The 243,793-nt window shown below is 39.7% G+C and overlaps 3 protein-coding genes across 13 annotated transcripts; 1 reads left to right on the forward strand and 2 right to left on the reverse strand.

Annotated features, from left to right (window-relative positions):
* Positions 1 to 48,509: 48,509 nt before the first annotated feature.
* On the reverse strand, positions 48,510 to 71,869 carry FAM76B (family with sequence similarity 76 member B). 2 transcript variants are annotated; one of them, XM_079789247.1, is made up of 10 exons: positions 71,558 to 71,869; positions 70,638 to 70,702; positions 69,557 to 69,611; positions 68,302 to 68,457; positions 65,213 to 65,412; positions 61,249 to 61,296; positions 60,976 to 61,056; positions 60,183 to 60,315; positions 57,139 to 57,240; positions 48,510 to 51,087 (listed from the first exon to the last, which is right to left on the reverse strand). In XM_079789247.1, exons 1-10 carry the CDS (start codon positions 71,642 to 71,644, stop codon positions 50,998 to 51,000), a joined length of 1,017 nt encoding a protein of 338 aa, XP_079645373.1. In that variant the 5' UTR covers positions 71,645 to 71,869; the 3' UTR covers positions 48,510 to 50,997. The 2 variants fall into 2 exon arrangements, with proteins under 2 accessions (XP_079645373.1, XP_079645372.1); XM_079789246.1 differs by having other exon boundaries at positions 60,183 to 60,318; positions 71,558 to 71,868.
* A 496-nt stretch (positions 71,870 to 72,365) lies between these two features.
* Positions 72,366 to 133,784, forward strand: CEP57 (centrosomal protein 57). Of its 3 annotated transcripts, XM_079789244.1 has the most exons (12): positions 72,366 to 72,885; positions 73,443 to 73,586; positions 94,902 to 95,058; positions 107,617 to 107,796; positions 108,090 to 108,211; positions 112,769 to 112,885; positions 114,011 to 114,088; positions 117,126 to 117,233; positions 117,754 to 117,831; positions 122,404 to 122,645; positions 122,967 to 123,111; positions 129,474 to 133,784. In XM_079789244.1, exons 3-12 carry the CDS (start codon positions 94,938 to 94,940, stop codon positions 129,705 to 129,707), a joined length of 1,425 nt encoding a protein of 474 aa, XP_079645370.1. In that variant the 5' UTR covers positions 72,366 to 72,885; positions 73,443 to 73,586; positions 94,902 to 94,937; the 3' UTR covers positions 129,708 to 133,784. The 3 variants fall into 3 exon arrangements, with proteins under 3 accessions (XP_079645370.1, XP_079645369.1, XP_079645371.1); XM_079789243.1 differs by lacking the exon at positions 73,443 to 73,586 and having other exon boundaries at positions 72,368 to 72,885; XM_079789245.1 differs by lacking the exons at positions 73,443 to 73,586; positions 112,769 to 112,885 and having other exon boundaries at positions 72,368 to 72,885.
* Positions 133,785 to 138,860: 5,076 nt separating this feature from the next.
* MTMR2 (myotubularin related protein 2) lies at positions 138,861 to 241,057 on the reverse strand. Of its 8 annotated transcripts, none has more exons than XM_079787944.1 (17): positions 240,815 to 241,047; positions 231,193 to 231,308; positions 230,995 to 231,065; positions 196,177 to 196,282; positions 177,077 to 177,152; positions 170,011 to 170,105; positions 169,344 to 169,454; positions 167,403 to 167,504; positions 165,583 to 165,666; positions 162,382 to 162,531; positions 161,466 to 161,654; positions 155,602 to 155,787; positions 152,885 to 153,091; positions 146,945 to 147,037; positions 143,531 to 143,644; positions 141,403 to 141,579; positions 138,861 to 140,438 (listed from the first exon to the last, which is right to left on the reverse strand). In XM_079787944.1, exons 5-17 carry the CDS (start codon positions 177,120 to 177,122, stop codon positions 140,277 to 140,279), a joined length of 1,716 nt encoding a protein of 571 aa, XP_079644070.1. In that variant the 5' UTR covers positions 177,123 to 177,152; positions 196,177 to 196,282; positions 230,995 to 231,065; positions 231,193 to 231,308; positions 240,815 to 241,047; the 3' UTR covers positions 138,861 to 140,276. The 8 variants fall into 8 exon arrangements, with proteins under 8 accessions (XP_079644070.1, XP_079644067.1, XP_079644068.1 ...); XM_079787941.1 differs by lacking the exon at positions 240,815 to 241,047 and adding an exon at positions 239,019 to 240,808; XM_079787942.1 differs by lacking the exon at positions 231,193 to 231,308.
* Positions 241,058 to 243,793: the final 2,736 nt, after the last annotated feature.

A 243,793-nucleotide genomic window follows, 5' to 3' on the forward strand; every position in this document is an offset into this window, starting at 1 on the left:
CACTGGAACAAGAAATGAAATGGACTTGTTCTCCAGTTTGCGCCTTCCCCTCCTTCTCCCACCTCTACTTTCACTTTGGTAACCAGTATTAAATACTGATCCTGTGCTGTTTATGAAATAATACTAAAGGGAATAAGGACTAAACATTTACCCCTTTTCATCTCAAATTTTACCGAGAAAATAGGACAAAGTTTCTACCTCCCCTGAAAGATGTTTTGAATGGTGGCTAAATAAAATACCTGGGAGTTTTAGAAAATAAGATTATTAATTAAAAAATCATTCTTAGGCCCACAAATTTTGCCTAAAAAGCTTTCTTCTCTGGAGTTCTGATGGAGCAGAATAAATAAATACTCATCATTAATATTTTATCACAAAGGGTCATTTATCAAACAGCCATTTTCTGAATGAAGAAACTAAGATTCAGGAAGCACAAATGATTTGCCCTGTCATGGACTTGGTTAACCAACGAGCCAGTTGTTTCCTACACTTACTGTCTTTTTTGTTAATCATTTATACACAAATTCTTGAGTACCTATCATATCCACAGTGGTATCTAAGGGCTGTGAATGTATAAACCCAAACAAGTCATGGTTCCTGATGTCAAAGATATTATTATTTGATATTCTATACAGAGCAATAATAGAAATCACTATTTACCAAATATTCATCATGTGAGAGAAACTAGGTCAATCTCAGGCAGGGTCACAGGCATTATTCTCTTAATATGAGTGTTATTTTCCTCAGTTTACAAATGGGAATCCTAGGATACAAAATGGTCATGTGATTGTTTCAAATCACACAATTCATCTGAAGCCCAGGTCACATTTGAACCCAGATCTGCCCGATTCCAACACATTTGCTCTTAACTATATCATAGGCTATGCGACATCTGAAACAGTTCTTCTCCCCAGAGGCAGTGGGAGATGCTTTAGCTAAATGTAAAATGGATGTTTTTCAAAACGAGTTCTATTAGCCCTGGAATAATTTACCGAAAGAACCTACAGATTTTCATCTCTCCTAAATGACTTAAAAATGAGAGGATATTGATTTAGAGGTTTAAGAGTGGGCCTACCTGACTGCCTAGTAAGAAGCGAAACTAAATGGCATCTCAGGCTTTCGTCCATCCTGTAACTCTCAGGAAAAACAATAACAACCAAAACCCAAAAACATCTATAACAAGTTTCTTTCTCCTGTGTTTTCCCTTGAATTCAAATAAGCTGAAAAGTAATAAGTATATTGCACTTAAAATAGCTATGCAGAGCCCTTGGAAAATACGCATGAACTATGAAGCTTTCAGGTGTTCCAAGGAGGTTTTGCAGAGGGTTGGTTGTTGTTGTTTTTAATGGTAAAGCCTGAACTGAAATTTGGGCCAAGGTGTGTGTTTGCATGTAGTGATTAAGCCTGTGTCGGTGGGAAGCAAACATTGCAGAACACTGAAAAATATGTTCATGCTACAAGACCCAGATGTTTCCTCAAAAGCAGAACAAGTGGCTTGCTGTTCTATCCGGACTTGGTCCCTTAGCTGTATCGCAGGGTCAGTACACATCAGAACAACTGCGACCACTATGCTTCCTCTCTGTATCCCTGGAAAGAGACAGAGCAGCAGGAAAGAGCCAACTCTTCGTTCCCAAGGCCTTTGCTAACAGTACTTTTCATTTGAAATGCTTTTTTTAGTTTTCCAGCTCTATTACAGGCTTTAGGACTGTTGCCTTTGTTCACATGCTGTGGGCCCCTGCAGTGCTCCTAGAACAACACTGTGTACCTCTTTTTCATAAAAACCATCCCTCTAGTATTCACTTTTTAATGCAATAGGCCTCTTCTCTGCTAGACTATATGCTCATTTCATGGCAGGAAGCATGACTGCCTTGTTAACAATAAAATCCCAAAGGCCCAACACAATGCCAGGCACATAGTAAGCCCTCAACTTTCTTTTTCTTACCACTACTGAGAGCATCTTTGGATAGTCTCAGATATTCTAGAATGGCAAAGCCTAGACTGGCTCTTTCATTAGGCTGCTTGAACAAGATCATTCGTTCATTCATTCAACAAATATTTTTGAGTTCATAATATGTGGTAGGCACTGCTCTGAGTGATTGGGATTCTACAGTGAAAAGAACAAAAGAGACCAAAATACTCATCTTTATGGAGTTTGCATGTCACCATAACTACAATGGAAAAAGAAATTTAAAAATCCAGCTATTTCACTACCATTTATTTTGCAAATTACATGAGATTGCTAAGTATCTTACAAATTTTCTATCTTAATCAGGTGGAGATATCTATAATAATAAAAGGGTAATATGCTAATTATACTGGATGTCCTTCCGAAGGTCATTCCGGACATCCTTCCTGAGGAAGCTGGGGCCAGAGGGAAGCCATCCTGGGTCCCGGGTGTCTGTGGGCAGCCCAAGGGAAGACAGCCCGGGTCCCAGGGGTCTGCGGGTGGCCCGAGGGAAGGAAGGCCTACTCTTGCATGAATTTTTGTGCATCGGGCCTCTAGTATCTCTATAGAGTTTTAACTGAGAAATAGAACTTACAAGTACAGAAACCTCTTGCAATGGATATCAAAGCTAGCTGTGTAGTATTCCATGCCCACCTTTCCATGTGTGACCTCAGAAGCTTCCTAACAGCTTTAGCATGAATACATGTGTCCTATTGTCCCTGGCCACCAATCAAGTTCTGAGTAATGGGCAGTAGGTTCTGACAGGAATAGAAACACGTGGAGTGTGGAGGATTCATTTAGAGAAGAAAAGTGAAACGAACATGCACCAAGCTATTTGCATCTGTTAAGTTATGGCTGGCATTTTTACATACACTATCTCATTTAATCTTGGCAATCAACTACATCATATGGCCTCCCTTTTACTTTATGCTTTTCCTTTATCCAACTGGGAACTTGCATTGGGCTTCGCTTGCTGAGTGCTAAGAAGCTAGGGGAGACTGCTGGGGCAGACAGAGCGAAGAAAGGAGGGTGGGGAGGAGCAAACGGAAGAGGGAGCAAAGGGAATTTAACAAGGAGAACAGTCTCCAGCTGGACCTAGTCCAAGGAAATAGGGCTAGGGGTAGAGATGAGGATATAGGGCTAGGGGTAGAGATGTGCCTTTACAAGCCAATAGATTATACCTTTTGAAATGGCCAGAGCTCCTAACTAACTTCCTAACTAGCAGATTCGTGGACTTGCTAAAAGAGTGAATACATGAATGGTCTCGTCAGATTATAAGGACGTTTATTGTTCATGACCCTGTGCCAAAAAAGAAATGGGAAAGTATCAGACCAGAGAGAATGGCCATCTACCTTCTATTCAGCCAGGCAAGATTTTGTAGAAAAGGCTACAGCTCATGCTATTTAAAGAAACCCTGACTTTCAAAATTCTCCACTGCCTTTCCTAATGGTGCCATTTCCCCCTCCGCCTGTCCTTAAGGTCACAAACTCTTCTCCAGCTGAAAACACAGCTGTCTCACAGAAACACTGTATAAGAACATTAATAACAATAAAACCCAGAGGAATCAGGGAAGCAGTGATAAGGCTGCTTTATGCTTTTCCTTTATCCAACTGGGAACTTGCATTGGGCTTCGCTTGCTGAGTGCTCAGAACCTAGGGGAGACTGCTGGGGCAGACAGGGCGAAGAAAGGAGGGTGGGGAGGAGCAAACGGAAGAGGGAGCAAAGGGAATTTAACAAGGAGAACAGTCTCCAGCTGGACCTAGTCCAAGGAAAAGTCGAAGGTCAGTAGAGGAGCTTTAACACAAACCTCTCCATCTCTCTCCCCCTCTCCCCATCTCCTCCTCTCTCCCTCTCTCCTCTAAGGTGCTCTCATTGCCTTCAGGTCCTACCCGCTTCCCAGCCGCTTCGCTTCCCATCCTCTCAACAACCCGAAACAACAAATGCTCCAAATCAGGAGCTTTTGTGTGGATACCGGCGCCTCATTCTGTACCCACTGATTTGTATTCTGACTTTAGGACTTAGGCTTGAACTAATATTTTTATCTCCAACCACAAACAAATCCTCCTTGTCCGCAGTTTTGCTTTGATATGGTTTTACTCACCCGTGGTGAGCCATGCTCCTAGATTATCCAAGGAAAAATTCCAGAAAGAAACAATTCACAGGTTTTACACCGCGTGCAGCTCTGGCTAGCGGGGTGAACCTCCCCGCCGTCCCGCCCCCTTACGTGCCCCGCCCCTTGGCCCAGCGTCTCCACGCTCCTCACGCCCCGCCCTTCCGCCACCTGGTGGCCGCCATCTTGGTTGTCAGACCCACTGTCAGGAATCGAAGTGCCTGTGTTCAAGTCACCCTTATCTCCCTCAGTGGCCCCAAAGCACAAGAGTAGTGACGCTGGCAACGTGGATGTGCGAATACAGTGCTTGTTCGAAGAGAAAAGGTGAAAGTTCTCGACTTAAGGGAAGGAAAATATATATGCTGAGGTTGCTGCGATCTACGGTAAGAACGGACCGTCTATGCAGGAAATTGTAAAAAAAAAAAAAAGAAATCCGTTCTAGTTTTGCTGTTGTATCTCAAACTGCAAAAGTTAAGGCCATCAGTCTATGCCGTTCATTACATTCCACAAATGAGTGAGATCATGTGGTGTTGATCTTTCTCTGCCTGGCTTATTTCACTTAGCATAGTGCTCTCCATCTCCATCCATGTTGCTGCGAATGGTAGGAACTCCCTTTTTTACCGCAGCGTGGTATTCCATTGTGTAGATGTACCGCAGTTTTTTCATCCAGTTGGCCCAGAAAGAAACTCACCACAGACTGATTCATTTCCCTCTCAGCATAACCATTATGGCTTGTCTCATTTCCGGTTCTTATAAGTGTATTTCTTGTATCACATGATCTCACGCATCTAGGGGAAATGATGAACAACATAAACTGAAGAACAAAAACAGACCCGGAGACAGGGAAGCATCCATCAGACTGTCAAACCTCAGAGGGAAGGTAGGGGAGGGTGGGGAAAAGGGGGAGAGATCAACCAAAGGACTTGTGTGCACGCTTATAAGCTAAGGTGACCAGACGTCCTGCTTTTGGCGGGACAGTCCCGATTTTTAACAATTTGTCCCGCGTCCCGCGGCGTTTTAAAAAAAGTCCCGATTTTTGGAAAGAATGCACGACAAGCTAGGGAACGGCGGGAGAACGGGAAGGGAATATACGGTTTTCGGCGGCCATGTGGCTATTTAGCCAGGATATGAGTTTTATATTATTTTTGTTAATTTTATAATGTTAAACTTTAATAATAACAAATAATTGTTGAGAACTGATTATCAAGAACTACTTATCAAAGTTTGCGTTGTTGATCAGTTGTTAGAATTCGACCACCATTGTTTGGACTTAATGAACAATGGCATTTTTTGGGATTGGCAACGACGAAAACATTTTGTAACTGTCTCTCAGACGATACACATCGTACTGCGTGCTAGTAAGCTAGTTAAACAAGTGATGTCATTACAAATCAGCTATTCAGATAATTCAGGTAATTTTTTTATTTCATAAATACATAAATTTTCTTGAATTTAGCAGACAGTACTTGTATTATTTATATTTTATAGTGGCGGCAAAAAGTCTAGCGCCGGCTTGAAAGTGACACTTAGGACTTATGTTATGGCAAATTCAGAGGAAAAATAATACAAGTTAGTATTGTTATTATTTAGAAAGAAATATAAGATTAAAATTAAAATAATTTTAAAAATATAGTTACTTTATAACAATCAAATTAATTTAATTTATAAACTAACAATAAAATATGTTCATGTAATTATGTACCTACTTACTGTGTTTTTAAGCAATATGTATATAATAATTTATAATATAATTTTAAATTAATTTTTTAGATTTTTAACATAATGAGTAAGAAAAGAGGATGCAAATTCAACGATGATCTAAGAAGTGAATTTCCTTTTATTAAAAAAAACAAAAGCGATTACAATATAGACCAAATTTTTAATCAAGAACACCCCCCCTCCCCCCCCCCCCCATCAATGGTGTCCCGCTTTACCAATGTTAAAATCTGGTCACCTTAGTATAAGCCTAACCAGTGGTCATGGACAACAGGGCGGTGGGGGCATGCGTGGGGAGGGGTTTGGGATGGGAATGGGGGGATGAGGACAATTATGTGATACCATAATCAATAAAGAAAAGAAAAAGTTAAGGCCACAGTGAGTGATAAGCGCTCAGTTACAATGGGAAAGGCATTGCATTTGTGGGTGGAAGATGAGCAGGAAACACGTTGCAATTGAGAAGAAAGCACTGGGCATACTCAGAGATGTCAGCAAGGTATCCCCTGAAACTAGTGATCACATTCACGGAACTCTGATTGTAGGATACTGTTGTAATTGTTCCATTTTATTATTAGTTATTGTTGTGAGTCTCTTACTGTGCCTAATTTATAAGTTAAACTCTATCAGAAGTATGTATGTGTATTAAAAACACACAGTATGTATAGGATACAGTGCCATCGGTGGTTTCAGGTATTATTGGGGGTCTTGGAACGGATTCCCCACGGATGAGGGGAAACTACTGTATTAAGGTCATAGTGGCTTAATAGGAAAAGCCAGAATGGGATACAGCCTGCAGGAAAGCTTTAGAGTTACACCTATCCCCCATTCTCCTCCAAAGGTTTAATAAGTACTTCAAAGACAATGCTGTGAAGGTCAGATATCAAAATATATTTATTTTTTTTATCCGAGGGGCTTAATCACAAGGAACAACAACAGCCTGTAATTCAGGCGTCCTCAAACTATGGCCCGCAGGCCACATGCGGGTGTTTTTGCCGTTTTGTTTTTTTACTTCAAAATAAGATATGTGCAGTGTGCATAGGAATTTGTTCATAGTTTTTTTTAAACTATAGTCCGGCCCTCCAACGGTCTGAGGGACAGTGAACTGGCCCCCTGTTTAAAAAGTTTGAGGACCCCTGCTGATTGGAATCGAGAGTCTAGGTCAGTGGTCGGCAAACTCATAAGTCAACAGAGTGGCAAACCGTGGCTCACGAGCCGCAGTTTGCCAACCACTGGTCTAGGTGAACCGTATTCAAATTTCTATATGCTTAAGGATTACAAAATATCTTAGAATCATTTATACTATACTCATAGGTCATTTAAAGGCTTTTCAAGCCTCTACAAAATTTTTATCTAGTTTGACTTTTTATCATGACTTTTATCTACTTTGACTTTTTATCATGGCTACAAAAGCTACTTCCACCCTTTTCTGAGGAGAAGACCTGTAGCTTTTGAAATACTCTCAAAGGACTCCTTAAGAACCACTGCTCTTCCCATATCAACGCTCACCATCTCATATCTTAGTCCCTCAGGAATATCCTATTCCCCTGCTAAATTGCTGCACCTTAACTGATAAAGTCATCTGAGTTAAGCTTTCAATGGCTCCAGTACCTAAACAGCACCTGTACTTTATAAAATACTAGAGGCCCAGTGCACAAAATTCATGCATGGTAGGGTCCCTAGGCCTGGCCAGTGATCAGGGCCGATCTGTGGAGCAATCGGTGGGGTGATCAGGGGTTCGCCCCCCCCCTCGCACCCGCCTTGGCTGGCCTGGCACTGCCCGCTTGCTGGCCCTGCCCCCCACAGCAGCCACCAGTCAGGGCCTGCGGGCTGGGGGCAGCTCCTGTGTTGAGCATCTGCCCCCTGGTGGTCAGTGTACATCATAGTGACCAGTCGTTCCTCCGGTCATTCTGCCGTTCAGTTGATTTGCATATTAGGGTTTTATATAGATAAATTTTAGTGCCTAAACCCAAGGAATTAGATAATTTGAGGAAATTGCAAGCACTTTGGCAGAATTAAGGAAGGAAATGCTTGGGTAAAAAAGTGAGGTTTAAGAGCCTCCTAAACAATGCCTTATAAGTAAGCAATTTTTTCTCCTCCAGGAACTTTTTCTTGGCACTGTGTACTGATCCTGCTTCCAGCTCTCATGCCAATGCCGGTGTATGGCAATATCAGTACAAGTCTCAGTTGCCTGGGTATGAGGATTTTTAGGGGAATTACATAGAAAGGGGAGCTAAAGAGAAAGGACCCAAGAACCTTGAAGCAGAGTGAGGTCTTTGGAGACTGCTTGAGAATACTACCATACCGGCCCACTTTGTTGAATGGAAGTAGAATAAAACCAGAAAATCTTATAGTGAAGCTTCTGGGATCTATCTCCTGTCTTCGGATCAGACAAGTACACATAAAAGACAGACACAAAAAGTGAGTTAGCATACTATTTCCCTAAAGAGGAGGCTAGTACCCAGGGTCACCCGAGGCAGTTCTGGGCAGGGAGAAATGACATTGGGAGCACCCATTCCAACTGCCACATCAGGAAGCTGTTAATGTCTACTCAATCAGTCTAAAAAATCCACAAATCCTGTGTTGTTTGGGAAAGTTTTCAGCTCATATTTACTTGGGCAGCAGCTCTCTTGCCCTCACAAAACACAAATCCATACCCTGGCCATCGCAGTAGCATAGCTCAGAGCATGAATGGTGCATGCTCTGAGATACAGATACAGAGAGCTGGATCCAGCATCTTGCAGATCTTTGAGTACAGCTGAACAAGTACATGAAAAAGATGGCTAGAGATAAGAAACATCTTTGGACTCCAAACACTGCATCTGAACTTTGGGCAATTGCAAATAGAAATACAGAAAAGTCTATGCAATTAAATGTAAAACTCATGAAGAAAGGAATCTATTTGCACAGAGAGTCTGGGATATAGGTAGTGGGAGGCAGAGAGAATAGCAAGTTAGGCCCTGCATAAAAAAACAAAAACAAAAACAGGAGGGTTTTCTTTGGTCACATCTGGCAAAGAGTTTCACTAGTTCCTTGGAGTAGAGGAATTACAATTACTACAAGAACAGGATTTTTAGTTTGTTATATCTTATTATTTTTCTCATACCAAGGGTAATAATTTTCATTTTATAATACAGATTTGCTAACCTTCATTAATTCTTTTATTTTCTCAATAAAATCCAAGATTAAGAATTCACCCAGATATTTTTACATAAAAATTTCTGGACCGGGATAAAACTTTACTAAATTTTGCAATAAAAAAAGTCAAGTAAAACATCAGTAGAATTTTTCTTTTATCCAGACAAAAACTCTAAGTACGCAGCAGATGTTCATATTTTATCCTCATGTTTTACAAATAGCAAATATAATAGATAAGTGTGTGTATTTCTCCCTCCAGTATCTCATAGATCTGCTCTAATCCTTGTAGATTTTTTAAAAGATGTGATCTCAGGATCAGGAAGTATAGTTGTCCTTAGTACAAAGCTAACAGGACTGGACATAAAATGACTTTCCACCTCAGCCCCGTAAACAAGGCCCCTATCACCTGAGCTCCCATAATGCCAGGCCCCAGAGTTCTGCTTGTGTACACAGTTCCTCTCTCTGTTTTTTTTTAAGTCTAATGACTTTCTTAAAAACATCTCTTGCCATTGTAAATTCTTTTCATTCTACCCAACAAAACTAGCTTTATTATAAAAGAATAATGGTTTGTTTGTTTTTTAAGTAAAGAAGAATGGCTACATTGATGGCATCATGTTTTCTTGTTTGGCCACACTCCACAGTGACTTTGCAGAGTTGTTGGACCTCAGTTTACTGATTTGTAAAACAAGGTTTTGGTGCAGAAGATGTTCTGTACATTGTACATTTACAGGAAATGTGAGCAAATGGTGCCCTTTTCTGTAAAAAAAAAAGCATCTATTTAACAACAAAGAGATGTTACTACATAACAATTAGGATGCCTAAAATTCAAAACAATACTAAGCATGGACAAGAATGTGGAGCAACAGGGACTCTCATTCATTGCTGGTGAGTATACAAAATAACAGTAATTTTGGAAGACAGTTTGGCAGTTTTTTATAAAACAATACAGTCTTACCAACAATTGTGATCATAGTTATTTTCCCAACTAATTTGAGCACACATATCCACACAAAAACCTTCACTTGAATGTTTATAGTAGCTTTATTTGTAATTGCCAAAAACTGGAAGCAACCAAGATGCCCTTTGATAGGTGAATAAATAAACAAACCTTGCTACAACCACACAATAGAATATTATCCTATCTAATAAAAGAGTAATATGCAAATTGACTGTACATCCGCTACACCCACAAGCCACGCCCACCAGCCAATCAGGAGTGGGTATGCAAATTAACCCAACCAAGATGGCTGCGGCCACAGAGAGAGCAGGAGGCTTGGGTTTCCCCGGCAATGGAGGAATCCAAGCTTTCTGCCTGCCCTGGCTGGCCCAGGACTCCGCTGAAGGCTACAAAGTTTCAATTATAGAAGATAAATAAATCCCAACAAAAATGGCTGCGGCCACGGAGCGAGCAGGAGGCTTGGGTTTCCCCGGCGATGGAGGAAGCCAAGTTCCTGGCCTGCCCTGGCCTCCGCTGAAGGCTACAAAGATTCAATTATAGAAGATAAATAAATCCCAGATTCCAGGGCCTCCGCTTGGGTCGCTGGGGGGCGTGGCCGGTCTGCAAACCATCACAGGCCCCTCGCCCAGGCTGCCCCACGCCCCAAGGGAACCCCTACCCTGATCCAGGACACCATTCAAGGCAAACCAGCTGGCCCCCATCCATGCACTAGGCCTCTATCCTATCTAATAAAAGAGTAATATGCAAATTGACTGTCACTCCAGCACACAAGATGGCTGCCCCAGGTGGTCAAAGATGGCTGCCCCCATGTGGACACAAGATGGCCAGCAGGGGAGGGCAGTTGGGAGGGATCAGGCCTGCAGGGGAGGGTAGTTGGGAGGGACCAGGCCTGCAAGGGAGGGCAGTTGGGGACGATCAAGCCTGCAGGGGAGGGCAGTTGCAGGGGGACCCAAGCCTGCAAGGGAGAGCAGTTGGGGGGGGACCAGGCCTGCAGGGGAGGGCAGTTAGGGGTGACCAGGCCTACAGGGCAGGGCAATTAGGGGTGACCAGGCCTGCAGGGGAGGGCAGTTAGGGGCAATCAGGCTGGCAGAGGAGCAGTTAGGCATCAATCAGGCTGTCCGGGGAGTGGTTAGGGGGTGATCAGGTTGGCAGGCAGAAGCGGTTAGGAGCAATCAGGAAGGCAGGCAGGCGAGCATTTGGGAGCCAGCAGTCCTGGATTGTGAGAGGGATATCTGACTGCCTGTTTAGGCCCTACCTGGATTGGGCCAAAATGGGCAGTCAGACATCCCTCGAGGGGTCCAAGATTGGAGAGGGTGCAGGCTGGGCTGAGGGACACCCCCCTCACCCCCCCCCCCCCCCGTGCACGAATTTCATGCACCAGGCCTCTAGTTCAGCAATAAAAAGGAATGAGAAGCCACTAAAAGATATGAATAAATGTTAAAAGCATAAGTGAAAACAACCAGTCTGAAAAAAGCTATATATTGTTAAATTCCAATTATATGACTTTCTGGAAAAGGCAAACCTGTGGAGATGGTAAACAGATCAGTGATAGCCAGATGTTCAGGAGGGGTGGATAGGGTTGAGCAGTTGAAGTGCAGAGAATTTTAAGGTGGTGAAACTATTCTTGATGATACTGTAATGGTGGATACATGACACTAGGCCAGTGATGGGCAACCTTTTGAGCTTGGTGTGTCAAACTTCGCCAAAAAACTGAGCATAACTTGGGTAGTGTGTCACTTTGAGGAAAAAACTAACTCCAAGACTCTAGTCGCAAATGTTTCATCCTCAGGAGCAGCAAATGTTTCATCCTCGGCATGCGGCCACGTGTCATCAGAAATGGCTACGTGTGTCAGTGCTGACACGTGTGTCATAGGTTCGCCATCACTGCACTAGGCATTTGTCAAAGCCTACAGAACATTATAAAACAATGTACAACCTTAATGTATACAGATGTTTTAAAAAATTATTTCAGAGGTCAGTGTAGCCCAGGAGAGAATGCGACAAAGAAATATAAATATATCAGAGGCCCAATGCACGAAATTCGTGCAAGAGTAGGCCTTACTTCCCCCTGCTGTCGGCACCAGCTTCCCTCTGGCACCCAGGACCCGGGCTTCCCTCGCAGCCCTGGCTTCATCCAGAAGGTCGTCCGGAAGGATGTCTAATCTAATTAGCATATTATACTTTTATTATTATAGATTACAAACATGTCGAACAACCTCATGAGTGGATTAGGGGGTTAGGGTACTGTCCTGAATAACTTTGGAAATCAGTGGAGTCTGTAAGTCTAAAGGCAAAAGGGACTCTACATGCACTCTAGTTGATAAACTTGTTTCCCACAAAGTATGGGTTAACAATTCTGAAACCATTATATATTGATACTGGAATTGAACAATGAAGTGAATGAATGGCAGTTGGTAGAAACCAGATTTCTCACTATGGGAATGGGAGGTTGCAGATAAGCAATGGGAGGAACCTAGAATGGTCTATGTGATGTTGAGTTAGAGCTGAAGGCTTCAGAATAAACTAATGTTTAGCTTAATAGATACAGATAATTACATATGGAGGTATATATAAATATGTGCATAAACACAGATAAAAATACTTTTCTTGTTGCTTCATCACCTGAGAGGGCTTAGAAGTAATGACACCCCATGCCAGTTTTCCCTCTCTCCCCAAATATTCCTCTCTCCCTGAGAACTCTTGTCTCTCCACACCTGATTTATTTATCTATAAAAGCATGCTGTGCAATGATGCTATAACTCAATAGAGCTACCCAAGACAGAAAATTTAATTTTTCTAGTTGCTTTGCCTTCACACAAGGAAACTCAATTTATCTTGCAGGGAGCAAAAGGAAGCTTCATTCAATTTACTTCTAGAAGCAGGAAATAAGCTATATATAAACAGAAAGAAAAAGCTAGAAAGTACATTTGAACTTAAAATCTAGGAGATGCACCCTGGCTGTGTGGCTCAGTTGGTTGGAGCATCATCTTGTACACCAAAAGGTTGGGGTTTTGATCCCCAGTTAGGGACAGGAGGCAACAATCCATCTCTCTTTCTTTCTCCCTTCCTCTCTCTCTAAAATCAATAAACATATCCTTGGGTGAGGATAAAAAAAAACAACCTAGGAGATGCTATCTCATTAATTTGTATATCACAAATGCAGGATTTTGACAGTTCAGACAGAATGCATGTAATTTTATTGAATAAAAGTAAAAGTTAGCAGCTACAGTATAATATATTTAATGGCATATTCCATTTACATTATTGACTTGATAAAAAATGAATCCATGTTAAATTATATTAAGTATATAAGGGTACTTTTTAAAGATTTTTTAATATATTGGAAAATTTAGTCACAATTATTTTGGATATATGATTTTGTATTGTATTGATACTACCAAGCCTCCTGTAACTGAACCCAGGAGTTTAACAAACATACAAATAACTGTGTGTAAAAGAATGCTAGAAATAATGTTGTTAAGATAGGAATGAAAGGAGAAAGTAATACTTGGAACGTCAAATAAGAGGATGTCTTTGAAATGAATTGTCATCAAATTCATAATGATATTTAAGTCCAAATCCATTGCCTGGTTAATTTTCATTTTAATCTAATTCAGGTGGTGATTTCTAGCACCTGTTGAAGAAGTGGGTATCTTAACATCTTCACCAGCCCTAAAGCAAACACAGGAGTAAAGATTATCCCTGCCCTCCTCTCCCCATCCTAGAACCTGGTTAAGTTAACAACTATTTAGCTAGGTTGATGGTAGTATATAGAGAGATTAAGGTATCACATGTATCAAATGCTAAAAAGGCTACAAAGAAGATTCTGATGAAAATATATATCTTATCTCATTCTTATAAATTCACAAATATGTATTTCATCCTACCAAAAATCTTTATTCAAATACATCATCACTTATTTCTACACCAATTTTAGCTTGAATACAATTTGAAACATTTTTCTTATAGTACTTCCAAAAGAATTATAAAAGGAGTTTAAGTAAGAAAAATTTACATACATGTCTTCTATAGATAAACAGATAAACTCTCAATGTCCTTTTATTTATTTTTAATTATTTTTACCATACATTTTATAGGCTTCTTATTTTTCAGTGTCTTTTTGTAACATTACTTCACTGGTCTGTTTTATAGGTGATAAAATCATTTCAGAAAAATTAAGGGCCTGAATTAAAGTCCTACAGCAAATAAGTGATGATCCTAGGATCAAATTGCAGTCTCCTGACTATAAAGTCCATATTATTTGCAATACAGCTACAGTGAAAGTTGTTTATCAAAAGGACATTTTTCAACTTAACTGTTTCTGAACACAAACAAATTAATGACCAAGAATATTAAATTTTGAAAAATCAGAAGAAAATAAAATTATCCCAAAAATCTGTTCAGTTAATAGACACTGACAACAAATCACATAAGAAGCACAAGTTGAGCTCTCAACATTAATAAATCCGAGAGCCTCACTCTGTAAGATATAACTAGTGAGGGAGTGTTTGGGGATAACCTCGGGAATCCTGAAGGACTGGAATGATTCAGAACAGAAAAAGTAACTATGTGCGGAGATGAACAGACCATCCCTTCACACCTGATTCTTTTAGTTGGAAGTGACAGACACTAACTCAGGCCTGCTTACGTAACAAATGGAAATTTAGTACAAGGACACTGTGCTGCTTCGGAATTCAAGATTGTGTGTCTGAGGCTCCCAAAGACCCTATTTTAAAGCACTCTTAGCGTGGCGGCTTTCTATGTTGTCTGAAGGAAAAGGGGAGAGTCTGGAGTATAGAAGGAACATTTCTATGGATGACTCTGGGTAGAAAATCTGAACAGACCCATTTCTGCAGGCACAGAGATGCTGTCTAAGGATTCCCACACTTAAGTGGAGAGGCTCCGGCAAGGGTGGGGATTGGTAAAGCCCTCCAGTTCTATAAGTGAGAGCAAAGGAGGCAGCAAATTCTTGGCACAGAATGTAATTTCATGTCTACCCAGAGACTGGAGAAGCCTGAGACTATGGGCTGTGCATACATGGGGGGGTGATACAGAAGAGGGAGGGGGGATTCTCCACAGACCAGTGGAGAACACAACATGAGATTTCTGCACCAACACTGCCCTCATCAGTGGTCTTGGCACAATGGAATAGCTGGCGGTAGTACTGAGCGGAGCAGGGCGGGAGGTAGGGAGGAGCCTAGGCAGCGCCCTGGGCAGCGGCATCTGCTCTGTGGCGTTGGAGACTTTGGCAGCAGACATCAGGCAGCAAAGCTGGGGCTGGGAAGAAGTAAAATGTTGTGTTTGGGTGTGCATATAGTGGTGAAACCCTGTAAAGATAACTCAGCATTTATCAGTAAAGGTCTTAAAGGAGTCTGAAGGGAATGCGGCAGAGCCAAAGAAATAATATATTTGTACTGCGATTCTGACCCCCTTCTTTTTACCTCTTAGTGTGTGGCCTGGAAAACATGGTATATACATCTTTAGACATATGTGGATATATCTCTCTATCTCCATATTTATTGAGTTCTCTGAGTATTGCCTCTGAACCATACTATTTCATGGTGTTGGATGACAGAGAAGTTGTTGGCCCTTGCCTGAGCACTTTCTGATGCACTTTAGAAACTCAATAAACCTTTACTGTTTATGGCGATCCCAATTCCTCACAAAAATGGGAGCCTGTCAGTGTCATTTCCATGCTCCTCATGATATTAGTCAAGATGTCAGGAAGTAATACATATGGAATGTAGCAATAAAGAACTTTTTAAAATTTATTAAGATAGGGAGAGAGAAATGAGAGAGACTTGTTCTTCGACTTATTTATGCATTCATTGGTTGAATCTTTTATGTGCCCTGACCGGGGATTGAACCTGCAACTTTGGCGTATTGGGATGACACTCTAACCAACTAAGCTACCCAGCCAGGGAAGCAAAGTTCTTTTGAAGCCCAGACACATCCATTATATTCATTGTAAAAGACATGTCTTACATTATGTATTATTTACATTCCTAAAAAGTCTATACGTAGTAATGAATTGCATATAAAGACAAATGATATTTGAAGCATTGATCATTGAAAAAATTCTAGAGTCAATTTATTTGTAAAGGAAATAATCATCTATTATTCATTTTCTTGGTAGATTTGTATTGCCTCTTTAGGAGATTTGCAGAAAGGGGATACCATAGTAGAGTGGAAAAAGATAGGGTTTAAAATTAAATAGAAGAAGAACTGATCTTTATCTCCATTAACTAGCTGAATGACCTTAAATAGGTTTCTTAGATTTGTTAAGTATTAATTTCCTCATCTTCAAGTACAGCTATTACTAATCTCACAACTTACTCTGAGGAACCATTTAAAGAACTGGTACATAGTAATTGCCCATATATGTGTCTATGTCATGTTTTATATTTCTCTTTTTGTATTAATATTAATTATACACATATATAAATTTATACATATTATATTATAATTAAATGTGATGCCAACATTTCTGTTTCATAAAAAACAGTATTTCTAGAATTTTTAAGTACATATAAAGAAATAAAATTTTAAACATATACAACACAGTCAGGCAAACCATCACAGCTCCACAATATTCTGGATAAAAACTATTAAATTTACACCTTTGAACCATTTTTAAATTTTACTGAAATTAGTGTCTTAGACTATTATTTTATTACTGCTTAAAGTTGACAGCTGCACCTCAATTTCTGCAAAATGAAGAAACGAATGAGATGCACCTTTTCTATGTTTGACCCTTCCATCTCTATGAAAACCCCAATCAACTGATAAGTCAGGACCTGCCGTGGTATAGGACTGTGTTGAGCAAATCAGAAAAGATCTTACTATGTGCTTTTTTCCCACTGGCATGATATACCTAGCTTTGCCAAAATCTTATTTTTGATAATTTTATTGATCCTTTAAATTTTAGATAAAAAGCTTGCTCAAAATAGCAATGAATTCCAAGAGTCAATTTCAGATGGATTTTCTTCTCTATAACATACATAGTCGCACAGATGCCATGACTATTAGTTGTTGTTTAAGGTTCAATATTTGTATTTTTGAAGTTGCAAAATAGGCCTTAAATTTGTTCAAAATCAATGTGTTTCAAATGTAAGGTTTTTCCCAAGAGGAAAATTAGAATAAATTTTGTATGGTAAAATCACTGTTCAGCATTCTGCACCTGTAGCTGATTTCTACACTAATATGGAAGAATTACAGGAATAATTTCTGGAACACATTCATCATTAAGTTTGTTAGAAGATAGCTGTTTGAGGGCTTGAAGAGGCTAAAACACGAGTTGGAAGGATCTGTTCCTCAATGTTGGGAACTCTTTGTGTCAAACAAATCTGTCGGTGAATTTACCTCCACATAGGACATTAGTTTGTATTCTTAGATTCTATTAAACCCAGTAAAGCAGGTGTTTGCATAAACTGAAATTTCATTGATATGCTTGCTCTACATAAAGATAGAAATTACTCCTTATTATTGGTAATGCTTGTCCTAAAAGCAGAATCTTGAAAGTATTATAATAATTGGATTTAAAAAGCTCTTTCATTTTACCAAAATTCAAATGGTCATATGCTGTTATCACAAATAAAGTTTCAAAGGAAAAAAAAATGCAAAATGTTGGATTAGCTTGACTTTTCTCACGGGCTTCAAATCAAATGATAGAATTTGAAATTTGGAAATGACCTTGTAGATTATCATACATTCCAACCTACTTATTTTAGATAAATAAGTTAATACCCAGAGCTGTGTCTCTTATATCCAATATAAGAGATACTAGGAGCTGTGTCTCATAGTATCCAATACTGACATTCCCAGCTTTGTGAGCAGTCTCAACTCACAGGATATAAACATTAAAAGGTTTTTTACACCCCTCCCCCCCCCCCCCCCCCCCCCAGTAACTGAAACTAATTATGCTTTATTGAACACCCTACACCATTTTCCAGGCTGGGTAGCAGACTCCCTTAAGGTATCTCATTGTGGCTCCATAAATTTGTAACCACTTTCAGTTACTAAAACAGTCACATTTTGGATCTTTAAAACTGAGTGCTGTTCATTTAGCTTCAGTCTCAAATTTGATCCAAAGTTCTTGTTCTCATTGCCTGAGTGCTGGCTAAACTCATGACTTTAGCAGCTTGAGAGGAGAGGGAGGAACACGGGGTTGTTGAATTCTCTCCTCTTGACCTCTCCCCATCCTTCACCCTCACCCCACCCCCACTCCCTGCCTCTGATGTTGAGGCACGGGGAGGGAATGGGAGAAGAGACTGCTCTTCTGTACCTATCCATGATGAGGTTTCCAGCCTTTGCTGAAGGCAATGGCGTCTTTTCTGTCAACCATGGGCAGGCTAGCAATCCCTTCACTGTTGCTGACATGGTTCCAAATATCCTTGAACCTCTTTTTTCTATTCACACTTCATTCCTAGTTGATCTCACCCGGTCTGGTGACTTTTAATATTTTTCATACATTAAAAAAAATCCCAATATCCAACTGCTTATTCACTGTCTCTACTTAGATGTTCAGTAAGCATCTCAAACTTTACATGTCCACAAGCCTGCTCCACCTGAACTCTTCCCAATCTTAACTAGCAGCAACTCCATCCCTCTAGTTGCTCCAACCAAAATTTAGGATCATTTTTCTTTCTTTCTCTCTAACCCCACAGCCAATATTTCAACAAATTCCATCACTCTTACCCTGAAGACTCATTTGGAATCCAAATCCTTCTTACCATGTCCACTGCTGCCTCCCTCATCCAAGCCATTGTTAGCTCTAGGCCAGATTATTGCAATGGTCTTCTAATGGATCTGCTTTGCTTCCTACTATCTTCCTTAACATAGCAACCAGAGTGATCCTATTAAGACAGATCAATTCATGCCTGTGCTCAAAATTCTACAAAGGGTCCCTATCTCATCCAGAAGAAAAGCCAGAGGTCTTACAATGGCCCAGTAGGCCCTACATGATAACTTTCATCCCCTATTATATCTTTGTCCTCTTCTTCTTCTACATTCTTCTCATTCACTTCATACCAAATAAGCTGATTTTCTGCTTTTCTTCAACAAACACTCCAGGCATGTTTTCTTTTTTTATTTGAAGTCTAATTTACACACAATAAAATTATAAATCTTAGTGTCCAGTTCATAGAATTTTTGACAATTATATCCACCCATGTAACCAGCACCCAAATCAAGATCTAGAATATTGCTATCTCCTTAGAAAATTGCCTCGTGGTTGTTTGTTTGTTTGTTTTTTTTAGTCAACTTCTACCCATCCGCATAGGCAACCAGTGCTTTTATTTCTGTCACCATAGATTAATTTTACCTGTTCTTAGACATAATATAAACAGAATCTAATAATGAGCTCATTCAGAATGCAAGAAACTCCCCTCATCAATTACGTCAATTGTTATAACTATCACAAGTTAATGAAGATGCTTGTCTCTGAAATCTTAAAGTGATTCTCAGTACCTGCTCTGGTCAGGGAATAGCCAGGAAAACACAATGCACTTACAGTATTTACAGCAGAGGTTACACAATGCAGGAAGTTGGTTGCACAGGTGATGAAGGAGCTAGGAAGCCATGGTGAGAGGGAATCCAGAAATTAGCCATTTCAGGAAACCACTGCTATCCCTAAGCTGGAAGATAAATGGAGGAAGCAAAGTTACCAAAGCCCAGGTGCCAGGGTCACTCAGCAGAAGCTTGTTTCATGGCACACCTGTCAGAACAGGTGCCATGGGAAATATATAGCCCAGCCAGAGGTATCCACAAGGAAGAGATCAGCAAAGAGAAATAAATACCCTGGCATCTTCATTTCTCTCTCACTCCAGTCTCCTGGAGGGCTTCCCATTGGCCACACTGAGCCAGAAGCCAGCTGACACATGAACCTGGGAAATAGCCTACAGGGACCAGCCTGCTCAAGCCGGGGATGGGGAAGGAACAGATCTGAGGGCAGCAATTGGAACTGTGACAAAGCTATAGCATAAATACACATAGCAGAATTTGGAAAACATTCAATAATTTCTATCAGAACATTTCAAAATGCATGCATTAACATAAACAAATATAAATGCCTTATGCTCCCCTAGTTTCAAAAAGGGAAAGAAGGAAGGAGAGAAGGGAGGAAGGACTACCAAATGCTAAAACATTATTCAAGTAGATTAACACTCAAACATAGTTTGAAAAGGGAGGGGGATTCCTTTTGGATTCCATCCTATTATCTTATGGCATTGAGACTGGTAGTAGTGAGGCAAAAAGGATTAGATAATTCCATGTAATTTTTGGTCACTTCAATTGCAGCATGGGAAAAAAAATGAAGACTAACAGTACTTGTTCAGATCTTAGCTTGATTTATCTCAAAAATTTGTATATTTTTAGAGCAGTGAAACTAGTAAATAAATTTGGAAGATAAAGTTTCTTTTTCTTCTTTTTGACACTGTAAAGTTATTTCAACAATTAAAAAATAGTCTGGGGAAAAAAGATTGTGCCCCTAAAAATCAAGGGTTTATATACTTCTTAAGTCTGCAATTTACTAGGCAGAATGTTTTGGCAAGACTCACAATTAGGCCATTGCTGTTATGACTGCGGTTAACTTACAAGCAGTGGAGAGTGCCAAGGATTTTGAGTTCCAAGACCCGGCTCTGAGTTCCACCTGGAGTACTTTCCTACCTGTGTATTTTTGGACAAACAACTTGGCAACTCTGAGACTCCAGTCATTTGAAATAAAGTAGCTCCAGTCATGGTACCAAGCCACAGGGTCATTGTGATGATTAATGAAATAAGGTTGGTGATTGTTACTGCACAAATGTTGGCTGCTGTTGTTTTATCTCAAGGACCTGAGAATGAGCCTTTCTTTTATCCGATGAAAAAACATGGAACACAAACATTATGTCGTCAGAAGCAACCTAAAATAGCCACTATATAATTAACTCAGTCTTCAGAAGAAAAAACAACTGCAGGATTAGAGAAGGAAAAACACAGACAATTTTCAGTGCCTTCTCAGTTGCAGCAGCTGAACGAAGACCTGTCAAACTCATTTATGGTACCAGCCATGTTACTGAATCTTTACAGCCCTAAGTATTCCAGATGTGTAGGGCTCACTGGTGTCTGGTAAGCTAGTAAACAAGCTAAACAGTGATTTTCTACAAAACAGTGGATTAAAAATTCAGAAGAAATGAAGAACACCTGAACATTTTTATCTCAAAATAATTGACAGAGTGGGTGGGGGAAAATTACAAAAGTTTTGTAAACCCAAGTTTCTTGCAGCAGTATTCTTACTTAAATAATCCTGGAAAGCATTTTGTCTACCAAATCACCAAGTCCTGGTTTCAGCTCCATTGCTTATCTTCCTCTCTAATTCAGATCCCAAGAACAAATTATTGCAACCCACTCACTCTCCTTTTAAAGGATCCTTTACTTCATAAATATCTCTCTCTCTCTCTCTCTCTCTCTCTCTCTCTCTCTCTCTCTCCCTCCCTCCCTCCCTCTCTCCCTTCCTACCTCCCTCCCTCCCTCCCTCCCTCCCTCTCCTTTTTCCATTTTAGTCCCTTCAAGGAATTTTACACATCATTCATCATACAATGAGTACTTAAAGACCTACAATTGTTATGTGCTCTGCTAGGCCAGGGTTGGTGGTGGGGGTGGGGGGTAAGGGGACTACATTAGAAGTCAACAAAGATCCCTAACCTTATGAGCTTATATTCTAGTGAGGGAGACAGACAATAAATAAGTAATATAATAAAGAGGTAAATTAGATAACATGTTAAGTGAAAACTGTTATGGATTGAAAAATGAGTTGTAGACCTGACCTTGAGGAAGGGAAGAAGGGTAGGAAATTCTCCCCTGTCCTTTCAACAGTCAGCATTCAAGACTGAGGTTTCTATAAGGACACATTCCTTCCTCGGGAACAAGGTTTCTTTCAGCCAGTAATAGCCTGTTCCCTTCCCATTCATGTAAGTAATGGAATTTTACACCATTGTTTTTACTCTTTCGATTTCCAGATCTGATTTTCTGGAACGACATATATTAAGGTACCCTCGTTTCTCTATTAATTATATTTCATTAGAGCTAATTTAGCTTCTCATCTCCAAGTCCTCAATCTTTCCATGTTCCCTTCACTAATAGAATAATTACCAGTTCACATCCTTTGACGTCAGAATAGTCCGACCAATTCAATGTTTTACCAATTCAATTCTGAGGCTTTCATCTGATTCCCTGGACCTCATTCGAACTTCCGTGGGTATAAGTCTATCTTAATAAAAGACACTGACTCTGGGCAAAATAGTAAAGCAAGTGAAGACTGGGAGGGAGCCCCTCCACAGTCCATTTATGAGGCTCTTAACCCATTTATTGCTGCACTTTCTTCTCCCTTCCAATGGTGGACTATACCCTACATTACATATTTCCCTCAGCCAAAGCCTACACCCTGCATGGCAATACCTTGAGGACTTTCCACATAACTGGTAAACCAATGCCTGCTGATACATTGATTCACACAGTTACTTTAAGTAAAGTGAATATTTTATTTAAAGGAAGGGGGTACTTCTGGCTTATTCTTTTTCAGCATTGTATCTCCAGGGCTCAATACATGTTAGTACTCAATATATGTTTGATGTAAGAATGAATGAATAACATTATTACAGAAAAATATAATTCTGACATAGAGGAAAGAAACAATGTGAATTTTGTGTATGTGGTTGAAACTTGGATTCTATCTCTCATATAACTGAATGCTTTATCCCCTGCTCATACATGCTTTGATTTTATTTCACCATGTTTCATTTGTCTGTCTGCCCCTCTTCCACTGGACCCGGAGTTCCTTGAGAGATTATATGTGTTCAGCTGTTTTATTTCCCGTCATTAACATCCAGGCTGGGAGAACACCATTTGTTTCCAGCCAGAGAAGAGCAGGGATGTCTACATTCCTCCTCAGGGAAGAAAAGCTGGGAGAAACTACTATCTCTCCAAGCCCTCTCACTCCTCTCCATTGTGAAACATGGGAGAAGAAATCACACAGCTCAGCCCCATTCACCTCCAACCCACCTCTGTGGCTGCTATGGGGTAAGCTGGAGAGGGAAGGAGTTATACTGCTCTTCCAGGGCCTGGGTGGGTAGGTCTGCCCAATTCAGAAGTAAAGTCTTAAGTGGTTCATTGGGAATGTCATTTCTAAACCACAATTTCTACTCAGCCTTACCAACAAAGCCAGTTTTCCTTCTCTGTTAGATTCCTGCATCTACGCCTGAATCGGCTCTCACTGCCACTACTAGCACAGGGCCTGGCTCAGGATATGCACTCAAAGATGAATGAGATTAATAAAATAATGTTGTCAGGGTCTTTGTGATACTTGAATGGAAATGTGAAGAATGACCTAGATAAGCACAAGGCACTTTCAATGCTCAGGAAAATGGGGAGTAGCTCTCATTCAAAAGTCCAGGAGTCATTAATGTATTTGATACTCAAAGACAGCGATTTCCATCTCATGGCACAGATAAACTAATTACTAAAATTCTGTGGCACACCAAAAAATATATTTTTTGCCTATCTCCAAAAAAAAAGGTATATGGTATCATTGTGATTCATTCAATATTATTGCTGTGTTGGCGGTTGGCGGTCTTTATTTGACAATCTAAGGGAAAAGAGGTCAGTGCCTCTGACTAAATAGACAGGTATTGCATGTTTTAAAAATTCTTGTATCTTACTAGTGTGCGCACCGGTTGAAAATCACTGCTCTAGGGAGTAGGTTTAGGCTAGGGTGAACTGAAAAATGTATAACTTGTCTCTGTTTTCTTGTCTTCACTATATTATTAATGTGTTGACCCAGAGCTGGGGCACATCCAGCAATACCTGATATACTTATCCTCGAAATACCCTTCCCAAAGTGTGATCTGTGAGATTCTGCTTGAGCAAGAATGCTCTTGGGGAAAAGAAAGAAAGAAAGGAAGGAAGGAAGGAAGGAAGGAAGGAAGGAAGGAAGGAAGGAAGGAAGGAAGGAAGGAAGGAAGGAAGAAAGGAAGAAAGGAAGAAAGGAAGAAAGAAAGAAAGAAAGAAAGAAAGAAAGAAAGAAAGAAAGAAAGAAAGAAAGAAAGAAAGAAAGAAAGAAAGAAAGAAGAAAGAAAGAAAGAAAATAGAGCATTGTGGTCAAGAGTATGGGTTCTGTAGCCGAACTGCTGGTTCCAATCCCAGCAAAGGCACTTGCTCATCATGACTTTAGCAAAGTTGTTTAAGCACTCCAGGCCTCGAGACCATCATTCCAGAAAATAAAGATAAATCATAGAATAATTATATGGATTAAATGAAGCAATCTGTGTAAAACTATGTTAATCTATAAAAGTAATCTATATGTAATAAATAGTACATAGATGCTCAATAAATGCTGGTTTCCTTATATACATCTGATAATTACATTACCTCCCTCTCTTAGAGATGTGCAGTGCTCATATGTTTACTCACCGCTCTGAAATACCCTGCACTAAAGAAATTCATTGTACTTTGTTCAATACAGGACTTTTTAAACGTATTTCACCATAAATTCTTTTCTGTGTGTGGGTTTTCAAATTATTCTTAACATCCATGCAAAAACTTTAGGCAACAGTGCCATAGGATTGTGAATACAGCCAGAGCCACACACAATCCTAGTGGCTATCAAACCTTAAAAAAAGGAGATGCAATTCAGAAATATATGCCCATTTGGCCAGTTAGTCATTTCTGAACTCTAAGAGTACAGCTTCCCTTCACCATCTGCTTTTTCATGACCAGCAGTCTGCACAGGCCTTAGCTAATTGAACATGCAAAGTGCTACTCGCAGACAATGATCTCAGTATATATTTTAACTCATCATCCACCAAAATCAGAGATGAGAGCAACATCTAATGGCTGCAAATACATAAATAGCCACTTCCATTCACTTTCAATTACTCTGCAGAGAAATCTGGTCACAAATGAGCTCAGTAAATTTACCATATGTTATCCTCAATAGCCAAGCTGAGCAAAATGACCCAATTTGTTAGAACATTAATCCTCTATAAGTGTTCCAACCCTAATCAGTTTATGGCTTCAGATTGCTTAATGGTAAAGTTAAAAGAACCCCCAGGGATGCCCAGGTGTGACCTTCAGTTAGTCAAATGCAGACAGTCCTCTGATAACATGGATGCAAGTGGTGCTGCCTCAATACCTCATTTACACTAGTGTGGCAGGTGTTCCATACTCTCATTTGCACTACAGTACATGTCATTGACTAAGTCATCTTGGTGGAATGTCCAGATCTTTGAAAGTAAGGATTATGTCTTATTTATTTCTGAATCTCCATTGATGGGCATAATATCAGGCACATAGGAGTCAAGGCACATAGGAGTCACTCAACATATTTTGTTAAATGAAAGATCAAATAAATGACCCTCAGTAGTCACTTTCAATAGAGGGGGGTGCTTTTTATACCTGTCAATCTGAAGATGGAGCTGAAGGCTCTCTCTGCTTGATTCTACCTGTGAGGAGTTATTCTGAAGTTCTGATAATTTAAGTAAAACTGGTAGAATAATGTAACAATTAAAAGCATAGACTCTGCATTATACTTTATGGATTTCAATCTTGGATCTGCCTCTTAGTAGCTGTGTGACCCTTGGCAAGGTACTTAGCCTCTTTGTGTCTTAGTTACTAAACTACCAGACAGGGATAATAATGAAGGTTGTCATGAAGAGTAAATAAATTTTATATATTTGCATATATAGCTATCTACCTATACATATGTCTATATCTACATCTCTATCTATCTATGTAAGTAACTATGTATCTATCTACCGAATGTGTAGGTGTGACCCTAAACCTGGGCTGTTACTGTGTGAAGGACTAGGAGTAAAGCAGTAATGAGTTGATTGCACCCATGTAAATTGCCCTCTCTTAAAGTTCTGTTCTCTTTTCTGCATCTCTTAGAATTCACTTCTCACAAGGCTGATGCGGCATGAGAGAGAAAAAGCCTGGCAAGTAGTAGTGTATATCTGTATGGCCTTGCCCTCTACTCAGATCTCTCTGGGACCTAGTAGAAGTGGTATCTGGTCAAGAATACCATCAAGCACAAAGCAAACTTGTGCCCTTTGGCCTTCCCTTTCCTGTATTCTTGGAGTTTCTCACTCACACCTCCCACCACCCAGAGCCCATGATAAATTCTAGCCATGCAAAACCCCCACATCTCCATCAAAGGAACTGTATTCATATCCTCGCTTGGATATTGAATCAGTGTAATATGAATTCATATAATTAGTAGGATGATTGTTGCTGACTGACCAGTGATCATCTCAGGGAATCATGCTTTATAGTAATCTTCCTTTTTCCAATTAAAAAAAAAACACACAAAAACACCAAATGCCTTTTAAAAAATCAACTTAATTGAGGTAAAAATTATCTTAAATAATAAAAGGCTAATATGCAAATTGACCGAACAGCAGAACGACAGGTTGCTATGATGCTCACTGGCCACCAGGGGGCAGATGCTCAACACAGGAGCTAGGCTCACGGCTGGTGAGCTCAGTGGCAGTGGCAGGAGTCTCTCCCACCTCCGCAGCAGGGCTAAGGATATCCAGGGAGCGGGCCTAAGCCACCAGTCGGACATCCCCCAAGGGCTCCTGGACTGTGAGAGGGCGCAGGCCAGGCTGAGGGACCCCCACCCCAGTGCACGAATCTCGTGCACCCGGCCTTTAGTATGTAATAAAATGCTTCCATTTTTAAGTGTTCAGTTTAATGAAATTTGACAAATACCTATATATATCTGTATAAGTACCATCATCATTAATACATTTCCATCACTCCATAAAGTTCCCTTGTACCCCTTGGTAGTAAATTATTCCCATCCTAATCCCCAAGCAACCACTCATCTGCCACTATGATGAGTTTTTCCTTTGCTAAATCTTCATATAAATTCACTTTTGTGTCTTTTATTCAGCACTAGAGGCCTGGTGCACAAATTCATGCACCAGTGGCATCCCTCGGCCTGGCCTGCAGGGATCGGGCCAAAACTGGTTCTCTGACATCTCCCAAGGGGTCCTGGATTGCAAGAGGGTGCAGGCCAGGCCGAGGAACCCCACCAGTGCATGATCAGGGCTAGTGAGGGACGCGGGAGGTTGGCCAGCCAGGGAGGGACTATGGGAGGGCTCCAGGGCATGTCTGGCCCATCTTGCTCAGTCCCGATCAGCCGGATCCTAGCAGCAAGCTAACCTACCAGTCGAAGCAACTGCCCCCTGGTGGTCAGTGCATGTCATAGCGAGCGGTTGAGTGTCCTTAGCATATCATTAGCATATTACACTTTGATTGGTTGAATGAACAACCGAACAACTGGACACTTAGCGTATTAGGCTTTTATTATATAGGATGTTTTTGAGAGCTTATCCATGTTGTTATGTTTCAGTAGTATGTTGCATTTTATTGCTAAGTTGTATTCTAGTATATGTATCTTACCTTATAATAGAGAAACATGCAAATTGACCGCACCTCCGCTATGCCCATGATTGGGCCAGCGGAGGCTGAGGGCGGGACTCCGGGTGGCCTGTCGACCGTTGATAAAATCAAGATGGCGGTGCCCAGTGGCCGCGCCCGAGCCGCTGCTCCCCTGGGGTGCCTGGGGTGATCGGCACCCCGGGGGGCGTGGCCGCGCCCGTGACCGCTCCCTGGGGGTGCCTGGGGTGATAGGCACCCCTGGGGGCGTGACCACGCCCGTGCAGCTGCTCCCCGGGGGTGCCTAGGGTGATCGGCACCCCGGGGGGGCGTGGCCGCGCCCGTGCCCGCTCCCCGGGGGTGCCTGGGGTGATCGGCACCCCGGGGGGGCGTGGCCGCGCCCCTGCTGCCGCTCCCCGGGGGTGCCTGGGGCGATCGGCACCCCGGGGGGCGTGGCCGCGCCCGTGCAGCTGCTCCCCGGGGGTGCCTGGGGTGATCGGCACCCCGGGGGGCGTGACCACGCCCGTGCAGCTGCTTCCCGGGGGTGCCTAGGGTGATCAGCACCCCGGGGGGGCGTGGCCACGCCCGTGCTGCCGCTCCCCGGGGGTGCCTGGGGTGATCGGCACCCCGGGGGGGCGTGGCAGCACCCGTGCCCGCTCCCGGGGGGTGCCTGGGGTGATAGGCACCCGGGGGGGCGTGGTCACGCCCGTGTAGCTGCTCCCCGGGGGTGCCTGGGGTGATCGGCACCCCGGGGGGCATGGCATGGGGGCGTGGCCGCTCCCCGGGGGTGCCTGGGGCAATGGGCACCCCGGGGGGCGTGGCATGGGGGCGTGGCCGCTCCCCGGGGGTGCCTGGGGCGATGGGATCCCCGGGGGGGCGTGGCATGGGGGCGTGGCCGCTCCCCGGGGGTGCCTGGGGCGATGGGCACCCCGGGGGGGCGTGGCATGGGGGCGTGGCCGCTCCCCGGGGGTGCCTGGGGCGATCGGCACCCCGGGGGGGGGCGTGGCCGCGCCCGTGCCTGCTCCCCGGGGGTGCCTGGGGTGATCGGCACCCCGGGGGGCGTGGCCACGCCCCTGCTGCCACTCCCCGGGGGTGCCTGGGGTAATCGGCACCCTGGGGGGGCATGGCCGCGCCCGTGCCCGCTCCCCGGGGGTGCCTGGGGTGATCGGAACCCCGGGGGGGCGTGGCCGCGCCCATGCCCGCTCCCTGGGGGTGCCTGGGGTGATCGTCACCCCGGGGGGCGTGGCCGCGCCCCTGCTGCCGCTCCCCGGGGGTGCCTGGGGCGATCGGCACCCCGTGGGGGGCGTGGCCGCTCCCGTGCCCGCTCCCCGGGGGTGCCTGGGGCGATCGGCACCCCGGGGGGGCGTGGCCGCGCCCGTGCCCGCTCCCTGGGGGTGCCTGGGGTGATCGGCACCCCGGAGGGCGTGGCCGCGCCCATGCTGCCGCTCCCCGGGGGTGCCTGGGGCAATCGGCACCCTGGGGGGCGTGGCATGGGGGCGTGGCCGCTCCCCAGGGGTGCCTGGGGCAATCGGCAGCCCGGGGGGGCGTGGCCACGCCCCTGCCATTGCTCCCCGGGGGTGCCTTGGGCGATCGACACCCCCTGGGGGCATGGCAAGGGGGCGTTGCCGCTCCCCGGGCGTGCCTGGGGCGATCGGCACCCCGGGGGGCGTGGCCACGCCCCTGCCATTGCTCCCCGGGGTTGCCTGGGGAGATCGGCACCCCGGTGGGGCGTGGCCGCGCCCGTGCCGCCGCTCCCCTGGGGTGCCTGGGGCGATCGGCACCCCAGGGGGCGTGGCATGGGGGCGTGGCCGCTCCCTGGGGTTGCCTGGGGCGATCCGTGTGAGAGGGATGTCCAACTGCAGGTTTAGGCCCGATTCCACAGGGATCGGGCCTAAACCTGCAGTTGGACATCCCCCGAGTGGTCCCATATTAGAGAGGGTGCAAGCTGGGCTGAGGGACACCCTCCCCAGTGCACGAATTTCGTGCACCGGGCCTCTAGTATACTATAATTTGTTCATTCATTCACCTGTTGATGAATTGTTTCAATTGTTTGTAGTTTTTGGCTATTATGAATGAAGCTTCTGTGAAAATTCATGGACAATTTTTCATGTAGACATATGCTTTCATTTCTTTTGGGTAGATTCCTAGGCTATTGCTAATCCTATGGTAATTTTGTACTTAACTATTTAAGAATCTATCAGTCTGTTTTACAAAAATTTTATAGTTTCAGCATTTATATTTAGGCCTATGAACCATTTCAAGTTACTACATGAAAATGATGTGATATAAGGCTTGTTCATTTTTTTTCTGAACTTATACCCATTTGTTCCAGCATTATTTGTGAAAAAGACTTGGTTCAAAGGCACTTCAGTACACACACACACACACACACACACACACACACACACAAACACACTATCTTCTGTTCTATTGATCTGTGTGCCCATCCTGACATCAATACCATACTGTCTTGAACAACATAGTATTTGTAAATCTTGAAAAGAGATGGTGTAAATCCTCCAATATTCTTTTTTTCCAAAATAGTTGTCATTACTCTAGATGCTTTATAGTTTCTTATAAATTTTAGAATCAGCTTCACAATTTCTACCCCAAAAAATTGCTGTGTTAGAATTAAAATTCTATGTCAACTCAAGGCAAATTGATATTTTAATAATACAGCAGCTTCCAATTAATGGTGATGGTATTACCTTACCATTTATTTAGATGTTCTTTTATTTCTCTCAGCAATGTTTTGTGGTTGTAAAGTATTATAGTGTATAGTCTTAATATCCTTTGCTAAATGTATCCCTAATTATTTTATGTCTTTTATACTATTCTAGATGGAATCACTTTTTATTGCGTGTTCCTGAGGTTCATTGCTAGTATATAAAATACAATTATATTTGTATACTACCTAGTATCTTGTGACCTTGCTAAATTCACTTGTTAATTATAGATATTTTACCATGAATATGTATTGAATATTGTCCAATACTTGTTCTGCTTCTAAGGAAACATATTGTTTTCCTTCTTTATTCTAATGATATGATGACTGATATTAATTGATTTTTAATGTAAATCAACTTTGCATCTCTGAGATAAACCTTACTTGTTCATTTTTTATTATTCCTATAACATATTGCTGTTTTCCTTTTGTTGATAATTTGTAGTATAGTTTTGTTTCAGTGTCAATGAGGGACACGGGTCAATAGTTTTCTTGTAATGTCTTAGTCTCGTTTGTTATCAGAATAAGGCTGGCTCATAAAATGAATTAATAAGTATTTCCTCCTCTGCTGTTTGACAATAAAATTTGTGTATCATTTGTATTATTTATTCTGTAAATGTTTGAAGGAATTCACCTTTGAAGCAATCTAGCAAATCTGTAATTTTCTTTGACGGAAATCTTTTAATTTTTAATGCAATATCTTCTCTATAGGGCTATTCAGATATATTTTTTACCTATGTTAGTTTTGGTAATTTATGCTTTTAAGAAATGTTTATTTCATCTAAACTGTCAATTTTTGGGGGCATATAGTTGTTCATAATACTTTCTTATTTTTCTTTTAATGCAGATAGATCTATATTGATAAATCCTCTTTAATATTTATAACTTGTATTTTTTTCTGATCAGCCTCACCTGAGGCTTATCAATTTTATTTTACTTTATTTTTCCACTTATCCCCTCTATGCCCTCTTCCACCTCCACATACCTCGCCCCCCGCACACACACACAATCACCACACTGTTATCCATGTCTATGAGTTCTCTTTCTTTTTCTTTTTTTGCTCAGTCCTTTTACCACCCTTCATCACACACACACACACACACACACACACACACACACACACACACACACACACACACCCCAGAGCTGTCTTCCTCTCTATGAGTCTGTCTCTATTTTGCTTGGTAGTTCAGTTTGTTCATTAAATTTCACATATGAGTGAAATCATATGGCACTTGTCTTTTTCTTACTGGCTTATTTCACTTAGCATAATGTTCTCTAGGTCTATCCATGCTGTTGCAATTTTATTGATATTTTCAAAGAATCAACTTATTGATTTTTCTCTTAGTCCTCTTTTCTACTTAATTACTTTCTGTCTTTATTATTTCTTTCCTTCTCTTTATTTTCGGGTTTATTTCCTCTATAGTGTCCAAAGCATCTTCTTAAAGTGGAAGCCTAAATTGTAATGTACTTTTTTTATCCTGATAATATTCTAGCTTGAGTCTAGTTTAATATAGCCACTCTATTTTTCTTTTGATAGTTTTTCTTGGTATTTTTTCCATTCTTTTACTTTTAACCCAGGTTTAGATATTTAAAGTAGGTTCTTGTAGGAATTATAGAGTTAATTGTTGCTTTATTAATGTAATTGGAGTAAAGGCCCTAAATAAAAGGCCAATTTGACAATATTGTTTTTTATTTAGGGTCTTTAGTCCATTTACATTTCATGAATTATTGATATGGTTGGGCTTAAATCCACAATCTTGCTATGTGGTGTTTATGTTTATCTGAATAAGTCTTCTTTTTCTCTTTTCTTTAATTTATTGGGGTGACATTGGTTAATAAAATTATATAGGTTCTTTGGATATGTCTTTTTCTCACCTTCAATTCTGAAGGACATTTTTGCTTAATATAGAATTCTAGGTTAACAGGTTTTATTTTCTTTTTCCAGTAATTTAAATCTGTTTTTTCAATTATGTATTGGCTCATATTGTTTCTGATAATAAGTCTGACATCTTTCTTTGTTCCCTTTTATATACATGATATTTTCTTTTCCTCTGGCTGTTTTAGGATCTTCTCTTTATCATTGATTTTCAGTAATTTGATAAAGATATACTTTGGTAGGTTTTTTTGCTTATTGTTTATGTGATTGTTAATTTTGGTTGGGATTTGTTGAGTTTCTTGGATTTATAATTTATGGTTTTTATCAAATTTGGAGATGGTTTGTTTTTATTATTTCATCAAATACTTTTTCTATCCCCTAACTTTCTCCTTGGATTTTATATAGGTTTGTAGAGTACCTGAAATTGTGTCAAATATTGCTGAGATTCCATTCACTTGTTTTAATCTATTTCTTTCTCTGCTTTCCTTTGGATAGTTTCTATTCCTCTATCTTCAACTTCACTGATGTCTTGCACTATATTATCTAATCTTCTGTTGTGTTCATCCTATAACATGTTCATTTTAAATATTGATTTTTTTCATTCTTGGAAGTTCCCTTTGATTTTTTAAAATGTTTTTATTTCTCTCCTCATTGTTTTTTTTTTTTAATTCCATGTGCATATTTATTACAGCAATTTCAAAGCTGTTACATGTTGATTTCATCTTCTATGTCATATCTAAGTTTCTTACTACTAACTAGTTATTTTCCTGGTAATGGGTCACATTTTACCACTTTTTTACATGGCTAATTATCTTCCATTAAAATGTTTTCAAGTTTGTTTTGTCAGGCAATCAATTTACTTGTGGATCAATTTAATCTAATTGATGTTTGTTTCTAAAATTTTAGGAATGTCTAGAGTAGCCTTTACACTAGGGTTAATCTTGTCTTACTACTAAACTGTGAACCTTCTGAGGTCCCTATTTAATATTCTATGAACCTTCTGAGGTCCCTATTTAATATTCTATTTTGGCTAGTTGGAACTCAAATAGTTTTCAGTCAGTTGTAATCTATGAAAATTGCTTAGTGGGTCTCCTTAGTGGTTCCTTGCTTGGCTGTGAGGAGTTTTCTGCATAGATAGATAGTTTAGAATTCAGCAACAGACTAAAGTGGACTTCTGTGTAAGTTTCTCTGCATGGCTGCCTGCTCTTTAGTTCACTGATCTACAAATCCAGCTACCTCAACCTCCTCCACTTCTGATTTCTGTATCCTCAACACAACAAGACCACTGAGTTTTGCTTGGGCTCTTCCTCTATGAGCTGCCATCCAGAAAGAACAGAAAACTGGGGTCTTTGGAAGAATGACCCTACATTGCTTTGCTTACCTTCTCTCAAGGGTCACAGTCCTGTACTGCCTCTTGTCCAAAATATGAAGATAGTTATTTAATTTGTTTCCCCCAGTGTTCTAGTGTTTTGGGTGGGAGAGCAAGTACAGTCTCATCATATCTGGAAGTGAAAGTCAAACATGGTGTTCCAATTGCTGTTATACTATAGGAAAAAAGTTTTCTGATTTAACTAAAATTTACATTAATCTACAAAAGACGTAACCTTCCCCTTCAAAGACCACAGTAATTCCTTTTAATCATTGAACTTATTTGAAGAAGAGCAAAGAATAAATGGTCAAAGAAATCCTAAAGTGGTCATGTTGGCAAGGATTTCCATACAAAAGGATGTACCCTTTTCAGTTAGCAACACTCCTCACCTCCCACCCTTCCTCATCTGCAGTCTTGGTTCTGGATTCCCCCTGCAGTACACTATGCCCTTTACTTTTTTCAAAATATCTCTGAACAAAATTTTCTGCCTAAATTATCCATCTGTTCAGAGCCCAGCTCCCCATTCAGAGACCGTGTATGTGGGCCACACTTCAGTGGTGGTGGGAGACTAGCTCAGTGTTTATTGCTTTTGACCAACGTAACATCTGTTCTTGTCAGCAGGCACTTTCTGGGGACAACAGTTCTGTCTTTGTTGTTTAACTCAAAAGAGCACATCTAATCAGCCCAGGTAGGAACAAAGGCTTCTTGGCCAGTCGTTCAGAGTGAACATTTTAATTAGATCAGCTCTTTAAGTAAGTCTCCAGGTGAATAATTAATAAAACTGGAGAACTTTTCATAACATTTGGACAAAATATCTATACCTCCTTTCGGTCTCCAGAAGAGCAATAGAAGGGAGCATTCGAAAGGATTGCTACTTAATTGACCTCCAAGGAATGATACAGCCATACTTGACAAGTATGTACAGTTTGGGTTTTTTGTTTTATTTATTATTTATTTTTACTGTTTTTAGTAATTTGTTAATTGGCACATTTGGAGTCATTTACTTATTAATTCAGAAACAGTTATTTCACAGTTAATATGTGTCATGCCCTATGCTAGCCATTCTCTAGGGATGAATGGATATGGTGGCTGTTTCCCAGAAGCTCACAGTCTCCTGAAGGAGCAAGATATGTAACTGGATTATTATAATACTAGAGGCCCGGTGCATGGATTCGTGCACCAGTGGGGTCCCTCTGCGTGGCCTGTGAGGATCGGGCCGCAGCAGGCGGCTGGGGAGGAACCTGAGCCAGGCCAGTGCCGCACCACTCCTGCTCATCCCGGCTCACTACACCTGTGGCGGGCACGCTCCCAGTCAGTCCCAATCAGGAGAGGCTTGAGCCACCGCAGTGGCTCTCGTCAGCCATGAGCCCAGCATCTGGCACCCATCGGTGAGCTGAGCTGTGCTCCCATTGTGGGAGCACACTGACCAGCAGGGGGCAGCTCCTGCGTTGAGCGTCTGTCCCCTGGTGGTCAGTGCATGTCATAGCAACCGGTCTACTGGTTGCTTAGGCTTTTATATATATAGATGTTGTGAGGAGACATGTGCAGAGAGCTACAGGAACACAGAAGGGGGTGTAATTCTCCATGCCGTAAGAAAAGCTACCCACAGCAGGTACTATTTCAGTAGTAGATTATAGTCAATATATCTGAACGTATCAGAATTAAGATAGTTTTGAACTGAAAACATTGTAAGAGATATAGGGAGCTGTAAATTAATCATTATAATACAAAGCATCTACCTGTGGAGCCTGGGAGGAGCTGCTGATTAAAACTAAGTGAGGATATTCTTGTGCTCAATGCCCAGATAATCAGAGAGGAGAGAAATCAAGAGAGCAGGTCTGATGTCGTTTATAGTGAAAAAGCTGGATCCCTGTTAGAAGGCTGAGTAATGATTGCATATGAAGGAGAAACATAATTGACTAACAAGCACGTTCTCATAGAGCAGTAATGCCTAATCTAAGGTCCATGACTGGGTTTCAGCTGTATGGAGACAATGAACCTCTCCATCCCTGAATTTGTCTTCGCATTTTTAGAAGTTTGCCCATATGCATTTTTTCTCAAAAAAGTTTCTTAGCTTTGATCAGGTTGTCAAAATATCACATTAAACACTGTTGCACAGTAAATTATCAGGTAATGGAAACAAGCCATGAAGCCAAAAAACTCAAGTTTGAGACTTGGGTCCTCCATAGGAGACTTGGGTCCTCCCTAGCTGTGTGGCCTTGAATATGTCCCTTTATCTCTCTGTGCCTAAATCTGTCATCTACTTACCTTGTACAATTATCGTGAAAGTCAAAGGATTTCATAAAACATAAATTGCTACACTATTATCTATAAAAATAAAAATTAACTTATGTAAATGCAAATTTAATTTATTAGAAGTTTATTGCTTGATTAAATATGGCAAATCTACTCTAGTGGTTAATTCCTGTATGTGTATGTAAATTTAAAAATTTTTTCAGTGTGAAAGTTTTCAAACATATGCAGAAGAAGAGAAAATAGTATAATACACCCATGTACTAGTTTCCATAATTACTAGTATCAACATTTTTTTTATCTTGTTTCATCTATACCCCCATTTCCTCCTCCTCCATTTGCTGAATTATTTTAAGGTAAATCAAATACATAGTTTACTTTAGTATATTTCTTATAAAATAAGGACTCTTTTTTTTTTTAAGAAAATGGCATTACCATTTTAAACATAACAACAATATCACTATCACACCCCAAAATAACAGTAAATCTTTAGCATCATCAGTGTTCCCATTTTCTGGTCTTCTTCCTGAATCAGGTCCAAACAAGGTTCACTGAACCTTTGGTTGATAGAGCTACAGAGGTTCACTCCATGCTGACCTTCCCAGGTCCTCCTCGCCAAGCCCCTAGATGCCCTTCTCCTGCAGCCAGGGCTGATCGGGCTGGGACTCTAGCAGCAGCTTCAGCCACCAATGGGTGGATTGGGAAGTTATTTTTGTTGCCATATCTGTTATCAACTAGGGCTCCGCCTGATTTTCCTCTGAGCTTCTGCTTTGATTTCCCTGATTAGCATCTGACCATTTAACTATTGCTCTCATGACTACTAGTATCTGTGGTGGATTTAGTGCCCAGCTAAAATTCTTTGACGCTCCTTCTATTGAGTAATGATGTTTATGCCCCACTTGAATCTGGATGAGATTCCATTGCTTTGACCAATTAAATACAGCAGAAGTGGTACAATGTGACATGCAAGACTGAATCATTAATGGCCAGGGAGCTTCTATCATCATGCTGTACTATTCCACCACAGGAAGCTCAAACTACATGGAAGGGCTACGTGTGGTCATTCCAGTTGACAATCCTGGTTGAGCAATCTTTACACCATTCCATGGGTATCATACCTGCAGTTGAAGAAATTTCTAGATTATTCTAGTCCCTAGTCATTTGAGTCACTCTAGATGTTTGTCTTCCCAGTTGGGACTAGAGGTGTGATAAAGCAGGGACAAGCCACCCTCACGTTTTATTAGAGAGCACCCTGTCTGAAATCCTGACCCACAGAACCCATTAGCATAATAAAATGGCTTATGTTTTGTGCCACTAAATTTTGTGGTGGATTGTTATATACAATGTTAATAACCACCCTAGTTCTTGTCATACCTGTTTCCTTAGAGGGCTAAATACACCCCCCCCCCAAGCTCCTTTCTTAGTGCAATACACCGAGTGTCCACGATTTGGGAGACCAGCTAAAGAAACAGACTGAGAGAGCTTACTCGTCACTCTGCAGAATTTAGTGTAATCCTCATTTCTAATAAAGTGACTCACTCTGACCCCAGGCTGTCTGTGTCATCACTAAATCCAAAGTGATTTGGTTCAATTTTTTGGACAATAAACCCCCAGATTCCAGGCTTAAAGGGGTGGGAGAAGCGTTCAAATAGTCTAAATTCCAATAGACCTTCATTAAGTCCATGCTTACCCTGTCTCCAATTCCTAAGTCTTTCCTGAGTCCTGCAGAGTAAAGCCTCCTTGTTGGCACCTTCTTTTCACTCGGCTAAGTTGGAATCCACAAGCTTTCTCTCTTCTACAACATTTGTTGGAATATCATATCAGATGTAGTTTCCTACTGCCTTTTCTCTATCATTGTGTATTTGTGCCTTGTTTTATTCATCCTCGGGCATCTGATCTAGAAACAAGACAGGGAAAGTGGCTGGAGGGCTGATCTTATTTTCTGAATGTGGACTCGACCTCAGTCCCTGATTTCTGGCCTGCCTCTCATCCCAGTCATACACGATACACAATATTGTGGAGTTCTGAGCTCAAGCTTTCTTTTGTTTGTTGCAGACTTTCAAGCAGTCTTCTTATTTTCAGCCCTGGGCCTCAGTCGCAACCTCCACGGTACCTGACACCCCCAAGTTCTGAGCCTTGGAAGGTTTTTCTGGGGTGGATGAGCTCACTACTAGTAAGTTTCCCCTTTTGTAGACTCCACTCTGCTACCTCAGTCATCACTTCTCTGTCCACTTTCTATCTCCCCAAAATATGCCAAACTCCTGCATCTGCTGAATTGTCATTTTTCTCCCTGGGTCTATAGCTTTTAAATTTTAGTTTTAATACGATCTTGGAAGAGGATATAAACCTATGTGGTTAATACATCAAGTTTAATAAAAATTGAAAGTCACCAATATTTACTTAGAAAGTGACCAATGAATAATGAAAGTTTTGCTTAGATATAAATCAGTATTTGTAGAAATAATGAATAGTAGTTGCTGTATTGTGTCACCCTCAGTACCTAATTTTCTTCTTTATTTTGTGAGAGGGTATTGCAGAATATTGAGAATCTTCTATTTCATAGAGAAAAATTGCAAATGATAATGTTTTTAACAGATTGCCCAACAGTCTCTGTTGACTTCTGATGATATCTAACATTGTAAGCAATAAAGGGGAGAAATTCCTAAAAGAGCAGAGAATGGGAAAGGGGATATCAATGTAGAAAAGTCATTGGTAAATTTTCATAAGATAGAAACTAGATATCATACCAGTGGATGAGCAAAAGTAGATGGATCTCCAACTCCAAGCATGTCCTGACATGGCTGAGGCAGAGGGCTGATCAATTTTCATGATACCCACCAGAGTCAAGAGATGATAATTATCATGAGTTTTATTGAGCACTTACTACATGTCAAACAGTGTTTTAAGCTAGTTGTTATCCCATTTAATCCTTCAACAACCTTATAAAATTGATACTAGATCCATTTTATAGATAAAAATATTGAGGCACAGAAAGGTCAAGTAATATGCCCAAGATTCTCAGCTTGTAGGTGGTAAAGTTATAAGTGAAACTCGGGCAGTTCATCTCCAGTATCTCATACTGGCTGTTTCAAGTGGCTATATTCATTTTATTTTGCATGTAGAATTCAAACTTTAAGGTTTACTTTTAAAAAAAATATTTTATTGATTTTTTACAGAGAGGAAGGGAGAGGGATAGAGAGCTAGAAACATCGATGAGAGAGAAACATCGACCAGCTGTCTCCTGAACACACCCTACCGGGGGTGTGCCCACAACCAAGGTACATGCCCTTGACCAGAATCAAACCTGGGACCTTTCAGTCCGCAGGCCGACGCTCTATCCACTGAGCCAAACCGGTTTTGGCTTAAGGTTTACTTTTATCATTGATATTTGATTTGCATTTATAAGCTGGAAAATACTGGAAGACTGTATTGTAAAATTGAGCTTATTCAGCTTATTAAAAGTTAGAAAGCACCACAAACTCACAAATGCTAAATCTATCTATAATATAATTGGATCACATTACCCATTCACATATTTCCTACAACTTCTATTTCTCCATGAAAATGCCACACATCCAGGGGATGCATCTAAGTGTTGCCTCACATTTAACTGAGCACAGTATATGTGGGTTGCTATCATGTACTTATATATATAACTTTAATTATGATGTGTCTTGGGGTTGGTCTTTTTGGGTTCATCTTGTTTGGGACTCTGTGTGCTGCTTAGACTTATGTGACTTTTTTCTTCCCCAAATCAGGGAAGTTTTCTATCATTATTTCTTTAAACAGGTTTTCTATTCCTTGCTCAGCTTCCTCTCCTTCTGGCACCCCTACTATGTGATGTTGTTTCCTTTCATGTTGTCCCAAAGCTCCCCTTAGGCTCTCCTCCTGCTTTTTAAGTTTTTATTCCAGATGCTGTTCTGCTTGGGTGTTTTTCTACCTTGTCTTCTAACTCACTGATGAGGTCCTCAGCTTCTTGTAGTCTGTTGAAACTTTCCATTGTGTTCTTTATTGTAGTTATGTCATTCTTCATTTCCTCTTGATTCTTCTTTATTTCCTCTTGATTCTTGCACGTTGTTGAATTTGCCTTCCATCCTTTTCAGTGTCCTTATGACCATTGCTCTGAATTCTTTCTCTGACAAATTGCTTGCTTCCATTTCTTTTCTTTTCTGGTGATTCCTCCTTTTCTTTCATATGGGTGTTGTTTCTTGTCTCCCCATTTTTGCTATTCCTTTGTGATTGTTTCTATGTATTAGATCAAACTGCTATGCCATCCAGATTTTTTGAGTTTGTCTTATATAGTAGATGTTTTGTGGGTCCCAGTGGTGCAATATCTCTGGTCTTCTGGGCTGGGTATACTAGGGAAGCCCCCTACTTGGGATATTTTAGTTCTTTTGGTGTAGTTTGGTCTTGAGTGCTGTTGTCCCATTCGTGGATGGAGTCTCCTCTCAAGGTGTCTGGTTATGTGGCTCACTCTCTACCACATTGACCAAACAGCACAAAATACAACTCGACAAGACATGACACAAAGGGAACAAAACTCTAATGTACTCAGGACACCAATAACCCCAATAAAAGTAACTACCAGAGAAAAGAGAATTAGGAGAGAGAAAGAGAGCAAAGATGATATCGGGGCGGGAGGCGGGGGGGGGGGGGGGGGGGAAGGGAGGAGGTAAGAGACAAAAGAAAAAGAAGAAAAAAGTGTGGGGAGAAAACACCACAATACAAACAGATAAACCAAAAAATGCAAACAACAAACACCCAGAAAAAGAGGGATACAGAATCTTTAGAGGCAGAGCTTATATATAGAAAGTAAGGTTAAGGAATTGAATGAATAGGGGAAGAACCATGGTTCAGTATAGAGGAGGTAGAAAGAGAATGAGTGGATAAGAAGAAAAAGAAAACAATAAAATTCAATTAAAAATGCTACTAATAAAAATTTTTTAAAAATAAAAAGATAAAAAGATATATTTAAATTTATCTATTCATTTATTCATCCATTTTTTGAAAAGAAGAATAGAGGAGAGAGTAGGTAGGCTTGAGTTTATTGAATGGAACTAACTAAACAATTAAGAGAAGAAGAGAACAAGAAAGAAGAGGAAAAACAAGCATTAAAAAACGACTAGTGAAGAAAGAGAAAGGAGAACGATGTGTAGACTTGGAGCAGGGGAGAGGAAATTTGATATATGAGTAAGCCAACAGAGACTACAATAATAATAACCCATCAATAAAGCAGATAAAGATGATCAATTTTTAACAAGGGGTAAAAAGAAAGGAAAGAAAAACTAAATCGGGCACAGGAGAGGGGAAAACAGGATGAAAGAGGGAGAAGTGGTGAAAAAATGTTTAAAGCTGATTTCTTGTGACGGGATGAGTGGCAGAGTTGGTGCTTTCACAAGTTCTTTTGAGATCTCCCTCCACGCCCCTGGGAACTCTTTATCGTACTTTCCACAACATGGGCAAGAAGATACTTTCCTATAGCTCACTGCACATTCTTAAAACTCTGGGTTTTCTTTTGACTATTCAATGAAGACTCCTTGCTGGAATCTCCTCACTGCTCATCTCCTACTAACCCAAAACAGTCCTCTTGGGCAGAATTTGGAACAACTCCACACTGGCTGAATCACGTTTCCCACAATTGGAAACACTACTCACACATCTTAGACCCAATAATCCCTGAAAAAGAGAATCAGTCTCGATGCAGCAACGTTTCCTTTGTTGGCACCATCAGAGAAGCCAGCCAAGCCAGCTGTTATCTGCCAGATTTTAGATTTTCCAGGGAGAAGTCACACTCCAGTGTGGGGAATATATCAAGCTCTTCAAGTGAGTTCATTGGAAATTCTCTCCTTTTAGCCTTGGGTGCAGAGAAAGGGCTTAGAGTTCAGCTCTCTCCAAACAAACCTTTTCCTAGATACCGCTTTCAACCTGTTTAGCCCCTCAGTGTTGGTGAGGGGTTAATTGTGTCCTGGGTTTTCAGTTACCTTCTTTTCACAAACTCCCGGGGGTGGCCCATCTCACTTTGGTGTCTACCATCTATTGTAGCTGGTTGTTTCACTCATGACTTTCATTTCATATCCTAGTACAAATAATCTGTGTGCACAAGCTGAATTCATAGTCCTATTCCTACCTGAAATGTTTCTTTTGCACTCTTTTTCACATGCTCCCCAAAAGGTTTTCTTACTCCAGTGTTTTGAGACAGATAGAGAGCACAGTTATTTAGAGGACATAGAAAATGTGTAGGAAGGGTGGGATGAGGGCATGTGACAGGGGGTAGGGGAGGCTGGGGGAAAGTCAATGGGGGAAAAAAAGGAGATATATGTACTACTATGTGTAATACTTTAAACAATAAAAAAAAAAGAAAATGTGTAGTGCTTTATGTTTTAAGAATAATTTCTATCACAACGTCCTCATGCTTCTTTACCCACAAGAGAGACTAAATACTGACATTGCCCTTTCTTTCTCTACTCTGTGCAGCCACAGAGATATTTATAGTCCGGGAACCGGGCTACCTCACCGACATGGATGATCAGGAATTGGAACCCGTCTTGGTCACCATAGCAGCAGGCAGCCAGTGACATCAGAAGCCTGACATCGGTCAGTGCTGCTATGGTGAAGGAAACCAGAAACTGATATAAAGAAAACATTATATAAAATGCTTTTTATTCCTTTTGAGAGGCACTTGGGAATGATTTCTGAAAGAAGTAGCTGAATTCCTGCAACCATTTTTAAACCTTCAGCTTGTATTAAATAAAATTTATATTAGAAAAAAGATAATTTGAAAATAATGTAGAGTAGTAAGAATGCAAATGTGAATATATATGTCATATATTACATCATATATATATATATATATTTACCAACCATTAGTTTTAACTGCTAGTTTGACTATGAAGACACCCTGCTGTAGGATAACTATGCCATAACCCAGACTAAGTCAACTTGTCTTTCTAATGTAAACAAATGGATACATTAATTATGCTGGACTTTGGTGTTTGTTGATTCCTATCTGAACTCCATTTTTCCTAATGTTCCACTTTCCTTCTAGCTACACTCTAGGCTTCTCAGATTAACCCCTCCCACTTATTCTACTGCATCATTATTTCCATTTCCATTTATTAATTTTCAGTGAATCTCCTAATCTAGACCTGAAATAACTTGAAACATGCTTAGTTTATTATTCAGAACTAGAGGCCTGGTACACAAAATTCATACATGGGTAGGGTCCCTAGGCCTGACTGGTGATCAGGGCTGATCTGTGGGGTGACCGGCAGGGTGATCAGGGGCCCCCGTTGGCACCCACCTTGGCTGGCCTGGCGCCGCCTGCTGGCCAGCCCACCCCCCACTGGTTGCCTCCCTCTGCGGGGCAACTGGCGGGGCGATTGGGGGCCCCCCGCTGGCACCCACCTTGGCTGGCCTGGGGCCTGTGGGCTGGGGGCAGCTCCTGTGTTGATAATCTTCCCCCTGGTGGTCAGCGTGTGTCATAGCGACCGGTCACTCCACCAGTCATTCCACTGTTCGGTCAATTTGCATATTAGGCTTTTATTATATAGGATGATAATGCATGTGATACATTTGGCCCAATGCCTCAATAATTTTGGCCTCAACAGAAGTTAGTGATTTTATTCAACAAAGAAAATTTACAGTTCTCATCATGACTAGAAGTAGCTAGCAGTTTGGTTGGTTATATGGGCAAGGCAGAAATCATTTTTCTAGCTTAAATTAACAATTAAGAATATGAAAAGAAGGGCTTTCAATAGAAGCTGAATGGCCTCATCCATATGAGTTTCTGGTATCCTGGAAGAGCTTTCCCGTTACTAACAAATAAGGGAGACCTTAACAACCCTCTCAAAGAAAAGTCCATGCCACAGGAAGTGCACAAAGATGAGCAAAATCCATAAAGAAGTGATTGTTCAGGAGCTGTCCAGTACATGCAATAGCTCGGCTCAGAGCACACCATTCCAGCCAGCAGGTGCTCCAAGTCTCAGGCCATCAACCATGGGCTGTGTATTATATAACCCCATGGAGGGTTTCTGACTTAGGACTGCTGATTCCCTGACTCATCATGTTGCCTCCGATTATAGTGGGTAGAGGAACTCCCTCATAGGCTTTGGAGAGAAAGGAATGTGTACAGAACATCAAGACAGATATTAAAAGCAATTACCCGCCGAGACTGGTTTGGCTCAGTGGATAGAGCGTCGGCCTGTGGACTGAGGGGTCCCGGGTTCGATTCCGGTCAAGGGCATGTACATTGGTTGCAGGCATATCCCCAGTGGGGTGTGTGCAGGAGGCAGCTGGTCAATGTTTCTCTCTCATCGATGTTTCTGGCTCTCTGTCCCTCTCCCTTCCTCTCTGTGAAAAATCAATAAAATATATTAAAAAAAAAAAAAAAAGCAATTATCCTATATAATAAAAGCGTAATATGCAAATAGACCGAATGGCCGAACAGCAGAATGACCATCAGGGTGACCATTCAGGATCATGCTATGACACCCACTGGTGCCAGGCCAGCCAAGGTGAGTGCAATGCGATTGGTTGGGGGCCCAGCCATCACCCCATGATCGCCCCGCAGAGGGAGGCCCAGGCCACTGACAGGCAGGCTGCAGCAGGTGGGTGGGGCCTCCCTCTGTGAGGGAAGCCCAGGTCCTGGGTGCCAGCAACTGGAGGGAAGCCCATTTCGGTAGTCAGGGGAAAGAAGGCCTACTCTTGCACGAATTTCGTGCATTGGGCCTCTAGTTTTTAAAATAAAACTCCTGAATTCAAAATTGATACTTCCAAAGGCAAACATTTTAAATTCTTTTTTTGTGTGTGAGCTAATTGGCTGACTGAATTGAAAAGTTGTATTCTGGAATTATGCAAAACCAATTGCTTTTGCAAATAGGTTTTCCATTTATAACAATACCTAGCCCATATTTAATAAAACTTCCCATTGCAAAGTGTAGCTATGAGATGCTTGCTCTTATTACAGTGCTTCCCATGGCTGGCTGCACAACAAATGAAGATTGTAGGCTATTATTTAGTAGTGAAGTGCTCCCCCTAGTGAACATAAGTAGGAATTTAAACGAAAACAGAAACATCTTGAAAATATTTCAGTTCCTCTTTAATATTTAAATCATAGAATTAAAAAAAGTAGGGCACTAGCTACTTTATTGATTGGTCCCATAAGCTTTAGTATAGTAGAGACACACATTAAATCAAGGCTTTTTAGGTTACTGTAAGGGTTGAGATGGCAAGTCATTTTAGGGTTTTGAGTGCAGCAGGGTCTCTCAACCCTGTCATTATTGACATTGTAGGCTAGACAATTCTTAGTTTGGGCAGGGCCATCCTGTGCATTGTAGGATGTTTAGCAGCATTTCTGGCCTCTACCCATTTGATGTTAGCAGCATCTTCTCCCTACCTCCCATCCCCGCCCCCACACACACACACTCCTACCAGTCCTGATGACCAAAAATGTCTCGACATTGATTGCCAATTTCCCCAGGAGAGCAATATATCCTCCAGCTGAGAACCACTGGAACGGAGGGATGACACAATATGGCATCCTTTAATAGAATCACTCTCTATGTTTCTCTGTTGAGAATAGCCTGCAGGCAACAAAAATACCAGATAGGAATGGAGATGGTGAAAAGTGGTCAATTTCTGAATATATTTTGAAGTTAGAACTGACAAATTTTGAAAGAACAGATATGGAGACAGAGAGATAGAGGAGAGGAAGAGAGAGGGGAGAGGAGAGGGAGAGAGAGGGAGAGGGAGAGGGAGAGGGAGGGAGAGGGAGAGGGAGAGGGAGAGGGAGAGGGAGAGGGAGAGGGAGAGAGGGAGGAAGAAAGGGAGAGAGGAAGGGGACAGGGCAAGGGAGAGAGCAGAGTCAAGAATGACATCAAGGACTTGAGCCTGAAGAACTAGAACTGAGTTGTCATTAACTGGGATGTGGAGACAAAAAGAGGAGCTGACTTCAGAGGCTTTTTAGATACCCAAATAGAGATGAAATACAGTCTGGAAATTAGGAGAGGTGAGGTCCAGGCTGTTGTTATAAGTTTGGGAGTCATTATCTTATAAATAATATATGTAAGTTCATCTATGAAGTGAATATATATATGAAATTCCAACTATTCAATGTAAGAAATGTGTGAAGGAACCAGCAAAAGAAACTGAGAAGCAATAAGTACAGTTGGAGACAAGCAGACCAGTGTGATATTCTGGAAGTCAGGAGCCTTTGCACAGTTTTTCTCTTTATATGAAAGGGTCGCATCTTAGTAACTTCCTTCTTAAGGTTATCATTTGTGATTATATGCAATTTATCTTATTTTCTGCAGTAACATACTTACCTGGCTGTCTCCCCTAGGTTGTGAGTTCCTGAAAATAAAGATCTCTGCATCTTTGTAGCAACCAGCACAATAACTGGCAGAATACATGTTCAGTTGATACTGAGATTTAATAGGAAATCCACCCTTCTGAAATCAGTTAAATCAAGGCTCTCAATTCAAAATTAGCAATAACTCAGACATAATTCAAATAACTGAGATGTTTAAATTCTGTGTTGAATCATACCATGAAAGGGATACCATTGCTGCCTTGAATTCAAAGTGTCTCTGCTTTTATTTTATGTGTTTGGGACTCTTGATAACATTGTATTTGATAAAAGAAAATTAGATCCATGGCTAATAACTATAAGCCATTAATCATCCCTAATTTTCTATTGCCATCATACCCATCAGAGACATGCTTGAAAGCTGAAAAGGTGGTTAGCCTACATGTTATCTTAAATATTTTTAATTGATTAAATAAATGAATCATCTAAACATATTGTAAATTTACTGTGCCAGAGTATGTAAAATACTTTCTATATTAGTGTTTTATTTAAAACTCTATGAATTAATGACACAGATAAGGAAATTGAGAATCAAAGATGTTAATAAATATCCCCCCCAATTAAACATAGCTGAAATACCATATCACATCTGAAAAGTTAACAGTAATTCCTTAATATCATTAACCAGTCAGTATTCAAATTCCTGGTTGTCATAAATGATAATTTTTTTCAATTTTTAAGTTTCTTTGATTCAAGGTCCAGATCATTATGACTGGTTTATATCTCCTAAATACCTCTCATTCTGTAAGTTCCCCTCCATCACTTTTTTCCCCTTGCAACTTATTGAAGAAATAATCATGCCAATTGCATCCCTTCAGTGGCATTCTTCTGTCCTATTTCCTTGGTAGATACTTGATCAGATTTAAGTATAATTCATTTCGGTAAAACCAGAAAGCATGTTATGTTAAAAATGTCTCCTGTGTACTTTTAGCAGCTGACCCAATAGTTTTATTTTACTAAACATGTATCTGTTCTCTTTTGCCAAGAATCCCAATCTTAAGCAACAAATAGAATGATAGAATTAGAATACCACATTATTCACTTGCCTTATCCTACAGTATTTTTATCCCATACAATCTCAGAATAACACTAACACTGCCACCAACATAGTCATTGTAGACAATGTAAGACGATTTCTGCAGTTCTCGTTTTAGTTTAGGACATATCCCATTAGAAAGATACACATTATTGAACTTTATAGCAGTAAGAATAGTTCTCTGTGTTGTTATGGTACCAACCGGATAAATATTTAGGTACATTTATTTTTTTAAAGATTGTTTTATAATTTAAAAAATATTTAAATGACTCAAGTTTTGAGAAAGCAATGACACCTTCCTCACAATTTAGAATGCCCTTGATAAAAGGACACTTTATAACAGGGGTCCTCAAACTTTTTAAACAGGGGGCCAGTTCACTGTCCCTCAGACCGTTGGAGGGCCGGACTATAGTTTAAAAAAAACTATGAACAAATTCCTATGCACACTGCACATATCTTATTTTGAAGTAAAAAAACAAAATGGCAAAAACACCCGCATGTGGCCCGTGGGCCGTAGTTTGAGGACGCCTGCTTTATAATATCAAAGTTATGTTCTAGATATCTTATTATGTATATTGTCTCCCCAACTAGACTATTATCTTGTCTTCAACTTTTATCCTATCAACCTAGTATAGTCTAATCATACTCCAAAGTTTTCAAAAACTTTACTATATGTAGCTTGATTTGTTGCTTTGAAATAGCTCATTAAACATTTATATACTGTCCCGCGCCCCCCCCCCCCCCGAAAAATATTTCATAAAAGCAATCTGAATGAACAGTTAGGAAAATAAAGCTTGTTTGGCCTGATCCAATTATATCAAATCTGTTGTTTTAGGATCTCATCCTGGATAGAAGTAGATAAAGCTTATGGTAGGTTCAATAATGGTCCCCCAAGATGTCTATGTCAGAATCCCTAGAATCTGTGAATGTTACCTTATATGACAAAAGGGAGTTTGCAGACGTGATAAAGGATTGAAAATGGAGGGACATCCAGGTAAGCCCAACAATATATATATATATATATATATATGCCTAAGCGACCATTATGGCCTGTCGACCAAACGACCAGTTGCTGTGACTTGCACTGACCACCAGGGGGCAGACGCTCAATGCAGGAGCTGCCCCCTGGTGGTCAGTGCGCTCCCACAGCCAACCTCTGCAGCTGGTCAACCTCCTGTGGTCCCTCCCCCCAGCTGGCTGGCCCCAATAGCCCACCAGGCCGAGGGACCCCACCCGTGGGCGAATTCATGCACCAGGCCTCTAGTGTCTTCATAAGAGGGAGCTGAGGGAGACACTACAACCAAAGAGAGGAGACCATATGATAATGGAGGCAGAGACTTAAAGATACTAAACTTTTAGCTGTTAAGATGGAGGAAGGGGCAAAGAGCCACAGAATGCAAGAAATGCAGCCCAAGAAGCTGGAAAAGCCAAGGAATAGTATTCTCCACTAGAGTTTCCTGAAGAAAACAGTGCTGTCAATACCCTGACTTTAGCCAGTGAAACTGATTTTGGATTTCTGGCCTCCAAAACCATAAGAGAATCTTTGCTGTTTTAAGCCACTAGGTTTGTGGTAATTGGTTACAGCAGCAATGGGAAACTAATACAAAGCTTTTGAGAAGTTTTATTGTGAAATATTAGATTTAGAAAAAGGTACAAAATGTCAACAGTCGGATGTGTACAAGTACAGTATTTCAAGTCTATACATGTGAACAGCTTAACAGGTTCACTTCAGAATGCATATTTAGACCAATACAATCTAAAAAGGACTGTAATATTCACAGGCTATTAATACATAAATAGCTTGAGCCAAAACCAAAATGATCCACACTGGTAAATGCTAATAGCTGAAAAAACAGACTAAAAAGCACAATACAGCACACCATAGTATCTCCTTACAGGTCCACATTTAAAGAATATCAGCTCATTATGTCAATACACTATAGATCCGGGACTGGGACTCAATTGCTAATACAATTGAAATAATTTTAATTGATAAAATAAAGTCATGGGATAAAGAGAGGGCATTTAATCAGTGCTAAATACTGTGAAACCCCTAAAAGATTTTAGCAAAGTTTAATTATTTAGATTGATTTTCAATTTTCATGTTACCTAAAAAAGTGGGAAGGGGCACCTTTCCATTGCAGCAGCTCCAAAAAAGGTGTAAAACTACTACACATCTTGTTTTAAAACCATAATAACCACGGTGGATTGTCAAATGACTATAACCAGAATATAAAACATTAAAATCTGTGATAAGAAGGCAGTATCTAGCATTGTTCAAAGTACTGAAATTTATGAAGAACATTACATGAGGATCTCATAAAAATAAACTGCTTTAGTTCTTCCAAGTCTTACAGATTCAGTCTTTTGCTATCACTTGAAAATTACCCTAGATTATGTTTTCAAATTTGGCAAGGAATTGTTTTATATTACTTTATAATGAATAAGCATAGGAATAATCTACTGAAACATGAGTCATATTACAAACAATTACAATTATCTTTGTTCTGAGAAAAGATGACCTTTGATGAGATTCATAATCATTGCTTGCTTAAAAACAAAACTTTCCAAAATTGACAAATTTAATAGTTTCCTTCGAACAAATTTACCCTGCTCATAAATTCCTAAGAGAAAGAACTCTTCCACTCTATCCAATATATCTAGCAATGCCTGATGCTTTAAAATTTAACTACAAGTCTGAACTGGCATATATTAAGTAGGCCATCAATTCCATTACAGGCTGAAAACCGATGGATCAGAATATAATTAGTCAATAACTTCCCATAATCTATCCCACCCTATCTTAACCTTTTATAGATAATTTTAAAGACTCTTATATAATTTTCTTATAAATAGTACCTGAATCTTAAACAAGATTCCAATTTATTCAAAGATAGTCACAGATTGATTTAAAAGTTATTTAATTTTTTCCAGATTTGCTTTAAACTTACAAATTAAGTATGGTGTACATAAATATTAACTTAGATAACCACATGTTATGAGGAAAGCAGATATATGGACCACTGCAGAAAAATTATAAATTTTTTATAAAAAAAAATAAAACAACACATGTAACTTATAAAATATGAACATGAAGCCATATCACATAAAAATAAAATTACTCTATCAGAAGTGATTTAAAATTAAATCTTTGGGGAAGTATTTTGACTAATTCAATGAATTCAATGACCAACAACTTCCCGTATTACACAGAAACAAACCACAAAATCATCTAAAGTTTATATGCATTATCAGTTCTTAATGCAACCTCAAACATTTTACTAGCAAGTTTGATTTCCTTTTGAAATAGGCTTCTGTACATATGCATTTATATACAAACATTTATTAAACATGATTTTAAAACAACTATGTACAAAAGATCAACATTCCTATAAATAAAAACATTAGGTGGCAAAAAGGCACTTGTAAGTAAAAATCCACAGTTTATACAAAACAAAACACTTTTAACCTTGGGTACTGTACAATAAACATTAATTCCTATACCAATAATGAAAATACTAGTATACTAACTAATGTTAATTATGTAAATTTAAAAACATATTTACATATTCTCTGAAGTTCATTTAATAAAAGCACCATGATTCTTCTCTCCTAAATTAATGTTGATGCAAAGTGAAAACACAATCACCAAAAAAACCAGTGTTCACCATTTTCCTTGTTTAAAAGCTTTTGTATTTCTAAATTGAAAACTGTTTATTTGAAATTAGCATGGTGTAAAACAAAAAAACAAAACAAAAACCCTGCTGCTATGATTTCTTAAAAACATATCTACTCTATTATTGCATGTTACATTTTATAAAAAGCACTACTCATGCACTCCTTTACAACTGTTTAATACTATTGCTGGCAAAAAAGTTCCTGGATATCAAATAATAAAAAGTTACTTCAAACCAGTTGAAGTTTTATTTGGATGTTTTACAACTTAAAAATGCTTTTCAGTTACAAAAGTGAATAGGAAATATGCCAATTCATTTGATGTGCAAAAATATTTCTTCACTACACAGAATTTAAGCGCTTTACTGAAATTTTTTCAAATTTACATATTCAGCAGAAACATTAAATCAAAACTTTCTCAAGGGGATGTTAGTATACTTCCACTTTTGTCAAACTTTTTACCCTTTGACAATGCAGCAACCTGTTTGAGTAGTTCTCTGTTTTTGGCCTGTGGGAGACAAAAACATTTAAAAGATTTAAGATTAACAATATTTAAAATATTAAGACATGCTGAAGACTACTACTTAATTAATGCTGTTTTTTTCATTTATAGAATAAGATTTCATTGAAACACTAACAATTAAATAAGAGTATACTTAGATTCATCTCTGTAACTATGGCTATGTAGATGGAAAATTATAGATTGGTTTGTAAATGTCAATATTAATATAATTGTTGATTAAGGATATAACCATTTACAAAAAACAGGCAACTTAAAGTGAATCTGCTTAAAAGAGAGTCAACATTTTATTTTATTATTATTTTTTATAATTATATTTTTATTGACTTCAGAGAGGAAGGGAGAGAGAGAAACATCAATGATGAGAGAGAATTATTGATCAGCTGCCTCCTATACGCCCCCTACTGGGGATCAAGCCAGCAACCTGGGCATGTGCCCTGACTGGGCATTGAACCTTGACCTCCTAGTTCATAGGTCGATGCTCAACCACTGAGCCTCACTGGCCAGGGTGAGAGTAAACATTTTGAATAGGAAAAAAAAGTTTGCCTCTTAATCCTAAAAACATGAAGGGAAAAGTTTTATTTTATGATGAATAAGATCAAATGACTCAAGTGATGATCTGTGGAAGGACTATTTCCCTAGCAACTATACAAAGCCATTTATTTGATGTTCACCAATTAACAGAACAAGCTTAAGAAGTCCTTTTTGCAAAATGTTGACTTTATTACTTTGCCACAAAGACTCTTAGCTTAATGATATTCAATTCTTAAAAAAATACCCATCAGAACCACCCTTCCTTATCTTATTTTTGTTCTGTTAATTGCCAAACATTTTGTGCTGGCTTTGATATAATTTGAGCAGTTATATCATCATTTTTAGTTTCATGAAAGGCTGAAGTTTTTCTCAAAGATTCAGAATTTCACATTGTCATCTATCTGAACTGAATTTGCATTTCATTCAAATGTTGCATCCCCCACTGACAAAGACACTATCCTTGAGCCAATGTGCTGTGACATATTTTGACTGTCTCCCTATGTAATCTCCTGACTATGGACATGTAAATAATAAGGACGCTCCATATATACAAGTACGTTAATGATCAGATACTTTTGGAGCTTTTGAGCCAAAATGGGGAGAGTGCCGACAATAGTTTGAAATCTGAGCACTGTCCTAAAATTTTAAAAGATATCCTCTAGTTATATTTCCAAATCATTTTCCTTCACAAGTCTCAAGAGTTCTTATTATTTAGGTAGATTCCATTTTAACCTCAGTGCTTCATCTTCTACTCTAACTTTAACCTTTCTATGGCAACATAACACCCTGCCTTCTCTGCATACCATCTTAAAAGCAGTTTCATGAAACAGAAACCTTTGCAGGCTTTGTGCTTTCACTCCCCAACTCTTTTCCAATCAAACTCTCCCTAATTAAATACCTATGACCTCCAAAATGCAAATATTCTTAGAGCAATCTTATATTTGTAAGTCAAAAGTTTTTTTCATGTTCGACTCCATAACAGCATTTCTCTGTTCTTGGTTGTTTAATATTTAAGGTGGTAATTAAGAATTTCAATTTCAAATTTAGAAAACCATCAAGAATTTAAAAGGGCCCTGACTGGTTTGGCTCAGTGGATAGAGCGTTGGCCTGTGGACTGAAGGGTCCCAGATTCGATTCCAGTCAAGGGCATGTACCTTGGTTGCGGGCACATCCCCAATAGGGGATGTGCAGGAGGCAGCTGATCGATATTTCTCTCTCATCGATGTTTCTAACTCTCTATCCCTCTCCCTTCCTCTCTGTAAAAAATTAATAGAATATATTAAAAAAACAAAAGAATTTAAAAGGATTTTTATTTTTCCTTAAAACTAAACAATTTGAGAAATTCAGAGGACAAATCATTAAGAATGCCTGACAGTTAGTGATCAGAATCAACTGCTTATTACTCAGCTGACCAGTCCTAGTCAAATGTAGTAGGTTTTAATTGTTTTCTTCCTTTCTTTTTTTAAATCAAATTTTTGAGGTGACATCTATAATAATAAAAGGGTAATATGCTAATTAGACTGGACAACCTTCTGGACAAAGCCGGGGCTGTGAGGGCCGAGGCAGAGGCAGCTGCCACGGCGGTGGGGTCCGAGCCCCTGGCACAAATTTTGTGCATCGGGCCTCTAGTTGGTTAATAAAATTATTATATAGGTTCCAGGTGTATAATTACAATTCTATTATACATCATCAGAAAACTGCATTGTGTGTTCACCACCCAAAGTCAAATCTCCTTCCAACACCATATATTTGACCTCTTTTACCCCTTTACTACCTCTCCCCCATCCCCTTCCCTCTGGTAACCATATTGTTATCTGTGTCTATAAGTTGTTGTTTGTCTTGTCTATTCATTTGTTGATTCCAGTTTTATATCTCATATATGAGTAAAATCATATGGGTCTTGACTTCTTCTGTCTGACTTATTTATTTCCTTAGCATGATATTTTCAAGAGTGATCCATGCTGTTGCAAATGGCAGTATTATTTGTTAGCTACAGATTTAATTAAGAAACAAATTTTAAAATATAAATTTATGAAGAGCATGAAAAAGGATATGTCTGCAAATTTGCTTCAAAGAGATCTCCATCAGATCTATTATATTTATATAAAAGCATAGCAAATTATTAAAAAGTTAATCTTCAATTTTTTTCTTCTCAATCAAGAAACAAAAAAATGAGTTTATAATTTTCATATTCTAAGTATGAAATACCAGAACTCAAATATTTGGTAATGATAGCAATGTTTCCTTTTAATTCTATAGCAGTTAATTTTCAATATATATTATTTCAGTCTCCTAATCATGTCACTAATAAATTCAGTTGCCAATAAATTAAAAAAATGCCTTTAAGAAAAATAAACAGTACATCAGTTATTAAATGGAGACAAGCCCCAAACTGTCTATTCTAATATAGGTACAAAAATATATTTTATAATGCAACATTTAAATATAAACATTCAAAATTTATATACTAATATTACTTCTTTATTATGCAACCTCAAAAATGCATTACATGGTTTTAAAACTCTTAAGCAAGTTAAGTTACAAATGTTTAGAAATGCTGGCCTAAAGGAAAGGTTATCTGGATTAGGAAGCACACATATCCTGCTTTGAATTCTGGCTCTGCTACTTATCTGCTATGTAATCCGGAGTCTATTTTTTCACATGTAAACAGAAACTTCATCCCCCATAACAGGAGTTGAAAGAACTAAATCCTATATAATAAAAGCCTAATATGCTAAGTGTCCAGTCGACTGTTCAACCAATCAAAGTGTAATATGCTAACGATATGCTAAGGGCACTCAACCGCTTGCTATGATGTGCACTGACCATCAGGGGGCAAAAAAACCGACTGGTCGACCAGTCGCTATGACGTGCACTGATCACCAGGGGGCAGATGCTCCGACCTGTAGGTTAGCTTGCTGCTGGGGTCTGGCTGATCAGGACTGAGCGAGAAGGATCGGACATGCCCTGGAGCTCTCCCGCGGTCCCTCTCCAGACCCGATCGTGCACTGGTAGGGTCCCTCGGCCTGGCCTGCACCCTCTTGCAATCCAGGACCCCTCAGGGGATGTCGGAGAGCCAGCTTCGGCCCAATCTCACAGGCCAGGCTGAGGGACACTACTGGTGCACTAATTCGTGCACTGGGCCTCTAGTAAATATATAAAACACTTAGCCAAACCCAGTACCTCCTACATAGTAGGCACTCAAATGTTAGTACCCTATTCTCTTTTATCAACTCATCTCCTAAATGAGTGGCAGCTGTTTTGTTATTCTTGATATTTCAGATAATTTAGGGCCGTGGTTGGCAAACTGCGGCTCGCGAGCCACATGTGGCTCTTTGGCCCCTTGAGTGTGGCTCTTCCACAAAATACCATGGCCTGGGCGAGTCTATTTTGAAGAAGTGGCGTTAGAAGAAGTTTAAGTTTAAAAAATGTGGCTCTCAAAAAAAATTTCAATCGTTGTACTGTTGATATTTGGCTCTGTTGACTAATGAGTTTGCCGACCACTAATTTAGGGTGTTTGTGGGTGTGTTTTTTTGGTATTTTGTGCAATTTTTTCTTGTTATGCTCAATGCTTTTTTCCCATTTGATAATTAAAAATATTTTGAGAGCTATTAGAACAAGGTAAATTTCCTGCTCAGGGGTTCAGTTTCTTATCAAAAAAAGATAAGACAAACAGTTAACTGTATTTACTCACCTACTAGTACATGGTTGCTAAAGGGAATGGGATTAAAAGAGGGTATTTAGCTGTAATAGAATGTCTCCAGATATGGGAAAGTGGTCTGATTACAAGGATGAAACAGAAAATCTAAGTAACATGAGATGGTAAGAAAACTACAGAACAGGAGAAAGTACAGTCAAATCAAAGTCAAAAGATATAGGTTTCTATGTCACTTCAGACTAATTATGTGAACACAGTTTCATACCACATAACAAAGTTATCTTAAGGAGCAAAAAATGATAGACTATGTAAACTCACATTGAAAATGTCATATTTCTATATAAATATTAGTCACTATTCTCCCATATGAAAACTTAGCTATTGATCAAGAGGTAGGCTTACGATGCCAATCAGGCTAAAAGGACAAAGATAGTAAATATAATAAATACTGTAAATACACTAAAAAAATCAAACAATAAATTGCTCTTTTGAACAGTAGTACTAAGTTTTATCATATTTAAGTACTGCTCACAGTTTTTCTGTTACTTCATTCTGGATTAACTCCAGAGTTTTGGTTATACCACACTAAATCAGATCAGAGATCATCATACAGAAGATTTTGTTCCCAGGTAATCATTCAACATTAATAACTGAGAAAAATAAGAGTGTCATAAAACTAATACTTGCTGGTGATGATAAACAATAATGTATAAGAAACCTAATATATGGGCAATCTCTCAGGACAGAGGGAAAAGGGGCAGTTCCATAAATCATCACACATTCAAAAAATTACCTGAATGCCTATTATATGCCAGGTTCCATGCAAGATCTCTCTTCAAAATTCTTTGTAATAGTACAAAGAATAAGAGTTAAGAGTAGACAGAGATAAGAGTAGACAACTTGTACTTCAAATTTCAACACGTTTTCCTAAATCTAATTCTGATCTTACACAATTTAAGCTATTTATGAAGAATACAAAGCCAAAAGATAGAAATCCCAAATATTCTTTGGTGTTGCATTGTTTAAAACAAAAAATAGGGCAAAATCCTTACTCCCCAAACTGCACTCTCCCATCAAGAGTCTAAAGCTGTGTGCTGGCATGTGCTATGCTTTTAAAACTTCTGAAAACCCTGTTACCCAAAGATTAATTCTACAATGAAAGACCATAAACCAATAGGATATGTAATTAATTTAATGTGGTCTAATTTCTAAATTTATGAAACCTAGATGAGAAAAAGCTTGGATGCTCTCCATTGCAGTGCGCCAGACATCAGATACTACCTTCTTTGTATCTCTGGTGGCCCTTGACTTCATCATTCAGTTGTTCGCTATATAAAAATCCTACTGAGTATATACAGTATACTTGTCAGTATTTTGAGATTGACCTAGTGCCTTACATCACTGCAAACAATGTAAAGTTCTTCCACTTGAGGACCCTGAAAATTAGTTTTCTACACCCATCTCCCTTCCCATTATGTGGGAGGAAATAGGAAGAATAATTGCACAATGTACTAAAGACCTTGTTTTCACATATTCAATATTTAATGTTTTGCTTTACAATGATCATTGTAATGACATCCTCCTCTAAAAATTTCATTTGACGTTTAGGCAGAAGTTTTCAAAATTAATATTGAATCCCCTATTGAGTGATTTCTTTTAATGAGAGTAGGATTAAGCAATAACTTTTAATTGGAGTAGGATTAGAACTATTGGGAAGTCTAAATCAAAGCTGAAAATGCACCAAATATGCATAAAATAGGGATACCAATACCTGTCAAAGGCAATGAATACTATTAACCAAGTTTAGCTTTCCTTGTCTAATAGTTTACATAAATAATGTCACTTACCTGAAGTTGTTCCACAGTTTCTTTGTGAGCTTTTTCCATACTGTTCATTTTTGTTCTCAAGTTTGACTCTTGGTACTGAAAGTCTGCCTTTAATTCAGTTAACTAATAAAAACAAAAAACAAAAAACACCATATATATGTATATGTGTGTGAGATCATTTTAAATATTCTTTACAATAAACTCACAATTCATTATAAAAATGGAAGATGTTAACAGTGGTTTCCTGAGTTTTATAACTTACCTATAATTTGTTTTGTGAAATGATAAATTCTGTCTACTTTAGTATAATTTTAATGTTAAGGTAATATTAAACCATCACTAAAACTTTTGAGAAGTTGTCTTTTTGTTTCTATTAAGGGCTTCAGCCCAGCTATTGCGGCTCAGGGGTTGAGGGTGGATCCAGGAACCAAGAGGTCACTGGTTTGATTCCCGGTCAGAGCACATGCCTAGGTTGTAGGCTGGATCCCCCACCCCAGTAGGGGGCGTGCAGGAGGCAGCTAGTCAATGTTGTTTCTCTCTCATCAATATTTCTATTCCTCTATCCCTCTCCCTTCCTCTCTCCCTCTGAAAACAACCAACCAAACAAACAAAAAACAACTGTATTAAATAAATAAAGGGCTTCACTGGACAGTTTGGCAACTGGTATGCCAACAGGAAAGCTTAAAGACTAATACCTTGAAAATGCTTCAGTTAAAATGTACTTTATGTTATATGTATACAAAATAAACAAAACTGGTTTCAGGTTAAAATAATTTCTCAATAATTAAGAAAACAGTTTCACACAGAAAAAAGTTTCACACAGGGCAAGTATAAAAAGAAATGATCTTATGAACCAAAAGCTAGCTAGCTATATTGCTTTCATTTGAAAACATATGACGGAATTATATACTCAATTCCAACTAAAATTTGAGGTAAATAATGGAGAACAAAGCACAGGAAATACAAATAATAAGAAAGGAAAAGGGGTCCCTTTAAAATTTGGGCTAAACTAGACAAATATAAGAAAAACGCAAAGAAGGCAATGTCAATTTTTCATATATATCAATGACACAAAAATAGAAAATCTCATGACTTTAAACTAAAAAATAAGTTGGAATTATGTAATTCTACTATGAGAACCATGCATAAGAAAGCTCCTGGTTAGTTTTACATGATTTTTATTATGTAAGCTTTTAAGGTTTGGAGGGTGGTTTTTTGTTTTGTTTTTTTGGTAATTATCTAATAGCTAGTAAACTGAAAGATGTACAACAGCCAAAAGAAAGTCATGATGTCTTACATTTTTATTTTCTGAATAAAAGCCAATGCTTTTGTCAATTAAAGAATAACTGAATTCTCCCTTTTTTACAGTACAAAGGAATTCCTGTTCTGAAATGCCAATTCACATCAGATCAGCTAAATTATTCTCATTATTCCATGAGTTGCCTCCAGATTATGAATTTCTGAAATATAAGGACCGTTTCTTATTTATTCATCTTTGTATCCTAATGATCTATATGTGGCTGGCTCTAGAAATCACTAAATAAAGTGAAATAAATTCAAGAAAATAGCTTGGTTGTCTTAGATTTACATTTATAAGAAAAACTGCAAATATGTAACTACTTTAGACTTACAATTAATTACTTTCCTTACATCACTGCTAATTCCCATACCCATTAGTGTTTTTTAAGAAAAAAGGAACATTAACTAAACAAAAGCAGAAAACTCAATGTATGCACTAATATAGAATAATTATGCGAGGAAAAGGAAAAGTAGCTAAAAAAAAGTCAAAATTCCACAATTCATTACTACTTGGTTTTGGAATCATTATTATAGTAAACTTACCATTTTATTTAACCTTTATCTAGGTTAATACAGATATACCCATCTTAGTGCAATAGAAATGTCTCTAAGATTTTGAGCATGAAACAAATTTCCATAAAAGCCCACTAATATAAAAAACCTGCAATTAATAAAAAAATGACCCTAAAAAATAAGACACTTACAACTATCCTATTTTTCTTATGTCAATCCTAAATTTCCTATACTGAATTTGCTTAAAATAAAGTACAAATGTATTGAAATAAATTTAGATCTACTAAACCATCAAGGTGTGGGAAAATGTAACATAAAAGTTGTTGAATGCCAGAGGTAAAAGGTAGCTCAGACTGAAGCACTACTATAGATAACTTAGAAACAGGTAATTCATGTACATATTTATAATCAAATTATAATTTTAAAATTAACGTTTGTAATATTTTCCTACTGCATAAAATATCTGAAATAGAATAAACTAATCTAAGGACAATAAAACAAGTACAAATGTAGGTTCTACCCTCAAAGATGACGAAGAGTCTCTATTGAGTCTTAGGAGTTGTAGTAAGTACTTTACATGTTCATTTAATAGTAACAACCATCCCAGGAGATGGCATTAACACTCTCATTTTTAAAATGAAAAAATTGAGATCCAAAGAGGTGAAAACATTCTGCTCAAGTTCACCCAGACAGCGTCAGAACTTTTCACTTAATGGGCAACATATTTTGATATTTTTTTTGATCTAACTGATAAAGTCCCATGAATACTTACTTCCTGCAAAATGATTTTAGACATGTAATGCTAATCACTGACTAAAGCACAGGAAATTCCCACAAATTTACTTTCACCAGTTATTTGATCTCGACTGAAATAAATACGATTGGATTATCAACAATTATATTCAATTGCTTTCTTAAATCATAAGAATTCACATAATATACCATTTATATCTCATTTTCAAATTAATACTTTAGACCTATTTTAAATTACAGGCTTACTGAAAACTAATGTTCAGAAATTATTATAATTCTAATTAGCTCTCTACTGACTATTAGACCAAAAATTCTGAAAGACTATTTTACCTATCTTCACTAATGGCTTAGGTTCCAATTTGGGCTTTTGTTATGTGTCCTACAAGAATCATGTATAACTAACATTACCAGATTATTAAAGAAAGTCTAATAAAATTCACATTTATCAAGCAAGAGTCAAAATGTAAGTCTTACCAGGCTTCAGTGAACCATGTTCTTACCTTTTTATCTTTTTCTAAAATGGTCTGGTCTCTCTGCTGTAAGAGACGTTTAAGTGACATCACTTCTTCTTTCAGTTGACTTATAAGGACAAAATTGTCTGTTCCCCCACTATCTGCTGACTGATTTATAGAGCTACTAAAAAGAAAGAAGTAAACCAGAATTAAATGAAGTAGAAGGAAAATAAGCAAGTGTTCAAATTGCATAAATTAGACAATTCCACAAACATCCTTAAGGCTAATGCAAAAAAATATGTACCTGACAGAAATGGATGCAACTGGCAAATTACCTTACTAATGGCACACATTACATACACCTGCAGAAATATAATTCAGTATTAGCTTTTAGGGGGTCAATACTTCTAGTGTAAAGCAATAGGCAGCCAATTTGTACAGTAACATCAGCAAACTTTTGGCTAATGAACTAAAACAAAGTCACGCTCATAATACTTTACATCTAAAAACATTTTCCAAGCAGGCCAATTTAAAATATCACAATTAGATTTGTGTTTCATTGAAGAATTATTAAGATAAAAAGAATGTTCTCTATTCAGATTTGTTTTCCTATTTTCAAAACCCAAATTTATTTCCCAAATAGAACAACATAGTTCAGTGCCACTTTCTTATTGCCAAAATTAAGTTAAAATTTTTTAACTGATTATGTCTATTCCTCTGGATGACTCAAAGAAGTCAATGTAGAAGATACATGTTTCTGATCTTTCACCTAGTAGTAACTGGCAATCAACTATAACTGTTCAACTAAGTTGGATTTTCGCTAAAAGGAATTCATTTTTACCTATCTCCATTAGATGGCTTAGATTCCAATTTGGGCTTTTTCTTTGGAGTTTCATTCTGAATTGCTGCAGAGGATTTATGGCTGAAACCAAACATTAATAAGAATAATTAGAGGAAAAAGGGCTGAGGCACCAAATGATAAGTTATTCTTCTTCCCCTAAAATATTACCAAACATCATTGATTTTTAAAAAAGCCTAAGTAACAAGGTTAATGGGATATCACATTAAAAAAATACTTTTCAAAATACTTCAGAAAATATGTTAACATATTTACCTCTGTTTCCACAGTCCCTGCTCTTGTTCTGGACTCAGATTGCTGATTCTGAAAAATATATAAATGGCATCTAATAACAACATTTATTTAATACATCTACATTTAATAACATTCTTCCCAATGAATTTACATGATATATGTTTATTATAATCTCTTGTTCAGACAAATGCATATTCAATTAAGCAAATATATATAGAATAAATCACATTCTAATAAGATGCATTCTAATCAGATGACTGCTAGTCATCTTAAGTTCTTCAAAAAAGGTACAAAGATAGGGACTGAATTTTATTTTAATGAGGACCTCCAAATTCAATTTACTATCATACTAAGGGTGTGAGGATATGACCATGAAACACCACAAAAGGGATTTATAATGATAAACTCTGAGAATCATCATACTTAGACTGCCCTTACTATTTCAGATAGATTTCTACCTTTAGAGTCAGGGTTTCCTAATAATCCTACATGAAGAGTCTTCCTTTGGAGTAACTCAAGTTGCTCAAAATAGTGTGTCAAGTTGAACCAGGAAATACCTTAATTTCTTTGTTTCCTTCCTACTTTTTCTAAGAACTCTCTCCAAAGTCTCTAGATCTTTCTTTAATCAGTACTCTGAAGAAGTCATCCTGAAATATTGGGAAATTTCATAGTAACAACTGATTTAACTTTTACTTATAATTAGTATTATACCACTTCTCTTTCATTATGCCATAATATCAATATAACCCCTTCATAATGCACTATGAATCCTACAAACTTCCCCCCTGTACTTGCACATTAGCCAATTCTTCATTAATCCTTAGTTTAATGACTCAACATGTATAGAGCATCCACTACATATATATTTATACAATATAAGAGATGTAGAAGACCTGGGTTGTGTGGCCTTTTGCAAGGTACTTAAAATTCCTTAGTTGCCTCATCTACAAAATAGATACAATACATCTGACGATTAATGAGTTATTTATGTATGTATAAATTTATACATATATATATGCATGTTTGTGTATAAATTTTTCTATTGTTTTAGTCCAGAAGTATTTTTAAGCAAAAGTAAAAAACAAATCATGTTCTTAAAAATCACTTTGAAGTAAATATCAAGTTGAGGAATTAATTTCCTAATCTATATACTTGAGTTTTTCCTTACATGTGGTAATGTATGGCAACCCTAAGAAATTCAGTTGCCATTTTATTTTAAAAATTTTCATTATTAGCAGTAGCAAACCATAAAATTACGTGTGAATTAATGGCACTATCCAGATTTCAAAGTGAGAACAATCATCCTAATATATAAAGAGCCAGGGTCCGTCACGACCTAAACGTCTGGATGACCGAATACCAGGCTAGGGGTCCCAGCCCGCGCAGCGGGCGTCAGTCCTGGGTCCCGGCCGCCCGCCCGCCCGCAGTGCAGCGGCAGGAGGGAGCTGTGGGAAAGGAGCCATGCTGCCATTGGACTGGCCTCTTGGTCCCTTCCCCTGCCCACAGGCTCGGCTCGCAGGCCTGGGGAACCAGAGCCATGCTGCAATGGGACTGGACCCTACCTGAGGGGTCCCGGATTGTGAGAGCGTGCAGGCTGGGCTGAGAGGCTCCCCACCCCTGAGTGCATGAATTTTCGTGCACCGGGCCTCTAGTATTAATAACTAGCAGCCCGTTTGCACGAAGATTCGTGCAATAGACCTTCATTCACCTGGCTGCCTGCACCAGTTTTCTGCTGGCACTGGGGACCCAGGCCTTGGCTGTGGCCACCGCCTTCTGCCTTCTTTCAGGGTCGGGGCTTGGCCCCGGGCAGCAGCCTTGGGCTCTGCTGCACCCCAGCGTCCCTGCTAAGGATCGTAGGAGTCAACCCCCTGGTCATTGCCTGTGATCCGTGCAGGCTCCCCGCTGGTGCCCAAGGCCGGGAAAGCCTCCGCCTGAGGCTTTCCCGGCCTTGGGCTCGGCCGCACCCCAATGTCCCTGCTACGGATCTTAGGAGCCGACCCCCTGGTCGTTGCCTGCGATCCGTGCAGGCTCCCCGCTGGTGCCCAAGGCCGGGAAAGCCTCCACCTGAGGCTTTCCCGGCCTTGGGCTCCGTCGCACCCCAACGTCCCTGCCACGGTTTCCTGGTGGGCGTGGCTTGTGGGTGTAGCAAAGGTACAGTCAATTTGCATATTACTCTATTATTAAGTAGGATGATTAAACTGAAATAGAATTCTCATCCTCACTTTCTGAGGTACGCCATTTCTGGATCCAGATTGACCAAATTTCTTCCCTTCCCCTCTTCCATCACTGTATTTCACAAGATGTATGCTCCTCATAATTTTTCTAATCTACTGAACTTAAGATAGGACTCCACAAACTGGTTAGTTACATGTCAAAGGTCTATATCCATCAAATACAAAACAGTACTTGCATTTCTTAAGTAATCAAAAGGAAAAAAAGTCAATCCCATCCTCTTTCCCTTTATTTTTGAAATCTGTGATTTTTAAAAGATTAAGTTCCGATCATAGAATTTTATCTTATAAACATACTCTGAGTGTGTCCTTTCACATCACACTAAGACCAATTTATCTGTAAAGGACAAAGGAAAGGGACACTTCAGCTGAGTCTTAGGAGTAGGTGTGCCGGATACCATTTGTCATATTTTTTATTAAAGCAAGAAACAGAAACAGGAAAGATTTATGTTCCTTTGCTCCTTGGGGTATTCTGATATACAGACCACAAGATTTCTTCAAAATAGCCAAATTAAAAGTCACCATTCGGTCCAGCACTGTTACATTCAGAAAGCACAACACAGTAAGTAAGGAAAGTGGAAAAAATTGCTCCTGAAATAAACACCATCATTGCCTCAATAATACCCCATAATCTAATATGTACTTGCCTTGATTTAAAATCAAATTTTAATTAGAACCATGTTATATTTTCAATATATCACTAATTGTGTTCCTAACTAATTCATGTTTCCTGTAAATAAAATTTAAGTTTTGCCTATCTAGAACTTTAAAGACTCATAGAGAAATTTGGGGGGAAAACAGTGAACTCTTCTGAAAATCTGTATATGATGTTCCTGTGTTCTCCATTTAAATATGTGTTCGTGTTTCAATATTCTTGATTTTTCCCTGATAAGTAAAACCACACTTAAATATCTTTATATCACACACATTAAGTGTTAAGATATTACTACTATATAACTACACCCCCCACTTTAAAAATCAAGGAATTCTTTATATTTGAATAGAGTTCCTATGTATTTTTTAAAAATACAGCAAAGCACCACCAGTTAAAAAAATTACTTCTCACACTTAGAGAACTTTCAAGATTACAAATGTTTCTATCATGGTTACAAATGGTAGTATTACAATCAGTTCTCAATAATACTGAATTTACATTTCCTAGTCACTGATTTAACTGTTTTTAACTAAAACAAATTAATGACAACAAAGGTAAATATAATTTTTACAAGTAAAGTCCTAACAAATATTTAAAGAAAAAAAAGAAGAAAAAATAAAGAAAAAGAAAATTGCCCTGGCCAGGTGGTTCAGTTAGTTGGAATGTGGTCACATACACCAAAAAGATTTCGGGTTCCATCCCCAATCAGGGCATGTACAAGAGGCAACCGATCAATGTTCCTCTCTCACATGGATTCTATCTCTTTTTTCCCTTCCTCCTTCCTCCCTCCCTTCCTTTCTCTCTAAAAATCTTTGGGTGAGAATTAAAAAAAGAAAATCGAGGCTTTTTTTTTTAAATCATCACGTGCAATCATCACTTGTATTTTGACTCCATAAAATTTCCTAAATGTCCTATTTTTATTATAATGGTAAATAGCTAAACACAGTCCATGTGTATAAATTAAATACATTGAGTAAAGTGGGGAAACAACTAGAGACACTCAAGAAGGTTACCATGTACAATGGAAATCAGCACATAGCTAGTATTTGGCATTAAATGCCTGGGAGGATTTTAGAAAACATGATTTCAAAGTACTTACTTGTGATGGCTACTGCTGTGACGATGGTGATGGTGATGATGGTGATGATGATGTTTTGAATGATGCTGGTCTTTCTCCGTAAGAGATGAAGATGATGAATTTGAATGGGAAGATCCCAGGCTCTTCCTTTGTTCTTTTGTCTTCTGTAAAACTCTTTTGTATGATAAAGTACAGAGCCAGCATAATAACTTTCCATCAACCTTTTTTAAAGAAAAGATTTGTGTTAGATTAAGTGCACGTATTAACTGGCCATAGGTGAAACCAAGTAATATAAAGTGCTAAACTTTTAGCTGTATTTACCTCCATCTCTCTCTCTTCTCTCTCACTTTTACACACACACACACACACACAAACACACACAGTCACACAGTGTTAGACTTTTCTGAAACTTGGGGAAATGCTTGTTTGGAGTCATAAAGTTGGTCATAAAGGATGATATCTAGACTTCTGTTAGTTCTGAGATATTGTTTACTTTGGAGAGAGAAACTTGTTTTCTTATTACTTTGAAAATTGACGATATATTTCAAAGAAATATTACCAAAACACTAACTTTAACACTTAAATCACTGTGTAATTACTAAAATAACAAAGTCTTTTCCCCTACAGCAAAAACTATTAATTTATAGAAAAAGGAGAACTTGAATAACATGTACAGTGATTCTCATTATTTACAGATTTCACGTTTATAAATTCATCACCGACTTGCTGAAATTTAGACATAACCCTAAAGTCAACTTGCAGCACTTTCGTGACCATCTATGCACATGCACATGCACGCAGCAGCCATTTGTGTAGCTGGATGGCAAACTTTCCCAGCTCAGGCTGAGCAAGGCTGTTGCCTTCTTTTAGCTCTCATACTGTAAACAAGTGTCCTTCTCATGGTCTAGCAGTGCCATGTTTTTTTGCATTTTGGGCTTTTTATTAGTAATTTCACTGATGAAAATGGTTCCCAGGTGTAGTGACGTGATGTGTTCCTAAGCACAAGGCTGTGAAGTATCTTATGCAGAAAATCCATGTGTTAGATAAGCTTCATTCAGGCATAGTTTTAATGCTGTTTGTTATGAGCTCAATTTAATCAATCAACAAAATAAAGGTATCTTTAAATAGAAATATATACAAAATAAAACAAGATTATGTGCTGATCGCCACGTTGTGACTAGAGGCAGAAACCTATTCCTTTACTTATCCTTAGGAGCAATGGTTCAGTATTCACTAATTCAAAGTTTGCAGCAACTTTATAGAATACCAGAGGCCTGGTGCATGGCTTCATGCACCGGTGGGGTGCCTGGCCTGCACCCTCTCGCAATCGGGACCCCTTGGGGGATGTCAGATAGCCGGTTTCGGCCCGATCCCTGCAGGCCAGTCCGAGGAACCCCACCGGTACACGAATCCATGCACTGGACCTTTAGTGTGCATATAAGATCTTTGGTTAATCTCTTCTTGCCCTCCCCGCTTAGATTCATCAGTCTGTCCTATGTTTCCATGCCTGTGCGTTGAGCGTCTGCTCCCTGGTGGTCATTGTGCGTCATAGCTACCAGCCAGTTGCTTAGGCTTTTATATATATACTAGAGGCCTGGTGCACGAAATTCGTGCACGGGGGTGGGGGGGTGGCAGGGGGAGGGAATTCCCTCAGCCCAGCCTCTGCACCCTCTCCAATCAGGGACCCCTTGGGGGATGTCCGACTGCCGGTTTAGGCCCAATCCTGGGGATTGGGCCTAAACCGGCAGTCGGACATCCCTCTCACAATCCTGGACCGCTGGCTCCTAATTGCTCACCTGCCTGCCGCCTGGTCACCCTTAACTGGACCTCCTGCTGGCCTGATCGCCCCTCACTGCCTCTGCGTGCTGGCCTGGTTGCCCTTAACTGTCCCCTGCTGCTGGCCAGGTCGCACCAAACTGCCCCCTCCCTGCCTGCCTGGTCGCTCCTAACTGCCCCCCAACCCGCCGGCCTAGTCGCTTCTTACTGTTCCCCCCTGCCGGCCTGGTTGCCCCCCAACTGCCCCCCTGGTCGCCCCTAACTGCCCCCCACCGTGCTGGCCTGGTCGCCCCCAACTGCACCCCCTGCTGACCTGGTTGCCCCCAAGTGCCCCCCTTGCTAGCCTGGTCACCCCCAACTGCCCCCCCCCCACCAGCCTGGTCGCCCTTCATGGCCCCCCCCAGTGGCCTGGCCGCCCAACGCAGCCTGCTGTTCAGTCATTTGGTCGTCCCTCACTAATCCCCCTGCCGGCCTGGTCGTAGGCAGCCATCTTGTGAGGGTGTGAGGGTTAATTTGCATATTACCTCTTTATTATATAGGATATAACTAGTATGAAAAAAGAGAATCAATTGTACATGTCAAGGGGGAAGAAAAGAGACTTCTTTCCAAAATTATTAAGACTAAAACTATAAAAATAAATTAAGTTTCTAGCTTCTATTTATTCACCCAAAAAGTGCTAGAGGAACATTTCTTATAACTAAGGTACATATATTGCTGTGGGAGCAGCTAGGGGAGCTCCTTGGGCAGTCACTTTTCAAGTCAACTGAAACTGATGGACCAACAGGCCTGTGTGAATGCTGATCAGCAGAAGAATGCCACATGTATACACACACTTTTTAAGTCACTATAGGTAGAGAAAAAGAATGATTTAAAATATGAGCCCCAAATCAAAGGCACAAGACTAACTTTGAATTACACATGTTAATGTGCCATCAGGTAGTTTTCCATACCAGTAACTTCAAATAACCAGCAAAAGGATAAGTAGCTGTAAGGATGTAAAAGCAGTAATTCTCCAAAACCAATGTTTAGATAACCAAGTAGTACAGAACAGCCATCACAGACTACTTTTTAAAGTACAGTAATTTCAACTGATCAACATCTATCTACATATGATGCAAAAAGGAGAGGATGCATTGTTCCTACACTTCCATGTAACTACCTGCTTTCAGGGACCCAACGAATACATCAACTTTCACTAGGGCAGTGGTCGGCAAATCGCAGCTCACGAGCCGCAGTTTGCCGACTACTGCACTAGTGTATTAGTTATAATGACTTCCATTTGTTTGGTATTTTATTTAATTTCTAGAATATGTCATAACATAAATAAAACATACCTTTCTTCTTCCTTCCTCCTTCCGATCAAAAGCACATTGTTGTTTGCACTGTTCACAGGTCTGAGGTGGTCCATATTTCTTTTCTGAATTTGTGCAACGCTGACATTTCGTACCAATAAATGCTGCAATTATGTTACAGTACTGGCAAGGCTTAGGCTGAAAAACAGATACATATTTTTCTTAACTGAGACATTTAAAAATGTTAAAAATTTGCTGCACAAAATATAACCAATGCACAATTTCTGGAATTAAGAAAAATAATAGGTAAAAAAAAAATTTTTTGTTAAATACAGCAAGTCCTCAGTTAACATCAATGATGTGACTTTAAGTGAAATAATGTATATGAAAACCATATGGTAAAATGTCATATTCAATGACATTCATAATGTTTAAGATGTTTCTATTAATTTAATGAAATTTATTTCTAGATACAAAACTTTTTGTTACTCTACTGAATAGTTAAAAAACACCATGAGAAACATTTATAATTTGCAATGTATGTTATATAATACACAAACTACAGGGGTAAAAGGTCTTAAAGAATGAAAATAGAAGTACAAACAGATAGAAAATTTTCATGTATCCAATATTTAGGGAATAAACTTCTACTAATTTAGTATCTTGGTTACGTTAATCACTATACCATTTATTCAAAAAACATTTATACAGGTACAGATGACACAAGGAATGTACACTATAGGTGAATTTTCAACTTTAAAAAATTGGCATACACATACCTTGATTTTCTTTTGATATTCAAAAAACAATTAAGGATTTTGTAGAACCTTAAGGCCTACACTTTGACTAATCATGGCTGTAATAGATCAACAATGACTATAATATGCATGTACTAGAATAATGTCATGGCTTTTGTTAATAAATGCCTGAATTGTGCTGCTACATAAACATTGTTGAAGGTTCTGAAGGGAAAAAACCATGAATATGCAAACTTTATTGGTAAGTAGGTTCTCCATAACCAGGAGTTTATTTTTTTTGAATCTTTAATGAATAAATTATATTTGAATGTTTAATAACTTTCACCCTGTATTTCAATATATATAAAACATGCACATATGACTGTTTTTAGATATTGTCATCTTCCCCACAGAATGTCTACAGAAAATTTATATCCTGAAATATTTTGACATGTTGAAATATTTAAGAACTACATATATATTTTAAAAGGTCCATCTTTGTGTAAAACATTAATTGACCAGTGACAGTAACATGAAATGAAAATATATAACATACTTACCGTGCCAAACTGCTTCACATTTTGAGCACACTTCTTACAAATTGTATTAGTTTTGCTGAAAAGGAAATTGTAGGTGATCAAATTTATGTAGCTTTCTGAGATAACAGGTATGATGTTGAATTAAAACAGATAAAGAGCACAACTTGCTTTAGTACCTAAAACTCACTCTAATAAAAACTAACAATTTTAAAAATATACAAACATAAGAATCTTTTTAGGGTTATCTATTATTCAAATTTACTCCTCTTCCATTACCTGAAGACAGTGATTGGTGTGCTGCAAGAATTTTTAAAAAATGCGATACCTGACTACTTAGCCAGAGGCATTGACCTCTTTTCCCTTAGATTGACAAATAAAAAAATAACAGCCAACACAAGAATAACAGTCCAGTGTAAATGAATCAAAATAAAACTTTTTTTGTCGGATAGCCAAAAATTATCTTTTTTGGTGTGCCGTAGATTCTAATAATTAGAATTTTAATAATTAGTTTACATGTGCCATGAGATGAAAAAGGTTGAAAATCAATGACTTAAGATAAATGTTTTATATATATTTTCTTTGTGCATTTTTGGTATCTTGTTGCAAAACCTTCACACATGCCACTATTTATGCTGAGCATTTTAAGTCAGTGCCTACCTAACCTTCCACTGGGCCTTCACACCAATTTAAGAAGAAATTACTGTTCTTCTCCTAGGTTACTTACTCTCTTATGTGTACTCTAATTTTCTAACAAGAACCATCCTATTAAAAAGTACTAGATTTCACTCTTGGAAGATAGTTGGTAACACTATAGACCTTCCCTCAGGTCCATGTCAGCACTAGTATTGCCATTTTTTTAGCTTAATAGTACATGCTTATATTTGAATATTTTGTTAGCAAGGCTATACATTTTCCATACAATAATTTATTTCCTCGCGTTCAAACGTCTAAACAATAACCATTAATTTTTTGTCAACATTCTCTCTTCCACATTTAAGAAGCTAAACCATTTTTAAAAAACACTTTAATATAAATATGGAGTTACAACCCCCAAGTATTCCTTAGAGACAATAGCTTTATCAAAAAGTGTTGTTATACAAACCTCTCTTGTTGAAATTCTGATCTGCAGTAAGTACATTTTACAATAGGATGCGCAATCCGACATTCCTGTAATAAGACAGTGAATTAATCAGTATCTATCTCAAAGTCCCAAGTTTCACTTTTCTGGTTTAAAATGATTATCTAACCTAGTCAATGTCTAAAACATTAATAAGATTTACTCCCCAACTTAGACAATTGGGCGATTCATCACACCAGTGGTGTAACTCCTTAGGGAAGTCATAGGTGTCTTTGTCTTTATTAGATGGGGGGGGGGGGGTATGCTACTGATAAATTAAGAAAGCTGTCAGGGCCAACTTCAAGCGTTGCTTCAATGTGAAACTACTTATTATTTTGCACCGTTGCTCACAGACAGCATCCCGGCTTTAATGGGATGGGAGGAGCTCCAAATCATAGAGCATTCTGTTCGCAAGCTAGTCGCTTCGCTTTCCTGGACTGGGAAGAAGGATGCCATCAGCTTTGCTGCTTCAGGTTCCTAGCAAGAAAGTGCAAAAACCGTCCCCGGCCTCCCGGTGGAAGGAGAGGACAAACCAGGCAAAGGAGGGGGGAGGGGGGAATAAAAAAGCAAAACCAAAAACGAGATGAAAACATCTCCACCCCAGGGTCTCTGCGGCACAGACAGGTGGCTGTCTCGGTCAGCCCCACCCCTGAGACCCCTGAATGTTGTTGGGGCCCGGACGCCTGCGGGGCCGCCTGGAAGAGGGCAGGATCGTCTTCCTCCCAGGGGCCTTTCTCAGCTGGTGCCCAGGTCATCCGCTAAATGGGTCCCCGGGCGAGGGGGCGAGGGCTCCAAAGCCCCAAGGCGCCGGCAGAGAGAGCGGGGCTGCAGTTCAGTGGGCACCCAGCTCCCTCGGGCTACGGCCGAGGGAAACCCCGCCCGCCCGCCGCCCGGCGCCCACGGACCTTGCAGAGCTGCTGGCCCTGGGAGAGCTCCTCGAAGGGATAGCGCTGGGTACACTTGGTGCAGGCGTACAGGGCCGAGGCCGCCATCCTGCTCCTCGGTCTCCTCCACCGCCGCCCGCTCCGAGGCGGGGCCCTACGGGGAAGTCGGCCGCTGCCGCCGCCCGGGACGCGGGCTCCTCCTCCGCCCCCTCCCCCTACCTTAAGCCCACCAGGGCCTCGCCCGGGGAGCCCGAGCCCCTGTGGACGCCGCCGTCTCCCTCCGCCTCCACTTCCGCCCCAGCCCACCCAGTGACGCCGTCCCAGTCGCTCCCGCTCAGGCCCCGCTAAGCGGCGGAGGGAGACGAAGCGGGTGGCTGGCTGCAGTTTAGCTGCGCGGCAGAGGATCCGCTTCCTTCTTGGCCCCCCTTCCCCATCGCTGATTAGCTGGGGGAGCTTCTGCGTCACTCCGCCGCTCCTCCCCACCCCTAACCCCGGCGACGCAGGGAGCTCCCACAAAGGGAGGAAGTCGCCGGCCAATCGCCGCCCGACGCTTTGGGCGCGGGAAAGCCGCTTTAAACTCGCCCCGCCCCCAGGCCCGGGTCGCGGCGATTTCCTGCTGCCAGTCCGAGGTTTGGGTGCGAGCTCCCGGACCCAATTGGGCAAGGGTTCGCGAAGGTTTACGCTCTGCCTCCACTGCCCTTCTCTTGACTTGTATTGGGCCAGATCACCAAGCCCCTCCTCCTTCGATCTGCTATTGGCCAAACGGTGAGTACTTCACCTGGACTGACGTCCCGGAGTCTAGCAAACGCCCTCCTTGGCCTTTAGTCCAAGAGAACCGGTGCAGTGTTTGAACTTCGCATTCGCTTTAACTCATAACGGTCATTCGACTCAAGGGCCTCAGGAGACAAAACGGCCCCTCGCCCACCTCCCCTCCGGCAGAGGGCTCGCCCTCGGAGCTGTCTAGCGAGCAGCCACCGCATGAGCGCCGCGGCGTTCTCGGCAACGCGCTACCTTGTGACGTCACCGGGGGAAGAGGCGGATTCGCTCTTACTCCCGGAAGACGCCCGCCTTTTTGATTGGCTGTTCCAGACGCCCGTTAGTGCGTGTGGCCCTTCCCGTGTGCGCTCTCAGCGTGGGCGTCCCTGTGGGGGTGTGCGGCAGGGGTTTCGAGGCCCGGCGCCAGCAGCCCCTTCCACCTGGGGCTCGGCTCAGGGTCGCCCTCGGCGGGCGGCTCCCGGATTTGGAAGGACGGCCGGAGAACCAGCCCGCTCCGGGGCTGCGGGGTCCGCTGGGCAGACAGGAAGATGGCGGCAGCTTCGGTCTCTACGACTTCTGGGTCTCAGTTCTCGGTAAGAAGCGGGTGACCTGCGCTGGGCCGCAGGTCGGTCTTGGTGCCTCTGCTTTTCTCATCCTTCAGAGCGCTCTCGGCCCCGCGTGTCACCGCATCCTGGGGAACGGCGAAGGGCGCCTGAAGCCCCGTGCTACCCCGCTCTGCTCCTCTGCGAGGCTGCACCCTCCCATTGAAACAGGCCCGGCCCGTTTCTATCTCCCACGCCCCCTTATCTTGAGCCCAGCAGCCCCGGAGCACAGCCAGGACCCGCTAGGGTGACTGTGCCCACACGCCGTATTGCGAAAACATTGCTCAATTGGTCACGTGGGTGTAACGGCCCCTCTAGGCATCTTGCCCAAACCAGGTCGGCGCCCTGGCCGGCCGGCTTAATTGGCTGCTACGGAATAGACCGCAATCTGGAGTGCATACCAGCCCTTGTTCAAGCTGGTTCCTTTGACTGCAATGCCCCCGCTCCCATCCTCCCGGTAACTCTGCTCTGTGCTTATCCTACCCAGAGCTCGCGCTTCCTACCTCCCACCTAATTACTGACTTCAACGTGTAAATGCCCTTTTACAGAAAGCGACCCGGGGAGCTGATCTTAATTATTGTTTTTGCCTCCAACGAGGGCCACCAGCCAGTTAAGTCACTAATATTTGTTGGAATGTCGAACATGGATTTTGGAAACGGCTGCTTTGGGAATACTGTAAATAAGCAGTAAAGGTGAGGAGGCCCAAGTTAGAGCCATTATCTCGTAATTAGCAAATGCTGAGTGCCTCGCATACCTTTAGGCTCTATGATTACACAGATAAATAGGATAGAATCCCTGTTCTGAAGCAGCAAAGCACTGAACAGAAACCACGCGTAATTAGATGATTGCACTGTAGAGGTTGACCAATGCTACCATACTGGAATAACCTAGGGAACAGTGATTAGCAGTGCTTAGGTTAAAGACAGTTTCCTGGAAGGGAAGATGGAGCAAGCTGGATGATGAAGGGGTTCTAAGTGCTTGTCACAAGAAGAGAAAAAGGGACCACAGGCATTTGAGGTATGTGCCAAGAGAGTAGGTACTTTCAGTAAACTTGAAATAATTTGGGATGAGCAATAGTAGTGTAGGGGTAGAGTTGTATTTAGATGAATTATAAAAGTAGGTTTTAAAAAAAAGGACTGGATAGTGAAGGAAGAAGACAGGAGAATATCAGGGTGAAGTTATCTCATAGAAGCTAATGGGGGAAAGTGTTTAGGGAATGTTAAAAGAGAGCAGTCACCTTGATAAAGACACACTTTTCCTTAGTTTCAGTTTTTGGTGACTATTGTTAGGGTCTGTGTTAATGAGGCCAGAAATAACCTTCAGGGTTTCAGCTGAATGAGGGTAACAGGTTTGCAGAGGTCAGGGATGATTAAGGAGAAAGAATGACTGAAGCAATTGGAATTCAACCAGGAATTAGGTCAGTAAAACTGAAGATAAAAGGAGAACCATTAGACTATTAGGAAGAAGTGTCACTAAGTAGATGGATGAGATTATATAAGAATTGTGGTTCTTTAAACTTAATTGGAATAAGAGGCTTTCTGCTGCTCTCAAAAACACCTGTACTGGGAGACTGAGCAAGGAATGCTATTATACAGGGATACCTTGGAGATACCTTGGGTTTGGTTACTAACCATCACAATAAAACAAGCAGTAATCTTTCTGCAGGGGGAGGGTCTTACTTTCTATTTGTAAAAAATACCTAGCTGTGAAGTGCAACAAAGCGAAACACAAATAATGAGGTATGCCTGTAAATGTTGGACTGCACACTGCCAAGACTATCCAGCTGAGCAGTGTACTGGGATGTGATCTTGAAGGTAACCTGGTCAGAAACCTCAGAATGTTTAATAGGAAAGCATATATATTTTATATACTAAGTTCAGCTTTAAGTGGATTCTAAATATCAAGAATACACTAAGGTTTAAATATCTACCACCCTTTACAAATCAAAACATGACCAACCTTCCTAATCACCTTGAACCTGCTACATCAGCGGTCGGCGAACTCAATAGTCAGCAGAGCGGCGTGGCTCGCGAGCCGCAGTTTGCAGACCACTGTGCTACATCAAAATGTCTAATTTGGAAATCACTATTTTTCAAAACAAAAATGACTAAATTTAATTTATCAGAAGAAATGGCACAGCTTAGATACTTTAACTGTCATGTCAGAAATAAGGCTGCATTTCCAAAAGAATTTAAAAAGCATTTTAGTTTAACAAACATATGGCCATAAAATGTGACAACACAAAACCACCTTTTAAAACTACCACATGAAATCAGAAGGCTACTCATACTCAGATTTCAGGGTTATGAACATTAACAATTCATACTTAACATTGATAAATCCAGCATGGAGTTAGCTATAGTAAATGGAGGTGCTTTGACCAGGCAAGGATTTTTAACAGGTAGATTAACAAATAACACAGTCTAGGAAGCAGCTACCATATAAATCTCAAAGGTAACATGGACTTAGGTGATACATTTGAATTTTTCTTTTAAGTATGGTAGCCTTTTACTTTAAGAGTAACAACAGAAGCTCTTGTTACTAACATTTATTGAATGAATTGCTGTCTATCAACTCACTAGTGGAGAGCAGCCGGAAAACAAAAATGATGGTACAGGCAGCATAGTCTTGTCCTTTTTTATTTTCCTAGTAACCATAGTCAACATTAGGACACTTTGGACTTAATTTATAAGCTAATCTAATTGATCTCCCTGGCTTTTTAGCCAGGCCTTTTACCCAAAAATGTTTTGTGAATATATCATAGATTTTATAACATTAAATATATAAAAAGTTTATTTTTGAGAATAAAATGAATACTTGCATGCCCCTTTTTGCATCTTTCTGCTGCTTTCACACACACTACCATACATCCTGAGATTATAATAATACATAGTAGTTGTTAGTAGTAACTGGCAGTCATCTTTTAAATACTTTTCAAACTCATTTAATCCTCAATGATTTTACAAGGTTGGCATTAGTATTTCCATTTTCTAATAAGCAATGAGGCACAGAAAGGTTGTTGAGGAAAGAATGTACAGCCTATAGAAAAGGTTTTTTAAAAGAGTTTATTTGAGACAAAATTTTGAGAACATGCCTGGAAACAAAATCACAATGGATTGAGAAGCAGTTTTGCAGCCTATGCCACACATGAGAATCAAAGGAAAAGATGTAAGGAAGATTACATGAAATCCATTAATGGTGTGATGGATCAAGGAGGTAGGAGAAAGCAAAGTAGGGAAATCTCTAGATTGGATAAAAAGCAAAATGGAGAAGCATATTTTTACATTAGTGGGTACAGGATAGTTAACATTTACAGCATAGAGTGATGGTATGAGGGGATCAAGATAGCAATGAGGGGTTCTGTGGTTTTGTGCTCTGGTGCCTGCTGTGATGCCTTCAAGGGTCTAGAAAAGAATTACTCTGGTATGTTACCCTAGATCAGTGGTCGGCAAACTCATTAGTCAACAGAGCCAAATACCAACAGTACGACGACCAAAGAGCCGCAGTTTGCCAACCACTGCCCTAGATGCATAAGGACAAGGGACAGAGCTCACTTTAAGGTAATGATTGATCTTTGCTAAGGAAGGAGGCTATAGGCTTGAGATGGAACTATCCACCATGGCCTACGCTAGGAATTTATGATCAGACCATCCTCTATGATTACTCTTGAGCTTGTCATGCTCCCCATGTAGCCCCTGGTAGCTTGTCAGATCTTAACATCCGTTATTTCTTTCCATTATCCTAATGTGCAGGCTAGGAAATGTAGCACATCATTGACTAGAAGTTGTCTTGTAAATATCTTTGTCTTGTTCCTGAATTTAAAAGGAATGTTTAAAATTTTGCAGCATTAAATATGTTGTCGTGTGGGTTTTTTTTTTGGGGGGGGGGGGTAATTTTTCTTACAAGAAAATAGTTCTTTAATAATAGCTAGATATTGAATTCAATTGAATGCATTTTTGCATTTGTTGATGATTGTATGGATTTTCACTTTAATGGGGTGTATTGCATTAAAAGATGTTCCCATGTTCACCTAGTCTTATCTGGAATAACCCCACCTTCATCATACTGTTTTATCTTTTCTACGGAGTTGAGTATGATTTACTAAATGGTATTTAAACTTTTATGTACCTGATTTTTGCCAACCATATTGAACGTTCTGTTTAAAAATAAGGCAAGCGATATACATTTTAAATCATACTTTACACTTAACATGGTGTTACAGAGATGTTAAGTAAATATTTGAATCACTAGAGGCCCGGTGCCTGAAATTGTGCATTCTGGGGGGGTCCCTCCACCTGGCCTGCGCCCTCTCACAATCCTGGAGCGCTTGGGGGACATCCTTACTGCTGCCACGAAGGCGGGAGAAGCTCCCACCACCACTGCTGCACTCGCCAACCATGAGCCCGCATAAGCATCTGCCCCCTGGTGGTCAGTGCACATCATAGCAACCGGTCATTCCACCATTGGTCCAAAACCGGCTCTCTAACATCTCCCAAGGGGTCCCGATTGTGAGAGGGCACAGGCCAGGCCAAGGGACCCCACTGGTGCACGATTGGGGCCAGGGAGGGACGAAGGAGGTTGGCCACCTGGGGAGGGACTGCAGGAAGGCTCCAGGACATGTCCTGCCTGTCTCACTCAGTCCCGAGTGGCCAGACCCCAGCAGCAAGCTAACCTACCGGTCTGAGTGTCCGCCCCCTTGTGGTCAGTGCCCGTCATAGCAAGCAGTTGAGTAGCCTTGGCATATTACGCTTTGATTGGTTGAACGGACGACTGGACACTTAGCATATTAGGCTTTTATTATATAGGATAAGTGTTCTTAAGTATAATATTTGCCCTAATAACTAAAGCTACCAGCAAAGAAAGTGGTCAGATTAACCCTTTGCACTCGCTTGCTTTTTTCTCGAGCTGCTACCGATGCTAACCGTGTCGAGTCACACTTGACATCCGAGTGCAAAAGGTATTAAACATTTTGTCTTTAATTCTGGAATTTTTCCCTAGAATTGTATCATTTTAGTTGGAAAAATATTTATTGAATGCTTGGGGTCATGCATTAGGAGTTGGTCTTGGGCTTCTTAGTAGCTATGAGACCTTAAACAAATGGATTAAATTTTCTTAGCCTCTATTTTTTTAAACCTACAAAAGGGACAATGATATTTGCTATGCTTCGCAAGGTTCTTGTGATAGAGGAGAATACGAATGCTTAAAAAAAACAACAACAATGTGCTAACAAATCTAGGATACTATGTTCAGTGTTCTGAGAATAAGTCCCAAGTATGTCTTTCATAAAGTGGAGATGTTTTTTCTTACTTGTCAGGATTGTTGTGAGGATCAACCCAGATACTGGGATATAAATTGTTAACTGCAATGGGAATTTGTGGTTTATGGGTGGTTATTTTTAGTATGTATGTGGAGGGAGTGAGCATAAACATTCTGCTTGAAGGATCTTTTGCCCTTCCATAGTTTTCAGTTGCTCATGATTGGATGGCATATGGCATTGGAAACAAGAAGAATAATTCACTTGAAATCTACCATCCTAGATTACTGCTATCTTAGAAAGGCCTTTTTACAAGTTTGGCTCTTGGTTGACACCTATGAACTGAATAGTAAACGATTTCCTACACTGATAAAAAAACTTCAGCCAAAATGATGAGTGCCTCACTGTGCCTGAATTATTTGTACAAACAATTTGGTTTATGCTGAACACCTGCTTTTTTTAATGGAAGTCAGGAATGTGACCAGCCCCCAATAAAAACATGGCACTCAGTGTAACGTGAGCTTTCTTGGTAGACAGCACTTCATCTAAGTTGTAGTTATTAGTTGCTGGAGGAATTAAGCACATTCTGTAGAGAAATTTTGAAAGCTTGCACCGATTTTCTATGGACTTCACCCCGTGAATTTTCCCTTTGCTGATTTTACTCTGTATCCTTTTACTATAATAACCACAACCATGAGTATAACTATCTGCTGAATCCTATTAATCCTTCTAGCAAGTTATTGAACCTGGGGTCTTGGGAACCCATAACACTCATGCTGACAATAGTTGGAACCTTCCCAAATTTTTTTTAAATTTAATTTTATTGTTTAAAGTATTACAAATAGTAGTACATATGTCTCCTTCTTTTCCCCCATTGACCTCCCCTACCCCCTGGCACATGCCCTCACCCCCCCCACCCCCCTCAGTGTCTTGCGTCCATTGGTTATGCTTATATGCATGCATACAAGTCCTACAATTGATCTCTTACTCCCCCCCCCCCCCCCCCGCCCAGTCCCCAACCTTCCCACTGTAATTTGACAGTCTGTTCAATGCTTCTCTGCCTCTGTATCTATCTTTTTGTTCATCAGGTTATAATGTTCCTTATTATCCATAAATGAGTGAGATCATGTGGTATTTTTCTTTCACTGACTGGCTTATTTCACTTAGTGTAATGCTCTCTAGTTCCATCCATGCTGCTGCAAATGGTAAGAATTCCTTCTTTTTTATAGCAGCGTAGTATTCCATTGTGTAGATGTACCATAGTTTTCTAATCCACTCATCTGCTGATAGGCATTTTGGCTGTTTCCAAATCTTAGCTATTGTAAATTGTGCTGCTATGAACATAGGGGTGCATATATCCTTTCTGATTGGTGTTTCTGTTTTCTTAGGATATATTCCTAGACGTGCTATTGCTGGGTCAAATGGCAGTTCCATTTTTAAATTTTTGAAGAAACGTCATACTGTTTTCCACAATGGCTGCACCAGTCTGCATTCCCACCAACAGTGAAGGACGGTTCCTTTTTCTCCAAATCCTCTCCAACACTTGTTCTTTGTTGATTTGTTAATGGTAGCCATTCTGACAGGTGTGCGGTGGTACCTCATTGTTGTTTTGATTTAGATCTCTTGGATAATTAGTGACTTTGAGCATGTTTTCATGTGTCTCTTGGCTTTCTGAATGTCCTCTTTTGCAAAGTGTCTATTTGATCCTTTGCCCATTTTTTGATTGGATTGTTTATCTTCCTTTTGTTAAGTTGTATGAGTTTCCTGTAAATGTTGGAGATTAAACCCTTATCGGAGATAACATTGGCAAATATGTTCTCCCATGCAGTGGGCTTTCTTGTTTTGTTGATGGTTTCTTTTTGCTGTACAGAAGCTTTTTATTTTGATGTAGTCCCATTTGTTTATTTTCTCCTTAGTCTCTCTTGCCCTAGGATCTGTGTCTGTAAAGATATTGCTACAACATAATGTCTGCAATTTTGCTGTCTGCAATTTTGCTGACTACGGAGTCTTGTAGGATTTTTATGGTTTCCCGTCTTACATTCAAGTCTTTTATCCATTTTGAGTTTGTTTTTGTGTATGGTGTAAGTTGTTGATATAGTTTCATTTTTTTGCATATCTCTGACCAAATTTCCCAGCACCATGTATTAAAGAGACTGTTTTGACTCCATTGTATGCTCTTGCCTCCTTTGTCAAATATTAATTGAGTATAATGGCTTGGGTCAATTTCTGGGTTCTCTATTCTGTGCCATTGGTTTATATGTCTGTTCTTGTGCCAGTACCAGGCAGTTTTGAGAACCGTGGCTTGGTGATATAGCTTGATGTCTGGAATTGTGATCCCTCCAACTTTGTTCTTCTTTCTCAGGATAGCTGTGGCTATTAAGGGTCTTTTTTTTTATTCCAGATGAATTTTTGGAGAGTTTGTTCTAGATCTTTGAAATATGCCATTGGTATTTTAATAGGTATTGCATTGAATCTATAGATTGCTTTAGGTAGTATGGACATTTTAATGATGTTGATTCTACCAATCCATGAACATGGTATGTTCTTCCATTTGTTTATGTCTTCCTCTCTTTTTTCAATGTCCTGTAGTTTTCTGAGTATAAGTCTTTTACGTCCTTAGTTAAGTTCATTCCTCAGTATCTTAATTTTTTTGGTGCAATGATAAATGGGATTGTTTTTTCTCATTTCTCTTTCTGTGTGTTCATTATTGGTGTATAAAAAGGCTATAGATTTCTGGGTGTTAATTTTGTATCCTGCTACATTGCCAAATTCATTTATTAGGTCTAGTAGTTTTTTGATGGATTCTTTGGAGTTTACTATGTATAGTATGTCATCTGTGAATAAGGACAGTTTTACTTCTCCAATTTGGATGCCTTTTATTTCTTCTTCCTGTCTGATCGCTATGGCTAGTACTTCTAGTACTATGTCGAACAGGAGTGGTGAAAGTGGGCATCCTTGTCTTGTTCCTGTTAGGGGAAATGGGTTTAGTTTTTGCCCATTGAGTATGATGTTGGCTGCAGGTTTGTCTTATAGGGCTTTTATTATGTTGAGGTATGATCCCTCTATTGCCACTTTGCTGAGAGTTTTTATCAAGAATAGGTGTTGGGTTTTGTCAAATGCTTTTTCTGCATCAATTGATATGATTATGTGATTTTTGTCTCTCAGTTTGTTTAGGGTATGTATCACATTTATTGATTTGCGGATATTGTACCATCCTTGCATCCCCGGAATAAATCCCACTTGGTCATGGTATATGATCTTTCTAATGTATTGCTGAATCCAATTTGCTAGAATTTTGTTGAGAATTTTAGCATCTATGTTCATCAAGGATATGGGCCTGTAGGTCTCTTTTTTTGTAGTGTCTTTATCTGGTTTTGGGATTAAGGTAATGCTGGCTTCATAGAAAGAGCTTGGAAGTGTGCCTTCCTCTTGAATTTTTTGGAATAGTATGAGGAGGATAGGTTTTAATTCTTTGAATGCTTGGTAGAACTCCCCTGTAAAGCTGTCTGGACCAGGGCTTTTGTTTGCTGGAATATTTTTGATCGCTGTTTCAATTTCTTGGGTAGTTATCAGCCTATTCAGGTTTTTTGATTCTCCTTGGTTGAGTATTGGGAGCTTGTATTTTTCTAAGAATATGTCCATTTCATCTAGGTTGTCCGTTTTGTTGGAATAGAGTTGTTCATAGTATTTTTTCATAACCGTTTATATTTCTGTGGGATCGGTTGTCACTTCACCTCTTTCATTTCTGATTTTGGTTTTTTTTGGATTCTTTCTCTTTGCTTCTTGGTGAGCCTGGCTAGAGGTTCATCGATCTGGTTTATCCTTTCAAAGAGCCAGTCCTTGGTTTTGTTGATCTTTTGTATTGTTTTTTTGGTCTCTATGTCGTTTACCTCCACTCTGATCTTTATTATTTCCTTCCTTCTGCTTATGCTGGGCTTTTCTTGTTGCTCTCTTTCTAATTCTTTGAGTTGTAGGGTTAGATAATTTATTACCATTGTTTCTTGTTTTTTGAGGTAGGCCTGTAGAACTATGAATTTCCCTCTAAAGCCTGCTTTCACTGTGTCCCATAGATTTTGGATTGTTGTGTTTTCATTGTCGTTTGTTGCCATGATGCTTTTTATTTCTTCATTGATCTTTCTGGTAACCCAGTCATTGTTTAGTATCATGCTATTTAGCCTCCAGGTGGTTGTTTTTATTGTAGTTGATTTCTAGTTTTATGCTATTGTGATCTGAGAAGATGCTTGATATGATTTCTATCTTCTTAAATTTGAAGAGACTTTGCCTGTGTCCCAACATATGGTCTATCTTTGAAAATGACCCATGTGCACTTGAGAAGAATGTATATTCTGTGGCTTTGGGGTGAAATGTTCTGAAGATGTCAGTTAATTCCATCTGATCTAGCGTGTCATTTAGGATTGATATTTCCTTGCTGATTTTTTGTTTAGAGGATTTGTCCACTGGTGTTAGTGGGGTATTAAAGTCCCCTCCTATGAATGTATTGCTGTCTATCTCTCCCTTGATATCCTCCAGGAGTTTTTTAATGTATTTGGGTGCTCCTGTATTGGGTGCGTATATATTTACCAGAGTTATATCTTCTTGTTGGATTGCTCCCTTTAGTATTATGAAGTGGCCTTCCTTATCTCTTGTTATGTCCTTCACTTTGAGATCTAATTTGTCAGATATAAGTATTGCTACCCCATCTTTTTTTTTTTTTTTTTTAATTTCCATTCCCCTGAAATACCTTTTTCCATACCTTCACCATCAGTCTGTGTAGGTCCTTTATTCTAAGGTGGGTTTCCTGTAGACAGCAGATATATGAGTCATTTTTTCTTATCCTCTTAGCTACCCTATGTCTTTTGATTGGGCCATTTAATCCATTTACATTTAAAGTTATTATTGACTAGAGGCCCAGTGCATGATTGAATCATGCAGGTGTAGGGTCCCCTACACGCTTTCGCTTTTTGCGGAGGAGCTGGGTGCCTGTCCGTCTGGCTCGGCGGAGGCTTCTGAAAGGCCTGGTGCCGGAGCAGACAGGCACCCAGCTCCCATGCTTTTGATGGTCTGCGGCCGCTGAGGGGGGCTACCCTGCTGTTGAGAGGCACAGGGGGCGGGACTCCCGCCCCCTGCGCCTCTCAACGGCCGCTGAGGGGGGCTGCCGCGGACACATGGCTACCCTGCTGTTGCGAGGCGCAGCTGGGTGTCCGCGGCAGGCCCCCTCAGCGGCCACGAATCTGGCCTTGAGAGGCGCAGGGGGCGGGAATCCCGCCCCCTGCGCCTCTCAACAGCAGGGTAGCCCCCCTCAGTGGCAGTGGATCCGTGCCTCTCAATGGCCGGATAGGCCACCCCGAGTCCCGCCCCCCCAGCCTCCCGCCGCCCAATCATGGGCGTAGCGGAGTGATGGTAATTTACATGTTACTCTATTATTAGATAGGATAGGTACTTGTTTGTCGCCATTTTTATTTTTTATGCCTGTGCTCCTTCTTTGCTTCCTATTTCTTCTTTTTACAGCAGACCTTTTAGCATTTCTTGCATTGCTGGTTTGGTGGTGATAAACTTCCTTAGTCCTTTTTTGTCTGAAGCTCTTGATTTTACCCTCAATTTTGATTGATAGCCTTTCTGGGTACAGTATTCTTGGATTCAGACCCTTCCTTTGCATGACTTTGTATATTTCATTCCATTCCCTTCTGGCTTGATGTGTTTCTGTTGAGAAATCAGTCGCTAGTCTGATGGGGGATCCTTTGTAGGTAACTTGCTGTCTCAGGCTGCTTTTAAGATTCTTTGTCGTTGTTTGCCAATTTAATTACAATGTGCCTTGGCGTCAGTCTTTTGGGGTTCATTTTGTTTGGGACTCTGTGAGCTTCTTGGACTTGTGTTTTTCCTTCTCTATATCAGGGAAGATTTTGTCATTTCTTTAAACAAGTTTTCTATTCCTTGCTCAGTTTCCTCTCCTTCTGACAGCCCTATTCGGATGTTGTTTCATTTCGTGTTGTCTCAAAGTTCCCTTAGGCCAGTGATGGGCAATCTTTTGCGCTTGGTGTGTCAAACTTCGCCAAAAAACTGAGCATAACTCAGGTAGTGTGTCACTTTGAGGAAAAAACATTATTTCGCAAATGTTTCATCCTCAGGAGCAGCAAATGTTTCATCCTCAGGAACAGCAAATGTTTCATCCTCAGCATGCAGTCGCCTCAGCGGCCGCGTGTCATCAGAAATGGCTACGTGTGTCAGTGCTGACACGCGTGTCATAGGTTTGCCATCACTGCCTTAGGCTCTCCTCCTGTTTTTTAAGTTCTTTTTCTAGATGCTGCTCTGCTTGGGTATTTTTTCCTACCTTGTCTTCTAGCTCACTGATGCGGTCCTCCACTTCTAGTCTGTTGATGCTTTCTATTGAGTTCTTTATTGAAGTGATGTCATTTTTCATTTCTTCTTGATTTCCTCTTGGTTCTTACACATATTGTTGAATTTGTCTTCCAACCTTTTCAGAGATCTTATGACCATTTCGCTGAATTCTTTCTCTGACATATTGCTTTCCTCCATTTCGTTTAGTTCCTTTTCTGGTGATGCCTCCTTTTCTTTCGTATGCGGGCTGTTTCTTTGTCTCCACATGATCTCTCCTCTCCAGGTGTCTGATTATGTAGCTCTCTCTCTCCTGCGTTGACTTAAAGGCACAAAATACAACATAACAAGGCACAATGCTCAAGGCACTGAACACAAATGTATTCATTATACTAATAACCCCAAATAAAGGTGACCACCAGAGAAAAGAGAATTAGTGGATTAAAATAAAAGAGTGCAAAGATGATATTGAGAAAGGGGGGGGGGGAGTAAGAGAGAAAAGAAAGAATCAAAAAGAAGGGGGGCGAAAACTACTTATATGCGGAGAAAACGCCAATAGAACAACAACTAATCCAAAAAAATGCAAACTAACACCCAGATATGAATGGAAACTACAAAAAAACAACTAATAACAAGCGAGGGGAGGAAAAACAGAAGCAAAAAAAAGAGAAATAATCAAACAAGCAAACAAAAAAAACAATCTAATCAACAATCAAACTAACAACAATAGTACAGAGAGAAAGAAGGGCAAAATAAAACAAAAACATTAAAAAAGGGAAGAGAAGAAAAAATTGATATAGTGAAGAAAGAGAAAAGAGAATTGTGTATGGACTTGGAGCAGGGGATGGGAAATGAGATATATAAGTTAGATGAATTTTTAATGGGGTAAGAAGAAGGAATAGGGAAAATCTAAAGCAGGAATAGGGTACGAGAAACAGCACAACAAAAGGGGAAAGTGAGGAAGAGAGTGTTGGCATAAAGATAAAGTTGAGATAGAGTAAAATGATGCTAAAGGAAAAATGAAAATAGAATGTAGAACACTAATCCCAAAATAAAACAACATAATATAAAGAGGAAATAAAATGAAACTTTAAAAAAAGGTAAAATAGTAGTAGTAATAATACTGATTAAAAATAAAAATATAATAATTAAAAAGGTAAAATCAAGTGAGACAAAAAATTTCGTTTCTTAAGTAAAAGATAAAAAATAAAAATGTGCAGTAGTGAAGGTCATTCACTGCCTCTACTGTTTGGCACGCCTGTTTCCTGTTAGGTAGTCAGGACAGTATTGAAGTTCCCTGCTTTCCACAGCCCCTCTGTGTTGTAAGCCACAGTCTTGTTTTCAAGCAGGCAGTATGTCTTTGTTTCTTAGCCTGCGGTTGTATTTACACAAGAGTCAATTTGTGATTCAACCTCTGGGTGGCAGTGTTTCTGTATTGACATCCGGGGATATAAGTCCTCTCTACCCAGTATTTAGAATTGTTTTCCCTGATGCACTTAATACTGGTTTGGGGGTTTGGACTGCCCCAGACGTGGTTTTCTGATCATTTCTCCCCATTCTGATCCCCAGGTTCCACAAAAACAATTTTGCCCTGCAGTCTCTGAGAGTGTTTTTAATTGGGTGATCCTATGTACTGGGCTTAGTAAGCAAAAGCAAGGATTTAAGGAGAAATAAGAGCCAGAGTAAGTGCAAGAACTCGAGACTTTTTCGCCCCGGCACTGTGCGCGACTCTGCTCACGTCTCTGTTCACGTCTTTTCCCCTGCCACAGCGCAGCCGGTTTACTGGTAAAGCTTCAGGCTGCCTTTTTGTGCCCAGCCCAGCAATGGGTTGATTTCTAGAGTTCTCTTCTGTCAGCAGCCCGGTGGACCACTCCGCCCCACCCTCCTCACACATTCGTGGACTACGCTAGCCCCAACGGCCACAGATTTTGTGGGGCACAGACTTTCTCTGAACCTCTAGATCCCGCTGTGCGCGTTTCTTCCTCCAGCCTGGATCACAGACCTCACCTTTCTCTGGGCGAAATCTGACCTTTTCATGAGAAGGTGCAAGGCTCGTCCGAGTCCGCTGCTGGAGACCCAGTGTTAGTGGGTTCGCAGCTGGTCCCTGGGTGTTGTGGTTGTAGAGTCCCAGGAGGTATCGGATTCTTCCCGATTGAAGGTAAGGCTAGGCTTCCAATCACAGCCACTCTTCCCTTCCAGATGGCGCCGTCTCTGCGGCAGAGCCGGTCACTCCGTGAGAGATTTCGTCAGCAGTGGAGGCTGCCCAGTCAAGGGGAGCCCGGTCCAACAGTCCCTTAGAATATAGTTGTCCCTCACAAATAGACATTCCCCATAAGTCCACACACTCTCCTTTCATTCTCTCACACACTATCTTGCAGCCTGCCTTCCCGTCGGCAGCCATCTTCGATCTCTCACCTCCCCAAAATTTAACTTCCTAGATAACTTGCTAAGAACCAACCTTGTAAGCAGACATTTCTAAGGATAGCAGTTGCAAAGTTTGCTATTAACTCTACTTCATATGACATTTATGCTATTTTTTTATATAAATGAAACAAAAGCTTTTATTGTCTTTCAATGGGTTATAGCAGCTTTATTGAATAGAATAATTCAGTTTCATAAACAGTGGGATTTTTTTCTGTTTTGCAGAGGAATTGTATAACTAATTTATTAACATTTATTCAGCAGATTTATTGAGTGTCTTTATTAGAACTTAAACTCTATTGATGATGACTGTTGTTTTTTTTTTAAATATATTTTATTGATTTTTTACAGAGTGGAAGAGAGAGGGATAGAGAGTTAGAAGCATCGATGAGAGAGAAACATCGATCAGCTGCCTCTTGCACACCCCCTACTGGGGATGTGCCCGCAACCAAGATACATGCCCTTGACCGGAATCGAACCTGGGACCCTTGAGTCCGCAGGCCGACGCTCTATCCACTGAGCCAAACCGGTTTTGGCTATGATGACTGTTTTTACTACATCAGTTCTATACCAACTGGGTGCCCTACAATTCATTTCACTTCTGGCACTAACTTCCTGGAGATAGTGCAGACCCTATAGGGAGTAGGTGCTCCCACTTCAGTTGTCAGCTCTAAGTCCCAGATGTTCCTAATGCAAACTGCCCAGCCAACTGCAAATTAAGGAGTTACATTTAATAATTCTCTCAGGACTCAGGAAAGCACCATACATATAATTACAGCTTTTTAGTAAAAGATAGGACTGAGAAACAGGCAAATGGCAGAGACACCTAGGGCAAGATGGTACTACTAAAGAGGATTTCATGACCAATCTGGACGCTCCCAGAAATTAACTGCAAGTTTTTTGTTGTTTTTTTTTTTGAGGTTTCATTATGGAGGCATGTTTGGTGAAACCATTGGCCATTGGTGACTGAACTCAATGTCCAATTCCTCTCCCTTCTGAGGTCTGGGTGTTTAGCTAAAATGTCTAACTCTTTAATCACCTGGTTGGTTTTTCTGGCTAACAGCTCTCATCCTAAAGTTAACTAGGGGGCCCCACTATTAGATAAGAAAGACACTGCTATCACTTAAGAAATTTCAAGTTTTTGAATGTCAGGAACCAGGGACAGACACCAAATATATTTTTTATTCCACAGGGCATATAGATAATACTAGAGGCCCAGTGCACGATATTCGTGCACCGGGTGTGTGTATATGTGTATCCCTCAGCCCAGCCTGCACCCTCTCCAATCTGGGACCCCTAGAGAGATGTCCGACTGCCCGTTTAGGCCCCATCCCGGTGGGATGGGGCCTAAACGGGCAGTCAGACATCCCTCTCACAATCCAGGACTGCTGGCTTCCAACCGCTGACTTGCCTGTCTGCCTGATTGCCCCTAACTGCTTTGGCATTCCAGCCTATTCACCCCCTAACCACTCCCCTGTCAGCCTGATAGACACCTATCTGCTCCGCTGCTGGCCCGATTGCCCCTAACTGCCCAAGCCTGCAGACCTGGTCGCCCCCACTGCCCTCCCCGGTTGGCCTTGTAACCTCTAACTGCCCTCCCTTACCAGTCTGGTCGCCCCAAACTGCCCTCCCCTGCAGGCCTGGTCCCGCCAACTGCCCTCCCCTGCAGGCCTGGTCCCCCCCAACTGCCCTCCCCTGCAGGCCTGGTCCCTCACAACTGCCCTCCTCTGCTGGCCCGGTAACCCCTAACTGCCTTCCCCTGAAGGCCTGATCGCCCCCAATTGCCCTCCCTTGGAGGCCTGGTTCCTCCCAACTGCCCTCCCCTGCTGGCCGGGTCACCCCTAACTGCCCTCCCCTGCCAGCGTGATCACCCCCAACTGCCCTCCCCTGTAGGCCTGGTCCCCCCCAACTGCCCTCTCCTGCAGGTCTGATCCCTCCCAACTGCCCTCCCCTTGCAGGACTGGTCCCCCCCAACTGCCCTCCCCTGCAGGCCTCGTCAATCCCAACTGCCCTCCTCTGCTGGTCTGGTCACCCCTAACTTCCCTTCCCTGTAGGTCTGATTGTCCCCAACTTCCCTCCCCTAAAGGCCTGGTCACCCCTAACTGCCCTCCCCTGCAGGCCTGGGCTCTCCCAATTGCCCTCCCCTGTAGGCCTGGTCACCCCTAACTGTCCTCCCCTGCAGGCCTGGTCCCCCCCAACTTCCCTCCCCTTCAGGCCTGGTCCCTCCCAACTGCCCTCCTCTGCTGGCCTGGTCACTCCTAACTGCCCTCCCCTGCTGGCCTGATCGCCCACAACTGCCCTGCCCTGTCAGCCATCTTGGGGGCCATCTTGTGTCCACATGGGGGTAGCCATCTTTGACTACATGGGGGCAGCCATCTTGTGTGTCGGAGTGATGGTCAATTTGCATATTACTCTTTTATTAGTTAGGATATGTATGTCAGGTAGGATTTTTTTTTTTTTTTAAAGAGTAAGGAGGTTGAGTGACAGAAGGGCACTTACTGCTTTAGATAGGGCAGTCAGGGAAAGCTGCACTGACAGGCAGATTACTCCATGGTGTGAGGAAGGGAGCTTTCCAGGCAGAGTAAACTTAGCAAATGAAAATGGAGGGTACTGCGCATTCTAGAAATTCAAGATAGTTAGTATGGCTGAGAAATGGTGTGGGTGGTAAGGAGAGAGTGGTGGGGAATGAGGTCAGGGTTAGCGTGGGTCAGATTATGTGGGGCCTTCTAAGCCATGATAAGATTTTGGATTTTTTTCAGTGATGGAAAGCCATTGGAGGGTTTGGACTAGGAGCATTATTTGAATTAATTTACTTTTAAAAAAGAATCATAAGGACTATTTGGAGAGCAGACTAAGGCAGCAGTCGCCAACCAGTGATCCATGGACCCCTGGTGGTCCATGAGGTCCGAAAGGTTGGCGACCGCTGGACTAAGGGGATGTGGACAAAAATGGTTAACCCTTTGCACTCGTTTGCTTTTTTCTCGATTCCTTTATTCTACTCGGGATTTAATTTTTAAAATACCCCAGATTTTACAAAGCGCAGCAGTAGAATAAAAAACTGGAGTTTCTTTTCATGCAAACTTATTTATTTGGATTTTTTTATATTTCAAATTATTGATACATTCAAAGAGTATAAAAAGAGCTGCTACCGATGCTAACCGTGTTGAGTCACACTCGACATCCGAGTGCAAAAGGTTAAGAAGCTATCCTGTTAGTCCAGACGAAAGATCACAGTAATGTCAACCAGAGCATTAGTAGTGGCATTGATGAGAAGTTGGGGGAGTTTCTTGATATATTTTGACAGAGTCCAACAAAGATTAGATGTGGGATATATGAGAAATGACTCCATCCAAGGATTTTGGCCTGAGTAGTTGGGTAAATGGTGGTGCCACTTATTGTGCTATGCTGAGAGAGGAGCAGGTTTGGGGATAAGATTCAAGAATTTGGTTATAGACATGTTAACTTGGGAAGCCCATATTGACATCCCAGTGGAGATGAGTGGGAAGGTTGATTTGAATATAGAGTTTAAGAGGGAGAACTCTGTATTCTGAATTTAAACTTGAAAGTTTTTAGCAAATAAAGGCTTTTCAAAACCCTGAGAGTAGGCGAGATCATCAGAGGAAACCATGTAGGTGAAAATGAGAAGAGGTGGGAGTACTAAGCTTTGGGGAATGCCAGGATTTACAAAAAAAAAAAAAAAAAAAAAAAAGAGCCAAGGAGATTCTGAGGGAGGAGCCTGTGTTAAGAGGAAAACCAAAGAGTGTGGTGTTCCATCCACTAAAAACCGATTGAAATGGGTAGGAGGGAGATGTGATTAAGAGGTGGCAGCAATTATAGATATTGTGAGGGACTTTTTATTAAAGCTGAGAAATGAAGCAGGAGCTGGAGGGGAGTCCTAAAGTTGAGGAAAGTTTTTAATTTTTCCTTTCTCTTTTTTCCTAGTTTTGTCCTTAATAGCAATGTGAAAGATCTGGTAGGGAGGGAGAACTAGATGGCATCAGAAGGGAGAGGGGTTTTATAGGAACCAAGACTTTGAGTAGGTTAGTTACACAAAGCTCACTCCTTGTTTCAGGAGAGGGAAGTCAGAGTGAGAGCAGTGTAGGTAGGTTGGCGAGTTCTCTTTTGAGAACTAGTTCATTGTTCAGTTAATCACATAGAATGTGATTGCCCCTTTTCTGCAGGGAGTGAGGTTGTGATGGGGGGCGTGGAATAGGGTGGAGGGACATAATAGGGAGAGGTAGTAGGCAAGTCAACTTTTTTGAAACTCTTTTCCTTTTTTTGTAAAATAGGGAGATTATACTAGACTAGAGGCCCAGTGCACAAACATACAGGGGTAGGGTCCCTAGTGGCTGCTGACCAGGGCCTCCCTTCTTGGTGGTCAGCGCACGTCATAGCAAGCGATCAAACTCCTTCCTGGTCATTCGAACTCCTGAGGGACACTTTGCATGTTAGGCTTTTACATATATAGACTAGAGGCTCGGTGCACGAAATTCGTGCATGGGCGGGGGGTCCCCCCAGCCCGGGGATCGGGCCTAAACTGGCAGTCGGACATCCCTCTCACAATCCTGGATGACTGGCTCCTAACCGCTCGCATGCCTGCCTGGTCGCCCTAACTGCCCCCCTTGGCCTGGTCACCCCTAACTGCCCCCCCCTCTGCCGGCCTGGTTGCTCCCAACTGCCCCCCCCTGCCGGCCTGGTCACCCCTCACGGCCCCCCAGTTGGCCTGGTCGCCGCACACAGCCTGCTTGTTCAGTCTTTTGGTTGTCCCTCACTAACCCCCCTGCCGTCCTGGTCGTAGGCAGCCATCTTGTGAGGGTGTGAGTGTTAATTTGCATATTACCTCTTTATTTTATAGGATTGTTTCTGGAGCTTCCAACTCTTAAAAATAATACTGCTTTTCTAATCCCTGAAGTGTATAACTCCTTACAGTTCTTTTTATTTGTCTTAGGGTTTACCTAAACTTTACCATCTTAACCATTTTTAAGTGTATGGTTTATTTATTTCTTAAAATATATTTTTATTGATTTGGGAGAGGGAGATGAGATAAAAACATCAATAATGCGAGAGAATCATTGATTTGCTGCCTCCTGCACACCCCCACCTGGGGATTGAGCCTGAAACCCGGGCATGTGCCCTGATCGGGAATTGAACTGTGACCTCCTGGTTCATAGGTCAACGCTCAACCACTGAGCCACGCCGGTTGGGCTAAGTGTACAGTAGTGTTAAGTATATTTACATTGTTGTGAATCAGATCTCCAGAATTTTGTCATCTTTTAAAATTGAAGCTCTATATCCATTCAAGAACTCCCATTTGCAACCTCCCCTCAGCCCCTGGTAACCAAGATTCTACTTTCTGTTTCTATGAATTTGACTACCTTAGATACCTCATGTGCTAGTAAGTGGAATAGTAAAATATTTGTCTTTTTGTGACTGACTAATCATAATGTCCTTAAGGTTCATCCATTATGTAGCATGTGATGGGATTTCCCTCCTTCTAAAGGCTGAATAATATTTATGTATATATCAAATTTTGTCCTTTACTCTTTTTAGTAGACACATTTAGACACATTAAGAGTATATGTTAGTTTTGCATGTCTTGTTTTAATGTGATTTAAAAATAGTATTGTAAATAATTTTCAAAACCATTTTATTTTGTCTTCCTACTCTTTGCTTCAGACTGATGGCAGAAATGAGGACATTTGAGTTTCATTGATTAAACCTTGGCATTCAAATGAGTTGGCTGACTTAGAAAATGGAATACATTTAGCATTGCTTTTCGCAAAATGGTGCGGTGTGGGGGGACCCATCTTTTTATAACTTGCATGTTTATATAAAGACATTGCATAGTTTGCTGACCCAACCCAAGCAGTATTTTGATGACATATATGTGACAATTTTTTTTTGGAAAAATCTTAAACTATTTTATAAGAGCTAGCAGGCAGCGATTTTAATGAGGTTGGTGTTTTTTTGTTTTGTTTTATTTGGTAAATTATTTAGGCACAGCCCTTCTGTTAATATATGTGCAATGTTCAGTAATTCTAACAAAAAATAGTTTTAAAAATCATAAGTGAATTTTCAGGGAGTTTATGTTCATAAATATATTGATAAGGACTATTTCCTAACCATTGTTGCTACATGATAGGATTTAGTAGTTTGTATGAAGACCTAAAGTTTTCTGTGAAGAATCATATTTAAAATTAAGCTATAAGCATGTTGCTTTGCAAGAGCTTTGTCAGCATTATATCTATATTATAAAAGGCCAGTGGCTGTAATGATCAAACAAACAGTCACCAGAAGGTGCATTGATGGGCCTCGCGGCACAGTGGGTCTCGGTCTTGTGCGATTTCGCACTGGGCCTCTAGTATTATAATAATTGAAAACTCATCAGCCACCTGCCAAACCTGATGCCAGATTGCCAAAAAGCTAGAAAAATGTTAACTCTCAGTCCTTGTTTCATGTGAACATACTTTTTACAATAGACCTACCATTGATTTACCACTTTTGAGACTTATTCCTACCCCTTCCAAGTTCTTTCCCCTCTCCTTTAGTTTTCATAGCCATAATGTGTGTTTTGCATTGGCTTTCTTAACTTAAAAACTGCATGGTGTTTAAAAATGAAATAGTCTTCAGTTTTTAATAAGATTTAGATACATTGTGGTTATTTTGGTGGCCTTAGTTTATACCAAGAGATTTTTTACTGTTATTGTAAATATTTATATTTCTTTGTCCTTTTCTGGAAACAGATTTTTCTGGTGCTGTATAAATAGTTGCACTTCTCTAACAGGAGTCGAAAGCCTGCATTACTGTGGCTACTTGAATAAGAAAAATGAATGTTGAGAATTTTTAGCAGTTAGCAGTCATATCTTCCTTTCCCTTTTAGCTTTCAGTTTCTCCATTACTTCCCCTACTCTAGATCTCTGTACTAAAAGGAAGTCACCTGTAACACAAAACTCCACATTTAGTATCTCCTGCACTGAAAATTATCATGTGGAACAGAATCCCAAATTGAACAGAATCCCATTTATGACAGAACATGTGTGTGTGGAAATAAACTTTGATAAGCTTTAATGTTTTCTTTGTTTCCCTTTCTCCCCCCTAACTAAATGTAAAGTTTTTGAGTCAAGGACTATGTACACCACATTGATTAAACCTTGGCATTCAAAATGAGTTGGCTGGACATTTGACAAATATTCATGAAGTATTTAGTTGATTGGGGATAGATGAATGTAGTCATTTTGTGTCAGTTTCTGATACTGTAAAAATACAATATTTTTCTGAATATGCATTTTACAGTAAATATTTTTAAAATAAATTGTGAGTATAATAAAGTATTTCTATGCAGCGTTTGTATTCAAGTTGTGTGAACATTATTTCCTTTTTTTTTTTAGAGAAAGAGAGAAACATTGATTTGTTGTTCCACTTATTTATGCACCCACTGGTTAATTCTTGTATGTACCCTTATTGGGGATCAAAGCCACAACCTTGGTGTATGAGGTACACACACTAACCAACTGAGCTACCCAGCCACGGCTAACATTATTTCCTTTTTATATTGTCTGGCATATGGCTAGACTCACACAAATATGAAACACTTTAAAAGTTTTCTTATTTTAAAGTATACATGGGAACGTCCGGCCCGTGGGTCATATAAGGCCCATGAAATCATTTGGTCTGGCCCTGCCAAGGCATTCGGGGTGAGTTAATTAAATGTTTACCAAGTATAGCAGACTATTTGTATGGCCCACAAATGATGTTCTAAATATCCAAATGCTGCTTGGCAGAAAAAGGTCCCCCACACCTGTTTTAAAGTGATTATTGGATTCTGTTACATATGATTAGTGGACTCTGTTGTTTCTGTTGTCTCTATCAGTGGAACATATATAACAGTCTGGTTCTCAGTCATGAACATTCATGGGTGTGTGGGTACGTGTATGTGTATGTATACACATGCCATTTGCATTTAAATTTGAAAGGTTATTTCTGTATTTTTATCTTTCAGAATATCTTAGCTGAACCATCAAGGTCTAATGGAAGTATGCTTCGCCATTCCACATCTTCATATGTAGTATATCCACCAGATAAGCCTTTCCTTAATAGTGATCTTCGACGCTCCCCAAATAAGCCTACACTTGCCTATCCAGAAAGCAACAGCAGAGGTAATAGAGCCTAGCAAAACAGATGTGGGTTTTGTGTGTGTGTGTGTGTGTGTGTGTAATTGATGCTTAAATATTCTTAATTGTGTCTTTTCATTTTAAATTTAGAGGAGGCAAGAATATTTTCCCTCTTCCTATTTTAACCTCAAAGTATAATGCCTTTTTTAGTTTGCTTCTTGTCAAACATCATCATTCTTAATATTTTATCCTGCAGTAATGCACTTTTCTCTGAACTTTTGAAAAAGTTCCTTTACATAGATGTAAAAATCAGAACTAGATATAATATTGTAACAGAAGGAGTAATATCTAATTCTTAGACTTGTGTTCTGCTGGAACTCTAGTGCTTGGGTTTTTTTAATATGTGTTTTTTATTTTGTTTTTTTAAGAAGAAATTATTACTAAAAGGAAACTGTTTTTATTCCACTGTGAACTTAGTTGTTTTTTACTTTTTTAACCTATGTTAAGTTGTTTGAATGTCATGTAGTTTTCGTTATTTTTCAGAATTGCCAATCTTTAACTACTGTATTCTGATAAGTAGCACTTTAGCAGTTGTTTTATTAACCATTAAATTAATTAGCATGTTCTTCATCATCATCATCTTAGAGAAACAGTATCTTATAAATAAGTTTCTGATTAGGAAATTGAATATTGAATTTTAAAATTCTTAAAATATATTAGACACCAGGTTAAATTTATTTTAGCAAACGCATTTGAGGCCCCAGGATTTACATTGGAAACTATGCTTGGATATTATTATCTACCTGATACTTGACTATACAGTCACCTCACAGTTTACAAAACAGTCATTCTGAGATTAGTCTTTTTAAGATATTTGCAATGCATTTCCCACTTGAAACAAAAAGTTCCAAACTAATTTACAAATGCCTATTTAATTTATATGTTGCAAACCTAACACTTCTTTTATCTAGAGAATTGTTAGTAAATATCATTGCCACAGTACTAGTGATTAAACACAATATATATTTTTTAAAGAATGAAATTCATTAGCATTCCAGGTAAAGCAAATATATTTGATGTAATCATAATATGAAAATTGTATAAGGTAGTTATATTCAAAATTGACAGATGAAGAAATATCTCGAAGATGTTAAACATATATAATAGCAAAACCTTTATCCCTTTCCACTTTTTCCCTGATTTGTTTTAGTGTACCCTCAAATATTTATTGAATGAAGTTTTATTTTTAATAGAACTCCTATAATAAACTTTTTGTGCATATTATAAATGCTTTTTTCTCACTAATACTTTATTTAGCTGGGGAAAGCTTTGTAATTCTTTAGTTATGGTTTAATATATTTTCATTGATAAATAAACACTTTACACTGCTATCTGATAATTACAGAACATGAAAATACTAGAGGCCCGGTGTACGAATTTGTGCACAGGTGGGGTTCCTCGGCCTGGTGGGCGATTGGGGCCAGCCAGCTGGTGGAGGGGAGGGACCATGGGAGGTTGGCTGAGGGAGCACACTGACCACCAGGGGGAACCTCCTTTGTTTAGCATCTGCCCCCTGGTGGTCAGTGCACGTCATAGCGACCGGTCAACCAGTCGTAAAGGTCGCTTAGGCTTTTATATGTATAGATAATTTGACTAATGGCTATGGAAAGAGATAATTAAGCTGTTTCTTGTACTTCTCATTCATTTGAACTTTAGTTAGAAAAGAAATTGGAAATTGTTACTGCCTTCAAAAATGTATTAATGTCTTTAGAGCCGTTTAACCTTTTGCACTCGGATGTCGAGTGTGACTCGACACGGTTAGCATCGGTAGCAGCTCTTTTTATACTCTTTGAATGTATCAATAATTTGAAATATAAAAAAATCCAAATAAATAAGTTTGTATGAAAAGAAACTCCAGTTTTTTATTCTACTGCCGCGCTTTGTAAAATCTGGGGTATTTAAAAAATTAAATCCCAAGTAGAATAAAGGAATCGAGAAAAAAGCAAACGAGTGCAAAGGGTTAAAAATTTGTAACGTCATTCCAAAGAGTTTTAATATAAACCATTGTTCATGTTATTTGTTCAGTACATTTCAAATGACAGTGTCATGGAGAATAACTTGGACACCTGAAGTAAGATAACTAGATGTAAGGCAGTTCTTCTAGACAGTGCTTTCTAATCTTTCACACATTACATAGTACATGTGGAAAATGAAAGTGCAATATATGTACACCACAGAAAGTACAGATAAACTGCGGGCTTGATGACAACTAGTTTGGTCTCTTTAACTGTTCCAGGTCACTCTTGTCTCTCCATCCCTCTTCAGAGTTGAGAGAGAAAACATCTTGGCATATAAATTTGTGTCAGATATGTAGAAAGCTCAGTGTTATTGTGTTAGGTATTAAAAATGTACTGCCCATCTGTTCTTTTAAAGCATTGGTTCTCAATTTTTTGGTCCAAGAAGCCCTAATAAACCTATTGCATAAATATTTTGATGAACAATAACTATTTTCCAGATTTTAAAAAATAGTCTAAAAAGTGACATTGTTTTATTTAACACTTTGTAAATCTCTTATTTATGACTTATAGAAGACAGCTTGATTCTCATATATACTTTTATATTTCATTTGAGGAGATTTTATTTTGATTGAAGTATGTGAAAAAAATCTACACAGGTATGTAGTTGGAAAAGGAATAATATTTTAATAGCCTTTCCAACAATTTAGATATTCTTTGATACTATACCAAAATTTAACACATGGTGGTTTTTTAAAATTTAGTTGCAATATGCAATCTGAAAATATCAGTGAATTTTCTATACTCTCTGACTTCAGGAACACCTATATGTTTGGAGATTATGAGTTTTAAGATTCAGAAGTGGTTTTAATTATGGTTATGGTTTATTACAATGCAATCTAAAGAAATCTAGATGTTTCCAAAGTTCTCCCTCATAGAGGTCACACAGAAACACACTTGTTTCTCCAACAGTGAACTCTCCAGCATCTATACTGCGTTTCTGTCCAGTAAAGCCCACTTAAGGCTCAGATTAGGGCTTCTGTCTGGAGCACTTTTTTTTTGCCTGCGAAACCAGTTGTGATATTTACCATAAAAAACATTGTTTACACAAACAACCTAGGCAGACTTATGCAGTAGAATCTAGTGCCCTAGGCCTACAAAACATCTTATCAATTAATAACATGGGAAACACTTCAAAAGCCAAGTTTCATAGATTAGCCAAGGTTCAGTCCTGCTGTATAAACTTTTTTTATCCTATTATATGGAGATCTAGTGTTTGCTGTGAAAAATCTGTTCGTGAAAATAAACCTAACACGTACAGTATTTTTAACTGACATTTTCCCATTTTTTCAATATTTGAGTTTGCTTCTTATTCTAGAAATGTATTTTCCACAGTAACTCTCACAATTTATGAAGTTAAAAATCTTCTAATCACGCCAAAACCGGTTTGGCTCAGTGGATAGAGCGTCGGCCTGCTGACTGAAAGGTCCCAGGTTCGATTCCGGTCAAGGGCATGTACCTTGGTTGTGGGCACATCCCCAGTAGGGGGTGTGCAGGAGGCAGCTGATCGATGTCTCTCTCTCATCGATGTTTCTAACTCTCTATCCCTCTCCCTTCCTCTCTGTAAAAAATCAATAAAATATACTTTAAAAAAAAAAAAACTAAAATTTAAAAATTAATTTTAAAAAAAATCTTTTAATCTTTCAATGTTCATTTCTACATAAAGTATTTTCACTCCAGGGTCTTTCTAGGTAATGTGGAAATTTGAACATAAATAGCACAAGGGTGCATGACCTCATAGAAGTGAGGGCAATAGAAGGGAAGAAAAAGCAAGGGTTCACTCACATGCTTTTTGAAGGCGGGGGGCGGTAGGGAGCTTAAGATCAGTCACTTGGTCATTTAGAATGTTTTTTAACTTAAGAAAGCCAGCATGCTAGTATGAAAAGTAAATATTTGTCAAACTAAAAGTAAATATTTGTAAAACAAATACAACTTTCTTTTTTTTAAATATATATTTTATTGATTTTTTACAGAGAGGAAGGGAGAGGGATAGAAAGCCAAAAACATCGACCAGCTGCCTCCTGCACACCCTCTACCGGGGATGTGCTCGCAACCAAGGTACATGCTCTTGACCGGAATCGAACCTGGGACCTTTCAGTCCGTAGGCCGACGCTCTATCCACTGAGCCAAACCGGTTTCGGCAAATACAACTTTTGAAATGAAAATATTATAAAGCAAACTAATCATTTGGACCCAAATATCTTCAATTAAAACATTAGAAATAAGGGGATGAAGTAAAAGTTTGTTATATTTCTTATGTGAACTTTGTTTTATATACAATTTCATTTTTTATATACAATTTCATTTTTGCATTGAAAATGCATTCAGAGATGTGTTTATGTATTTATATATTTAAAAATATATATTGTGGATTAGTAGAATAAAGTTACATTGTATCTTTATGATACTAGACTTATTTAAGAACATTTTAGAAAACAAAGTACATTTAATAAAAAGTTAACTATTTGTGATAGAAACTCCCAATCTGAACTAGTTTTGGCAAAGGGGACTCTTTTTGGTTTACAAACATGAAAGGTAGGATTGAAAAACCAAGAACAGGAAGGCAGATGTAACGGTGAGCTTAAGAACATTAGGAGCCAATGACTCAACACGGCCTACATTGCCCTAGCTGGTTTGGTTCAGTGGATAGAGCATTGGCCTGCGGAATGATAGGTCTCTCCCATCTCTCTCTTTTATTTTTTTTCTGCTTGCCACAGACCAGTTTTTCCACATGTCAGGAAACATGGTTATTAACAAAGTAAGTTTTAAGTTGAACTAAATTCTGGATTTAACTTTTGGACAAAATTCTAAAAATTCCCTGAAGAGCCTGTGTCTGAGTCAGTCAGCTTTGGTGAGTTTTGTGAGAGGCCACTAAAGGAATCAATCCTATATAATAAAAGGCTAATACGCAAATTGTTCCTTCTACCAGGAGTTCAACTAGGAGCTTGACCAGGGCGTGGGGCTGGCCGGCCAACCACCCGTGGCCCCTCAGCCCCGCCAGCTGGCCCAATCAACTCGAACCCATGCACGAATTTGTGCACCGGGCCTCTAGTGTATACATAAGTTGTAGTTAAAGCCATGTTGACGTAAGGGCAAATTCCCTGGAAAAGCTGTGTGCAAAATCAGACAAACCGCTATGCTATGCTTCATGTAATAAATATACTTCATATAATAAAAAGTCAAGGAAACAAAATTAGAAAGCATAAAATACAATGATAAAGAATAGGATGACATCAGGTATATGGTAAATGGGATTATGTTAGAAGACTCAAAAAAGCCCTGGCTGGTTGCTCAGTGGTTAGTCAGCCTGCAGAACCAAGGTTCCAGAGTTAGATTTCTGGTCAAGGACATGTCAGGTGGGAGCGCTTGTGAGAGGCAACCAGTCCATGTGTCTTTGTCATTTAGATGTTTCCTTCTCTCTCTCTATCTCTCTATCTCCTCCCTCCCTTCCACTCTGTCTAGAAATCAATGGAGAAAATAACCTCAGGTGAGGATTTAAAGAAAAAAAAAAGAAGAAAAGTCAGTATATGCTTTTTAAGCCAAAACTAAAACAAAAGGACACAGGTTAAAAATAAAAGGTTGGCAAAGACATGTTAGAAATATAACAAATAAAAAGGATGAATGGCAATATTATTGTCAGATTAGTATTATACACAAATAGTTTCATATAATGATAAATTGCAATGACTAATACCCAGGTGTCAGAAATAAAATGAACTTAAAGCATAAATAGTAAGAAGGTAAGTAAAGCCCAAAACCTCGGGGACACTAAGAGTCTATATAAGGCCTAGGTATTGGGATACAATTGAGGAGAAGTTGGGATTTAAAATCCAGGTAGGGACTGGAGAACAAAACTTTAGACCCATGAAAGGGATCTAAAGCTTCTGAAATAATGTTTTCTTTGAAAAACAGAGACTAATGGAGAAAGGGAACTAGAACAACTCAGCCTCCTGGCCTGGGAAAGTGGCTGTGGATAGAAAAGTCACCTCTCAAAAATCAACCTAGGAATGTTCTCTGTGCTCACTGAGGTGCATACATGAATGAATAAATAGAGCTGTACAGTGTTAACTCAGTGGAAACGCTTAATATTTTGAGTTGCATGTAAAGAATGTGTGAGAGCTGCATTTTTTCTTTTAATAGAAGGGTTCAATATGTAAGTGATGGCCTCACTTTGTCAACTAATAACAGATTATAGAGCTATAAAGATAGGAAGTGTGAAACTGGTACAAAACTAGATATTAGTGAAATAGAAAGTTTATAGACACAGATGTATATAAGGATGGAATTCTAGAAATGCATCTATTGACGTGGAGAATGATTACACATATGTGTGTGATACAACATAGTCAAGAGTAATCCCACTAACATAATAGCATAGAAAAGTACAAAAGGATTTCAGCAAAATATTTTAAATTATGCCAAGATGTTACCATTTGGGTGTCATATTTTTCCTTCTCGTTCCTGTTTTTTTTCTAAATTCAATTTAACTCTAGTTAACACTGCTGTATAATATACAGCAGGTCCTCAACATAGTTTCAAAGTTTTATTATAACATTGATTACATGAGTGCCCTAGGATGTTTTGCTTATATCCATTAATCTATGGTAGAATTGGTTTTGTTATACGTTATTTCCCTTAAAGTTGTAAAACCTATTAATGATGTTAGGTGAGGACTTACTGTTTAGGAAAGTTGTTAAGAAAGTAGATCTTAAGAGTTCTCATCACAAGGATAAATTTTTTTCTTTTTATCTATATAAGGTAATGGGTGTTAGCTGAACGTATTCTGGTGATCATTTCACAATACATGCTCATCAAACCATCAAGTTGAACACTTTAAACTTACATAGTGATGTATGTCAGTTGTTTCTCAAAACTGGAAAAAATAAGCATGAATTCAGGTTTGTTAAACTAAGGAAAGTGTGAGAAAGAACTAATGTTTGGCCTGTGTTGTGTTTTATTTTAAAATAAAAATGCTGAGGATTCTAAGGAACTTCTAAGAAAGATTCTAAAGAAATGCCAAGATTCTAAGAAAGGTACATAAATCTATTATGCAGAAAATTAGAAATTAGGGACAATATGGTAGATATTTATAAGACTAAAATGTTTGGTTCTCTATTAATAAATTTGAGTATTATAATAAAACTAGAGGCCCAGTGCATGATTGAATCATGCACGTGTAGGATCCCCTACACGCTTTCGCTTTCCATCGCGGGGGAGCTGGGTGCCTGTCCGCTGGTGCACCAGGCCTTTCAGAAGCCTCCGGCTCAGCAGAGGCTTCTGAAAGGCCTGGTGCTGGAGCAGACAGGCACCCAGCTCCCCCGCTTTTGATAGTCCGTGGTGGGACGTGAGCTCGCTGCTCCAGAGGCCCCTTCTGTTCCGCAGCACAGCCATGGCGCAGACGCTGAGCTCGCGCCGCCACTGGCGACGCGAGCTCAGCGTCCTGCTGGCCCAATCAGCTACCCTGGCCACCCCGAGTCCCGCCCCCTGCGCCTCCCTCTGGCCCAATCATGGGCGTAGCGGAGTGATGGTAATTTACATATTACCATTTTATTAGGTAGGATTTTTAAGGTGTCTCAGTAAAGCTCTAACCCAGTGATGGCGAACCTGTGATACACGTAGCCATTTCTGATGACATGCAGCCGCTGAGGTGGCCGCATGCCGAGGATGAAACATTTGCTGCTCCTGAGGATGAAACATTTGCGAAATAATGTTTTTTCCTCAAAGTGACACACTACCCAAGTTATGCTCAGTTTTTTGGCGAAGTTTGACACACCAAGCTCAAAAGGTTGCCCATCACTGCTCTAACCCCAAGTAGTTTTGGGGAATAAATTTTGCAAAATGTTTAAACAGAAAATCTCCAGGATATATAAGCCATTCTAGAATGCAGAAAAAGAAAGCATATACCCATCCCAGATCTCTTTTGTTAATCTAGTACAGTGGTCGGCAAACAGCGGCTCACGAGCCATGGTTTGCTGCTCTGTTGACTGATGAGTTTGCCAACCACTGGGATAGGGGCTTAATCACAAGGAACAACAACAGCCTGTAATTATTGGAATCAAGAGTCTAGGTCAGTGATCGGCAAACTCATTAGTCAACAGAGTGGTAAACCGTGGCTCGAGAGCTGCAGTTTGCCGACCACGGATCTAGTGTATCCCTGTCATAACCACATTTGCTCACTTATAAACAAAAATTGAGTGTTCCAGCCAATTACAAAATAACTGTAAATCCTAATATATAAAAACCCAGAGTCCGTAACATCCAAAACTACTGAAGGCTCAACCAACCAGAAGTCAGTGCTGGGTTGCCGTGGTGACCCAGCACTGACTGCCACAGCTGTGGGAGCCGGGACCCAGCACTGACTGCCAAGGGGGCTGCGGATTAGGCCTGAAGAGAGGCCTGGAGACAGAAGCAGGGTCTGATCCGTAGCCTCCGTAGCAGCTCTTGATCAGCACTTTCCTCTGTCTTTCGCTCTGGGCCTGGCCAGCAGCCGTGCCTCTCTTTCTCTAGGGCAGGCATCCTCAAACTACAGCCCGCGGGCCACATGCAGGTGTTTTTGCCGTTTTGTTTTTTTTACTTCAAAATAAGATATGTGCAGTGTGCATAGGAATTTGTTCATAGTTTTTTTTTTAAACTATAGTCCGGCCCTCCAACGGTCTGAGGGACAGTGAACTGGCCCCCTGTTTAAAAAGTTTGAGGACCCCTGCTCTAGGGCCTCCACTGGTGCTGCTGATCAGCCCCGCCTCTTTGATCAGGCCTGTTGATAGGCCCGGAGACACTGACTGGCACAGAAACCAACCAATCAGAACCAAATCTGGGTGAAGTGTGAGGAGCCAATGGCTGCCTAGGAGGCGGAGCTTTTGATGTTGACTGGCATAGAAACCGACCAATCACAACCAAATCTAGGTGAAGTTCAAGGAGCCAGTGGCTGCCTAGGAGGTGGAGCTTTTGACACTGACTGGCATAGAAACCAACCAATCAGAATCAAATCTGGGTGAAATGTGAGGAGCCAATGGCTGCCTAGGAGGCAGAGCTTTTGACGTTGACTGGCATAAAAACTGACCAATCAGAACCTAACCTGGGTGAACTGTGAAGGCAGAACTTAAGGTGGGGGCTGAGGAGGGGTTTTAAGGGCAACAGCGGTTTTGGTGTACAATGTAAGAAAGCGATTCAATTTTTTAATGACCAGTTTGGCAGTATAGTGCATATGGCTGGCTATCAGTCCAGATACAGGGATTATGTATTTATTGTCTGCCAAGAGCATTTCCTCCTGATGAAAAAGGCTCCCTCCCCCCTCATTTAAGCAATCCTATTCTATATAATCTGTCTCTACTACTAAAAGGGTAATATGCTAATTACCGGGTCGACCGGCCGTCTTCCAGACATCTGACTTCCTTTCAGACAAAGCCATGGTGGTGTGGGCCAAGGCAGAAGCTGTTAGGGGCGATCAGGTTGGCAGGGGAGGACAGTTGGGGGCGAGATCAGGCCAGCAGGGGAGGGAAGTTGGAGGTGAGATCAGGCCTGCAGGGGAGGGCAGTTGGGGGCAACCAAGCCAGCAGTGGAGGGCAGTTGGGGGGCGAGATCAGGCCGGCAGGGGAGGGCAGTTGGGGGCAAGATCCAGGCCGGCAGGGGAGGACAGTTGGGAGCAACCCGGCTGGCAGGGGAGGGCAGTTGGGTGCAATCAGACCGGCAGGGGAGGGCAGTTAGGGGTGATCAGGCCGGCAGAGGAGGGAAGTTGGGGGAAAACAGGCTGGCAGGAGAGCAGTTAGGCATAAATCAGGCTGGCAGCGGAGTGGTTAGGGGGTGATCAGGCTGGCAGGCAGAAGCTGTTAGGGGCAATCAGGAAGGCAGGCAGGCGAGCAGTTGGAGCCAACAGTCCTGGATTGTGAGAGGGATGTCCGACTGCCCATTTAGGCCTGATCCCACTGGGATCCCAGATTGGAGAGGGTACAGGCTGGGCTGAAGGACACACCCCCCTCCGTGCACGAATTTCGTGCATCGGGCCTCTAGTCTATACTAATAAAAGGCCAGGCGTCACGACCAGAGACCAGACCACCATGGCCCCTCGCCGGGCTGGCCTGCCCTTAAGCAAGCGGTTAGGGGCAATCAGGCAGGCAGGCAGGCAGAGTGGTTAGGGGTGATCAGGTAGGCAGACCAGTGGTTAGGGGTGATCAGGTAGGCAGACCAGCAGTTAGGGGTGATCAGGTAGCCAGGTCAGTGGGTAGAGGAGATCAGGTAGGCAGATGGCCCCTCGTTGGGCTGGCCCTGCCCCCATGCAAGCGGTTTGGGGCAATCAGGCAGGCATGCAGAGTGGTTAGGGGTGATCAGGTAGGCAGACCAGCAGTTAGGGGTGATTAGGTAGGCAGATGGCTCCTTGCTGGGCTTGCCCCGCCCCCAAGCAAGTGGTTAGGGGCAATCAGGCAGACAGGCAGAGTGGTTAGGGATGATCAGATAGGCATACCAGTGGTTAGGGGTGATCAGGCAGGCAGACTGGCAGTTAGGGGTGATCAGGTAGGCAGGCAAGTGGTTAGGGGTGATCAGGTAGGCAGGCAAGTGGTTAGGGGTGATCAGGTATGCAGGCCAGCTGTTAGGGGCAATCAGGTAGGCAGACGGCCCCTCACAGGGCTAGCCCCACCCCCCAGCAAGCAGTTAGGGGTGATCAGGTAGGCAGGCGAGTGGTTAGGGGCGTTTAGGTAGGCAGACGGCCCCTTGCAGGGCTGGCTCCCCCCCCCCCCCCCCATCCCCCGGCAAAGAAAGAGGGAGGCCCAGGCCAGCCAAGCCATTGCACTCCAGCCTGTCACCTGCAGAGGGAGGCCACCGGTGTCAGGGGAGGAGGGGCAGCACTGCACAGATGGCAAGCAGTGGCAGTGGCAGTGGCAGGGGCAGCACTGCACAGATGGCAAGCAGTGGCAGTGGCAGTGGCGGTGCTGGTGGGGCCAGCAACCTGCAGCCAGGGGAAGGAAAGCCCCGCTAAGCCCTGATCTCAGGCCAGACCTAGCGACCCTACCCGAGGAGTCCCAGATTGTGAGAGGGTGCAGGCTGGGCTGAGAGGACCCCCACCCCGAAGTGCACAAATTTTCATGCACCAGGCCTCTAGTCCTATATAATAAAACCCTAATATGCAAATAGACCAAACAGCAGAATGACTGGTCGCTACGACGCTTATTGACCACCAGGGGGCAGACGCTTAATGGAGCAGCTGCCCCCTAGTGATCAGTGCACTGCCACACGGGGGGCGCTGCTCAGCCAGAAGCTGGGCTGTGATCACGGCTGTGAGCACAGCAGCGGTGGCAGGAGCCTCTCCTGCCTCGGCACAGTCAGACATTCCCCTGAGGGGTCCCAGTCTGTGAGAGGACGCATGCCGGGCTGAGGGGACCCTCCCCTCCCCCCCTCCCCCCCCCCCCGCCCCGTTCCCACCCAGGGCACCAGGCCTCTAGTGCAAAATAAAATAGCCAGAAGTTTCATGTGTTTTAAACAGAGTGTCAGAGGTGACCCTGGCCAGGTAGCTCAATTGGTTACAGCCACATCCCTATACACCAAGGTTGCAGGTTTTATCTCTGGTCAGGGCACATACAAAATCAACAAATGAATGTATAAATAAGTGGGACAGCAAATTGATGTTTCTCCCTTCCTCTTCCTCTCTCTCTGAAATCAATAAATTTTTTTAAAAATGGCAAAGAGATTATAATTAATAATGGTCTGTGTTGGAAAAGACATGCTTCTGATGAAAGTATAAATTAACGCAACCTTTTTATAAGGTACTTTACTTTTTCAGGAAACTTTAAAATATGAATATTTTTGAGCAGTAACTTGATTTTTCAGTTTTTAATAAGGACATACCCTTTTAAGACAGCATGAATGAGAGCTCACAGTATCTTAATGCTAGAGTGAAAAACAAAAATTTTAATCTCAATTTATAGTAAAAAGTATATATAGTAAAAAATTGAAAGAAATAACAAATTGACAGTCATTATCTTTTGGTAGTAGGATTATCAGTTATTTTCTTTGTTGTATTTTCCTGTGCCTTGTACAGTGAGTACATACTACTTTTATAATTAGGAACTTTCATTGGGCAGTTAAAGTGTGCTTAGATTTTTATCCTAAGTAATGAAAAAATAGATATTAAAAATAATCCTTTTTATGCTAGACTATTTTAACTCTGATTGGATTCTGCCTGTGATCCTTTTAATGAAACAAAAAAGAGTGATAGTTAATGTACTTCAGGACAGTTATATGAACTGGTATGATTAGCTAAATATTTTCACCATTTTGAAAATCTGAAATACCTTTACCGTGATAAAGTGGTTTTTACATGCGTACCTCACATGTTTCAGAAACTCAAAAGCTATCTTTAAATGGATTTTTAAAAAATTCTCATATGATGGTAATTAACATCTTATTGTTCCCAAAGAGTGATCCTCCACTGGACCCACCCATCAATTTTATTTTTTATGTAGATAGGTTATTCTTTCTAAGTGAACTTTTTCCATATATATTGTTATCTTATAGTATTCATATTTGTATTTGGCAGCCATATTTTCTGCTCTGAAGAATCTTCAAGATAAGATTCGACGCTTAGAACTTGAAAGGATTCAGGCAGAAGAAAGTGTGAAGACCTTGTCTAGAGAAACAGTTGAATATAAGAAAGTATTGGATGAACAGATACAAGAAAGGGAGAATTCAAAGAATGAGGAATCAAAGCACAATCAAGGTTTGTTTAATTATTAAGGAAATAAAACACCGTCAAACAAAGTATTGTAAAATTACTCCAAAATTGCACATTAGCATTTTCTGGTGGTCCGTCTTCAGACACTACAAAACTGCATTATACTCTGATGCATGTTGAGGAACTTTTAGGTATGTATGGTTTACATCATCTGAAAAGGCTCAGAGGGCTACTGGAAATGTTTATTATGTACACAGTAGACAAAATTCCTTTTAACAGCTTGTTAAAACTGTTCCTTGAGTGTCCTAATTTCTGCTTTTCTTACATATTCTTTTTAGAACTGACATCTCAGTTGTTAGCTGCAGAAAGTAAATGCAATCTTTTAGAAAAGCAATTGGAATACATGCGTAATATGATAAAGCATGCAGAAATAGAAAGGACATCTGTCTTGGAGAAACAGGTATGATACCTCACCGATTCATTCTCAAGGACAGTTATTTGTGGGGAAAATTAGACAAAGTTTTTTTTCCTCAGTGAGGACTAATGGTGCTGTTGTAATAATCATTTCTACTTTTATCTTAAAGTAACCATTGGCAATAGTACCAGCAGTTCATTTTGAAAATCTAGTGGAAGCTTTGAGAAAAAAATGTAATTGGTTGGTTTTTTTTTCAGCATAGCTATGAAGGGGAGGTTCCCTTTTGGATGACACACACACTGCCCCATCCTCTACACCAGTGATGGGCAACCTTTTGAGCTTGGTGTGTCAAACTTCGCCAAAAAACTGAGCATAACTCGGGTAGTGTGTCACTTTGAGGAAAAAAAAAACATTATTTCGCAAATGTTTCCTCCCTGTGGCCGCGTGTCATCAGAAATGGCTACGCGTGTCAGTGCTGACACGCGTGTCATAGGTTCGCCATCACTGCTCTACACCAAGCTTTGATAGCTTCTGCTTTTGAGTAGTGTTAACAGCCCATGACTTGGGGGTCATTACTTGGGGTCCTTTGTAGTATCTGAAGATTTGATTGGCCTTCTAGTTATTTCTATATTTGGTAAAGTTTTACTTAAATTGGAAAAACATTGCATAGTGAGTTGTGTGATCTTTTTATGTTATGATAACTTCTTTGAGTCTACATTATAAAAAGTATTTAAAAATTGTATCATGGCCCTGGCTGGTGTGGCTCGGTTGGGCAGCATCCCTTGCACCGAAAGGTTGCTGGTTCAATTTCTGGTCAGGGCACATGCCAAGATTGCCGGCTAGATCCCTGGTGAGGAACATGAAGAAGGCAGCTGATCAACGATGCTTATCTCTATATCCCTCTCCCTCTTTCTCTAAAAATCAATTTTAAAAAATCTAATAAAATAGAAAGAAAGAAAGAATCATACTGTACCTCTACTTCTTCACTTTAAAGACTCAGTAAGGTTAGCAGGATTTCAAGTTTCTTTATACTTTGAAAAACTTTGGTTTCTTTATTAAAGTGTAGTTAACATACAATATTACATTAGTTTCGGGTTTACAAATAATGATTTAGCATTTATATACCTTATATAGAGATCACCATGATAAATCTAGTAACCATCTGTCACCATATGGTTATTATGATATTGATTATATTTTTTATGTTGTACAGTACATCCCTGTGATATTTATTTTATAACTGGAATTTTTTACTTTGAAATCTTTTCTCATTTATTCTATCTGATCTCCTCTGACAGCCATTAGTTTGTTTTCTGTATCTATGACTACATTTTGTTTTACTCATTTGTTTTTTGTTTTCTTTGTAGATTCTGCACATGAGTGAAATCATAGGGTATTTGTCTTTGTCTGACTTATTTCACTGCGCATACTATCCTTAGGCCCATCCACATTGTTACCAATGGCAAGATTTCATTACTTTTTATGGCTGAGTAATGTGTGTGTGTGTGTAAAGCAATGATTCTCTCTCATCATTGATATTTCTCTTTCCCTCTTCCTCTCTGAAATCAATAAAAATATATTTAAAAAACATAAAATATTGTGTTATAATGTAAAAACCCCAAAATTACAAAAAATTAACTGTCTTGCAGTATATTTCTAATTTATTTTTTAAAATCCTGAATTGTTTTTATAGAGGTAATCAAGTGTTATTTCTTTCAAATGAAACTCCTTTATAGGCTAGAAGAGGTTATGTGATATTGCACTTTAAAAACCAATACAAAGTTCATTTTTTCTATGCTGATACTTCAAGAGATATGTCTTTCTCTTTATGGAAGTGTACAGCCTTCTTTACTATTTCAAGCTGTTGTTCTTCTGTTTCATTTCTGTGCAATCTTGAGCTGCTTTCTGAGTTTTTTTACTTGTGTTCCAGCTAATGAGTCCTTTTTCTCTTGCACATTGTATTCTCTACAGTATACAGTTGTGATCACAGAAAACTGAAAGATTACCAGGGTTCTGAAGAGGAGGCATTCGTAACCCAATAGCAACATCATCCTGGGAATTAGGAGGTTTTAAAGAGGCCAGGGAAGCAGTTCTTATGGCTCCAAAAGATCTTACTTCTTGTCATGTGGTTCAGAAATATTATGGGTACAGCATTCTCTCTCAGTAACTTATTGCATTCCCTCATAAAGCAATCTGGAGTAAAGTGTTCTGAAAAAATACTACTATACTTGCTGGGTTTAGTTTTTTCTTCTGATAGCTGCCTCCCATTCTTTGCAAAGACTGGATCAAGTAAGAGGAAACTTGTGGAAATAAATGGGCTTATCCTTATCCTATTGGTTTCTTGCCACCTTAGGTGGAACAGGACTGCACCACCCTTCACTTCTGCCGCCCCAGCAAGCAGGTGAAGCTGTTACCAGGGTCACTGCTCTTGGCTTTGACACCCTCACTTCTTCTGTAGCTTTGGCCAACAATTACAATGATAGCCTCTGTCCGGGTGCCTAATGTGCCTTTTTGTTGCTTGCAATAGCAGAAGGACCATGTACCATCTCCTGTCTCCCATCTCTAATTGTCACCATATTTTTTGTTTCTAATGGCATCTTCTTTACTCCACCTTGTTTTAATGTACCATAGCTTTGGTTTTTATTTCTTCCTTTTATCTCTTTAAACACTATAAACTGTTTTTAATTTCTTCTTAATTATCTGATGTCTTCAGAGTACCAGTTCTGTCATTTACTGTATCTACTTAATCTCACTTACAGTGTGGTTGTTGGTTTTTTTATGGGAAATAAAAACATACATTGTATGGTGAACTTACTCTTTTGGGGTGTTTTTTTCCCCCCTGGGAACGTATACTTTCTAAGTCAGTGGTTCTCAACCTTTCTAATGCCGCGACCCTTTAATGCACTTCCTCATGTTGTGGTGACCCCCAACCATAAAATTATTTTCGTTGCTACTTCGTAACTGTAATTTTACTACTGTTAATGAATCGTAATGTAAATATCTGTGTTCCGATGGTCTTAGGCTCTACAGCAGCGGTTCTCAACCTGTGGGTCGCGACCCATAGGTTGGAAACCGCTAGCAGGGTCACCTAAGATCATAGGAAAACACAGATATTTATGATTCATTAACAGTAGCAAAATTACAGTTATGAAGTAGTAACAAAAATAATTTTATGGCTGGGGGTTACCACAACATGAGAAGTGCATTAAAGGGTCTCGGCATTAGAAAGGTTGAGAACCACTGTTCTAAGTGGTGTTACAACTTTAGGAAGTAGTTGTGTATTTACCTTTGCTGAGGCTTGATGGTTTTCACTGGTTCTGGTCCCGATTTATATTAATTTATTGGCTGGGGGTTCTTATATCTGCAGATGGTAGCACATTGAGATTTTTTTTTTTTTTTTTTGTCATATTCCTGGTATATTTTATATATCAAGGCTCCGGTACAGCTTCATGTGACATTTTGCCTCTTTATCCCTTTTCACTTGCGTTTGAGCTTATCTGTTGCATTTGTAGATTTTTCTTTCATGCTTTCAAACTTAATTATGTTATTTATTACAGTGGTTTGTCTATCACTTTTATGTGATAGATTGGTTGTGGAAGAAGGTGTTTAGTTCAGTCTGCCACACGATTGGAAATGTAAGACATTTCTAGGTTTGTGCAAGCACACTATGATGTTTGTACATTGTCGAAGTCACCTAATATGCACTTCTAAGAATGTATACCTATTGTTGACTGGTATATATAATAGTTGACTTTGAATTATAGCCCCATTTCATCAGTAAATTTCAATTATCTTATTCAATAGGAATGGTTCCAATACTGGAAATAAAATGTGATTTTTGCCAATTTTTGTCTAAATATATTCTTTTAAAGTCAGTAAACTACCCACTGTAATGGATAGAAGGAAATTAATAGTTCACACAAATTCCTGAAAAAATTATTGCTGTTTGTATTACTTTGCCATTTTCAAATTTCTGATAGTATATTGCCTACTGCTGTAGACTTGTATGTGGAGATATACTCTTTACAAGTTTAGGTACTTGGTATATTGGCTTTTTACCAATAGACATCAATTTAGCATATTTCCACTTTTTATCCTAGTTTAATAGTTTGTCTTGTGATTGTCAGTTCTGAAACCTGGTAGGTGGCAGTCTTTTCAAATCCTTGATCCTAAAACTGAAAAGAAAAAAAAAAGGTTTTACATAAAATTCACAGGAAATTAAATAATAGATATTAAAACTGTAATTATTGCCTTAATAAAGAGATTAGCTATTTAAGATAACCAGACTAATTAGAAGAATGTGTGCGTGTGTCCCCTACATATCTAGTAAATCTCTCCTATTTCACAGTGTAATGATAGTTTTGCTATAATAGAACCACATTATAATAGTATTTAGTGAAGACAGGAGTCCATGTGTATTAATGTGCTGATCCTGTGGTTTCATCTTAATGTTTTCCTAGAATTTCTCTAAATTATGTAAGTAGTTATATGAAAGGCCAGAAAAAAATAGCATACAGTGTACTTACTCTAAGTTATACTCAGTGTTGTTTTTCAGTTTTATTTTGCTGAAATCATCATGCTGTATTTAATATTGTTTCCCAGGTTTCCCTAGAAAGAGAACGACAACATGATCAAACACATGTTCAGAGCCAACTTGAAAAATTGGACCTTCTTGAGCAGGAATATAACAAACTAACTGCAATGCAGGCCCTTGCTGAAGTCAGTGAATGTATTTTTTACTTATCTGTATCAATGGAACAACCGGTTGACCAGTTGCTGTGGTGTGCACTGACCACCAGGGGGAAGACTCTCAATGCAGCAGCTTCCCCCTGGTGGTCAGTGCGCTCCCACCGGCAACCTCCTGAGGCTGGCCAACCGCCTGCGGTCCTCCCCTGGCTGGCCAACCTCCCTTGGTCCCTCCCCTGGCTGGCAGGCCCTGATTGGCCCCCTGCCCGCCCACCCGCTGCAGTGGCAGGGTGATGACAGCGGCATTGGCATCTGCGTCTGGCATCCTTTCTTTCCGTGCCTGGCCTGGCGACCTTTGCCTCCTCTCCTGACCCCGCCGGGGCCTTTGGGCCCCGGGCTGGGACGGGGAACCGGGGGTGGGTGGCAGTGGATATGGCCCCTTTCCCAGGGGCTGGTGGCCAACCTTCCGCGATGGACAACCCCCTACCCCTGCCAGCAGGCCCTGATCGGCCTGGCCCTGATCGCTGGCCAGGCCTCGGGACCCCACCCATGCATGAATTCATGCACCAAGCCTCTAGTCAATACATAATATCTATAAAATAGATCATTTTATAATATTCGATATTTGTAGAAAGAAGTGATATTATAACAAACAGGAATTTTTAAAAGGAAGAAATGTAATTTGGAGAGAATGTTCACATTTTAAAACTTACACTCATGAAAAGTAGGTGTTTGTTTTTTAAATGTTTGAAGATAAAATGTTTTTGAGTATTCCTAAGGCTTGCATCACTTGTTTTAAGTTGTTCTGTTACCTAATTTTAGTTCTAATTAATTTTCTCAGGAAATACCAGTACCACTGACACTAACGTTTCAGACTCGGCTTCCATCTAACTTGAGTGTGTTCATACAGAGCTGTGTTCTTTGGACATAGATTTTTTACCCATAATTCTGTCGAACCTCGCAAATGACTAATAATAAATCACAAGGGAGTGTCGAGGATACTGGCAAATGCAGACCCATTACTAGAGTGAACTAGCAAGCTTATATTAACTATACTAAAATTTTACACATATTCCTCTGTTGCTATATTAAAATTTTACAAATTAGACAATAAGACTTTTTCACTGTTACCACTTTGAATTTTTTTTTTTTCACTAGAAAAAAATGCAAGAATTGGAAGCAAAACTTCATGAAGAAGAAAAGGAAAGAAAACGTATGCAGGCTAAGGCAGCTGAGGTAAATTGAAATGTGAACAACTAGGCCCCTCATGTTTTGTACTGTTTTTATATAAGTAGATGGTTAACTGTGGGCTTCTTAGATTATTTATATTTTGGAATGGTCCAATATATAAATTCTTAGATGTACTTTAATATGGAAAATTACAAACATTTTTACAGAGTAAAACCTGAGCATTTCTTTAGACTTTTTCAAATTGTGGGATTTCAGTTAGGATTTTGTATGTGCCCTGACCAGGGATTAAACCACAACCTTGGCATATCCAGACAACGCTTTAACCAACTGAGATACCTGGCCAGAGCTCAATCAGTATTTTTAAAAGTCAGTAGACTGAAAAATACCAGAGACTGTACATAATGTAATTAATAATACCTAATCATGTAAAACTTTTCACACGGGTCACTATTAGAAATATATTAAAGCCATCATTCGGTATTCTATCTATAGGTGCTTTCTTTTCCTTGGTGGCCTCAAGACAGAAGTTGAGGTAGAGGGCTGCCCCAATAGCTATTGACATATTAATTCACAAAAGCTACCATATTAGGCAAATGAGTTTGGCTTACTAGTCTTGGCTTTTTATTTTTTTTACTTTTATTAATTTCAGATAGGTAGGGAGAGTGAGAGAGAGTTAGAAACATCAATGATGAGGGAGAAGCATTGGTTGGCTGCCTCCTGCATGCCTCACACTGAGGATGGAGCCCACAACCCTGCCATGAATCCTGACTGGGAATCCATCTGTGACCTCCTGGTTCATAGGTCAATGCTCAAACACTGAGCCATGCCAGCCGGGTTAGTCTTGGATTTTTATCCCTTGCAGTGGCTACTAGGTAGAATAGGTAAGGCAGTGTGAATTCACAAAAGCATTGAGTTTATGTACAGCAACCAGAACTGCATTTCTAGAAGTAGCAACACTTCTGTACCCATTAAGTCTTATTTACAGGCTTAATAAAAGACTTAAGTTTATAACTGTTGATTCTCCCCTTATTCATTCAAATATCTCCTATATATTGCCCTCCCCATTCCAAAGTTTTTAAATAACATTGGCAAATAATATTCTCATAATAATATTAACACAAGAAGTAGATCCTGATTTCAAAACAATTGGGAGGGAATGATTTCTAGTTCAGGCTGTGGCAGATGCCAACACTATCCTGGGATCACGTCATGAGTGTGCTCGCAGGATTGTGACCATTCTAGTAATCTCATCTTCGTTATCTATTTCTTCCTGTGCCTCCCAGAATTCATTGACTTCACATACTCTCTTTCTTTAAAACATGTATTTTTTCCTCAAATATCTACCTTTTGATCCATTTGCATATATTTTTCCCCTCAGGGTGCTTTCTGAGTTATATAGTCATATGATTTTATTTTTGACTGCCTACAAAGTTTGAAATCACTTGTTTTCTCTGCCCATTCCACTTTAGGGTGGGCCACTTTACTGTGTCTACATTTCCTCATTTGTAACATGAAACTTATGAGTTGTGCTTTATATACGTTGTGGTGGTGAGTTTTATTGTACATGTAATACAAATTAAACAAGTTCATAATTTTATTTTGATAAAGGTATGAAAGCAACCAGTAAGTCAAAGTACTGATTATTGGTCATAATTTATGTATCATATTTCTTGCTTTTTTATTTAGCAAGCATAAAGTAGGGACCAAATCAGTTACTACTGATAGTGTAATGTCAATAAAGGTTTTGAGTTCTGATAATTCTATTGTAGTGGAAGAACAATGGCTAAGCATAATAAGTGGTTCCAAGTCTAGATAACCCTTATTTGTTTAGCCTTAGGCAAGATATTTGACCATTCAGAGCTTGAATTTTACCATGGATAAAGTAATCTTCATTTTATTTCTGCTTAGTATTAGATCAAATTAGAGAAAAAGATAATGACAGCACTTTAAATTGTTAAAACTCTGCCATACAGCTACCAGGGAGAACTAAAAAGCTGGAAGTTAAAAGTATTTAAACTAATTGTTCTTTTGTTTACTACTCAAAATCATTGGCTTCTTAGGTCTTCCATATAGTAATTTCATGTTCCTTGAATTATAGTTATTCAGTTTACTGTGTATAAAACATTGTTAGATGTGTACGAATGTAGGTGCTCCTGAAAATGAAAGTCCTATATTTCTTTGTCACTGAATAGATTCTTTCCCGGGAGAATGCAGTAATTGTGGGAAGTCTAAGTAATGATCTCAGTGTTTCTTTTAACTAATCCATTGGTTCTAAGTGTTTGTTCCAGTTCCATCTTAATTTCCTGGGGAACTTTAAGATACTGTTAAATACAAATTTCCCCAATCTAGAAGGTTTTAAATGATGAGGTCAGGACAGGAGCACTCTTAATTTTATTCCTCATAAACTCCAGACAATTTTGATACATAGGCAAGTTTGAAAACCACTATTCTAGACTAATGCACTAACTCGTAAATGTGTATGGTTATATTGATTTAAGTAAAGTTGTAAGTTGGCTTAGGGAAAACAGCAGTCCTTGTTTGAAATCCTTAGTAATTGCTTGTGGAATTCCTATGATGTAGATAAGAAATTATTTTTATTGTAGTTACTAAGCTTCTAGAGAAATGGGCTTGATTACATTTGCTGACGTACCTTCCAGTTCTTTTGGACATAAATTTCCAGCTCCTTTTTATTATATCATTAAGTGTATGAGTTTTTAAAAGAGGAAGAAGTGTATTTGCTTTCAAGCCGCTTTTGTGTCAGGTGCTGTTACAGATTCTGTGTGTGAAAGTAAGAAAATACTGAAGCATCAGATTGCAGTTAGATATAGTGCATTTAACTTATTAGCTATAATTTATGGAGCAGCTCCAAATAAGGGAGCTTCAAGATAAATTGAGATGCTGGTATTGATTTAAAATGTTTGACAGATGTTGACAGATTGGTTTAAGACATAGTTATACAGCTATGATGTATTTTTTAATCAGACAATCCTGTAAGTTTTATAGGCTTTTACATGGAAAATCTCAAATTTGAATTCTAGCTTTTATTTCTACAGCATTAACTTTAGGCTCATATTTTTTCTAGTTGCAGACAGGTCTGGAAACAAATAGACTTATCTTTGAAGATAAGGAAACTCCTTGTGCCCCCTGTGCAAGAAGAATTAAAAAAAAGAAGTCAAAACCACCAGAAAAGGTATGAAAGCAACCAGTAAGTCAATGTACTGATTATTATTGTCATAATTTATGTGAAAACACTCAATAAACCCTGTAATATTACAACCTTGGATGAGTAAATTAAATCTATTTCATTCTCAGGTTCTTCATTGGGAAGATGGGGATAAGTAATACCCACTTCTAAATTTTACCCTGATAGTGAGATAATATATATGAAAACATTTTAGAACTACAAAACACTGCATAAATATTAGTTGTTAATATTCAGTATTGCATTAATTACTCTTTGTTCTTGAAATGTTTTATACTAGTACACACAAACACAGCACTAGACTGTAATTGCTATTTTATCAGGTTTTATTTTTTCTTTCCTAGACTAGGATGCATGCTAACAAGTATTATTAGGAACTTAAGACCATAATATAGATGAGGCAAGTAGTAGCCCAGCAGTAAGCTGGAGTTTCAGGTTAGTCATATACTAGTATAGTTAGCTTTTACTGTCATGTGAGTAAAACTGTTTTTCTTTCCTTTCCATTCAGAAAGGTTCTAGGAACTATTTTGCTGCTCAACCACATTATAGATTATGCTTGGGTGATATGCCATTTGTAGCTGGGAAGGTGAGTTGGTTGAACTCTAGCTTTTTTGTTTGTTTGTTTTTTGGATAACTTAGATCTTTGAATTAAATCTACACATTTGCCTGTATACCTAAAAATGGTGGAAATATTTTCTGCTCTTTTGTGGGTCATAGTTATATAAGGATGAGATGGAGGAAGGTTTTCTGGGATTGGAGGAGCAGGGAGGGGACTAGGAGGACACTTTAAAACAGAAATTTTTTGTGGAAGGGAAGTTACAAACAAAAGGAGAGACCCTGGTTTGGAGAAGGTGTGGTTGCAGAGAAGGGACAAGGGAATAAGAAACAGTATGTTTGTAGCATTGAATTTTTAGTATCAACACTGTTGATTTCTATTTAGATAAGGGTATTTAAATAAATAAAAATCACATTCTGGTTATCTTCACTTCCATATTACTTAATAGAGGCCCGGTGCACAAAATTCGTGCACGGAGGGGTGGTGTCCCTCAGCCCAGCCTGTACCCTCTCCAATCTGGGACCCTTCGAGGGATGTCCGACTGCCCGTTTAGGCCCGATCCCTGTGGCAGTCGGACATCCCTCTCACAATCCAGGACTGCTGGCTCCCAACTGCTCGCCTGCCTGCCTTCCTGATTGCCCCTAACTGCTTCTGCCTGCCAGCCTGATCACCCCCTAACCACTCCCCTGCCAGCCTGATTGATGTCTAACTGCTCCCCTGCCAGCCTGTTTGCCCCTAACTGCCCTCCCCTGCAGGCCTGGGTCCCTCCCAACTGCCCTTCCCTGCAGGCCTGGTCGCCCCCAACTTCCCTCCTCTACTGGCTTGGTCACCCCTAACTGCCCTCCCGTGCAGGCTTGATCGCCCCCAACCGCCCTCCCTTGCAGGCCTGGTCCCTCCCAACTGTCCTCCCCTGCTGGCCATCTTGTGTCCACATGGGGGCAGCCATATTTTGTGTTGGAGTGATGGTCAATCTGCATATTACTCTTTTATTAGATAGGATAGAGGCCTGGTGCACAGGTGGGGGCCAACTGGTTTGCCCTGAAGGGTGTCCTGGATCAGGGTGGGGGTTCCCTTGGGGCGTGGGGCGGCCCGGGTGAGGGGCCTGTGGTGGTTTGCAGGCTGCCCACGCCCCCTGGCGACCCAAGCGGAGGCCCTGGTATCTGGTGTTTATTTATCTTCTACAATTGAAACTTTGTAGCCTTGAGTGGAGGCCTAGGCCAGCAAGAGCAGGCGGAAAGCTTGGTTTCCTCCATTGCCGGGGAAACCCAAGCCTCCCTCCTGCTCTCTGTGGCCGTAGCCATCTTGGTTATGTTTATTTGCATATTCGCTCCTGATTGGCTGGTGGGCGTGGCTTGTGGGTATAGCTGAGTGATAGTTAATTTGCATATTACTCTTTTAGGAGATAGGATGATTGTAGATTCATAGGACATTGAAGAAATAATACAAAAAGGTCTCTTTACCTCAATAGTAACATAGTATGTAACTAAAGCACAGTATTAAAACTAGGAGATTGCCATCAGTACAAACACAGACCTTCGGATTTCCATAGTTTCACATATACTCCTGTGTGTGCTGTACGCATATACTCAGGCACAGGTTCGTGCAGTTTTATCATGTAGATTTGTGCAACCACTACCATACCATATCTATAATTTTGTCATTTCAAAAACGTTATGTAATGGAAGCATACAGTTATGATACCCTTTTTTGAGATTGAATGAAAACTTTTTTACTCAGTATAATTCCCTTGAGATCCATCAAATTATTTTGTGCCTATAGTTTTTTCTGTTGCTAAGTACTATTCCGTGGTGTGGATGTACCACAGTTTGTTTAACCATTCATTCATCCATTGAAGAATATTTGGGTTGTTTCCAATTTTTGGCATTTACAATTAAAACCAGTATGAACGTTTACATACAGAGTTCTGTTTGGACATGTGTTTTACATTCCCAGTAGTAATGTATGAAAGATGCAGGTTTTCCACATTCTCGCCAGCATTTAGTATTGTTACTTTTTATTGCAGCTGTTCTGATTAGTATTTTGTGATCCCTCACTGTGATTTTAATTTGTATTACCCTAATGATTAATGATGTTTGATTTTCTTTTTATGTGCTTATTTGACATCTATATATCCTCTAGCGAATTGTCTATTTATATATTTAGCTCTTTTTAATTTAATTTTCCTTTTCACTATTAGGTTTTGGTAATTCTATATGTATATGTATTTTAGAGACAAGGCATTTTTAAGATATGTGGTTTTCAAGTACATTCTCCCAGTCTGTAGCTTCTCTTTTCATCCCCTTAACAGATTGTTTCACAGAGGAGAAGCTTTTCATTATGACAATGTAGTTAATTGATTTATTTGCTTTTATGGATCATGCTTTTGGTGTTACATCTAAGAACTCTACCTTTGACCTATGTTATGTAGATTTTCACCTGTTTTCATTTATATTTAAATCCATGAGCCACTTAAAATAATTTTTATATACAGTATGAGGCTATTAGGTCAAGACTCATTTTTTATTCTGTTTGGTATATGTGTTTGCTTCTTTGTCAGTACACACTGCCTTGATTACTGTGGCTTTATATAGTAAGTCTTAACATCAGGGAAAGTGATCCCTCCTACTTTATTCTTCTCTTTTCAAAAATTGTATAACTTTTCTAGTTGCTTTGCCTCTTCATATGAATTTTAAAATAAACTTGTCTCTTTGTACAAATTGCTGGATTATGATAGGAATTATAAGTGTAAATCAATTTGAAGAGAATTGACATCCTTGTTGAGTCTTCCAGCCCATGAATACAGTATCTAATTTATTTCGATCTTTGATTTTTTTTATCAGTGTTTTATGGTTGTCAGCATATTAATTTCATATGTTTTATTAGATTATACTCAATTTTTTTGAGTGATTGTAAATTGTAGTTTGCATTTCAGTTTCTGTGTGACCATTGCTAGTATATTTAATTTTTGTATGTTGGTTTTACATTCTGTTACCTTGCTGAATTCATTTATTCTAGGAATTATTTTTTGGATTACTTAAGGTTTACTGTGTAGAGAATCACGTCATCTATAAAAAGGGAGAGTTTTAATTTTTCCTTGTTAATTAGTATACCTTTTATTTCCTTCTCTTGTCTTACTGCACTGGCAAGGATTTCCAATATTATGTTGAGTAAGAGTGTTGAGAGTGGGTATCTTTCCCTTTTTTTTATTTTAAGGGGAAAGCATTCAGTCTTTTACCAATAACTATGATATTAGGTATATGTTCTTTGTTAGTGCTCTTTATCAACTCGAGGAAATTTCCCTCTGTTCCACCTTTACTTACTGAGTATTAGTTCCCTGAATGGATGTTGGATTTCTTCAAATGCTTTTCTTTATCAAATGATATGATTACATAATTTTAATTTTTTACCCTATTGAGATGTCGGATTGCAGTGATTGATTGTAGAATATTGAATTAGCCTTGCATTTCTGAAATAAACCTCACTTGGATACAGTGTATACATCTTTGTACAAATTGCTGAAATCAGTTTACTTCCTAACAGTAGAAACTAGGATAAAAAGAACATCTGTTTAGCTTATCACAGTGTTCTCCAAACCTGACTGATCAGAATCAACTTGGCAGTCTTAAAAAGAAACATTTCTAACTCCTGACCTCACACTGATTGAGTTTGATGTACTGCCTAGGAATCTGCATTTTAAGCTGTCTGGATGATTCTTTTGGAGCGAAGTTAGCTCAGCCATCTATGTGTGAGTTGAAATAGCATGTTGAGGTTACTGTTTAGTATTCAAAACAAAACCAAAAGTTTTGAGAAGGCTACCAGGTTTTTCTTGTTGATTATGTGACAAATTCAGCCTTAGTGCTTTCTATTATTCGAGGACAAAGAAATAAATACACAGTAATAATCCCTATCACCTAGAAGCACATAACACTGTTTAATAGGGAAAATGGACATGCAAACACGATATAAATATTGTGATAGAGATAAAGGCCATAAGTGATCTGAGTTTGGACAAATTAAATACCTGGAGATTTTATGGAAGTCTTTAAAAATTATATATTTGAACTGGGTTTTAAAGAATGGCATAGAAGTTGTCACACACAAAAATATGGCACGTGCAAATAGTTTGTTCAAATAATGGAGAGAAATTAGGAGATGGGACATGAGGCCAAGGAGTATAAATTGCAGATCAGTTGTTATAAAGCCTTATTTTCTAGGTTGAGGAGCTTGGAACCAGTGGGCTTACCACCAGAGGATTTCAAGTAGGAGAACACCTGTTGAGAATACTATTTTAGGGTAGCTGATAGCACTGTGGAGTTAGAGCCTGAAGAGGTTTGGAGCAGAGATACCAGTTAGGATGCTCTTCCTATGAGGTGGGTGCATAAACCAACTGAATTGACAGTAGGGTGGAGAATAAAAGGGGGATTGGAGATTTTTCTATTGTTACATACTTGGTAGTTGATAATTGATTTAACTAGACTAGGAGACATAGGCTTTTGGAGAGGTAGGGGGAGTTCTTTTTTTTTACCCAGGTTAGGGATTGAAAAAAACAACAACAAATTTCGATGATGTGGCTTCTAATTATTTCTCCTCATTTTTCTTCAGTCTACAAGTCCCAGTCATGCTGTGGTAGCCAATGTCCAGCATGTCTTGCATCTAATGAAGCAACACAGTAAGGCCTTGTGCAATGATCGAGTAGTCAACAGTGTTCCTTTGGCAAAGCAAGTATCTTCACGAAGTAGTAAAAGTAAGAAGTTGTCAGTAAGGCCACCCTCCTCTAGCACCATTAATGAAGAGTTGTCAGAAGTCTTACAGACTTTACAAGATGAATTTGGGCAAATGAGCTTGTGAGTTTTAGTTTTGCTTTTTTTTTTGTTTTTAATTACATTTAGTTGTAAAATCTTGTTTTAACTTCTTGGTGACTTGTCATATATTTTGTTTGTTCAACAAATATTTGTTCAACACAATTCTTGCACCAACCACTGAGCAAGTTACTAGGACTTTAACAAATATAACAATTACTATCATTGGTAATTTGGAAATTTGTTGCTCTATTAAAAAAATTGAGACATTTTTAAATGTATGAGCAATGGTCCCATGGTGAGTGAGATAGATGCATGACCTAACCACAGGATACTTAACCAAACCTTACTTTTGTTTTTATATAGTGATCATCAGCAACTTGCAAAACTTATCCAAGAATCACCAACCATTGAATTGAAAGAAAATTTAGAATGTGAACTGGAAGCATTAGTGGCAAGGATGGAGGCAAAAGCCAATCAAATAACTAAAGTTCGGAAATATCAAGCCCAGGTAAACTCAGGTTTTCTGTACTATTTTCTAATGATTAAAAAACAAAACAGTACAAAAAAATAACCTTTTTTTTTTTTTCAAGTATATGAATTTATGACATTGTAAGTGTATCATAGATAGAGAGCTACAGAAACTCTTTACTGTAGACACTTGTTAATTTGGTTTATTAATGATTAAGAATTGGTATTAAGTGGGCTAGGAAAAAAGACACTGTCTTTTAGTCTCTTAGAATCTTTGAAATATTGATTATGTTTCATATTCTGATCTTTATATGAACAAACTTAATTTCTGTGATGAATATAAATGGCTCTGAGTTTACCCAAATCATTTTAAAAGCACCTAGAAAATTTCATTTCTAATCTAGTTATACGGTTACTAATTATATTAAATTAATAAAACAACCATTTATTTAGTATCTACTAAGTGCAGTGGGAAGTCACATGGCAAGGTTTTCACCTGGAGAGAAATGTGATTATTCATGTATTTAAGACATTTCTCTGACTTTTGGGAGTGTGGTAGTGATGAGGCAAAGAGGCTGAGAGACCAGTAAGGCCATTTAAGTGCACCTCTATCAGGGTCATCAGTGACTAGAGTTGGGGAGGAGGAGACAGATTGGTGGTGTGTTTTGGAAGTAGAAATATCAGGGCTACTTGCTGCTGGCTCTCACGTCGACTGAAATGTAGAAAACTGAGAGCGGAATATGGTTGGCTGACATTAATTGGTTGCTATGTAACAGGCACAACACAGGTGCTATGCATATGTCATCTAAAACCTGAGGTTTTAAGCACTTTTTCTAAAGATTGTTTTCCAAAAAAGAAATATGATTCCTGTGGGAGTAATAATCTGATTTGTTTATTGTACATTAGACTTGACTTTGTTCTTTCTAATGGAACATTGACATGCCAGCAGCAATTCATTTTAGCCAGCACCGAAAGTAAAAATAAAGCTGCCCTATTTTTTTTAAAATTTATTTTTATTGTTGACAGTATTACAGATGTTCCCCATTTCCCCCCTTTCCATTTACTCCCACCCTCCTGCCCCATCCCAGGCCTTCCCCACACAAGTGTCTGTGTCCATGGGCTCTGCACATCTATCTGTCTATGTATAAGGCTAATATGCTAAGTGTCCCTATGCCCGTCTGACCAGTTGCTATGATGCACACTGACCACCAGGGGGCAGACACTCAACACAGGAGCTGTCATGACACACACTGGCCATTTACAGAGAAATGGCAGCACGGACCTGGCACCGACAAAGTAACACTCAGCTTCCCCCAAGTGGATACAGGCCCCGCCACCACCCCAAAGCAACACCCCACCAAATCACAGCCGATGCGGCAGCGACCCCATGACCATCCCGGAAATGGTGGCTGTGGGTGCTGGATAATGACGTCACGTAGCAGCGCCCAGCTTCTTCTCCCTAGCAGTTAGCCTCCTTGGAGTTTCTTCAGCCCAGGAACACGACTTACTTTATAGCCAGGTGGCAACATTTACACTTTAACCAAATGTCTGTGAAGGGTTTTCCCGTGCCTCATCAAATTGGATCCTCACAGAATTCCTGAAGTAGGTAGATAGGAGACTCAGTAGAATCCTAATTTTTTTTCATTAGCCAGGAAATGGAGATTTAGAAAGCTTAGAAATTTGACCCGACTGAAAAGAAGTAAGAAATGATGGAACTTGAAAATGACTTCAGGTTTTCTCACTGCGTAGAATATAGTCAAACACTGCTGCAGTTAAATATTTTACCCTTTGTTCTCCCTGCATGATCTACAATAATAATCTGCTTCGTGTTGATATTTATTGCTGTGTTGCTGACAATTACCTGAAAGAGAAGTTGGGGTGCTTCACTGGGCTGGAAAAGTTTAAATCAGAAAGCAGGTCTAATTAAGCAAATTTATTCTATATCTATAAAAGGCTAAGTTGACTCACACATGTGCGATACATAAGAAGCTCTCTCTGGCGCCAATTGCACGTGTGTGTTTCCATCTGTCATTGTCATACGTGAATTTGGTTGACACTTCTATTATAGAGAAAGGGTGAATGGCGATATTAAAATATTCTAATTAATGTCCTTTCAATGTGCACGAATTTGTGTACCGGGCTACTAGTATGCATATAAGTTCTTTGGTTAATCTCTTCTAGTTCCAATGCCCCTGCCCTCTGAGATCCGTCAGTCTATTTCATGCATCCCTGCCTCTGGACCTGTTTGTCACTTTATTTTGTCCACTAGATTCCACATATAAATGAGATCATCTGGTATTTGTCTTTCTCTGACTGCCATATTTCTTTTAGCATAGTCATCTCCAGGTCCATCCATAGTGTCTGAAAGGGTAAGAGCTCCTTCTTTTTCACAGCCGAATAGTATTTCATTGTGTCAATGTACCACATCTTTTTTATCCACTCATCTACTGATGCTATTTCCAGTTCGTAGCTATTGTAAAAAACACAGCTATGAACATAGGGGTGCATATATTCTTTCTGATTGGTGTTTTGGGATTCTTAGAATATATTCCTAGAAGTGGGAACACTGGGTCAAGTGGCAGTTCCATTTTTTACTTGTTTAGGAAACTCCATACTGTTTTCCACAGTGGCTGCACCAATCTGTGTTCCCACCAGCAGTGTACCGGGTTTCCTTTTCTCCACATCCTTGCCAACACTTGTTATTTGTTGATTTATTGATGGTAGCATTTTGACAGGTGTGAAGTGATACCTCATTGTCATTTTAATTTGCATCTCTCTGATGACTAGTGATGTTGAGCATTTTTTCATATGTCTATTGGCCATCTATATGTTCTCTTTAGAGAAGTGTCTAAGATCCTTTGCCCATTTTGTTAAAATTGGGTTATTTGTCTTTTGTTGAGTTGTATGAGTTCTTTATATATTTTGGAAATTAATCCCTTATCAGATGTATATTGGTGAATATGTTCTCCCATACAGTGGGATCCCTTTTAATTTTGAGGATAGTTTCTTTTGCTGTACTGAAGCTTTTTAGTTTGATGTAGTCCTATTTATTTTTTTCTTTATTTCTCTTGCCCTAGGACCGTGGTCGGCAAACTGCGGCTCGCGAGCCACATGCAGCTCATTGGCCCCTTGAGTGTGGCTCTTCCACAAAATACCACGGCCTGGGCGAGTCTATTTTGAAGAAGTGGCGTTAGAAGAAGTTTAAAAACTTTGGCTCTCAAAAGACATTTCAATCGTACTGTTGATATTTGGCTCTGTTGACTAATGAGTTTGCCGAACACTGCCCTAGGAGATGTTTCAGTGGAAATTCTGCTACATGAGATGTCTGAGATTTTGCTGCCTATGTTTTCTTCTAGATTTTTATGGTTTAGCGACTTACATTTAAGTCTTTTATCCATTTTGAGTTTATTCTTGTGTATGGTGTAAGTTGGTGGTCTGGTTTCATTTTTTTGCATGAACTTTTCCAATTTTTCCAACACCGTTTATAGAGGAGACTGTCTTCACTCCATAATATGTTCTTGCCTCCTTTGTTAAATAGTGACTAATGGCATTGGTCGATTTCTGGGGTCTCAGTTCTGTTCCATTGATCGATGTACTTGTTCTTGTGCCAGTAACAGGCTATCTTTATTACAATGACTTTGTAATATAGTTTGATATCTGGTATTGTGATTCTTCCAACTTTGTTCTTCTTTCTCAAGACTGCTACAGTTATTCATGGTCTTTGCTGGTTCCATATAAAGTTTTTGAATATTTGGTCTAGATCTGTGAAATATGTCAATGGTATTTTAATAGGGATTGCATTGAATTTATAGATAGCTTTCGGTAGTATGGATATTTTAATTATGTTAATTCTTCCAATCTTTGAACAGGCTATATGCTTCTACTTGCTTGTATCTTCCTCTATTTCTTTTTTCAATGTCCTATAGTTTTCTGAGTAAGAGGTCTTTTACCTCCTTGGTTAAGTTTATTCCTAGGTATCTACTTCTTTTTGTTGTTGCAGTGGTAAATGGGACTGCTTTCTTTAGTTTCTCTTTCTGAGAATTCATTATTGGTGTATAAAAATGCCATCCATTTCTGGATGTTAACTTTGTATCCTGCTACATTGCCGAATTCCTTTATTAACTCTAGTTTTTTGATGGAGTCTTTGGGGTTTTCTATGTACAATATCAAGTCATCTTCGAATAATGACAGTTTCACTTACTTCTTTCCAATTTGAATGCCTTTTATTTCTTTTTCTTGTCTGATCACAGTAGTTAGGACTTTCAGTACTATGTTGAATAAGAATGGTGAAAGCCCTGTTTTGTTGCTGTTCTTAAGGGAAACACTTTTAGTTTTTTCCCATTGTGTATGATATTGGCTATAGGTTTGTCCTATGTGGCCTTTATTATGTTGTGGTATGTTCCCTCTATTCTCACTTTGCTGAGAGTGTTTATCAAAAATGGTTGCTGGATTTTGTCAAATGCTTTTTCTGTGCCTATTGTTATGATCATATGGTTTTTATCCTTCATTTTGTTTTTTGATTTGCGAATATTGTACCAGCTTGGCATCCCTGGACTAAATTTCACTTGGTCATGATGTATGATCTTTTTAATATATTGCTGGATCCAATTTGCTAACATTTTGTTGAGGATTTTAGCATCTATGTTCATGGATATTGCCCTATAATTTTCTTTCTTTGTCATGTCTTCATCTGGTTTTGGGATTAGGATAGTGCTGGCCTTGTAAAACAAGCTTGAAAGTGTTCCTTCCTCTTGAATTTATTGGAATATTTTAAGGAGGATAGGTATTGATTCTTCTTTGAATGTTTGGTAAAACTCCCCTGTGAAGCCAGTTCTCTCCAATGGAACACTGACATGTCAGCAGCAGTTCATTTTAGCCAGCAGCTAAAATAAAAATAAAGTTCCCTATTAAAATTAGATTCTAATTATAGTGAAACTGGAGGCCCGGTGCACGAAATTTGTGCATGGGGAGGGGAGGTTTCCCTCAGCCCAGCCTGCACCCTCTCCAATTAGGGACCCCTTGAGGGATGTCCGACCGCCCTGGGATCGGGCCTAAATGGGCAGTTGAACATCCCTCTCACAATCCAGGACTGCTGGCTCCCAACTGCTCGCCTGCCTCTGCCTGATTGCCCCTAACCGCTTCTGCCTGCCAGCCTGATCACCCCTAACCACTCCCCTGACTAACTGCTCCGTGGCCGGCCCGATTGCCCCTAACTGCCCTTCCCTGCAGGCCTGGCCCACCCCAACTGCCCTTCCCTGCAGGCCTGGTCGCCCCCAACTGCCCTCCCCTGCAGGCCTGGTCTCCCCCAACTGCCCTCTGCTGGCCTGGTCCCCCCCAACTGCTCTCCCCTGCAGGCCTGGTCCACCCCAACTGTCCTCCCTCCTTTCCTGATTGCCCACAATTGCCTTCCCCAGCAGGCCTGGGTCCCCCTCCCAACTGCTCGCCCCTCAGGCCTGCCCCTTCCCAACTGCCCTCCCTTCTTTCCTGATTGCTCACAATTGCCTTCTCCTGCAGGCCTGCCCCCCCCCCCCCCAACTGCCCTTCCTTGCTGGCCTGGTCTCCCCCAACTGCCCTCCTCTGCCGACCTGGTCACCCCTAACTGCCCACAATTGCCCTCCCTTGCAGGCCATCATGTGGCGGCCACCTTGTGTCCACATGGGGGCAGCCATCTTGTGTCTTGGAGTGATGGTCAATTTGCATATTACTCTTTTATTAGATAGGATAATAAAATAAAAATTATTTTCATATATTAGTACATTACCACTACATCTCTTCATCCATCTGGAACATGCTTCTTTGCCTGCCCAGACTAAAATGCCTTTCTTCTCTCCTTCACCTACTATCCTTCATTTCCCTTGTCTCCAATATTTTTCCTCCTCCAGAAGATCTTCTCTCAGCCCTCTTACTTCTCACTCACTCTGTTCTGCACTTTGGCAACATGACCTTAACTTCTGATACTGCACCACAATTGATATGTTTACTTTTGTTTACTTATTTATATGTCACTATATATTTTAAGCACTAAGTATTAAATGACTGGTAAATTAGATTTTTGAAATCTTAAAAAAAATAAACCAAGAATATATTATTTTCATTTTATCATTTTTAATTTTTATTGATTTCAGAGAGAAAAAGAGAGGGAGAGAGAGATAGAAACATCAGTGATGAGAGAGAATCATTGATTGGCTGCCTCCTGCACACCCCACCCTGGGGATTGAGCCCACAACCCAGGCATATGCCCTGAGTGGGAATCCTGGTTCATAGGTCAATGCTCAACCACTGAGCCACGCCGGCCAGACTATATTACTTGCATTTTGTTATGAGAGTTTAAAGTACTGGTTGTCAGAAGAGAATGTTTTCATTAAATTCTTCTTTTTTCCTTGACTTGGTTATTTGGTATAGCTGGAGAAACAGAAGATAGAAAAACAGAAAAGGGAACTAAGAACCACCAAAAAGACTCTTGATGAAGAAGGAAACAGCAGCAGCCGTTCTTCTGGAAACACAGGGACCACGAATAAGAAGGACTGTACCAAACCCAGACCTGGGGAAAAAAGCAGGAAAAATCTTCAATTACTGAAGGACATGCAAACCATACAGAGTTCATTACAAAGCAATAATTTGTGTTGGGATTACTGACTGGTACCAGGTTATAAATTTTATTCAGATAACCTGTACTTCATCAATCAAATGTTGACAATTTCTTTTCCAGGTCTCATATTCTTGTGTTGGAATTAATAGGTGTTACGGGGCCCACACTTTATTCAATACACAGGCTTCTTGTGTTTGCTCATCACAACTCAATGTTAAATCATCGAAATAGAAATCGGGAGTTTCAAAGGCTAAGAAGCCACATATACTTTGTTTCTTTGAGATGAATTTGTTGTACTGATATATTGTGCTTTGTAAACAAAATACCAATTTTTTACTTGTGGGCGTGATCTTTTAAAATAGTTCTTTATTTGTCTAAGTAAATTTAGGTTTAAATTATCAAAATAGAGGCTGTCCCATAGGCAGTGTTTGCTGGAAAAGTCTCATTTTTAAATCTTCCCCTGGCATGAATTGCCCTTCTTAATACTACAAACATTAAATATACTTTGTTTTGACTTTTGATGGAGGTTTTCTATATTTAAATATTTATACATATTTAAGAAGATTGTTTTATTTTGCTTTTTGACATTTCAAACCAATCAATATTGAATACAGTTAAAGTTTTTAAAAAGACTCAATCATTCACTTTAAGTCAATGAACTGTGAAGATTTTGAAATAATTTTTTTAAAAGTATAAACAAATTGTTAAGTAAATGAGGTTTTGGAAAGATAAGGGTAGCTATTGGAAATCACTTGTTTTTAAATAGCACGTGTTTGTAATCATGCTATTCAAAGCATTATGGGTTTTAATCTTTATGAAGAACTCCTTGGATATTTACTTTTATTGGTGTACAGTTTGAGTGCAGTCTTAACTGTACACGTGGAATTGTTATGTTAATAATGTAAATCATTTTGAATATATAAAAACGTTAACTTTTATAAATTTGCCACTTAAGTCAATAAAGCAGCTTTTTTAAGGAAACACTGAAATTTTCCTTAACAGCCTGTTAATAAAGGCTTTATTTGTTGTAATTTTTTAAAATGCATTTCCAAGTAGTAGCATACTGTGCGAAAAAATAAGAATATATGGTATTTATAAGTACATAATTTACTTGCCTTTAACATGCTTACATGGGAACTAAATCCATGAAAATTGAATTATCTCGTGGTACAGGATAAGATACTCTTAAGGTACTAAGGAACACATTAACCACATATCAAAGAAATTCATTTTTATGCCTCCTCTGGGATTGAAATAGATTTCTAGGATTTTTTCTAGATAACCAATGTGAATTGTATTGGCTGTCTGGGCACTATGCTTATTAAATTATTTTTCTATAGAGTTCTTATTTTAGGATCTTTACATTTGGAGGTATTTGTGAATTTACTGAAATTGTATGTAAACTTTTGCTTGCATGTACAATTTTCTGATGAGCAGGTTTGTATCTTCATTGAATGCATATCTGTGAGTCCACAGACCCAAGAAATCACTGTTCCATGACATGGAAAATATTTCTTGTGTCTCATCCACTTTTTCAAACTATTAAAATTTTGTTGTCTTTGTTTTTGAATTCCAGGTCATTAAATTGTGTAACTCTCACTTGCATTGTAGTGGCTCCAAGTCCTAATTAGAAGAGTGGTTTAATGTTGGTAAAACCCATCCAATCTTTCAGCTAGGAGTCAAACCGAAATATTCACTCCATCTTTTGATACCCTCAGGTGAAAACTGAAAACAAGAAAATACTGCTTCAGCCTCCTAATTTGAGTTTTCAGCAGAGGATTATGTTGTCATTCATCCAATTCTGTTGTATGAAAGCTTTGTTGCAATACATTTCAAATACAAGAATCTTCTATGAAAGGTGCCAATATGGATACCAAGCTGAGTAAGAAAGGTATGTTTACAGGTAGGTGGTAGATATCTGAATCATTCATTTCAATACAATGTGAATGCAGTGGTGATGGCATGGGCACATGTTATGGGAGCGCAGAGAAAGGTGGGTGGGGCATGGCAGAGAAGGTACCTGTGAATCAGGAAAAACCTCCAGGAGGAGGAAATGATGCCTAAACACTAGAGAACTGGAATTAGCCACAAGGAAGAACAGTTTCAGGTCAACAAGATAAAATGAATCTGCAGTTTACATAGGAGCATTGTGACTAGCTAAGTAGAACTGGTACATACATAAATGTTGATGTATGCAGATAAGAAAAATAGGGCAAGCAGATGAGTCACAGGATGCTACTAAGGCGCTTCAACTTAATCATATTGGTCTCTAAATTGTGTATTCCTTATCCTAAAGGCAAAAATAGCTCCTATATGACCAATATTCATAGTTATTTATGAAGTTATACATAAAACTGTCAATATTCTCTTTGCAAAAATGTCTGCAATAATTCTGCCCCTTTTTAAAATTAGATTGGGTTTGTTGTTAAGTTTGAGTTTTTTATATATTTTGAGTGTTAATACCTTATCTGATAAATGGTTTGCAAAAATTTTCTCTCTGCAGGTTGTCTTTTCTCCCACTCTGCAATTGTTTTTTGTTGCTTTTTTGCTGTGCAGAATCTTTTTAATTTGTTGTAGTTTCATTTGTTGATTTTGCTTTTGGCGTCATGTAAAAATATCATATCCAAGAGCTTGTTTTCTACATTCTCTTCTAGTACCTTCTTATGGTATCAAGGCTTATGTATATAAGTCTTTGATCCATTAAAGTTGATTTTGGGGATTTTCTATAGATAAAATCATATCATCAGTAAATAAAGACAATATTACTTGTCCTTTCCTACTTGGATGCATTTTATTTGTTTTGCCTAATTTCTCTAGTTAGGACTTCTAATACTATATTGAATAAGTAGTGAAATTGGGCATCCATATTTTGTTCCTGCTTTGGAGGAACAAAGTTGAGTATGTTAGCTGTGGATGTGTCTCATATGATTATGTTGAGGAAAGTACCTCCTTTATTCAGTCTGTTAAAAGTTTTAATCCAAAAAGGATGATGTATTTTGCCAAGTGCTTTTTCTATACCTATTGAAATGATCATGTGATTTTTATCTTTCAATTTAGTAATGTGATATATTACATTTGTTGAGTTGTATATGTGGAACTATCCTTGTATCCCAGGAACGAATTGGTAGTTGTTTGATTACTGATTCAACCTTTTTACTCATTATTGGTCTGTTCATATTTTCTATCTCTTCCTGATTCAAATTTGGTAGATTATGTGTTTCTAGAAATGCATCCATTTCTCCTAGGTTATGTAATTTTTTGGCATATAATTGGACTCTCTTATAATCCTACATATTTCTGTAGTACCAGTTGTAGTGTCTCCTCTTTCCTTTCTAAAGTTTTCTGACTTAGTCCAGCTAAAGGTCTGTCAATTTTATCTTTTCAGTGAACCACCTCTTATTTTCATTGATCTTTTCCTGTTGCTTTTCTGCTCTCTTATTTCTGTGCTGATCTTCATAGTTTCTTCCTTCTGCTATAACTTTGGGCTTAATTTGTTACTCTTTTTTGTAGTTTCTTGTTTGAGATCTAATTTCTTAATATATGTGTTTATTGCTATGAACTTTCAGAACTGCTTTTGCCTCCTACCACAAGATTCAGTATGTTGTATTTTCATTTTTATTTCAAGATAACTTTTTATTTCCTTTTTTATTTCTTATGTTTGTGTATAAGTGTGTTCAGTTTCCACATATTTGTAGATCTTTTCACTTTCCTCATGCTTTCTAGGTCCATGCCACAGTGGTCAGAAAAGACAGTATGATTTCAGTCTTAAATTTGCTAAGATTTGTTTAGCCTTTGTGTCCTTAGATTAGAGCTAAAATGAGTTTTTTGTACACAGCATATAGTTGTGTCTTGTTTTCAATCCATTTACATTTAGGGTTATTATTATAAGGACTTACTACTGCCATTTCATATTTTACTGTTTAGTTATTTTGTCTTCATTGTTTCTTTTTCCTATTTTGAGTCTACTTTTGTAAGTTGCTGGCTTTTCATATTTCATGTGTTTTCTCTAAATGTTTGCTTTACATAAGATTTACATAAAGCATCTCAGATAAAATAGTCCATTTTATGCTGATAGCAATTTATCATCCTTAACCTATAAAAGTTCCATCCTTTCACACCTTCCCTTTTGTGTTTTTTGATGTCAAAAGTTATACTTTTATTCTTTGAATTTTTTAAGATTGTAGTAACTATAGTTATTTTAAATGCTACCTTTATGCTATAATTGTTGCTATCTATACTAATAATCTATACTAATAAAAGGGTAATATGCTAATTAGGCTGGGAGACCTTCCGGACAAAGCCATGGTGGGGGGCGGGGCTGAGGGAGAGGTGGTTAGGGATAATCAGGCCAGGAGGAGAGGTGATCAGGCTGGCGGGGGCGGAGGGAGGCAGTTGGGGATGAGCAGGCTGGCAGGGGGGCAGTTGGGGGCGAGCAGGTCTGCAGGATGGAGGAAAGTTGGGGGCGAGCAGGCCAGCAGGCAGAGTGGTTAGGGGCGATCAGGCAGGCACACAGGTGAGCGGTTAGGAGCCAGCGGTCACAGATTGTGAGGGGGCTGTCCGACTGCCAGTTTAGGCCTGATCCCACTAAACCGGCAGTTGGACATCCCTCAAGGGGTCCCAGATTGGAGAGGGTGGCAGGCTGAGCTGAGGGACACCTCCCATCACCCGTGCATGAATTTCATGCACTGGGCCACTAGTATTCTAAAATAGAGTTAGTTTTCAAATTCTCTCACCTTATTAAAAGTTTTGTGTACTTCCACCTTTTTATTTCAGTTTGAAGACCTTTCAACATTTCTTAAAAGGCAGTTGATGCACTCCCTCATTTTAAGGAAAATTTTTATTTCTGCTGCATATCTGAAGGATAACTTTCTTTGAAAGTATTCTTGGGTAGCAAACTTTATCTTTCAACATTTTAAATATGTCTTTCTACTGTCTCCTGGTCGGTAAGAGTTTCTGCTTAGAAATCTGCAGATAGCCTAGGAGTTCATTTGTAGGTTACTGTCACCTCCACCCCCACCTGCATTTAAAACTCTTTATCGACTTCTTTGACAATTTCATTGTTTCATGGAGATGGTCTTATGCATTGAGATAATTCAGTGTTTCATTAGCTTCTTGAACTTGTATGTCCAGTTTCTTCCCCAGGATTGGGAAATTCATGGCTATTATTTCTTTAAATGTTTTGCTGCTTTCTCTCTTCTCCTTCCACCCAATAATCTTTTTTTTTTTTAATCTTTACTGTTGAAAATATTACAAAGGCCCTCCTTCCCCCGCCCCCCTTAAATTCTTCCAACCTGCTCCTGTTTCCCCCTTTTCCACCCCCCCCAGGCCTTCACTACCCCATTGTCTGTGTTCACAGGTTATGCATATATGCAAACAAAGTCATTGGTTGATTTCTTCTCACCCCCCTCCCCTGCCTTCCTCTGAGGTTCAACAATCTGTTCGTGCTTCTATGACTGTTCTGGGTCTGTTTTTGATCATTAGTTTATTTAGTTCATTAGATTCTACATATGAGTGAGATCGTGTGATACTTGTCTTTCTCTGACTGGCTTATTTTGCTCAGCATAATACTCTCCAGGTCCATCTATGCTGTTGCAAATGGTAGACTTCTTTCTTTTTTATTGCAGCGTAGTATTCCATTTGTAAACGTACCATAGTTTTATTATCCACTCATCTGCTGATGGGCACTTAGGCTGTTTCCAAATCTTAGCTATATGCACTGCTATGAACATAGGGGTGCATATATTCTTTCTGATGAGTGTTTTGGGTTTTTTAGGATATATTACTAAAAGTGGAAATACTGGGTCAAATAGGAGTTCCATTAATTTTTCGAGGAAACTCCATACTGTTCTCCACAGTGGCTGCGCCAGTCTGCATTCCCACCAGCAGTGCACTAGGGGTCCCTATCTCCACATCCTCACCAACACTTGTTGGTTGATTTGTTGATGACAGCCATTCTGACAGGTGTGAGGTGATACCTCATTGTCGTTTTGATTTGCATCTCTGATGATTACTGACTATGAGCATTTTTTCTTGGCTTTCTGTATGTCCACGTTGGATAAGTGTCTACTTAGGTCCTTTGCCCATTTTTTAGTTGGATTGTCTTCCTTTTGTTAAGTTGTATGAGTTCCCTATATATTTTGGAGATCAACCCCTTATCGGATGTATCAATTGGCAAATATGTTCTCCCATGTAATGTGCTCTCATTATTTTGTTGGTTTCTTTTGCAGTGCAGAAGCTTTTATTTTCATGTAGTCCCATTTGTTTATTTTCTCCGTATTTTCCATTGTCCTAGGAGATGTATCCCGAAACATACTATGAGAGATGTCTGAGGTTTTGTTGCCTCTCTAGGACTTTTATGGTTTCACATTTTACATTTAAGTCTTTTATCCATTTTGAGTTTATACTTCTGTGTGGTGTATGTTGGTGGTGTGTAGTGTAATTTTTTTTGCATGTACCTGTCCAATTTTCCCAAAACCAGTTATTGAAGAGACCGTCTCTTCTCCATTGTATGCTCTTGTCTCCTTTGTCAAATATTAATTGATCATAATGGCTTTGGTTGATTTCTGTTCTGTTCCATTAGTTTGTGTGCCTGTTCTTGTGCCAGTGCCAGGCTGTTTTGAGCACAGTGGCTTTGTAGTATAACTTGAAATCTGTTATTGTGATTCCTCCAACTTTGTTCTTCTTTCTCCAAATTGTTGCAACTATTCGGGATCTTTTTTGATTCCATATAAATTTTTGGAGTGTTTGTTTTAGGTCTGTGAAAAATGCCATTGGTATTTAATAAGGATTGCATTGAATCTGTAGGTTGCATTGGGTAGTATGGACATTGTAATGATGTTGATTCTACCAATCCATGAACATGGTATATTCTTCCACTTGTTTACATCTTCCTCTATCTCTTTTTTAAACATCCTGTAGTTTTCAGAGTATATGTCTTTTACCTCCTTAGTTTATTCCTAAGTATCTTAATTTTTTTGTTGCAATCGTATATGGGGTTGTTTTATTCGTTTCTGAGAGTTCATTATTGGTGTAAACAAATGCTATGGATTTTTGGGTGTTGATTTTGTATCCTACTGTTTCCGAATTCATTTATTAAATCTAGTCGTTTTCTGATGGAGTCTTGAAGGGGTTTTCTATGTACAGTATCATGTCATCTGCAAATAATGAGAGTTTTACTTCCTCCTCTCTAATTTGGATGTATTTTCTTCTTGTCTGATCACTATGGCCAGTACTTCCAGAACTATGTCGAACAAGAGTGGTGAAAGAGGGAATCCTTATCTTGTTCCTGTTCTTAGGGGAGATGGTTTTAGTTTTCACCCATTGAGTATGATGTTGGCTGTAGGTTTGTCATAATATGGCCATTATGTTGAGGTATAATCCCTCTATTCCCACTTTGCTGCATGTTTGTATAAAAAAAAAGTTGGATTTTGTGGACTGCTTTTTCTGCATCAATTGATATGATCATGTGACTTTTGTCTGGCAATCTGTTTATGTGCTGTATCACATTTATTGATTTGCGAATATTGTACCACCCTTGCATCCCCGGAATAAATCCCCCTTGGTCATGATACATGATGTATTACTGGATCTGATTTGCTAACATTTTGTTGAGGATTTTAGCATCTACATTCATCAGGGATATTGGCCTGTAATTCTCTTTCTTTGTAGTGTCTTTATCTGATATTGAAATTAAGGTAATGCTGGCCTTATAGAAGAGTTTGGAAGTGTTCCTTACCCAATAATCTTGTGTTGGCTTTTCTAATGGAGTCTGATGATTCTTGTAAGGTTTCTTCCCTTTTTAAAAATTTCAGTTCTCTTGTCCTTTTTTCACCCGAATAATTTCTGAATTCCTTTCCTCCTGCTCATTTTCTCATCCCTCTGATCTGCTCTATTTGCAATACTTTCTGATGCATTCTTCATCTAATTTATTGAGCTCACCAACTCTAGATTTTATTTTCTTTAGAATTTGAATCTCTTGATAAAATACTTAGTATTTTAAATTTCGTTCTGGTTTATTGAATTGCCTTTCTGAGTTTCTTTCAGCTTGTTGAATTTCATCATATTTTGAATTCTTTACCAGTTGGACCACAGTATGCTGTCTCTTTGGTTTTGTTTGCTGGAGTTTTTTAATTTTGGGATATATTGCCATGAGTTTTCATAAGTTTTTGACAGTGTGCCTCTGCTGCCACCTTTGGGTAGTGAACGTCTTTCTTATTTAGGTAAGGCTTCATGCATCTACTTTGATTCTAACAGTTCAACAGATTGACAGGAGTTCAGTTTCCAGAAGGTGGTGCTAGAACGTCAGTTTTTATCTTACTGGAACCGACTTGCTGCTAAAGTTGAAAATATGTGCATTAAAAAAGGTGGCTTTTCCAAAAACAGGCTGGTGGCAGAGTGGGAGAGGTGTGTGCTTAGCATGGTGGCTTTGACTCTGCCCACAGCCCAGTAGGAGAATCGAGTAAGTCCAGAGGCAGGCCTCTTGCTGGAATCCTGGGGCAGTCAGCAGGAAATGTGTACCTTCAGTTCTTTGTCTTCTCTTCTCTTTCCTCCTCTGCCCCCTCCCCCAGTCAGAGAGGTCTCAGGTGGATGTTGGTGAAGAGCAATGGGACTCTTAGCTACAGTCCAGATGGCTGAGCAGACTTCACCTCATCTCTTACTTTCCACCACCTCTGCTAGCGAGTCTGCCATCATTAACACCAATGCAGCTTCCATGGCTCTAGCCCCCTCCTAGGTTCAGTTCATCCTCTTTGGGATGCACTGGTGATGAACTCTTGGGTGTCCTGGTGTGCAGTGCAGTCATCTACATATAAGACCAAGATAATAAAAGGCTTAAATGAGGAGAATGGTAGAATGGACAGGAGAGAATGGGTGTATAAAATATTTGGAATAGAGAACTTAGCTTTAATACTGATAGACTGGCCACTTAAATCCTGATTATAAATTTCCTTAAATTTTACATAATGACAAAATTTCACATAGACAGGAAGAGCAGGGCTAAGGTTCAGACTATAATGAATTAACAAGTGAAAAAACATTGTATTGTTTGATTTGTGTATTAGAGGGAAAATAGGTTCAAATTGAACATTTCATTTTGAAACAGATGCAAGGAGAATACCTCTTTCCTCAAAATAAAAAAAAATCCAAATAACATTTCTGCAAAAGAAACAAGGTAAATAACTAGGTTAAGGACAAAGTTTAAATGTCAGTTGAAATTTGCTTTTATTTAAAGACCCAAGGGCCAAGAAGCTGCTTTGTTACAGTACATAACCTATGGCTCTTGTCGAGTAACACAGGCATCAAGGAGTCCACGATTACACCAGCACGGAACTCCTGCTGCAGCAGGTGCACAGTGAAGCGCGAGTTCCTTTTCTGGCTTCCAGATTGTAATCCATTTCTACATGCAGTAAGTTCCTTGGTCGACCATCTTTCAGTGGAATTACAGACTTTGCAAAGGACAGTAGTAAAATATTCCATGTAAAATTTGAGCATAATGCTTATCATAAGCAATTTATAGATTTCAGAAAAAAATCAATCCTGGTAAACTTTAAAATATTGCCTCAAAATTTAGCAATTAACTTCTGTGCTCAGATATACAAAAAGAAATAAAAATCTAAAGTAGGGTAGATAGTAAGCTTTTAACCCTTTGCACTCGCTTTTTTCTCGATTCCTTTATTCTACTCAGGATTTAATTTTTTAAATACCCCAGATTTTACAAAGCACAGCAGTAGAATAAAAAACGAGTTTCTTTTCATACAAACTTAATTGGATTTTTTTAATATTTCAAATTATTGATACATTCAATACAATTCGACATACGAGCTGCTACCGATGCTAACTGTGTCGAGTCACATTCGACATCCGAGTGCAAAAGGTTAAATGTTATTTCTAATAATTTGGTCAAGTGTAAACTAATCTAAAGGATGTGGAATTCTTTGAAATCCTGGACAGCTACTCCTTTCTCTCCATCCTATCCACAAGCACCTCTGTAAGACATCATTTTGGACAGCTATTTAATAATGCATCTTAAATAAGTACATAAATAATGACAAAATTTTCAACTACACCGTAATATCCTCAAAACTTTGCCTTATCATGTATGAAAAATGTGGATTATCAAAGTAGATCCCTTACCACACAAAAAAGGAAAACCCAGGATGAGAAAAGGTGTGTCAGACTTGATCTGTCATGAGATTACAGAGTGTATAATGCCATGGAACTTCAGTGTTGGTTTGAAAAGTGATGCTCCTCCTCTGTGCAATGAGCTCTCTTCCATCAAGAGTCATATTTTTGAAGTGGTTTGTATTTTGATTTTACTAGACACCAAAATTTCTAAGAGCATTTTCCTTTTAAAATCAGAAACTTATTCCCACTGCAGATTTAGGATTGAAGCATTTTAATATTCTTTGGGTAACTTAATAAAATTAGTGTTATTATCATGTAATTATATATAGGGTAATTTCACTTAAGCCCCCTGCACTGCTACAGTTCTAAACTCAGATTTAAATAAATAAAGGACTGACTTTCTCTCATAGATGGGTTCTAAATTCAGGAGACTTTACTCAGAGCTGCCATTTGTAATCAGGAGTTTGTGGTGATGGCTCCGGCTAACAGTCCTTTCACACCACGGTCTGGACAGGAGTGACACACTGTGCAGGAGAACTGGCTCTCTCTGAGGATGAGGTTGACCGGTTGGAGATCTCTCTCTGTAGTTCCACTACTTTTTTCTGAAGTTCTGTTCGTTTAGCAAGAAGTTCTTTGTATCTATTGTGAATGGGCTCCTACAAAAGCAAAACACCACAAAATTATTCCAACTAGGCAATTCTAAACAAACCCAAAGTCACATGCTGGCATGTAGTCCTGTCCCTAAAGGCTGCAATGTGGGTTTTTCCAGCACCACTGCTCTTCCTCTGGCTTTCCCAGTGCCCCCAAGTATTTCCACAGAATAGTCTAAAACTGGCAATTTTCCAAATATAACAAATAATATGATCTAAAAGCCAATGTCAAATAATTCCTATAGTTTAGTTTGAGGTTTTTAGTCTTTTTAGGAGTTATAAGTAGTAACTATTCCATATTTCAAATTGAACCGAAATTTCATATTTCTCTAACCTAATAAAGCAAGGCCTCTAAAACAGTGGTTCTCAACCTTTCTAATGCCGAGACCCTTTAATACAGTTCCTCATGTTGTGGTGACCCCCAACCATAAAATTACTTTCGTTGCTACTTCTTTGAATCGTAATGTAAATACCTGTGTTTTCCGATGGTCTTAGGCGACCCTGCTAGCGGTTCTCAACCTGTGGGTCGTGACCCCCAGGTTGAGAACCGCTGCTGTAGAGCCTAAGACCATCGGAAAACACAGATACTTACATTATGATTCATTAACAGTAGCAAAATCATAGTTATGAAGTAGCAACGAAAATAATTTTATGGTTGGGGGTCACCACAACATGAGGAACTGTATTAAAGGGTTGCGGCATTAGAAAGGTTGAGAACCACTGAGCTAGAAGTTATCCGGTCTGACGCCTTCATTGTACAGGGGAGAAAGGACTAAACAGAAGTGTTATTTTCAAAGCAATCCAAGCAAAGTCAGGAAGGATAAGAACCAAGTGTACTGATTACCCCTCTGTAGTGCTTTTCTACTATACAAATGTAACTATAGTTACAAGTTTTAAATATGCACATAATTTTTCTAGTTACTATATAATTGCACGGATGAAAACTCCCGCTGTGTATTGTACAGCATACCTGTGGTTTCATACGTGGATTCCACCTCACGTAATATCCCACCCAGAGCTCTAGGTGGCGCATGCTGGCTACTGGATAAAGGACGTGATTGGAGTAGCTCCCATAGAGAGGATTAGTGAAGTCGTCCTGCTGGCTGTTTATGTAGGACCACAGTGACACTGTCCTTTTAGGAAGGTTCTGTGAAAGGAAGAGAGATTTATCACATGAGCTCTTTGTGCTTCAGATGAAAGTTATAAAGAGGTATGTTGTGATCCCTTTGACACTATAGTGACAGCCCACTTACATTAAAATCAGAGGGTATTGGGAAACAGTGCAGTTCCTCAGAAAGTTAAACAGAGTTACTGTGCCCACAATTCTACTCTTAGGTTTGAAAACAGGCACATGAAATCCTGTACACAGATGTTCAAAACAGCATTGCTTATAATAGCCAAAAAGTAGAAACCCGAACGTCTTATCAACTGAACAAATGGACAAAGTAGTTTATACTATGGAACGTTCAGCTATAAAAAGGAATAAAGTATTGATACCTGCTACAAAACAAACCTTATGCTACGTGAAAGAAGCCAGACACTGGGGCCACATCCTGAATAATTCCATTTCTGTGAAATGTCCCAAAGGGGCAAATCCACAGAGACAAATTAGGGTTTGCCAGGGACTGGGAGGGCAAAAGAATGGAGAGGAACTTCTAACAGGTACACAGTTTCTTTCCAATGTTGTGAACATAGTGCTGACGTTTGTACAACTCTAGATATATTTAAAACCACTAAACCAAGCTTGTCAAACTTGGGGCCTGCTGACACACTTGTACTAAACTATACACTTTTTGAAAGAATTTTGTGGAATGCAAATTATACCTCAGTAAAAATGTTCCTTTTTTAAAGTATCAAGATATAGTAAATTCTATTCAAGCCTCAAAAAAGTAAAGTATTTAGCTATTCTGAATTATCTAACATTCAACCAATTCTTGAGTGCCTACTGTGCAGGCAATTATTTACTGTATGCTAGTAGACACTGAAGATATTATGGTGAATTAAAAATATAGTCCAGGAAGCACTTACTACATGGCAATGACTGTAGTGTTTTGTATGGTTTATTTAATCCTCACACCAGTAAGTACTATTACTCCTATTTTACAGAAGCAGAAATTAACTTGCTGGAGGTCACACAATAAGTGACAAATCCAAGGTCTGAACCAGGCAGCCTGGCTCAAAGCAAGCAACTCTCCACTCTGCTTTAGCAGTGGTGGGGACGTCTGGCCCGGGGGCCTTTAAAGCCCTCAGCATCATTTGGTCAGGCCCTGCCAAGGCATTAGGAATGACTTCATTAAATGTTTGACCAAATATAGCAGGCTAATTTTTAAGTTGATAATGTTGTATGGCCCGAGAATGATGTTATAAATATCCAAATGGCCCTTGGCAGAAAAGAGGTTCCCCACCCCTGCTTTACAGAAAAGCATGGAAAATCTATTTTATAGCCACCTTTCTAAAAATGAAAATTGATGCAGAGATACACACTGATCAATAGGATTAAGAATTTCATACAGAAGTAATCCTTATATGGTTTGTTGTAAATAATACCAACCACCAGTAATATCTTGGGCGAAATGGGGTAACTTTATACACAGTATCGTTTCAGTGTTTGAATGTTTTACAGTATTATTTTACAATTTTAAATAAAATGACTCATGAACAATATATTTTCAGATTTGAGCTATCCATTCAAATGTATATGTTTTAATATATATATATATATATATATATATATATATATATATATATACATACATATATATATATATAACCAATTATATTTTTCTGCACCTGCTCTGAAGGGTTTCCATCCTGCAAGGATAACAGGACTGGTTCTCCTTAGCAGACACTACTTCCCACCCATAACTCACCTGGCAGCTAGCTGGCATCTTTAGCATTGCAACAGAGGTACTTTAAAATACTAGTAGATCAGGCTCAGAGGTATGGGAAGAAGGAATCATATTAAAGCATATAAAGTAAAGTATGGCCAAAGAAATCATTCAAAAGAACAACTGTTTAGTTGCAATCCATCACAAAATACACTCTAGTAGGGAAAATACATGTTGAGGGTAGACCAGGACAGGGGCTCATTATTTTACCTCTTTTCCTCTCTGCTGTTCACTGTTACAAAGGAATGTTCCAAATAAACAGCTATACAGGTGGTCCAAAATGGTAATGAGAAAATATTCGTTGAATTCAAATGCTGTAGGAAACTGCAAATCAAACACCACAAACACAAAACTATTAAGACATTTTTTTCAAGCATATTCACCCTGTAGTATATGAGTAGATCCTTTATAATATTGAAAAGTATGCTAAACAATATTCAAAACTATATTTCTAAGCCATTATGGCATTATCCACTTGGTTTTCTGTTCAAAAATCACTTTACCACTTAGTTCTAAGATTATTTCTCCCAAAATCTCCTTTTCTTATGCAGTAAGAATTTGAATGGTCTGACCTTGATATTTCTGATCTACATCTGCTAGCCCCACAGCCTGAGGAATTTTGACCTGGGCAACTCTAATCTTTCTCTGCCAAAAATGACCATAAACAACAGTAAGATTGTTCTTTAAATTTCAAAAACATTGCTTTGTTTTTAGAAATTACAAAAAAAATAGCATCAATGTCTCCAAAAAATGTCAGCAGTGCACACAAATAAGTATCCCAGGCAGATGTGCAGACCATTTAAAAGTGAACCTGCTTATCTTTTCACAGAACATCCAGGCAAACGGGAGTATCATGTAATCCAGTACTTTGGCAGCCTCTTTCTAACTAAAGAAAATTCACTTTCTCCATAACCTAACGGCAGGGCCTATTGGATGTCTTATACAAACAACACAATTTGTGGGGAATTTATCAAAGACAAATTACAGACCACAGGAAGGTAAAGGATTTAGTTTAATCCATCCTGTCAATGTAATAGTTCAAAATTATTCCAACGTTTCCATGTAAGATTGTACCAATTACACAACTGAAAAGGAATTCCATGAACATTTAGACCGCAGAGTTGGGAAATAAATATTCATTCCAAGTAAGTTTTTTTAGAATGGTCCCTACCCAGTAGTGAAGGAAAATAGCATGAACTGTAAGCAAAAGGGACAGGGTTAAAAACTTTACCTTAAAATTTCCTAAATTTTAGGAAGCCATAAGCAGGGAAATATATCAGATTTCTCAAAGAATGAATGGTAACTCCATGTTGTGGCTATGGAACTGAATGAATGCAGCAGGTGATCAAGCACATGCCAACAAAATTCCAAGTATTTGTAAGAAACTTGGTCAAATCCCATTTATTTACAAAATAAATCCTATCACCTGATTGTTAATACTCTTAGCCTTATTTATTAGCCAGCTATGCGTGCACTCTTGACTCATGAAATAGCAATCCAGAAGAGCTGAGCCTGTGGGTAGCTCAGTTATGAGAAGACATCTTAATCAGTGGGCATTTCCTTACAACAAAACAAATAGAGCATTAACTGCTGGCATTGCTTTTAAAATCTTAAACAGAAGAGGAATATTTTGTTCTCCTTACATATTTAAAATCTCAAGGGTCCTTCATCCACTGCTTCCTGATCCCAGGAATGAAGGGATGAAGATGCGGGTAGGAACAGAGATAGAATATGGCTAATTGCAACATAATCCTCATTTTGACAAATGTGCAAGTCTCTGCACAAACATGCAATTTTTTGTAAAATTGACGATTACCAATAAACACTAACATTTTATGTTCAGGAAGAAAATGTACATAAAAACCTAACTAGATGTCTAAAGAATCACTTCTATAATGTATTTTAGATTCTAAGAAACAAGATTAAACTGATTTTCTAATTTTTAGTATCTTAAGCTCAGCATTGAAGTAAAACTGCTTTTAGATATATAACATAGAGAAAGTTAACACAGCTACTAAGGAAGAAATGTACTAGTCATATATTCTGCCATGTAAACAACTGGTAACTTTGATTTTTTATTTTTTTTTGTAACAAGCATACCAGAACTAATATATTCACTTAGACTGCCCCTTAGTCCTCTTGGGAAGCAGCCCACATAAGCATCAATGATGCCATGGCTTCACACAACTTTCCTAGTTCTTTGATATGGCATTTGACTTTTGCTAACAGCCAAATGCTATTTAGAAACTAAATATGGTAATGGTCAAAAATGGGTCCTGCCCTGATCAGTTTGGCTCAGTAGATAGAGACCGCCCTTGGACTGAAGGGTCCTGGGTTTGATTCCAATCAAGGGCACATACCTCAGTTGCAGGCTCAATCCCCAGCCCTAGTGGGGGCACATGTGGGAAGCAACTAATCAATGTGTCTCTCACATGGATTTTTTTTTTTTAAGTGGGTCCTATTGTTTTTAGTCAAAACCCAAAAAAGGATTGGTAAGGATTTGTAGAGCTGATACACTACCTCAAAGGCAATTCTAAAGAAAAATTTCACACCTGTTCCAAGAAGTAGTAAACATTAAAATAAGTATGTAGCATCTCCCCTCCCACAACATATGAGAACCTAATGCACAGAACAAAACTGAATTGTATACACATTCGTAGTATATGTGTGAAAATACCAGCCTCATAATATTGTAGTCTTATCTACTACAACCCAATTTAACCCGGTAAGTTTCCAAATAATCCACCCAAATTGAAATTCTTATTGGGGGGGTGGGGGGTGGGGGAAACGACAAAATTCAGTATACACTATAATGGATGTATTTTTTCCTAAGGATCACAACTTTCTTCTAATGAAATAAATAGTATTTTCTTAAAGCTAAAATGTGACCTTTCTAAAGCATAGCTGAGCCAGCAATATCCCTACCTTATATTCACATGGGGATCTAACTAAAATAAAACAGACTCCCAGCTGCCTGAGGTCTAATAAACCCTTGGGTGATAATTGACATACCAATGAGCTGTATCCAACTTTTGGGTTTTGAGATGATTTTTCTTGAGTAGAGTTAAATATTTTTATGACCCAAACAAACCCTTGCCCCATTAGGGGGTGATCCCATAATTACCCAGATTTTTTTCTCTTTTGGACTATCTAAATATACCAAACCATTTACACTAAATTTCACATTGGTTTGTTAGAAAGTTGGTAGAAGCTCTAAAAAAACATAATATATCCGTACCTAAGAAAAAAAAAGAATCTATTATATACCTACCTTGCCATAATTTCCCACCCAACCCATTTTTTCATTAAATTTACTTGCCTGTTTCTTCATTTCTTTACCTTTTTAACAATATGCAGATGAGCTTTTGGGTGAAGATACTGCCGTGATGTTACTGTCTATAGAGGAAACCTCTTGGGTTATTATGGAGCCACTCACTGAAATGCTAATGGAATCAAATTGTCAAGTGTTTAATACTACTCCCAAATAATATTCTTTAGCTTAATTCACAATGTGATAATTAGGTAATAGTTATGTTACCTAGAAACCTTACAAGAATTCCAAATCTCCAAACTCCAACTGGAAGTCTTAAAAAAGGGATGTAAGAATGGATATATATATGTTACCTGTCTTGTCATTTGCCAGACACAGTCAATGAACTGAAGAAAAACAGGCGATCTATCTGCATCTGCATGATTCTTATCTCCATGCCCGAGTCTCTGAAGAAAGATGGTAAAATAACATATGAACTTTGTGGAGTTTTTCATTTGCCAATGAAAATAATTTTCCAATAAAAATACTATTTTGTCATTATTTTTAAAAAGTCAGAAAATCTTTTTAAAAGAACATAGCAAAGAAAATAGCAATCACCATCACCCTACCTATGAAATGTCTATACAGTAGATTGTGCACCTGAAATCTGTATGGTTTGCTAACAAGTATCACCTCCAATCCTACATAATAAAAGGGTAATATGTAAATTACCATCACTCCGCTACGTCCGCGATTGGGCCAGCAGGAGGCGCAGGGGGCGGGACTCGGGGTAGCCGATTGGGCCAGCGGGACACTGAGCTCGCACCGCCGCGAGCTCAGCGTCTGCACCATGGCTGTGCTGCGGCACAGAAGGGGCCTCTGGGGCAGCAAGCCCACGCCCTGCTGCGGACCATCAAAAGCGGGGAGTGAAAGCGGGGGAGCTGTCTGCTACAGCACCAGCGGACCCCCTGCCATCAAAAGCGGGGAGCAGGCTGCTAGCAGTGTCCACGGAGCGTGCTAGGCTTTGCAGGGCAGTGGATATGGCCTGGATGGCAGGTTAGGCCTAGGGGACCCTACACGTGCATGATTTAATCATGCACTGGGCCTCTACTAAATTCAATAAAAAAAAAAAACATTTTTTATGTGCAAACTGCCAGGTTTAACATGTGATGCTTTTAACAGGAATTACAACTTAGTTTAATAAATGAAACCTAGGCAATCGAACCAACAATCTTTCAGTGCACAGGATGATGCCCAACTAGCTGAGCCACACTGGCCAGGGCACATGCCAGGGTTGTGGGCTCCATCCCCAGTAAAAGGGGGCAGGGGAGAGGTGAGCAGCTGATCGATGTTCACTCTCACACCAATGCTTCTTTCTCTCTCTCTCTCTAAATTATATATATGTGTGTGTGTGTGTGTGTGTATCTCCTATATAATAAAAGGCTAATATGCAAATCAGCTGGCAGAACAACCGGTCACTATGATGCGCACTGACCACCAGGGGGCAGATACTCAATGCAGGAGCTGTCCCCTGGTTGTCAGTGCACTCCCACAGAGGGAGTGCTGCTCAGCCAGAGCCTGGCTCACGGCTGGTGAGCGCAGGGGCGGTGGGGGGAGCCTCTCCCACCTCTGCAACAGTGCTAAAGATGTCCAACTGATGGCTCCCGACCTGTGAGAGGGTGCAGGCCGGGCTGAGGGACCCCTCCCCTGAGTGCACGAATTTTGTGCACCAGGACTCGTGTGTGTGTGTGTGTGTGTGTGTGTGTGTGTGTGTGTGTGTGTGTATGTGTATTAAAATCTTAAAAAAGCAAAAAAGAACAAGAAAAAAACACACGCACGAAACCCAGACCTAAAAGGCTGATAAGATTGGAGTAGTCAGACCTCAGAGCCCAGGTTTTTGTTCTGGAGATCTAATTTCCCCCTGAATATTATGCTATTCTATAAAGTGCCCTTCTCCTTTAACACCTTGGCCAGTGCATGAAGGGGACCTGTTGCGTCTTAGCTCCAGTCTCTTTATCAAGAAGAATCAACATTAGCACAAACCTTCATAAACCTTTAAAAAATGCTTCACTTCTGCCCTCCAAGCATGCACTCACCCAAAGTTCTGTTTTTCTTCCTCTGAGCACCTTTGCCCCAGATGACTGAAACAGATCCCTGTTCCCTTTCCTAAAGCCACTGATTCTAAAAATAGGGTCCCTAGACTTCTGGGGAGGGGGTGACTGTGAGGTCAAAACTAATTTCATAATCCTAAAATGCCATCTGCCTTTTTCAATTCATTGATGTTTGCGCTCACGGTGAAAATGATAAAGGATCACTTAGGAGCTACCTTAGGAGGAATCAAGCAAGCCAGTGAAATCAAGCTGCACTGTGGTTACGTTCTGTCCTGCCGCACACTCGCACTTAAATGAAAGGGACAAAAGCCAATCTCTGGAGCAGTTTCCTTGATGAAGCAGTAAAAAGTATTAACTTCATTAAATACATTTTTTTACTATTCTGTGTAACAAACGGGAAATGCACAGGAGGCGCTTCTGCTGCAAACTTAAGTAGGACGGTAGGAACTGACACTTTTTCACGGACCATGGACCATCGTTCTGACTTGAAAGAACAACTGATATGTGAACTGTGGTTATGAAGACTTGACTATCTTGCAGGCTTTTTGAAAATGTACAAAGTGACTGTGTCACTTCAAGGAATACAATGGACAGTAGTTTGATAAAATTCAAGCTTTTGAGTGAAAATTAGGTTTTTGGAAAACTTTTACCTGCCACATGAGTTTGATAATACTTAAAGACTTCCGATAAAATCAGTGGTGGTATTAACAACTGTGGTTTTATGGGATTATATAAAGAAATGCATTAACAATGGAAAAGGTATATAGCTCACTAAGCATTTTCCATATACCCAACACCTGATGGTACAAAATCCTGTGTAGGTAAAAGATCTATTCAAGTGCGATACAGACCAATAGAATTTAATGGAACAAACAAAAACCTCATTGATTTAGTTTTGGATTGCACATTACAATTAACCTCTACGAAACCACCTTTTAAGTTTTGGTACAATAACAAAGAAGAATACCAACAATTCCCTTAAAAAGCTACTAAAAGACGCTACTTTTCAAACTACGTATCTGTCTGTGTGTGGTCAGATTCTTTCCTCATATACTTCAACCAGCAAAACATACTGCAGCAGAATGAAGGCAGAAGAAGAAATGAAATTTAGCTGCCTATAAAGCCAAATTTCAAAAATTACCCCCAAAACATAAAACAATGCTTCTCATGAAAACTTTTTTGTTTTGGAAAATATATTTTTCTTTAAAATATTGTGTTTGTTAATGTTTCCCCAAAATTCATATTTTGAACTAATGTGATGGCATTAGGAAGAAGAGTCTCTGGGTGGAACCCTCATGAATGGGGTTAGTGCTCGTATCAAAAAAGACCCCACGGTGCTCCCGAGCCCCCTTCCTGCATGTGAGGACTGTGAGAAGATGACAATCTGCAACCCAAGAGTGTCTTCACCAGAACCTCACCATGCTGGCACTCTGACCCTGGACTATTAGCCCTCAAAATAGCCCTGGCCAGTGTGTTCAATGGTTAGAGCATAGGCCTGTGCTCTGGAGGGTTGAGGGTTCAATTTCCGGTCAATGGTACGTATATGGGTTGCAGGTTCAATCCCCAGCCCTGGTCAGGGAACATGTGGGAGGCAATCTCTCACATTGATGTCTTTCTCCCTCACTTCCTCCCTCCCTCTCACGCTCAAAAAAAAAAAAAAAAAAATCAATGGAAAAAATATCCTTAGATGAGGATTAACAAAAAAACCCAAAAAAACTGTGAGGAATAAATTTCTGTTATAAGCCACCCAGTCTATGGTATTATAACAGTCCAAATGGACTAAGATAAACAGATTTCTTTAATTAGTGTTCAAGTTAATTTCTAATATGGTAAATACTGACAGACATAAACCATGTAAGCAAATTTCTCTGGGGCCATCAATAACTGTCAAGAATGAAAGAGGTCTTGAAATCAACAAGTGTGAGAATCGTTGCCCTCTATTAACCATGTGTGAGCACAGCATCTTGACCAGGTGTCCTTTATTGGTCACATTCTGCTTTCACATAACACCTGGGGGAAATGGAGTAGCTAACCAGAGCTGACAATTTAGGAATCCATAGCAATTTCAGTCTGATATGTTTATGGTTTTGGTCACGTTTATATAACATGTGCAGCTTTGGCTAAAACTTTATTCTTTGAAGTACGCTTTTTTGTGTTTTATTTTTAAATAGTCTTCTCATTTTATAGAGAATTGAAAACGTGAGCCATCTAAATAGATACTCCAGATGCCCAACTTCACTGTTCAAGTTCAAAAGAGCAGACTACCATTAAATGTGTTTCTCTCAAGCCATTCATAATCAATGCCCACATACCCCAGCAACTACTGGATACTAAAGGTTAACATCTGGGTAGACATCTTTCACAAAGGCTTTCAGCTAATCTAGAAAAATGCTGCCACGAGCCACAATCTCAGTGGTTTTATGGTCCCTGACACACTAACTCCTCCCCTGTCCAAGATTCTCTAAACCTGACCTTCCCTCATGGCTACTCTTGCCACACTCAATGCTATCTAGACATGTGCTCACGCTGCTCCTACTTTCTGTGAAAATATTACTCCTCTCCAAATTCTATGACTGCAACTAACACATATAGACATTACATGAGAACCAAGTTTTCTGATTCCAAATTTAGTGTTTAGCAGAAACTACTTAAATGTGTGTTTATGTAATAGCTACACAAATCCAAAGTGTGATGTAACAAAAAAGCAAATGTGAAAGGGACATAATAACCCCACTCCTATATTTAGGAACTGTGATTAGTTCTGGCTACCCACTTGCAGAAAGGTCCAGAGGCCGAAACCGGTTTGGCTCAGTGGATAGAGCGTTGGCCTGCGGACTCAAGGGTCCCAGGTTCGATTCCGGTCAAGGGCATGTACCTTGGTTGCGGGCACATCCCCAGTAGGGGGTGTGCAAGAGGCAGCTGATCGATGTTTCTCTCTCATCGATGTTTCTAACTCTCTATCCCTCTCTCTTCCTCTCTGTAAAAAAATCAATAAAATATATTTAAAAAAAAAAAAAAAGAAAGAAAGGTCCAGAGGACAACTAGGATGGAGGAGCTTAGGAAAAGCGAGGAAAGTGGATGGCTAGCCAGAAGAACTGAAGACTATAAATGACATGAGCTGACAGCTACTTCCTAATATTTGAGGCCTATCTTATATGAACAAGTAGTTTTATTTGTTTTCTTATCTCCAAAGGGGAAGGTAGAAACATTGGGAAGCAGATTTTAGTTCCCTACGAGGAAGAGGTTGGGAATAGGTAGACTTTCCGAAGGGAGACTGACAGCCTCGGGGAGGGACTGAGGCCTTTTCCCTGCGGTGTGAATGAAGACACCAAACAGTCACTGTGGGACACCACAGATGTTCAACCACTGTTGGGCCCTGACTTCCTTCTGACTCTTAAATTTGATACCAATGATAACATCAACATAATTTTGAGACTTACAGAAGGCACAAAAATTTGTCATTTCCATAAAACTAACTGCAACACTTTATTTTAATTTACTGACTTTTAGGAAGAGAGAGATACATCAATTTGTTGTTCCACTTATTTACTCACTCACTGGTTACTTGTTGTATGTGCTCTGAGACCGGGGATCAAAGATGGAACCCTGTATCGGGATGACGCTCTAACCAACTGAGCTCTTGGCCAGGGCTGCAACACTGGCCAAGTGTTTAGTGCCTTAAAGAGGATAACAAGAAAGTTGTTTTATTCCAACTCTGAGTTACATTTTACTTTTTTCCTTTCAGTCCCCGTTTTTTTAGACCCTGATCCTGTGTGAGCAATGCTACTTTGTAGGGCTACTTTAAATTGGGAATAATAATTCAGCCATTCTAATCTTTTTTTAAGTCTACAGGAAAAGCTAGAAGTGCCTTGTAATTCCATACCATTCTTGCTAATCTGAACTATCAACTGCAGGTGGACAGGAGACACCCATGGAAATGGTGGGATGAGCCCTGACGTTTCCTGGTAGAGATCACAGAAGAGACTGGGTCAGGTGGCTGGCAAATAGCTGGTCCTAGCTCCAGGCTGCAAAGCTGGGACGGGAGACACTAATGCTTTCCAAAACAAAAAAGTTCTCCTGAGAAGTTTACCCCTCTAGAATAAATGATCCATTCTAGATGAATATCGAGTGAATAGAAGGCATTATTTTCACATGCCTGATGTGGGATGCATGGAATACATTGAGTCAAGGTTCTTTACTCACAAGCTGAAATCGATGTCCAAAGCTCAGCCATTCTTTCTCCACGAGGACTTCGAACCCTTGGATGGTGCGGTAGTGCCCGTCCAGCATGAGCATGGCCAGGGACGTCAGCTGGGCGGTGCGGTCCCAGCCATCGCTGCAATGCACCACCACCGACGTCTTCCCTGATTCGACTCTGTCAGCAATCCGGAGAGCTCCGGCAAGAATGAGCTGCAAAACAGATTTTTTTTTTAAATAAAAAAATTTTAAATGCTTCCTTCTTTAAAATTAATAGTTTTTGCTAGGGATGACTGTCTCAATAACATATGGGGGGGGGGGGGGGGAAGCATCGGTCCCTTCCTAAAAACAAATTTTTTAAGTGGTAGAAGGCATATAAATTTTGCTTTTGAAACTAGAAAAATCTCATAAATGCAGACTCCTATTTATCTGCACAATGAAATATACAAATGAAAGGTGCCCTTGGGTTCTATAGAAATCAACATTATAAGAAAGAAAAAAAGATCCAAGTTCTAAAAAGGACTGTTTCTAAGAATTTTCCAATGTTCCAAGTATCATCCATTTAAATTAAAATACCCCAACTGAAACTTGTTTCTGGTATGCTTGCTTAACCAAATTACAGTATTATGAAACAATAAAATTGATCTCTTTTAAGATATTCCATAGCTTCCACAGCATTTATTTTACTCTTTTTATATATGGCACATAGCATACAGAGAACACAATATAAAACTTCAGAGTACTTTTCTGTATGAATGAAAATTCTCATCTGTTCAATATATTACCATGTCTATTTACTGTTATCTAAAATAATTTCAGTTATTTATTTAAATATGCATAGACTCTGCAAAATAATTTACTGAAGATGATCTTGAGTTAAAAGTAGAAAAAATTATATGTAACCAAAACAGAAACAGTATACTATTCTTTAAAATAGACATTCTAGTATATTCATCTCTCAGTGACTAGATCATACTTACAGAACAGCATGGCTCCACAAACAGATCAGAATGAAAGAAATGTGACTTACTCCCAGGTTAAAGACTCTCACAACAACCTCCCTCTGACCTTCACCGTCAGCATGCTCGGGAAACGGGGTGCTCGGAAGCAACCTCAATCTTGACTATGCCACAGAGTCATCTGGGAGCATTTCTTTTTTCTAAAATGCCTGGACTCCAATCTCCACTAATCCTAACTCACTATTTTAAGTAACTTCCACCGATAATTCAAATGCATATCCAGACTTACAAATCACTGACCCAAAAGGAGTGGTCATTTTAACTCATGCATTTGTTTATAATAATAAACATTTATGGGGCCCCTCACTACGTGGCAGGCACTGCTCTAGGTGCTGGAGATAAAGCAGTGAACAGAAGAGTGTTGGCTTAATGAAGTTTCCGTGATGGCTGGTGAGGCCAGCCAGATGCAAATCAACAAGGAAATACATACCTTGTCAGAGGGAGGTAAGTGAGAAAGCACCACACAGGTCTAGGGGGTTCTGGCAGAACTGCCACTTTGTATGTAGCAGTTGGGAAAGCCTGTTTGGGAAGGTGACATTTGAGCCAGGATCTGAGAAAGTGAGAGGCTAAGCCTGGCAGGTGTGAGGACTGGGGAGGAGAAGGTGGTGCAGGCACAAGTGCACCCCTTGTGCCTCTAAGGAAACTTGTTTGTGGTATAGCCAGCCTTTCGGAGAGCATGTCGCACCTGATATGAAATGGAATTTACAGAGTGAAAGAGACGATTTATGTTAGCTCTAAATCAATCTTATGGGTTTCTACTTACACATCATGCAACACATAGATGGGCCACAGGAACATACTAACTACACTCAAGCTTCTAGAAGACAAGCAATTTAAAAAAAAAATAGTCTACAATTCTCATTAAATTGGTCTTCTCTGCAGTTTGTCTGAATTTTAGAGATTTTGATATGAGTATAAGACTGCTCCTTCTTAATATGAAAAATCTCATTTCCCTTTATTTCATAATATTAATAATATATGAGGCTATAAATAATATGGTAAGCTATGTTATTGAAATTCAGACCATATCTGAAAAAAATACATAACTCTATTAAATAACATTTGGTGCTTCACACATTATATTAACATGTTAGGCAAATCAGCGTTCACATGGCAGTCTCCAAATAACTTAGCATTCAAAGGGTATCCTTCACTCAGCCTCTTCACCTCACTCCCCTGACCAGCACGATCACCACTTCACAAGCCGCGCAACAAGCATTTCCTGTGCCTGTTGCTCACAGATAGCGCTGCCCTAGCTCCTGAGGGGAAAGAAATATGATCACGATCTGTCCAGCCCTGATCTTCACTGAGTTGACATCCAAAAGTAATTAAATGAAGTGCGAGGTAGGACTGATTAAACGGAAAGAAAAAGTAAAGTGAAAACTTCAGACAAACTGGAAACTGCAAACTGGCAAGACTTCCGGAATAAGTGAAATATGAACGGGGACCTGAAGGATGGGGAGAATTCAGACAGGATGGGAAAGAAGGAGAAAGAAGTTCAACAGACCAAATACACAATATGGGAAACTAATTCATACAAGCACCAAAACTTAGAAGTAATTCAATTATCAAAGCAGGTATCACCTTTTCACTGTTTAGCAAGGTGTCTTTGTCTTGATCTCAGCAATGAGAGACAATACAGGCAGAGGGTAGAGAAAGCGCGTGTTTGGCACCCTTTCTGGAACAGGATAGGAAACAACCCACCTTAATATGCTCGAGCCAGTGAGTAGATTCCAAGTTAGACAGCCAGTGGGTCTCCTCGATGTTGGGGTACACGATCTCCTTGAGTTTTCGTAAGGATTCTCTCATAACATGAATATTGTGGATATCTAGAAAAACTAATTCTGCATTCTGATAGGCATCTTCACTTTCATAACCTCCACCCTTGGCCTGGAAACAAAGCACACACCACAAGAAATAAAAAATGAACGCACATCATAATAGGTTGACACCCATGAAAAAGTGCCATAAAATATCCAATAGCATAAAAGAGAATACTTACTACTGATGAAAAGGACACCTCACGGGAAAATATGGACAATGCAGGGCTGCTTAACACCACTACTCTCTACCCCAAGTTTTCTTTTTTTTTTTTTTTTTTTTAAATATATTTTATTGATTTTTTGCAGAGAGGAAGGGAGAGTGATAGAGAGTTAGAAACATCCATGAGAGAGAAACATCGATCAGCTGCCTCCTACACACCCCCCACCGGGGATGTGCCCGCAACCAAGGTACATGCCCTTGACCGGAATCAAACCTGGGACCTTTCAGTCCGCAGGCCGACGCTCTATCCACTGAGCCAAACCGGTTTCGGCCCAAGTTTTCTTTAAAAACAATATATACTCTCACCCTGACTTCCTTATGTAGCTGTTATAAAAATTAAATGCGATAACATATGTGAAGGTGCTTACACATTTTAAAGGTGTACTACATTTCCCTACCCATAATTCAATTCCTATGCAAACAATTTCTTACAGAAGACTGAAATCACCAGGCTGGTAAGTTCCATGTGCAGGAATTACATGTCTACTTTACCAATGGCCCATGCTGCTTCACCTCATTTTAATCTAATATTTACAAAATACTTTGCAATCATAAGGACTTGCTTTTCTTTTAGCCACATAATTACTTTTAAGTAAAAAGGCAGAATAAGTAAGTATAAAAGCACAAATACTATAGTGCAATAGTATCCCTATTCTCAGAGACTTAAATCTACATCTACAGAACAGATGAGAAATACCTGGTGTTTGAATTAAACTATGGCTGAAAAGGAGAATAATTCTTTTGGATTAACCTTTCTCTATTTTATGAATAAAATAATTCGTCTATCTCTTATCTTAGGTATAAAAATCACACTTCTTAGAGCACTAATGAGGAAAAATTGAAAAAATAATGGAACAGCCACTGCAATTATATACATGTGTCTCTCATGTTGAGGTTTCTCTCCCCCCTCTTTCCCTTCCTCCCTTTCCAGTCTCTAAAAAAAAAAATAAAATCAACAGAAAAAATATTCTCTGGTGAGGATTAACTAAGAAACAAACAAAAATAAAAAATAAAACAAAGCCTGAGGCAAAAGGAAGACTATAAATTAAGGGATACTTAAAAGACATATCAAACGCAATATTTAAAAAGGTAAAGACTAACCCACATACAGTGTCTAGGTATGTATACTGCTATAATAAAAGTATAAAGAAATGCAAGAAGATGGTATTAAGTGAATCTGATTGGGGTAGGGCTTCGGTCACCAAACTTTCGGACCAAGCAGACCACAGGTTAACAACCGCTGCTTGGTTTCCTTAAACCAGTGGTCGCCAACCTTTTGGACTACCGGTTGGAGACTGCTGGTGTAGGGCACACATGAAGACATAGTGGCTGACAAGGTGGTTTTTCTGTCTGTTTGTTAATCCTCACCGAGGATATTTTTCCCATTGATTTTTAGAGACAGTGGAAGGGAGGGGGAGACAGAGAGAGAGAAACATCAGTGTGGGAGAGACACAGATTGGTTGCCTCCCATACATGCCCGACTCCGCAGCCAGGGAACAATGAACTTGCAACCCAGGTATGTGCTCTTGACCGGGAATTGAACCCTCAATCTTTTGGTGGCAGCCAGGGCTTGTTTTTGTTCTTTATTTATTGATTTCAAAGAGAGAAAGAGATCACTTTTTTTTGTTTCACTTATTTATGAAATCACTAGGGGCTAGTGCACGAAATTCGTGCACTGGGGGTCGGGGGTCCCTCAGTCCAACCTGCCCCCTCTCACATACTGGGAGCCCTCAGGGGATGTCCTACTGACGGCTTAAGCCCACGCCCCACAGGGAGCGTACCTAAGCCGCAGTCTGGCCTCCCTTTGTGGGAGGCAACCGGGCTGGGGCACCAGCCCTATCAACCCGCTGCTGCAGCCACTGCCAGTCACCGCAGCCACCAAGGTGTTTTCATCAACATGGACTCCAGTCCCTTCACCAAGAAAAAATGACAACTTTCTTTAGGCATTTTTAAGATGTTGTCTTTCATAGGATATGGATTTCTTTATTTTTTTATCCTCACCTGAGGATATGTTTCCATTGACTTTTAGAGAATGTGGAAGAGAAAGGGAAAGACAGAGAGAAATACTTTGATTGGTTGCCTCCTGTATGAGCCCTGATCTGGGCCCCGGCCAGGGAGGAGCCTGCAACCTAGGTACATGCCCCTTTGATCAGAATCAAACCCAGACCCTGCTGTCTGCAGGCTGAGGCATTATCCACTGAGTCAAACCGGCTAGGGCAGGATATGACATTTCTTATCCCTCCAGCAGCGGACCTTCATTTTTTTCTCCAGAAGTGTGGTGGAAAAACCCTAGATCACCTTTTTGGATTGTTATTACCCAAGTTACTAAGAATATTACCAGTGGCATACAGGAAGCTTAGCCAATGTGCAGTCAGAAAAGGTGTTTCCTCTATAGTTCACACCAATCGCGGGCTGGGCCTGCCCAGACCTAAAGCCTCTGGCCGAAGCTTTAGGCCTGGGCAGGCCTCTCCAGCTCCCTCTGATCACAGGCTCAGCCCCTGCCCAGGCATGACCAGACTGAAAGCCTCTTGGGCAGGAGCGGACCCCTAGCTCCCTACAATCAATCGCAGGGGTCGGCTCCTGCCCAGGCCGAAAGCAGACCCCCAGCTCCGTGCCCAGGTGATCAATCGCAGGGGGTCTGCTGGTATACAAGGCCGAAGAAACCCCCAGCTCCCTGCAATCGATGGCAAGGGGTCCACTTGTGCACCAGGCCAAAAGCTTCCAGCTGAGGCTTTTGGCCTGGAGCCAGAGCAGACACCCAGCTCCCCACTTTCAATGGCAGGGGGTCCGCTCGCCACGCCCACCATCCAATCAGAGCAAGGAGCTGGGTGTCCGCCACGCTCACCATCCATGGAAAGCGGACACCCAGCTCCCTGCAATCCGTCGCCAGGGGTCAGCTCAGGGTGCCTATGTATGCAAATTAACCGCCATCTTGGTCGGGTTTATTTGCATACTCACTCTGATTGGATGGTGGGCGTGGCTTGGCTTGTGGGCATAGCAGAGGTGTGGTCAATTTGCATATTATTGTTTTATTAGGTAGGATTGGCTGATTCTTTTATGTGCCCTGACCCAGGATCTATAACCCACAACCTTGGCATACCAGGACAATGCTCTAACCAACTGAGCTACCTGGCCAGGGCATGAATAGCAAAGTTTTATTTATTTTATTTATTTTTTAATGTATATTTTTTTGATTTCAGTGAGGAAGGGAGAGCAAGAGAGAGAGAGAAACATCAATGATAAGAGAGAATCATTGAATGGCTGCCTCCTGCATGTCCCCCACAGGGATTGAGCCTGCAACCCAGGCATGTGCCCAGACAGGGAATCGAACCATGACCTCCTAGTTCATCGGTCATGCTCAACCACTGAGCCATACCAGCCGGGCCCAGCAAACTTTTAATTCTTTACATGGGCAAGAGCATTTGTCATATTCATATCGATTATAAAATTTTTCTTACCTATGCAGGCAAAAAATATTTGTTCCAACAAGGTTATATACTTTTGCAAATTAAAAAAGGGGGATAAGTGGGGGATTTTGATGAAGGTGGTCAAAAGGTACAAACTTCTGTTTATAAGATGAATAAGTTTTGGAGATCTAACGTATAGCATGGTGATTACAGTCAATACTTCACAGTATATGTGAGAGTTGCTAAGAGAGTAGACCTTAAAAGTTCTCATCATAAGGAAAAAAAAAGTTGTAACTATGGGAGGTGATGGATGTTAAACTGGAATTATTGTGATAACCATTTCATAATATATACATATATGAAATCATTACATTGTATACCTTAAACTTATTCAATGTATGTCAATTATATCTCAATACTAGAGGCCCAGTGCACGAAAATTCGTGCACTCAGGGGGTCCCTTCACCCGGCCTGCGCCCTCTTGCATCTGGGACCCAGGGGGCCAGGCCTAAGCTGGCAGTCAGACATCCCTCTGGCAGCCCGGGAGCCCTCAGTGGATGTCCGACTAAGCTGCAGTCAGACACCCTTAGCACTGCCAAGGAGGCAGGAGAGGCTCCCGCCACCACCGCTGTGCCCGGCTTGTGGCGGAGCGGAGCTCCCCCTGTGGGAGCGTACTGACCACCAGGGGGCAGCTCGTGAGTTGAGCGTCTGCTCCCTGGTGGTCAGTGCACATCATAGCGACCGGTTGTTCCATCATTAGGGTCAATTTTAATATTACCCTTTTATTATAGAGGATAGTGGGGAGCAGGGGAGACACCAGGTTAGTAACCTGGATCAACCATGCTGAAGAATATTTGCAATATGAATCAAAACGTTAAAAAATATGCATATTTTAAATTTTAATATAGTAACTGTATATCTAGAAAACTATTTTAAGGAAATAATCAACGATGCCAACAAAAGATATCTATTTCAGCTATATTTAAAATACTAAATACTTAAATGCCCAATATGAGAAGAATAATTAAATGCATAATGATACATCTATACTATGAGTACTATTACTTTATAGGAATATTTCATGAAAAGAAATTATTCTTATAATAAAATGGTAAGAGAAGAACAATGAAACAAAATAACCAACACTTCAATGCATAGAAAAAATAGTGGAGGAAAATATAAAACATCTTAATAACTGTATGTGATTTTTATCTTTTCTATGCCTTCCTAAATTTTTATACTGTCTACTACATATTTTGTAATGTAATAGATGAAATAATGTTATAGATAAATGTTTACTGTCATAGAAAGATACAGTGTCAATTTTTTTAAGTTCAATTATCCCATTCTGTTTCAGATATGTGAGTGTATGCATACATACATAGGTCTGGAAGTAGAAGCATAATTTAATTATGGTTCTCTCCTAGTTACAGGATTAAGGGTGGTTTTAAATATTTTCTTTTCTTTCTTTTTTTTTTTTTTTTGCTCATCTGCATTAGGTAATTTTCTGTAATACATATACATTGCTTATTGGGGATTAAAAAAGAGAGGTACCTTCTTAAAACTAAGTTATATCTCTCCTCTCACCTTTTTCTATGGTAGATTTTGTCAACCAGACTTTCTATTTCCACAATGCAAATATTTATTCCATAGTAGCTATCAGGACGACTGCTCCAGCTAACTGCAAGTCTTCAGTGTGAACAGCTTGTACAGGTGCAGGGCTGTCAGGAGAGGGCACCGCTGGTAATTGAGAACACTGCTTCCTGATTCCTACAGCCGTGCTAGGCAGACCTGACTCGGGCATAAACTCAGGTGTCATTTGGAGGATGGAGAAAGAATAATAATTCTTCCTGAACACATACCTTTATGTAAGCATAGGGTTCTGCACTAGTTTTTATTAGATCCTGTTAGCTATTATTATTCTCATTTTACAAATGAACAATCAAGGTCTAAAATGATTAAATAATGAACTCAAAGTCATACCAGCAAGGATAGCCAGGATTAGAATCTCCATCTTTATCACCGGAAAGCCTGAACTCTTTTCTACTGCATTGTGGCTTCTGCCAAACTGAGCTGATTCGTGAAACTATAATATTAATTACTGAAAAGTAATCTCACCTTATTGGCAACAGCATTAACACTTGGCCGGGCATCGAATATAAAGATTTTATGAGACTGGGCATTGGAGTCCATGATGGCTTGAAGGTATTTCTCATCTTCTTTACTTCGCTTCCCACTCACTCCTACCATGGGCTGGCTGCATCGAGTGATTGTGGCCTGACTTTCAGGATGAATCCAGGATAAAACCTAAATGGGGGGGAAAAGGCAACACACCCTTTATATACTTGTCTGTTTATTATTATCCTAAAAAAAAAAATTATAAAACTCTACTTTCTAATTGGGTCCAAACCCTAGCCATGAAAAGATATATTGGAGCTGCTATCAAATATCATCACCTTTCTTTCAAACCAAGTCTGGAATATGGAAAACTTGGTCTAATACCTTTATCAAATATTAATTTATAAAATTCATTGATTATTGGGAAGTGTTGTCTCTAGAAAACCTACTTTAAAAAGGGGCTAAGTCCCATTTTTAAAGTTTTATTACTATATCAGCAAAACTGCCCAACTATAAAGTCTTGCAAATCTATGAATTTTGTACTTAAAATTATTTGAGCTGGTCTTTCTAGAACACAGTAATTCATCAAGATTTTGTAAAGTTTTCTTGTTTCTAGGATTTAAAGAAAAAGAGCATTTATCACCAAGAATGTGCAACAAAATAGAGAAAATACAAAGAACCAACTTTGTTTTCAAGTCAAGAATCATGCAATTCTGTGCACCTAATACCCATGTCACACTCTTCAGACACTTCTTTAATCAGCCTTTTCCTCAGTTTTAGTTTTATTAAATAATGCATTCTCTAATATCGCCATAAACACCTTCGGCTGTAGCTATTTTTATCCTGCATCCATTCTCCAAGTCCTTAATCTCAGTACAAAAGCATTTGCAAAGACTCATCACAGCTTCACACTCACTGGGATTCGGCCCCTTGATCTGAAGGATGCCACTCTCTTTAATTCTTCATCAGGAATATTTGCTGGCACAACCAAGAGGGCAGGGTATGTATCACAAAGTTCATATCGTTCATTTATCTTTGTTATTCTCCAGCTTTCATTTGGAATTCCCTATATGTGAAAAAACATAAGACAAATTACTGCCTAACTAAAATTTAAGACATGAAAACTGAAGCCATCCTATTCAACCTCTCTCATCTCCACTGTCCAGCTCTTAAATTGTTGGAATAATTATGTTCTGCCTGTGGTGACCAGCCTATTCGATTGAGAAAATCTAACACAGTGATATGCATTATTTTTGACATTTGATTTTATGTTAATAGGTTAAGTACTGATTGTGTGCTGGGTCTGTGCTAAGCATATCCAATGGGAAGGAAGGAAATGGTGGGACTGCAAATATTCCCTGTCTTCAAAAAGAACAGTATCATTCAATTTCACTGGGTGATAGATTTTACTGTCATTCACCTACACAAAGAAATCTAAGAGGGAAGGCACCAAGTGTCCACCACAATGCCATATATACATTTACCACTTACATACGAAAGTGAAGTTTTCACTCCTACATTATAGTACTAATGGAATATTTCTAATCTAAAACATATTAGAAAAGCAAGGAAGTAACAGAAGGCAAAGCCAAAAAGAGAAAAGGGAAATACTTACATTTTTTTTAAATACACATTGATTATTAAGCTCTCATTGGGTCCTTCAATATTTAATATATATATATATATATATATATATATATATATATATATATATATATATATATATATATATATATATATATAAAAAACTAGGGTACTACTTCACATACAGGATTGCTTATTAAGACCTTAAATTTTTTCATTCTCCATTCTACAGAAAATAAAGCCTTTATATTAAATGGTTGGAATTTAAAATATGTATTTTTAAAATTTTATTACATCTGACAACTCATATCATCACAGAAAAAGAACTAAAAGAAACCAAATTATAGTAAAAATATATTTATTGAGCACCTACTATGTGCAGGCACTATGCCAGCAACCTCTTTCTACACACACATACAATGGAAAAGGCACAGAAAATGTGCAGAGAATGCTATCATCTGCTTAAAAATGTAATATACATATATACACAAGCTCTGCAGGCATAAAATCTCTGAATGGACATATGGAGAACCAGTAACAATATTTCCTGAAGGGAGAGGAGCTGGGATGGCAAGGGGACAAGGTTGGCCTAGAAGGTAATCAACCTACCTTTCTTTTTTTTCTTTTTTTATAATATATTTTATTGATTTTTTACAGAGAGGAAGGGAGAGGGATAGAAAGCTAGAAACATCGATGAGAGAGAAACATCGATCAGCTGCCTCCTGCACACTCCCCACTGAGTATGTGCCCACAACCAAGGTACATGCCCTTGACCGGAATCGAACCTGGGACCCTTGCATCCGCAGGCCGACACTCTATCCACTGAGCCAAACTGGTCAGGGCCAACCTACCTTTCAATATACCCTTTTGTACCTTTTGAATTTTATACAGTGTGTAAGAATTACCACTTTCAATATTTTTCAATTTAAAAAAAAGAATACTCTGATGCTTTATGTCTAATCTTAAGGTTTATATTAAGAGATTACTTACTACCTTCATTTTCTTCTATAACATACATAAAATATTTTTTAAAAACTGAGCTTTCTAATTACAAATACAGTGTCTTTTCCATTAGACTTTAGTTTGGTTTACTCAGAGACAAATTAAGTGTCTGACTGTAGAAAAAAATTCAACAAATTCATCTAATAAGTCAAAAACCATAAGCATATATTTAATGCAAAGTTCAATGCTCTATTCTGACTTCCATGTATCCTAATCTCATAATTCTCTTTATGGGAATCGTTCATTTACTCTTTAACTTATTTTTTCTTTTTAATCATAATTTATTTCTTTTCTTGGACAGTTATTCTCATCTGCTTTCCAAAGTTCTATGTTGAATGCTACAATAACAGATAGCAATTTCTGCCCAGATTCCCAAAGAATATTTTTACAATTATAAAGACATTTGTTAGATTTGCTGATTGCTTTCCAAGATGTGGGTTAGCAAAAATCTTAGAATGTCCTGGTTTAGTTGACCCACTTATTCTGTATTCTGCTTCATATTTGTCAGCAGATGGTTTTATAACTGAATGAGGAATTTTAAATTATACTTGTCACACATGATTAAAGTTTTATAATTAAAATGCAATGTTTGAAATCTAAATATGAAAATCACAGCTTAATAATTTTCATACCTGAATTCTAGAATAATTTGGATATCAAATCTAATGATTACCAAAAAGCAATCAATGTGTCTGCACTTAAATTCTCAAGATAGTACCATGAACATGTGGAAAGTTGAAAATAAAGACTATTTTAGGTAGTGTTTATTTTTTAAATTTTATTTTATTGTTTAAAGTATTACGAATAGTAGTACATATGTCTCCTTTTTCCCCCATTGATTGACCTTCCCCCGGCCCCCCCTGCGCCCCCGGCACATGCTGCGGAACAGGAACTCTTTGGGAAGTGGTGTACTGAGGAAAAATAGGGAGAATGATACACTCACTATAACGCAGATTTCAAGATTGGATTCAGCTATATCTCTTATTGTGGTAAATGAAATCACACTGATAAACATTCAAATATTAAACCAACCCACCTTAGTCATGAAAGCAGATTTGATTTGTTAACATTTTATGTAAATGTGTAGCCTCGGTGGATATATAAAATTTTCAAAGTTTTAGGTGGAGCTACATTATAAACAGAACTATTTGAAATGTTTTCAGAATTACATTATAGCATACCCAAAAGAGGAAAATTGAGTAAATAATGTTTAATGATGTAAGCACATTAAAATTTAATGTATTTACCATTATATTTTATTTTATTTTAAAAACTATTAAACATTTTAAAAAATAAACTGATTTACCTGCAAACTCTTAGACAAGTAAAGATTCATTAAAAATTACTGGCACAGTCTAGAAAGCAGTTTACGGAAACTGAAAGACAGCCCTAAAAGCAGGATTAGCCTTCATTTAAAAAACAAAAACAAAAAAAAACAGCACACAACTATATATATATATTTACTTCTTCCCATAAAATGTTGTAATAAAAAGAATATAGTATAGTAAAATTAAAAGAAAAAAGTACATACCTGCCTTCTATATTCTAAAAGAGGGTCATATAGTTTCCACCCGTTTTCAGGGAATACTTCTTTGTATTCAAAAGCAAAGAGAGGCTACAAAAAAGTAATCAGAGTTAAGAGCTAAAAAGACAGTTAAGGAGATAATGAATCAGAAATATAGCCATATCAAATCCAATGTTTTCATTTACTTCTCTGCCAGGATATTTTGTATTAGCGTCCTTTTTTTTATATTGTTCTTTTAGCTTTGTTTTAAAATTTTGAAAACGTATTGTTTTTTTCATATTTTTCCAACATATAGAAAAGCACAGGTCAACCACCAAGATTTATTAAATGTTAACATTTCACCGTAATTCCTTCAGATATCAAAAGCAGCTGTTTTAGGTTTACCTCTAAATAATGAAAGACATTTCATAAAAAGGGTGTCTTCTGATATAATTAATTAGTCTGACATCACAGATATCAGGAGTTAAGCACCTTTGATGAAAAACATACAAAAACTGGAGTACTAGTTCCAAATTTTACTCCCTACTAGCTATGCCCTTGAGTTAATTACTTACCTGCTCCTGGTTTCAACCTTAAAATCGGGATAAATAATATTGTCCACCATAAGGCTACTCTGGAAGTTAAATTATCCTATATAATAAAACCCTAATATGCAAATCGACCGAAGAGTGGAACGACCAGTCGCTATGACATGCACTGACCACCAGGGGGCAGATGCTCAATGCAGGAGCTGCACCCAATCAGGGGGGTGGGGTGGGGGGGTCCTGCTCCTGCATTGAGCATCTCCCCCCAAGAGGGAGGTGACCGGTGGTGGCGATCGGGGGGGCAGGGCCTGCCAGCAGGTGGCACCAGCCAAGGCAGGTGCCAGCAGGGGCCCCCAGACTGTCCCACCCGCCTGTCACCCCACAGATGGCCCTGCTCACCGGCCAGGCCTACGGACCCTACCCTATATATTGGGAACAGTCTCTTAGATTTAAAAATTAAAACCTGGCAAGGCTACTCTAACACTGAAAAAAAAAGAGGATGATGCAGCAATGACATGGATGGACTCTGGCTTGCACATTTTTGTTATCAGTCCTGATTCTGACACTTATAACTGTATGACAAAGCCAATTTGCTTAACTTGTCTCTGCTTCAGTTTTTCCACCCATAAGATGGGGAAAATGGTACTACTGCCTCAGAAGGGTCATGTTATGGACAAAAAAATGTAGCTGCCCATACAACAGCAAGATGCCTTTCACCTGTATGGAAAGTATGGTCACTGGTGCATGCAGCGTCCCGGATTGCGAGAGGGATGTCTGACTGCTGGTTTAGGCCCAACATCCCCTGAGGGGTCCCGGATTACAAGAGGACACAGGCAGGGCTGAGGGACCCCTCTCCCCCGACCCCCTAACATGAATTTCGTGCACCAGGCCTTTAGTGTAACATAAATGAGGGAGCCTAACACTGTTAAAAGCACATTGTAGGGACTTAGTTAAGTATCTTTCTTAAAGTTGCTAAACTTAACTGTCAGCTCCCAATTAAAAAGGTGATTTCAAACCCAAAGGAAGACTATATACTGCTCTTCATCATGGATACACTCTGGAAAGATCATATAATTTATTATTGAATGTCAGTACACAAGAATGGATGCTGGAAATCAGCTAGTCCAGCTTCCTCATTTTATACTAAAAAATTTGTCCAAGAGATTATGCTAAAACCTTACACCCATCTGGTTGAATGGCAAAGCAGGATCATAACTGTAGCTTCTAGATAGCCTAGACAAACTTCTTTACACTACATCAATAATTATAATACAGTTTTTCCAAAGATAAGAAACATCTTACCAGATTATTAGAGACAGGAAATGCATATTTCATTAGATTCTCAAATATGGATCTTCTCGTCCGCCCTTCAGGTTTATGAGCAAACCGTAAATTTCGAATATCCTAAAAAAGATTTAGGCTTCAAGTCATCTTTCATTGTTTGTTCACTTTTTATTTAATGAACAGATTAGGTAACTTGGAACTATCTTGTAAAATGTTAAGATCTGGCTGGGTAGTTCAGTTGGTTAGAGCATAGTCCCAATACCCCAAGGTTGCGGGTTCCATCCCGTCAGGGCACATACAAAAAGCAACCACTGAATACATGAGTGGGTGGAACAACAAATCAATGTTTGTCTTTTTCTCTCTCTCCAAAACAATTTTTTTTTAATCCTCACCCGAGGATATTTTTCCCATTGATTTTTTTAAAGAGAGTGAAAGGAAGGAAGGAGGGGTGAGAGGGAAGGGGAAGGGGAAGGGGGAGAAGGAGAGGGGGATTCCCTAACATTATTTGTCTTCAATTTATATTCTTTTTTTTAATTTTTTTATTTCTTGATTTGAGAGAGAGATAGAAACATCGATTTGTTGTTCCACTTATTTATGCATCATTGGTTGCTTCCTGTGTGTACCCTCACTGGAAATCAAACCTGCAACCTCGGCATATCGGCGTATCGGCACGATGCTCTAACTAACTGAGCTATCTCAGTTAGTAAAAAATTTGGGATTAAGAATAATTTCAAGACTTCATTTTATTTAAGTGTTTTAATAATCTAGGCAGAACTCAAAATAGCTTTAATATACCCTGTTCTATAAAACCAAACACAGACATCACACTACAATGTACATGAAAAAAAAAAAGAACATTGTATTACAAATCCGACCTAAACCTAGAATGTTAGCCCTACCATCCTATAAAACAAACGTGCAGGAAGCTAAGGCGATACCTTGTTTTCCCTCAGTAAGTACCTTTACAACAGTAGAGATGTTCATAAGCATCTGTTAACCACAGAGCCCTCTCTAACTACCACAGCAGAAGCCCTACAAATGTCTGGGCTTGTTAATGGTCTTGTCCATGAAAAAAATTTCACTTGAAATTATCAAGATTTCAGCCACCCTCTTTCGTTTTCTCTTGGCGTCTATGCTCTATTTACTATTACACTCCAGAAAAGTGATCAGGAGACAGTGCGCTTGACACAGGGTTGACAGTTATTACACTTAGAGCCATTCTGACTACAATGGAAAAGCAAAAAAATAATTACTAAGTCATTAGCTTTAATGATAGATTCACAAACTGCTAAGATTAGCATACGAAAGAATCTTAAAAGGTATGCATGTACTGTTGCTTTTACTTTTGGCATAGGCAGACCAGAAAAAAAGAATTGAGATGTGCACTGATTAGGTGTGACCTGCAAAGTGGTATGTGGTATTAAATATCTGTGACTGAATGCTAAAATTGTAATAATCTAACTTTAGTTCAAGTATCAGTGCATTTAAAGAATGCAAGTTTGATACGAAATCAGGAAAGGTCTATAATATCAAGCTTTCCCCACCATTGTTTCAGAAGCAGAAAAATTATGAAAACTAGAAAAAGGAAAGATGGTTGATGATGAATATATCATAACCAGTTCTTCCACTACAAAGTGCCATATCTTCACTGCTCAGATCCTTGAGTTCCTAATATATAAGTTAAAGGTAATAATATCTATCTTGCCTATTTCAGGATTTTTATGAGGCTCAACATGAAATAATGAATGTTAAAGTACATGTTATTGGGTCCAAAAGAAGTCAAGTCTAATTCATGATAGAGTAGCTTTTTATGACTCTTATATGTTGTTTTCCTCTACGAGAATGGCATTTCCAAGTGCAAACCCGTTAGATATTTGGTAACCAGTTTCTAAACATAGGTTCTAATTAATAGAAAGTTTTTCATATTAAATATCACTGCATACATATTATGAAATTTACCTTGCACACAGTTTCTAATCCATAAGAATTTTCACCTCGACTGGAAGCACCACCAATTTTTTCTACTCTACTTATCACACCAAGAGAAGCATCTAAAACAAATGGGGGATCCTAAAGGAAGAAAAGAGAAAAACAAAACTTAGCGATGGATATTGTACAATTATAGCTGAGAAAAATTTTAATTGGTAATGTTTTAATTAAAAATTATCAAAAATGATTAAAACTGTCTGCAAACAATACAGAAATCCTACCTAATAAAGCGAGAATATGCAAATTGACCATCACACCATCACAAAGCTGGAGGCTCCCAGTCCCCTCAGCCCTGCTGGAGTCCCACAGTCCTTTCAGCCCAGCTGGGAGGGGGGGTGAGGGGGCACGGCAGGCGCACGGTGCGGCCAGACCTGCTCTCAGTCCCCCAGCCGCCCAGGGCCAGCCCGAGGCGCAGGTAACCAGGGCCAGCCGAAGCTTGTGTTGCCGGCAATGGCAGCAGCAGAGGTGTGATGGGGGCGTTGCCTTCCCCTGATCGCCAGGTCGCCTCCCGTCCCTGAGGGCTCCTGAACTGTGAGAGGGGGCAGGCTGGGCTGAGGGACGCCCCCCATCCAGTGCATGAATTTTCATGCACCAGGCCTCTAGTGTACACATAAAAATCCAACCCAACAAGACTTACCCGTTCCATGCTTTTGAAATATAACCTGTAATTCGTGACAGTCAGAGTTCCTCGTACAGCACCAGTGAATGGACATATATAAGTTACATCTTTGGCTGAAAAGGCAAAGGGTCCACAATTTACTATGCAGTATGCACTATTAAAAACTATACTCTCATCTTTTCACAAATAAAATTTAATAGAATTCTGACTGCTATTCTAACTTATGCTTAAAAATCACAGAATCAATGATTCAAAGTAAACACAGAATTCAAATCCAAGCTTCCAAACATGCAGTAATTGGGGGAAGAAATCTAAAATAAATGTGAAGGACTTGAAGAGGCAGAGGGATGTCCCTTACCCTGAGACAAAACAGAAGGAAACAGAGAAGCCACTACCCCTGTTGATAAAATAGAGGTGGTAGTTGGAGCAGTGGGTGAAGGGGTGGTGGTAATGGTGGTTAACAGTAAATGTCTCATGTCACAGTCACCGATAATCTTATCATAGTTTCAACATCACTTCGCCAATCTGCTGGTCTTCTGGCCACAGTCTAGTCTATCAACATACCTCTAAAACTACAATAGCTGAAACATTGTATCAAAAACTTCCGACCTGATTATATTTATAGGGAAATATTGTAGGGGAGGAATGCATATGAAATATAATCTCTTAGAAAAATAATAGTGTAATAAGAGGATATTATATTCCTGACCAAGCAACTGATGTCCAACTCTGTGGAGCAATAATCACAAGCAATGCTTTATTAAATGATATATGACAAATCTACACAGCATTAGGCTTTTAAAAACATGCATTACTTAACTCAGCTACCAACCAATACCTCAAAATAATACTTAATATGGTAAAATTCATAATGCCCAATACAAAGTTTTTTTTTCTCTTAAAATATTCATAAATCCCTGCAATGTCATTATTGTAGCAAATCAGCAAATAAAGAAATATCTTCATTGTGTCAAGGAAGTAGGGCACAACAATTAGGAGGAACAAATTCCTAAAGACCTCTCAAGGGGTTTCTGGGAAAACTTAGAGACATGAAATGCATTTAATAAGGTATTGCAACTTCCTGACTTTGCTTTTTAGTTATTACTGTGAAGAAATGACTACTTTGTATGGAATTTGAAATGAGACTGATCTTTTTTTTCTTTTTAAACTTTATTGTTGAAAATATTACAAATATCCCTCCTTTTTTACCCATTAATCCCTTCCACTCTACAGCCACCCCCTTCCCAGGCTTCCCTGCACTATTGTTTGTCCATGGGCTATGCATATATACATTTAAGTTCTTTGTTTAATCTCTTTCCATCCCCTCTTCTGAAATACGTTAGTCTGTTGCATGTTTCAATGTCTCTGAGTCTGTTTTGTTCATCATTTTATTTTCTTCATTTGATTCCACATGTAAGTGATATCATGTGATACTTGTCTTTCTCTTTTGCTTAGCATAATGCTCTCCAAGTCCCTGCATGCTGTCTCAAAGGGTAAGAGTGAGGTTTTTAGATGACTGGACAGGAAGAGAGTCATGATATGAGCATAACCAATGGACAGAAATGAAGGGGGGTGGGGGGGTGAGGACATGTCCTGGGGGTTGGGGGTGACCAGGGAGAGATCAATGAGGGAAAAAGGAGATTTATGTAAATATTAAACAATAAATAATTTAAATTTTTAAAAAATGTAAATGCCTGTGTGCTATAGGTCCTCTCTCTCTGCATTTGCCTACTCAGCTCAGGATCAAGAGACTGATCTTCTAACAAACATTTCTAACATTTCAAACCAGTTCCTTTGGGAATGTTCAAGTATGAGCAATATTTTTAAAATTATTGTTTCCAATGCATGTTTCACTTAGAGAAAAACTTTAAAATTAAACAAACCTATCATTATAGAAAGATACACAAACTTGCCTTGAATACATTTTCTTAACTTTATGAATTTTTACCTCAACTACGAAAGCTTTATTCATGTTAGTAAAATTATTTCTGGATTCCCTGCAGAGCCATTTTCTTACACAAGTAAATCAACCTTATTAGTCTATAGTCCAATACAGAATATGTCCCTCCTTGTCTGATGTTTCTGTTACACTTATCCCTTTATTGTAAAACTAGAGGCCTAGTGCACAAAATTATTGCACTGGGGGGGGGGGGGGGGCTCAGCCCAGCCTGTGCCCTCTCACAGTCAGTGAGCCCTCAGAGGATGCCTAAGACGCACTCGGACATCCTTAGCACTGCCACGAAGGCAAGAGCGGCTCCCGCCACCGCCACTGTGCTCGCCAGCTGTGAGCTTGGCTTCTGGCTGAGCAGCGCTCCCCCTGTGGGAGCGCACTGACCACAAGTGGGCAGCTTCTGTGTTGAGCATCTACCCTCTGGTGGTCAGTGCACGTCATAGAGACTGGTCGACTGTCTGCCCCCTGGTGGTCAGTGCACATCACAGGGAGCAGTTGAGCAGCTTTAGCATATCATTAGCATATTACACTTTGATTGGTTAAATGGACAATTGGACTTCCGGACACGTAGCATATTAGGCTTTTATTATATAGGATCATGAGATAATACATGTGAAAGTGCTTTCAAAATAAGAAGTATTATACAAGGATTTATTCCCATGTTACTATTATCATCATTGTTCTGTCCACTTTACCCTTCCTCCTCAGGCTGGGGACAGCTAAGTCACTCTGAGAAAAGAGTTTATGTTTAGCAGAGCTTGTACCAAGTAAAAGGGAGACTGTGAGTAGGCACCTTATTGAGAAAATAACAGTAATAACAACCAGCACTGACAGCCTAGCACTTCAGAGTTTATAAAATACTTTGCATCTGAGTACCTCCCTCCAATCTTAATAACAACCCTTAAATATAAGACCTAGAATTAACTACAAGTTTTAGATGAGAATACCAGGGCTCAGAGAAGTAAAATAAAATGCCTAATGTTTCAGAACCAGGAAATGCTAAGATTAAGACTTGAATGTAGTTCCTCTGTCTACAAATTCATCTCTCTCTCCACCACATTGTGCAAAGAGGCCACTAGAGCAGCACAGTCTGTCTCCTGTGTCAAAGGTTGCAACACTGCAGTCTGGGCCACCTCTACTGCTGATGTGCCCAAGCCACAGTGTCAGAGCCTGTTACTTCCCTAAAGCATTCTGTTCATGTTCCTACCACTACTCCTTTAAAAAAACATATAAATTACAGGCTGACATTAGACCAACTAAAAATCAAACATCTTTTCTACATAAATTAACATATTCAGCATTACTCTAGCTTTGCACTTCAATGAATTAAATTTAATTTTTGCACAATATTCAAATCTATACACATGATTCTGAATCAGAATACTTAATTTAGTATATTAGATATTCCTCTAAATCTGCCATACTAATATTGCCTAATCATACCAAAAGAGCTTAGATTTACTAATCCGCTCAAATTTTCACTGAGTTCACAGAGGAAGAATCCATAATAATTTCCATGAGGCAATACTATAATAGCCTTGAGAATAAATATCTATAAGGCTATAAAATAGATCCAAATAAATGTAATACATGACAACATGCAATCTGTGCAGAAAGAGGCACAAAACCATGCTCTACTACAGAGAAGAGTAAGTCCATTCAGCTATGGGATCAGAGAAGGTTCAAGGAACATAGGCATGTGAGCTGTACCCCAATGATGGGTAGGGATAATAAGATAGCACTCGATGCAGAGAAAGAACCTAATCCAATATGCAGAAGTGGGAAAGTAAAGGACCTATTTAAACAAAGATAAGTATATAGTGTGGTTCTCTGTAATTTATATTCTATCACACTCTTTTCACTCAATTTCCTTCCCTGGTTCCTTTTCTACCATATGATTCCAAAACATTTACCAAGCTATGTTCTTGGCCCTCTTCTCACTCCATACACTCTCCGATGTATTTTCCTCCTCTCATTTTTCAACTAATATCCATGTTCTGATTATTTCAAATATGGACTTCCAACCCTGATCTCTCTCCTAATATCCTAAGATCTCTCTCCTAGATATCTCCACTGGAAGATTCTCATAGATACCTGGAATTAAATACACATAAATATGATACCAAGGGCTCATAAAACCCAAGAGGAAAGATAAATCAAGAAATTCTTAGAGATCAACTCCTCTGGATGTGGTAATTAATTGGATAGCAGGGTTCAGAAAAAAAGCAGTTTTGCCCTTAGCTTGTTTGCTCAGTGGTTAGATCATCAGCCTGCAGACTGAAGGGTTGTGGGTTCAATATAGGACCAGGGCACAAACCTCTTACCTCGGTTGTAGGCTCGATCTCCAGCCCCGGTCCAGGCACATGCGGGAAGGCAACCAGTTGATGTTTCTCTCTCTCTCTCTCTCTCTCTCTCTCTCTCTTCTCCCCCCCCCCAACCCCCGCCCTTCCTTTCCATTCTCTCTTAAAAAAAAAATCAATGGGAAAAATATTCTCAGGTAAGGATTAACAAAAAAAAGCACACAAAAAAAGCAGTCTGCTCACCCAGATTAAGTGAATGAACAACTGTTTTTAATGTTAACTGAGGAAGAGAATAAAAGAATAGGAGTAAATTTAGAGATAATTTAGGAGATGTTGGGTATAAGCGATATCTATAAGATATCCAAGGGCATGTGTCTAAGATGCAGGTAATTATTTATATACATTAGATTAGAGGCTGACAATAGAAATAACAAATTTTGAGGTCACCAGTAGATATATGGTAAATAAAGCTACTAATTTAGATATGGTCAACCAAAAGACCTTATGGGAGGGAAAAGGGAAATGGCTCAAGAACAAAGTCCCAAAGGGAGTCATGCTATTTATGGAAGAGGAGCCAAAAAAAGAGACTGAATGGTAAATAGTATGTCTTTTGTAAGGTCATTTATCACAGCGGAAAGAGAATGTGCTTTAGGTTCAAAAGAAGAAAAAGTTGTCACAATAATTTCACTACCTACGTAGTCACCCTGTGCTTCAGTTTCCTCATCTACTAAATGGGATTAACCTTCTCAGAAGAGTCCTGTGAAGATGGTTAATGAGACAGTGAGCACTCAATAATGAGAACTATTGTAATTATACACTGAGTAGCCAGATAATTATGATCTCTGAACGCATAATTATCTGGCCACTCAGAGTGTATGTGTGTGTGTGTGTGTGTGTGTATACATACATATATATATATATACTAGTAGCCCTGTGCACAAATCCGTGCACCAGTAGCTCTCTGCGGGGCCTGGCCGCTCCGCGCCTGCTACCCAGAGGCTCTCCACAATGCAAGCATTCTGCACCCTGGCTTGGCCAGAGGCCCAACCACGGCTGGGCACAGAATGCTTGCCTCGTCGCTGTGGCAACGAAGCAAGCATTCCACCAGGCCACTCACACTGCCCGCTCTCAGCAGCCGCCCTCCTGGGACTGGGGGACTCCAGCGGGGCTGAGAGGACTGGGTGCCACCATCTTGTGGCTATGGGTGCTGCCAGCTTTGTGATGGAGTGACAGTTAATTTGCATATTACCCTTTTATTAGATAGGCTTAGAGGCCCGGTGTATGAATTCATACATGGGTGGGGTCCGGCCAGCCTGGCGAGGGGGAGGGGACATGGGCGGTTGGCCGGCCTGCCTGCTGGTTGAACTCCTGGTCAAGGGGATAATTTGCATATTAGCCTTTTATTATATAGGATATACACTGAGTGGCCAGATTATTATGCGTTCAGAGATCATAATAATCTGGCCACTCAGTGTATAATATCCAATGTTGATAATATATAATACCTAACTCAGTACACATTCAGCAGAACAAGAGCTCAGGGTAAACATGAGGCTGAGTAGGGGGAAAAAAGACACTGGGGAGGTACCCACTTGAAGGTAGTTACCTTTTAGCTTGCTTAGTTTTACAAAGGAAAATAACACCTGGACAAGGAAAATTAAGCATTTACTAAGTCCTTTTAAAATTTTGATTGATAATAAAATGAAAGGTGGTTTTACTTTGGCTAAGAAACCATTTATTTTATTAAATATGTTTTAATTGATTTCAGAGAGAGGAAGGAAGAGGGAGGAAAAGAAACATTGATGAGAGAGAAACATCGATAGGCTGCCTCCTGCATGCCTGCTACTGGGGATCGAGCCCACATCCCAAGCATGTGCCCTGACTGGGAATCAAATCGTGACCCCCTTGGTTCATGGGTCAATGGTCAACCCCTGAGCCACACTGGCCAGGTTAAGAAACCATTTACTTTATTCTCCTATTATATTACTTTCTCAAGAGCTATGGGTATTTTAAAGTAAAATCATGAAGATGGGGGGAGGGGTGGTGGTAAGAGATCAACCAGATCAACCAAAGGACTTATATGTATGTATGCATATTAGCATAACCCATGGACAGAGAGAGCAGGGGGTGAGGGCATGTGCTGGGGGGTGGGAATGGCTGGGGAGAGGTCAATGGGGGGAAAAAGAGACATATGTAATACTTTAAACAATAAAGAATTAAATAAATAAAGTAAAATCATGAAGACAAAAGAAAAAAAGCTTAAATGCTGTTTCTGGTTTCCAGTTCAGACAAATAAGTTAATGCTTGGTTCTATAGGCTGGACAAAGAAAAGCACACATCCATATGGAAATGGCTTGCTTTGCAAGGGAGATGAAATATTTTCACCCAAAAACTGACCTGAGTGTATTCAGAGTAGGAAAAAATAAAGAAAAAGGACAGAAAGGGTTTTCAGAAAAATTACTTGTACAACGTGGCAATTCAATGTTTTTTATCTAGGCAACCCAGTATCTTACTGTGGTAATTCAAAATAATGACATTTTCTTTCACAGAATTCAGCAATATTTTTTTTAATCACTTATTTTCAATGAAAGTAACGCAACCAGAGAAGCAGCAGAATATTCGATTTGTATGTTTCCCAGCAGTCCAAATACAAACAAAACCAACAGCTCTAAGCCTAGGCTAAGAACACACTACATCTGGGAAGGCTAGCAGTAAAGAGTGCTACAGGACAGGTGTCTCCGACAGTGAGCCTATTCTCTGTATATTGAGAGTTCTGAATAGTCTGTACAGTCAGGAAGGAGAAGGAAATTCAGCAAAAAATACCGTTACAGACCCATGTCTTTAATATTTTCTCCTGGAAGCAAGGGTGGTTCTTCCATTTCTGCTAATTTGTTAGACTCCCTCAGGACCTGGATGGGAAAGGGGAGGAGGGGACAAGAAAGGAAATATTTTTTACTCAAAGGTTAATTTTTCGCTGAATTTTAACTAAGTATACTTGCTCTAATATAAAGTAATAACATTATATTACACATACTACTTTAAATAAAATTACAAAAACTGTAGTGTTGGCATGTGTAACACATAAAGCTGCGATTTTCTACAGAGCATTTACCGAGTGACTACTTTGTATAAGGTATTATATACAAAACGCTTTACACATTTTCTCATTGAATCCTGCACAGCCCTATAAGGCTAGGTGTTATTATCCTCAATCCTAGATGAGGAAAAAAAGGCCAGAAGTGACAATTAGTTCAAGATCACATAGCTAAAAAGTGTCAAAATATAGATTTGAATTATAGTTTTTAGTGGACTACAAAGCCCAATTTCTTTCCAGTAAGCCATGTCTAAAAGCCTTAATGCATTCAAACTCAGACAAAATCAAGCTTTTATGTAGATTTAACATTTAGAGAATTTAGAAATGATGTTGATAAAGAATCTTGTTGAAAAAAGAGATATTAAGTTAATCAAAATCATGATCAATAATGTTTTACTAAGTAGCTCCCTTATGAAAGATGCTACACTGGATTCCAAGAATGTAAGTCCAGTTTTCTAGTGGATTTAAACTAAGAGAAGGAACACACACACACACACACACACACACACACACACACACACACACACACACTAAACACATCCACTAGCTACCACAAGCCTCTCCACTCCACCCCTTTCACTCCCAAACAATAAACTTCATTGTCAACAATTCTTTATCTCCCATTAATTCCTCAACCTTCTGCAATCTGGTTTTGCCACATAACCCAACCCTTCCCAGGAGGGAACCCACTTTCTTCCCAATAACCTCCTCATTATTAAAGACAATGGACATTTCCATCTTCGTTTTTATTTCTTAGCTACTTTTGACACTATCTGCACACCTCCCTGGCCATTCTTTCTCAATGACCTTTATATTCCCTTTTCTTAACCTTTCTTGTTCCTCAGAGGTTTGTCCATTTTTCACTTTACTCACTTCCTGATGATCTCATACTCTATGACTTCATCTAACATCAATCTACATTGTCAGCAGAGATTTTTCTGGGACTCTGTTTCTATAGATCCAACTGACTAATGTTCCTCCCCATATAGATGTCCCACAGATACCTTGAACTCAACAGATCTCAAATTGACCTGCGTTCCATAATTAGTAAGTAGCACCACCATCCATTTCGTTGTCTAAGCCAGTTCTGGGGGAGGGCCGAGCAGTGGTCTCTGTAAGCAGACACACGCCTTCTACTTCAACCTTGGTTTGTTTCATTAGAGTGAGAACCAATACTACTAAAATAAATTATTCTCAAACATTTTTTAAAGCTTTTGACTTTCATTTACTTCAATCCAAAAAGTAGACTGAAGAGTCCTTGATAGTAGGTTAAAAAGGAAGAAAACACAATGTGCTAACTGCCCTAAAGGACACCTTCTGCAGACCCTCAAAACTGGGTTAGATCCCTCCTGTGCATGAGCTCCAATCTGGCACTTACCACCCACTTTAAGTGCCTGTCTTCTTCCCCACCAGACTCCTAGAGAAGAGGTACCGTATCTTATACACTTTTAAATACTCATTAGAAATGTAACATGAGCTACATATGTTCTTTTTAATTGTCTAGAAGCCACATTAAGAAAAAGAAAAACAGTACTAGCCAGTTTTGCTCAGTGGATAGAGCATCGGACTGCAGACTGAAGGGTCCCAGGTTCAATTTTGGTCAAGGGCACATGCCCAGGTTTCGGGCTCGATCCCCAGTAGGGGGCATGCAGTAGCCAGCCAATCAATGATTCTCTCTCATCACTGATGTTTCTATTTCTCTCTCCCTCTCCCTTCCTCTCTGAAATCAATAAAAATATATTAAAAAAAGAAAAACAGGCAAAAGTGATTTTAACATATTTCATTTAATCCAATAAATCGAAACTACTGTCATCTCAGCATGCAATAAATATTTTTAAAATATTAATGAGACATTTTATATTTTTTTTGTTTATACCAAGCCTTCAAAATCCAGAGTGTATTTTATATATATGACACATCTCAATCCAGACTAGCCACATTTCAAGTGCTCAACAGCCATATGTGTAGTGGTGCTTGGATTGGGCATAATCTAATCTTCCTGATAATCAAATTATTCCTTAGTTTGCCTTGGCCAGGTAGCTTACTTGGTTAGAGCAGTGGTCAGCAAACTGCGGCTCGCGAGCCGCGGTTTGCCATTCTGTTGACTAATGAGCTTGCCGACCACTGGGTTAAAGGGTCGTCCTGATACCCCAAGGCTGCAGGTTCAATCCCCAGTCAGGGCACATACAGAAATCAACCAGTGAATGCATAAATATGTGGAACAACAAATCTTTCTCTCTCTCTCTCTCTCTTCCTCTCTCTCCTTTCTCTCTCTTTTCCCCCTCCCTCGATTCCTCTATCTCTAAAAATCATTCAATAACAAAAAAATTATTCCTTAGTTTAAGTCAGGTGCTTAGGGAGGAGTAGACATCACTACCATAGCTCAGTGCTCAACTAAGACCAATAAGCTAAGAACTACAAAGAACAAATTAATTCTGTTCAATAAATCTGCAATCTGAACAAATTCATACTTCTGAAAGTTTAATGTTTTATTTCATAAAGTAACCTTACTGCAATACCTAAAAAATAAAAATACATATTTACACATATGTACCTTTTATATTCCAAATTCTAAAACTCAAAAAGATCATATGTTTTAATGACATCTAGTTGCCAGTTCCTAATATGTAACATAGTCATAGAAGAAAGGAAAGAAGAAAGGAAGAGACAGAAGCAGGGAAGGAAGGAGAGAGGCAGGAAGAAAGGAAGCAGACTGAGTCTGTGAGGATGCAGAAAAACAGGATAAAAATGCAATTTGCAAGTATGTAGATTACCTGGACTCATATCCTGACTGTTCTACATGCTAGCTAGGTACTCTTAGTCTGAGTGTCCAACTTCTTTATTGCCTCATTTCCCCATCCATAAAATGATAATAATTATAGTACCCCACAAAAGGATTTTATAAAAATTAAATTAGTTAATATACTTAAGGCATTTATATCATGTTGACATAATATATACTCAATAAACATTTCCTACTACAAATAATAAAAATTGAGGCTAAACTGATTACCAAACTCTGTTAAGGATTTCTACTGATTATGAAAACAACACAATTAGATAAAAAGGATACAAATAATAACACAGTATTTAAAAAAAAAATCAAACAATGATACACATGTGAAAGTCTTTATCTTCTGCCCATCATCTACCACGTGATTTGGAAATACAAAGATCATATCCCTTACAAAGCTGGGCAGTAGTTCCTATATTTCAAGAGGTACACTTTCTTATGGCTGCTACAGTGTTATTCCCCATGACCACCTTCCTCTCTTTCTGTACTTGTACTTTCAGAAGGAATTTGCATGTCCAAGAATGTATGTGTATTATATACAGGAGTGGAGAGGAAGGTAGTTCTGGAAGAGGCACATGGTAACCTAAGAGGTGTAAGAAGTAAAGCTTTATTATGTGAGAAAAGAGACAGGAAACTCAGTGCATACTGAGAACCACAGCCTCTCCTATACCAGTATGCTTTCTGACCAAAATGTCAGAGAATAAGGGCAACGAAGAGAAGGCAAGACAAGATCCCATCTTTGTCCAGAAAAGCTACACTAGATGACAGACTTTTAACAATAGATATACACCAGAGGTTATGTATAAACAACTCATGTTAGAGCCAAAGATATAAAAAGAACTCAAACAAGTGAACAGAGCAAGGCCAAGGGCAACCCATACCCTACATTTGTTGGTCATCACTGGTTTTGAACATGGCTATCTTTCATCAAACATAAGAGAAAAAATGGGGCCTAGAAAAAAAGATTATTTGACAAGGAAAAGGAAGTATCAGCCTGATGCTCAACAAAAGAGCAGTCTTCTGAAAATAATTCCCTATATGCATTACAAGACACATTTATAAACTAGCTGGCATACTCAAAAGGAAATCAGCCATATTCCCTAAGGAACAGGAACAAACGCCATAAGGATAGACACACTGAGACTAAGAGAAATGGGTCAGATAAAGAATGACTGCAAAAAAATTAAAAATGTAATAGCAGAAATAAAATCTGTGTTAGAATTAAGAACTAAATTGATTATTCAGAAAACAGCATTTATGTTGAGGGCAACCATAAAAATTGCTCTACGAATTTATAGAAAAAGAACAGAGGTAAAAATCATGAGGGAACATGATAAAGAACCAATGAAAGAATTGTATTTCCTAAAGAAAAAAGTCAAAACAGAATAGGAACAATAATCCAATACATAATGGAAGAACATGTTTTTTAAATAAATAATGACTTTCTAAGCTTGTTGATCAAAATAGTTTACCAGATTCCACATACTTAAAAAAATGAACAGAGATATACCTAGGTGCATTTTAGCAAATTATTTTGAACTATAAGAATTACAAGACAAACTTTGAGTACATAGGCAGAGAGAGAGAGAGAGAGAGAGAGAGAGAGAGAGAGAGAGAGAGAGAGAGAGAAGTAATATATAACAGCAAGATCAGGCTGGCTTCAGATTTATCAACCTATTCTAGAAAACAAAATGTTATCAGATCTTTGAAGAAAAATGCTATGACTTCTCTAATATGATTGATGGTAACAGGAAGTCATTCTCAGATATGTCATGTCACCAAAAATATAATCCACATGTTCTGCTTTTGGGGGGGGAAATTGCCTGAGGGCAATTAAGCTGAAAGGGGGACATCGAAATTAAGACTTCTATATAAGAAATTTGTGGTGTACAGCAAAGGCTTACGTTGTTATATCCTAATGACCCTACAGCCAAAAAAAAAAAAAAAATTACTGCCACCATACTAACATCTCTGAGTCTGACTTTCATATTTATATCAAAATAGTAATATCTACCTTACAGGTTTGTATGAAATGAAACAGTTGAAACATAAAGGGATTTGCAAGGTGCTATATTAAAATGTAAGAAGTATGTAACAGACACATTAATTGAAGTTTTTACCTTCTCATCTCACAATATTCTATTCATACGGTGCTTTGTTTCTCTGCTCTAAAACAAATAGGGATTAATGACACCTTACAATCTAATAGCAATAAACACAATATCTCCATAATTCCATAAATAAAATTTTAGATATATTATACAAAATAACATACACAGAGTTAATATTTGAGACAGCATGACATAAAGAGAACCACAACCTCGCAAATTCTTGAACTACTGACTTCTAGATTTAGCTACAGAATAAAGAGCACCTTATTCTAAAAAAAGCAGTAAGAAGAGTGATTTCAGCATTATGGCAGCATAAGATGTCCCTCATTTTTTTGCCTTTTAACTTCTAAAATTTGGCATCTCTCCATAAATAAAAGGGCCTCGTGGGAGCCTTGAAATCCAGCACCATGTGCCAAGGTGTCTCTCCCACTAGTGCATCAGGTAATAGGCAGGCAAGCCCAGGTAAGGGCTGTGGAATCAGCAGGAGCCTGTGAATTGACTCCAACCCTCTTGATTGCAGCATAATAATCTGGAAAATACTGACGTGAGCACATACAGATAAGAAAGCCTTAATTAAAAGAAATCCAAGTTTCTACATAAATTCCAGCACTCCAGTGGGGCAAAAAATATATACAAGTTTGATGCATCCAAGTGGATTAGAGGAACTTTGTCAGCATCACCCTTGCCCAGGAGGCAGCACAGCTTAAGAGGAAGTTGGGGATCCCTCCCTGTGGGGGAAAGGGAGAGGAGTAAGTACCCAACTTCCCCAGTTGTGCGGCTGCCAAAGAAACCCATCTCTTGCCCACAGCATTCAGAGTATTAAAGCAAGAGCTCCATTACTTGGAGAAGGAAGGGGTTCAGAAAAGTGGCAGATTAGAATATCAGAAGGCATTAAAGAGATGCAGTTCTCTGTGTTCTAGACTCCAGCAAAAAAGCCCATCCATAAGCTGTCGGAACAAACCTCACCCAAGGATCCCTTCACCTGACCCACAGGAACGCCCAAATCCCCAAGTGCCAAACCTATACCCTCCTTACTCTGCAGCCAGCTCCTTTTATACATGTTCCAGAAGGCTACAGCAAGAGCAAGCTCAGGTAGATAGAGAGTGCATGAAGAAAAGCTGGGGTTTGTGGGCAAGGGAGAAACCATAATTATGAGTTGTACTGCCTTTGCGACGATGAGAGAAATTCCCAGCAGTTAGCCTGGTTTACTGTAAGATCAACTGCGTAAGAATCCCCAAGAGGAAGCAGGAATTGTGCAACAGGTGTATTCAATCATATAAGGTGAGAGAAAGCCCCAGAATATAAGCTGACCAAAAAAAAAGACAATTCAATAAAATCAAGAAAACAATAAATGAACAAAATGAGAAATAAACGGAGATAGAAATCATAAAAACAACCAAACAGAAATTCTGGAGCTGAAGAACTCAATAAATGAAATGAACACAAAACAGAGTACCAACAGCAGTATAGAACAGGCAAAAGACAGAATCAGTGAATTAAAGGATAGGAACTTTGAAGTAACCCAGTCAGAGGAGAACAAAGAAAAAAAGAATGAAGAGTGAAGCAAACCTATAATTTATAAGACACCATCAAGAGAACCAATATCAGAATCACCAGAGTTCCAGAAGGTGAAGAAAGGGAAAGGGGGCATAAAATTTATTAGAACTTACAGACCTGGGGGAGAGAATTGGAATCCAAGTGCTTCAAGTTCATAGATCATCTCATTATTTCAATTCAAAACAATCCTCTCTAAGACACATTATAATAAAACTGTCAAAAATCACAGATAAAGAGGGAATACTAAAAGTAATAAAAGAAAAACTCTAACCTATAAACCCTCATTAGGCTATCTAGGCCAGCGGTTGCCAACCGGTGGTCCGGGGACCACTGGTGGTCCATGAGGTCTGAAAGGTTGGTGACCGCTGTTCTAGGCTATAGACAGATTTCTCAGTAGGAACCTTACAACCTGGGAGAGAATGAATTGATATGCTGAAAGGAAAAAATGCCATCCAAGAATACTCTATCTGGCAAAAGAATCCTTCAGAAATGAAATACTTTCCCAAACAAACAAAAGCTGAGAGAGTTCATCACCATTACATCTGCCTTACAAAAAATGCTGAAAGGAATTCTTCAAGTTGAAACAAAAAGATGCTAATAGTAAAATGAAAATGCACAACTCACTGGTAAATATATAGTCAGATTCAGAAAAGTCTAATTCTGTAATAGGATGCTGTGTTAACCAACTGACTGTGTTATAAACATTAAAGGAAAGAGTATTAAAAATAATTATAGCCAGTATAATTTCTTCATGAACAATATAAAATGAGGTAAACTGTGGAACTAAAAACATAAAATGTTCAATGCAATCTCCACAGAAATAGAAAAAAAACAATCTTAAAATTTATATGGGACCACAGAGAATTCCAAATAGCCAAAGTAATCTTGAGAAAGAACAAAACTGGAGGCATCACACTCCCTGGTTTCAAACTATATTACAAAGTTATAGCTATCAAACCCGCATGGTATTATCATACAAACAGACACACACAATAATGGAACAAAATAAAGAGCACAGAAATAAACCTATGCATATATGATCAATTAATTTACAACAAGTTGCCAAGAATATACCAGGAGAAAAGAATAGTCTTTTCAATAGTGCTGGGAAAACTGAACAGCCAGATGCAAAAGAGTGAAATTGGATCCCTATGTTGCACCATACACAAATATCAACTCAAAATGGATTAAAGACTTGGAAATAAGACCTGAAACCATAAAATTAGAATAAACCATGGAGGGTAACCTCCCTGGCATCAGTCTTGGCAATGATTTTTTTGGTTTTCCCACCAAAAGGAAAGGAAACAAAAGGAAAAATAAACAAGTGGGACTATATAAAAAGCTTGTGTAGGGGAAAGGAAACCATCAACAAAATGAAAAGGCAAACTACTGATTTGGAGAAAATATTTGTAAAGCATATATCTAGTAAGACATTAATATCCAGAATACATAAAGAACTCATACAACTCAGTAGTGTATTTGGAAAGTTTTATAATATTGGGAAGGAGATTAAGAATTTTAAACTTGACCAGTCATGTAAAGGAAAATCACTGCAGACCTCTGATAAAATTAATAACATGGTCAAGGAGGTACACAAAACTGGATATAGTAAAGACAAAATGATAATAACCTAGGAGAGAAATAGCAAAATCCTGGATTAGTAGAAATAAAGTGGTAGTAGAAACAAAGAGAAATATTTTATACTTGTTGGAAAAAGTAGTTAAATTTGACCAGAGGCATAATGAACAAATACAACCAATTAATTAATTTTTACTTGAGAAGAACTACATTTAAGATATGTTCGTAATGGAAGAAGAAATGCAAATATAACAAATAAAGGAGGTAAGATCAAAACAAGAGGACAACTCAGAAATACCAGGAGCCTACCTTTCTACAAGGTGGAATTAAAGCAGCAAAGCCAGACTGATTTGATTCATCAGGTTTTTCTGCATTCACATGGAAATACCTTTAGCGGGAAAAAGTTATATAACTCTCCCCGCTCTCTGAGGAGGAGAGAAATCCCCTGGAACACATAAAACACTTTTCTCTTGCTGGGTCAAAATAATGTTATTAATTGACTATCCGACCTGTTTCCCATTAGAACCGGCTGCTTCCCGAGTTCTGGTTATATCAACAGATAAGATTATATAAGGTCTGCTCTTTGAATACAATACTGAATACAATACTTAATCCTTTTCTTATTATCAAGAAGTCTATAAATCACATTAAAATCTTACTGGTGAAAAAAACACACAGATAGAAATTTATAATTCTTTTTATATTCCTAAAATCAATTCAGTTTTGCTCTCTCCCCAACCATGTTTTTCCCCATTGTCTTTCATGCCCTCTTTATCAAGCTCTGTAAATTTCCATGTGACTTTAACCTACCTCCCATCTCTCCTTCTCTCTCTGATCAGGAAATTATTATAAAGAAATTTCAGAAACCTTATCTGTAATGATGATCTGCAAGTGGGGAAAAAACCTTATCTGTAATGATGATCTGCAAGTGGAAAAAGTTTATGGATCAGTTTTCACATGGAATGTCAGATGACAGATAAACAGGAAAGAAATTTTTTGAAATTTGCAAAACACTAAATTAAAATCATCTGAAAGGGAAAAATGAGCCTGTGGAAGTTACAAATTATCCACCACGGTTTCTTTATGTACTAAAACAGTAGAGGAAAAAATAATGAACTTATTCTTCATTGAATAATTCTATTAAAGAAAATTGTTTACATCAATTTTACTTTAGTCTATTTTTTTATACAACTCGACTGTGTCAACGTAAGAAACTTCCAAACCTGTAAAGAATCTTTATGCGTTTATTTGAGCCAAACTGAAGTTATGCCGGGGAGCAAGATCTCAAAGGCTCCAGAGAATAATAGTTTTGCAGTTACTTTTCTACACTTGAAATTAAAGGAAGGGAAGGAAGATTACATGAAGGTAGGAGAAAGCAAGGCAGGAGACTCATGCTTCAGAAGGAGGAATCTGAAAGGGGGCATTTAAAAGGTATGTTATTTGGATGCACAGAAACAATGAACAGGGCTTAAGGCAAAGATAAGCCTTTAACTAAAGTTATATTCCTGGGGCATCACTCCCCACCATGACCAGCCCAGTTAGGAATTTATAATCAGATCACCATATGAGGTGACTTTCCATAGAACCCCTTTTTCTTCCACAACTGACAAACCACAAAGTAAGCAAATGAATCATACAAATAAAATCTGAACAGGGTAGAGTCAAAGACTGGCATCTGGGATGGATCTTACTGGTTATATATTTGAAAGCACATCCAAATTCAAGCACAAGGAAGCTCTTTCTTTTCATAACACTGCCAAGAACAATTTGGTTTTGAGCTGAAACCACAATTAGCAAGCAGTGGATACCATTACATCACCATCAATGATTCAACAACAACAAAGGGTATCTAAAGAGGTACAGTCTGAAAAGCATCACTTCATGCTACAGGTTGAATTGTGCCCTCCCACAGATGAAGTTAGGTTGAAGTCCTAATTGACAGTACCTCAGAATGTGACCTTATCTGGAAAGGTGGGGTGCCCTCAGTGTCCCCAGCTATTGCCAATGGAAGTGGAATTCTTGCAATGTTGCAAGGAAAATGATTTCCTGAGACTCGTACTGGAGAATGAGTGATATTTATTTCTGTGGAATTAAACCCCTGGGTTTCCAATGTTGCATTTCCCCAGTCTCACCATGGAAGAAGTCCATCTTATTTTCAGCAAGGCTAGGATTAAAGCCACTGCCCAGAGTTTCCACACCGTATTAAAGCACAGTCTAGGCCAGCATCTGGCTAGCTTAGCTTGTGTTCCCAGCAGCAATCCATTGCATCTGGGGTATGCATGGCCACACTGCTGCTTAAGTTCACATGAAGGGCTAGCGCACGGGAGAGTACAGGTCACAGAGCAAGAGAGTGCAAGGGAGCAGGAGCAAAGAGGCAAGAGAGAGAGAATTCTTTGCCCAGAGATTTAACCTTCCAAGATTTCACTTGCTTGCAGTAGCTTCACCCCCTAGGGCCTAGGCAATTACCTTTTTCCCAGGTAAGACTGACAGACAAGCACCTTCTCTAGTCACCCTGACTTCACTGCGCATGTGCCCATTTCTCCCTTTGTTTGATCCCTTTCCCCAGTGATCTGTAGGAAATAGACCAGTGTTCCCTGGGGAGTGTGGAACTATAGCTTACTGGTGAAGCTGCCCAGATGACCATGCTTATAATGATGTCTGGCCTCGCCTTTGCTTTCTTCCTATTATTAATATTAGCTAGCTAATTATGACAATGAGAGAAATGGCGTCACTGCAGATAGAGTCATAGTAATTAGTTAAGATAAGGATATAGTGGAGTAGGGTGGGCCCCCTAATCCAACATGACTGTTGTCTTTATTACAAGACAGCTCTGTGAAGACACAGAGATATAGGGAGAATGCTGCCATGTAACCATCAAGGCAGAGACTGAAGTGATGGGATCCACAAGCCAAGAAAACCAAGGATTGTTGGACTTCACCAGCAGTTAAGAAAGAAGTAAGGGAAGCAGTTTGCCACTCCAAAATACGCCTTTAAGGATATTGATTTTAAACTGGTTATTAAGAAACAAAAGACTCAGAAAGAGCCTTTGACCATCCCCCTTTCCCAGCCTAAAGGAATTTACATAGAGGACATGCTCCAGGAAGGAACATAGCATAACAGATAACTCTGGTTTAATATAAACTAACTAGAGGCCTGATGCACAAAATTCGTGCAAGAGTAGGCCTTCCTTCCCCCGGCTGCTGGCACCAGCTTCCCTCTGGCACCTGGCGCCCCGGCTTCCCTCTGGCCGCCAGCAGGCACCCGGGACTCGAGCTTCCCTCACAGAGGGAGGCCCTGCCCACCCGCCACAGCCTACCAGTGTTCCCTGGGGAGTGTGGAACTATAGCTTACTGGTGAAGCTGCCCAGATGACCTTCTGATGAAGCCAGGGCTGCAAGGGCCGAGGCAAGCTGCGACCTATATCTCGGAAGGAGGTCGGGTCTAATTAGCATATTATGCTTTTATTATTATAGATGTGTGATGGACAGAGAGGAACCTAGCAAGGCCCATTTGTTCAAAGTCCTCTCTGTGTTCCATTGTTAAAGATGGTCCAGCAAACAATTTTAGCAAACATTTGTTTTTCCATCTCCTTGTGAATTATCTTCCTGCCCTTCCAAGTCCCAAACCACAATCCCCCTAACCCCCTCATGCTCCAGAACTGTGAGAGAATATTTGTTGTTTAAGCCATCTAGTTTGCAGTAAGTACACTGTTACAGCATCCCTAGGAAATGAATGTACCTAATATCAAGAAAACACTCAAGGGGGGAAGGGGGGAGCATATGTCATACTTTCAACAATAAATATTTTATTTTTATTTTTAAAAAAGAAAACATTCAAATTTGAATCTTAATATGCAAGCTGTTCTTTAATGTTAAAACTTGGAAGCAACTGAAAGTCCTTCAGTAGGTGTATGGATAAACAAAATGTGTTACTTCCATACAAAGAAATATTATTCAGTGATAAAAAATAAATGATCAAGTAACAAAAAGAAATGGAGAAACCTTAAAGGTTTCTAAGTGAAAGAAGGCAATCTGGCTATGTATTAGAATTAGATGACATGTTGGAAAAGGCAAAACTATGAAGGCAGTAAAAAGTTCACTGGCTGCCAGGAAAAGGGAGAGAAGGAAAAATAGGTGAAGTACAGATGATTTTTAAGGCAATGAAACTACTCTGTGTGATACAGCAATAATGTAAACATGTCATTATACTTTTACAAATCCCACAGAATGTACAACACAAAGAGTAAAACTATAGATTTTAATTAGTAATCAAAATGGTTCATCAAATGCACCACACTAATACAAGATGAAAGTAACAGAAGACACTGTGGGGATGAGGGGGAAATAGCATAGGGCTGCAGACTTTTTTTTCATAACTCAAAACATGAAAATAACCACAGTAACAACTACCACCTATTAGCAACATCTATCTATATAAAATCCTAATATGCAAATCAACTGAACAAAGGAATGACCAGTCGCCATGATGCACCCTGACCACCAGGGGGCAGACGCTCAATGCAGGAGTTGCCCCCAGCCCGCAGGCCCCAATTGGCAGCGGGGGGCGGGGCTGGCGAGTGGGCAGCACCAGTCCAGCCAAGGCAGGTGTGAGCGGGGGACCCGATCACCCCGCCAGTCACCCCACAGATCAGCCCTGATCGCCAGCCAGGCCTAGGGACCCTACCCGTGCACAGATTTTGTGCACTGAGCCTCTAGTCCTATATAATAAAAGGCTAATATGCAAATTGTCCCCATAGGCAGGAGTTCGACTGACCAGGAGTTAGATGTGCACTGACCACCAAGGGACGGCATGGAACATGGCAGGCGTCGGCGACGTGGTGCTGGCGGCAGTGGACGCGCTGCCGGACCCAATGAGAGTGGGACCACGGCAGGATAATGGAGCAGGTGAGTGGGCAGTGCCAGCTGCCCTACAGATTGGCTCTGATCACCGGCCAGGCCTAGGGACCCTACCCATGCACGAATTTCATGCACCAAGCCTCTAGTAATTTCATAAAAAAGGGAGGATTTTTTTTAAAACAAAGAAGTTATAAGGAGATAATCTTGTGATAAAGAACAGCCCTTCCCAAAAAAGGATGACACGTAATAGAATATCTGCCCAAACCAAAACAGAATAAAAGTACATAGGTAGAAAGATAAAATATTGCCTCAATTACTTTCATTTTGCCTCAAACCAAGGAATCTATCATCATGCACTGGCCAGTTAATGCACTGTTTTCAGAAAATCGTTATTCATTTAGCTCATAATACCCCTGAAAAAGAAGTAGTATTCTTATTCCCATTTATAAGTGGGGTAATGGCCCATTGTGAATGCACAGGCACTCCATTTATTTAATATGACTTTTTCCTTAATTCTAATAACACCATGACTCACTTGCTTCCTTTCAACCAGATCCTTCTACCTTTGCAAATGCTGCACATCTACTTTCATAATCATTAAGCCTGCAGGACAATTAGGTTCTAGTCATCCTTAAACTATCTTAAATAACAAAGCCTCAGGTCTGTTGACCATAGAAACAGAGTTCAGTCAAACTAAAGATAACATTTTGACCTCAGTTGTGTTTCAGCCCCAGATCCATGAAAGAAGAATGACCCTACTGACCACAACCTTGCGAAACCAACAGACCAACCCCATGGCTTGTATCAAGACCATATGCAATGATTGACTACTCCTCACCCTGGCTCTGACCAATCAGTAGGGCTACAACCCTAACCCTAACACCCTCAGGCAGCATAATTAATGATTTTCCCCCCTATATAACCAATCCCCTGAAGCCATGGGAGAGCCAGGTTTTAGACTACTAGCTCACCTGCATCTAAGTGCTTGATACCATTTCCTTAAATAAACCTTTACTTTCTTTACTGCAATTCCTGTTCACATTTTATTGGGCTTTGATGCACACAAGCAAATGAATCCCTTTCATTCAATAACACCCTTATAGAAGTTAAGCAACATCTCCAAGGTGTCATATACCTTACAATAGCAGCTGAACTTGAACAGATTTATGACTGTACTATGATCATGACATGATAGCATCCTAGTGCAACTGTGTAGCAAGCAACTGATATGACGGATCAGAGGCTGAGAAGAAGATCAACACAAGGTAAAGATGTGGGAATCATCCATCCTATCTAATAAAAGAGTAATCCTATCTAATAAAAGAGTAATATGCAAATTAACCATCACTCCGCTACACCCACAAGCCATGCTCACCAGCCAATCAGGAGCGAGTATGCAAATTAACCCAACCAAGATGGCTGCGGCCACGGAGAGAGCAGGAGGCTTGGGTTTCCCCAGCAATGGAGGAAGCCAAGCTTTCCACACACCCTGGCAGGCCCAGGCCTCCACTCAAGGCTACAAAGTTTCAATTATAGAAGATAAATAAATCCCAACAAAAATGGCGGCAGCCACAGAGCTGGAGAGAGCAGGAGGCTTCAGTTGCCCCCAACGATGGAGGAAGCCAAGCTTCTGCAGCCAGCCCTGGCCTGCCTTGGCCTCCTCCGCTCAAGGCTACAAAGTTTCAATTATAGAAGATAAATAAATCCCAGATACGAGGGCCTCCGCTTGGGTCGCCAGGGGGCATGGCCGGCCTGCAAACCACCACAGGCCCCTCGCCCAGGCCACCCCACACCCCAAGGGAACCCCCAACCCTGATCCTGGACACCCTTCAGGGCAAACCAGCTGGCCCCCACCCGTGCACCAGGCCTCTATCCTATCTAATAAAAGAGTAATATGCAAATTGACCATCACTCCAACACAAGATGGCTGCCCCCATGTGGTCAAAGGTGGCTGCCCCATGTGAACACAAGATGGCCACCACAAGATGGCCAGCAGGGGAGGGCAGTTGGGAAGGACCAGGCCTACAAGGGAGGGCAGTTGTGGGCGATCAGGCCAGCAGGGGAGGGCAGTTGGGAGGGACCAGGCCTGCAAGGGAGGGCAGTTGGGGGAAATCAAGCCTGCAGGGGAGGGCAGTTGGGGGTGACCAGGCTGGCAGAGGAGGGAAGTTGGGGGCGACCGGGCCTGCAGGGAAGGGCAGTTGGGGGGGATCTAGGCCTGCAGGGGAGAGCAGCTGGGGGGGACCTGGCCTGCAGGGGAGGGCAGTTAGGGGTGACGAGGCCTGCAGGGGAGGGCAGTTAGGGGTGATCAGGCCTGCAGGGGAGGGCAGTTAGAGGCAAACATGCTGGCAGGAGAGCAGTTAGGCATCAATCAGGCTGGCAGGGGCGTGGTTAGGGGGTGATCAGGCTGGCAGGCAGAAGCGGTTAGGGGCAATCAGGAAGGCATGCAGGCGAGCACTTGGGAGCCAGCAGTCCTGGATTGTGAGAGGGGTCCCATATTGGAGAGGGTGCAGGCTGGGCTGAGGGACACACACACACACACACACACACACACCCGTGCATGAATATCATGCACCGGGCCTCTAGTAAAGAGATAATAGCTGAAGCCCTGAGAAAGAAGGAGCATAAGGAAAAAAGAACAAGGAGGAAAGCAAGAGATGAGGACACGTTAGAGTTACCTTGTGCAGCTGAGAACAGCCAGGTACACAAAGGAGGTGTAGTCAGATAGAAAAGTGAAGCATAATTGTCACCGGGGTTGAAACTTGTCATCATCTTTGACTTTCTCCCCCAAATCTGCAACAAAACCACTGTACCAAGCCCCTCATACCTAAACTTAAACCGTGGTCAGTCAAAAAGCAACACATATCTGTTTGTGGTTAGTTCTACCTATAATTAACTAAATACAGTAGGTCCTCGGGTTACATCGGCGATCCATTCCTACAGCACGATGTAACGCGATTTTCACTGTAAGTCGGAACCCACCTACATAAGCACCTACGTCACTCACATGGAGCACATACACAGCAGTAATGAAGTGAAACAGTCAAAAAGTTTTAAAAGAAAGATAACAATTCCTGACCTTTACTTCTGGTAAATACAGTAAATAATAAAAAACATAAATCACATACAGACAGTCCTCAGGTTACGTCGGACTCGACATACGTCACTTCAAGGTTACGTTGCCATCTCCCATTTATTTCTTAAAAAAAAGTTCCATCATTTCGATGTATGTACATTCAGTCAGTCCTCAGGTTACGTCGGAGATCCGTTCCTACAGTGCGACCTAACGCGATTTTCGCCGTACGTCGGAACCCACCTACTTAAGCACCTACGTTACTCACATGGAGCACATACACAGCAGTAATGAAGTGAAACAGTAAAAGAAATTTAAAAGAAAGATAACAATTCCTGACATTTACTTGTGGAAAATAAATAATAAAAAATATAAAGCACATATGTACATACGTCAAAATGACGGAACTTTATTTTATAAATAAATGGGAGATGGCAACGTAACGACGGAACGATGTAAGTCGAGTCCGACGTAACCCGAGGACTGTCTGTACTACCATTTTATGGCCAACAAGGGTATACATACTAAAAGCAAAATATCATTAACAAAACTGGGGAGGAGGGAGATCAGGTTTTATTACAAACACCCTCGTTTTCTGATTATTTAGAAAAGCAATTCCCATTTATTAGGTAACATTAAAAATTGCTATGTTGCCCTAACCAGTTTGGCTCAGTGGATAGAGCGTCAGCCTGCGGACTGAAGGGTCCCAGGTTCTATTCCGGTCAAGGGCATGTACCTTGGTTGCAGGCACATCCCAGTAGGGGGTGTGCAGGAGGCAGCTGATGGATGTTTCTCTCTCATCAATGTTTCTAACTCTCTACCCCTCTCCCTCCCTCTCTGTGAAAAATCAATAAAATTTATTTTTTTAAAAATTGCTATGTCTACCTCAAAAATGTATTAAAGATACTCTTGTTAATTATAAAAATCTCACTTCACATTTCAAAAAACAGGACAATCATGGAAAGATAGTCTCTCTGGGTAATGTGCTGTATAGAAATATGACCAACCTGAGACCACATAAGGGCAACACCTGTGTGCCTTTAAGCACATGAGTTAATTCACCTCTTCTGAATATCAGGTTTCTCTTATCAGTCAAATGAAGTAATAGCCCTGGCTGGTTTGGCTCAGAGGATAGAGCGTCAGCCTGTGGACTGAAGGGTCCCGGTTCGATTCTGATCAAGGGCACATGCCCAGTTTGCAGGCTCAATCCCCAGTTGGGTCGTGCAGGAGGCAGCCAATCAATGATTCTCTCTCATCACTGATGTTTTTATCTCTCTCTCCCTTTCCCTTCATCTCTGAAATCAATAAAAATATATTTTTTAAAATAAATAAATAAATGAGTTAATGTCTGTTTCACAGGACTGTTGTGAAAGCTAAATAAGATGAGTTATGTATAAATGTTTATCACAACAGCTGGCTACGTGTGTTTTTTTCAATTATTAGAAGCATATCCATCCCCCCCACCTCACTTCTAAACATATATTTGAAACAGGCTGCATTTTTGAAAAATTTATTTCTTTATTGATTTCAGAGAGGAAGGGAGAGGGAGAGAGAAATAGAAACATCAATGATGAGAGAGAATCATCGATCAGCTTAGGCTGCATTTTTTAAATGATACTAACAGTTAACATAATGTTATTCATTCATCTCTCTCCCACAATTGACAAAAAGACTGATTCAAGCAACAATATACCTAACAATCAAAGATGTCCTTAAAAATGATAAAACAGGTAACAGGCAGGCTATCATATTAGTTTTCTTTTTCTTTTTTTTTCTGTCACTTTAGGCACTCGACTATGGAAAGTACAGTTAACCTTTGTTAATCAAAGCCATCTTCTCCTTAGTTTAACATTTAACAACTGTCTCTTCATTCATCAAGTAAAAACATTCTGAGGACCCCATAAAGTTGTGAAAGATGCTGAATATGCCACTAATGAAGCTAATTCCTTCAGTCATGGAGCTGGTGCATAAATTTAACAGACTCCCTTGGTACTCTTGTGCTAAGAGAATCAATAATTCAGGGTATTTTTGCATCTAATGTTAAACCTGAAGGGACAACAGGCATAAAATAAGATATTCTCAATATGAGCTCAAGAGCAAATGACTTCATTAACAAAAATAATGTTTTAGTTAACATTGTGAAAGTGTAACACTGAGAAAACAGTTACTAAACCAGAATAAAAAAAAATCTGAGATAAGTTTAAGGGTTAGCACTAAAAATGAAATTCATTTTGTCCATTATTCATAGACAAGCAGTTATAGAAAAGGAGATGAATCCAAATATGTACAAAGTGCTTCAGGATATTTCCATGTGGTTAGGTTCAAAGCAACAAAGCCTATAATAAATAGAGAAATACTTAAAAACTATAATGAGATGTGTAGCAAACATAGCACAGTATTTAAGTGAGACCTTGGACATGTTACTAATTTTAGTTATTATCATGTGTAGAATAGAGATTGATAATAGTCTCTACCTCACAGAAGTGGTAGAAATATCATAAGAGATATTTCATACAGAACTTAGAACAATACTTGGCACATGGAAAGTACTCAATAAATGTTATCCATTACTGGCCATCATTATGGGAGTAATCATGAAAATATTTTATACCACAATGAAATTCATTACTTATCTTTTGGCTAAGAACTTAAAAGTTACCAAACATAGAGATGAATTACACATTTTCTTTTTCAACTAAATAAGACTTCCCAATTTGCTGGCCTGTTCTGAGATATTTTATAAAGATTGAGTGAGGTCTTTGAGAATATTCTATGAATATCTCCTGCTTATTCAGTTAAAGGTTACATTGATAGTGTTGGCCACAAATAACTAACAGAGAATACTTCTTCAGAACTTAGAAACAGCATACATACCCTCAAATCAGGAGAAAAGTTGTCTGCAGAAGTTGAAATGGAATCCGATGACACAACAGAAGCAGATTTTGTATGCACTGAATTCTCTGAATGAGAAGTGGAAGCACTGCAAAATAAAAAGCAACAGTATGTTTGAAAAATGGGACTTTCCGATTTCAGAAATTTTCATTAGAACTCCATTATTTATCAAAACTTCCACTGCCAACTAGTCATACTTTGCCCACTCAATCTTATCTCCAAATACGGATAAACTGCAAACTCTGTATTCCTGCATGGGTAAGTATTCTTACCATCCACGCTCCCTCTGGAAGACTTCCTCAATACTCATGAAAATATTCCTGGCTAATTCTTTTTATCCAATTCATTCATTCTTTCATCCAGTGAACAGTCACTGAATAATCATGTGCAAAACCATTACACACGAGGCACTATGATCTGGAGAAAATTTGATATAATCTCAGTGTTCATGAAGCTCACAAGCATATGGCTGAGACAGACAATAAATTAATGCAATGTAATAATGACTTATGACTATAGAGATAGAGATAGAGATAGAGATAGAGATAGAGATAGAGATAGAGATAGAGAGATACAGATACAGATGGGTAGATAGGACAAATACACACTCTCTGGGAGAAAAGAAAAGGAAGCACCTACTCTACCTAGGAAGTTCAGAGAGGATTTCACAGAGGAGATGATATTTCAACTGAGTCTTGAAAGAGGAAATTGCAAGGCTGACAAACAAGGGAATTTCAAAACAAACAAAAGGCACTGCAAAGTTACAGAATCATCATAGAGCACAGGCTATTTGAGAAACCACAAATAGAATTAAAAATCTGAGGAACAGAATAAACTGGTGAATATAATAGAATTAGGGGCATAGAAAGGGAGTGGACTGATAATTCTCAGGGGGAAAAGGGTATGGGGGGGTACGGGAAGAGACTGGACAAAAATGGTACACCTATGGATGAGGACAGTGCGGGGGGAGGTAAGGGCAGAGGGTGGGGTGGGAACCAGGTGGAGGGGAGCTATGGGGGGAAATGGAGAAACAATTGTAATAATCTGAACAATAAAGATTTATTAAATTTAAAAAAAAATAAAGTCCTGGCCTTGTTCCAAGAGAGAGAGAAACCACAAATAGTTCAACAGGGCTGGACAAGCAGAACAGCAGAAGATAAAGATAGAAAGACAAGCCTGTCTTCATACCCTGTACCTTTCCACAAATCAAATTCTACACTTTATTAAAAAATATATTTTTATTGATTTCAGAGAGGAAGGGAGAGGGAGAAAGATAGAAACATCAATGATGAGAGGGAATCATTGATTGGCTTCCTCCTGCACACTCCACAATGGGGATTGAGCCCACAACCCGGGCATGTGCCCTGACTGGGAATAGAACCGGGTTCATAGGTCGACGCTCAACCACTGAGCCACGCAGGCCAGTATCAAATTCTATACTTCTAATATGCCTATCTTAAATGTCCACTTCTTCTACTAAACTAAGTAATCACACGCTACAGTTACTTTTATTCTCTGAAATTCCTACAAATGAGCTCTGTATTTTCCTGAATTCATACCTTTGCTCAAGCCATTCCAAAACAGAATGCCCCTTTATCCCAATCTGTTTATTAAAATCCTACCTACTCTTTAAAACCCAGTAAAATGCTAGCTTTTCCAAGAAGTCTTGCCCAGGACTTTTAGCTGGAACTAAGTTTTTCTATACTTTCATAGACTTCTGTCTATACTCTACAATGGCACTTAACACTTTTCACATTAGACTAGAGCTTTTTGGTAGCATGACCACCTCCTTATTAGGAATCTTGTAACGGGCAAGGCATTTAAACGGAAGCAAAGACTGCAGTCTGCTAATCTAATCAAGTAAACAATACGAACTTGGTCCTGTTTTCCTAGGCCTATAAACTTCACTAAAATCAATCCAAACATTGCTGTTATCCTTGTCATCCTAAGCTTCTCTTCAAAAATGCCAGAGCTTCTAGTCTATGTTTTTCCTCCATCCATTTTCCCTGTCCAAGTCTTCCTTCCACTACTAACTCATCCTAACATTTATTTATACTGGAATCTTTATTACATAGTGAATAAATTCCCTCACAATCTCAACAGAATTCTCCCCTCACAGCTCCCATCAGGTGGAGCAGTTTGTTAGCGCATCATCCAGATACGCCAAGGTTGTGGGTTCAATCCCCAGTCAGGGCACATTCAACCAATTAATGAATGCATAAATAAGTGGAACAACAAATCCATGTCTCTCCCTGTTCTCTCTTCTTTCTCTCTCTTTCTTCCTCCCTCCGTCCTCCTTATTCTCAAAAAAAAAAAAAAAAAAAAAAAAGAATTCTCCCCTCTCTTGACGTGAACTAAAAGCTTCGTCCAGGAATCCACTTCCGCAGCCATTTCTAGAGGAGACTCTCTCTCCCACATCTACCAAAGCCCAAAGGTGAAACCAGCACTCCCCCAGCTCCACTATCATGCTCATACCCTATAATAATCTTTCCATTTTGATATGTAAAATCCTTCTTCCTCTGAGGTTAATAGCATTTGGGTATACAGCCTCTTATTGTCATCCACCTACCTTTTAATTACTCCTCCTAACTCACTAAAGACTTTTCAACTGGCTTACTTTCTTCTCCAAAGCTGCATCATCGTGGAAATTTAAATATCCCTAAGGATAAACTAGCAACAACCTACCTCAAATTTCCTCAATTCCTACAACCCTCATTCACATTCCCACTTTAGCAAGGTGCTTCTATAGTCATACCCTGGACTTTATCATTTCTCAGCCTCTATAATCTTAAATTTTAAAAAAACACACACAAAAAACAATCTCTGACTAAAGATGCTATCCTTTCCAAACGTCTTACTTTCTTACCTTGCCCTTCATCTAATCTCCAACCTAATGGAGAGAACTCATCCTTCAACCCTTCCATTTTTCATGCATTATTGCTCCTTTTCCCATTCACTTTTCTCCTCACCCAGCCTGGAATGTATAGTGTAACACTTCAGATTCTCTTGGCAAATCCTATCTTTACCCACCAGCAACCACTGCCCTGCTAATCCCTACCTTCTCCTGTGCTTAAGCTTGGCTATTAACAACAACAAAAATTCACATTGGGGCCACTGAGGACTCATGGTTAGAAATAACAGCTAGGCCCAAGGCAGTGCTCAGCAAACCCATCACATCCAATCAATCCAAAATCCTGAAGAGTCTACTTCCCTATCATCTTTTGACTGCACCCCTTTTTCTATCATAATTTTTACTGTCTTAACTAGACACCTCTTCCCTGGACTACTGCAAATCACCTGCCTCCTTTCTCCTACTTATCCAATATATCATCCCAAATCAATACTAAAGTGATCTTTCGGAAACAGATCTGATCATTTCATTCGTCTGCTTAAATCTTCAGTGATTCCTCATTGCCTACAGAATTGAGCCCAAAATCCTTAGCATAACACTTGAAGTCTTCCAAGATCTGGCCCTTAGTCTACATAACTAGCTATAGCTCCTATTCCTCCTAAGCCATTGGGAATGGCTTGTAGATTCCCTAAATTTCTAGCCATTTCATGGCTCTGTCTTTGCCAAGCCTGCTTCTTTTGTCTGTAATGTCCTTTATACACTTCCATGCCCTCTTTGCTGCTATCCATCTTACAGGAGTGACTACTTCCTCCATTATGTACACTGTATGTATTTCTATCATAATACCAGTCACACTGCATTGCATTTACTAATCTACAAGCTCCTCCTCTCAGATAGTTTTGTTATTGTATGCTATTCCAATATTTTTTCTTTACTACAGATCATTTCCACACCTTGCTCTCAATAAAAAATGTCTAAAAAAGAATAGCTGACACACTGATAGCTATTATTACTTATGACAACTGAGTGTTATTGCACACATATTACCCCAAGTCCAATCAGCTGCATAAATAAAATTATAATGGCAAAGCTACTGTTTCACCTCTCATTAGTACTACTTTCAGCTGTAACATATTACAAGTGAGAATACAAATTTCTCCCAGTAACTGTAACTAAAGATTTACTGGAAGGAATAAAACAGCAAGAACTACAATTAAAGACCTGGTATTTAAAAAACAAGGAATTATGTGTCCTGGACAGTATTATGTTAGAGGTATTAAAAAAACATTAATTCCTACTGTAAAAGCATTTGTGTTGGCACTATGAATGCCATTTAAAAATTAAAGCTGTCATTCATTACCAGGGACTAAATTTAAATTGTCTGCCCCACCCCCTTCCCCTGAAAAAATTGTATGTTGAAGCTCCAACCCCTAATGTGATGTAATTGGAAATCAGGGCTTTTAGGAGGTAACTAAGGTTAAATGAAGTCTGGTGGGGGGGGGGGGAGACTGAGGGGTTAATTTGATAACATTAGTGACTTTATAAGAAGTTTCATTTATATTCTCTTCCTAGGAGTTCATTTATATTCTCTTCCTCTCCCTGTCCCTCCTTCTCTCTGCAAGCACTGAGGAAAGGCCATGTGAGGACACAATGAGAAGGCAGCCATCTGCAAGCCAGTTAAAGAGAGCCCTCACCAAGAATCAAATCAGCCAACACCTTGATTTTAGACTTCCCAGCCACCAGAAATGTGAAAAACAAACTTCTATTTTTTAAGCCACCCAGTCCATAGAATTTTAGCAAGCCAGAGCAGACTAGTAGTCATAGAATATGAATGTCATCAAAGAAATTTCTCTTGGCTTTTGAAGTGAAATATTTCCTATTTGAAATTGTAATTTAAAAATATTTTCTTCCTAAAAATAAAAAATATTTTCTTATGTAAAAAAGGCTTGCAAGTTCTATAAAGGTTTTAAAAAAAACAGGACAGTCCCAATGGAAGTGGAAAACTATTTTGTCATCAATAATAACCTTTTTCTATCCTTTTAACATGTCAATATAAAAAGTTATTAATGAAAAAATATATTGATGTTTTTTATTCTTTATTTCGTACTATCTGGTATGAATTTTACACTTACAGCACATCTTAATTTAGACTAGCCATATTTCAAGTGCTCAAAAGCCACCTTCATGTATTGGATACCACAAGTATATAAGAACAAATAAAATAAACCACAAAGAATCAATCCAGAATTCTGGACCTTCTAAAGGAAAACTCTGCAGATATGCAATGACATGAAAAGTAAAAGTGGGGGGAAGCTGCTCTAAATTAAGAGGTTAACTATATATATGACTGAATCCTAATTCAAAAAAATCATCTACAAAGATTTTTTTTTTAGACATGTGGGGAAATTCAATATGAATGAGCACCCTATATAATAAAAGCAGAGTATGCAAATTGTCCCCTCTGACCGGGAGTTCTGGGAGTTTGACCAGGGGGCAGGGCCGGCTAGGGAAAGGGAGGGAGGCCCCGGCCGGCAGCTGGCAGCCACTAGGGACCCTACCAGTGCACGAGGGCCTCTAGTTAGATGATAAAAAAAAGAATTGTACCTAATTTTAATCAAGTGTGATTATAAGATTATGTGAGAAAATATCTGCTTTTTTTTTTTTTAGAAATGTGCAATGAAGATTATAGACATGAAAGAGCATGATTTACTTCAAAATAGTTCAGCCACAAAAAGGAAAAAGATAAATGTAACACACTCTTGGCAACTAATTGCTCAATATGGGTGATGAGTAATCAGGGGTTTATTTTACACTTTTCTCTTTTGTGTAAACTTGACATTTTATTTTAAAAAATTAAAATATATAATAGTTTTAGAATCTAAAAATAAAAAATACTAGTATTTCTTTTCAATCCTCACTCAAGGATATGTTTAGAAAAAAGGAAGGGGGAGAAAGAGGGGGGCGGGGGAAGAAGGAAAGAGAAAGAGAGGAGGGGAGGGGAGGGGAGGAGAGAAAGACAGAGGAAGGGAGGGGAGGGGAGGGGACAAATACTAATATTCCTAAGAACCCAGAATTCATTTGAACACAGCTACCAAGTGTTGACAAGTAGCAGTCTTAAAAGCAGTGGTATAGGATGGAAATATCACTGGTCTAAGATACAACTGGCCTGATTTATGGTTTTGACATCATCAAATAGTAAATATGTAACACCCTGGGCTCTTCTATCAATTTCTTGAAAACAACTTTAAGTGATCTAGAAAGAGATGTTGAGTAACTTGTCTAAGGTCACATGGCTAATAAATGAGAGAGCAAGCATTGTCCAGATCCAGTTTGTAAAAAAAGGAAATAACAATAATAACCTTTACCTGAGAAAACTGTGAGTAGAAACTAAAAATTATTTTGCTATTTTTGTTTTCCAGAGAACTACATTTTCCAAAACTGTTTACACTAACTTGATAGACATTTGAATTGAACAAAATAATTTCCATGAAACAACAGTTTATATTTTCCTATCTGCCTTCCTTTCTTTCACATTAAATAGAATTTTCATGTACATTTTCATGTCTCATTCTAGCTCAGTAAGCCTTTGCTAATAAAAAAATAAATAAAAATTTAAATAAGCCAGAATCAGCTCTCACCTGGATTTACTCAGGGTCATTAGTCTCATCTAATATATTATATTCAAATCTACAAGAATTCTTCAAGCATCAGTCCAACAATTAGCACTTGTATTCATAATGGAAGGTGCTTAAACTGGCACCCAACTGCCACCAAATCAAATTAAATCTCCTAATCGTCGTTTTCAGAGCACCACAGCTCTCTACCATACCACAAAACTGTTCCTTGCCACTGGTAATGAGAATCAGACTCTCCTCATTTTCTATGTTGAATATCTTTTAACATTGTTCAGAAGAGTTTTACTCTCAAAACTCTTCTGAACAATAAGTCTAGTTTTTCCAACATGTCTGCATTTGTAGTCAGTGATTGTTGTGTTTATATTTACATTGATTCGTTTTTATTTATACTGATTATATAGTACTAGAGGCCTGGTGCACGAAATTCATGCACAGAGGGGGGGGGTGTCCCTCAGTCCAGCCTACACCTCTCCAATCTGGGATCCCTCTCACAATCCAGGACTGCTGGCTCCCAACCGCTCATCTGCCTGCCTGCCTGCCTGCCTGCCTGCCTGCCTGCCTGATTGCCCCTAACCACTTCTGCCTGCCAGCCTGATCACCCCCTAACCACTCCCCTGCCAGCCTTATCGACGCCTAACTGCTCCCCTGCTGGCCCGATTGCCCCTAACTGCCCTGCCCTGCCGGCCTGGTGGCCCCTAACTGTCCTCCCCTGCAGGCCTGGTCGCCCCAACTGCCCTCCCCTGCCGGCCTGGTCACCCCTAACTTCCCTCCCTTGCCGGCCTGGTCGCCCCTAACGGCCCTCCCCTGCCGGCCTGGTCACCCCTAACTGTCCTCCCCTTCCAGCCCGATCGGCCCCAACTGCCCACCCCTGCAGACCTAGTCCTCCCCCCAACTGCCCTCCCCTGCAGGCCTGGTCCCCCCCAACTGCCCTCCCCTGCTGGCCCGGTCACCCCTAACTGCTCTCCCCTGCTGGCCTGGTCCCCCCAACTGCCCTCCTCTGCTGGCCCGGTCACCCCTAACTGCCCTCCCCTGCAGGCCTGATTGCCCCCAACTGCCCTCCCTTGCAGGCCTGGTCCCTCCCAACTGCCCTCCCCTTCAGGCCATCTTGTGGCAGCCATCTTGTGTGTTGGAGTGATAGTCAATTTGCATATTACATATTTATTATACAAGGTATGTGTGTGTGTGTGTGTATACACTGAGTGGCCAGATTATTATGATCTCTGAACACATAATAATCTGGCCACTCAGTGTATATCCTATATAATAAAAGACTAATATGCAAATTGTCTCCTCGACCAGGAGTTCGACCAGCAGGCAGGCCGGCCAACTGCCTATGTCCCCTCCTTCTGGCCAGGCTAGCCGGACCCCACCCATGCACGAATTCATGCACCAGACCTCTAATATATATATATATATATATATATATATATATATATATATATATATACATACACACATACATACATACACACACACATACACACACACACACACTGAGAGGCCAGATTATTATGCGTTCAGAGATCATAATAATCTGGCCACTCAGTGTATATATTCCTTCAAAACATTTTAACAATTGCCAAACCCTATGTGCTAAACACTGCATTACAGAACAGCTTCTGCACTAGAGATTTAAGCCTTATAAGAGACATTTTACCACAGAAGCATATCAATAATACCATAGGAAGTACAAACAAGGGCTAGGAGAAAAACTCAAAAGAAATGGTAGTAATTTGAAGAGTAGAGGAAAACAAGAAATACATTAAGTTGAACCATTTAAAATTGCTATTCCATATGGCTCAATGTAATAAAAGAAGAAATGTAGATGGGGCTTTAAGGACTACAAGGCACTGATCAAAGCTTTGCAAATTATAAGCAAAGAAATTTAAAAAAATAACTTAGGAAAGGATAGAGTATAATTTGTGATTAATAAGTATTTACTCAAACTAAATAAAAGACTAAACAGGTAATCTGGTGCCAGATCACTGAAAATTCTAAATGTCAGGCTTAAAAGCCTTGCTAAGAAAAGGGGATTGAAATGAGATACCACTCCACATCCTACAGAGTGACTACAATCTAAAAGACAGAAAATAACAAGAGCTGGTAAAGAAATTGGAACTCTCATACACCGCTGCTGGGAATGTAAAATGGTACAGGCACTGTGGAAAATGGTCTGACAGTTCTTTAAAAAGTTACAGTTACCAAATGACCCAGCGATTCCACTCCTAAATATATACCCAAGAAAAATGAAAACTATGTCCACACACAAAAAAACACACATGAATGTTCATAGCAGCATTAATCATAATTGCCAAAAAGTTTAAAGTTCAAAGGCTCCTCACTGCCCCTATCAAGTCGCTACTATATATTCCCTGCCTCCTCCTTGTGCCTCCCTCTCCCTCTCCCTCTCCCTCTTCTTCACCCCCTCCTTCTCTCTCTCCCTTTCTCCCTTTCTCTCTCTCTCTCTCTCTCTCTCTCTCTCCTCTCTCTCTCTCTCTCTCTCTCTCTCTCCTTGCTCTCCTGAGTCCAACCACACCAGCCTTCTTTGAGATCCTTAAATAAGCTGGCTCCTCTGCAGGGAGCATGGGTCTACCAAACTCCTTCCTGACTTAAGTTCTCAACTGAACACCACCTCCTCAACTGAAATCTGGCCCAATGTCCCAGACCAGTGCTCCTAGCAGTTGTTCTCAAAGCACTGTGCTTTTCATTCTTTCCACTTATCAAAATCTGTTCTTACATTTCTTTGTAAATGTTTGATTAATATCTATGTCCCAGAAGAATACAAACTTTACCAAGGAAACATGTCAATTGTGCTCACCATTCTATTCCTAGGACCTAGCATGGTGCCTGGCATAGCGCACTCAAGAAATATTTGTTGAATTAATGAGTGAAAGAATGATCAAAAGATTGGGTTATTCTAATCAAATTCATCAGAGGCAATGATCAGAACATCCAATACAAAATGAAAAAGAAACATGGTAGAAGGGAAGGGGTAAAACAAGGGTAAGGGAAGATAAAATCTCATTTTTCTTTCTTGAGTTATTGTGTATATATTATCTCATATACCACATATAGGGTCCCATTTCCATTTTAAAACTTTTTATCACACTGGGGAAAAATATTTCTTTAGATACTATGTCTTAAGTGAAAGACAAATAATCGTTACACAACTGGTAGGAATCTGTTATTTCCACTGGGACGATTAAAGTAGTTGGGAATTGAAAAACCAGGTTTTTAGTCCTATGAAGCTAACAGCAGTATCCTTGGCCATGTGACTTAATTCCCATTCCTCATTACAGTTTCATTATCTGTGAAAAGTAATGACTAGACTACTTTAGTAGTTAGTTTTTTGGTGATTATATATCTTCTTAAGACTCTCATGAAAACTATTCTATGAATTGCTTATAACATCAGGGACTTAAAGATTAAGAACCCTGGCCTAGCCCTGGCCGGTTGGCTCAGTGGACAGAGCGTTGGCCTGTGGACTAAAGGGTCCCAGGTTCGATTCCAGTCAAGGGCATGTACCTTGGTTGCAGGCACATCCCTGGTAGGAGGTGTGCAGGAGGCAGCTGATTGATGTATCTCTCTCATTGATGTTTCTAACTCTCGATCCTTCTCCCTTCCTCTCTGTAAAAAATCAATAAAATGTATTAAAAAAAAAAAAAAGAACCCTGGCTTAGATGATCCCTTTTAATTCTAATGTAATCTAGGGCTTCTGAAATTACTATTCTGTAATTTATAATGGTCATACAATATCTAGATAAATATTGAAAAATTAAATTGATTGTCAAAAAATATATGTATATGTATATGTTTGTGTCTATATATACAGGGTGGGGCAAAAGTAGGTTTCTAGTTTTATGCAAAATAATATAATAATAAAGAATAATACAAGAATAAGCTGTTTTGCATACTCACTACTGTAAACCTATTTTGCCTCACACTGTATTTTCTAATTATGTAATCACAGACTTAGTCTTGAATATGAAGTTAAGAGTCAGACTAAATAGAAATATTCCGATATTGAATTTTTTACAATAAAGTCTGTAAGAGAAGTTTATGTACAACAGAGTCACAGGAAAATTAAATCCAATAGTTCAGTGGTCGGCAAACGGCGGCTCGTGAGCCACATGCAGCTCACGAGCCGTGGTTTGCCGCTCTGTTAACTAATGAGTTTGCCGACCACTGCAATAGCTACACTTATTTTAGGAACTCTGGGCTATCACTGTATAAATACAACACCCCTGCTTACAGATAAATATAAATGGCATCCTATCAAGAAATGTAAGCCACGTTTCTTTAAATATTTCCACTTGCCGAAACCGGTTTGGCTCAGTGGATAGAGCGTTGGCCTGCGGACTCAAGGGTCCCAGGTTCGATTCCGGTCGGGGGCATGTGCCTTGGTTGCGGGCACATCCCCGGTGGGGGGTGTGCAGGAGGCAGCTGATCGATGTTTCTCTCTCATCGATGTTTCTAACTCTCTATCCCTCTCTCTTCCTCTCTGTAAAAAAATCAATAAAATATATTTTTTAAAATAAATAAATAAATAAATAAATATTTCCACTGTTCTCATATTAAGTGATTTTAGCAGAAACTATAATTATCTTTTAAAATACATTTCAAAAATATTCTAATTTAGCTAAGTAATGGTTTATTTTAAATGTCTTACATTTCAAAATATACCTGTCCTAGTAAAAGGGATAGACCCCCTAAATATCTATCTATACTTGTCTCAGTAACTCTCCTCCCTAAATAATTTCATCAGAATGAACTGGAACAGAGGAATATAAACTCAAGTGACTCGGAACAGCGCCCAACAGGGTTATGCTTACAAGACTTCTGACGCTGTGATTTGCACACTTACTCTAACCTTGTGACCTCAGTACACTGGAACCCGTAATTAGCTTCAGTGGCCTGGCTCATGTGGAGTACTTCTCTGCTGCCAAGGTGAAAAATGAAAACACATGACTTGAGAATAAACTTGGCACTTGCATTTCCGACAGCACACTCATTTTTCTTTCAAACACTACACAAAGAGACTTGTGGTTTTCTTTCACAAGTCTCTTTCCAAATCTGTAGACCACATTCCATTTCTTCAGAGTTTAGCCACCTTCCACATTACCACAAACTGTCTATCCTCACTGGCTCCATTTTCTCAGTGCCCACTCATTCCTTAATCCCTTGCAATCTAGCTTTTGCCTTTATCAACCGCCTAAAATGGCTCTTTCTATAATTATTAATGACCTGATTATAAAAAATAGTGGTCTTTTCTCTGTTCTGATACTATAAATTCTCATCTCCCTTCACTAGCATATTATTTTGGTTATCCCATATCTCAGTTTAACCAATACTCATGAGTCCCCACTGTATGCAAGATACAACTGCTCTAGGAACTCCTAGAGAAACAGAGATAAATATTTAACACAGGATTGCTGCCTCTAGTGAGCCTTCATTCCAAGATACTAAAATCAAGTGCACTAAAAACGCAACACAATGTAGAACATGAAATATGAATGAGAGAGAAATAAAGCACCTGGAAGTTTGGAACTTGAAAAGCTCATATACAGCTTTCATTTAGGGGCTTAAGAAAGAGACAGCATTTGAGGTTAGCCAGAATATAAAAGTTTTAACACCTTCTCAACAATTTCACTAAGCAAATGAATAGCAAGGGGGAAGTGGAAAATTCAGGGCATATTAAAACTATTGTAAGATGTCTATAGACCACTTTGGTTGAAATATAGGTTACTTAAAACACACAGAGATAAACCTAAAAAGGTAGGTTTTGATTAAACTGAGGCAGGTCCTAAAAAATTGATGAACAGTTCTGAAAACAGTGAGAAGCCAATGAAAGTTTCTGTGCTTTAGGAAGATTATTTTAACAATATGTCAATGAATGAATGATAATAGCAGGAAATCTGCTAGTAGACTATTAGGAGACCGCCTCAAGTCAGAAGTACTAAAGACCCAAACTAGCAGTAAAAATAAAATAGGAGAGGATACAAGAGACACTGTAGAGACAAAATCAGTAGAACTTGGCAACTGACTTGACATGATGAGAAAGAGAGAGAAAAGGGACAAAATATGACCCCAATCTTGTTGATGAAGAAACCAGTGTGCCAAATTAGAGAGCAAAAAAGAAAAGTAGGAGCCTAGCTGTGTGGCTCAATGGTTGAGCATCAACCTATGAATCAGGAGATCACGGCATATGTCCCATCAGGGCATATGCCCAGGCTGCAGGCTATATCCCCAGTGTGGGGCATGCAGGAGGCAACCAATCAATGATTCTCTCTCATCACTGATGTTTCTATCTCTCTCTCCCTCCCCCTTCCTCTCCAAAATCAATCCTATATAATAAAGAGGTAATATGCAAATTAACCCTCACACCCTCACAAGATGGCTGCCTATAACCAAGCCGGCAGGGGGGTTAGTGAGGGACAACCAAATGACTAAACAGCAGGCTGCGTGGGGCAACCAGGCCAGCGGGGGCAGGGGGGGGGCAGTTAGAGGTTACTAGGCCAGCAGAGGGGGGCAGTTGGGGGCAACCAGGCTAGCAGGGGGGCATTAAGAGGCGATCAGGCCGGCGGTGGGGGGGGGGGGCAGTTAGGGGCGACCAGGCTGGCAGTGGGGTGTAGTTGGGGGTGACCAGGGCAGCAGCGGGGGTGCAGTTGGGGGCGACCTGGCCAACAGCAGGGAGCAGTTAGGGGCGACCAGGCCAGTGGGGGTGGGGGGCAGTTAGGGGCGATCAGGCTGGCACGCAGAGGCAGTGAGGGGCAATCAAGCCATCGGGGGGTTGGGGAGGGGGGGAACAGTTAAGGAAGACCAGGCAGGCAGGCAGGCGAGCAATTAGGAGCCAGCGGTCCAGGATTGTGAGAGGGATCCCAGATTGAAGAGAGTGCAGGTGGGCTGAGGGGACCCCCCTCCCGTGCTTGAATTTCGTGCACCGGGCCTCTAGTAAAAATATATTTAAAAAAGAAAAGAAAAGAAGGTAGTTTGAAGAGGGATGAATTCTACCTTGGAATTCTTAAGTCTGAGCTGGTATCAAGATATCCACGGGGAAATATGCAGCACACCATACATACACTAGTAGGCCAAAGCATTTTAGATTTTACCTGACCATGCATTTGTTAATTCATTCATTCATTCATTCATTCATTCATTCAGGTGATGCTGATTTACTGATTACTCTATCTTGGATGAGTGGCACTGTGAAGATACATGTGATACAACAACATTAGATGCATTCCCAAAGGATAACTAATGGGAGAGGCAGACTCCTATTTAACTGTCCACAAATCTGATTTGTATAAGAGTTGTTTACAAATACTGTGGGAAGATAGAGGAGGAAAAGATTGGATATGACTGAGATACACGAAAAGATGTGTCAGTTTTGATGAACATTGGCCCGTTAGTAAGATTTGGTGGTAGAGTGGAAGAGTAAAAATATTCTAGACAGAACAGCATAAGTAAAAGATTTGGGGAAACTAATGTGACTGGTTTTTGTGAATCATGGCAAGGTGAAAGCAAGAAAGGTTGAACTGTGTTCTATAAATAAACCATGATAATATTGTATTCTGTAGGCAACAGGAAGCCATCAAACATTTCTGAACAGAAGTGTCATATATGCTGCTAGAGTTATGAAGTATCAAATGGGGGGATTAACTAGAGGAAGATAGATTAGTTAAGAGGCTACTGAATTAGATTACTTAGACTATTGGAATAGATCACATAATGACATAGGAAATAAAGAAGAAAAAGTTTGAATATATGTAATAAACAATAGATTTTAATGTTGAATTTGAACTTGCAAAATATCCAAGTGGATGTGTTCATCATGTAAATGGAAATATGAAACTTGTCCAGTATGGGCACTCCCTGGAGAGATTATAGCTAAGTGATAGCTAAATCCATGAGACTGAATCATGTAGCCCAGGAACAGCATATAAAGAAGAGATGTGAGAATTAGTGAATGGAACTACATTCATTTTCATAAAATAAAGACTGGAAGTAGATGTGTAGAAAAAATAGAAAGAGGGAAAAATCAAGAGAAACATTGTGAAAGCCAAGAAGAGTGTTCAAAATAGGTAGCCAATATTATGTAATGCTAAATAAAAGTAAAAGAAGGGAAAAATCCAATGGATTTATTAAATAGATATGTCAAACCAATGACTATGTCAATGCTGTCTATACAATGTCTTTTTTTTTTTAATATATTTTATTGATTTTTCACAGAGAGGAAGAGAGAGGGATAGAGAGTTAGAAACATCGATGAGAGAGAAACATCGATCAGCTGCCTCCTGCACAACCCCCACTGGGGATGTGCTCGCAACCAAGGTACATGCCCTTGACCGGAATCGAACCTGGGACCCTTCAGTCCGCAGGCCGACGCTCTATCCACTGAGCCAAACCGGTTTCGGCTATACAATGTCTTAAAAACAATAATCTAATTTGAATTTAAAAATTGAGGCAATGAGGCATGGTCGTCTTCAACTTCTGGCTTCCCTCTCGGTAAATTTAAACCACTCTTTCTTCCTATCTTAGATGACAGCATGACCCTTCTCGGGTTCAAGGACAGTCCTTCCTTCTATGCTCTCTATCCTGTCCCATCCAGTCTCCTTTGGGAAATATGGGTGTGTGTTTGTATACACATAGGCATACACTTTACACAACACTGGACATTTAGGAGGAACTCAACAGTGATTTGTCAGAATCATTAATAGCACATCGAATTCAACCTTCAACTACTCTATTGATACTACTTTCTGGATGTCATTAATGATCTTAGGAACAAGGGTCGTTTCTCTCAGTGCTTATCTTTCTTAACTTCTTCTCTGCAATATCTGACACTACTGTCACTGCCTCCCTGTTCGGATTTTCTCTCTAAACTTCCATTGTCATTAAGTACCAGCTTTCCTTAATATTCTCTCACCTTCTCTAGGTTCTTTTCTTCCAGCTGCCCTCTAAATATAGATTCTCTTAAAAGTTCTAACCTTGGTTCTGTTCTCTGTACTCAATCTCTCTCAGAAATATCATGGATTCCTAAAGCTTCAGTTATCACCTCAGAGCAGACAATTTTCAAACATATTTAGTATTCTTGATCCCAAATACTTGCTGCTAGTACCATCTAACTCACCTCTCTCAGGCCCTATTTCTCTCTGATCCTACTTGGCTACAGCCCACATCTTACAATGTCATTAAGCTATAAGGTAAGTAACTAGAATTATACCAAATAGTATTTTTTAAATTGTCCCTTTCAAATGCAAATATAGGCACTAGTTAACCAATTATTCTGCCAGCCAGCTAGTGAATTATCCTATATAATAAAAGGCTAGTATGCAAATTGTCCCCTTGGGAGTTCAACCGACCAGGAGTTTGACCGCCCGCTATGATGTGCACTGACCACCAGGGGGCAGTACGGAACAAAGGAAGGCCCCGGCCGGCAGGCAGAGGCCCCGATTGGCCCTGATCACTGGCCAGGCCTGGGGACCCTACCTGTGCACGCATTTTGTGCACCAGGCCTCTAGTACATTAAAACTTTCAAGGACCTCAGAGATCATTATAGTGAAACCCCCCTTCATTTACAAATAAAGAATAGCCCAGAAAAGTTAAGTGAATGGTTTTAAACATAATATCAAATTAGTGGCAGAACCAGCTATAGAAGAAGGTCCCCTTTTGATTATATCACATTGCTTCTGATAGGAGCACAGAACCAAAAGGAGAAATACCTTCAGGGTGCTTATTATCTAACTGGGGAGATAAAATGAGTACATGCACGTGGCGCACACACACTCACACACACACACTCCTCCCACACACTTCTATCACACATGTTCACTGTATGAAGGTGAAGTTCAGTTAAGAATAATCAGGGAATGCTCCCTCAGAAGATAAAGCTAAACTGAATTTAGAAGTAGGTTAAGAACAGGCTAGAAGAAAGCAGTGTATTTAGGGCTGTTTCCCATAATTTTTAAAAAGTTTTTGGATAATAAAACAGAAGAAACACATTCTATATGAAAAGTCTAAATTGTTAATTAAATCCCATATTTAGAATTCAGCATGAATCCAAACGATACCGTAGGATCTCAAAGTAAATGACAATGTATCTCATAGAATGTTTACTGTGCCCTGACTAGTTTAAGACTAGTTCATTTCCTTACTCCACTACTCAGTAGTCATGAGACCTTGGGCAGGATGCTCTACATCTCTGAGTCTGTTTCTTCATGTATAAAATGGAGATGATAAAATCTACCTCATAATTGGTCATTTATTCAGCTTCTTGTGTTCCAAAAAAGGCCAGTCATCCCCCCAGTGTCCAGCCTCTGTCAGTAGAAGTTAAGAAAGGGCATCAGAAATCCAAATCTCTGGAGTAAGAATGTCCCTCCATTTCTCCTTTAGCCTCCCCAATACCATTGGCAAAGTGAAGAGGAGATCCCAGAACTGTGAGTGGACCTTACAGAACCTCACCCTTACCTACCACTCAACACTTACAGCCTCACCACATGCCATTTTAAAAACTATAAGGACTAACTTCATTATACCCTTTCTCTCTGTTTTCAGCAGTTCCCATAAGAGGTCAGAACTATTGGACTCTTAATTCCCTCATCTGATCCCATCTTCAAGTAACCATCTCCCTCCCCCAATTCCTGTTCTTTTGGATTTCAAAGTCAATCATTAGCAAAAGTCCCTCTACTTTCTCTTTCTTAAATGGTCTCTTTACCTTTTACTCTAATTAAAGCTAGGTTTTCCCTTGAGGACACTGCTCTCTCTATAGCTCTTTCAAATGGGAAAATAAGCCCTGATTTTCTCTCATATACCACTCTCCAACCACTGGGTCTGGAAATTGGGTCTTTTTCATCATTACTACTTTTCTGACTATTCTTCCTTTCTCTGTCTAAAGACCCCAAGCATTCAATCTCTTCATCTCATGTCATCACACTCTTCTACACACTATCCCTCCTTGTTGAAGTTATCTACCAATCTAAGTCATTCTCCCTGATTCTTTGAAGAATTAACTTCAGGCTCACCATCATTCTTTCTAATATTTATACAATTGCCATAATTCTTAATGACTTCAATATTCATATAAACTAGTGGCCCAGTGCACAAAATTCGTGCATGGGGGGTAGGGGTTCCCTCAGCCCAGCCTGCACCCTCTCCAATCGGGAACCCACAGGGATCAGACCTAAACCAGCAGTCTGACATCCCTCTCGCAATCTGGGACCACTGGCTCCTAACCACTCACCTGCCTGCCTGATTGACTCTAACTGCCCTCTCCGCCTGATCTTGTCCACAATTGGCCTCCCCTGCCGGCCTGATCTTACCCCTAACTGCTCTCCCCTGCTGGCCTGAGCATCCTTAACTGCCTCTGCCTGCCTGATCGCCCCTAACTGCCCTCCCCTACCAGCATGATCTCGCCCCCAACTGCCCTCCCCTGCCAGCCTGATCTCGCCCCCAACTGCCCTCCCTTGCCGGTCTGATCTCGCCTCCAAATGCCCTCCCCTGCTGGCCTGATCACCCCTAACTGCCTCTGCCTCAGCCCCCACCACCATGGCTTTGTCTGGAAGGAAGTAGGACATCCAGAAGATGGTTGGTCAACCTGGTCTAATTAGCATATTACCCTTTTATTAGTATAGATCAGTGGTCAGCAAACTCATTAGTCAACAGAGTGGCAAACCGCAGCTCACGAGCCGCATGTGGCTCGCGAGCCGTGGTTTGCCAACCACTGGTATAGGTGAATTATATAGGATAGGATTGCTTAAATGGGGGGGGGGGGGGGGGGAAGGAGGTCTTTTTCAGCAGGAGGAGATGCTCTTGTCAGACAAAAATACATAATCCCTGTATCTGGACTGATAGCCAGCCATATGCACTATACTGCCAAACCAGTCATTAAATAATTGAACTGCTTTCTTACACCTAAAAAAACAAACAGCTGTTGCCCTTAAAACCCCTCCTCAGCCCCCACCTTAGGTTCTGCCTTCACAGTTCACCCAGATTAGGTTCTTTTTTTTTTTTTTTTTAATATATCTTATTGATTTTTTACAGAGAGGAAGAGAGAGGGATAGAGAGTTAGAAACATCGGTCAGCTGCCTCTTGCACACCCCCTACTGGGGATGTGCCCGCAACTAAGGTACATGCCCTTGACCGGAATCGAACCTGGGACCCTTCAGTCCGCAGGCCGACGCACTATCCACTGAGCCAAACCGGTTTCGGCCCAGATTAGGTTCTGATTGGTCTGTTTCAATGCCAGTCAGTGTCAGAAGCTCTGCCTCCTAGGCAGCCATTGACTCCTCGCAGTTAACCCAGATTTGGTTCTGACTGGTCGGTTTCTATGCCAGTCAACATCAAAAGCTCCGCCTCCTAGGCAGCCATTGGCTCCTGGCAGTTCACCCAGATTTGGTTCTGATTGGTCGGTTTCTATACCAGTCAGCATCTCTGGGCCTATCTCTGGGCCTGATCAGAGAGGCAGGGCTGATCAGCAGCCCCCGCGGAGGCCCAGACAGAAAGAGAGGCGTGGCTGCTAGCCAGGCCCGGAGAGAAAGAGAGAGACAAGGGCTGATCAACAGCTGCCATGGAGGCTACATATCAGACCCTGCTTCTCTCTCCAGATCTCTCTCCGGGCCTGGCCAGCAGCAGCGGCAGTCAGTGCTGGGTCACCTCAGCAACCCAGCACTGACTACAGGACTGACTTCCGGTTGGTCAAGTCTTCGGTCGTTTTGGATGTTGAAGACCCTGGGTTTTTATATATTAGGATTAGCATCTAACACCTCACTTCTCAGCTTCTTGACCTCTTCTGCTCCAATGATCTTGTCCTCCACTCTATCTCAGATCATGATCATCCCCTTAACACTGGCATTACCAATTAACTGTAAAGCCCTCCTTAATTTAAATTTCAAACCACCAGCTCATTCTCTCTAGTACACCAGCCAACATCTTTAATTTTTCAATCCTATGAAGACCTCCATTGTTCCAACTATCTTTCATTGACTCTATTTCATGTCCTCACGTCTCTCTTTCCCCAACTTATTAAATTCCCTGGCCTGTCATTACAATAAATCCCTTGCTCTTGCTTGCTTCATGGTACTTACCTGGCAACACCCAAATGCTAGTTAAAGCCAACTCTCTGCCTACTCCAGTCCTGCATCCACACAGTGGAATAGTCTCGAGAAAAAAATACACCCATCTGGCCTGGACTTACTTTGAATTAATGATCACTTACCTCAACTAGGCCTCTAATACTGCCCAGCAATCACACCACATTTCCCTCATTCTTCTAGACTACTATTTCAGATTGTATTTTTCTTTCCTCACCCTCTCCATCCTGAGTTTTAATAGATAATGTTACTATGTCACTGAAAAATACAGAAGGAATCAAGACCTTCCACAAGTTCCCCCAACCACAAGTTACGTACACTTATGCATACGTACTCTGCCTTTCTTTCTCTTACTAGGGAGAAATTGTACATACTCCCATCTCAAGCCAGCTCTCCACTAAACTTCCTCTCCCCTCATCTACACAAGAAACTCTATCACAGTGGTTCTCAACCTTTCTAATGCCGCGACCCTTTAATACAGTTCCTCATGTTGTGGTGACCCCCAACCATAAAATTATTTTCGTTGCTACTTCATAACTGTAATTTTGCTACTGTTATGAATTGTAATGTAAATATCTGTGTTTTCCAATGGTTTTAGCTAGCAGGGTCGCCTAAGACCATCGGAAAACACAGATATTTACATTACGATTCATAACAGTAGCCAAATTACAGTTATGAAGTAGCAACGAAAATAATTTTATGGTTGGGGGTCACCACAACATGAGGAACTGTATTAAAGGGTCGCGGCATTAGAAAGGTTGAGAACCACTGCTCTATCAGTTCTTCCCTCTGGTTCTATCTTTTCCCTCTCTTCTCAATCATTCCAACCAATATAGAAACATTATATTATTTCTCTCAATCCCTCCAACTACTACTTCATTTCTCTGAGCTTATTTACAGCAAAAGTGTTGAAAGAGATGTTTATGTTCACTGCTTCCAATTCCTCACCTCTCACTTTCTCTTGAACCCACTTCCATCAGGCCAGCAAAATTTTTTTTGTAAAGGTCATCAAGAACCTCCATTTTGCTAAACTCTATTGTCAACACTTAATCCTCATCTTTAAGTAGCATTTGACATAGTTGATCCTTCCTCTTTGAGACACTTTCTACCCTTGGATTCCAAAACACTTATGGCTACCTCACTAGTCACTAGACACTCTCAAGTCTCCTGTAATGATTGCTTTTCACCTTCTTACTTTGTAATACTGGAACACCAGTCCTTGAACCTATATCTTCATTATGTACACCTCCCCTTGCTTAATAATCTCATTCAGGCTTATAGCTTAAACATCTTTAACTTGATAAACCCAAATTTATAATGCTATCCCAGACTTCTCTCTGGAATTGCAAATTCCAGTAACTTATTTAACACCTATTCTGGATATCTAATACCAAACTCCTGTTCTTCCTGAAACCAGCTCTATACCTTTTAAGTGGTAATTCTATCCTAAACTTTCTTCAACCAAAATCTTTGGAATCATCTTGGGAGCTTCTTATTACATGACATGTTCAGTCAGGAAATCCGGTTGGCTGCACCTACAAAACATGTCCAGTATCCAGTCATTTCTCTCTGCCTCTTCAGCTACCATTATCATCTCCCTCCTGATGATTCCAATTGTCTATAACCAGTCTTCAAGCTTCTGCATCCCAGTCTGTTTTTAACTCAGCAACCAGAGTGATCCTTTTGAAATATCTGGTAGTCACTCCTCTGCAAAAAACCTGCCACTATCTTCCATTTCACTCAGAATAAAAACCAAAGTCCTTAAAATCACCTAGAAGGCCTTTCACAATCTGCCCCCCACCCTTATCTTCCTGATCTCATCTTCTCCTATTTTCCCTCCTGTGCCCTTGCACCTCACAGGATTCCTGCTATTCCTCAAACACACCAGACAAGTTTCCATTTCAAGATCTATTTTATACCATTGGTTATCTCTATCTATAATTCTGTTCTCACAAGTATTCCCATTTTTCCTTCACTTCGTTCAGCTTTTTTGCTGAAATGTTGTCTTCTTGATGTGCTCTTCCCTGACCCTTTTATTTAAAACTAGAGGCCCAATGCATGAAATTCATGCAAGAGTAGGCCTTCCTTCCCCCGTCTGCCAGCACTGGCTTCCCTCTGGCACCCGGGACCTGGACTTCCCTTGCAGCCCTGGCTTCAAATGGAAGGTTGTCTGGAAGGATGTCCGGTCTAATTAGCATATTACACTTTTATTATTATAGACTATAAGCCACACCAAACCCACCCACTCATTATCTATTCCCTTCCTCCTTTATTTTTCTTAGAATATGTATTATCATCTGACATACTTTTTTGATTTTATTATATTCTGACTCCTCCACTTAGTTAATACTTACTGAGTGCTTACTATATACCAGGAACAGTTCACATACTTATAAAAATAAAATAAAATAAAATAATGAGGTTAATGTATTACCTGACAAACAGAAACACCAAAACAAAGTAAACAACTCCAACAATCTGACCCTTAAAGAAGGTGGTAAATCATCCATAATCAGATAATCTCTGCCAGAGAAAAGTTAATACAATTTATTTAAAACAAGTAAACAAAATAATCTCTAGAAAAGGAAATTTTGTATCTCCCCTCTAGCAACCAATTCTAATTATTAAATCACTAGAGGCATGGTGCACGAAATTCGTGCACAGGTAGGGTTCTTAGGCCTGGCTGTTGATCAGGGCCAAACTATGGGGCGAATGGGGACCCGCCCCCACCGCTCGCACCCGCCTTGGTTGGCCTGGCACCACCCGCTCGCCAGCCTCACCCTCCGCCACCGCTCGGGGCCTGCGGGCTGGGGGCAGCTCCTGCGTTGAGCGTCTGCCCCCTGGTGGTCAGTGTGCGTCATAGTGACCAGTTGTTCTGCCGTTCAGTCGATTTGCCTATTAGGGTTTTATTATATAGGAATGTTAGAAAAACAGACCCTGTCCATTTTCATGGTAAATGCTGTGTATTATTTTATTTCATGACAAAAAAGTTAAGCATTTAATAGGGACACTATTAAATGTAACCATACTAAAATTTATCTTCACAATGATGCAAGGGACACTTTGGCAAATCCTAAAACATAAACTACTCTCCCACTGTAACCAGGACATGTAAGTTTAAGGTAGGAGAAGAGAAAAGAAAACTATGTCTCATAAGTCATAGAAAGTCATATAGCCTCTCAGAGCTTCAATTTCATATTGTAAAGTAAAAACACTGGCTCTCCTTATCTCATTGGGTAGTTATAAAAATCAAAGTGAAAATACTGTTTAAACTCTAAGATTCCTTTACATATAAATACCACTGTTTACAAAAAATCCAGAGGGCAGGAACGGGAAGGAGACAGCATCCTGCAATCGACAATGTAATAAATGTGGATAATGGAAGTTACTGTTAAAATGACTTAAGTTTTAAGCAAAAAACAAACATGTTTGGGGCTATCTAAGGAACAAGGCACTGCCTCAGGAAGACTTTCCAGATTCACATCCTTCCTCCTGGATAACCCTGGATAGATGTCCCCCTCAGCACATTTGTATTTAATTCATAGCTATTTCTTATTGGTTCTTTGTTAATGTTTTCAAGCAAATTTGTGTGTTCTAGTTTGATAAAATGAAAAAACTCAATAAATGTTTATTTACCAACAAAGCTTCCCAAATAAAAATCAGAACTCTTTAGAGCAGGGGTCCTCAAACTTTTTAAACAGGGGGCCAGTTCACTGTCCCTCAGACCATTGGAAGGCCGGACTATAGTTTAAAAAAAAAACTATGAACAAATTCCTATGCACACTGCACATATCTTATTTTGAAGTAAAAAAACAAAACGGCAAAAACACCTGCATGTGGCCCGCGGGCCATAGTTTGAGGACGCCTGCTTTAGAGATTAGCATTTACAACATATTCATTATGTTAACAGCAATAAAATATAGAGGCCAGGTCTATTTTCACTAAAATAACTTAAAGGGATAACTGACTTATAGGGGAAAACATTAAATAAAGAAATATTTGAGATTATTGAATCCATCATTACAAAGAAAAAAGTGACTTGTGGAAAATTCACAAACGTCACATCATCTTATTTTTTGACAAAAGCCAAATTGGATAAAATATGGCCACAAAAATAAAAAGATGACATATAAAGATTCAATTTCATGGTTCAAATACATTTTTAAATGGTTCTTAGTTTCATAAGTTTCACAAAGAGATTTCAAACAAAGATTTTTTAAACTGTATTACTATATTAAATTATTACCTTTCCATAATATCTGCTTTAATCACTAAATGCCACATCCCCTAAATCCCTGCCCCCAGACACCAAAAGTAAAAACTTCCCAGTATATGCTTAATTGAAACACACAGCTATGATTCCAAACTAAGCAATCATTCTCCATTATTCATATTCCTTCTAATTGAAAGGCTACAAAAAGTGTCATCTCCTGTATCCAAGGCCTTTTATCATGAGTAGTCTCCAAAATGGAGCAGGAAGTGTTGAGAAAGTGAGGGCTTTGTGAATGATGACATTCAATGAATTTAATTCCATGATGATATTCAAGTCATAAGGAAGACTTGAGGGGTGAAAATGCTATTTAAGATGGTCTTTATGCTATATAAGATGGTCTTGAAGTTCAAAGCTAGGACTGTATGATTCAGAGCACAGATATAAAATTCTAGTATCACAAATGAATTGAAGAGCTATAGTTCTAAATATTGGAAATATTTGCTAAACTAGATTTTACAATTTTTAACATCCCTTTTATCTTGAATCAAAATGCCCCCAACTTTTTCCTCCCACACAAACTACTGTCCCATCTGAAAATACGAAGTAAAGACTTGTCCTTCAACATCATTTCTTAGGTTTGGCACATAAATTTTCCTCACAGAAAGGTCCTAGCACAGCTGCAACATCATGAAATTTTATTCTCATTTTTACTTAGTGTGGGCACTTTTCTGCCCAAACCTTTAATCGGAGTTGTTATTAAAAAATAAAATTATAATTGTGATTCCCTTCTGTTCCTTTAAATACTTTATCGAAAGTACACACATACATACATACACACACACACACACACACACACACACACACGCACACACCAAAAAAAAAAAAAACTGACAAGGTTCAAATAGCTAAGCCATAAATACACAGAAAATTCCCAGGCCCTGGATAACCTGAAGTAATTAATAAGAATGGAGAGTTAAGTGTGCTTTGAAACAAAAACAATTAGTATATTTCCTCAAGGGTAGGTAAAACATAATTTCTGCCTTCAAGAGCATTAGTATCTTTATTTGTTTTAGTTGAGTGTGCTATGTCAAAAAATTATAAACACACATTTTAGGATTTAATGAAGTTGTTACAGAGAGGATATTTTCTCAAAAGCAACAAAACTGATCAAAATATAATTAGCACTGTGGAATACTCTTAATAATATAAATTATTCTTTATATTTACACTTATTCATATGTAGACTCCTTTTTCCAAGAGGCTCAAAATACCTTTCAGAGTAAAACTGCAATTATATGGGTCCCGGGTCCAGGTGGGGCCGCGGGCCCCTGGATCCAGGTGGGCCTGGCCCCGGGTCCGGGTGGGGCCGCGGGCCCCTGGATCCGGGTGGGCCTGGCCCCGGGTCCGGGGGGGGCCGCGGGCCCCTGGATCCGGGTGGGCCTGGCCCCGGGTCCGGGGGGGGCCGCGGGCCCCTGGATCCGGGTGAGCCTGGCCCCGGGTCCGGGGGGGCCGCGGGCCCCTGGATCCGGGTGAGCCTGGCCCCGGGTCCGGGTGGGGCCGTGGGCCCCTGGATCCGGGTGAGCCTGGCCCCGGGTCCGGGTGAGGCCGTGGGCCCCTGGATCCGGGTGAGCCTGGCCCCGGGTCCGGGTGAGGCCGTGGGCCCTGGATCCGGGTGAATCAGTGCCCCTGGGTCCGGCCGAGACCAAACCAGAGGGAGTCGGACCTGCATTACCACCATTTGTCCACCATCCAGAGCTGAGGGGTCAGTGCCAACATGTACTCATAGGGAACTGGTGGACATTGATATTGGGTCTCAAAAGAACTGTTGGTCCAGAAAGAAACTCACTACAGACTGATTCATTTGCCTGTCAGCATAACTATTATTGCTCGTCGTACATTCAATTCTTATAAGTATATCTCTAGTGACACATGATTGCGCTCATCTAGGGGAAATGATGAACAACATAGACTGATGAACAAGAACAGAACCAGAAACAAGGAGGCATCGATCGGACTATCGGGCCTCAGAGGGAGGATAGGGGAGGGTGGGGGGAGGGGGGAGAGATCAACCAAAGGTCTTGTGTGCATGCATATGAGCCTAACCAATGCTTAAGTTCAACAGAGGGTTGGGGCATCCAAGGGGAGGGGTGTGGGATGGGAATGGGGGGATGAGGACAAATATGTGACACCTTAATCAATAAAGAAATTTTAAAAAAAAATAATAATAAATAAATAAAATAAAAAAAAACTGCAATTATAGTCTAATGTACTAAATTTTTATTATCAACCCTTAGGAAGAGCAATTAAAGCATATGAGCATGCAAACAATTTACAATCACAAGTGCATTTATCTAAATTTGCAGAGCCATGGCCCCTGTAAGTGGGAAGTCACTCTCACTAGAATTCCCCTTTCTTTAACCAACTCCTCATTCCACCCGAAACTATGTTACTCTCTTTATTCCTATTTAAAAAATCAAGTCCATATTATTTAAATGTTAACTTCTGGTTCCACAAAATAACCAAAGAATATACATATACATACTTACATATGAAAGAACACAACTTAGGTTGACAGTAAGAGAGGCCAGCACTAGTCATAATCTGTTTTTCAATAGCCCTGCCATTATCTCAGCCAGAGTGACACAGTTTTCTTTCCACCACAAGATCAAAACACAAATCCCGTCATCTCTTAGTCATTCCCACTCATTTACTGGCCTCTGCTGTTATTATAACAGAATGTCTTTATCCTCTGCTCACTATTCCTAAGAGCAATGTTCCACCCTTTTGGTCTCAAAAGTTCTACTATTTTTAAGTGTAGTAGTTAGGTGAACAGTTATACAAAAAAATAATTGGTAAGAGGATAGAAATGGCTCTATATACTTTTCAAAATAGTATCATTTAATAAGATAAAATACTCTCTACTTTTCTGTTTATTTTGTTTCAGATTTTTTTAAATTATGCTTATTCCTGAGAATGATTCAAGCTAAAAACTTGCAAATTAAGAAAATTATGTCTTAATAAATTAATTTGGGAACCTACTACAGATTACTTCTTGCCTCAATTCCACTGAATTTACAAGCATCCCTGTTAAAGCTGCAAAGGCAGAGAAATTTGTCTCCAGATAGCAGGGGTTCCCTTATTACCTTCAAATACTCCCATGCCTCAGGGCACCCCTCAGCTGCCTTGAAAGGATGGAGACTAAGAACCTCTATCACCAACTAAAGGCCTCTTTGGCACCTTCCCGCCTCCCCTTCCATTTGGGAAGCAGGAACTTCCTAAATCTCCTTTTTCATACTCTTCCACAGACATTTACTAATATCATCAATGTATTATGTTCTGGGGATAGAGTTAAAACGGATTCATTTTCTTCAGGGACTTATAGTCTAATGAAGGTGCAGTGTGGGAATGAGGGATATAAAGGATGCAACAGAAACCGAGAAGAGAACACAAATCTCAGAACTGCTCAGTGGCTGAAAACATGAGCTTTAGCGTCACAGGGACTTGGTTTCACCGGTTAGCAAATAATAATTGAGGCAAGTTACTTAATCTAAGTTCTTTCTTATGAAATACGATCATGATACCTTATAAGACTATAATGAGGATCAAAAAGCATGATCTATAGAAAATAATTAGTGCTAAATGCTTAGCTGGTAGAAAGTGTTCAAATAGCATTGGGGAAATACAAGAGTACCCTCTTCAGAAGGGAAAAAAGGATGAAATCAGAAATAAAGGTCTCCCATTAAGGAATCCACTAATTAAATTTAAATGAAGAAAGAAAGCACTTGGCCCTAAAAGTACTTCTCACTGAAATCTGCACTGTAAATTGTCCTCCTTTGACTAAGATGACTGAATGTACAAAATTTTTAACTTAAAAAAAAGTTTTAGTTAATAGATGAATCACTTAATACAAAGCACAAAATCAGGAGCAAAATTTTTTAAAATATATTACACATATACTCTCATACACATACATATACACATCCTATGTAACTTTTGATATATTCAAGCAGAAGGCTGGCCCAAAGCTTAAATCCCAAAAGCAGTTCCATCACCAGTATTTTTCAATGTAACCATTATCAAAGCATGGACTCTCTCTGGCTCTGCTTGTTTGTCAGACTGTTAGTAGAATCATCATTACTTTACTGTCAGTCCCATTAACACTTGGAGGTATTTCACAGTAATAAACAGTCATAAATGTTTTTATATTCCTCTTCTCCTGATGTATTTCAAAATCCAGTAAAAATATTTCTAGTAAAAGAAAAAAGTATTTCTGAAAATTAGAAATACAGATAAACAATTCATATTAATTTTAATTCAAAACAATCTGGAAATAAGGCACATGTATTTCATATTGTAGTAAACAAATGCCTCCAGAGCACTTGGGAGAGGCTGCATTTCTCTAATTTACAGTCATTACTGACCACAGTCATTACAATAAGGTCTAGACCACTTGCCTTATTTAAACCGCTTCACTCCAATTTCATTTTTCACCAGTATTCTATGGAAAGTATACTCCGTAGTAATGTCCTGGGCACACACATAGCACATTTGCTGAAGAACATTAAAGAATGCATTCTGTATTCTGACTGTGAAAAACCTTTTCTAGGAATCCAAATTTTACTCTCAACACTTACACAATGGACTACAGTGTCACAAGCACTGTTCATGTTCTATTAGTCATTCTGCAGAACATTTTCTTTAAAAAAATAATAAAAGGCCTTTAGTGTGTATAAAGCATTTGGGACACAAAAGACTCATTGTCAGACTATTTGCAGTCCCCAAAATAGAAAAATAATCCCCCAAAACAAATTAATTTGCAGCTCATAATTATTTTTAAAATGCTACCCCAGAACCCTGCACTTTTTAATTTAACCAATCTATAGTATAAAAGAGATGGCATAAATGATCTTATCATAATGGCATCTGGTTGACAAAGATGAGAGACTACATTTTGTATTCTTCAGAGAAACAAAAGGGATTTGAGCTCTGAGACAGCTGGTGCATGTTGGCATTTAGCTTAGAAAACCCCAAGGTTCTAAGGTACATGTGATCTTGGATACATTTTAATTTGTATTACTTTAAGTTCTATCAACTATACTTCCTAAACTGAAAGTCAGGGTGTATTATTTGGTAATCCAGCAGCAAGTCTGAAAAACCAGGTTGTATAAAAATGGTGTACATACGTCTTTTTTCCTGCAGAGTATTGCTTCTCCAAAGATCTTATCTGGAAATACAAATAAATAAAACAGGCAAAAGCCAAAGTATGCTAGCCAAAATTTATGTGTCCATAGGGGATACAGTAAGAACTGCAGAGGAGGGACCTTGGGTTCCAGCACCAATCAATCTCAACACCCTCAGCACTCCCTTAAAAGAGCTTCTTAGAACTTCTTCAAAAATCTCTGACAAACAGACTAGAGCAAAAATGAAAACTCATTTGGATTCATAAGTAGCCTAAGGGAGAAAGTTACTTACATATCAGTTTAACTGAGAAAACGTCATACTAAACTGAAGACTGGTCAGATCATTAGAGCTCCAAGCACACTACTCTGAGATTGCATTTCCTTGTAGAAACAAATACTTCCATCCCAAATTGAAATGTAAGGTCAGAAACACTAAAAGAGAGGACTTGGCCTATTCAGTAAACACTTGCTCAACAAAGACTTTTACCTGGACCAACAGAAAGCACATGGGGAATTCATGTTTTGATAAATGACCTCGCATGTAATTTTCTCATCCCTTCATGAAAATCTAAATTCGTTATTAAAATTAGAAAGTCACAGAGCCATTCTTTAAACAACCAGATAGGTGTTTTTACCTAATTATTACTATTAATTGGTCACTCCCGTCAGTGTAACGAGATATAACTTTTCTGCACAAACTTGAAACCATCTAAACCAGGTAGGATCGGGCCTAAATGGGCAGTCGGACATCCCTCTCACAATCCAGCACAGGTAACAGGTATTTTGTTTTGTTTGCAGAAACTAAGTTAAAACATTCAGTAGGAAAAGAAGAGCATTTAATGTCTCTTTCTCTTTCGAGCCTGGAAAGGTTAAGTTACAATGCAAAGTACTGGTATCATTCAGTGATTTATAACTCCATAATTTTGAGTACTGTTCCCTATTTACCAGATTAGTTAGTACAAATCATAAAAAGATACTATCTTCTCGCTTATTTTTGTCTTTTCTCGCTATCTGTATAAAGATGAAGAAAATATCTTTTTAAATATCATTTTAAAGTATTAATACTTAATATTAGCATGGCTTTTTAAAACAGCAAAAATGCTCTCATACACATTATCTTGCATACATATTACCAATTCTGGGGTTAGAATGCCTGGTACTAAATTCTAGTTCAACCACCTGTGTGACCTTGAGGAGATTACTTAACCTCTCTGTGCTTCAGTTTCCTCATCTATAAAGTGGGATACCAATAATTCTTATACCTCACAGGATTGTTATAACAATTAATATATGTAAAATACTTAAACCAGTGCCAACCACATGGTACACACTACATAGCTGTTAACTTTTTAAATTATTATAATCAATCATTATGTTTGGGTCTAATAATCCTATATAATAAAAGCCTAATATGTAAATTGTCCCCTCAACCAGGAGTTTGACCAAGGGGCAGGGCCGGCCGGCCAACCGTGGGAAGGGAGGCCCTGGGTGGCAGCTGGCAGCCGCTAGGGACCCTACCCGTGCACGAATTCCGTGCACCGGGCCTCTAGTAATTCTATAAAGACTAGAGGCCCGGTGCACGGAATTCGTGCACGGGGATGTATGTCCCTCAGCCCAGCCTGCACCCTCTCCAATCTGGGACCCCTCGAGGGATGTCCGACTGCCCATTTAGGCCCAATCCAGGTAGGATCGGGCCTAAATGGGCAGTCGGACATCCCTCTCACAATCCAGGACTGCTGGCTCCCAACTGTCCTCCCCTGCTGGCCTGATCGCCCACAACTGCCCTCCCTTGCAGACCTGGTCCCTCCCAAGTGCCCTCCCCTGCTGGCCATCTTGTGGCAGCCATCTTGTGTCCACATGGGGCAGCCATCTTGTGTGTTGGAGTGATGGTCAATTTGCATATTATTCTTTTATTAGATAGGATAGAGGCCTGGTGCACTGGTGGGGGCCAGCTGGTTTGCCCTGAAGGGTGTCCCGGATCAGGGTGGGGTTTCCTTGGGGCGTGGGGTGGCCTGGGTGAGGTGCCTGTGGTAGTTTGCAGGACGGCCACGCCCCCCCCCCCCCCCCCCGTGACCCAAGCGGAGGGCCTGGTATCTGGGATTTATTTATCTTCTATAATTGAAACTTTGTAGCCTTGAGTGGAGGCCTGGGCCCGCCGAAAAGCTTGGCTTCCTCCATCACCAGGGGCAACTCAAGCCTCCTGCTCTCTCCAGCTCCGTGACTGCCGCCATTTTTGTTGGGATTTATTTATCTTCTATAATTGAAACTTTGTAGCCTTGAGTGGAGGCCTGGGCCCCCCAGGGCAGGCAGAAAGCTTGGCTTCCTTCATTGTCAGGGAAACCCCAGCCTCCTGCTCTCCATGGCCGCAGCCATCTTGGTTGGGTTAATTTGCATACTCGCTCCTGATTGGCTGGTGGGCGTGGCTTGTGGGTGTAGCGGAGGTACGGTTAATTTGCATATTGTTCTTGTATTAGATAGGCTAGGACAATCATTTTAAAACCCTTTTTCCAGATAAGGGAATCAGGCTCCAAGAAATCAAGTGACTAATCCAGAGTCAGAGTTAATAAGTAAAATCAGAACTAAAAACCCAAGACTAAGAAATAATCAAGACTTTTCACTACACTGTGCTATATCATATCACACAGTATATTTTCTGAGTTTATATAGTTCAGTATACTTTTAAAGACCTACCCTTTTAAACTTTTAAATACTCAAATAATTTTAGGCAGCATACAATGGTAGCCACACTAAGAATGAGTCTGTTATCCAAAAGATACCTGCATCTCTTTTAAGTATTTTCTGAGTAGCAAAATGAGTCAGGCTTCTCAAAAGAAGTACACACCAAATAATTAGGCTGGCTGGAAAGATGAACCTGTCATCAGTTTTCCAATCTAGAGTTTCTTTTAAATAGCAAAACGTATACCCCAAGACACTTCCATGTTATGATTTATGCTGCGCAGTGGAAACAAGATGGCATTTAAGAGTCAAAGTTTCAGTTCCATCTTTTCAAGCAGGGGACACTAGACAACCATGTCACTCCCCTGAGCTTCATTTACCATCTGTCAAATGAGATCCTATCTCACAAGGCTGTTATAGAAATGAGATGATATAGGTTAAACAGTTTTGTAACTATAAAAAAATCAAACCAAAATGTGTTAACATTACTGTTAGCTACTTTGATTATACTGAGAATACTGAACATTCAGTTATTCATTCATTAATCACTTTTTTCTTAGAAAATTGCTGACAAAACTCTTCTAAAATAGAAGTATCATCCTGGGCATTTTGTATAATTACAGTATATTATGTGACAATCTGGATTGGATTAGCACAGTGAAAGAACTCAGGTGACCAATGAAGTATCTACTCTAGTACCATGTGCTTAAAGGAGACTCAGTAAAATCCAATAAAAGAACAAGCCAAGTGACAAGCATATGTTTGTTTGTTTTTTCTTATTTTACAGTAAACAATAGTAAACATTTTCAATTAAATCACAAGGAAACTCACTGGACGTATTATCATCATAGCAGTAATCATAATACATTATATTTGTGTGACACTACAGTTTTCAAAGCATTTCACACGTCATCATAGACATACAATGTTATTCTGCTTTTTCTCAAGTGTATTTTAAACATTCACAAAACTTCCACACTTAGGCAGGTCTCTAACTATTAATATACTATACAAAATAAAATACAAAATACACATACCAAAATTTATTCACACTTATAGTTCAGAAAATAGAATATTCCAGTCCCTCAGATACTGTGAATATCAACCACAACAATGTAGTAATAAAAATATAAAATACCTTCAATCATTTAAGGTCTCTGGCTCGGTATATAAAACATCAGATTCTGTACCAAGCAAATAAAACCACTCCTAAAAATATTTCATAGAATCCAAAGGGAAAAAAACAAAACACAAAGTTTTTTCATACTACCTATGTTCAAACTACATACTATTCATACTACAATTTACCAAGCACCTATTTGCAAAGCACGTGCTAGTTACTACCATCATTCAAAAATGAAATCAGACCCCTCTTTTTCAGAAGCATAAAATATAAAGGTCAAAAGTAGAGACAGAGTCCAGCCAGCATGGCTCAGTGGTTGAGTATCTATCTATGAACCAAGAAGTCACAGTTCAATTCCTGGTCAGGGCACATGCCCCAGGTTGTAGGCTTGATCCCCTCTTTGGGGTGTGCAGGAGGCAGCCAATCAATGATTCTCTCTCATCGTTGATGTTTCTATCTCTCCCTCTCCCTTCCTGTCTGAACTCAATAAAAAAAAAAATATATATATATATATAAAAAGTAGGGCTAGTGCAATGGGGAAAAAAAGATTAAGTATTGTTCCTCTACCTAGACTACCAGCGTTTTTCTCCACCCAATGATTTCAAAATCAGTTGCATAACTGACTAAAAATGAAGAGTCCATGTATCTCATGAACATAATCAATATGTGCTTTTAGTCATGTTTTTTAGGAACAATGATAGATGTTATGACATCATATATACACAGTGAAGCTGTCAGACCCAACAAAAATCACTAAGTGACTTACTTAGTGAAGTCTAGAACTGGAAGTCAGGAGATCACTAAATAGCACTAAATAGCTCTGTGACTTTGGAGGAAATAATACCAATCTTTCCTGGCCTTCTAAGACTTATCGTGCCTTTGGGTATGTTATTAAATTTCTCTAGGTCTGTTCCCTCATCAACAAACTTACAGAGTTGGGCTAGAATACTCCTACTAAAAACTTTAAGTGAAAATTTTTGGGCCCACTCCCAGTGATTCAGAATGTCTGGGCTGGAATATAGGAAGCTCAATGTTCACCAAGCACCACAGGTGACTGAAATACGCGGGAGAGCCTCAGCCACACTAAGGACATTACAAGTCCTAGACACAGTAAAGCAGTGGTTCTCAACCTTTCTAATGCCACGACCTTTTAATACATTTCCTCATGTTGTGGTGACCCCCAACCAGAAAATTATTTTCGTTGCTACTTCATAACTGTAATTTTGCTACTGTTATGAATCATAATGTAAATATCTGTGTTTTCTGATGGTCTTAGGCAACACTAACCCACACGTTGAGAACCGCTGCTGTAAGAGCCTAAGAACATCGGAAAACACAGATATTTACATTACGATGCAAATTATGTCATCTTTTTATACCGTTAGGGCATAGGAGATCCTTTACTGATCTCCTATGCCCTAACGGTATAAAAAGATGACATAATTTGTTTCAGTGCCAAGGTCTTAGGAATTCTGGATCTAGCATACTGTGCAGAACACAGTAGATGCTAAACAAATATTTATAGAGAGGAAGAAGGGAGGGAGGGAGGAAGGGAGGGGATAAAGAAAGAAGGGAAGGAAGGGAGGAGGCCAGCTAACTAACTGGTCATATTTTTGGCTAAGAAACATACAAAACTGTAGTAAAATTAAAATTGGGTAAAACATACATCAGCAGCTGGAAAGCAAAGACTTCAGTCTCTATACACAATTTTTTTTTTTTTTGCACACATACAATTTTAAATATAAGTATGAGTCCTTGTCAAACTGCAAAGTACTAAGGAGGAAAAGGAAAAAAACACTGCATGGAAGCCAAAGAATTCTAATGGAAAATTACCAATGACTAAAACTTAGTCATAGTTTTCACCAGGTAGAATACAGAATTTTAAGAACTGGGACTTGTAATTAGAACTAAAGTTTGTAGTTACTGTTTATTTATATGCATAAATTTTATGTAGGGAAATATATGGATTCCAGAAATATTGTTGGCAATATTAATTTTTGTCCATTTTTTATTTTCATTTTCCGATTCACTTACATTATAATTTTTGAGATGTTTTATCTTCACTTCTGATGATCTTCAAATGTCAATGGCTCTTAACACATTAACTGTAAACAAACACAAAGGAACTTAGGGGAATTCAGATATTTAAGGAACCCTACAATAAAATATTCTAAATTACTCTATAAATCCTGTGGGGGAGGGACAAGAAGGGGTGGGAGGAAACTTGAGCACCTTGTTTATTACTTGCTTCACAATTTATCTGATGGTTAATGTAAAACTCTTCTTTTGAATGGCAATGAGACTATCCTCGTAATCATCAAGCAAAGGAAACAAAATCAACCTATTTTCTGTGGAAAGAATAAAACATTCAAAGTTAGAGAAAATTCTCTCCAAATATGGACACTCTGAACTCACTAACGTATTGTGTGCCTTATCCTTCTCCTCCTCAGCAGTGCAGTGGTCAAGGAAATTCACTTTCTTGTCACTACCACCCAATCAACCTGCCCCGGGATAGCCCTCTTACTACCAAGTATTAGCCTAGACCTGGGCAGCAGATCTTCAGGTTCTCTATAGCACATAGAGCCTGGAGTTAAACAGATTTGGGGTCAAACATCAAACTGTTCACCCTAATTTTCAGTTTTCTGATCTGTAAAATGGAAACAATAATACTGTTTATTTTATATAATTAGAAGGATTATATGAGAAAATTCATACTAAGGGATTTAGCACCATGCCCATCATATAGCAAGCACTCAGTAAATGTTAAGTGCTGTCATTTTTATTATCATTGTTGATTGTTAATATGAATATTAATTTATTACTACAACAACTATCTACTCCTTGAAAAGCAAAGCTTATCTCAGGTGTTTTTATTTTTAGGTACTGCCTTTGTTTATAATTGAAGACTGTTATCCAACACCAGTAAGAGAGGACGTCTATCCTGTCTAATAAAGAGGGAATATGTTAATTGACCCTCACACCGTCGCAAAGATGGCGGCGCCCACAGCCAATAAGGAGGAAATATGCTAACTGACTGCCCTGCCCTCAAAGATGGTGGTGCCCACAGCCAATAAGGAGGGAATATGCTAATTGACTGCCATACTCTCAAAGATGGCGGCACCCACAGCCACAAGATAGCAGCGCCCAGTCCCCTCAGCCCCGCCAGGGCCTTGCCACACGCCTGCCTCCAGAGTTCCCCAGTCCCCTCAGCCCCGCAGCCACCCAGGGCCGGCCTGAGGCGCAGGCAAGCCTTGGATGGCAGCTTCCCTAGGAGGCAACCAATGAATGCATAAATAAGTGGAACAACAAATTTAAGTCTGTCCCTCTCTAAAAAAATCAACTAAAAACAAACAAATAAACACAGTCCAAAATAACCAGCTTCATTTCCCTTATGGCAACCAAACCTTCTGAATTAAAATGAGAGAAAATATCTAAGTAGAACCTGAGGCATATTCTGGCGGGAAATAAAACAAATGGATACATGGCTTGGAAATGAACATCAAACTACCCAGGAATAAGCAGTGTAAGCCATCATCCTCACCACCACCACTACTTTACCATGCAATGCCTTGAGCTCTTCAAATGAAATAAATGAATAGCACAGTTGCTCATTCTTCATTTGCTTTCTACTTGCCCTTCACCTAATGATCTAGCAATGATTAAGTGTGTTCTTTTTATTTTACGGTCCTAGATTAGGATCATAAAAAACTGGCCCAAGATAATAGATACAAAAAAGTTAGAAAATTAAAAATGCTCCGAGTTTAGAGTGTTCCAAAAGACAGTTCTCTTTTTTTGTCTGCTACAATATATCATCACTCTCTTCCAGTGTATTTTCTATTTTGGTCCTTGCATTTGCAAATCTAAGACTACCTCTGGCATAAGTGTTGTAGACTTTAACTGGAAAATGCCTTTCTTGCTTTCAAATGATTCATTTGGTATACAATGGGAGAAGCTGCGGATTGCCTCCAATACCCTGTCTCTCCTATTCTTAACCTCTAACTCGTACCTCAGCACAAGGCCTCCCAGAAAAAGCTAGTCTCCCTTGTGGCTAGGTATGGCCATGGGGACCATGGTTCAAGCCAACTGTATACAAGCTTCTAGGACTGTGTGACTTCAAAAAAGTATCCTTTCAAGAGAGAGAGCATGCCTTTCTTCTTCCCATTCTCCTTCCTTTATACTAGAAAGAAGATGCAGTGGTTAGAATTCCAACAGCAATTTTGGTTCATGAAATAACACTGAAATGTAAAATAAGATATATTAAGTTAGAAAGAATCTGTGTCCTTGATACTTCAGATCTACTATATCAGACCTATACTGACTATATCTTTGGGCTTTTATGTGCTAAAACAATGATCCCTATTTTAAGCTACAGTTAGTTTGGATTTTCTGTTATACTCTGCTAAACCTAAACCCAAACTTAAAATAAAATGGGAAAAAAAAAAGAGTTTTCCAAGTATCAGTATTTAGGTTTCTTTGAAATCTACAGATTAAAACATATTTTAAGTTAACTTTTATTATATTAAAAATGCATCGCCCTTATTTTATTTAATCTAAACTAAAAGTATTTAATGAAACTACAAGTTAATCACATCCAGTAAGAATCTTAGAAAGAATGAAAATTTATCAGCAATTACTGCCATGGGTACTATGTACTTGAGCAGGGGAAGAATTACAAAGCTTGCTCATTAATGGTCTATGGTGATGACAATGTTGATGCATATATAGAAACACATTAAGAGAGATAAACACAATTAGTTCTGTGTAATAAAGTTACAGGGAAGGGAATTGAAGTTATTTTCATTGCAAGGGCATCTTCTCTAATCACTTTAATTTTAATAACCTTGTACCAATCTTTTCTTCTTTTAATAGTTCCATTTTTAACCTGACTTCCTGTGGACAGCAGCTTATAAAATCACTCCCAACCCTGACTATAGCCTCTCAATAGCTTTTAACCCTATACACTGATTTAACTAAATCATACAGTAGGCACAAAGTGCTTTACCTAATCAAAACTAATTTCCTTAAAAGGGGAAAATATTCTGTACTAAAATCTAGAGAATTTCCACTGGTCAACTCCTGAATCCCATGCCACCTTTGGCCCTGGAGATTCTGGATACAATAGCATTAACCTGGCAGCTTTCCAAAACAAACTTAGTGCTTTCTGAACATCTGTATCTGGGCTATTTCCTTCCCTTGGGCATAATCCAAGCTTTATTGGTTCAGGTGATGTCCTGAATTTTTACCTCTTCATAGCACTTTTTTCAAATGCATGTTACCACTGATGTATGTCACCAACGATCTATTTTTAAGAAAAAGCCCAATACATGTATTCTTGCTTTGTATTTATTACCCATGGCTGAGAAGGAAAAGAGCTGGGGAAATTCCCTAACAATCAGATATAATTAGTCTACAAGAGATGACTTTTACTTTCTACTATTTCAGTCAATATTTTACAAAAATACTCTCAAGTATAGTAGGTAGTTCTAACAGATCTTAGTCCATTTCCACTAATATTGATGGAGTTACTAGGTAACAATTAGTAACAGATTGAAGGCAGTGGTTCTCAAAATTGCCATATATCAGTATCACCTGGAGGGCTTGCTAAAACAAATTGTGGGCTCCAGAGTTTTTGATTCAGTTAGATCTGAGGTGGGACCAAGGAATTTGTATTTTTAACAAATTCCCAAGAAATGCTGATGCTACTGGTCAAGGGACTATGGATCTATATTAATAGAAAACTACTGATGATAGCATAGGAGGAAAAAAAATGTATATGGGTCCCAATCTCAGCTTTAGTATTAATTTATATACTTTTGACTAGCAATTAATCTCTTTAAATGTACTTTCAGGAAATCTACACAATAATTACTGAGTAGTTCATAGTAATACTGGATCTTATCTTACAGAACTTTGAAGTTCTTTTAGAGTCCTGGAATAATGAAACCCAAAATAAGTAATTTTTAGGCTACCAGAATGTTCAATGTCTGGCTCAAGGTGCTAATAATAAGACCAAGATTGGAGGTTCAACCTGTTAGCTTCACTTTGTTCTGTAGCTATAGTTTCTACCACTAATCCTGGCCAGCTGCCTCAAAAGACACACGAAGAGTCAGTCACAAGGGAAATGTAAGAATGTTTGATTGGACACAAATCCATCACTACTACTAGAAAAAAAAACAAAAGCACATTTCCTACTGATGATATATCTCTAAGTAAGTGACCTTGAAGATAAAACTAGAAATGAGACCTTGCAACAAAATGTTTTAGAAATCTTAAAACCTCTTCTACCTCTTTAAGGCTATAGGTACAATCAAAATTCATACAAACAAATTTAGGATTTGCTGTTTTCAAATGATGATAATTTTAAGGAAGGCATGCCACTTAAAAATATAAACAGTAGGAGGCTACTATTTTTGGTATAGCTACCTCTGCTTTGATTCTTTTAATCTAAGTTAAATGTAAATAGGGGTGCTCATAAATGCTAATGAGTTTATAAACTAAAAATCAGCTGATAAACCAAAACAATCTGAAACAGACCAGTGTCACCAAGAATAGCTGCATGAGGATATATAAAGGATGAAAGAAATACACATTAAATAAAATGACTGACTAGATAAGTTAGAGAGAAAAAGGACAAAGTAGTCGAGAGTAGCAAATGGAAAACCAAGTAGGCTAAGAGAAGGTAATATCATAAAGATATATAGGACTAGACACAGAAAACATAATGCAGCAAATAAAATCAGCTCAGGAAGTCGAGAGGCTTCATGGGAGAATAACTTCAGCTTGCACCTGATGATGTGACTTTATAGGTCAAATACAACAGAGAAAAAAGGGGGAAAATTCAACAGAGAGAAACCCCTATTGTCTTAATATATTTTTATTCATTTCAGAGAGGAAGGGAGAGGGAGAGAGAGATAGAAACATTAATGATGAGAGAACTATTGATCGGCCACCTCCTGCATGGTCCCTACACGGGGAAGGAGCCCGCAACTTGGGCATGTACCCTTGACCAGAATCCAACCTGGGACCTTTCAGTCCTCAGGCTGACGCTCTATCCACTGAGCCAAACCAGCTAAGGCTAGAGAAACCCTTTTTAATCCTTTGAATGGAAACAACAAATAAGAAAAGTGGTGAACATTTAGTCAACATTTCTTTATTCAAACATTCCCTGGTACTTAGATACAATACAGTTGACCCTTGAACAATGCAGGGAGTTGGGATGCCAATCATCAAGCAGTTGAAAATTGAAGTATAATCTTCGATTTCCCAAAAACTTAGCTGTTCCTTAGTATCTGTGGGGACTGATTCCAGGAACCCCCGCAAATACCAAAATCTAGGGATAAGTCCCCTATATAGAGCATTGTAGATAAATACATACAGTGGCCCTCTACATCTAAAACAGTACAGGCATTTATTGAAAAAAAACCATATATAAGTGGACCAGTGCACTTCAAACTGTTATGTTCAAGGGTCAGCTATATTAGCATTTGATTATGTACAATAAAAAGTAAAGAAACACACTCAAGCAGTAAATTTTATAACAGTGTACAAACTGAAAAATAGAAAACCAGACGAAGACAGAAGAATACCAATATAGTGTTCAATTCAATTTTCATACAATTCTGAGGCTCTCATAGATAGCTATCATCTCTAGCCTACATTATTGTTTTATCTACAGCCTATATAAGTCACACTTATATCAAGAATCAGAGCAATACCAACAAGAATAAAATTATGGAATACAGCCAGATTATCACTGTGCTGAAGTGAATACTTTCACAACTCTCTGTGAGACTTAACATTTTGGAGAATGGACAATAAATAGCAGAATATACAAGAGCTGCTGAACAGCTCACTGAAGCAGGGCAATACCAAGCAGGACTCACCAAAGAAAATTAATTTTTTTAAGGATGCTAACTAAGAAACTGCTATCTGGATATCATATAAAGAATGAAATGCACGAGGAAGTAAAGGACAGCATAAGAAATATAGTGAATAATATTGTAATAACTATGTATGGTAACAGGTGGGTCCTAGACTTATCAGAGATTATTTCATAAGTTATGTAAATATCTAACCATTATGTTGTATGCCTGAAACACTGAATGTCAACTGTAATTGACATTTTTTAATCAAAGGAAAGAATTAAATTGCTCTTTTGTGACCAAAGGCATCAGGCCTGTGACAACTTGGAAGGCAGTAACAAGTCTACATGTGTATGTGTGTGTGTGTGTGTGTGTGTGTGTATACACATACATACATATAGACTCTACATATGTTGACTGTGAACTACAGATCCCACAAGAGTCAGTCATCCAACTTCAATGGAGGGTATCATTTAAAAAAAAAAAAAAGGCAACCAGGATTTGCTGTTTTGTGTATTATTTTTCAGATTTATATACTTCCCAAAACATCTTACAAACAAGCATATTTAAATATAACATAGTATTTAAACTGAATCCATCTAATAGAAGTACTTGAAGAAATCAGAGATGAGTACATTACCAACTTCACTTACAAATCTGACTGAAGTCTGTCTTTTTGTTAAACTGAAGAGGACAATGTAGTTACATAGTTTCCATTTTCAACCAAACAGAAAGCATACATAATTTTTTGCACAATTTTCCTTGGAGCTAAACTGAGCAGAAATTTATGTCAATCTGGTGTGTAAAAGTCAATCTGTAACACATGGAACAGTATTATTAACTATATTTTCCAGGAGATATCAAGACAAATTGTTAAGGCAATTTCCTAATTGAAAATTTGAAATTAAAAATTTCCTAATTATATAAAACAGAAGGTATAAAAATAAGCTACAATTTAAGTGCAACATTTATGCAAAAGGCTGAGATAACATAATTCAAAAACATGGATATTTTGGTTAACCATAGCTAACAAAAGTAAAAACTTAATCTGGATAGCTATTTAACATAGGTATTATAACCATGGTTGTCCACTGCCTTTGTATTAGAATCACCTGTGATTGTTAGCTTAGATTAAGTTTAAAAGCTTTCCAACAAGTGTCTGAAATGCAGCCGTTCTATATTGTTGATTAAAGAGTGCCACCAATAGGTATGTTTCATGAACTAAAAGATATAATTTAGTAAGGGTGAATTCTATACAGTAGAGATTCAGTAAATGTTATCTTTCTACCTTCCAGAGGAGAGAAATGAAAGCTGGCATTATCATGTGGAAAGTAAAGAGGCATACTTATATTTTTGTCCAGAGAGGATGAGGCTAACAAAATTCTTTCAAGTTCAGTCAGTGACATCATTTTTTATTAAGAACTTAAAAATAGATATACAAAGTCTAACTACAGTAGCCAGGCGTTATCTTTAGGAAATAAATGTGCTTCAAAGTGGCACAATTAGGTACATTAATTTATAATAACAAACAGCATTTATTTAGTATAATTTCAGAAATCCATAACAAAGGTTATTTGTAAAGGAATATTTGATAAGAATGCCCTCATCTTGGTAACTGACAAGAATGTGTTCATAATTGATAAGAATAATTGATAAGTAATTGATAAGAAAGTATTATCAAAATAAAGAATGACAGAATTTTGAGTCCCAAAAGAACTTACAGATTTGCTAGATCAACCCCCTTATTTTAAAAGATGTGCTGGAGGCTAGGAACAGTAGTTAGCATAATAAATGCAGGAGGTGCATCAAAAGGTTGATGGACACCTTCAGCAGGGCTGAAGATGTGCACATGATTACCTGCTGCCAGACAGCTGAGGGCCCTTTCCCCCAACCTGATGGTCCTTTATTGTTTACCAGGTCTTGCATTTGATATGTATATCTGCTTTGCTAGAGAGCAAATGTGTGAATAAAAAGCCCTGGGTGCAGAGATTCAAGGAGCTTAGTCACTAGAACTAACTTCCTGTCTGGCCCTCTAAAATGCCTTCCAAATTCATATTTCTTGTCTAGTCTCTTTAATCCATTTATGCACAGCCCCTTTTCCAGATTCCTGAGCCCTTGTAGATGCTGAGAAAGAGCCCGGCAAAGATGAGAAAACTGCAGACCAGGAAAGTTAAATGATACAGCCCAAATCATTACCTGAGACAAGGCCTTGAGAGCCTGGACCGCCTGACTTGGAGTACTTTTCCTTTTTCTAACAGACTATGCTGCCTCCGGTGGTTCGAAATCCTCTGGCTAGGATGACATTACTGGTCTCCGCACTGGTTTTCTTTACATTCTATTCTGAACCACAGCTGTCATTTGTGACTTTCCCATAAAATAAATTTCCAATCTGTTCTCTTAAATACTGAGTATGTCAATCCTCAGCTTTCTAAATTTCAGACTAATAAACAGAGGTTTCACAAAATGCTTGAAACAAATGCAGAATGTACATAATCAAACCAAAGAAAAATTCTCTCCTGGATAATTTGATCTCCAAATTAAAAACAAAAAATATTTAATGAGCAACTCTGATATGCAAGGCCTCTGTTCATTGCAGGGGTATGAAGCTGAGTAAGATACCGTCCTTGTGCTTATAGTAAAAGACAATTCAACCAATCACTACACAGTGCTTGTTAAGGACTCCAAAAAAGGGATGGGCAGGTAGGTGCCTATAGGAGGGAATCTAATTTAGAATGATGGGGTCAGCTAATAATTTCCCAATGAGGCCCTAAAAGAGCAATAGGGAAAAAATGCCAGTATCACCCATATTTATCCAAGTCCAACATGAACTAAGAGAGGCATAGAAACTGCCATTTATTCAGGGATTTTTAAAAAAAGAAAGAAAGAAAATTGTGTGTGCACTATTTTTCAACGGAAAAGAACCAGATTTCACCCTGGGCCAGGTGGCTCAGTTGGTTGGAGCATCAAAAGGTTGCTGGTTCAATCCGCGGTTGGGGCAGGTTCGGGAGGCAACAGACCCAGATCGAAGTTTCTCTCTCACATGGATGTTTTTCTCTCACATCGATGTCTCCCTCTCTCTCTAAAAAAATTCAATAAAAATATATCCTTGTGAAGATTTTTTTTAAAAAAAGGAAAGAACCTGTTTCATTGTGGCTATATAACAAATACAGATCTCCAATTATTTAATGAAATTTTAAATCACTACTTTAAATCCAAAGGGGGAAAAAAATGCACCTAAAACCTGTCTAGTTAATACTCCTTCGCAAGAACTCTCTCCAAAGCTGCACACTAAATGCTCCTCAAAATTATAGGGGGGAAACCTCATCAGGTAGAAGAGAAATAACCTGGAGGACCAGCCGGCGGCCCGAGGAGGAAGAAAACTCCCCCTCCCCCTGCCCCTGGGGTGAGGATTGCTCAGATTCCCAGGCGGTGCCTTTCGGCGGGAAGATTTAGACCAGACAAGCTCTGTGGGCACTTATGTTACATTTTTTAAGCAAAGTCGGGGGGGGGGGGGTCCAGAGAGTAGGGAAAATCGTGGAAAAGATAAGGAAGTGAAGGGACGGAAAAGAGAGGACACGGGTGGACTAGAATCCAAAAACCAAAGACAAACGGACGGATGGAAGAAAGAGCGGAGGAGAGGTTGGGAAAGAGCAGCGGAGAGAGGGAGGCAGGGAGGGAATGGGGGAAGGGGGAAGGGGGAAGGGGAAGGGCTGTCTAAAAAAATGATGGGAGAGGAAATGCGGGAGCAGAGAAAGCAGGGAGCTGGGGAGGGGATGAAGCCAGACGGGAACACCCGGGCAGCGGGGCGGGAGAGACGGGGCGAGGGAGCGCCTCCGTTTTACCAGCCTCTGAGCCCCACAGAGGGAGGAAGCGGCTCCGAGTCCCAGGGAAGGCATTCGGCGCAGCCGGGAGCACCGAGCCCGCGAGCGGACACGGTCCAGCGGCCCGGCCTCGCCTCCCTCGGTCGCTGGGCGGGGCGGGCGGCCGGTTACCTGGACAGGGAGCCCGCGCTGGGCGGCCGCGCCGCCGCCGGCGGGGAGTCCAGGCTCTCGCAGCTCGAGCTCCTCTCCATGTCGCGGCGGGCGGCGGGCGGGGCGGGCGGGGCGGCCGGAGCGCCTCCGCGGCGGCCGGGCGGAGGGCGGGGGGCGGAGTGCCGGCGGGACCCGCGGTCAGGCCGGCGCCGGCCCGGCAGGGAGACCGGAAGCGGCCATGTTCCCCCAGCGTGCACCGCGCGGGCTGCCGGGCGGAGGACCCCTCGCGCCCCTCGGGCGCGCGGAGAAGAGGCGGCTCCCGTGCGGGGGGTCCGGGCGGCGCGGGGACCGGGAGCCTGTGGAAAGAGGGCACCTGTTAGCAATGGAGAGCGTGAAGGGAACTCTAGGGGCTCAAGGCCCTGGGCCTGAGGGAGGAGGAGAGCAGACAGGAAGGTGGAGGTGCGGGAGAGGACAGGGTAACCGGGACGCGGGCGAAGGGTAGGATGTTAGAGGGGCGGCGGTCAGGTCGCGGGGAGGAGAACAGGATGGGACCGGAGAAATGAAATTAGCAAGATGTTCGCCAGAGGAGGGCCTGAGAAGAATGATTAAAGAATTAGTGGTGATTAAAGGCTGCTGTAGAGCCCATCAGACTTGAATGCAAATCCTGCCTCTGCCGGGGACTCGCAGTGTCTGTCACCCAGGACATTGAGCATCAGATGAGGGACGTCAGCTTTGTTATCCGTAAAACTGGAAGAATAGTAGCTTCGCCGTTTAGATTAGTTCATACATGTAAAATGCCTAACAGTGGTCGGCAAACTGCGGCTCGCGAGCCGCGGCTTGCCGCTCTGTTGACTAACGAGTTTGCCGACCACTGGCCTAGAACCATGCTTAGCACACCGTAGGCTCGCGAAGGTTAGCTGTTAGCATCACGACCCACTTCCTAAGGGTTGCTAAGGTGGGATGGACTAATGTATATAAACAGTTTCTGACACAACTTCAAAAACATGGTGGTCGCAGGAGGGGAAGATGTAGGGAGGGTGGCAGGGGAGTGAGAAGTGACTGGTAAGGGAAGGGTAACGGGTTGCGGGGGGGGGGGGGGGGGGGGAGGGGCATGGGACCAATCGGGGGAAAGGGTAACAATGCTCATCTCTCTATTTCCACTCCACTGCTGGCCGGCATTGTGGAAAAGGCAGCTGAAACTTTCAGTTCTCCTGTGCTTTGGACGGGAAGTCTGCGGGGTCTGGAAGTGTCTGTGGGGGAAAAGCACTTTGCCATTAATCCATTGCTACACAAAGAGGCACGGAAAGGAAAAACTGGTAAAGATGTACAAGAATCAGACACATTCTGCTGAATGTGGTGGTGCTGGGTAGAGGGCAAACTTTTCGCCATCCTTCCCTGCCCTCTCAGATTCCCCTGCAGAGCAGGAAGGGAGGGCAAAGGATAGAATTGTGATAAGAGAACAGGAACTGAGGGGAGAGGAAATGCTTCTGCTGGTAATTTTCTGTAACAGAGGACACAGGAAGGACATGGACAGGATACCACAAAGGAATTTTTCTGATTGAGGCTGAGTCCCAATCACTTCATGTACGGTGCAGAAAATGCAGAAGTTATTTCTGCAAAGAAGTATTTCCACAATCGCTTTAAAAAAATCAAAACACTTCCTTGCTAGGATAAATAGAATTATGTTGATTTAAACTAGATTAAATTTATACTGAAAACATGATTTTAAGAAAATCTTAACGTATAGGACCAGTGAATTATTAACTTGTAGGTATATTCCCCAGAAGAACATCCTAGCCTAGTTGTGTTCAGCATAAGCTAGAGCACTTATTAAAATGAATTAATGTATGTGAAAGCATAAAAGGCTTAGCCTTTCTGTTCCATTCTCCAGCTTGGCAAGGAAAAGGTGACAGCTGATGTTTATTATTTCTATAATTTTTAAAGAAAATTTAACTGCACTCCTCTGATAGGCAAAGAGAGCAGGTAGTCAGAAACACTTAAGCATAAACATCTACATTGATTGGTAAATAATTTACTTATTACTTCCCCATCTCTACCTGCCTTCCAAAATGTGGACTCACTGTCTCTTGATACTTTGACAGATTTTCCAAGCTAAGTTTGGTGAAGACTGATAATCCTTGAATAGAAGACCCACATGCTCTCTACTGCCCAATTCATTTCTAGCGCTGTATCAATAGAGTACTTGAAACTGTAACGGGGCAATCAATGGGTCCATGCTGCCTGGCACTACTTGAGCCAATTAAGCAGAGACAGCGTTGAACCTTAAAAGCGTTTATTCCAATACTGCCGACAGTATGGGAGAGCAGCAGGTCATCAACAAAAATCTGCTCTGCACCCCACCGTAAGTCAGCTGCTTATATTGGGTAGAAGGACAGAGATTTCATGGGAAGTAGGCAAAAGGTAATGCCACATGGGCAGTTACAGGTAATGCAGGCTGGAGATTTGTAAAGGCCTTTGGGTATGTAAAGGGCTGAGTGTCTTCAAAGGGCTGGCAGCTCTGGTTTCTGCAACAAGGTTGTTAATCTTTCCGTGATAATAGGCAGTTCCTAAATGAGGAGGATGGGCCATATTTCCAGGTGAGCTCCCAGGTCCCACTGCGTGCAGCGCCCAACCAGGTTAGAATGGGCTTTCTTTAATGAGAACAAAACAATCACGGTTAACAGAGCATGATTAATATTTCTTACAATTATAGCTAGTCGCCAATATACTATTTCTGCTCGTATCAAAACCATCTGCCTGATGATGTAATAATTGACATATGGGCCAATCTGGTGGTTAATAAAGAACGCTGATGTTAAGTGTATATACTTTTGAGCCCATCTAAATTGGAATCCTGCTTCTGTCCCTTATTTGCTCTATGATTTTCATTAAGTTGCTTCTCCAAGACTCAGTTCTCATATCTATAAAATGGAAATTAAAATACCACAAATGGGTTGTTTTTCTCTACACAAAGTTGGTTGAACAGTAAGCTCTCAGTGC

Source organism: Cnephaeus nilssonii (genome assembly GCF_951640355.1).
Source record: "Cnephaeus nilssonii genome assembly, chromosome: 13".
NCBI lineage: Eukaryota > Metazoa > Chordata > Mammalia > Chiroptera > Vespertilionidae > Cnephaeus > Cnephaeus nilssonii.

Coding starts and splice junctions, on each gene's coding strand:
- FAM76B (XM_079789246.1), bottom strand. CDS start 71,644: ATGGCGGCCTCGGCCCTGTACGCCTGCACCAAGTGTACCCAGCGCTAT. Junction 70,703..71,557: donor AGGGCCAGCAGCTCTGCAAG/GTCCGTGGGCGC, acceptor GTCTTATTACAG/GAATGTCGGATTGCGCATCC. Junction 60,319..60,975: donor AAGCCATCTAATGGAGATAG/GTAAAAATGAAT, acceptor CTTTCTTTTTAG/TAGCTCTATAAATCAGTCAG.
- CEP57 (XM_079789243.1), top strand. CDS start 72,841: ATGGCGGCAGCTTCGGTCTCTACGACTTCTGGGTCTCAGTTCTCG. Junction 72,886..94,901: donor CTTCTGGGTCTCAGTTCTCG/GTAAGAAGCGGG, acceptor TTTATCTTTCAG/AATATCTTAGCTGAACCATC. Junction 123,112..129,473: donor TTCGGAAATATCAAGCCCAG/GTAAACTCAGGT, acceptor TATTTGGTATAG/CTGGAGAAACAGAAGATAGA.
- MTMR2 (XM_079787940.1), bottom strand. CDS start 240,894: ATGGAGAGGAGCTCGAGCTGCGAGAGCCTGGACTCCCCGCCGGCGGCG. Junction 170,106..177,076: donor AGAAAATATTAAAGACATGG/GTCTGTAACGGT, acceptor TTGCCTTTTCAG/CCAAAGATGTAACTTATATA. Junction 141,580..143,530: donor AACAGCAGAGAGGAAAAGAG/GTAAAATAATGA, acceptor TTCCTTTCACAG/AACCTTCCTAAAAGGACAGT.